At 45.5% G+C, this 284353-nt stretch overlaps 12 protein-coding genes across 21 annotated transcripts in view; 5 read left to right on the top strand and 7 right to left on the bottom strand.

Moving 5' to 3' along the window:
* Positions 1 to 930: 930 nt before the first annotated feature.
* On the bottom strand, positions 931 to 12678 carry USE1 (unconventional SNARE in the ER 1). 2 transcript variants are annotated; one of them, XM_066635989.1, is made up of 8 exons: positions 12540 to 12678; positions 7785 to 7834; positions 7072 to 7150; positions 6515 to 6667; positions 5326 to 5340; positions 4847 to 4853; positions 3726 to 3925; positions 931 to 3463 (listed from the first exon to the last, which is right to left on the bottom strand). In XM_066635989.1, the coding sequence occupies exons 1-8, from the start codon at positions 12666 to 12668 to the stop codon at positions 3281 to 3283; spliced, it is 816 nt and encodes a 271-aa protein (XP_066492086.1). In that variant the 5' UTR covers positions 12669 to 12678; the 3' UTR covers positions 931 to 3280. The 2 variants fall into 2 exon arrangements, with proteins under 2 accessions (XP_066492086.1, XP_066492085.1); XM_066635988.1 differs by lacking the exons at positions 4847 to 4853; positions 5326 to 5340 and adding an exon at positions 5253 to 5283 and having other exon boundaries at positions 3726 to 3888; positions 6520 to 6667.
* Positions 12679 to 12778: 100 nt separating this feature from the next.
* On the top strand, positions 12779 to 19000 carry RPL36 (ribosomal protein L36). Its single transcript, XM_066635906.1, has 4 exons — positions 12779 to 12871; positions 14402 to 14496; positions 17536 to 17670; positions 18857 to 19000. The coding sequence occupies exons 2-4, from the start codon at positions 14404 to 14406 to the stop codon at positions 18944 to 18946; spliced, it is 318 nt and encodes a 105-aa protein (XP_066492003.1). The 5' UTR covers positions 12779 to 12871; positions 14402 to 14403; the 3' UTR covers positions 18947 to 19000.
* Positions 19001 to 21205: 2205 nt separating this feature from the next.
* LONP1 (lon peptidase 1, mitochondrial) lies at positions 21206 to 40498 on the bottom strand. Its single transcript, XM_066635960.1, has 18 exons — positions 40071 to 40498; positions 34469 to 34557; positions 32747 to 32866; positions 31606 to 31834; positions 31046 to 31107; positions 28483 to 28612; positions 28230 to 28313; positions 27425 to 27645; positions 27019 to 27157; positions 26386 to 26564; positions 25145 to 25232; positions 24866 to 24988; positions 24468 to 24584; positions 23511 to 23651; positions 23239 to 23404; positions 22776 to 22984; positions 22192 to 22356; positions 21206 to 21610 (listed from the first exon to the last, which is right to left on the bottom strand). Exons 1-18 carry the CDS (start codon positions 40488 to 40490, stop codon positions 21446 to 21448), a joined length of 2847 nt encoding a protein of 948 aa, XP_066492057.1. The 5' UTR covers positions 40491 to 40498; the 3' UTR covers positions 21206 to 21445.
* An 8392-nt stretch (positions 40499 to 48890) lies between these two features.
* Positions 48891 to 80533, bottom strand: LOC136659425 (excitatory amino acid transporter 1-like). The gene is made up of 11 exons (XM_066636589.1): positions 80110 to 80533; positions 74384 to 74479; positions 72186 to 72442; positions 68601 to 68738; positions 65239 to 65443; positions 63960 to 64002; positions 62853 to 63235; positions 61416 to 61649; positions 59713 to 59907; positions 57836 to 57970; positions 48891 to 52539 (listed from the first exon to the last, which is right to left on the bottom strand). Exons 3-11 carry the CDS (start codon positions 72400 to 72402, stop codon positions 52341 to 52343), a joined length of 1749 nt encoding a protein of 582 aa, XP_066492686.1. The 5' UTR covers positions 72403 to 72442; positions 74384 to 74479; positions 80110 to 80533; the 3' UTR covers positions 48891 to 52340.
* Positions 80534 to 84732: 4199 nt separating this feature from the next.
* On the bottom strand, positions 84733 to 92815 carry NDUFA11 (NADH:ubiquinone oxidoreductase subunit A11). Its single transcript, XM_066635806.1, has 4 exons — positions 92689 to 92815; positions 87094 to 87186; positions 85236 to 85358; positions 84733 to 85072 (listed from the first exon to the last, which is right to left on the bottom strand). Exons 1-4 carry the CDS (start codon positions 92768 to 92770, stop codon positions 84960 to 84962), a joined length of 411 nt encoding a protein of 136 aa, XP_066491903.1. The 5' UTR covers positions 92771 to 92815; the 3' UTR covers positions 84733 to 84959.
* A 447-nt stretch (positions 92816 to 93262) lies between these two features.
* On the top strand, positions 93263 to 98427 carry VMAC (vimentin type intermediate filament associated coiled-coil protein). The gene is made up of 2 exons (XM_066635932.1): positions 93263 to 93490; positions 95825 to 98427. Exons 1-2 carry the CDS (start codon positions 93282 to 93284, stop codon positions 96171 to 96173), a joined length of 558 nt encoding a protein of 185 aa, XP_066492029.1. The 5' UTR covers positions 93263 to 93281; the 3' UTR covers positions 96174 to 98427.
* Positions 98428 to 99877: 1450 nt separating this feature from the next.
* CAPS (calcyphosine) lies at positions 99878 to 111365 on the top strand. Of its 2 annotated transcripts, none has more exons than XM_066634776.1 (5): positions 99878 to 99939; positions 103924 to 104039; positions 106530 to 106707; positions 107249 to 107458; positions 108129 to 111365. In XM_066634776.1, exons 2-5 carry the CDS (start codon positions 103957 to 103959, stop codon positions 108228 to 108230), a joined length of 573 nt encoding a protein of 190 aa, XP_066490873.1. In that variant the 5' UTR covers positions 99878 to 99939; positions 103924 to 103956; the 3' UTR covers positions 108231 to 111365. The 2 variants fall into 2 exon arrangements, with proteins under 2 accessions (XP_066490873.1, XP_066490872.1); XM_066634775.1 differs by lacking the exon at positions 99878 to 99939 and adding an exon at positions 100453 to 100640.
* A 494-nt stretch (positions 111366 to 111859) lies between these two features.
* On the bottom strand, positions 111860 to 148331 carry RANBP3 (RAN binding protein 3). 2 transcript variants are annotated; one of them, XM_066634772.1, is made up of 17 exons: positions 148287 to 148331; positions 143351 to 143406; positions 134252 to 134288; positions 133021 to 133110; positions 131457 to 131528; positions 130216 to 130281; positions 128176 to 128268; positions 125717 to 125826; positions 124486 to 124605; positions 123477 to 123580; positions 123226 to 123304; positions 122986 to 123088; positions 120875 to 120999; positions 119147 to 119267; positions 117409 to 117551; positions 116263 to 116449; positions 111860 to 114896 (listed from the first exon to the last, which is right to left on the bottom strand). In XM_066634772.1, exons 1-17 carry the CDS (start codon positions 148306 to 148308, stop codon positions 114853 to 114855), a joined length of 1572 nt encoding a protein of 523 aa, XP_066490869.1. In that variant the 5' UTR covers positions 148309 to 148331; the 3' UTR covers positions 111860 to 114852. The 2 variants fall into 2 exon arrangements, with proteins under 2 accessions (XP_066490869.1, XP_066490871.1); XM_066634774.1 differs by lacking the exons at positions 143351 to 143406; positions 148287 to 148331 and adding an exon at positions 138353 to 138436.
* An 18362-nt stretch (positions 148332 to 166693) lies between these two features.
* LOC136658887 (filaggrin-2-like) lies at positions 166694 to 173829 on the top strand. Its single transcript, XM_066635827.1, has 2 exons — positions 166694 to 168801; positions 172755 to 173829. Exons 1-2 carry the CDS (start codon positions 166740 to 166742, stop codon positions 172784 to 172786), a joined length of 2094 nt encoding a protein of 697 aa, XP_066491924.1. The 5' UTR covers positions 166694 to 166739; the 3' UTR covers positions 172787 to 173829.
* Positions 173830 to 184188: 10359 nt separating this feature from the next.
* LOC136659071 (zinc finger protein 414-like) lies at positions 184189 to 201084 on the top strand. Its single transcript, XM_066636119.1, has 8 exons — positions 184189 to 184348; positions 191732 to 191885; positions 193716 to 193823; positions 194402 to 194509; positions 195739 to 195844; positions 197324 to 197850; positions 199569 to 199727; positions 200605 to 201084. The coding sequence occupies exons 1-8, from the start codon at positions 184346 to 184348 to the stop codon at positions 200679 to 200681; spliced, it is 1242 nt and encodes a 413-aa protein (XP_066492216.1). The 5' UTR covers positions 184189 to 184345; the 3' UTR covers positions 200682 to 201084.
* A 732-nt stretch (positions 201085 to 201816) lies between these two features.
* MYO9B (myosin IXB) lies at positions 201817 to 272594 on the bottom strand. 6 transcript variants are annotated; one of them, XM_066635764.1, is made up of 41 exons: positions 272515 to 272594; positions 261424 to 262314; positions 246384 to 246478; positions 246154 to 246216; positions 245059 to 245158; positions 244024 to 244124; positions 241306 to 241435; positions 240714 to 240803; positions 240065 to 240181; positions 239703 to 239837; positions 238057 to 238178; positions 236987 to 237128; positions 236636 to 236831; positions 236327 to 236402; positions 231907 to 232020; positions 229662 to 229701; positions 228552 to 228674; positions 227884 to 227964; positions 226396 to 226506; positions 223526 to 223648; positions 222661 to 222810; positions 222388 to 222554; positions 221094 to 221990; positions 220529 to 220595; positions 219848 to 219966; positions 219138 to 219286; positions 217951 to 218141; positions 214227 to 214325; positions 213220 to 213396; positions 211993 to 212034; positions 211529 to 211640; positions 210880 to 210953; positions 209741 to 209933; positions 209470 to 209598; positions 209201 to 209306; positions 207821 to 207952; positions 206898 to 207021; positions 205538 to 205585; positions 204342 to 204484; positions 202711 to 202838; positions 201817 to 202541 (listed from the first exon to the last, which is right to left on the bottom strand). In XM_066635764.1, the coding sequence occupies exons 2-41, from the start codon at positions 262267 to 262269 to the stop codon at positions 202330 to 202332; spliced, it is 6264 nt and encodes a 2087-aa protein (XP_066491861.1). In that variant the 5' UTR covers positions 262270 to 262314; positions 272515 to 272594; the 3' UTR covers positions 201817 to 202329. The 6 variants fall into 6 exon arrangements, with proteins under 6 accessions (XP_066491861.1, XP_066491862.1, XP_066491864.1 ...); XM_066635765.1 differs by lacking the exon at positions 231907 to 232020 and adding an exon at positions 233847 to 233936; XM_066635768.1 differs by having other exon boundaries at positions 202456 to 202541; positions 202699 to 202838.
* A 4048-nt stretch (positions 272595 to 276642) lies between these two features.
* The window catches only part of HAUS8 (HAUS augmin like complex subunit 8), a 15242-nt gene continuing 7531 nt past the window's right edge, over positions 276643 to 284353 (bottom strand). For both annotated transcript variants that reach the window (XM_066635820.1, XM_066635819.1), the window contains exons 7-11: positions 284283 to 284353; positions 284031 to 284189; positions 282622 to 282763; positions 279009 to 279150; positions 276643 to 278173 (exon numbers count right to left, since the gene is read on the bottom strand). The exon at positions 284283 to 284353 is cut by the window's right edge and continues 4 nt beyond it. In XM_066635820.1, the coding sequence (XP_066491917.1) occupies positions 278053 to 278173; positions 279009 to 279150; positions 282622 to 282763; positions 284031 to 284189; positions 284283 to 284353 (635 nt within the window). In that variant the 3' untranslated portion in view covers positions 276643 to 278052. The remainder of the gene's footprint in view (positions 278174 to 279008; positions 279151 to 282621; positions 282764 to 284030; positions 284190 to 284282) is intronic.

A 284353-nucleotide genomic window follows, 5' to 3' on the forward strand; every position in this document is an offset into this window, starting at 1 on the left:
CCCCATGAGGTGCTCTCTGCATGTTTCCTACTAGGGCAGTGGTTAGGGAGCTGGCCTGTAGACTCACAGCCCAATCCTATCCACACTTTCCTGGGAGTAAGCCCCATTGACTTTAATGGGACTTACTTCTGAGTAGACATGTATAGGATTGGGCTATCAGTGAGGAGCCAAGACTTGCCTCTTTCTCCTCTTATCTATGCCACAGGTGCTTCTTGCAAGGCATGCAAAGGTGAGTTTGGCCTTGATTATAACATTCCTGCTAGATAGGCTTGAACCTGGCTTGCCCAGTTCCCAGTCTGGGTTTTTGTTCAGTAAGCTACTAGCATTTTTGTTTGCCTGAATGTAATTGAGGCTTTCCTTGCAACTTTTCCTGGTTTCTCCAGCAAAAAGAATCTTTCCAACTGATGGGTTTGCCTACAGAATCATGAATTCTTGCCCTGTGCCTATTCTACATGCCTGTCCTTTCCCAAGGGAAGTATCTTCCTTTTTTGGTGTCATATAATCAAAATGGCATTCATTGATTAGATGCTAGAGGGGTGTTCAAGGAGATCTAAATTTTGATCTCCTTCATAGCCTTCATAGCTCCTCTCTGCTTTTGCCCCCTTGGTGCAATGGGACATGCTCTGACATCCACGTATGCGTGTGTGGTATGCTAATGTCCCTATTGCCTTGCCTTGATGGATTCCTTCTGTGGCCTGCATTCTGCAAGTAGTACATGCTAGAAGGGTTGCATGGGTGCTATGGAAGCGGCTGACAGGATTATACCTCTCTAGGGTTTCTCAAGCTCTTTGTTCCTCCTCCTTTGTCCTGGACTAGTAGAGGATACAGATATGCTTAGCTGGAGTATAGGATTGCATTTGTTTCCCCCTTTTTCTGTTGTGGGCATCATATGCTAAAGAGGATCAACAAATCAGCAGCCTGATCACATGGTGGAATTCCAAAAGATAGTACAGTATAGGCATAGTAAGTGTCATACCCAGTTGCACATGACATGAACATCTTGCATCAAATGGCGCACCAACATAAGATTCTCTTACAAGATGGAGAAAAGGATACTTTCTCAAATACAACAGCACCAATCTTGTCATTTTGAGTACACATTAGTCTATTCTATCCTCCCCCATACCCCTTGGCAAAACCTGTCAATCAGACTCCCAAAGTCAGAGGATATCCTTGTCTGTCACCAGCCTGTCAGGTCCTTGGGAACGTGACCCTTCCCTGTTCTACAAGACACTAGACAAATTCTGAGCCTGGGAACACAAACACTTCTGCGTCATGCTCTATCCTTACCCTTCCTTCCGGGCCCAGCCCCTGATGGGAAAGTGTTGGGAGGATGGAGATCTTGTCATGTTATGTGTAAAGGGAAGACTTCCCGGTAGCATTCTGTAGTTGAGACAGGAAGTTATCAGATCCTCTTTAATGTTTCTCTCCTGGCCATCACATTAATAGGTAGGAATGGCACAGCCAAGTAACCATACAGAGCTGAGGGAATTGAATCTAGTTAGATTCTTGATTGCTAAAAGGTGGAGCTCTGCCAAGTCTTCCCCAACCCCCTCCTCTCACATGATGCGATCAGAGAGATCCTGGTGATAACAATACAGGCTGCTCCCACTCTCCATGAAAATGCCTCATGCTCATTGCATGGAAAAAAAAAAACTTTCATGTTAGGGCAGCACTAATTCTTCACGATTCTCAGAGGGGTGGTAAGCTGCCCTCCAAGGTGCTTCAATGGGGGCATAGCACATGACTATAGCTAGTCTGATTTAAGTGTACAAGTTGTGACATGCAAGCTGGCAATAAGATTAACATCTTTTAGTGATTAACTTTGTTCCCATTAATTGCTAGTCTCATCTGCAGTCAGCCCATTCGTTCTGAATCAATATACAGAAGCACTCTGTTCAGTACAATGCGTTATTTTGTGGTGTGTTAAAGGTTCATCATTGACAGAGGGAAGCAGCTCTACCAAGAAGAGCATGAAAAGGAGGGAGGGGGGATAAGAAAGTGATAAAAACCAAGTTACTGTGGTTCAGTAGTATACTGGGGCCCAGCTCAGGGAGATGCTGTTTTCCACAGATTATTAACCACAGGCCCGGTCATTTCCCTTCAGGGCTGCTGCTAATGAGAGAATGCTCATAAACAACAGAGAACACTTGCCTTCCTCTTCTCCCTGTCATTGCTTCATGATGGGGAAACATGGAAAGAGAAGGGAGGGAATCATTTCCAATTTAGCCAATAATTGATTGATGTATCAGGGCTGCCTGAAGGCCAGCTGAGGCCAAAACAATGTTTAATTCTCCTATCATCCTTGGAATGGACCATTATGATGAAAAAAAGTAGAAAGGAGTTCACTGCAATTACCTGCAGTCAAGGTAACTAAAGTTTCTTACATTGCTGCACCTGTGTACATGTAGGCACTAGACCTGGAATGTCAGGAGGTGTGAAAAGAGGCTGGCAACACTTCCTATGGAGGTCTGTTCCACCTGTCAATTAAGTTGTACTGCATTTAGGCCCCAACCACAGATGCTAGTTTTCTGCAATGGTGGGCAAGAAGCTTGTAAAAAGAAAATTAATGTATAAACCCTTCATTCCGTGTTGTCAGTCATGATAATGAGTTTCTCAGTAATAGCACAACATTTGCAAACAGCTCAGTAACTTGAGGCCTGGTGCTCACAAAGAGCAATGAAGTGGTAGCTTTGCACCTGGACTGTACCACTTGAGATTACAGGTGGGGAGCTCATAGATAGAATACTTCTGCATATCCTTAAAAAAAAGAAATTCCTGCACACAAAAAATTATTTCAGAAGCCTATTCTTCCTGATGTATTAGACGTGAATGTGCAGGATTTTTGTTTTCTATAGAGGAGCATTCAACCACAACTTCTCCCCCTCACCCCGCAGTCTGAAAAGGTGCTAGCACATGTAATTTGCCTCAACTGTCTGTGAGCACAAGGCCTGTCTTCCCCTCAGTTCATTACACTCTGTTCACAGGTATACGCATTTGAGATACAAACCAATTATACAATGTTTCTCAGTTCCTCTGCTAGCAAGGACCTCCACTGTCCTACCATGCCAAAAGAGCGTTCCCATTCAAACAAATTGGACAGTTCCCAAGCTGCAATAGTTCCATCCTGGTTTTCTTCAAACAAAGGAAAATCAAACAGCTCAAATTATGTAGACCAGCTGGAATGAAGCTTTCTTCCATTGTTCTTAGTTATTAGAGACACATCTTGTGATTGAAACTTCAGAGGAGAAGATGTTAGGCTGCTGCTACAACTTTGAAGTCACCTCAGTTTTGGGAAGATCCTGATAAACAGGATCATGCTGATAAAAATAAAGCACACAACAATCAACATCAGCCAGAGGAGCCAGTTAACGGATTTCTTGGCATGCTGCTCCAGGCGGTCAGATTCATCCTTCAGCTTCTCAAAGTTGTGGTCAGCCAGCTTGAGTGAATGAGACAGTGTCTAGAACAAAAGCAGAGGGAGTGCGCTGCTGTGAGTTGCACGGAAACGTGTGGTTTTTTGGAGCAGATACGTGCTCCACATGTATGCCACAACTCAGGAATTCATTGGGACGAGGGTCAGGGGCACTAATCAACCACGCTAAAACACATTTTTTATGTTGTTGTGTTATTCCCTGGCTTTTATTGTCTCAGACCAGGACCAAGTGCTGTGTCATGATCCACCACAGCTGAAAGAGGGCATAGAGGCTTCTGACAGGCCATACCTGGTTATCTTGCTTAATCACATTCTGCGCCACCAGTGTGTTGTTCTTGAGGTTACGTGCTAGGTGCAGCATCTCTTCAGCCAGCTTCTCCTGGATACTGTGGTGGTGCTGCAGAACTGCATCCAGTTCAGCAGCTGACTGCTTCTCATCAGGCAGGGGGCCCCTGCAGAACATCAAGATAACAGCCTTCCTCACTGGCACTAGACTTACCTATATATAGCCACTATATCTTGTTTTAACTATCGTGGTAATTCCTGAAAACTTGCCATAAATAAAAATTAATCTAAAAAGTTACCTAGACTATTCTTGCAGCTTAAGCCAGATGACAAGTCAGCCCTGTTTGGGTCATCCACAAGGAAGCAGAATGGTGCCCTTCTATGTCAAAGACCCTTGGAGAGTAATCCTCATATGCCATCACCCTAATGAGGGTCATGTCAGGTGCCAACACTGAATCAAGGGAGGAGCAAGCCTTGGGCATGCTTAAAGCAGTGCATGTCTTGCACTTCTCTAACTCCTTCAGAGTTTTTTTCAGGCCCAGGCGGGCAAGAAACCCAACCATTTGTTCAGCTAGGGCAAGTTAATGCTAACTTTCTGTCCCTGGGATACACTCTTAAACTGCTAGCAAGTTGCAACTTCCTTGCTCCTTTCTGCAGGAGCCCTTTTGCTTCCCTATCTTCATCTTCCTTCTGACTTCAGGTTGTTTCCTTGGACAGGTACACTTCCCTCAAGCCTACTGAGCCATGTCCCAATTTGCCAAAACAAAACAACCTTGGACCTATGACTTAGTGCAGTGGTACTCAAAACCTTTTAGAGGCCATAGTGGCTGCTGCCTGATTTATAAATGCCAAGTGGTGTGGTTATAATGGTGATTGGTAATGGTAAGCTCCTTTAACCCTTGATGTACATAGCCAAATCTGCCCTGGAGGTTCACAAACCATCAAAAATTGGGTCACAATCCACCCGTGAGTCTTGGACCCACAGTTTGAGAACTGCTGACTTACAGCCTAGGACTTACAGCCTAATTTACAGCTGTATTCTGCGGGACCAGGGAAGCCACCAGAGGTCTCTTTGGGGGAAGAGGACATTCATCCCTTTACTCCGATTAAAGCCCCAGCCTTCACAATGGGGCTTCTCAAGTCTGCACCAGTGAGATCACTAGTGCAAACTTGAGAAGCCCTGTGTTGGGCTTCCAAGCCTGACACAAGGCTTGGGAACTAGCAGAGAAGGCCTCCACCAGTCCCACCCCCTCTTGAGCCAGTCCGTTCTCCTGTTCCGCCCTATCCTAGCACAAATGAAAGAAGACCCTACCTACCTTGTGAGCCCTCTACTAAGAAAAGCCAACATTTGTGACCTCTGGAAGCAAGCAGTAATGGGTCCATGGCAAGTATTTGGAATTCCTGGAAATGGAAAAATGAGGCTGCCTCACCCTCCTCTTTCCCTGTTCAAACTCAGCAGAATCTCCAGATATAATAAAGGAAGTCAGTTAGATCATAGTCTAGAGCATACCCAAATGCCCCTGACACTCACGTGCGTTTCCTCAAACTCATCTCTTCCAAATCTGAGGACAAAAAGAAAAAAAAAACACATTTTGCTTTCAAACTTCCTGGCTTGAAATCTGCTTCTCCAGGAAACCAGAAAATGCTGCCAAAGAGATGCAAGAATAGAACCAAAGACCCAGCCAGACAGGAAACTCTGCCCAGAGGCAACCCCAAAAGAAACAAAGGCACAATGGTAACATTAATGAGTAAGCAAATCTGATCAGCCCATCAGATAGGAAATTCATGGAGAATAGATCTATCAATAGTGAGGCAGTACTTATTTTTCACGTTTTTATACTGCCCATATTTATACACATATTTATACAAGAAGAGATGAACTATGTATACTATCCTGAGATGGTATACATAATTCTTCTCCTCTTCTTGTTCTTACAACAAATCTGTGAGGTAGGTGAGGTTGATATTGACTTGTACCAGGTCATCCAAGAAGCTTCATGGCTGAGTGGAGATTTGAACCTGAATTTTCCAGGTTTAGGTCAATTTCCAGAACCACTACACCATCCTGTCAATTGCTGGGAAGCAACCATGGGAGGGGGCTATTTGCTCAAAAGTTCTCCTTCAAGACTTCCTAGAAGTATCTGGTTGGCTACTATGGGAAACAACATGCTGGACTAGGTGGACTTTTGGTCTGATCCAGCAGGAGACAACTTATGAAATCATGAAAAGCCCATGTAAGAGTGGGAAATAAATGTAATTATTAAAAAAATGCTGGACAGTCAAGTTTTTCATTCTGTGAGCAACAGCTCATATGTGAAGAATGGCCAATTGACACTTACCAGTGACACATGAAAAGTCCTAGGGAAGCAGAAAGAAGGGAAGAGGAGAGAGTTCAGTGATATTGGGGTGGATAAAATTACTCATGGCCTTGACAGTGATGACCCTGCATGCCAGTACCAACCTCTCCAGGATTGCAAAAGAAAGACACAAAACCCCTCCTGTCATCTCATCCCTACAACACAGTAACTTTATAGCCTACCTTGACCAAGCCTAACTAGGTTGACAACTTTGACATTAAAAAGGATATAAATAACTGACTGAAACAGAAAATTAACAACTTCTTTCCCTCACTTTGGAAAGACCACCAAGTGAAACGCAGATGTAAATATGAAAAGAGTGGCTTCCAACCTGGCAAAGCAGTGCCACCACAGAACCACCACCCTGCACCTGTCCCAAAATGGCTCGTTTTGGAGAGAGAGGCGTATGGTGGCACACTTGACCAAGAGGACATACTGTACCAAGCAGCTCGCTTCTCATCTCGCCCGTGTAGCGGGCCTTTGTCTGCAAATGGACTGTCTTGGTTGCTGGGGTCCGCTCCTTGGTTGTGGTGGGTGTCCGTCCAGGAGCCAGGAACTGATTCGCCAGTGCCTTTTCAGATGATGATGTCTGGAAAGAAAGGAAGGAAGGAAGGAAGAAAAGAAGAAAAGAAGGAAGGGGAGTGTGTCACCCAACATAAGATCATCCCCACTGGACCACAGCAAAACGGCCATCTAATCCAACATCCTACTTCCCAAAGTGACCAACCACATGCCTCCAGGAAGCCCAAAAACAGGGCAGGAAGGCAACTGCCCTCCTCCATTGTTGCATCCCAGCAACTGATATTCAGTAGTATGCTTGCTATGTACATGTAAGTTCCATATAGCATTCTCGATATACGCAACTGGCATTTAGCTTTGAAATCTAAATGAGTCTTCCACCATGGGAAGGCACCATAACAAAAGTTCCCAAGACAAGGGCCAGAAAATGAACTTGTTCCTACATGGTGGACAGCCAAAATGACAGGTCCTTACCAGCTTCTCTGCTTCCAGCATCCCCTTTAAGAAATCCACTTTGCGAGAATATTCATTTAGAACTTCAGGAGCTGGTTTGCTGTAAGAAACCATCCCAGGACAAATCATTGTATTTCTTTCCCCCACATTGCTTTTCCTATTCCCATAAAGTAGACACAGCCAACACAACCAGAGTAAAAAAGACCAGGGTGGGTGGGAGGGAGTAGAGGACACAAATCAATACAATAGCAGTTTCCCGAATAAAACCCGCTTGACAGATTGCCTGGGACAGAAGATGAGTCTGTTCTTTACAACATTGTTAGCTGGAAGGTAATTTTATCACATGACAACCATCAAAATGTTTTAGTGTCTCTTGTACTGCTTTTACTAGTAAGGTTTCATAACATATTGCGTAAAAAGTAAAACTCTTACAAGAACAAAGGGCAGTACACAGTAATTCAGACTTGGGGACACATAGGTGTTATCATACACTTCATTGCGTCTGCTCTCACCTTCAGTGGCCCAGCCTTTGCAGACACAGAAAAATTGATTTACAAATATCAGTTGCAGTGTATTTTGGCACACAGCAGTTTAAAGCAATGATTACCTATTGATAGCCGCTGATCAGTACGTATAAGTAAGGCCTTGCTTGCCTTACTAGGAGAACTATTAATTGGGTCTCTTTCACTCAGAGTTCAAGACTACCCTTGTAAATTCCACAGAAATCACCTCACCTGGAGTGTTTCTTCAGCGTGAGGAGCATCTCTTCCAGAGCAGCTACATACTGAGGATAAAAATGAAGAGCGCATTTGAGTAACTGAGCCACGAGTCTATCCAATTGGAAGTACTCAACATTGATGCCCCGTTTGCATATAGGAGATCCAGCTGCAAGTGGCCATTCATCCCCAAAGCTCAAAAGGCAGTTTTAACTGAGCCATGATTTTACAGAGTTGTGGCGAGGGCAAAACTAGATGCATCAATAACACCCCTCCCACAAGCCCTTGGGATAGGGAAGGAAAATCTCAATCTCAGGTTCTTTGCAACAGCAAGCACCATTTTCCTTTGAGACTTGCAGCACCTAGAGGAAATCAATGAGTCTTATATACAAGGATTGGAGCCTTCGATGTGAAAAAAATCTAACATGATTCTGATTGGGCCATCCAGCCTGCAAACCACTTTCAAAATGGCTCCTAAAGGATCAAGGATACTATTCCCCCAACACCCCAGTGCTTGGGCTGCCAGAAGCAGACAAGTGGAACAGCAAACAAGTAGGGTGGTTGTAGCAGCAGCAGCAAACACCAGCCTCAATTGATGAACAGATGCACTTCCACAGAAGAGACATGATCCACCCACCCAAGGCAGCCAACAGGAATCCACACGTCTCCAAGGAAAATGTAATGAGAACTGAGGCACTAAGCCAAATGCCAGAGTGGGAGCCAACAGTGCCTGGGCGGAGAGTACAGAGAAAGAGGTACAATGGGACTTGGCTTGTTTGTGTGTGTGTGGGGGGGGGGGGATGACTCTTCCCTGTACCATTCAGGGACACAGCTTATAGGCTGGGATATAAGAACCACAAACTCAGCTTTCCAACTCTGGGAACTCCCCAAAGGGCATTTTTGCTGCAGCCTAGAATTGCTCAGCAGCTCCTGCAGCTTGAGGAGCAGTCCAAAAGAGCTACTCTGGGTGTGTCTCTCTGGCACCCACAGGCCAAGGAGTTGCACCTCCAGAAGACAACAGAGCACATAACTCACATGGAAGCTCACAGTGCCCCTAGGCTTCACAGAGGAGGCGCTCTGGCATTAATCAAAGCCTTGGTAGTCGACCTTGATTGAAACTCTTGCTACACCCACAAATGCCTTTGAAAAGCTCAGAAGCAAAGCATAAAGCTAGGAAGTGACATTCAATAGGACTAGCCCTTTGTATAACACCTGCCTTGCTTGATCAGACCGACACCAATTCCAGCAGCAGCCAACTGAGCTTTGGAAGGCTCAGAAGCAAAGCACAAAGGCAACAGCCTTCTCTTGCTGTTTCCCCTCTGCAACTGGAGCTCAGATGTATAACAAGGAGGTTCAGTGGGTGACAAACCTGTCCTCTGAGACATTGTCTAAACCTTTTTTAAAGTTTTCTCAGATATTGGCCATTGCCAAACTCCACAACAACAAATTCCACAAGTTGTCCATATGTGTTAGTATGTTGTTAGTATGTGTTATGTTGTTGTTAGTTAGTAAGTTGTTAGTATGTGTCCATACTAACACAAGCACAGCATAAGATTCTCTAAGGCAGCAGGCGTCAAACCCTGGCCTGTGGGCCGAATCTGGCACCCACTGCGAACCTTCCAAGCAAACGGTAACACTTCCCCTGAGTGTTACCATTCCACCAGGGAGCCTCTTCTCTGTGTCTCTGATCACCTCCAACCTTCATGTCAGCCAGCTGCTTCCAGGTTCCATAATCCTAGCAGCTTAGTGCCCAGATTTCCAGATAGACACCGCTGGCCGGCGCAAAGGTTGGGGGTGATTGGAAGTGCAGTGAAGAGGCACCTTGGCAGAACAGTAAGCTATGTTTGCGCTGGGGAAGGATTTTCTGATGTGCAGTGGTCTCTAGTTTGGAGTCTGCTGACCCAAGGCACTGCACTGGGCTGCTCTCTGAGAATCTCAGTGTGCAAGTGTTGTTTCTTAAAGAGCAGGTTTCTGATGACAACAAAAACAACATCCCAAAGGCTCTTCCTAGTGCACCAAGAACTGTTTGCTAAAAATCAAACATGCCACAGAATGAAAGGTAACATCAAGACTTTTATCTGTAATGCAGTAAAAATGTGAAATGCTATAATGATAAAGTTAACTTTTTTCACCATCAGAAAAATGGTATATCAGTATTTTGCTCTGCTAGCATCTAACTCAGTTCTCAGTTAACTAATGACCCCTCCCCCCAGTTCTTTTAGCCTCACTGCAGACTGTATAACAGAAACTGTTCTGAGTCATGGGCCTCCCTGCTATGGCCCAAAGCCTATCTTGAGGAATAAAATCTGCCTTGGAAGCGGTGCATTAATAAAATACTCAGGTAAACTAGACTCTTGAGGGTTCTCTTTCTCCCACATTAAATTCTGAAATCACAAGAGTGGGTATGTGGGGAAATCTGTGGCCCACTGTAGCATAGAAACAAGGCAAGCTTGCAATTTGATCACAAGCAGCATTTGGGCAGCTCAAGAACAGAAATAAAAGCTGCAACAAGGTCAAATCCTTTTCACATCCCAATTTAAGAGCACAAGATTGCTGAGTCCTTCCCCCTCCATCTGCAAGGTAAAAAGTGATGGAGGCAATTTATTGGTATCTTTCCCTTGTACCAACCCACAAATGTAGGTCAAGCTGAGAGACAGTGGCTTGTCCAAAGCCACCTTGAGAGCTTCACCACTGAGCTAGGATCTAAATCTGGGTTCCACATCAGTCTACAGTCATCATACCACTCCTGTTCTCACAGTGTACTCCACAACGTGGCATCTCAAGATCAGAAATAGGGGAGGGTTCACTTTGTCAAGCTCCTCCCTACATTGTAATCTACCCGCCCCGTCTGCCCTAGGAAAGCATAGAAGTCCACATAAGCAACAGCCAGTGTCAAACTTGATACCTATTGCACAAACTGAGGGCGACACCTAATGGTGACTGGCAGGCTAACTACAGTATTTTCTGTAGTATCAGAGTGTACAATTTGGCAGCTACCAGAGTATAAATCTTCCAAATAAGAAGGCTAAATGCCACGAGGCACATTTTCAGCCATCTGAACCTCCAGTGGAGATGGACGTATATGAACTGGCAACATTTTCAAATTGCCTTTTTGGGGGGTGTATCAATGCCTGAACTCGAGCACTGCACTTCTCAAGGGATATATAGTTGTATTTCACCCTCCACCCCACCCCATGGAAAGGCTCCTGCACCATTTAAAGTTCTACTGAAAGGCAAAAATTCAAGAAGTACAACTTTTCTTGACACAAGCAAGCAGCAATGAACTCCATAATAGGATTTCTGGTGGCACTGCTAAAAATAAAGGGGCATAAAAGTTAGCAACCTTACATACAGTATATTCATTGTCATACGCATGCTATGTTCTGTACGTAAAAACATAACAGGTACCAATGTTTCAGGCAAAGCACTAAGTCTCTTTCTGTATGTTCCTCTACAACAACCCTTTAACTGCCACTGTTCCTCCCAAGGGAAACTGAAAATTATTATATTGCAAAGGCCCTTAGATTACAGATTATTATTCCTTCACCTACATCAAAATATCCCTAAACCCTTTGGCATCTGCATGACTGCTGAAAAGCCCACAAGTGTAGCTTTTGCCAGAATGGAAATGCAGGGATGAGAAAGGGCTTCATCTGATGAATGTCATGCCTACCACATAGCTATTAAAAGCCCTACCAGATACTGAAGGGTGGTGGTGGTGGTGGAAAACCCACTGGCAATCCTAAGGGTGACATACTCTATTATAGGGGTGTCAAACATAAGGCCCGGGGGCTGGATGCAGCCCATGGAAGCTTTCTATCTGGCCCTCATGCTCTCAGTTGCTGAGCAGGGCTGAAGTGCTATTGCAGAAAGGGCAGCCCACGTGAAAACTGGACTCTCCCATAACTTGAAATATAATCAAGATTTGTGTATTTTTCTCTTCTGTCATTTGCAGTTAGAGTTCCTAAGTGAGAAAAAGTGCTTATTTTTGGTTGTGGCCTGTTTAATGACGTCACTTCCTGCCTAATGACATCACTTTGGGACCTTCAGCAGGCATCATGAATGCCATTCGGCGCGCTGAATGAAACGAGTTTGACACCCTTTCTCTACTGCGTAAGGCTGCCATCTCCCAACTCTACCCTTAAGGCAGGCCACAAGGTCTACCTTGGGTGGCTTTCCGCTTTACAGAGATGAAGCTATAGGAAAAAGAGCAGCTTAGTTAAAAGAAACTCAGGAGCCCGACAAGGGGCAGCAGAGAAGGGCAATGTGAATGTAAGGCGAGACTGCTACTGTTTAGTATCTTCCTTTCAGGGATGTGTGGTGGGTGGGGAGGCAGAGCCTCCCCACTGGAGTCCTGTGAAAAGCACTGCCACAGTGTGAGGCACCCAAGCACCCACAACCCGCACGTGGGTTGTGGGTGCTTGGGTGCCTCACACGGCGGTGGTGCTTTCTGCAGGACTCCAGCCTCCCCAACCACCGCACATCCCTGAGTACTTGCACACCTCACGTGGTGGCGGTGCTTTCCAAAGGATTCCAGTGGGGAGGCTCTGCCTCCCCACCCACCACACCTCCCTGCTTCCTCTCCACTGTGCCTTAGGACATACAGCAAGCCCCCAGACCTAGTCATAGAGGGATGGGCCACAACTCTCCCTGTTGACCTTCAGCCTGCAGACAGGAGGCACCTCTAAGTTTCGCCCAACGGTCCCAGGAGGGGTCATAAGGGACACTGTATGGGGAGGGGCCTCCCTTGGGATGACTGAACCCCCCACCCACCTTCTCCAGCCGCCACTCGTCCGGGTTCCGCCTGTCGGCCGCCAGCGCCTCACAGCGGCTCAGCAGCCGGACCAGCTTGAGCTCCCCACGGGAAACCGGCGTCGGGCCCAGTCCAAGCGCCTCCGCCATGGCTGCTGCTCTCCAAGGCGGAAGTGGAACCATGGAGCTTGCTACTTCCGTTCTGTAGAAACCATACCTGTCATCTCTATGGTTGTTGGGTGACTTTCCCTCACACCGACTCTATGGTTGTTCCTGGGGCTTGCAAGAAGGCGCTGCGCGCGCAACTTCTCCTTTCTTCTTCCGGCGTGGCCTCCATTGTGCAGCGAGTCTAGGTGAGTCTGTGGATCCGCGTCCATCCTCTGGTGGGAAGCGACCGAGAGGTCTGGAGAGTGTCGAGAGAGGTGGTGGGGAGTGTGCTGCCTGGAGTGTAAGGAGTCTGGGGAGGGGCTGCCTTCCCCTCCCCGGCTGGTGACCCCCCCCATGAGAAATACGACCCAGCACTTGCACAGCCCAGTTGTTTCCACTGGGAGGCCTTAAAATATATTTCATGGCCTTGTACCTGTTTACTCAGGTGTAAGGCTTGTGAATTACCTGGGAGGAAGCCCCATTATACCCAAAGGAAAGTTAGAGCCCTGAGTTGACATGCAATCGTGTGCATGTCAACTCAGAAGTAAGTCCCATTAGAGGCAGTGGGGCTTACTCCCAGGAAAGTGTGGGTAGGATTGCAGCCTCAGGGCCCAATCCTATCCAACTTTCCAGCACCAGTGCAACCGCAATGCAGTCCCAGGATAAGGGAACAAATGTTCCTATACCTTGAGGAGGCCTCTGACTGCCTCCCCACCATAGGATGCAGTTCATGCCCCATTGGCACAGTTGTACCGGCCCTAGGGAATTGAATAGGATTGGGCTTTCATTCTCTCCCACTGAAATTAGGGGCGCGTAGAGGTGCTTAGGTTATCTTTGGCTCGATCAGAGCCATGGGATTATTACAAATTGTTGGTTTTGTGGCATCTTTCTGAAGGCATCATTCACTTTTCCTATTTCCTTATTTTATTCTGTATTTAATGGTGAGGATGAGAGAACAAACATCATATCCTGCATTAATTATAGTGTCCTGAAAAAGATATGACAACGAACCTACAACTCTGTGCAAGTAACACAAAAATATGCCTACTAAACAGTTCTAAATCGTTTATTACATTTCTATGTAAAGAGCTTAGGGCAGTGTCTCTGGTTTATGTTTCTCATCCCCCAAGCAACCCTGTGAGGTAGGTTGGCAGGAGGAGAGTTATTGGCCCAGTGTGGTCACCCATTGAGTTTCATAGGCAAAACCAGGGATTTGAACCCAGTGCTCCTTGCCAGAACAGCCCCTTTGATGACAATGGCTAGAAAAGTTCAGGTGGCTGTGAATGAAGGCAAGCTTCCTCAGAGACAGAGAAGGGGGACAAATGGGTGCATGAGTGGGACTTTAGGGGTTGATCCTTGTTCTTTTTTTGTGCATTGGGATGGGAGGAGGTTTTTTAAAAAGGGAACAGGTAATGTATTAAGCCAAGAAGTCTTGGTGGTCTAAGTAAATATTGAGAGAGAATGAAGGAAAACTCATTTGACAAGGTGGATGGAGGGAGTTCAAAGGCTGTTAAGGTTTAGTTTAACTTGCATTCAGAAATCCTGAGTTGTTTGGTGTTAATCAGTTCACTTAGACTTAAGAATTGTTTGGAATAAACTATATTTATAAGATGCCCAAAATCGCTTGCTCTGAAAATTTTAACTTGCAGCTGGCGCAACTATTTGCACAGCATCTAAAGACAAGAAACATTGAGAAAGCAAACATTCTCATGTCTTCATGTTCCTTCTTTCCTTAGCCATGGCGATCCGCTACCCAATGGCCGTTGGCCTGAACAAGGGCCACAAGGTGACCAAGAATGTGGTGAAGCCGCGGCACTGCCGCCGCCGTGGGGTGAGTTTAGAGTTGGCAATGGAACAGTCCTCAAAACAGTGGGCTCTGCCTGCCCTACTTATTCCCAGCCCTAGTTTCTGAGCAGGATGAATTCACCATAATCCAAACTCTCTTGTCATACATACCCAATTGTACAGATAGAAGTGGAACCAAGAGTACTCTGTTTACAGCAGAGCTAGATGACCAGTCAAAATCCAGCTTGAACACTTGATGCATGAGGCATGAGTTAGGTAGCTCTCTTTTAAGGATCTCAGGAGAACATCAAGCTCATACTGGAGCAGGTTAGGGTGAGAACTTGGTGATTCTTAACAACACTAGTTGTCTGCTTGTCTTCCCGTAGTACTATCTGGATCTGCTACAGTGTTCCTGTGTTCTGGTTATAATCTGGAGGGAGGTAGGATGGTTGAGTAGCCCTGCAGGGCAGAGACAAAAGAGGAGATTATATCTTTCTTTTGGTACTGTTACGTGTCGTGGTTGTAAACTAGGCATAGGCCTCAGGTGGTACAGGTTAGGCGCCTTCTCTTAACCACAAACACAATTCTACAAATGCTTGGACTAGAGATGTGAAGGCCTGGAATAAAACAGGAAAAATTCAGGAAAAAAGGGTTTTTTTTCCAGAAGCCTTGTTTGTTTTTTTCTGAAAAATTGAAAAAAAGAAAAGAAAATTGAATATGGAATGTTTTATTTTAACATAATGAATAAAATATTTTAAGATAAGGTGTTCAAATATTTTCCAGATCATTTCTAAAAAATATGTATGGTATCAGATTATTCTGATTTTTGTGCACTGAGGACAAGCAAGTCACATTTAGGACTTGATGTTGGGAAGGTATTTTCAAATGTTGCAGAATATAGAACATCTTCAGGGATTTGGTCCTGGAATGCAGTCTGGGATTCTGCCAAACATATTCCTCCTGCAACATGGTAGCAAGGATTTTGCACAACATAGCCTGACTCCTCTTACTTCTCACCGCCTTTAGATTCCTCCATCTTCTGCAGCATGTGAACGAATCTGGTCTATGTTTGGAAACACTCACACTAAATCAAGAAATAAACTGACATGTGAAAGGGTAGAGAAGCTTGTTTCAATCCAGGCAAACCTTCAGTTTTTAGTCCATAACAACTGTGATAATGACAGACACAAGAAAGTAGCTGCAGAAGCAGAGACTGACAGCACAATCCTGAGCTGCCTGGGGCACCGAGCCTCAGGCGGCACCTCAGGAGAAGGAGACTTTCGTCCCCTTCTCCCGGGTAAGGGAAGCAGCCCTGCAATGGGGCTACTCACTTTACTGCTTTGGTAGGCAGTAAGGTAAAGCCATTTGTGGAGCTCCACAGACCTGCTCCCTCCCCCCAGCATGCCTTCCCCCCCTCTCTCCGCCCCCCACCGGCCTCCCCCTCCCTGGAATGCCTCCTCCCCACCCCCTTCCCCGCCCCTGCTTACCCTCCATGAGATGGCTGAGTGGCGGAGGCTGGGCGCCCGCCCCGCACTAGCCTAGCAGCATGAAGCCATGGTGCTGAGCCCAGGATTGGGCTCTGATACTGATAATTGCACCTCAGAAAATGATTCTGATTAAATTTCATGCCCTGTCATTGAAACTTAGTCCCACTCCCTTCTATACACTTCGCCCCTCTTCAATTCTTCTTATGAGAATGGGTTTTTTAAATTTTTATTTAATACTGGGGAGAGGAAATATTAATAATTGTTACTTCTGGATTTTTAAAAATTGTCTTGTGGAGTTTTTTGTCTGTTCCACATAAACTAGTAAACAGTTCAGGAGATTGTTGTTCCATTTGTTGCAATTGCAAATAAATATTTAAAAAGTAAATTCTGTTGTAGTAATTGTTTGGATACACTATATTTTTAATATACTAGTTGTGATAATTTTATGCCAAGTCAAATTGTCCATAGTCATACTTTATGTTCCAAAAGTAACAGAATGACTTTCAATCTGGAAAAGGAAAAAAAGTGCTAATATAGCATTTTTCAGTTTTTCCAAAAGTTTGTTTTTCCCCCCCAAAAACCAGACAAAAACTGGGTTTTTTCCTGAACTTCAAAATTTCTGGAAATTTTACATCTCTAGTTTGGACCTACATAGGTGACCATCAACCCCCATCCAGGCCTTGGGCATTCTCCCTATTTTGCTATGGTTCCCATTGTTTACTACCTCCAATACTGCTTTTGGCTCCCCTTTATACCTGTGTCAAAACCTCTTATTCAAGCTCTCCTGAGCTGTTATAGCCTTGTGTCTTGGCAATCTTTACTTCCACCATTGCATGCCAAATATCTCTTCTAAAATCCACCCTTTTCCATGCATGATCTTTTGCATATCCTCATTAAGTGAATAAACCTATACACATTTTCTTGTCTTAAAAGTTAGACATGCTCTTGGGTGTATTTGTGCTGAACTCAAATATGTCATCGGTTTTGCCTGATTAACTAGTTTTGGGGTATGGCATGTCCATCTTATATGCTGATTCAAGGATCTTCCTCTTGAGGAAGACATGGCATCTGCTTCCTCACAAGAAAGCTGATTGAATTTGCATATAAAGTGGCTACACTGTACTACCAAAACTGAAGCCGTTTTTGGATTCAGCACCCCAAAAATATTCTAAAATTCATTCAAATATACTTGGCAACTAAAAAAAGTTGCTTTTTTCTCTTTGTAGGTCTTTGTAATCATTCCTAACACTAACTGGATTTTGAGTATGTGTAAATAGAATTTATTCACATTTATCTTTCTTCCCCATTTATTTATATTGTAAGTTTCTTAGGAGTGAGGTCTTGACCTTATTGTATCTATAATTCATATAGTTTATATAATATGTGTGTGTGTGTTTATAAATCAGTAATTTAAATACTGCTTTTCTGAAATGCACACTTAGGGCTGTGTACCCCAAATTAAAATCTTCCCTAATTAACTGTAATTACCAGGCACAGAGGCTACATACAGGCACTTGGCCCTTCTGCACAGCCCCTACCACAAAGGAGAAAAATCAAATACTAGGGAAAGGCACAGAGTTTCTTTTCTTTTCTTGCAGCGCCTGACCAAACACACAAAGTTTGTACGGGACATGATCCGGGAAGTGTGTGGATTTGCGCCATATGAGAGACGAGCAATGGAATTGCTCAAAGTCTCAAAAGATAAGCGAGCCCTGAAATTCATAAAGAAGAGGGTGAGTGCTGACCTGAGAAGGTGGGGAGAGAGGAATGGTGCTGGGGGCTATATTGTCTACAAATGCAGTGCCCAAGAAACCACCACAAAATTTTAAGCCACCCATATGCTTCAATTGGCCAGTACAAAGTAGAACGCCTCCTTCTACTTTAGCAGGAAGTCTAGAGGATAGAGCCTCTGTTAGCCCAAAGATAACATCTGAAGGTCGCCAGTTCGAGAGACCTTGAAGCAGCTGACAAGCTGAGCAAAGTTATTGCACCCGCTCTTTGGTGTGAGCGAAGAAGCTGGGGGCCAGAAGTGATACCAGACTGTGAAAGAGCCATCTGAAATGTTGTGTGGTTCTTGAAAGATAGTACCTTTCTGTTGTAAAAATCCCCTCGGGTTTAGAATTGGCCTGCCTATGTGAACCGCCTTGAATAAAGTCAGAGGAGTAATCTGATGAACAGAAATGCAGTATATAAATACCATTATTATTATTAGCCTTTGTATTACAGAGACTTTGAAGAAAGAGAGATCTTTGTAGATATGGTTCTTTCTGAAATCTTCACATGTGCAGAGAACCTGTAGGGATTGATTTTCAACTTCTTGCTAGACTTTGGGGATGCTACAGCAATAGATTTTCATGGTTTTGAAACCTCTCCAAAGCCTTGCATTATGGCAAATTGATCCTTTTTCTCTTTGGAGTCCTCTTCATATGCTAGGCTAGGACTCTCCAAACCTCAGCCCACGGGCTGGGGAAAGCCATCCCGTGAGCAGAGCTTACAGTTCTGCCATTACATCATGTGTCTTTCAAACAGAACATGTCACAGGGACACTCTGGACAGTTGCATCTGTTGTCCAGCATCACAGAAGGCTGGAACTGCCCAGAGTGTCCCTGTGACATGTTCTGTTTGAAAAACATACAGCGCCATAGCAGAACAGTAAACTCTGGGACAGGGAGGGCTTTTTTGAGATACAGCAGTCTCATACAGCTGTGCTAGGTTATAAATCATGCTTACCAATGCCAGCAAAGATGTGGTCTTAGCTGAGGGTCTATCCTGCCAGCTGGCTTCCTTCAAGCCCAGGTCACTTCCTCAGAGTCACTCATTAAGCAGCCTGCATAAAGAAAGCCCTCTTTCCTTGAAAAATCAGTTTCCAACAGCTTCTAAGTCTGGGGTGCTGATGCCATTGCCTTTTTAACCCCACAGGTGGGGACTCACATCCGGGCAAAGAGGAAGCGTGAAGAACTCAGCAATGTCTTGGCAGCAATGAGGAAGGCAGCAGCCAAGAAGGACTAAACCCCCTTCGCTTTTTCCTGTGTCCCAATAAAGCTTATTTTGAAAAAGACAAAACCAGCAAGCAGTGTGTAAAGTGTCTTTGAAACACCAGGGGATGGGGAAGCAGTGTTAGTATATGGCAAAGGTTCTTATAGATCCCCCCTCCAAAGGTGCTCTATAGAGCTTGCCCAAGTAATAGAAGATTAAGCTTCTGGGTGCCTCCAAATTGCCACAGAGGTCAGGAGGGTTGAGGATGCTGGTGAGTTGTAGCTTTGCAGATGTGGTTGTTATAGGTGATATTTACTTAACACACCTGGTGGGTTTCCTGCTGGCTGTGGTTTTCTTCCATGACTTAACATCTGACAAAAAATGAGGACCTCTGCACTGGATAGGAGGTATGTGTTGAGCTTTTACCTAAGCTCCTTCATAGAGACTGAAATGGACCAATTAGCCAACTCTGTACAAGACAGGTTATCCTGATGCCATCATAGCTCTGCTTTACATCCATGAAGTCACAGGTTCAATCTACTGCTTAAAGCTGTTCAGAATGACAATCAGTTGCAACCCTCCATAAGTATCATTGCCTAAAAGTACAGATCTTCCCAAATGCAGTCACATACAAAGTTGACATCAAGTCTAATATACTAAAAATACTGAAATGAATGGGGACCCACATGAAATTGGCTTGTGACCCACCCTGTGGGTCCTGGCCTACTGTTTGAGAAACAGATCAGTGGTTTGATTCAATAAAAGTGAGCTCTGGTTCATACGTATGACCCCTTGCAGCACTAGGAGTAGATTTTACTTTTAAAGCTTGCTAACTTTTACTATAGCTATACTAGTTTATCCTGTAGTCATATTTGGTTACAGTTTTTCATAAAACACATGGAGGTACAGAAGGAATAAGTTTCTCATACTTTACACCTAGTTGCTGGGATTCTTGCAAAGAACATCCACCCAAGTATGCTGTGATCTAGAACAGCAATCACCAACATGGAGAGTGCTGTGCAGCAGCAAAGGCTTCCCCAATGTGGCTGGTGCTTACGATTCCACCACGGAGCCTCCGCAAACCCCTGCTGTATCAGGTCAAAAGCCTATCTAGTCCAGCTTCCTGTATCTCACAGTGGCCCTATCTCAGGGAGCCACCCAAAACAAGGTAACTCCTATATTCCCTTTCAACTGGTATTCAGAGATAACCTACTTCTAGAACCAGGTGGTTGCATTTACCCATCATGATCTGTAATCTGTGATGGCTTTTTCCTCCATAAAACTGTCCAATCCCCTTTTCAGGGCTTCTAGGCCAGCTGCCATTACCACATCCTGTAGCAAGGAGCTCCTCAGATTGATTACACAATGGGTAAAGAAGTATCTTCTATCTGTCCTAACTCTCTTGCCTCTCAATTTTAATCTATGTCCCCTGATTGTGGTCAAGTTTCATTTAACTAATTAAGTCTTAACAAAAATACTCTGTATGCAGTATTCTTACTAAAGTTATACACAGTAGTCTATTAATAGACCACAGCTGACTTCAACACATACACAGTAGCCAGAGAAGGCTTGGACCCTTGATGAGTTAACTTCCTTTAACAGGACCAGTTAAAACAAGACATACCAAAAATGCCATCTTGATTTATCTTTACAAACTGTAGGTCCTTTGCATGTTCAACAGAACATCCTTTCCTGTCACTGTGCTTAGAACTGAAATCCAAAAATAAAGTACCCCTTGACAGATCATTTTTAAAACTTGTGTGCTAGAGGCAAGCTTCTGCAGAAAGATAGGTGAATGGAAAGCATGCAACTTCAACGTTTAATTCCATGTTGGTGTATTCAGAAGGCAGGTGCTGTTCTAAGGACCACTAGTAGAAGGTGTCAACAATATCCAACAATAGTCTGCTCCCCTTACTCCAGAAAGGACTACCACTCACTGTTAATTTCCTTTTGTCATTGTTAAATCCAAAAGGAATAAGTAGGTGTTTGTTTCTGGTGAGTAAGACAGGATAACAACCCAAGTCTATTTACCGCTTACTTCTGAGTAAAACAGTATTGCCAAACACTTCTAGGATTATGGCTGTTGCTCCATATGTACAGCATGTATTTTGCATGTTGAAGCTTCCAGGTTCAATTCTTGGCAACCTTCCTTCAGGAACAGGCTTGGAAATGACACAACAGACCTCAGCAGAAAGTAACTCAACAGAAGTTGCAAGGAGAAAATTCAGTTTTAAAGAGGAAGAGTGTTGAGTCCCATCCCATGAACTATTTTTCTAGAATTTCACAACCCCATTTTCAGTGGAAACATTTTTAATTAGTTCATAATTCAAATAATTTGGTGTGGAAAATGCTTCACAGCAACTGGAACCAGGAGGAAATAAATCATTAGGAGTCCATCATTAGGAGTACTGGTTACATAGCAGCAAGTCAAGTTCATTCTGTTGAACTAAAACCATCTTGCTTCTGAATCAGAGGCACAATGGCTGGGCTGAGAGAAGACATACCAAAGAGGTAATGTGCTGCTGCAGCAGCTCAACCTCCTGGGGAGTCAAGCCCTGGAAAAACAATGTCAAAGATTTCTTTATAATGCTCCACGAAGTGTACTTCCAGTCCCTCTGTGATGAAGTCAGCAAGATCACTGTAATCCTTCTTGTTTTCCGATGGGAGTATGATACAGGAAACACCAGCTCTTTTGGCCTGGGAAAAAAGGAGAGTACTAAGTTAATGCTATGGAACAAGCTCCCTGCTCTCTTGCCTCCCTGGAGGACAAGAAGAATGCAAGAGGAGGATTCAGTGCCTGGAGGTAACAGTGGCTTCTGCCACTCCACTGCTACAAGAGATTAATCCCTGTGTGGCAGGATCTTGCTCCTTTCTCTCCCCCAGTCTGTCAAATCTATAGCTAATAGGATGGACCAATGCTAGAAAGCTATGAAAAAGAGGCTTGGAGGTATGTGAATTTTGCTTCATGTATCGTTTTGGCTACTCACCATTGTTTAGGTTTGGCTAGGAAAAGACAGATGTTTGCTTCACTCTATTGTGTGGCTTGCCTCACTTCCTAAGAGCCACCTGGATTCACTTTATTAAACCCATAACCTGAAGGCATTGCTGGGGAAAGACTGCACAGTTCCTCATTTGCTTCCACATTACAACAGCCTCGATGTTGTCCAATGCTATTTACTGAGAAGGGGTTTTCAAGATCAAGGGCGAGTTAATTCTAGTCTGGCAGTGTTTAGCTCTCCTGCACCAGCCCAAGGAAAGCAATTCTAGCCCCAACTTACTGCAATGGTCTTCTCCTTGATTCCACCAACAGGAAGAATCTTGCCCGTCAGTGACACTTCCCCAGTCATGGCCACATTTTGCCTTGCAGGGCGATTCATCACCAAGGACAACAGGGCGGTCACTATTGTGCAGCCTGCGCTGGGCCCATCTTTTGGTGTGGCACCCTGCCAGAAAAAAACAAACACAGTTAGACCTACTTATTAAAAGGACCTCTTCTCCAATATGCTGCATTCAAGGTGGTTCATAATAAATCACACCACCAAAACTATGCAGCAAGAAAACACACCACCACTACCTTATTTGACTTCTGAACTATAGAAATAAGTGCTCCTGCACCCCACCCCCTGCCCTGCATTACAGCAAGGTCAGAACAACCAAGGCCTTATGAGCACACAGTTCCCCAGTGAGTGGGCTTTTTAAAATCAAATCAAAATGAATAGGGAGCAGCCAGCAAGAACATCTCTCTATGCACCTGAACCAACTGCACGCAGCATGGAAGCCAAAAGTCCTCCAGAGCAAGCCATCTCTCTTTGCCTTACTATAAGGCTCACAAGTTGTACTAAGCATCCAGTATAGCACGTACTTCTGGCACATGGAGGTGGATGTGGGAGGACACCAATAAATCATTGGCAGGCTCCCTTTGCATTAGAAAGGCCCGGGCAAAGGTGTAGGCAATCTTGGCACTCTCTTTCATCACATCTCCCAATTGGCCTGTGACTTCAAGGGAGCCATCCTTGTTCTCCTTGTTTTGGGGCCGCCGGAAGGAAGTCTCAATGAACAAAGTAGAGCCGCCTAGAAGAAGAATGGAGTAGGGTGTAAGTCACAACTGTTCCTCCTCCCACCCTTTCCCATGCAAGCCCAGGCATAATAACCAAGGTGTTCTCAGCTATGGTCCAATTCAGATTCAGTACTGGATGTTCCTCTCTCATTAATATGGCAGCTGGGAAAGAGACTCTCTACCACATATTTTACTGCACTGGCACTCAATACAGATTTGAAGCCAAGCTAAGATTTGTCACAACTATAACCACAAATCATCTTCTCACCCATGGCTGTCCAGGCCAGGCCCATTACCACTCCAGGGGGAGTCACTTCATACATTCGATCCACTGTGAAGATGGGCTTCCCAACAAAGTCTTGAAGGTTTTCTGGTGTCACATCTACTTTCTCTGCTTCTCCACTGACAATCTTGTAAGCAGATTTCCGAAGCACCTGAGCCAGAGAAAGGAGGGTTCAGGCTGAGAGGACACAGGCACGCTCCAGGGTAGACTGAACTTCAGCAGCTTTGCTTCCTTTGCCAAAGGCACAAGTACCTCACCTTCTCCACTTGCTTCTGGAGGTTCCTCACACCACTTTCCCGGCAGTACTGCTTAATGAGGACAGTCAGCACATCAGGTGTGATGCTGGCTTTGCTCTCATCCAGCCCACATAAGACACGTGCTTGAGGGACCAAGTACCTCTATGAAGGGGAGAGAAGACAGGAAGAGCTCCCAGGTTACTAAACTCCCAGCAGGCCGAAGAGACATTGCTATTTCCCCTATGCTGTTCTGCCATTGTGGTTCACCTGTGCTTTGCTTGGATTTGCCATTGGAAACTGAGAAATTTCAAAAGAGCTACTGTAGGGTAGCGGTTAGAGTGTTGTACTATGACTGGAGAGATCAAATCACCGGTCAACCATGAAGGTGATCTTGAAGTACCTCATTACCTCTCAGCAGATCCCACTTCTCACAGCAGATGTAGGGCCATGCATGCTCTCTTTTGAGGAAGGGCAAGACAGAAATGTTACAGACTAACTACAATGGACTTATCTGTGTGCTTGGCATCAGTGGTTTATATGCAAATGCTGATCCTGCAGCTGGAGGACCTCTGGGATGCTTCTGAAAGGCACTTCCAGTTAGCGAGCGTGTCCCTCCCCCAGATTTCATTATCTGCACAATTTGGTATTCACAGGGGGACGGATCCCCCATGGCTACCAAGAGCCCACCATACAGTATAATGTGTCTGGATCTTCTGTTCTCAATGACTACATGTGTTGTTTAAGAACATCTTCATCAAGGGACTGTAGCTCAGTGGTGAAGCCTCCACTCCCAGTCTGTGAAACTGGACTAGTTTGTAGGGCTGTTGCTAAGAACGTATGTGAAGTGCTTTAAGTTCTGCGGTCTAAACAATTCTGGTATTATGGCCAAAAACTCTTTTAAAATCTCCCATTCTCAAGAATTCATCGCTGGAGTTCTCTATCCCATCTTTAATTTGGCAAGCGCAATGCTGCTCTCACCTCTGCTATTGCCAGCTTCTCTTGGGCAACATATCCTGAGATGTTGATCATTTCCATCCTGTCCCGCAGGGGTTCTGGGATTGTTTCCGTCACATTGGCAGTACAAATGAAAAGCACCTGGTGGGGGAGAGAGGATGAAAGAGAGAATGGCTCGATGTTGAACACCTGGGCTCTAGATATGGGTGTGATTTAGAGCCCTCCCACTCCAGATTACCAGGACCAGCAATTCTGGCTTCCTACCAAATCCCTTTTGGCCTTTACAACTAGCCACAAGCACAGCAAAGCAAAACAGCCAGAAGTGAACATTTGAGAGATTCCCAACACCACACCCAAAGCACCTCTCTGCTATTGTTAATATCAGCAACAGGGGAGCCTCAGACAGATGACAAAAATCATACCTTGGATAAATCCACTGGCACATCAAGGTAGTGATCCAAGAAGTTGGCATTCTGCTCTGGGTCCAGCAGCTCAAGGAGTGCTGAGGAGGGATCCCCTTGGTAGCCTCTTCCTATTTTATCCACCTGTGGTACACAAACAGCCTCTCAGAGTTGGGCACCTGTCTCAATCCACCCAGTCCAAACTAGGGACCTTACTGAGGGATCCATGGAACTGTAGTCTCCACATTAAAAAGGTGTACAACCTCCAAAAGCAAGAGGAAGACGCTGATGTGATGTTACCTCATCAATCAGGATCAAGGGATTTTCTGTCTTTGTCTTCTTCAGGCACTGAATTATCTTCCCTGGCATCGCTCCCACATATGTCCGCCTGCAGAACAAAAAACCACACTGGGCAATCACACACTTGATACATACAGAAATTGCATAGTTGCCTGATTTCAAAATACGAGCAGGCCCCCATATCCACAGTTTCACTTATCTGAGGATCGGGCAACCCCCCCCCAAGGCACCCATTACAAGCACCTTTGTTTTACTGTAGTAGTGCATGCAGAGCGGGTGCTTCTTGCTTAACATTCTTGCCACCTGAAGAACGGAGTGTGCAGGTAAGCAGAATGCACGCTAGCAGGTGTCGAACAGGAAGCAGGAGGAGCAAGCACAACTACAGTAAAACAAAGGTACTTCAAATGAGCTCACAGGGGGAGGCGCTATTAATACAGCATTCTCCTGCATCTGCTGTTTCCTTATCTGTGGAGGGCGGACAGAAACCCCGTGGATATGGGAGGCTGCCTGTAATTTAAAATGTTTAAATTTTTAGAAGACATGCATATCAAACTGATCTTTATTAGTAGCATCCCTGGCTTCTGTAGTCCCTGTTCTAGATCTCTGATCAGGACATTTCACTTTTTATAGACAAAGAAGAGAATGTGGCAGCAGGCAGAGGATTCAGTTCCCTGAGAATCTCAACTTAAAGTAGAAAACACCAGTTTCTGATCTTTATGGGGGGAAAAATGTATCTTCTCTGCAGAACTGGTGACCCTTAACAAGAACCTTTGCATGATCCAAAATTTCATAAATTACATATATTTCATTGAATATACGCAAGAGTCTGCACACACAGCATGTGTTACAATGTCAATCACTAGGAGAACTGTCAAAATTGAATGAGAAGTTAGGAGAAAGGGGAGGCGGTGGGGGAGCTGTTCTGTTTTACTATCTCAATTTTGCTTTTAATTTCTCTTCCCCCCCCCCCCCCATTCATATCAAGCCAGAAGAATGAGGCTTCTTTATACCAAAACAGCCTCTTGGTTAAAACTACAAAGAATAAATAAGGCAGTTCCCCAATTTTCATAATTTACGAAGGTTACAGAACTGAGCTGCTCTTGGCATGTGACTGCAATCTACTCGGCAGGGAGCGCACAAAGTACAGGTGTCATTTCCCAATGAAACAGCAGCAACCCATGTCTCCAGAATCTTCCGGAGAAAGATCTAAGGAAATATGGCCAATAGTTCAAGTCACTCACCTGTGCCCTTTGATCTCTGCCACATCGGTCATCCCACCAACACTGAAGCGGAAATATTCCCGGTTCAAGGCTCGAGCAATGGAGCGGGCAATGCTGGTCTTGCCAACACCAGGGGGGCCATAGAAGCAAAGAATTTTGCCTTGAGTGGATCCCCGTAGCTGGCTGACAGCAATGAATTCCTGAGATAGACAGGCAGAGAGCACAGTCAGAAGCAAGGTAAGACATGGCCTCAAATGTACTTAAGGCCTGGTTGGAATTTATTTCAGATATTAATCAACTCTAAACTTTTTGTTTTCCTTGACTTTGAATGAAATGATCAATTGTCTCTAACACAGAAATGTGTCATAAGCCTTGCTTTCAAATTTGCAGCAGCTTTACCAAATCTTATGCATAATCTGTAAAAAAAATGATTATTTGCTGCTTGGACTTTAAATTTTAAAGGGATGTAGACAAAGCTCATCTACACACTGATGGTTTCAAGTTCAATCCCTGGCAGCATCTATGGTTGAAAACTGATCCTGAAGACCCACAGCTGAAAATATTCTTGCTTTGCCCAAGACTATGGTGAGCTGCATGGGCAGTCCAAGCAGCATGGGCTAGAAGAACCAAAGGTCCTCTCTCTCTGGTTGTTACCAGAACTCTCTTTTTGACATCTTCCATGCCGTAGTGATCCTCTTCCAAAACTGCCTGAGCTCTGGCCAGCTCCATGTTCTCTTCACTACACTTTCCCCAAGGGATGGACGTCAGCCAGTCCAAATAATTCCGGGTGACACTGACAAAAAAAATAAACACAGAAACTAAATGGCATCAGCACAGTAGAAGCTACTTAAGTCAGTAGACAGGGGCTCCCCAAGGTGGACACAAGCCTCTTGAAAGTTTCCAAGATCAATCCCAGGATCCAAAACATTGGCACAGACATCAAAACACTCACAATGACCTCCCCCCCCCCCAATCCCGGAACCCCACAACACAGTAACAATGTAAATCTCAACAGTGGTTGTTAATTGCACCTATGCAAAACCCAGAGAAAAAGACTCACTTGAACTCAGAGGAATGATTATCAAGAAGGCCCAGCTTGTTCAGCTCCTCGTCAATCACTTCCATGACATGTTTTGGCACCACCAACTCCTTAAGGCGTTCCCGGAATTTCTCCTCAATGGCATCCTTGTCCTCTTTCTCTAGGCCCAGCTCCTTCTTGATAATCTTCAACTGCTCCTGAAGGAGGTATTTGCGATGGGTCTGCTTGATCTTCTCCTCGACCTGGACACAGAGATACAGACAGCTGCTGTTTAACATCTTCCAAGAGAGCTCTCCTATGCATCAAGCCCCCACACTAAATCACCAGCCCTCAGCCCTGAGCTTGACTCAGAAAGAACACTGCAGAGCTGGAAAAGGTGCAGAAGAGAGCAACCAAAATAATTAGAGCACTTTTCAAGCAGGGGAAGACTCAAATGCATGGGTCTTTTGAGTTTAGAAAATAAGACTCCTCAGGGGAGACCCAAAACTCTGCTAAGAGGTGTATAAAATTATACACAGTGTGGAGAAAATAGAGGGGGAAGTTTTTTTTCTTCTCTTGTAAGACCAGAATTCAGTGATCCCAATTTTCTTTGGGTAGTCAGTTTAGGGCTGACAAAAAGGAAGGGGCATTTTACTTGATTGGACAGTCTTCCACTCCCTCCATTTCTCCTTCACTATGGGAGAGTGCCGTAACAAGACTAGGAGGCTGCTGGAATACTCTGTGGTGTTTCACACCAGTCTGAAACTCTGAGTTCCCCTTTCGGTGATGTGACTCAGCATAGAGAAACTCAGAACAGAGAAACTCTGTTTCCCTTTCCAGGTCTCACCTCTCGCCCGAGCCGCTGCTGGAGCTTGCTGAGTTCATATTCCTTCTTGAGGAGAGACAAGGCTTTGTAAAGACGTTTGGGAATCTAGAAGAAAAACATAATATACTGTTCAGTTTCACTCACAACTGGCTCATCCAATTTCTTGTACCCAAGTCCCTGATTGTAAGTGACCGTCTGTTCAGGAAGTGGCCAGTTCGACTCAGGCAGCCTGGTTACTCCAGACAGTTTGGGTAGCAGCATGGCTTTCCCTTACATTTGTTTCTTCCAGGATGTCTTGCAGTTCTTGCGACTCGGCCCCCGTCAATGCTGCACCCATGTCACTCAAATAAATTGGGTTGTCGACCACTCGCTGTCCTGCCTGCATCATCTGAAGCACAGACTCTCTGGAAAGAGCCAGCAAACAAAAGAGTTAGAGCATAGCCATGTCTCCTCATACACTATTATGACATTAATAACCCACTTTCCTATCTTCACCCCAACATAGCATCTTTTCCAGTGGCTGTTGAAGAGCTTGACCTGACAGCAAACAAAAAGAGAACTTTGGCCTGGTAAGTTCAAAGCCAGACAAGGAATGGTATTTCTGCAAGCTTCACTCTCGGGATCGCTCCAGCAGCACATTCCATACCAGCTGCTCCTTAGGCATCCATTGTCTCAACAAATGTGGTATCCTTCACACTCCCCACAGGCGTTAACTGTCCCCACGATACGGCGAACTTTAATGCTTCCTGCGCTGGAGATGGAAATGGAAACGAGCTTAACAATGCATGGTCCACAGCATCCAGCTGAGCCTCTTGCTGCCGGAATCTTCTGCCTATACTCTGTCCAGAGTCTCCCTGACTCATCACTCGCTCAGTTCACAAAATAATAAAACTGCTAGGACGTATGCTGAGCCAGTACCATGTATGTGTACATTCACCTGTTAGGCTTGCTCATAACAACCCCCTGCCGCCATGTAAGAAGGCATTCCCCTGCCTTAAGGGCTTCTGCACTCTTGTGGGGCAGGCTGCTTCCTTCCAGCCTCAATAACCCACCCGCAGTACAGGCACCAAAAGGCGCAAAGCCCCTCCAGCATGAAACGCACACACACACAAAGTAGAAAGTTTATTCAAAGTAAGTTTCAGATTGCCTAGGTGACCAATACTCATCCTGGCTAAGCCAGGACAAGAGGATGGTTAGTCACCTAGGTACAACATATGTACAGCAAGTAAGGAAAATAATAAAGCTCTCTCGTTCTACTCTACTTGAGTACTAACCTAACTTTCAAACACAGTTACCTTGGCAAATGGATACACATTCCCACAGCACTTCGTGTGGCAAATGCCAGGCTCAGGAGCAAAGGATGGATTTGCCTTGTGCATAGTTATAGGAAATTTTCCAAGACCCACGAGGGGTACTGGGCCAATCATCCAATTCAAAATATGCACTTCACATCACCCCAAGTTTCAAACCAATCACATTTCCTGTCACGTCCGCCTCATCCCTCAGTTACCAGGCTGATTCTTCACACCTGGGTTACATTCCTATCCGCCCTTATCTCTCCTCAAAGTCTCTACTGGCGCCTAGGTCTCTCAGCATTTGAAGGCAATTTACCCTTTGTTTATGGCTCTGCCTGCTTGACCAGTTGGTCTCTGCAATTCATCCCAACTGTCCCTTTGTTCTTAAATGGGCCATCTTGCAGAAATACCATTCCTCCTCTGGCTTTGAAGTTACCAGGCCAAAGTTCTCTTTTTCTCTGCTGTCCAGTCAAGCTCTTCCGTTACCCATCATACTACTGTACCACAGTACTGTGCAATCTTATTAAGAAATTCTACCCTACTAATATAATCTAATCCCGTTACCCAATTCTACCCTGACAATTCTTAATAAATAATTTATCATTGCTATTATCTGAAGATGTTAATCATTACTTTAGAAAATGTTCTGTCCATTTTAACTCCAAAGTGTAGTCCCATCCAAATACAGTCTGATGTGATACGGTCTTTTTACAATCTCATTGCTCAGTTACTTGCTAGCCTTCATAAAAGGGAGATTGCGGAGTTTCAGTAAATTGGATAAGAACACATTACTTTTACTCAGACTGCTGATATGGTCCAAATGACCTACACTAGTAAGCAAAGAAAATTTTATTTTGAACTACTAACTTTTTGAAGGCGACTGCAAGACTGCTGAGGTCTTCTTTATAAAACAGTTAAAGCAAACATCCTAACCAGTCACCAATCGCCAAGCCACATGGAAAAAAATGGGTTCCATTCCAAGCACTCAAGTGAATGGCAAAAAAACTCACTATAGCAAAACAATTTAAAAAACAAAGTTTCTTTGCTCAGGTGATTTAAAAACAGCTTTGCTGACCTTTTGTGATGTAAGATAAGAGTCATTAGGAAGACAATCCATCAATCAGCACTCCAAGGGCTTAGAAAAGCACTTCACTCAGTCCCTCCCTTCACCAGTACAAAGTGATCACCTTTCTTTTCTCAGGTGGAAGGGAGGGGTCCACTGGAGAGAGAAGGATTGATGGATTGTCAGCCAGCTGCCCTCTCTCTCTCATTAAGGAGGCTATTGTTAAAGGACTGTTTAGTTTTTTTAACTGATTTTAAAGGGATGCATTTTTCCCCTTCTCCAGGGATCAGCACATTCCTTCTCATTTGGAGGGGCCATTCGCAATGAGTCAAATCCGTGTATAAAAAATCCGTGTATAAATAGACTGGACCTGTACTTATTTCACAAGCACAGGAGCTGCCTTAGTAAATTTGGGGGGCAGAGAAGTCCAAAAGAACACAGCAGACTTTTCAAAGGTATGAGAGAAGGGAAGAACAAACCTGTAAAGAGGGTTCAAGGCAATTATGTCTCTGATAGTCTTGACGATTTCTGCAGTGAGAGCCTGTGAACAGAAGACCAGGACAGAATCTGAGGAATGAAGGTGAAGGATACGAGAGTACAAGGAAGACAAGGAGGACCCCCTTCTTCCATTCTTAACAGAATCCGGATGTTTCCCCAGAGATGTCTCACTGCCATGAGTAGAATCTCCTGCACTGTTAGAGCCAAACAGAATTTTTACTCATGCTGCATTATCTCTCAGAATGGTTCACAAACAGAGAGTATGCCCCTAAATTTCTGAGGGTGCAATCCTAACCACTTATGTCAGCGCTTTCCAGCACTGGCATAGCAGTGCCAATGGGACGTGTGCTGCATCCTGCAGTTGGGTGTCACCCACGGAGGCCTCCTCAAAGTCAGGGAATGTTTGTTCCCTTACCTCAGAGCTGCATTGCCCTTATGTCAATGCTGGAAAGCACTAACATAAGGGGTTAAGACTGCGCCCTGAGTGTACAGTTGGATCACCACCCTCTTAGCAATAGCCCTGCCAGGTTCCCTTACTCACTTTGACCTCTTCTGTAACCTGGAAGTCCTCATGCTCCACATTGTCCACTTCCACCATGAGCACCTCACCCAGAGAGGTCTCCAGGGGCTCCAGTATCACCTCAGCTGTCTGGTCCTTAACTTCTAGCTGCTCTTCGTTCTCCCTCTTCGAACGCTTCTGCTTCCGCCGGGGTTTCTGCTTGATCTCTGGCTCATCAGGCTCCACTTCCAGTTGCTTATTTATATGGATTCTGAAGCCCAAGACAAAGGACAGTGGAAATCAGCTCAGAAGGCACAGTCGCTGGTACAACAGCTTTTTGAGGGAAGCAGGGAGAAGAGCTGGATTCAAATTTCACCTAATGCCAAATGGGCATTGGAGTTTACTGAACTGCATCAAAGTGTGTTGAAACACATTGTAAAAATTTTCCTTGTGGAAACCTTTCCAAGCAATTCTTCCCAAGTTAAAAAAAAAAAAAAGAGTACAGCTATTACTAAATTTGAGAGTCAGCATGGTGTACTAGTTAGTGTTGGAGTGGAACCAGGGAGGCCTGGATTCAATTTCTCCCTCAACCATCAAGCTCACTGGGCACCTTGGGCAACTCACTAACTCATACTCTAACCCAAAGGTCTCCAAAACCCAGCCTGGGGGGCCAAATGTGGCCCGCAGCAAGCCTCTTTCTGGCCTGCAGCCAACCTCTTGTCCCTGAAAGCCTCTGGCCTACTCAACTGAACATGACCAGAACTGTGCTCTGATTATGACTGGAGGGTGTCCTGAGGGCCAGAGAGGCTGAACGAATGAGCCCATTCACTCATTTATTCACTTATCTAAGTTCCATCTCTAATTTATTTATTTAAATTTTATATTTAAATTTTTTTTCTGGCCCTCCACACCACGCCAGATATTTGATGCGGCCTTCTGACCAAAAAGTTTGAAGAACCCTGCTCTCACCTAAATCACAGGATTATTTAGAAGATAAAGTGGAGCAGGCACTGTGTAAGCTGACCGACACACTTCAGAAGAAAGTTGGAATGAAAATGTGACAGAGGTAGAATAGATAGAATACATCGCAACAGTCACACACCAAATATGCCACAACCCCTCTCCTCACAGCATGTTAAGTACACAGAAGCTTACAAGAAAAGAAAGGCAAAGGGGCAATTACCTTCGGTGCCCCATGACTATCATACGCAGTCTGTCCCCCAGGTCCTGCATTTCATGAATCTGGACAAATGTCCCCGTCTGATAGATTTCATCCAGGTTCTCTACCACATCCGATTCATTACTGGCAACACAAAGTCAGAATTATTTTTGGAGACAGAGTAGAGGCAGGAAGAGACACTAATTTCCAAGATCATTCCCTGGACCATTGGTGTTCAAACTGGGGCGTCGCGATGCCCCAGCCTGTGGGTCCTGGCCTCTGCCCCCTGAAGGGGCGGGGGCAGCCAGGAGACAGGGAGAAGGCAGCGGCATGATCCGCAGGATCGTGCCACTCAGGGGGGCTGCAGGGGCTTGGGTGCACTTGCCCAAGCCTCCTGCAGCCTCCTGGGGGTACGGGGAGCCCTGCGCAACCTTCGGAAGGGCTCCCCAGGTCAGGAAATGTGAAAGCAGAGTGATCGCGCCCCGCTCCACAAAACCAGAAGCAGAGATTGCTCCACTTTCCCTTCTGACAGGACTGCAGGGACTGGGGCACACCCTCCAGTCCCTGCAGCAGCCATCCCTGCATGCAGGGAGCCCTGCGTGAGCACCTGCAGGGCGCCCCAGGTCAGGGAAAGGGAGAGTGGGGCAATCACTCTCCGCTTCCGCTTTTGCGGAGACAGAGCAGAGCGCTCCCTTTCCCTGACTTGGGGCGCCCTGCAGGCGCTCGCGCAGGGCTCCTCACACACAGGGATGGCTGCTGCAGGGACTGGTGAGTGCATCCCAGTCCCTGCAGCCCCCTGAGTGACACGATCCTGGGGATCGCGTCGCTGCCTTCCCCCTGCTCCTGCTGCCTCCCCCCCCCCCCCGCAAAGACTTACTGCTGGTTTCAAACTCATGGAGAGTTGAAAACCACAGCCCTGGAGGATTCCCGAACTACATTTGAGAGCACAACAATTTACAATTGATCTGCACTTCAATATCAAACAGACTTCATGCCTGCCCAGCAGGACAACAGTCCACTCTACTAGCTCTGGATCTCTGACTGCAGGAATCTGGGCAAGATAAGCACTTTAATTTGGAAGCCAAAAGGAGGTTACAGCAACCCAATCCTGAGCTGCCCAGGGCGCCCAGGCTTGGCGGCACCAAGAAGGGCTGCCGCCAGATCCTGCGCCTCCCGGGCTACCGCAGGAGGCGCCTCCGGAGAAGGGGACTTTTGTCCCCTTCTCCCAGGTAAGGTAAGCAGCCCCACAATGGGAGCCTTACACGAGTGCCTTGGATCCTACAGAGCAGAGCTCCATGGACAAGACTGACTCCCTCCCTCCCCCTGGCACACCTCCAGCCCACCCCCCAGCACACCGCCTCCCGCCCTCTATCTGCCTCCCACCGGCCTCCCCGGCACGCCTCCTCCCCACTGCCACCTACCGTGCCACGGCTTGGGAGACCGCCGAGCTGCGGAAGTAGGGCGACCGTCCCGCGCTAGCACAACACTGGCCGGCGCAGAGCTAGCACGGGCGGGAGCCTGGCAGTGAGGCTCACAAACGTGCCTTATGGCACGTTTGCAACAGTGCTCAGCGGCATGGAGCTGTGCCGCCAAGCACAGGATTGGGCTTTCAGAGCAGTTCCTCAACATAACATGCTGCCTTTTAACTTTTAAGGAAGCGACTGCTTGTTAAACTGGCCTTTGGGGAAAGATGTGCTGCAGATGCTCACAAAATAAACGCCAGTGTCTCTTGTGATCATGACTTACTTATCATCTTTCTTGAGAAAAACACCTGCATATGGTTGGGCAAGGCGAACTTTCCTCCTCAGAAGCTCCACCAGTTTCTTGTTTTTCACCTAAGCATTAAGAGACATGAGAAAGACTCAAAGGTGGTCTCAGAAAGATAGTGTTATCACTACAATTCAACTGGGTTTTTTTAAGGAAAAAAAAAACGGGGGGAGAGGAGAAGAGTGAAGATCTCTCTCAAAAACAAAGTTTTAGGCTATACTGTACTTCCTTGCAACCCATTGAAACTGACTGGCAACAGGAAATGCTTCACACACTTGGTCAACCTATGGAACTCATGGCCAAAAGATGGGCAATGGACACTGGTTTAGACTGTGTAGGTTCTGTTTTAACAACAAAGTCATGGAGGAACAGAAGCCAGTCAATGGGTAATAACTGATATATCAACTGAACCTCGATGTTCAGAGCCAGGGTATTTCCGATTCCCAAGTGCTGAGTGCAAATCAACAGAGGAGGCCCAGTTGTTTTCAGGTACTGCTTGTGAGCTTCCCACAAGTATCTGGTTGGGTCTTGAGTGCTGGAATCAATTGAACTTTGAATTGATCCAAGAAAACACAATTTTTATGTCACTAGCATTCCTGCTATTACTACCCCCAGAAAAATGGATTAATTTCAAGGATTTATTATCAGTGGTTTTCTCAGAGGATTCAAAAGTTAAGGTTTTATACTCATTTGTCTGCCTGGAAATCAAGCGAGAGGTGGCTGCAGCATGGTCTTCTATCCCAATCCATAAGAACATGCCATAATTTCTTAATTAATGTCTGGGAACATGCCATAATTTCTTAATTCTGCCCTATCTTACCAATGTGTAAATATATCACATCTATACATGTACACATGGAGAAATAAACATCTTCTACGCAGACTGCAGCCTCTGCCAAAATTTGTCAACAGCACTGCCTCTTGCATACTCCCAGTTGTTTTAGTCAAGGACTAAAGACAAAAAACTGCTGGGAGTGTGCAAGGGATTGTAACCTTGGCATTCTTCTTCTTAAGAGATTGTAACCTTGGCATTCTGATACTATCAGTGCCTGAAGCTGTAGAGGCCTTTCAGGTGAGAGAACTCAAAACCAGCTCAAGAGTAAGGACAAGAGGGGACCCATTCCAAGTTTCTGGCATGGCCAAGGCCAAAACCTCATTTTTGCCAACAAATCAACAGCATATCATTGAACTGTCAAGCAAGTGCTCTTCAAACCAGGAAGTCAAACCAAAAGTGAACCCTAAAACCAGTCTGGAAAGGCTTTCACTAAACTGAAACTGAATTACAAAAAAGGGATAACTAGTTTAAATAATCAGATACTCAGCTTTGCAATAATATGGTTATACATTTTATTTTTCTGTGTTTTTATTTTTTTATGTGTTGTTTGTAAAAGCCTCAAAATAATTTAATTGCTTAAAAATTATCTACACTGCTCAAAACAATAAAGGGAACACTTAAACAACACAATGTCACTCCAAGTCAGTCACACTTCTGTGAAATCAAACTGTCCACCTAGGAAGCCACACTGATTGACAATCAAGTTCACATGCTGTTGCACAAATGGAGTAGACAACAGGTGGAAATCATAGGCAAGTAACAAGACACCCCCAATAAAGGAGTGGTTCTGCAGGTGGTGACCACAGACCACTTCGCAGTCCCTATGCTTTCTGGCTGATGTTTGGGTGACCTTTGAATGCTGGCTGTGCTGTCACTCTAGTGGCAGCATGAGGCGGAGTCTGCAACCCACACAAGTGGCTCAGGTAGTGCAGCTCATCCAGGATGGTACATCAATGTGAGCTGTGGCAAGAAGGTTTGCTGTGTCTGTCAGTGTAGTGTCCAGAGCATGAAGGTGCTACCAGGAGACAGGCCAGTACACCAGGAGACGTGGAGGAGGCCGTAGGAGGGCAACAACCCAGCATCAGGACTGCTACCTCTGCCTTCGTGCCAGGAGGAACCGGAGGAGCACTGCCAGAGCCCTGCAAAATGACCTCCAGCAAGCCACAAATGTGCATGTGTCTGCTCAAACGGTCAGAAACAGGCTCCATGAGGGTGGTATGAGGGCCCGACGTACACAGGTGGGGGTTGTGCTGACAGCCCGACACCGTGCAGGACGTTTGGCATTTGCCAGAGAACACCAAGACTGGCAACCTCGCCACTGGCGCCCTGTGCTCTTCACAGATGAAAGCAGGTTCACACTGAGCACATGTGACAAACGTGACAGAGTCTGGAGACGGCAGGGAGAACATTCTGCTGCCTGCAACATCCTCCAGCATGACCGGTTTGGCAGTGGGTCAGTAATGGTGTGGGGTGGCATTTCTTTGGGGGGCCGCACAGCCCTCCATGTGCTCGCCAGAGGTAGCCTGACTGCCATTAGGTACCGAGATGAGATCCTCAGACCCCTTGTGAGACCATATGCTGGCGCGGTTGGCCCTGGGTTCCTCCTAATGCAGGACAATGCTAGACCTCATGTGGCTGGAGTGTGTCAGCAGTTCCTGCAAGATGAAGGCATTGATGCTATGGACTGGCCCGCCTGTTCCCCAGACCTGAATCCAATTGAGCACATCTGGGACATCATGTCTCGCTCCATCCACCAGCGCCACGTTGCACCACAGACTGTCCAGGAATTGGCGGATGCTTTAGTCCAGGTCTGGGAGGCGATCCCTCAGGAGACTATCCGCCACCTCATCAGGAGCATGCCCAGGCGTTGTAGGGAGGTCATACAGGCACGTGGAGGCCACACACACTACTGAGCCTCATTTTGCCTTGCTTTATGGACATTACATCTAAGTTGGATCAGCCTGTAGTGTGTTTTTCCACTTCAATTTTGAGTATGACACCAAACCCAGACCTCCATGGGTTAATAAATGTGATTTCCATTGATGATTGTTGTGTGATTTTGTTGTCAGCACATTCAACTATGTCAGGAACAAAGTATTTAATAGGAATATTTCATTCATTCAGATCTCGGATGTGTTGTTTAAGTGTTCCCTTTATTGTTTTGAGCAGTGTATTTATCATCATATTCATTTCATTGTTACAACTCAAACAAAAGGAGTTTGATATGATTCTACATGCAACTAATCCAAACTGATTCAAGGTCAGTTTAAAATGTCAGAATGGGTTTCTGAGTCAATTCTGTATTGTGTGTGAACCAGAGAATTTAAAAAAAACTCTTTGACTTGAAGCCACAATTACTGTAGATCCAGATTCTGAATGGTTCAACTCCCTGATTCAAACCACTCAACTGAATAACTTTTAAGTGAGTTTCTTGAAATGAGTAACACTGCATGAATAGGATGATGAAATCACTGAAATCCCAACCATGTGTCCTGGCCTGAGACACATGAAATCCCTGAGAGACACATGAAATCCCTGAGAGAATGAAAGTGTGCCTATCCCACTTGTTAAAAGAGGAGTTTGTAGGGCACATTAAGTATTAATGCAAATTATGTTCAAACACGAGAGTAAAACAGTGAAGATAAACCTGCTCTCAGACTGAAAGGTTTCCATTAATAAGAAACGTTCTTCCTTCTAATAGATCCCCCCCTTTCATGTTGACTAGTCACAATCAAACCTGATAAGAAAACACAGCTGTCAACCCTGAAGGCCCAATAAACATGATTTTTGCAAAAGGAGCTCAAAGCTGAGTGAAGGACAAAGCAGCAAGATTTTCAGAGGGGCAGAGAAGGAAAAAAAAGACCAAGATTTATGACCTTCCTCAAGGACTGAGCTTCCAAAATTCTGCATCATTAATAAATATGAAAGACCTTCACTGCCAAGCAGCTATAGAGTGAAGAGAAAGAAAATCTAAGTCAAAGGTAAAAATCCTAAGCGCAAATACTGCCTCTTTTGCTTGCTTCTTTTAATTCATTTATGGCACACCATCACAATATAAAGATGTTTGAAACACTGTTACAGTGATGCCTTGCAAGATGAATGCCTCGCGCAACGAAAAACTCGCAAGACGAAAGCATTTTGCGATTTTTTGGGTGACTCGCAAGACGAATTTTTCTATGGCCGTGCTTCGCAAAATGAATTTTTTTGCATTTTTTTTGTTTGTTTTAAATCGCACAACCGTTAATACCCAGGATGGATTGAAGTTTTGTGCTTGAAATTTTTGAAATCCTCTGTACAGTATGTAAGTGCCTTTAAAGAGCACTTAATAAACACTTTGTAAACCAAATTTGACTTTGTTCTGACTTTTTTTGCCCATAGGAACGCATTAAATTTCAATGCATTCCTATGGGAAACCGCGCTTCGCAAGACGAAATTTTCGCAATACAAAACGACTCGCGGAACGAATTAACTTCGTCTTGCGAGGCATCACTGTATTTATTTACTCAAGTAAGTTTATTGTGTTCAGTAAGGCTTAGACCAGAGGTGTCAAACACACATAAGATCTTCAGGTTGAATATGGCCCACAGAAGCAATGTTTCCAACTCCTGTTATAATTAGGCTCTCCCAGACTGATAACTGGGCTCTCTTGTATCTTGAAAATACAAACAAGTTTTGCACTTTTTCTCCTGTCATTTGCAGCTAATAGTATTCCACATGAGAACAAAGTGCTTATTTCTGGCCATCACCTGCTTAATGATGCCACTTCCTGCTTAACGCTGTCACTCGCAGCCCTCAGCAGGCGCCATGAGTAGGAACTTCGGCCCTCTGTCTGAAACGGGTTTGACACCCCTGGCTTAGGTGATAATCCTATTTTACAGCCCAATCCTATGCATGTCTACTCAGAAGTAAGCCCCATTAATTAATTAATTAAATTAACAGTATTTATATACCGCTTTTCAACTAAAAGTTCACAAAGCGGTTTACAGAGAAAAATCAAACAACTAATGGCTCCCTGTCCCAAAAGGGCTCACAATCTAAAAAGATGCAAAAAGAACACCAGCAGACAGCCACTAGAAAAAACACTGCTGGGGTGAGGTGGGCCAGTTACTCTCTCCCTGCTAAAAAGAGGAGCATCCACTTGAAAAAGTGCCTCTTGCCCAATTAGCAGGGGTAAAGTCTCATTGGAGCTTGCTCCCAGGAAAGTGTGGATCGGATTGGGCTGTTAGGCACTGAAACAAACACTTCTAGTTATAGATGGCACGCTGCTTCCAAAACCTCGCAATGCTAACTTGAACAGAAGTAGGAGATACTCAGAACTTGAGATGAGGGTCATGTGGTGGGTGGGGAGTCTGGGGTGGCAGAGCCTCTGCGCCGGAGTCCTTTGAAAAGTGCCGCCACCACGGGAGGCACCCAAGCACCCACAACCCACATGCTCCCGCAGCAGCGTTTTCGAAGGACTCCGCCTCCCCAGCCTTCGCATGCCCCTGCTTGAAGTATCCAGGACTGAATGCCCCCCCACAAGCAAAGCAGGTGCTCCACCACTGCCCTGTGTGTCCACCAGCACAAACCGGTTTCCACCCAGTCTGACCAGTGGTCCCTTGCCCAGTTCAACTGGCAACCTCTCCGAAGCAGAGGCTTCCCCCCACTCCTGGCAGCCTGAGAGTCCTCCTTCCTCAGCAAGGGAGCCTGGGCCCTCCACCCACCCACCCAGGCTTCGCCTCGCTCTGAGGCACTGGGGGGCCTCACCTCGATGATCTTGATGAAGCGGGGGAAGACGGGGTTCCTGGAGACGGCGATGAGGGGCACCTGCGGGACCCGATCGGGAACCATGAGGGGGGCGAGCGCCGTCACCACCGGGGGGGCGCCGGAGTCGCCGGAGCCCGAGCCGGAGCCGGGCGTCTCGTCCCCGCTGGAGCCTTCCAGGCCGCCGTCCTCCTCGCCCCCGGGGCCGCCCCGCAGCACGAAGAGCGGCTCGGACGCCTGCGTGGCGGGGGGCGCCCACAGGCTGCTAGGCCCCGCCGGCGCCGAGGCAGGGGAGGCGGGAGGCCGCCTGCAGCCGGGAGACGAGCACAGGCGCCACCGGCCCCGCCAGGCCCGGCCCAGGGGAGCCACCGCCGCGGACCGCCCGCAGCGCCACAGCGCCGACCGCACCACGGCCGCGGCCATCTTGCCGGCGCGCTCCGATGACGCCCTACAGCCGCGACCGAGTACGATGGGCAGAGGCCACCGCTTCAGGCGCTAAGGAGATGCAAGCCAAGGAGCAACATCCGGGTACTCGGCGCCTCTCTCTCCGTCCCCCGACTCGATGGCGCCTTACAGTGCAGCCGGCGTGCCATGGGTAGAGAGGAAGTCGCACCCAACTTCCGGTGCTTAGGAAACACAAGCTAAGGAGCAGCATCCGGGTACTTGCCGCCTCTCTCTCCCTCCCTCCTCCCAGTCTCTATGGTTGAAGTCCATTGCAGGAGTTTCCCATAGTCTCTGTATGTAAGCAGTGGTTCTCAAACGTGTCACCACCGGGACCCACTTTTTACAATGACAATCTGTCAGGACCCACAGGAAGCGATGCCATTAACCTAGACGTGACGTCATGGCTGAAAGTGACATCATCAAGCAGGAACTTTTTTAACACCCCCCCCCAAACAATTATGGGCACAATCCTAAGCAGCTCTACTCAGAAGTAAGTCCTGTTGTGTTCAGTAGAATTTACTCCCAGAAAAGTGAGGTTAGGATTGCAGCCTAAATCAATTAACTAACAGCCCAATCCTATGCATGTCTACTCAGAAGTAAGCTCCATTAGTGCCAATGGGGCTTACTCCCAGGAAAGTGTGTCACATACCTTAGTAGCATCAAATCTAATATATTAAAAATAAAATATTGAAATGAATGGGGACCTACCTGAAATTGGCTCAAGACCCACCTAGTGGGTCTAGACCCACAGTTTAAGAAACACTCAATAGCGTTCAATTAAAAAAGCAACCAAATCCCACTCTAAACAAATAGGCTATGGCAGGATCCTGTCAAACACTAAGGGCACTTTCCAACACTGACATCAGGGCAATGCAGCTCCTAGGTAAGGAATCAAACATTCCCTTGTTCGATTGAGGGAGGTCTCCATGAGTGTCCCCCAGCCACAGGATGTAGCACACGTCCCATTGGCACAGCTATGCCAGCTGGAAAGTGGGTTAGGATTTGGGTCTAAATACTATTATTATCTGAATAAGTGGCTGATCAAAGTGACAAGATTTAAAATTGTAATGCTGAACATATTAGCATCCTCTTTCATTTGTAATAGAGTTATGATGATTATAATTTAAATACCTGTGTACATAATATACACAACTTAAGTAATCATATTGTAAATTGTAGCTTAATAAATCAATGACATTTATTGAATATTGAATAAAGTAAGCCACTTTTTGTTATGTGCATGGATAGTATTAAAAATACTAAATTAAGAATTTTTAAGAATGTTATATTCAATAGACTATGGGTTCACATGGTGATATTTAATCATATGTATTTCTTTGTATTATTATGGGATAAGAAATAATGCTGCTCAATGCATTGTATTTTAGCATAAACTATATTATCGTTTTATAAATCTTGTGTTGTTTTCTATGGTTGCAGCATTGTATCACTCTGTCACTGTGGATCTTTACAGTTTGGCCTCCTCTGGTCCTCTATTCATGGACACCAAAGAGGTAAGAAAAGGATAGAGTAGCAACTTAATAGACTGGGTATGAAGTTTCCTTTTGATGCTCTTTCTCACCTCTCCTGCAGCTCAAAAGAAAACGCTTCCCATAGAATACCATGGATAGATCCAAAAGTCAGATGAATTCATGTTCTTTGAACTTAAGGCATATTGGGGGAGGAGAATGTAATTTATTTTATGTTATTACTTTTAAAATATTGCCTTTCAAATGCTTCTTGTTCTAGGATTGGGAGCAATTTAGGTTGTTTAATATTGTTGCCGTATTGCAAATGAATGGTGAGGCTGTTTTAATGTGCTGAGCCTGGGAAAGGTTAACTCAGAGTTGCTATATCCCAAGTCCTCAAATCTGGGCAACATATTTTGCATATTATAAGAACATAAGAACAGCCCCACTGGATCAGGCCATAGGCCCATCTAGTCCAGCTTCCTGTATCTCACAGCGGCCTACCAAATGCCCCAGGGAGCACACCAGATAACAAGAGACCTCATCCTGGTGCCCTCCCCTGCATCTGGCATTCTGACTTAACCCATTTCTAAAATCAGGAGGTTGAGCATACACATCATGGCTTGTACCCCATAATGGATTTTTCCTCCAGAAACTTGTCCAATCCCCTTTTAAAGGCGTCTAGGCTAGACGCCAGCACCACATCCTGTGGCAAGGAGTTCCACAGACCGACCACACGCTGAGTAAAGAAATATTTTCTTTTGTCTGTCCTAACCCGCCCAACACTCAATTTTAATGGATGTCCCCTGGTTCTGGTATTATGTGAGAGTGTAAAGAGCATCTCTCTATCCACTCTGTCCATCCCCTGCATAATTTTGTATGTCTCAATCATGTCCCCCCTCAAGCGTCTCTTTTCTAGGCTGAAGAGGCCCAAAAGCCGTAGCCTTTCCTCATAAGGAAGGTGCCCCAGCCCCGTAATCATCTTAGTCGCTCTCTTTTGCACCTTTTCCATTTCCACTATGTCTTTTTTGAGATGCGGCGACCAGAACTGGACACAATACTCCAGGTGTGGCCTTACCATAGATTTGTACAACGGCATTATAATACTAGCCGTTTTGTTCTCAATACCCTTCCTAATGATCCCAAGCATAGAATTGGCCTTCTTCACTGCCGCCGCACATTGGGTCAACACTTTCATCGACCTGTCCACCACCACCCCAAGATCTCTCTCCTGATCTGTCACAGACAGCTCAGAACCCATCAGCCTATATCTAAAGTTTTGATTTTTTGCCCCAATGTGCATGACTTTACACTTACTGACATTGAAGCGCATCTGCCATTTTGCTGCCCATTCTGCCAGTCTGGAGAGATCCTTCTGGAGCTCCTCACAATCACTTCTGGTCTTTACCACTCGGAAAAGTTATGCATTATCCCTAAATATGCAGATCACACCGATTGACTGTTGCATTGTGTGGTTGCTTTATGTCTAGCCACAACCTCACCAAAGCTATCATAGACTTTTTATTGGCAGCAGATTATTGCCATCACCAACCTACCCCAGTTTGCAGTACCTGAATCTGCTCTCTATTGGTGAAAAAAGAACCAAGTGTTCTATATTCTTTAAACCAGGGGTCTCCAAATTTTTTGGCTAGAGGGCCGCATCAAATATCTGACATGGTGTAGAGGGACAGAAAAAAATTAAATATAAAATTCAAATAAATAAATTAGAGATGGAACTGAGATGAGTAAATAAATGAATGAATAAATGAATGGGCTCCTTCATTCAACCTCTCTGGCCCTCAGAACACCCTCCAGGCACAGTTCTGGTCATGTTCTGTTGAGTGGGCCAGAGGCTTTCAGGGGATAAGAAGTTACCATGGGGCCGGAAAGAGGCTTGCTGCGGGCCGCATCTGGCCCCCGGCCGGAGTTTAGAGACCCCTGCTTTAAATGAACAAAGGATTAATGCAGTCTTTGATGTCACTACTGTCACTATGACTCACTAGAAAGTAACAACTAGAAAAATAATAGTTTGTTTTCTTCAGAAGGCTGGTAAAAACTTACAGCACTTACATGCAAAGCAACATTATAGTGTTGGGGAATGGGGGGGTACTGTAGTGGTGGACCACCTGCTTTGCACATAGCAGCTTCCAAGTTCAATCCCTGGCATTTGCTGATAAAGCTGGGAAATCCCTCAGCCCCACCCTCACAGCCCGATCCCCCCCACCCAAAACAAACTCCAGAGACACTGCTGGCCAGTATAGATAAATACTGAATGAGATGAATGAAGGGTCTGACTCAGTAGAAGACAGCTTACTTTTCCTGTGCCGTACCCTGCCCAGAAGGGCAGCGCCATTTGGTAGATAGGGGTGGGTCTGTCCAGTGCCACTGAGACCAAATAAGCAAGACACTGAGAGGTGGAAGGCTATGAAGGCTGTTTATTGTTTCAGCATGCCTGTGGCCTCTGGGAGACTCAGCTCAAATCCAGAAGGCCCCCTTCAGAGGGGTGGGACACTTTTTTATACAATTCTTGGCTCTTTGTCTGAAATCTAGACTTCCTATTTGCTGAAAATCCACATCACAGATGGTGCAAACTCTAAATAGGCTGTAGATAACCTTAGAGACACCTGATGTTTCAGGTTACAGGTTTCCATAAAAGGAAAAATTAGGCATTTAAACATATTGAATTACAAAGTTTTCAAAAACCAGTAGGGGGTGCTACAATTCCATTTACCCAGTGCTGAGCCTTATTCACATCCATCAATCCAATTATACAGATTGTTTGACAGGTAACATCATTAAAAGAGAGCAGTATAACACAAAGACAGGTGTGAAGGCCGACTTCATAAGATATTTTCTTGGCGGAACTGACTCATCCCTCATTAGGACAGCCTGGTACCATTCTCTTATCGGGCATACCTTTCTCCTGTGTTAATCCAAACATTGAACACCCGTGGAGCCTCTCTGCCAAACTAAGGTTTCCTGTCTTTTATTAAGTCTTTTCTAAAATCAAGCAACCTTTTGGTTCCTTAAGAACTACTCTAATGACTACTATGTCCCCATATGTGAATTACAATTTGGGGCAAGACTGTCTTGTCCTAGCTTTGTCTATATGTGCCTTTTTCTATTTCAGTTGCAATTCAAACAAAGAGCCTTCAAAAGTAGAAGTTTCCCTGGTACTTTCCACTTCGTCCCTCTCATCTTCTCACCCCCTCCTTGCTTTCAAAGTGGGAGTAGCCTTGTCTCACTTTGACTTGTTCAAGGATGCTTGCTTTTCTAATTAAAACGTGTGCTGTCTTCTAAAATTCCTCTCTTGCAGGTGTCTGTGGTTAGCTAGTTAGACACTTTGTTAGTTTGCCAAGAAACATTGCCAACTGATAGAACTACCTTGACATTTTAGCAGAGCAGTTAATTTAGCAGAGCAGTTAATTTTTTTAAGCTTTCCCTTAAGTTCATGCTTTCCCTTAAGTTCATGCTTTCCCTGTCTCCTTCTCCGTTACACTGTATTGATGGTTGCTACAGGTTCTTTTCTTGGGAGGGGGTCTGAGACAGGTAAGCAGGTGTCACCTGTTCTCAGTCAAACAACTAGTTCATCAAAATGACTATGACTAGCTACTAACTTCAGCCATCACCCACAGTCTACAAAGGGAGGATAATACTGACTTTTCCTTACAGAGTTCTTGTAAAGATACAGTATAAACATTTTAAGTATTACTATTTGAGGTGTTAAGTGTCTAATAGTGGTCACCGCACCTGCATGGAGGATATACCCAACAGCTGCCAAGTGCAGAAATGCAGAGACCTGTGATCTTGTTGCCTTCTCCACGTGTTCAGTGTACACAGAAGCTTTTCTTAGACCTTCAGTGCATGCACTGCAAATATTGCATGGGGTGGGGGTGGGATTGCAGTGGCAAGCCTCACCTCCAACCTACATGCATTCCTGAGGTTGCAGCCTATGAGCCCCAGGAGATGGAAGAGGAAGGTCAGGGAGTTGGGCTTGGACTGCGCAGAGCCAGGGACATGATGTGGCCTCACCAGCAGAGGAAAATGGAGATGGTGGGCTTTAGCGCTGGTGGGTGAATCATCAGCAGCCCAATCTTAACCCATGCTGGAACAGGGAGGCCGGATGGCCTGCTTCGTATCCAACATGCGTTTGACCAGCAGGTTGCCTCTAACAGTGCAATCTACGCAAGTTTATTCAGAAGTTAGGCCCACTGTGCTCAGTGGGACTTACTCCCAGGAAAACGGGCATAGGATTGTATTGTTTTAGGTCAGCAGCGCTCAAACTTGCAGCTTCTGCGTGCCCAGAATGTGGTCCCCATTCACTCAGGCACTGTGCAACATCCTCCGCTTTTAGAGAACAGGGATGCTGTGGGCAGTTGTGTTATCTGCCCAATGTCCCAGAAGGCTGTGCGACAGGACATCCAGGGAGATGCGACTGCCCAGAGTGTCCATGTCATCCAAAACAGGAGGATGTTGCTCAGTGCCCGAGCGGAACCAAAAGGTCCACTAATTGGGCGAATGGATCCACACGAATGCCTGATCCAGCCCCCGGGTCTGGGTTCACATGACCATGTTACAGGTTAAAAGAGAAGATGTTTCAGACCTAATTGACAAATTAAAGATCAGTTAGTCACCGGGCCCTGATGGCATCTACCCAAGAGTTATTAAGGAACTGAAGAATGAAGTTGCTGATCTCTTGACTAAAATATGCAACTTGTTCCTCAAAATGGCCATGGTGCCAGAGCATTGGAGGATAGCATATGTCACACTGATATATAAAAAAAGAAGGAGAGGGGACCCGGGAAACTATAAGCCGGTCAGTCTAACATTTGTTCCAGGTAAGATGGTGGAATGCTTCATCAAAAATAAAATTTTAAAACACAGATGAACAAGCCTCACTGAGAGAGAATCAGCATGGCTTCTGTAAGGGCAAATCATGCCTCTCAAACCTTTTAGAATTCTTTGAAAAGGTCAGCAGGCATGTGGATGTGGGAGAACCCATGGATATTATATATGTGGACTTTCAGAAGGCATTCAACACGGTCCCTCACCATACTGAGAAAACTCCACAGTTAGGGAATTAGAGGGCAGGTTCTCTCATGGATTAGGAACTGGTTGAGAACCAGGAAACAGAGAGGCCAATATTATAATGCTATTATACAAATTGATGGTAAGGCCACATGTGAAGTTCGGCGTCCAGTTCTGGTTGCTCGCATCTCAATAAAGATTCAGTGGAAATGGAAAAGATGCAGAAGAGAATGACCAAAATGAATACTGGGCTGGGGCACCTGTCTTATGAGGAAAGGCTACAGCATTTGGGGCTCTTTGGTCTAGAGTAGAGAGTGCCCAAACTCTGGCCTAGGAGCCATTTGTAGCCCTCGGGGACCCCCAGTCCAGCCTGCAGGGAGCCCCCAGTCTCCAATGAGCCTCTGGCCCTCTGAAGATTTGCTGGAGCCCATGCAGGCCTGACGCAACTACTGTCAGTGCGAGAGCTGACTGTTTGACCTCTCCCACAAGCTGCAGGCTGAGGGCTCCTTCCACTGCTTGCTGTTTCACATCTGTGACGCAGTAGCAAAGGAAAGGCTGGCCTTGCTTTGCACAAGGTCTTTATAGGCCTTGAGCTATCGCAAGACCTTCATTCATTCATACAGTTCCATCTCTATATTCATTTATGTAATTTATTCAAATTTTAAGTGTAAATTAATTATTTTTGTCAGAGAGATGATGTGGTCCTCCTGCCAAAAAGTTTGGACACCCCTGCTCTAGAGAAAAAGTGGGACATGATTGAGACATACAAAATTATGCAGGGGGTGGATAGAGGGATGTTCTTTTCTCTCTCTCACAACACCACTGGATTTTAGGGGAAATCCACTAAAATTGAGTGTTGGAAGAGTTAAGACAAACAAAAGAAAATATTTCTTTACCCAGCATATAATTAGTGTGTTGAACTCCTTGCTACAGGATGTGGTGTTGGCATCTGGCCTGGATGCCTTTAAAAGGGGTTTGGACAGATTTCTGGAGGAAAAGTCCATCACAGGTTACAAGCCTGTATGTGCAACATCCTGGTTTTAGAAGTAGGCTACCGGAGAATGCCAGGTGCAAGGGAGTGGCACCAAGATGCAGGTGTCTTGTAATCCTGTGTGCTTCCTGAGTCATCTAGTGGGCCACTAGGAGATAAAGGAAGCTGGACTAGCCTTTGGCCTGATCCTTTAGCTGGCCTTTGGCCTGATCCAGCAGGGATCTTCTTATATCCCTTTTATATTTATTTAGGGTTTTTTAATTCTATTTTTTAATGTTTATAGTTTTAAACTGTTGCAACCAATCCCAAGAGTTTGGGAAGAAACATGCTTCATCTTTAAATGAGGTATAACAAGATTCAAAGTTGGAATAAGTGGCAGGAGAAGAAAATGCTCTTTTCTCAAGAAAGAAGAAGTGGTAGGAGAGTGCAATCCTAAGCATGCTTACTCAGAAGTAGGTTTCATTATATTTAATGGGGCTTATTCACTGGCATGCTTAGGATTGCAATCTAAAGAAGTTTAAAGTTGTTGGTTTTGTTTGTTTGTTTTGTATACCTGTACTTAGTGGGGTATAGCTTTGGGAGGGGTGTCATGCTGAGCTACAGCACTTCAACATTCACCATTACATCACCACATGCTGTATTAATCCAGGAGCAGCTGAAATTACTGTACTGCTCACTAAACAAACACCTCTGAGTATGATCTTACTGGTTACCACTTACAGCCAGTCTAACTGGAGCTTTGAGATCAGTTCACGTAACACCAATCCTATATCTTCATTTGTTACCCATTCATTTTCTAGTGCTTTGTGCAATTAACCTGTAATGTTCCCATGCGAATCTGACCAAGCTTTAAGACTGGTTTCAGAGACCAGAGGCTCTGCGCTATGCCCATTGCCATTATTTTTTTTATTTAGAATATTTATATACTGCTTTACAGAAACAATAACAAAAAGTTCTCAAAATGGTTTATATGGAAAAAAAGAAAAACAAAATGAAAAACAGGTTCGCTGTCCAAAAGAGGATCACAATCTAAAAAGAGACCTAAGGCAGGCACCAGCAAACAGCTACAAAAAAAAGGAAGTATGCTAAGATAAATAGACAATTTCTCACTAAGCATAGGCAACCACCAAATAAATGGTTCATCTTAGCCCAGTTAGCAGGGGGTATGGCAGAGATTTTAATTGTAGAAGAATACCCTCATAGGGGAGAGCCACTATGTTTCTTCACATTCTTAGTGTTAGGTGGGCTTTTAAGACCCTATTTGTTTCAGGGGGACCTGCAGTTGTGATGGTTGTCATGTTGGATCTTCTAAGGAAGTTCTTGACGGCTTTTGGATCTGTCAAGGTTTTATCCGTTTTAATGGTGAGATTGTATTGGTTCTGTTTGAACTTCTGTGTTGCATGATTGGTTTTTACCCAGATTATTCACAAATTTGCATATCAATAATAGAAAAGGGGGGTAAAGGCATCAAAATAAATTAAACAAATTGTTGACTTGGTTAGAATCAATGAAGGCACCGACATGCTTATGCAGTGCTTGTCAAGCAACATTTGTACTCAATATTTTGTTACAAGGGTGATTGATAATAAAATTTGGACCACTTCAAGTGAAAGAGCTGGGAAAGCTATTTTACACTTAAATTGGTGTTTAAATTGGAATTCTTCAAAGTAATCATAAGGAATTTGTAAAACGTGTTCCCTGTCTCTCTTGCCATGCTGGGCACATGCATGCACTACTGTGGTTGGAAATCAATGGGAAGGATTTCCAGGAAATCCTTGGAATATTCTTAGAAATTGTGGAATATACTTGTTGGTAGATATTCAAGGCCTCCTTTACACAGAATGTAATAAGTTTTAAAAAGGCTCAAATGCATCTCATATTCAAAGTGGTAAAGAAAGCTGTAGCAGTAGCAGCATTGAGCTGCTGCAAATTTACAGCAGATTCAATTTACTCACATGGTACAGAAGCCTTGCAATCAAGTGACACACTTCATCACAGGCACCACCAGCAGCAGCCCCCGTCAACAACCAGTAACAGCCACGGAGGAAAGAGAACAAGGTGGAGCCCCAAAGAGAGGTATACTGGGGAACCAGCTAAAAGGCACAGTGAGACAGGCAGTCATTGCCTTCCTTCCCGCGCCCTCCAGATCATCACTTGCTTTCTGTTTTTTATGTAAAGCAAAAATCTGGCCCAGACTGGACCCAAAGGGAACTGGATTGGAATGTTCACTTCTGGGGAAAACCTGGCAATGCCAGACATATGCAGCTACTCCCTCTGTAATGTAACAGGCAGGAGTCCAGCAAGTGCAGTTTTCTCAATAATTCCACTCTGAGAAAATAATAATAATAATAATAATAATAATAATTTTATTTTTACCCCACCTTTCTCCCCGAAGGGACTCAAGGCGGCTAAAAAAGCTTCACTGGTTAGACTGTGTCTGGAACGTGGCTGTTAAAGGCACCATGAATGTGGTCAGGAGCAAAATAAGTCTCCACCATTACTGTTTGTGGAAAATAGATAGATGGAGGAGGGTATGAGCATATGAAGCTGCTGTAGGCCCTTGATCCATCTAATCCAGTCTTGTCTACTCTGATAGCAGCTTTCAGGGTTCTTTCACAGGGTTCTTTTTAACTGGGGATTGAATTTGGGACCTTCTGCATGCAAAGCATATGTGCTTCACCACTCAGCCATGAAGCCCCTCTTTAAAGAGATGACTGCTGCAGCATTCCTTTCATAAATAAAAACAAGGAACTGCCTTTCGTAATCACTCCAATGTTGTGCAATTGTAGACTTTCACTTTGTAACTGTTTAGTATAAAAGTGAGAGGGAAACAAGGAAGGAAGACGGTTGCTTTACACACCCAGTACACTCTGGTCTCCAACAGCAGCTAGCCAGATGCTTCTGGGAATTCCCCAAACAGGCCACAATGGAAGTAACTATTCTTTGTTTGTCACCAGAATCTGGTACCCTGAGGAAGACCGCCTTTGAATACAGTATTCTTCAGTATTCTGTTGCAGTCTTTCTCCACTCATCTCCCCCCCACCCCCACATGGGGGAGCTGAAGTGTTCCTTGTGCTTTCATTTATGTGAAATGACTATGCTAGTGCAGATCTCAGCGAGATGTGTGTCCATTGATCAAGGATTTTGTGTCATCTTCTCTACAAGGACAGACTAAACACTGGGCTTTCTGATTCAGAACAAAAGGCAATCAAGGACGGACACCATCATCGAAGTTTATAAATCATTCACAGTAGGGAGTGTTTTCTAAGATTTGAGTCACCCAGTGGCACCAATCAGCAGGAGATTCAGGACACTTCTAAGCACTTAACCAGTTGAGTTTGTGAAATTAATTGCCACAAAGTAGTGATGGCTATTAACTTAGATGGTTTTAAAAGAGAAGTAGACACATTTCTGGAGGAGACGGAGGAGGTCTCTCTATGGCTATTAGTCAGAAAGGCTAAATGGAACTTCCACTTTCAGAGGCAGTCAGCCTCTGAGTACAAGATACATGGACAAATAGGGCAGGGACATTGTTGTCATGTCCAGCATTTGCAAGCTTCTCAGATGCATCTGGTTGGCCACTATTAGAAGCAGGTTATTGGACTAGATAGATCTTTGGACCTGATCCATCAGGACTTCCAAAGTCCTCACCATTTAATAAACAATAAAAATACTCATAGAAGTTACAACTAACTGTGCAATATGGCAACAACACCCAATGGGCCATATAGTCACCATTTGTGCTAAACCTTGTTTTCCAAACATTTGTTGTACATAATTCTCAACTTTAACGGTCTTCATAAATAAAACAATTGTTTTTACTCTCCTATAACCAATAAAACACAACCTATACATTTCTCTGAAATGTGGCTCTCTGTGTGGGAGTACAGTGAGCTGTGGGTTTTTTCTGTTGTGTTTCCCCCCCCCCCCCAAGTGCTACAAAGTGTTCCAAAATGGGCACAATTTGGATAAAACAAAAAAGTTATTGGCACAAGATTAAAATGACTCTGTCTTAATTGGCACAACACACACACATTTTCTTGGCACAGAAATGTGGAGCTTTCTTGGTGCAGAATACTATCAGCTGGGATTCAAGGGGCAGGATGTTGAACCCAGTTCTGTTAATACCAAACTGTCACCATGAGCAGCACAATTTCCCTTAGGAAAAGTTTCCATTTGCTTTTTGTTTCCTGGTGGCATGGATTTGCACCAAAATGGGGGGTGAGGGGCTGAGGCATGGGGAAGGGATGGGTGGGCAGCAGGCAGCTGTTTCTTCGGCCAGCATTTCACAGTCTCGACATTTCTATGGATCCAATCCTGATGACGCTTCCCTCTTTGGTCTCACATTGCTGTCTCGCCGCCAAGGTGCTTGTGGGTGTCATTCTCCTGGTAGATCAGGTGATAGGGCTTTTCGTTCTCCTCAATGACAGAGTTGCTTAGCTCCGCATCCTGCATCTCCAACTCATGCCGGGACAAATGCTCGACAATGCCAGCACCTAGAGAATCCCCCAGAACGTTGATGGTTGTCCTCAGGCGGTCCCTGAAAGCGACAGAGAGCAACAACTGGTCAAAGCTTGGAGGCGTTTTGTACGCGAATGCTTTGTCCAGCACCAAACAGCTTTCTCACAACAGTACTCCTTGGTGAATTCAAGAAGTGTCCAGCTAGACATTTTTTCAACATTGTTCAGTAGTATGCCCTAATGGGCAGTCCACAAGCAGGGCATGAAGGCAACAACCCTCCCCTGCTGTTTGTCCCCCTAGCATTTAATCCTTATGGTGTATTGCCCCTGAACAAGGAGGTTCCATGAAACTGTCATTGTCAATAGCCATCTATCTTGTTTCCTCTATGAATTTGGATAATTATTTTATAAAGATTGTGCTCCTTCAGCCCACCACTAAGTCCATCACTTTGCTTCTCACAGCGGCCAGTCAGATACTCCGGGAAGATCACAAGCAGCAGGGAAATAGACCTCTGCTGTTTTCCTCTCCCCCAGCAACTGAACATAAGAACATAACATAGGAAGAGCCCCACTGGATCAGGACATAGGCCCATCTAGTCCAGCTTCCTGTATCTCACAGCAGCCCACCTAATGCACCAGGGAGCACACCAGATAACAAGGGACCTGCATCCTGGTGCCCTCCCTTGCATCTGACATAGCCCATTTCTAAAATCAGGAGGTTGCACATACACATCATGGCTTGTAACCCGTAATGGATTTTTCCTCCAGAAACTCATCCAATCCCCTTTTAAAGGCATCCAGGCCAGATGCCATCACCACATCCTGTGGCAAGGAGTTCCACAGACCAACCACACGCTGAGTAAAGAAATAATAATAATAATAATAATAATAATAATAATAATAAAAACTTTATTTCTATCTCGCCCTTCTCCCCAAAGGGACCCAGGGCGGCTAACAACATATAAAACAGATTAAAACATAATTTCACAAACAGATAAAAACACATTAAAAAACACATTAGCAGAACCCATAAAAACAGTAATCAGATAAAAGTCAGAATAAAAGAGCATAAAACAGCAGTACTTAGCAGTACAAGCCTGTAAAAAGCAACTAAAAGATGTATAAAAGATGTTAAAAAGGCCATGAAATCAGAAGGCTTGATTAAACAACAAGGTCTTCAGGCCTCGCCGAAAAGTCTGCAGAGAGGGAGCCATTCTCAAGTCAAGGGGAAGGGAGTTCCACAACGTTGGTGCCACTACTGAGAAGGCCCTATTTCTTGCCGCCGCCCCACGTACCTCCTTAGGCGGCGGCACTTGTAAAAAGGCCTTCTCTGATGACCTGAGAGGACGAGCCGGATTGTACGGGAGTAGGCGATCTCTAAGATAGCCTGGCCCAGAGCAGTATAGGGCTTTAAAGGTCAAAACCAGCACCTTGAATTGGGCCCGGAAACGAATGGGCAGCCAATGTAGCCCCCGGAGAAGCGGGCTGACAGAGTCAAACCGCCTAGCTCCAGTGACCACACGGGCCGCCGCATTCTGCACTAATTGCAGTTTCCGAACCATCTTCAGGGGCAGCCCCACATAGAGCGTGTTACAATAATCTAACCTCGATGTCACCGTAGCATGGATCACCATGGCCAGGTCTGCACGATCCAAGTACGCAGCTGGTGCACCAGTCGAAGCTGAGCGAAGGCCCCCCTAGCCACAGCCGCCACCTGGGAATCCAGGAGCAGCTGTGAGTCCAGGTGGACCCCCAAGCTGCGGACCTGCTCCTTCAGAGGGAGTGCAACCCCATTCAGAGCAAGCCGATAATCCAGCACCTGCATCGAGGATTTCCGAACCAGGAGAGCCTCTGTCTTGTCCAGATTTAATTTCAGCTTGTTAGCCCCCATCCAGATCCTCACTGCTTCCAGACAGTGCTCCAGGCCCTCAACCGCCACCCTGGGGTCTGGAGGAAAGGAGAGAAAAAGCTGGGTGTCATCAGCGTATTGATGACACCCCACTCCAAACCCCTGGATGACCTCTCCCAGCGGTTTCATGTAGATATTAAATAGCATGGGGGACAGAATTGAACCCTGCGGCACCCCGCACTTCAAGGGCCAGGGTGTCGAACAGGCATCCCCCAGCACCACCATCTGGGACCGACCTTCCAAGTAGGAGCGGAACCACCGCAAAACAGTGCCTCCAACTCCCAGCTCGGCTAATCGGCCCAGAAGGATACCATGGTCGATGGTATCGAAAGCCGCTGAGAGGTCCAGCAGGACCAACAGGGATGCACTCCCCCTGTCCAGTCCCGGCGTAGGTCATCCACCAAGGCGACCAAGGCAGTTTCCGTCCCAAAGCCCAGCCTGAAACCAGATTGAAAAGGATCCAGATAATCCGCTTCATCCAAGACCCTCTGGAGTTGGGACGCCACCACCCGCTCAATTACCTTGCCCAGAAACGGGATGTTGGAGACTGGCCGATAGTTGTTCAACACAGTGGAATCCAGGGAGGGCTTCTTCAGGAGGGGGAGAATCACTGCCCTCTTCAAAGCAGGTGGCAACGTCCCCTCCCCCAAAGAAGAGCTGACCACCCTCCCCGTCCACTCAGCCAGTCCACCCCGGGCAGCTCTTATCAGCCAAGCTGGGAAAGGGTCAAACAGGCAGGCTGACGGCCTCACACTCCAAAGGAGTCTGTCCACATCCTCAGGCTGCACAAGCTGAAAAGAATCCCACAACACTGGACAAGCAGTTGCCAGGGGGACATCATCAGACATTGTCAATATGGCATCCAAGTCGTAACGAATGCGATTGATTTTATCTGCAAAATGTTGCGCAAACACGTCACAGCGGCTGACCGTGTATTCCTCCTGGTCCACTGGCGGGGCCTGATGGAGGAGGCCCCGCACCACACGGAACAGCTCTGCCGGACGGCTATCAGCAGACGCAATGGTAGCAGAGAAGAATGATTTCTTCGCTGCTACCACCGCCACGGAGTAGGCTCTATAATGAGCTCTACTCCTTGTCCGATCGGATTCATCACGAGTTTTCTGCCACCGTCACTCTAGACGCCTGCCCTGCTGCTTCATCATTCGCAGCTCCTCAGTAAACCAAGGAGCCGCTCCGAGTCTGCGATGTGGCAGAGGTCGCTCCGGAGCAATCTCATCCACTGCCCTGGACATTTCCCCGTTCCAGAGGTCAATCAGGGCCTCAGATGAGGTGCCAGTCTCGGCAGTGGGAAAATCCCCCAGAGCCCTCAGGAAACCTTCAGGATCCATTAGCCTCCGGGGGGGGACCATAGAAAACGGTCCCCCGCCTCTGCGGAGGTAGGAAGTCGCAACCAGCCTAAACCTTACCAGGAAGTGATCTGTCCATGACAACGGAGTGATCTTGATCTCCTCTACATCCAGATCACTGCCCCCGTGCCCAGCTGTAAACACCAGGTCCAACACGTGTCCTGCAGTATGTGTCGGGGCCAAGATCTTCTGGGACAGGCCCATGGTTGTCATGGCAGCCATGAAATCCTGAGCTGCACCTACCGCAGGGGCCTCGGCATGAACATTGAAGTCCCCCAGCACTAACAGGCGGGGGGCCTTCAATGCCACCCCCGAGATCACCCCAGTCAGCTCAGGCAGGGAGACTGTTGGGCAGCAGGGCAGGTGGTACACCAACAGAATCCCAATCCTGTCCGGTCCTCTCAACACAACATGCAGGCACTCGAACCCAGCAGACTGCTGGACAGGGAACCTGGTGAGGGAGATGGACTCACGATAGACCATTGCAACTCCCCCTCCCCGTCCCTGCAATCTTGGCTGCTGCAACACCTGGAAGCCTGGTGGACAAAGTTCAGAGAGACTAACGCCTCCCTCCACGTCCAACCAGGTCTCCGTAATGCATACCAGGTCGGCTTTCTCATCCAGAATCAAATCCTGGATGTTACAGGTCTTATTATTCACCGACCTGGCATTCAAAAGTAGTAGCTTCAGATCCAGGGACTCACCGCCAAGACCACCCATAGACCATAAAAGAAAAATATTTTCTTTTGTCTGTCCTAACTCTCCCAACACTCAATTCTGCATCCTCTCATTGTGCCAAACCGTCTGTCACATCCCATTAAATAACTGGATTAAATAACAGGCTGCCTCTGTTAACATGGAGATTCCACTTAGCCATCATGGTTAATCACCATTGACAGAACCACCCTTTATGAGAGAATACAAGAATTCAAGAAGAGCTCTGCTGGATGAGGCTGAGGTGGGCCCATTTAGTCCAGCATCCTGTTTTCAATAGTGGCCAACCTGATGACTCTGGGAAATCCACAAGCAGGGCAAGAAGGTAATAGTCTTCCCTGACATCTTCCCTCTAGCCACTGGTAGGCAGAGGTAGACTACCTCTGCACATGGAGGTTTTCTTTCCCTATCATGGCTAATATCCGTTGACATAGCCTTTCCTTCTCCATAAACTTGTCCAACCTCCTTTGAAAGCTCTCTAAGCTAGCAGCCATCATCACACTTTCTAACAGTGGTCTCCATACATTAGCCATAATTGTGTTGGACCAGCTCTAAAGAAGAGGAGGAAGAAAGGAAAGGCTCATTGTGGGTACAAGCTGAAAAACAGATTGTATGTCAGAAGCAAATAAGCTAAAGCTCAGTGACTGTGCATGTACTTTGGAAGGGCCCAGAGGAATACCTCTACCAGTTGGAGATCTACTGTCAGTCAAAGTAGACAGTACTGAGTTACTGCCAGTAACTGATGGGCACTGTCAGTAACTGCCAGTACTGTTACTGGCTGTAACAGTACTATTACAGTAACTGTTACTGTCAGTAACTGCCAGTACTGATGGGCAGCACAAGCCTATGGATGTCTATTAAGAAGTCAATGGGACTTACTCCCAACTAAGTGTTCATAGGATTTCAGCTGAAGGATTTGATTAAGTACAAGGCAATTTCTTATTTTAGGAAAGGCCCCATAGCTCAGTGGTGGAGCAAATGCTTTGCATTCATAAGTTCCTAGGCCTAATCTCCAGTCTATAAAATCTTAGGTAGCATGAGATGGTAAAAATCTCTCTCTGTCTAAGACTTTGGGGAGCTACTGCCAGTTTGAGCAGACACTACTGGGAAAGATGAACCAATGGCCTGACTCAGGTTCCTATGTTCAAAGTTGGAAGCAACTTTAGCACACCTTGTGCAGGAGAATTTCCTGGTAAACTGAACCCTTAACAGTTTTCTAGTCATTGGGAGCAACCTAATCATCTTCCTGAATGTGGCAAAAGCTGGAAAGGAAGGGAATGTCCAGTTTCAAAAAAATTAACGCACAAAAACTCTTTAAAGCAAAAATTAACCTAATCACCACTAGTGCAAGTATTGCACTTAGAGCACAACCTCGCAGGGACTTACAAGAACCAGTCCACGGCCATAATCAACGTGATGTCCTCTGTTGGTAACCCCACAGACGTCAAGACAATCATCATGGTCACCAGGCCAGCTTGCGGGATGCCAGCAGCTCCGATACTGGCTGCAGTGGCAGTAATACTGTAGAGAACAAAGGAGCACAGTTGCAGCCAAAGAATACCCAAGGTGATGCCTACTCGAGGTTTCAGATGAGATTACACTTTGCCTTGAGACAAACCGGTACTCCAGGCCAGTGTTATTAGCCTCGTATTACAGAGGTTGGGAGAGACTGGCTTAAATAAGCCTTGATGGTGAGTTTGTGCCTTGAACAGTAAACTTTGGGCTTACCGCTCATTCTCAACTACTAAACTAAATAGTTCTAAATTATTTATTACTACTACTACTACAACTATTAAGAATATTTATATACAGCTTTTCAATAAAAAGTAGTTCACAAATCGGTTTACATAGCAAAATAAATAAATGTATTCCTGTCCCCAAAGGGATCACAATCTAACAAGAGATGGAGAACAGACACCAGCAACAGCCACTGGAAAAGATGCCAAGCTGGAGTGAAGAGGGACAGCTGCTCTCCCCCTGCTAAATATACCAGTTTAAAAAGTATCCCTTTGCCCAGTTAGTTGGCAAGTATAGGGGGTCCCCTATATCCACTGAAACCCCCGCACACACACCCTCCAGAGGCGAGGGGAGCTGAGCTCCCCTTGCCTCTGGAGAGCCCTCTGCTGGGCTCAGAGTGAGCCCAACATTGTAAAAAACACTACTTCAGGTTGCTCTGTGAAACCGGCAGTGGCATTTTTAACGCCTTATAAGGCATTAACAACTTTACTTCTGGTTTCACAGGAAAACCGGAAGTAGCGTTTTTTACACTGCTGGGCTCAGCGGACCCTTTGGAGGGGAGCAGAGCTCCCTGGCTCCAGAAGGTGGAGGGGAGGCCGTCGCCCATATCTGCAGTTTCACTTAACTGTGGGGGATGTTGGAACGGAACCCCCACGGATACGGAGACACACCTGTAGCAGATAGGTAGCTCACAGTACAATCCTATGCATGTCTACTCAGAGTAAGTCTCTTTGTGTTCAGTGGAACTTACATCCAGGTAAATGTGTACAGAATTGTGATCTCATTCTCTTAGCTACTAAATTATACCAGCTTATGGAAAAAAACAGAAGCATGTAGCAGCCTCAGGGCCCAATCCTGTGGTCCGCACTTCACCTCTGCGGCGTGGACTACAGTTGCAAATGTGCCATAAGGCACGTTTGCAGGGCTTACCGCCAGCCTCCCGCCGGAGGTGGTTCAGCTCCGGCTGGCGCTGAGCCACCGCCCGTGGGTGCCCGTGTTCCGCAGCTTGGTGGTGCCTGCCACCGCTGGGTTGCGGAACGGCAAACGGGGCGGAGGCGGGGGCGTTCTGGGGAGGGGGGAGGCCAGCGTGACACGGGGGGAGGGCATGCCAGAGGCGTGCCTGGGGGCGGGCAGGAGGAGGACCCGCGGAGCTTTGCTCCGCAGGATCCTCGGTGCTCATGGAGGCTGCGTGCCTTACATGAGCGCCTTTACTTTAGCGGTGCCCAAAGGGTGCCGCTAAAGAGAGTAGCCCCATTGCAGGGCTGCCTCCCTTACCCGGGGGAAAGGGACGAACGTCCCCTACTGCCAAGGTGCCTCCCGCGGTAGTGCGGGAGGTGCTGGATGCGGCGGCAGCCCTCATGGTGCCACCAAGCGGGGGTGCCCCAGGCAGCTCAGGATTGGGCTGCCCCTTAGGATTGGGCTGAATAACACCCACTCACATTGAGCAAACATGAGCTCAAATCAGTGACACAGAGCATCAAAAACCCTCTCCGGAAAACACAGAAATGTGCCAGCACTGCAGTCACCTTATTGTGATGATCTGTCCAAAATCGAGTTCATAGTTGTTGACTTGAGCAATGAAGATGGCAGCCAGGGCTTCATAGAGTGCTGTGCCATCCATGTTGATGGTGGCCCCTACCGGCAGGACAAACCTGGTGATGCGTTTGTCTACACCATTGTTTTCTTCCAGGCATCGGAATGTCACAGGGAGTGTAGCAGAGCTGGAAATAAAATAGGTGGGAGAGAAACACACTTAGCCAAAGATTTGAGCTGGGGCAGACAAATGGGGGGAGCTAAAAGTGTCCAGTTTCAAAACTATGAAACATTTTGAAGTGCTGGTTTTGATGTATAAATCTGTTTGGAACTGGGGGATCTGAAGGATTGCCTACTCACATGTGACACTACCTTTGGGTGCTTTGCTGAGAGTTCTTTTCAGGACTGGGGCATAGCTCAACAGCAGAACACATACTTTGCATGCAGAAGGTTTGTAGTCCAATCCACAACAGCATCTCCAGATAGGAGACGACTGAAACCCTGGACAGTGTAGACAATACTACGGGGAAAAAAATCAATGGTCTAACTCTGTACAAGGCAGCTTCCAATGCAATCCTATGCTCATGCTGGCTCAGAGGTACTGTCCAAGGAGAGGTAGCCTTCAGAGGCGAGAGGGATGCTGGCTGGAGACAGGGCCTTTATCGTAGTGGCATGCTGATTGTGAAATACTCTCCCCAAAGACACTCGGCTGGTGCCTCCTGAGCTTCCCAGCATCAAGTGAAGACAACCTTATTATCCTTAGCAAGGAATATATGAAGCAGCCAGCCTCTTCAAAATAAAAACAAAAAACAAACCTAAAGCTGCTGCCTGCTTGCTGCTGGTGCAGTGGTTCCGTGGGGAAGTTCCTTTGCCTGCCCTTGCAATCTCAGACTCCGCTGGACAGCTTTATTGCCAGGACCCCACCCTAGGCAATTAGCAGTAGTTGGACAGTTTCAGGACTGGTTTCAGGACCCAGTACTCAATCCTACCACTTGTGTCCTCCTCCACCACTTCAGTTGTCAGCAAGAGACACTTAAGATGCTTCCAGGACCAAGGCCGACCAGAAAGGATGGGGCTGCAAGGCCTGCTATAAGGACCTGCACTTGCTTCCTACCTGGCAAGTGCTGGTGCAACACTTTATCCTGAGCAGCTTCTTGTTCTTTGACTTAAGTACAGCAATACCTCCATTAACGCCAAAGGCCTGTTCCTGGAAAGGCGAGAGCTGAGATAGCACTATTGGAGACATCACTGACATAAACTGGAGCTGACTGGCCAGAATCCCCTGCTCCCATTGGTGATAATAGCTGTCAATCAACCGAGGATGAAGAGCACTGTGACAAAACAGCACTGAAGGAAGCAGCATTATCGGAGGTATTACTGCACTGGGAGGACAACTCCAGAGTTGGTATCCTGGAGCCTGGCTTCAGCTTTCCCTCCTAGCTGGACAATTCCCACATCTCTACAACCCCAGACCTGTGCTATTCAGAATAAACCATAAGGAAAGACTTCTCTGCCTCAACCTCTTCAAGCCAATATCCTCTGCTCTGATTCCCAACTTCCCTCATCCTTCAGAGGTTGTGCCCCAAATGGGCTTGGCAATGGGCCCCCACTGATCCCACACTACTGCCACTCCATATAGCCCCTCTCGGGTTGCTGTCAGCTCAGCTCCTCCTAGACTCCTGCATAAGGGAGGTACCTGGAAGAGGTGCCCAGGGCAGTGACAAGAGCCTGCAGCAGACCCGCCACAAAGACCCAAGGGTTCTTGTGCGTGACGATAAAATAGATCAGCGGCAAGACGCAGAGGCCATGGATCAGCAGTCCCACGATGACGGTGAGGGTGTACATGCCTAGCTGTCCCCCCATCACTGCAAGGTCCTCCATCTCCAAGATCTTGCCGGCAATCAGGAAGAGGATCCCAATGGGGGCATACCTGCCATGAGATGCACAGTTTCAGGGCAACACTCAAGCTCCCAGAGCCCTAATCTTGGTAAGGATTAGGCTAGAACAACACTTTTTGCTGTTGGAAAGGGATGTTATGGTAATGGAGCATATACTTTTTATGCAGAAGGTCCTTGGTGCAATCTCTGGTACTTTCTCCAGATAGGGCTGAAAAAGACCCCATCTGAAACTCTGAAGAGCTGCTATCAGTGAGAGCAGATAATTCTGAATTGCATGTATGAAAGGTCTGACTTAGAATAAAAGCAGCTTCTTATATTTAGGGGAAGACTCAGTGGTGGAAAATATGCTTTCCATTCAGGTTCAGTCCCCAATTAAAAGGATCAAACCATGGGTCCGGGACCCCATTTTTGTTGGGTCATGAAACTGACAGCAGATTAGGCTATGTGCATCAAGGAATAAAAAAGCTACTACTTGGGGGAAGCCCTGCTGCCCATTCACTATTATAGCCACACACCTTGTCATTTATAAATCAGGCAGCACCCTCTAGGGCAGGGGTGCTCACACTTTTTTGGCTCGAGAGCTACTTTGAAACCCAGCAAGGCCCGGAGATCTACCAGAGTTTTTTTTACAATGTTCGTGCCATCATAACATATAACATTTATGTGTACAATGTATGTTGGTGTACCTTGAGCCCCACTGAGTATAACAGGACTTACTCCTGAGTAGACATGCCTAGGATTAGGCTGTGAGGCTGCAATCCTAGCCACACTTACCTGGGAGTAAGCCCCATTGAGTACAATGGGCCTTACTCCTGGCGTTTCCTCCCAGAGGCACCTGAAAGGGGGGGGGTCGGCACTCCGCGATCTACTCATTTTGCCTCGCGATCTACCAGTAGATCGCGATTCACCTATTGAGCACCCCTGCTCTAGGGCCTCTAAAAAGTTTGGAAGCCATTGCCTTAGATTACAGGTAATGGGAAAGATCAATTTCCATCTGAGACCTTATCAGTCAGTGTTGACAATACTGGGCTAAATGAACCAATTGTCTGGCTTGGTGGAAGGTAGCTTCATATGTTCCTACACACAGCTTCAATGAGAACAGCACAGAAAACACAGAGAGGCTTTCTTAGAGTGACCATTTTCATCCATGGAACACACGCAAAATTCAACCGTAGGTTCTTCCCCCATCCCCGACCCCAGTCTTAAGCACAGTAAATGCACCTCCCCCTCCTCACCAGATGATAACAGCAACCATCCTCAGGATGGCCTCATTGAGGCAGTCGAAGAACTCACGCAGGGCGTGCCCCTTCTGCTTCATACTGCCGATCACCAGCCCAAAGCAGATGGAGAAGACGACTAGGCCCAGGGCGTTCACCCCATTGACGGAGCCAGGCCCCGGGATGACCTCCTCATGGCTCACCACCTCTGGAAGGCTGCCTAGGGCTTGGGTGACATTGCGCCAGATGCTGGTGGCATTCTCTAGCAGTGAGAGGTAAGTGGCAGTGGTTGTGACATTGCTGATGTTGCTGTTGTGGAGCAGGTGCGAAGATGGTGGCAGTGTGGGGGCACTGCTGTGGATGGTCCGGTTGACGATTCTGATGCTGTACTGGGTCTTATACTGAAACAGAAGCCAGATCATCAGCTGCAGTTCCCTGGGAGAGAACTAAACAGGTGACATTTGTAGACTCTCACGATTAGAACAGACTATAGCATTGTTTAAATTTTAGTTGATTAAATCAGTGAAAGTAAATTTTAGCTGATAAGGGATGAAGAGTTAACCAAGTTACAGTACAATCCTGAACACAATTACTCAGGAGTAAGTCCCAGTGAGTTTAACAGACCTTGCTCTTCGTGTTTACAGCTGCAGCTTTAGTTGGTGAAATGGCAGGTAGGTGAGAGCCAGGGAGGCATGATGGTTAGTGTCATGTGGAGCCGAGTTTCAAATCCCCCACTCTGCCATCAAGCTGACCCAGTCACACTCTCTCTTAGCTAAGAAGTAGGTTCAGAACAAATGGAGTGTATAATGAACCTGTGGAACTTATTGCCACAAGAGGCTGTGATCAACACTACCATAATATAATCATCATCATCATCTCTGGTGACTGCAGGACCATGAATCTATGTGGCACTTTACAGAGTAAGAGGAGGGATGGAGGAGAAAGGCCATAGGTATCTGTCCTGAGAAACATGCAGTCTAAATGCCAAGTTTGTGGGAGTGGAAATGACAAAGGGAGGGGCAGAACAGGAGAGGTTGGAGTAAACAAGCAAGGGCATGCACAGATACAATTGTGCAAGAAAATGGCAAGTTGGAGCTGGGTCAGCAGCCTCCTGAGCCCCCTTACCTGTCTGAAGCATGCTTCTATAAGATTGGGTGGAAACATGTTCCTGTGGGAGATAAAACACAAAAAATCAGGAGCTTGTCTTAGCACCAGTTGGGCTATTAGGAGAAGCTGGTGTGTTGGGACAAGGACTTCTCTCTGCCATCCTTTCTTCACTAACATAGTCCTGGAGGACTATGATTGTAAATGATTGTGCACTGTGACTCTGGGAGGGGATATTGTAGCTCAGTGGCATAGCATGAGTTTTGCATGCAGAAGGCCCCAGGCTCGATCCTCTACATCTCCACCTTTTGAAAGGACTTCCTTGGTTTGAGACCTTGAAGAGATGTTGCCTGATAGAGATGACAATATTGGGTTAGATGAACCAGCAGCTGGACTCAGGATAAGGCAGTTTTGAAGACAGCCCAAAGCATGATGTTTTGCATGCAGAAGGTCCTGGATTCAATTGCTGGCAGCAGTTCCAGGCAGGGCTGGGAAGGACCTCTATCCAATGCCCTGGGGAGCAGCTTCCCATCAGTGTTTACAATTCTGAACTAAATGGACAAGGGGCCAACTCAGAAGAAAACACTTCCTATGACTAAGATTAGCCATATGGCCAATAGACTAGACAAATAATGGCCAAGTATTTTTTTAAAGCATTCGCTCACACACACACACACACACACACACACACACACACCCCTTTACAGCACAATCCTATCTATGGCTACTTGAAAGCAACACCAACTGTGTTCCATGAGGCTTACTCTCAGACAAAGGTGCATAGGACTGCAATCAAAATCAGCAACGATTTTAATACTTAGGCTGACTTTAATAAAAAAAACCACAAACAAGTGATTGTGAAACAATGTTGTTGTGAAACAATTACTTTAACTGTTAACCACATTAGATGAGATTGTTACAAGTATGAATAATGAATGAACTGGGCTGCTCCTCTCTTGGGCTTTTAAGGTAGAATTTCACAGTTGGCCTACAGTGACAATTTGTTTTAAAATTAAACTAAAACAGAAACAATCATAGTTATGAAGTTTAACGGAACCACTAACTAGGCAATTGAGCCAATTATCTGAGCATTATCAACATCACAGCTTCATGGAATATTGGTACTGCATTTCAATGATCAACTGACTAAAGTGACACGATCTCCCATAGTGAAGGAACAAGATTATCATTTATCAGTAGATTATGGGGCCTCCTGTCCTGCCCCTGCATAGTTTAGTCTTCCAGCCAAGCCAAGTATCAGAACAGCATGTCAGGTCTCAAATTCACTCAATTTCCTCACCGTATTAGGTCCATGAAGGCATCTGTTGCATGGACCTGTTCAATTTTGCCATCTCGGTGGACTTTCTCTTTACTGCCTTTACCCGGGTGGATGATAAGCACCATGAAAATCCCAATGAAGACGGCAATGATAGTGGTTGACATGTAGTAGATGATAGCCCGCATGCCCATCTTGCCAGAGGAGCTGCCATCCAGGGATGCCATTCCTGAGGGAAAAACACCACCACTAAGGCAAATAATCTCCAAATGACAGACTGGCAATTATGCTGGCTGAGTCCAGCTGGGCCTAGCATTGATTCTTTGACCATGCAGGAAATGTATGGCAAGATGGTGGCCAGGTGGCAAAAAGCAAAGCCAACATGGTGACAGACAGATCAGAGCCATCTGCCATCTTGCCTCACTTGCCCGACTGGCGAAAGTACGCCCTGTATAAGGCACATCTGGCCCACTGAAAATGTAATCCATGCACCCACAATATACATTGCCAAGCCTTACAAATTGAAGGTGGCACAGTTGAGTTTCACAGAAGAAAAGGTATTCATTTGTAAACAATTGTGAATGATACAAAAAGGGTGACTACGAAATATAGTACCAGATGCTGGGGACAAAATTATTCAACCTCCCATAGGAAAAAAAAATATCCAGCCCATCCACTGAAATGGATGATAAGAACCAGGCTAGAATGAATGTAACATCTAGTTGGCCTTCAAAATAATTGCCAGAAGAGGTTGTGATGGATACAACCGTCATCACTACTGTATTTGTATCTTATCAACTACTATTGTATCTTATCAACCAGCTTGGTTGATAAGAGCTGCCTGGGGTGGGCTGGCTGAGTGGACAGGGAGGGTGGTCAACTCTTCCTAGATGGAGGGGACGTTACCACTCGCTTTGAAACGGGCGGTGGTTCGCCCCCTCCTGAAGAAGCCCTCCCTGGATTCCACTGTGTTGGATAACTACCGGCCAGTCTCCAACATCCCATTTCTGGGCAAGGTAATTGAGCGGGTGGTGGCATCCCAACTCCAGAGGGTCTTGGATGAAGCGGATTATCTGGATCCTTTTCAATCTGGCTTCAGGCCGGGCTTTGGGACGGAAACCGCCTTGGTCGCCTTGGTGGATGACCTACGCCGGGGACTGGACAGGGGGAGTGCGTCCCTGTTGGTCCTGCTGGACCTCTTGGCGGCTTTCGATACCATCGACCATGGTATCCTTCTGGGCCAATTGGCCGAGTTGGGAGCTGGAGGCACTGTTTTGCGGTGGTTCCGCTCCTACTTGGAGGGTCGGTCCCAGATGGTGGTGCTGGGGGATGCCTGTTCGACACCCTGGCCCTTGAGATGCGGGGTGCCACAGGGCTCAATTCTGTCCCCCATGCTATTTAACATCTACATGAAACCGCTGGGAGAGGTCATCCGGGGGTTTGGAGTGGGGTGCCATCAATATGCTGATGACACCCAGCTCTATCTCTCCTTTCCTCCAGACTCCAAGGTGGCGGTTGAGGGCCTGGAGCGCTGTCTGGAGGCAGTGAGGATCTGGATGGGGGCTAACAAGCTGAAATTAAATCCGGATAAGACAGAGGCTCTCCTGGTTCGGAAATCCTCGATGCAGGTGCTGGACTATCGGCTTGCGCTGAATGGGGTTGCACTCCCTCTGAAGGAGCAGGTCCGCAGCTTGGGGGTCCACCTGGACTCGCAGCTGCTCCTGGATTCCCAGGTGGCGGCTGTGGCAAGGGGGGCCTTCGCTCAGCTTCGCCTGGTGCGCCAGCTGCGGCCGTACTTGGATCGTGCAGACCTGGCCACGGTGATCCATGCCTCGGTGACATCGAGATTAGATTACTGTAACGCGCTCTATGTGGGGCTGCCCTTGAAGACGGTTCGGAAACTGCAAGTAGTGCAGAATGCGGCAGCCCGTGTGGTTGCTGGAGGTAGGCGGTTTGACTCTGTCAGTCCGCTTCTCCAGCGGCTGCACTGGCTGCCCATTCGTTTCCGGGCCCAATTCAAGGTGCTGGTATTGACCTTTAAAGCCCTATACTGCTCTGGACCAGGGTATCTTAGAGATCGCCTGCTCCCGTACAATCCGGCTCGTCCTCTCAGGTCATCAGAGAAGGCCTTTTTACAAGTGCCGCCGCCTAGGGAGGTACGTGGGGCAGCTGCAAGAAATAGGGCCTTCTCAGTAGTGGCACCAACGCTATGGAACTCCCTTCCCCTTGACTTAAGAATGGCTCCCTCTCTTGAGACCTTTCGGCGAGGCCTGAAGACCCTTCTGTTTAAACAGGCCTTCTGAGTTCTCGGCCTTTTAACATCTTTTTAACATCTTTTAATATTTTTTACAGGCCTGATTCTTTTATGACTTGCTGCTGCTCTATGCTCTTTTTACCTATTTTTTTTTACTCTGACTGCTGTTTTTGATGATGTGTTAATATGTTTTTATTTGTTTTTAAATTATGTTTTTAATATTTTGTAAGCCGCCTTGAGTCCCTTTGGGGAGAAAGGCGGGGTAAAAATAAAATTATTAATTATTATTATTATTATTATTATTTGTTGGACATCTAAGTCTTACCAGGTGCTGTGCAATAATGACAATGCACTGAATATATTGTATTTTTTTAATTATTTAAACTGTAAGATGTTTTGGGAGACTATCTTGGCTGAAAAGAGGGGTATAAGCTTGATGAATAAAGACATTTGGGGGGAGGAATCAGACAGCAGTCCTGCCAACAGGTTTCTATTCCAAGAATATAAGATTATACAGTGGGGTGGGGGCAAATAAGGAAACAAGTTACTAGCCAAAACAAATAAAATCAGAACGTCCCACTAAGAGATAGGATAGCACTGTGGTGATGCTAGCATGAGCTTCTGGTACTCCATGGCCTCTCACCCCTACTCTAGAATCTCATTACACTCCAGATTGTGATCTTCATTCCTCCAGCTCCACCATCCTCTGATGCCCAAAGATCTCCTGCCCCTTATATCTGGATCTTCCTTCCTAATCACCTAGCACAGGGGCCTCCAAATCGTGGCACAGATCCGATGTAATGAAAAAGTTGTCTGGCACAGCGCTTTGTTCCGCATCGCAGCCACCTTTCTTCCCTCCTGATTGTTCCACAGCTTTGTGATGGGTAGCCTCGTGCACTACGCATCACCCTAGACACCTCTGCACTTTGATTTCCCGGGGGCATTGGCTGCCTGGGGCAAGGCTGTGGAATGATTGGGCAGGAAGAAAGGCAGCCGCAGCACAGATGGAAAGCGCTGCACCCTGAGATGTCAAGGCTACCAAGCTGAGCGCACTGTCAGTGATCTAACCCACAGTGGCAACACTTAGGTCCCTGAGGTTCATGGACCCCTCCCTGGGGCACATGCTGCTCACCTGTGATGAGGCTGGAGACAATGAGGGGGAGAACCAGCATCTGCAACATCCGCATCAGAAGCTCTCCTGGGAAAGAGAAATACTTAACCTGGCGGTAGGTCATCCGGTAAGGCCGAAGGGCAAGGGCCAGAGTGATACCTGCAAAGGATTGGGGTGGGAGGAGAGGGAGGAAAAAGTCATACATGTTGCTTTTAGAAACTCCTTCAATCCTCTTCAGTTCTGTCCCACTGCTCTCACCAAGCCCTTCCAAGAAAAATCAGTGGAGAAAAAGCTCAACAAAAGTTGAGAAGTTGAACTTTTAAATGCCACTTCTTTTGTGAAGACTTGAGGGCTTAGTCTGCCTCAGGCTGCCTCACAATACTGAAAACTACAATGGGCAACTCCATATTTCCCTCCTGTTAACCCTACCTCTCCCATCCTTCCTCCCCCTCATTGTCTCTAGGTCAAACTTTAGTTCATAAGCTTCTTGAGACAGGGACTTACTGATGAAATCTAGCCATGATGCCTGTATGGAGCATCCAGGATTAAGGGCAGTCTACCTCTAAATACCAGAAGCTGGGAGCAAACAACAGGGGAGGACCATTCTTTTCATGCCCTCCTTGTGGCACTCCAGAAGCAACTGATTGGGAAACAGTACATTGAGCAAGAAGGACTTTTAGGGGCCTCTAAGTAAAGTGGCAATCTACCTCCAGAATATCAGGTGCTGGAGACAAGCAAGAGGAAGGGGCTGATGCCTTCTTACCCAGCATGTATACCTCTTGAAACCCTCTGGCTGCTGCACTCCCTTGGAAATAGGATGCTGGATTAACTCTGGGCTGATCCAGCAAGATAATTTTTATTATTCTTATTTCGGTTTTAAAAAATATTGTTCTTGTCAGTTGCCCCCGAGCCCAATCTCTGGTATGAAGGCAGGATATAACCCTTTAAATTAATGAATGAGTGAATGGCCATGTGACATACAAATAAGAATCCATTACCCAGGAAGCTAGGTTAGAGGTGTCATAAATGCATGAGAATATGGTCCAAACAGCCATCACTGGCCAGGATCCAAAAGAACCAGGAAACTAGTTCTGTGCATCTTAAAAGAGTTAGGGTGCATTCCTAACCCCTTATGTCAATGCTTTCCAGCACTGGCATAGCGGTGCCAATGGAACATGTGCGGCATCCTGCAGTTGGGTGTCACCCACGGAGGTCTCCTCAAAGTCAGGGAATGTTTGTTCCCTTACCTCAGAGTTGCATTGCCCTTATGTCAGTGCTGGAAAGCACTGACATAAGTGGTTAGGATGGCGCCCTATATGCCACACAGCAAGCCACTTTTCAAAGAAGACAATGGTGGTTTTGGAATCAGTTTCCAGTGTGGCATGGTGGGCCCCCACTTTCTTTCTAAGAAAAAGAATGCCATGAAGGAACCAAGACTTTTCAAGCATTGGCACTTGTCTGCAAAGCTATTTCCAGCTACGTTTTAAAAAAAAATCTTTTTGTCCTTTTTCAAGGGGAAGGAGAGAGGGCATCCCTCTCTGTATTTAGATTCACAATGTTTCCGAGCCCACTTAATCTTGCCAGGATCCTTCCTTCCAGTTGCTCTGCTTTATTTTCTTTGCTTTTGGAATTTAAAACTTAAAGAGCCGAGTTTCTGGCTTTCATCCAGTTCACGTCAACCTGAACCAACTCGTGACGGCTTAATCCCCCCCGGGTTTTCCCCCCCCCCCCACAACAGTCAGTTTTTCCCTAATGTGCTCAGTGTTTACCAACTGGACACGCAAGGGCTGAGGGTTGAGCATGTCCAGTTGTATGTGTGTGTTTTGGGGAGGGAAGAGGGCAGAGAGGAAAGAAGTTTGGTCAATCCAAGGATGAGCCTCACGTCTGCTCCTGTTAATTCTTAACCCATTATTCCTTCTCCTGAAATCCAGTGGGAAATGGTAGGGATGGAGGCAGCCTGCTTGCTGAAGATTCTTAGGTCCCGGTTCTATTACCAGAGATAAGCGTTCATGTAAACTGTCAAATGCCAGCCAAGCAAGCAGCCATGTACCCAGAGGGCATGGAGCCAGCTGCTGTGAGTGTGGTGGAAACAATTCCCTAAGAGACATTTAAAGAAGTATCTTTTGGCATGTCAACCTCAGCAGCAATAATACTGTTCAAAAGTCACACAGCAGGGTGGGGGGCAGACGTGGAGGGTATGCCTTCAATTTCAGCCCCAAAACTGGGACGTGAGGCCGCTGTCTAAAGCCAGAACTTGTGATTAGTGACAGACAAAGGTGACTCTGAGCACATACAGAATGCATGGGCATTCTCCCAGTGTGCATGTGCAATGCATGTGCATTGCTTCTGATCTCCCTTGACCAGAAGCAATGCTCCCACTGCATTCTGACATACCACAGCTAAACCAGAGATCAACTTTCAGAGACTCTTTTCTTAGTAGAGAAGATAAGCTAAGTTGATGCACAGCAAATGACACTGTATCATCTGAGCCTCAGAAAAATAAACAATCCTCAAAAAGTTACTGCTACCAATGGAGGAAAGGGTTGAAGAAGCTGGTTAAGAGCAGGAAGGTAACAGGCTTCCCCTAATGTTTGCATTTAGAGGTAGACTGCTTCTGCATAAGGAGGTTCCCTATGCAAGTCTCAAGCCAGAAAGCTATTGATACAGTCTGAATCACCTCTATTAATCTGACTAAACCCCTATTAAAGCCCCCTAAACTAGTGGCTATCACCGCATCTTGTTAGCAACTCTATCTAGTTCCGCATTCTGTTACATACACTGGCCAACGAGATTGACCAATAAGAAACTCACAAGCAGGATGTGAAGGCAATATCCCTCCCCTTATGAACTGTTCCTCATCAACTAGTCTATGGAGATAAACTGCTTCTGAGCCTTGAGACTGCAATAAGCTATCATGTCCACTAGCTCCATGAATTTGTCTAATCACCTTTATAAAAGTCACCTTTTAAATAAAACTGTAACATCTTGTGGCGGTGAGTTCCATAAATTAATTGTGCCATGTGGAACATGACTTCCTTTTTCTGCCCTGCGCTCCCTGCCATTTAGTTTTATGGACTGACCCTGGGTTCTGGTGTTAGCTTTTCTCTCTCTCCCCATTTTCTCCACACTGTGCATCATTCTGTCAACTTTTATCATGTCCCCTTTCATTGCCTTTTTGCTAAGCTCCAAAATGCTTTAGCCTTTCTCCAACCCCCTCTGATCTTTGTGGTTGCCCTCTTCAGAATTTTCCAGCTCTTCAATAAACGCTTTGATGTGTGGCCATCAGAACTGTACAGAGGATTCCAAATGAGGCTGCACCACAGATGTGTTCAATAGCATTACAACACTGGTTCTTGGTACAAGCCTTGTCAATAAAAGTAAAATATAAACAACAATAGAAGATAAATAACAGCTAACTTTGCAGGACTATATTTCCCTCCTCCTGGCAACAATAGTTAAACAATAGGAGAACCATAATTTAACACTGAAAATTATTCAGGCAAAAGGCTCCCAGCCCTTCATCCAGGGCTCAATGCTGGCAGATGAAAAACACCAGAACCCTGCCCCTCCCAGCACTGAGTCCCACAGGGTCACTCTGCCCCATACCAAGCAGGACGGCTGATATGGTGAGTAGAACAAAGGCATTTCTCTGGAGGAAGCCTTTGACGCTCTCGCGGGTGATGCTGTACATTCGTTTTCGAGCCCGCGACACTCGCTTCTCCAAGGCATGGCGGAGGCGATGCACCCGGCCCCCGGAGCTGAGGTGCTTGGAGGACTCCTCGTTCAGGAAGAGGCTGTTGACATGGCTCTGTCGTTCACCCATAACTGGGCTCAGCACCCAGGATGCCCAGAGTCCTGGGGAGCTACACAGGAAGAATTAGAGAAGAGAGTGAGATGGGGAGGACGCAGTGGCTCTTTCCCCACCTGGCAACTTTGAGCCTGCTCCCTGAGCCAGGGGAATTATGAAGGCTGGTTGTAAAGCCGATCTAGGACGCCACATGACCCAGAAACACAAGGAGGGTGTTGTGTTTGGGGACATGACGAGTGTTGGTTAAAGGGCTGTGAAGTGAGAGCTGTTTTCCCCTAAGTGGCAGTGGGCTACAGGGCAAGAAAGAGATCTCAACAAATGATTAATATAGGAAGCTGCCTTCCATTAAGTCAGGTCAGTACTGCCAGTACTCTGACTGGTGTCAGCTCTCCAGTAACACAGAGATCTTTCCAGCCCTGCCACCTGCGATTCTTAACTGGAAAGGGCAGGAATCAAACTTGGGATTTTATCCTTATCTGCTCTGCTACTAAGCAGTAGATGCTCCAGATGAGCATAAGAGTTGCCATTTACTATGGCAGAATCCAGCTAGCCCGGAATTGACTGGCAGCAGCTCTCCAGGGATCTCTCCCAGCTCTGGTTCCTGAGATCCTTTAAGCTAGAGAGTGAACCTGAAACCTTTTTTCATGCACAGTATGGAGCTATGCATGCACCCACGCACATGCACCACTAATGACAGGGAGGGTTCTAAGCTGCAGACTTTCCCAATTTTGCCCCAAGGTAATAGTGAACACTTCTGGGAACTAAATATAAGAAAGACTAGCAGGAAATGTGGATGCCAAGTCCCAAAGGACAGACCATCCTGCACTGACCACTCTGGAATGCCGACCGCCTGCTTTTTGCTTCCTCTGACAGCTCCTCACTTCCTTGCCAAGCCCTCAAGCCACCAGCTAATTGCCTATACAACTCCCACCTCTGTCTGGAAACATGGAAGGGCAGCCATGAAATCTGGAAGACGTTTTGCAAGATCCTTGGGGTGCTGTCGTTTGGAAGAACACAACTACTAGTAGTTAACACTGCACTGGAGAAAACAACCAGGGTCCAATGGATCACCCTGGTTGTGAGTCCTCCTTATCAGAAATCCCCATGCGAACCACTCTGACGCACAGCAAAAGAAACAGATTCTCTCTAATAAAATGATGATTCCCATGTGAACAAAAAAAAAATCTCTACACATTCCCATTCCTCTCCAGGTTTATTAACCTGGAGTTCCTTGTTTTTACATGAATCTAACACATGAACTTGCTCCTTACACCCAAATACCAACAATTTGATGTGCTAATCATTCAAGTGCATGGGATAGGTTTCCAGTATTTTGCATATAAAAACCTGGCTCACATGTGAAATAAATGGGGTTCACATTTATGAACTTTTGGTTCATAAATTCCCTTACGTAAGGTCAACAGATATATTTATTTACCCAACTTGTATCCCCACTTTCCATAAAATTATCAAATATCTGAGTGTTTAATGACAAATCAGCTTTAACAGCGATACATTGTTCCTGTATCTTATGTTTAATAATGGCATTAATGTGGGTGACTGCCTTCGTGGAAAAAATGAGGGTCACCCAAATAAAAATGTAATCAAAACCCCCTCTTACTAATCACCTGCAAAGGGAAGCAAACAGCCCATTTTACAGAGAAGGCGAACCGAGGCACAGTGAGGTGAAGTTTGTGACAGAGTTGAGGGCACCCGAGGACACAACAAGGCTGCCAGCTCTGGCTAGCATAGGCTCCAAGAGCCAGCGTAGTAAACAGCTGTGTGGAAACTTACAGCTACACTGAGAGTCCAATCACCAGTTCCTCTTTCCAGATCCAGGTCTGGCGATGAAAGCAGAGAGAAGCCCACTTCTAAGAACCAGATTAAATTCAGCCCCACAGAAATCGGGGAGCCCGTGCTCCACATTGAACAGGTGCCTCTGTGTTCTGGTTCCAAATTCTCAACCCTGATGCTTCTTCCAGTTGAAGCAACCTACCTGGAGTAGTGGCAGCACAAGCAGTCAGTCTTTGTTATGATCTGCCCTCCCAGTCAGTTGTCTTCCTTCTTTCCTTCCTTCTTTCAATTCTCCTTGCTAAGGAGACAAAAAGTGAGGCTGGATTAGGCTTAAAGGTGCAGAGGAGGAGGAGGTGGGGGAAAAGGAGGAGGAGACTGTAACTGCAATGGTCTGGGATTCAGGCACCTGTCATCCATCCGCCTGGCTGCCTGGAGAGATTAACCCTAAGAGCACCTGTATGGATAAAGGAGGAGGAGGAGAGGAAGGTCTTGGGCAGAAATGGCATTCCTCGATTTAAACAAGAGGAGAGCAAAATGAGCCCAGCTGGACCAGGCCAAAGATTCATTTAGTCCATCATCCTGTTCCCAACAACGGCTAGTTCGTTGCTTCTAGGAAACTCACAAGCAAGTCACAAAGGGAAAAACCCTCTTCTGTTGTTTGTCCATCACAGGTAGATTGCCTTTGTACATGGGGGTTCCACTGAACCGCATTTGCTCACAACTCTTGGTAGCCCTATGCCTTCATGAATCTATCATGTTTCTTAAAAATCATGCCTAGGAATTTCAAATATGCTCCCTCCTGCAATGCTGGTAAAGACTCTCAGTTCTTATGTCAGACGCCAACTGCAATCCCCATGGAAACAGACAGCTTTCTCAACGCAACAGTGCAGAATCAGATAGGAGGAAACTGAAATGCCACCACCTCTGTGCGCACATCCCACTATCAACACCACTACATTGCATGACCATTAGTCTTTTACAATAGCGAAACTGCTTGGCCTCTAATATTCATCTTTTTAAAAACAAAAAACGAATGAGCCTAGTCCTCATGGTAGTGACAACAGGTAAAGTATAGAACCATGTTATGCATTTATGGCACTGGAGCTCACTGGCCATAGAGAGGAGAATACTTCTGATCCATAACTGGGGGAAGGGGGCATCCACCAAGCATCCCAACCAAATCAACACCACTGCACCCAGCAATTAGTAATGTGCCACAGGGTTTCTCCAAGCTCAGACCACAAACAATGCAGCTCTGATATGGCCGCATGTCTCACTGATGTGGCTGCAAGAAGCACTGTGCCATGGACCCATCCAAAACAGTGACCCCAAAGGGCCTGTAATCATACACAAGAGCATTCTTAACTCCATAAAAACATAAGAGCAGCCCTGCTGGATCATCTCTTTTCATCTAGTGAGGAACTTCTCCACACTGCTTCAAAACATGGAGGTTCTATTCTTAGCTAGTACAGTTAACAGCTGCCGCCAGACCTGTCTCCTATAAACTGATCTTACTTTAGGCCAGTGGGGTCTTACTTTAGAAGAACATAAGAAGAGCCCTTCTGGATCAGACCACAGTGAGCCATCCAGCCCAAGGCATGTTTCTAGCAAAGGTCAGTCAAATGCCTTCAGGAAGCACCCAAGCAGGGCATGGAGACAAGTATCCTCCAAATTTTTGTAAAATAGTTTATTAGCCATGCTCCTCCAATCCAGCTAGGGGACCATAACCCCAGAAAGAAGGAATGGAACCTGATGGTAATGTCTCTCTAGCCTCCAGAGGTTCTGCTAACACAGAATTGTCAAGGATCTGGAGAGGGAAAGTGTGTGTGTTTTGTGCGTAGGAGCAGAGCAGGGACACAGAAATATGCATGTACCCAATCTGCTGGAATATTGTGTAGGAGCGAGTCTGCCACTGGTTTACAGTTATCTTAAGGCATAAGCAGCTGCCAAAGAAGGGAAGAGATTTCCCCCACCCCAGTGCAGCATGGCACAGATAGCAAAGCCCCCCCTCCCCGCCCCATACCTTGGAGTAGGCAAGACCTAAGGCGGGCGTTGTTCTTTTTATCAAAGCTTCACAGTAATTAAAAAATGGGAGAGGCACACCCCAGCAGGCTTGCCACACCCATCCACAGTACCAAGAAAATTTGTACACAATACAGCTATCAGTAGGGCATGCTAATCTATGTCCATTGAGAATCATCAAAGCAGGGCAGGGTGAGTATTCAAGACGCCTGGACTGCTGTGCATCCAAGTAATCTGAAGGCAAGATGAGCAGTGCTGGGTCAGTGGGCTTATCAGTCCAGCAACCTGTTTTCCACAGTGGCCAACTAGATGCCTCTGGGAAGGAGAGAATGAAGGCAACAACATTTTTCTGTTGTCCGTCCCCACCACCAGAGGTAGATTGCCTCTGAATATGAAGGATCCATTTTACTCTCCTGGCTAACAGATGCTGATATATACCGTAACAATTTATCTTGCTGGATCAGACCAAGGACACAATCCTAATGCACCCTTGGGCTGCCGCAAGTCCCTTGTGCTGGCCCAGGAGGGTCGCAAAATTACTGTAAAGCACTTTTGCGCCACTCGTTGGGGAGATAGGCTGGTGTACAGATGTGCACCAGCCTCGTCGCACTGACACAGGCCCCAGGGAGAGGGTGCTGGATCCTAACCCCATTCCCAGGTCAGTCCTGGGCTGCTTGGATTTGCACTACCTCTTGAGGTGGTGCAGTTCCGAGTAGCCCCATTGGGGCTGCTGCTCTTTACCCAGGGTAAGAGGAAGCGATTCCCCTTGCCCTGGGCTGAGCCGCTTTCAGCCCCATTCCTGCCTTGGATGCAGTGCAGGCCTGCTGGCCTGTCTGCTCCAGGGTAGGTTAAGATTGTGCTGCAAAGGTCCATCTAAGTCCAGCATCCTATTTCCAAAACAAACCAACTAGATGCCTCCAGGTACCTGCTCTCTCCGCCATCATGCACCAGCAAGTTATATAGAGAAATATTTCAGATGTAGACTACCACTGAACCAGGAGGTTCCAGGCGCCATCATGGATGACAGCCAATGATAGAGTTCTATCCTCCATTAATTTGTCTAATCCAGTTTTTAAAGCACTTAAGCAGGAGGTCATCACCACCACATATTATGGCAGTGAATTCCATTATTTAATTATGCAGTTGGCAAAAAAAGGACTCTTATTTGTCTTTCCTATTGTTTTAAGGTTGGGAAGCCCACTCCGTTCCAAGGGAGCTGTGAGAAGCATCATACAGATTATGACTGGATTTGGTGTTTATCTGCCTTAGGGCGCAGTCCTAACCAACTTTCCAGCACTGGCATAGCTGTGCCAGTGGGGTATGTGCTGCATCCTGCACATTGGGGGCAGTCATGGAGGCCTCCTCAAGGTAAGGCACTGTTTGTTCTCTTACCTCAGAGTTGCGTTGCCCTTATGTCAGTGCTGGAAAGTTGGTTAGGACTGCAGACTAATTATACCATAAGGCAAAACAAATGTCTTCAGATGGATTTTTCATTTTTTTCTTTTTCTTTTTAATATTATTAGCAGTCAAAGTCTATCTTCTGTTTTTGTTTTTTTTTGCAAAAAGGCCTAGATCTCAAGAGAGGTTGAATAAATTATCTTCACTGTTTAACTCCTGCAATTTGGAAGCCATCTCAATATTTTAAATGAGTCATGCTTTCCTGCAAGTCAGATTTGAACAGTTTGTGCTTTTTGAGGTTTGGGTATGGACATGAGGGGGCCTTTTAGTCCCTAGGATATTAGCTGTGCTAATCCTACACTGTGCCCCCTATCTGTTATTTTTTTTCTCCTGCATAAACTTGAAAAAAATAACACCACTGAGGGAAATCAGGCAGCAGAGGGCCCCCAAAGGGTCCTTCCTAGCAATCCCAAATATGCCATTAATCATTTTGCATTTCAAACTGCATGCAGTTTATGGACCTGATCTCATTTGCTTCCAGAAAAACCCTGCAAGGTGGGACACATCTGTTCCCATAAGCGTGATCATTGCTGTATGGAGAAATCAAATGTGGCTTCACATTCTCTAGCAGCTCTCCTTCACCTCTCAGTTAACATTTGAACTACACCAAGAATGCAGAAACATATTCATTTGATCTGTTTTCCAAGGGCAGAACTCAGGGCAAAAAGGGTGCCCCTGAGCATACGTCTTTACTAGTGCAATAGATCTTGAATGACAAGAAGAACTTCCTGGGCTCTTGGAGTTGGATCACTCCTCCTTTCAGAAGCAAACTACTGGCACAACTCCTTGGCTGGGGGGCAGGCTTTAACTGAAACATTACACCCACATGCACAGAACGTTTGGCCTGGGGCCCGTCCTTGACTGATGTTTCCTGATTAGAAAAGCTACGCACACAAGTACATGTATATACAGTACTACTCTGCCAAGCCAGGAATGGAACAACCTTCTCTCTCCCTGGATTCAACCCCCAGATCATGGGGTGTGCATGTGTCTCCTTTACTACTGACCAATACACCCCAAACAGGAACTTCAAGCAGGGACCGAGACCATCTTTGGTTACTGGAAGGATCCAAATCTTGTGTTTAGAGAGCACTGCCAAGTCTATTATTACAGGACAAGCACTATCAGGGCACGTGCTCTGCACACAGAAGAACCATGGTTCAACCCCTGCCAGTTCCAATGAACCAGGTCTCAGTCACAGGACAGAGGAAGGCCTCTGCTTGAGAACAGCTGTCAGTTAGAGGAGATAATACTGATTTCAGGGACCAGTGTTCAGGCACAGCTTACACCGAGGGTCCAGAGCTCAGCCTTGGTGGTCATGATTTGCACACAGAAGGATCCAAGTTCAGTTCACAGCATCTCCAGTGAAAGGAGCCTGGGTGTCAAGGGTTGGGAAAGAGACAGCAGAGCTACTGTCAGCATCATATGTTCACCAGTAGCCTGTGCAAGCTCTGAAACAGATTGCAAAAGCCCAGGGCTGGCCCATCCGTGAGGCCAACTGGTTGCCTCAAGCAGCAGATCGGAAGGAGGGCAACCACTTCTGTCCCCCTATTTATCTCCACTGATTCTTCTCTTCCTCCTCCTCTCACTCCCTGGACTGGAAGAGGAAGATGGGAACAGTGGAGAAGAGGAGAACAGAGCAGTGGGCTAGAGTGGCCAAGGAACAGAAGCTAGCTGGCACAACGCTAGGTAAGGGCACAACGCATTTGGCATGCGGCCTCAGGCACCAGGAGGTCTTGGGCTGTCCAAGAGCCCAAGAGGGCACAGGCAGAAAGAGGCACAAACAGGCTTCCACACATTCCTAAGATACCAGACAAAACACACACACACCCCCATGGCAAATCAGCTCAGTCCTGCAGCACCACCATTAACCACATCCAGAGAGACACCCCCCCCCCACAGGTGTAACTACAGGTTGCAAGTTTAATCCTAGTGAACGAGGGAGTGCATTCCATGAGTAAGAGACAGAGAAGGAGGAAGAAGAGTCAAGCGCCTTCCTGCACCCCAAATAAGCGCGAACACCATCCAGACCCAGAAGGATCATGGAAGGGGGCTGCTGTTTGGCAAGGAGCTCGATCAGGTTGCGCACCCCCTTCACCCGGACGGGCGATCCTCAGGGGAGCCTCTGTGGCGGCTGGCATCCTGCTGGGACCACGTGGAGCTCGGAGCGGAGGGGCGGAGAAAGAAAAAGACGCTGGCATTATGGACTGAATGACGAGAAGGAAGGAAGGAAGACAGACACCCCCTTTCCCTCCCCACACTGTGCCATCCTCCAGCCCCTCTGGAGCACCCTTAGGACCCCTTCACACGTTCCACACCAACCCACCCGAGTGTCAGGGCATTCGTTCCGGCCGATCCCGGGGTTCTCCTACCCAGGAGTGTCCCTGGATGAGACACGTGTTTCTTGCCGCCCCTTCCCCAGTCCCTTGACATTGATAAGGAGCACACCTTAGCGCGTCACGTGTGAAGGGAAGCTCCGCGGGCACAGGATCGAAGCCAGGCCTTTTCCGCAGCGTGGCGGGGAGGGAGGGGGCGCGCGTGGCGTGAGGCTGGTGTTGGGTGGGCTGCTCGCTCGTCCGCGTCGCCTGGATGCCACCGCGGCTTGGTCGGTCGGTGCGCTGGAGCGCGCTCTCCGCCGGGCGCCCTGGCCTTGCGCTCCGAGTGGCTGAGCCTTCGCTCCACGTGGAGCGCCTCTCCGGCCTCGGGGGTCCCGCTCGCTCTCCCCTTCCGCAGCTGGCCCTCCTCGCCTGCCTGCCTGCCTGCCTGGGGATCGGGGGCTCCAACTAGACGAGTGCGGCGGGAGGAGGAGAGCTCTCCACCCGGGCTTGTCTATTGGCCACGCACGGCAGCCGCTGCCTCGCCTCCTCCACCCAGCGGGCCTGGCTGGCTGGCTGGCTGCGGCGGGAGAAGCAGTCCTTTCTCTCCCTCCGCCTCCTCCTGGCGCCGTGAAATGGCTTGCAAGGCTTGAGCGGAGCTGGGGCTCTCAGCACCCAAAGGGGGAGAGGGGGCCCCTGAGCATGAGCAGAGTGTCCCAGTGCCGCCGCCACCCCACCCCCCCAAGCGAGCGTGAACCCTGCTACCCTCTAGGGAGAACTGGAGTGGGGGGGCTTGAAGCACTGAAGGGCACAGGCGGGGCTGCAATGCGTTTCCTTCTCTGGTTCATTCACTGCTACCATCTCCTTTCCCCCGTCGAATTCTAAATTGTAAGCCTCTCCGGGCAGAGACCCCCTTTGTAATCCCTCCTCCTTCTACTCGTTTTCGGCCAATCTCTAATGGGCAAGTTCAGCACCTGGGGCCAGCGACCTCTTTAATTCTTTGCATAAATACAGGAGTGGGGAATAATAATCCAACAACAATTTTTTACCTCCAGGAACTGCTGTTATTTACGTGCAAGTTCACCCCCCTTTTAATGAACTCATCACTAAATAAATTAAATGTCATATTCTGAGAAAGGGTAGAGAGGGGAATAAACTGCACCACTGCAGACCACAAGTGGGTCATAGAATTTCTGAGTGCTCCCTTATCTTTTAAAAACCACCCAGCACACCCCACCAATAGAAAACTAGCAGGTCCAGGAACTTTGCATGTTTCCCAACTTGCAGGGTGGTGGAGTAAAGAGGAGGCTGAAGGGCCATCTATTTAAGTAGCTTGTTCTGCTGACTATTTGGAAGCAATTTGACTTTCAATCTATGTCTGCACATGCAGTGGGGAATTCAATCTACTTTAAGAAGAACTCAGGGACTGAGCAAATGCATTGCATCGGCAAAGGTCCCAGCTTCATCTTCCTCAAACAGTTATCAGGCTGTAAGCAATGAGAAAGACCCCTGCCTGAATTGGGGGGGGGGAGGCTCCAATAGCCAGAGTAGACATTGTCAGGCTGTGGTTCTCAACCTGTGAGGTCTAGCTCCCCAGAGAGCCACGGAAATCAGCCAGGGGAGCCACAGAATCCTCACAAAAATACCTGCCACTCTATACAATGTATAGGATTGTAGCCCTAATGGGGAGCCGTGGCCAATGGCCCAGTGGGTCAAGGGAGCAGCCAGTCACAAAAGTTTGAGAACCACTGCATTAGTAGGGCATTTAGTGAGATGAGTGGGCACATATAATTAGGAACAGGCAAATTAATGCAGGCAGATGAAGCCCTCCCCACACAACACACAGGTTACCTGCAAGAAGGAGTGTTTATAGTACTTGATGCTGAGGCTTCTGATACAAACCAGTCTCTTTTGTCAAATGATTGGGTCCAATTATTGCAACTGGCTCCAAGCAACCAGAAAAAAATTCAGCATACTGGAATATCATTTCCCTACCCTCAACTGAGGCAAACAATGTGCCTACAAAAGAAAGGAAACCACACATGTATACACAGTCTACTTCATACCTGCTGTGAAATGATTTTATGGGTTTGAAAAGAGTAGTTTGCTCCTGCCAAAGAGCTGCCAACAACAGATGCCAGTGGAGAGCTGCAGCACCAGAAGCAAGTGGAGGGAGGGGGAAGAACACAGGCTGTGGAGCTTCATGAGTCCACTACGCTGCATCCTCAGCCACTATGTCCGTCCTTGGCCTTGGCACAGGCTCAGCTGCACCTTTACTAGTGGGCATCTTTCCAGCCTTTTTGTAGGGAACTGGAGATGGATTTCTCAGGCTCTCTCACCTCTTAAGCAGGGGGCATTGGGGGGACACCATGAAAGGCAGGAACAGATGGCTTCCAGGACATGAGAGTCCCAAAGCGACTTGGAAAGGCCCCTGGCACTGCTGAGAGTTTCCTCTTCCCCTTCATAGCCAGGCAACGGGAGGAAGTGGTATGTACTGGCAGACTCTGGAGGGAGGAACGGCTCCATAGAGCAAGCAAGGCAGAAACAGCCTGTTCTGGTTAATCCTTCTCAATCAACTCTACTCAACCAAACAGGCAGAGTGTATTCCTGCCCTCTTTTATTACACTTTGTCTGGGGCTCCTCAGTAGCACATACCCCATATTGTTGCTTGCAACAAGAACCTTACATAGGCCCTCTCCAGCTCTTAGACCATTATAGTGGCCCCACTTTTGCAATGCATGTTGAGGCCATTACTCTTCATCACCCCATCAAAAATTTTAAGGAAAAAAAATCACTCCTTGTTTGAGTGAGTCATACCAGACAGCAGCTGAAAAATCAAAGGTATTCCCTTACTGTGCATGGGGGGGGGGGTTGCTGCCTCTTTTCAGATAACACCTCCCACCCCATTTTTGTAAATATCTTTGTTTTAAAAAAAGTTATAACTGATGCCATTAACTGGGGTCACCATATTAGTTAATTGGTTTTATTAAATTATTAACTAGGACAATTACTACATGCTGATGTGACCATATGATACTAAAAACTGTGGTATTTATTTACAAGCAAGTGAATAACCCCAACTTACTGTCCTACTGAATCTGACAAATGATGTGAGGTCATAACGTGACTTGGGCCCCCATTGCCTTCAGTAGAACTGACAGTGTGAGCCTATGCACATCTCAGAAGTCACACTGAGCCCAACAGGACTGCCCAATATGCTTAGAACTGCAGCCTCTCATGCCTCTAACTGGAGTGGGCCTGCTGGATTTTGCTTTGCATCCTGTTTTACGGTACCACCACCCAGAGGAGAGCCAAGCCTCAAAAGAGGCTGTGCCAGCAACTCCACCAGTGCTGTCCCACCCCCTAAAATCAATAAACTAAAACATTTAAATTGATTGAGTTGCCTGATTCAATCTTGCCCAGCCATCAAAGGTGGAAAGAAGAGCAGAAGGTAAACACAAACACAGACTACAAACTCCTACACAGGTGCATAAAAATTCAAGGTGTTCCTTGCACTGAGCAGGAGGTTGGATTAGATGACCTCCAAGATACCTGATAACTCTTAATAATCTACAATTTTTAATATTTGGATTTCTCAAGTGCTCCCCTAAGGATTATTCATTTAACTTTCAACTCAAAGTCACAGTGTCTTCTAGGCTACATCCCACTGGAGATTCCGACCTCCATGCGTCACACGTTTTTAATAAGAGAGGAGGTCCAAAAATAGATGGCAGCCGCCACAAGAGAGAGATGGCATGTGAGTGGCACACTTCCAGACTGTGTAATTAATTGCCAGAAGTCAGAGAAAAGGGGCTCCTCCATCACCAGCGGGAGTCACGTTCCAGCCTCATGTGTACTGGCCCAGCATCAGGGCAGCCCCATTTCCATGTGGAGTAGAACTGGGTCACAGTGACCGTTTCCTGGGCCAGCTTCCTGCCTTTCCCAACTGGAGACAAAGACTTGAAAGCAATCTTAGATTGTAAGAGATTTCAGTGCTTAAAAAGAAAAATAAGTTGACTAAATAAGCCAGACTACTCAATAAAGAAAGCTTCTGTTGGCATTTTAAGTCGTTCCCACAGAATTCGCACAAACCTGGAAGGAAGCTTGTAAATTACTGCACAGGCTAGGCGTTCATGATATTGGAAGCAAACTTTGGAGTTACACAGAACTCTTTCCTCAGGCTGATGTCAAAGGAAGAAGTTCCAGTGTAACAGCAAGCGAACCTTCCAGAAACCAACTTTCTTGCTCTTTGAGTGAACGGAGGACTAGTATTTATGACCCTAGGATGCAATTCACTGGATATACTTTGGTTTTTGCAAGAGTACTTTGTCTTTTAACCAGGATGTTTTCTGAAATTGGTATCCTTACTGTAGAAGTGAGAGTCAATTTCTTTATATAAATAGGCACATCCTGTATCCTTCACCCCCCCCCCCCACACACACACATAATACACATGTCTGCCACTTCCTGCTCTATGGTGTACCAGAACCTGGAATCAAGAAGATATATGGATGGGTGAAGTCCCCAGCAACAGATATTCAGTGGCAACTGCCTCTGTACATGGAGCCACAATACTTAAATGGAGCCTTCAGTTCATAGGTAGTATACATATTAAATCCATTGATATTGTGGCTTTTCATGCTCCATTTGTGGACTTGCGGCTTACGCCTGGAATCTACCACCATATGCCAAGGGTCAGTGCCCTCTTCCCTTGACAAAGCCATTTCTGTTGGGGAAGGACAAGAGAGATGAAAGATCACATAGTCATCTCTTTTATTTGCACATAAGTTTCTACCTGAACAAACAGCATAATGAAATGCCAACTTCAGCATCTTGGACAGGAAGCGCTCACCATGCTTCCTCCCACCTCTAAAAGACATCTGCATAAAAGGCTTACTAGCATCCATGAGTCTTAATCAATGTCCTGGGGTGGCCCAGAGCAAGGTTTTATTATATATGAAGGTGGACGGAAGAATTGTGGGTCTAGAGTCGGGGTGTCCCCACAAGCCGCCATCCTTCCTTCTTGCCAATTTTGGTAAAGGCAGCCACCAGGCCAAGACCGACACAGGCAGACATGCCAGTGGCAAAACTGTGGGCTGAAAAGCAAAAAGAAAAATGCTTTGGTTAGGAGACACGTTTTATTGCAACCTTGGAAAATGGGAGATTATGGACTCTAGTGAAACCCCCAGGGAAGCCCTCTCCAGCCCCCAAGGTGCAAGCGAGAGACAGGACCATCAATTCAGCCTGGCCAGGACTGACCTCTGGCTCCTAAGATACTGCCTGATGCGCAACCTCCAATGAAGTAGTTCAGGGGGTCTTCTGGTGCATCCCGGATCTGGGCGCTAAGGCAAGTGGTCACCCCAAAAATGGCTCCTAATGTAGCTGTGAGAGGGAGAGAGAAAGGCCATATTGGATTGTGATATGCAGATTGTTAAACAAACATAGCCACAGAGCTTTTTCATTACAGCAGTATTTTTCAAACTGTGGATTGGGGCCCACCAGAAATCACTTGATTTCTGAATCACCACCTGATTTCTGGTGGGTCCTGCAGAGCCTCCAATGAAAACATGGGTGATTGAAAGATCAGATAACTGCCTCAAGTCCTGAAGCTATTAAAAAACTGAATAGCTTCTAACTACCCTGCAAAAAGCTGAGCTCCTGCAGTTTGCAAGCTTATAGGGAAATGTAGGGAGATAATGTTTTGAGTGCCTTTTTTCTGGTGTGTTCCCCCCCCCCCAAGTCCATCAATCACAGGTAGTGGGAACAGGTGAAGGCTGGGCCACATAACTAAGCCCCTCAAGCCTTGAGGCTATTCATTAGGGCTGCCTCAATATGAGAAATGGATTGGTTTTTTGCAAATAAATATTACTTGTAAACAAATCAATACATACACTATTTCTTTCTAGATCACTTTTTACAACTCTTGTGAAGCTAGGTGGGTCCCTATAGAGCAGCAATTTTCAGCTACAGTGCTGTGGTTGGTGGTGTGCTGTGAATGGTCCACTGGTGTGCTTTGAATGGTCCACTGGGGTGCCGTGGGAGTTTGGGGGAGGCTCATTTATTAATAGGGTAATTGGGGAATGAGAGCCCCCCCCCATCAGCAGTGCAATGTCAATTGTCAAAAGACTGATGGTGTGTCTTGACAATTTTAGTGCCTTGTCAGTGTGCTTGGCAGTGTGCAGTGAGGTGATAAAGGTTGAAAATTGCTGCTATGGAGTGTCATTTTAAAGAGTGGGTCCTGGTGCTAAAAAGTTTGAGAACCACTGCATTAGAACATAAAGTAGAATACGTGTAATGGACACACCAGGAGTCCACTTTTTTACATCAGCAGATACTTAACCACTGTCTAAAACAAGAAATGAACTAGAAATGCAAGGAATGAAGACAACAACTATTTCAGAATGGATAAAACAAAAAGGTCCATCCAGGCTAGCACTCTGCTTCCCACAGTGACTCATCAGATGCCTCAGGGAAGCCCACAGACAGGACATGAAGGCAATAGCCCTTTCCCTATTTGCCTCCAGTATTCAGATGAACTACCCCAGACCATGGAGGATCATTTTAACTGCTCTGCTGACAAGAACAGAAACTTAAAACATTCCTGCTGCTAGATGACCAGGTTGCCAGATAATGATTGGCAGTGATTTGGTTGGTACACCAGCCGCATCCTTGCTTAGCTAGAAAAGACCTGGCCATTTATACTCCAATCAACTCTGGGCCTGATTAGCATTACTGTGCAAAGTGTGGTTCTCCTTCTTGTCTAATTTTTGTCAAACTTCCTTGCTGGGAAGCTTGACAAAATTCATTTTGGAGATTATGTTTTAATCATTCTTTAGCACTGGGGCAGTTGTAGGCAAATCATTTTGGTCCCCAAAAGTTAGGACAACAATATTTTTAGCAGATAATGCATTTTTGAATTTAAAGGTTTATTAAAGCAGATCCATTTTGCTTTAATGTGACATCATCATTGATGGCTACTGGAGGAGCTGAGCTCACTGTTTAGCTTAATCTAAGGGTGGATTTTCTACTTGGAGATAAGCTATATGTGTGAACAAGCCTCTACTGCCACAATGACTACTCAGAGAATGTAGCTGCTACTGTCAGGAGTGGGACTTACCCATGGTAACTGTGCTCGTGGTTGCCCTCTGGACAGCCTGCAGAGCGGTGTCTGGTTGAAACAATACGATGTGGTAAGCTGAACCAAGGAGGCCTACATAAACAATATTTTATTTTACAAAGGGGAGAAGGAAGGCTAATACTGCCAGAAAACCAAAACATTTAAACTTTTTTTAAAAAAAGTATGCTTTGCACTCACTAGTAATAATAAAGCATTTATATAGTGTTCAAAATGTTTCAAGCACATGATCATCCTCACAACTCTGTAAAGGTGGTGTTGTATTTTTATTCTCAGACATTCATACTTAGTATGTAACTAGCTTGTTTCAAGTATTCAAATGTGCTGTCTCTCTATAATCTTTACAACTGCTCTGTAGCAGAGCCCAGTAATCCCATTTTGCTAAACTAACCATTTCTGTTGGTTTTATTTGAAGCTGTACCTTGTTAACTCCAAAGGGGTAGGTTGAGTTGGACGGAACAGAGACAAGATCAGGATCAGGCCAAAAGCCCATCTGTCTTTGGGAAATCCACAAGCAGAAGAGAAAGGCATACGGTACTGCTTTGCCCCACCCCCGCCACTGCTCCCCTGCAACTGGTATTCAGAGGCATACTACCAGCAAATAGGAGGCAGCACATAGTCATCATGATTAGTAGCTGTTGATAGACATGTGCTCCACAAATTTGTCCAATCCTCTTCTAAAGCCATCCAAGCTAGTGGCCAGCATCACTTGTGATAAATAGAAATGGTTATGAACATTTCTAGTTTGTTGCAGACTTCATTTTTTCCCTAAGGAGGAAAAGTGCAGAAGGTGGTATTATGCATTTTTATTCTAAGGGCACATTTTTATAAATTATAATTATAAATCAGAGATTCTCAAACAGGGGTGTCATGATGCCCCAGTCTGAGAGGCCCTGCCTCTGGCCCCTTAAGGGGTAGGGAAAGGCAGTGACGCAATCCCCAGGATCACACTGCTGCTGGGGACAGGAGGACTTTTTACTTACCTGGAGACTGTGCTGGAGTCCTTGGGGGGTCCAGGGAATCCTCTGCAGGGTACCCCGTGCCGCCAAACAGCTAAAAATAACAAAAAAAGGACACTTCCAGTTTCATGACAAAAATTGGAAGTGCCTGTTTGTTATTTTTAGCTGTTTACAGTTACCTCAGGTTTTAAACTCCAAGGAGTTTAGAACTGAGATTATAAGTTATAATTACTTTTAAAAGTGTACTAGCTAGGTAATATTGGTGGTAGAGTGTAGATGCAGTCACAATCATTACCCATGCACCCTCCCCAGTTCTATAGCACAGTCATTTAGGGCCCAATTCAACTTTGCAGTGCTGATGCATCCACAATGCAGCAACAAGGTAAGGGAAAAAATGTTCCCTTACCTTGAGGAAGCCTCTGTGACTATCCCCCCCCCCACCGCAGAACACAGCGCATGCCCCATTAGTACAGTTGCATCAGCACTGGAAAGTTGAAAAGATTGGGTCTGTGTATCTAGAAAGTTTCTTTTTATCAAGGCCTGAACACAAGTGTACAAAATCTGCGTGAAGGCCACTGAAGTCACCCACTACTACAATACTTTCTGCTTGAGATGCCTCCCTGATTTCTTTCTTCAAGTCAAGATTTTTTTAAAAGCCAGCAAGGAGCCTCCACCTCCAGGTGTCTCTATGTTTGGATTGTGCCTCTCTCCTCCTCACAGTAGCCATTAAAAACATCAACTGCCAAAACTGCCCAACACAAAGCCTACTCACAAGATACCTGCATCCTGTCTAGCATTCAAAGACAGGCAACTTCTAAAACCAGGAGGCTGCCTATAGTCATTGTGGCTTGTAACGTGACATGGACTTTTCCTACATAAATATGTCCAATCCTCTTTTAAAGACATCTAGGCCAGTCTGAAACCTGAGAACTCAAACTCACTCTAGACTACATTTGAGTTTATAATAATCCCTTTCCTCTACCCCAACGGTGATTGCCATACATCTGTGTGTGCATGCACCAAAGTCAATTTAGAAGCACTCCAGATCAATCTACTGACTCAAGGCAGTAATAGAATACCATATATATGCATGTGAATTCATGTACAATACCACCTCTGAAATCACCATTTCCTTCAGCACTCTTTATTTATTTAAAAGATTTCTATACTATCTTTCCTATGTTCAAGCAGTGGTCAATTAAGCCACTTCTGCCCAACATTGCATATATGCAACAGGGACCAAATGTGTACACCTGTGGGATGGGCAAAAATGGGTTCAATAAAAAAATATTAAGAACACAAGGTTACATTGCTCTTCATTACAAAATTACAGTGCTTTCAACCTGGGTTGACTGCTACTGTATCCAATCAGCACCCATTTCCTTCAGTGATGTCTCTTAGGGCACAATACTAACCAACTTTCCAGCATAGAGGTAAGGGTAATTGTCATGAATATGTACACGTTAGGCCTAGGTTAGCATGTGAAGCCTGAACCAAACTAAGTCAGTAACGAAGAAGCGGCTAGCAGTTCCTAGCTGCAAGAATGTGAGTAAACAAACAAAAAAGACTGTTGTCTCTCCTCTGCTGGTCAGAAAGGACAGACAACAAGAATTACAACCCATTAGAATGTTTAACGCCTTAGTAGATGGAGGGGCGCCTGATCAAGCCGATGGAATGCAGCTATGCATCTCCAGAAAGAACTCTAGTTGGGAGGGTCTAGCAACCAGGCCAACTTTAAGAAGGTTCTGTCCTCAAAAGTTTCTGATTGGACAGTCTAAATAAGTATGAAGTCACCTCAGTACTATTAGCATGAGAAGTATAATAATGAGTGCCCAAGGGGTATATCCTGTCCCTTCTTGGACAGAGTTTTGGGTGCAACATCCTGCAGGCTTTGGAGCTCCATTGTCCACCATGGCCATCTGGCCTCACAGGTAGCCTGGAGCTAAGAGACCTACAAGAGTAACTGACCCAGGTGAGAGTTGGGGATTAATAGAGATAGCCAGTTAGCTTTATTATTTTATTGCTGATATGTTTCCTAGATGTTTATACCTCTAGCACAGGGGTGTCCAAAGTTTTTGGCAGGAGGGCACTGTGTCGGGGGCCGGAGGGAAAAAAGAATTAATTTACATTTAAAATTTGAATATATTATTATTATTATATAATTAAATTTTATATAATATATAATATATAATATTATATATATATTTATATATATATATTCTCTTCATCTTGTTGGCATCCTTCAGTCTCGGAAGACTATGGTGTCACGCTCTGAATGGTGGTTCTGGAACACAGTGTCCTCTCCAGTGCGCGAAGCCTGGGTAAAGTCGGTATGGAGGATAGGCTGTTACCCATGCAGCAAATCCCCCCCTCTCCACGTCGCTGAAATGGTCCAATGGAAAGGCAGAGGCCAATACGGTTGGTTCCAGTGGCGTCGCAGGAGTTGCCAGAACATGACTGTGTTCAGCCATGAACTACCTCAGGGACTCCGGCTCCAGATTTTGCCTCGAGGTTGACTCCTGAAGCCTTTTTCATAACTGGATGTAGCCACAAGGCAGTGGAGGTTTAGGATCAGAGTTTTCCTTCTCTCAGATGAGCTGCCTTCCCAGGCTGATGAGTCCCATCTACCCGGTGGGTATATTTATATTATATATTATATATTAATATAATATAAATGATTATATTAAAGATGAACTTCTATGAATCAATGAAGGTCTTGCAATAGCTCAAGGCCTATAAAAGGCCTTGCACAAAGCAAGACTGGCCTTTCCTTTGCTGCTGCTGCTGCATCACAGATGTGAAACAACAAGCAGTGGAGAGAGCCCTCATCCCACAGCTCACGTGAGAGGTCAAACAATCGCCCTCACACTGAGGGCAGTTGTGCTGGGCCAGTGTGGGTTCCAACAAATCTCTGGAGGGCCAGAGGCTCATTGGAGACTGAGGGCTCCCTGAGGGTCGCATTGAGAGGCCTTGAGGGCCGCAAGTGGCCCCAGGGCCGGGGTTTGGGCACCCCTGCTCTAGCATTTGCTGCCGTACTGTACCTTATGTACTTAATAAACTAAAATCTCTTTTACTAAGTTGTTTCATTGTCTGTGGGGGACAAAGGTTCAGAATCCTGCCTAGCCGTTCAGCAAGCTACCAAGTGCTCACTGAGGTCTAGTAACTTGAGGACTGAAGCTCTAATTGGAGAAAGAGCTCAGTGCCTGCAAGGGATAGAATTAAGCCTAGAGGGTCTCAGTGTCCCTGGACTGAGGCACTGGAACATACAGGGTGGTGGCAATACTACTGAACAGAGGGGCCTTGAGGGCTTTAGGGTTCGAGAACCAAAAAACTCTGAGCACCCCAAACCCCCCTAAGTTTACAAAAGTAATGCAGCTCCAAGGTAAGGGTACAAACATTCCCTTACCTTGAGGAGGCCTCCCATCTGCCACCCATCTGCAGGATGCAGCAGATGCCCCATTAGAATTGCTGTGTCAGTGCTGGAAAGTTGGTTAGGATTTGGGCCTTAGAGTGCTGTTTCAGCCTCAGCTTTTTAGGACTAGATCTCCAGTGTTAACAGAGATATTACTGTACACAAATAATGAAAAAGATAACATGAGAATCTCTGTGTTCTTTAAAGCAACAACTTAGGCCTGTTGTGGGTGCTATAGAATCAAAGGTCACTCCAAATTAAAAAGGCCATATTCAGTTCAACCTATAAACACACATTTGGAGGACCAGCCTATTTCTCTGGTCTGCCTGTCCTAAACCCAACTAATTTGGAGACACTCCATATTAGCTGTTCTTAGCATATAAAACTTTTCTTGTGATACAAGAGGGTTTGTAGGCATATATGTGTGCATGTAGCATAACAAAAGAACAGAGGAAACCATTTCTCTTCAGAACAAATCCCTACAGGGTGCGCTTGGTGTGAAAAAATATTCCTGAAACAGGAGCGACTTTGAATCACCTCAGATACCCGCCTATATGTTGATCTCACAGATAAGTTGAGGGCAGGTTTTGAGCCCCAAATCATAGAATTTTCTATAACCCTCGGATAAGTCTGGGGTTAAACTTAGGGGGGGTCTAACTATAATTTTGTCTGATTTTACCTGAAGCCAGATCTTGAAAAATAACCTTCCAGTAATTGTTACCTAAAAACTGTACAGTTTCTAATTTATTAAAAACAGAATAAAAGATCATAAAATGCATTTTTGACATTAACTTTTAAAATTCTGGTCTTCACAACATTTGTGTAAACAGCATCAGAGTAAGTGCCTGTAAACAGCATAACAGTAGAACCATTAATCAAATCATTCTTTAAGGTGCCTGGTGTGTGAAGCCACAGGCTCTACATATAACATGCAACATAAAACATGTAATTGGGAGTGTGCAATTCAATTGACCTATGCAGGTCTACTTAGAGGTAAGTCTCATTATAGTCAATGCGGCTTACTCCCAAGTAAGCATGGACTGTAGTGCAGCCTCAGCCCACCTATGTAGGTCTACTCAGAGGTAAGTCTCATTATAGTTAATGGGGCTTACTCCCAGGTAAGCGTGGACAGGAGTGCAGCCTCAGAGCCCAGTTCTGTGCAAGCCTCCAGCGCCCTCCCCCCGCAGCGCCCTCGCGAGTGCTCACCGATAGCGGCGCCGAGGCGCCCCGTCAGCCAGGCTTTGCGGGCGCAGTCAGTGCCCTCCGGGATGTCCCAGTAGCCGGACATGTTGACAAGAACAAGTAGCCCCAGACCGGAAGATATCGCGAGACTTGGTCGCCCAGTCCACTCCGATCTCGCGAGAGACGGGAAAGGTGGGGACTGCGCGCGGCCCAATCACAGCTCGAGGTCACTCAGAGTGACGGCACAGGGTGCAGGTCGGAGGGAGGCAGGGCCTTCCCGCCGACAGCCGAACGTTCATTCAGGGCCGACAGCGGAGGCGTGGCTTCGCTGATCTCTCTCAAGGCGGGGGAAGGTATCCGCAGCGCCGATTGCTGGCCACTGCGAGGGGCGTGGCCGTTTCCCAGTGCGTTGGGCGTGTCCCATGCTCTCGTTGGCTGTTTCTCGCAGTCGGCGAGAGGTGGTTTCCTCGCCTGCTCTCCCCAGCATCGGGCTTGATCGCGTCGTGATTGGTCTCCGCGAGCTGAGGGCGTGGCCGAGCCATTGTTGCGGACACGCCCGGCGCTTTGATTGGTTGCGACGCACGGCGAGTGGGCAGCGGCCGGTCTCCTCGCCCGTCATGTCTTCTCCGTCTCCCCTGGCGCCCCCGACGCCGGTGCAGATCCGCGAGGCCAACGCCCACCTGGCGGCGCTGCACGGCCGCGTCACGGAGCTGGAGCGGCGCCTGGCCACGGCCGAGAGGACGGTGCGCGACCAGGCGGAGAGCCTCATACGGAAGGACGCCGAGATGCGCCAGGCCCTGCTCCAGCTGCGCCAGGGCACGGACAGGTGGGCCAGCGCCGGGCCGCAGGGGGAGGCTGCCGCCGGTCCACACCTGCGGGCGAGGAAGCCCGTGGGCTGCAGTGGGGCTTGCTCCCGAGTAGACACGCCTGGGAGTGGGCTCTGCGGCTGCCGTCCTATCCACACTTACCTGGGAGTAAGCCCCATGGACTCTAATGGAACCTACTCCTGCGTTGACATGCCTAGGATTGGACTCTGAGACACTGAGGGCATTTAGTTTTTATTATTTGTGTTAATTTTGGTAATTGATAATAAAATAAAGTAATAATGGTATTAATAATAAAATCACTAACAAGAGCTTCCAGATAGGGAGCTCTTCCAGATGGGCCCACAACACACCATCCTCTGACACTTTAAAACTAATTCATTTCTGTATATGAAAAAGCAATAGCAAGGATCCTATGCATGTCTTCTCAGACATAAACACCATTGTGTTTAGTTAGGCTTACTCCCAGCAAAGTGCGTATAGGATTGCAGCCATAGATTCCTAGGCTCTGCTCTAGCTTCACCATGGAAAGGGGAGGTAGGATATCAGGTAGATCTAGAGACACTAGCTCAGGGGTGTCCAACATAATGCCTGCAGGCTGAATTTGGACCCCAGAGGCTATTTCCCCAGCCCCTGTTATAATTGGGCTTGCCCAGCATGATAACTGGGCTCTCTCATATCTTGAAAATTTGAAAAAGATCTGCAGTTTCTCTTCTGTCATTGCATCTAATGAATTTCTGTGTGAGAACAAAATGCTTATTTTTGGCCATCATCTGCTTGATGTTGTCACTTTCTGCTTAGTGCTGTAACTTCCAGCCCTGTGCAGGCACCATGGATGCCAAGGTCAGACCTCCGTATGGAACAAGTTTGACATCCCTGCCGTAAATGGTTAAGAAACAAAAAAGTTTGGACCCAGAGAATTGGTACCTTGAGACTAGTTTTATTCTTGATAGATATGCAGTAATATCTAAATTCAGACCGGTTGGACTAAGAGTTTGACAACACTGTCCTATCTGTATTTACTCTGAAATATGTCCCCTCTAATGTATATGGCACTCTAGAAACAAAATCAGATAGATGACTACTCGAGGATGACTAATGGTGTGAGTCTGGCTAGCTAGATCATGTTTAGAGACAGATAGTCAAGGGTAAGTTCAGACCCAGATAATTTAGGAACCCAACTATTTTTTTTCTAGCTGAACTACTAGATTCTTTCTTTCTAAAACAAAATTAGTGAACTTGGTGTCTTGCAAGCCTGCTGACTACTCCAATTTGTCTTGTCCCAAAAAGGTTGCATCTCCCAATGCCCACTTTTTGACTAATTAACACCCTTCTTTTCCAAGAATAGCTGTGGTGTGCAAAGAAATGAACAGAACACCTTATCAGTTGAGCAATTAACAAAATTTATTGCTCCAAATACACTTCCAGCAATTCCTCTTGTCCAGAAATTTTCCCTCCCCAAAACTCCACTTAACTTAGTGGGTAAAGGTCCAAAGCCTCCATTCCAAGTCCACTCCAGCTCAATCTCCCAAAGCACTGTCCAGTCTTTTGCTGCAGAGTCCTGGCAGTCCCCTTCTCCCATAGGTCCTGGTCTGTCTGTGTCTTCTGGGGCTGCCTTTTATTCCTGCAGCCCCTTGTTAAGTCCAAATTAGGCTCAGGTGAGCCATCCCTTCAGTCCATGTCAATTCAAAGTTCCATCCAGGTCAAACGAAGCTCAGGTGTCCATCAGAGTCTCCATTGGCCTTGATAGATTACAGCTGTGGAGCCAGCCCTGCCCAGAGCTGTCAACCAGCTGTCAAAACATGGGAATAGCTGTCAACACCACATCATCCACCTGATGATCTTCCATTACACTTGGACAAAGAGAAGTGTATAGGATTGCAACCTCAATGTGCTACATTTTCCTGGGAATAAGCCTCATTGAACACAGTGGGACATTTCTGAGTAGACATGCATAGGATTGTGCTATCAGACCAGTTTTAATTAAGATGACTCTTTCTTTGTGAATTAAAACACTGAATGTTACACTTATTATGAGAACAGGTAGACACAGGTTAGAGATCACTGACCTCATTAAAATGCCACAGGTGTCTGATGCTGATGCTGATGTTGTGAATGCTTCAGTAAGCTGAGTTGGTGAATGTATCACTTTAGGGGTTGCTTTCCAAACTGCCTGCCTCTTTCACTTCTTGCCACTGTTGCACAACCAGCCACTGTGCCCAAAGACTTGCCTCATTTGTCTGAATCTGGTAGAAAGTTGCCATGTGGTGGGACGGCTTCCATCACTACCACCCTGGAGAAGCAGAATCTCATGGGCACTTTTCTTTTCCTCAAAGGGAAATTGCGATGTTGGAGGAGAAGCTTCTATCCTCTGAGGAGAATGCTCAACAGCTCTTAAAGGTGATCCAGGAAAAGGACAGTGTGATTGCCCAGCTGAAGCACCGGAGTCGGCTGCTGACCAAGATCTGCCGCAGCCGCCCCATCCTGGACAATCTTTTGGCATACATGGCTGAAGGAGAGCAGCTGAGCCCTGACCTGGGAGCCCGAAGCAATGGCAGCTCTCCAGATCATGACCTGTTGCTGGAGACAAACTGCACCCCTGACCTCAACTTAGACACCAGAGAATTTTCTCTCCGTGATGATGACCAGGATTCAGAGAAGACTTTGTTTGGGACAACTGTGTAGAGTGGTATGCTGCCCAGATCCCTTCTTGGATCTCCTCTGCTGTCTCTCCTGGGAGAGCCCCATTTAGGTGCCGGGGTTCTCCCCCTTTCTGACTGCTTAAGCCTGAGCTTGGAGATTTATAATGACTACCTTTAAACAGAGAGACTCCAGCTTAACTGGCTTGCTGACTGCAAACTGTTCTTTACTGACACCCCATTATTGCTCAGGAGTAATTATCCCCTCCCCCATCCACTTGGGTGTGCTGCACACCGAGCCTCTAGGAGAAGCAGGTATCCACTATCGGTCTGGCCTACCTTAGCTTTGTTGGTTAACTTTGCTTTAATGAGTTTTTCTATCTCTTGTGGGGTGTGTTCACTGTTACATTTCTGACCCATGCGCTCAGTTTGCAGCAACTGGTATGGTATGGGACTCTTGGCCTGCATGTACAGCTTTTCTGATGTGGTGCCAGGAAAACTCAAAACTTCACAGTAGAACTTGCGAGTGCAGCTGATCCTACTTTCACGAATGCCCCCAGAATTGTTGCACACAAGGCTGAGGAAATAAAACCACATTTCTAGCTTCTAGATGCTAGTTTTCAGGGAAGATTGTGGGGTTGACTTAAACACAGCCCCCACCAACACCTCTTCATCTGCTTTGACTTGCATAAAACCTTTTTCCTTCCTTAGAATAATGTTGGATTAGTTAGGCAGCTCCACTTCTCTTGTAGGCTCACTTTAGTGTAAATTTAGGATGTTTCCAGCCATCTATCAAAGTGTGTCTTGTTTAAATTCTTAAACTGCTTGCTTGTCTTCTAGGTTGGATTGTCCTAGGATAGTTCTGTTGTTCAGGGCTGGCCAAAATGTGAACAGCTAGAAAACTTCTGCCTGTGTCTTAACAGTTTTGTGGGGCCTGGTGGATAAGTGGCAGACTACTTCTAATACCTGCACCATTTGTGTGGGCTCTATAGGGAAACAGCACATTTTGCATTTATAGTCTCTGGGGTTGTTACCCCTCTGTGGAAGGAGGCAACTACCTCATATTGACCCCTAAATAGGTGCAAGCAAGTGGATGTGGAAGATGTTGGTAAATGACATATTAACCTCACCAGGTGTTCCTCTCTGTCATTCTGGAAAGGAACAAGTTACCCTTATGGTAACAGTTTAGTTTTAAAAAATGGTTAGTGAAAGTGGTCCTAATGGGGTCATGAATCTTAGTCCTTTTTTTCTGGTCAAAATAATTGTCAGTTACTTCATCCTTTAGCTGTTCTAGTTTCCCCTCTCCACCATTTCATTTTTGTGTACTGTTGCAGCTATTTCTTGGCTGTTCTTTGACTGTGTACAGAGCCGGTAAATGGATGTCTTGATTATTTTTAAATCAAATTTTTGTTGTTGTTTTTGTGTGTCTATTAGAGGAGACCAGAAATTTATATATTAATACTTGTCTAATTTTAATAGTCACTTTTTACAACCCTGGTTAGTAACAATATGCAATAATTATTTCTTTCCTTGTTCTCCTCCTCCAAAAAAAAGGTGAATTGACTCTACTTCTGTATGTGGAGCATCTTTGATACCAGAACTTATTAAATATTTGTGGTGTGATCAGAGGGCTAGGAATTCTGTGTAGCCCTAGGAGGGATGAGGGGTGCTCTGACTCTCAGAATTCCCTGCAGGGAAGCTCAGCTAATTGAGGCAGATTAAGGGGCTAGTCCTTGAACCAACCAATTCTGTTGGTTCAGAGGAGTTGTTTCAGCACAAGCTAAGAAAGTTGCTTTACCACATGCACGTTGTTTTACGACATGCCCCTTATAGGGGTGAGGTGTTGGTCCTGATGGAATTTCAAAAGTCTTATACCAATGTAAGCAGCCACTGCATTGCCTCCTATGCTCTTAAGATGGTGGTGTTGTGGTGGCAATTTAATTCTTGCCTTATTTAGTCCTCTGTTACTATCTACATCTCAACATCACTTTTAGGCTCTCTTAAGTTATCCAATTTTTGCTCTCTTATCCCATTTCCAAACTTTTAAGGAAATGCTGATCTTGAGAGGCTGGCTGCAGTCCAAAGCATCCTTTTCAGGACGCAAAAGCTGTGGAATTCAATAGAATTTGCTTCTGAGTAACTACATTTAGGATTGAGCCATTTCTGCTCAACGACTATTATCTTGATTCAGGTCAAGTTAGTTTCACTACAGACTGTTGCGGTGGACAGAAGCTCTGGTTAACTTCCAAGTGCCTACTGGGATTTCGTTACACAATGTCCTCAATTTAACTTTTCCTCGTTGGAAGCAAAAATAAATGTATTTTGATATACTCAATCTGTGTGTGATTCCTTCTCTGCCATTGCTTTTTACTGTTGCTTTCTTATGGTACAGAAACCTTCAGATTGATCCCTAGTGGGTAAGACTCACATTTTAAAATAGCTAGGCTTATAAACATATCCCCACAACTCAGTGGGTGGTTAATGCTAGTTCTACTGTGTGCTGTTTTATAGATGGGGAAACTGAGGCCAAGAGGGCATGATTGATTTAATGTGTGCTGGACATCCTGGGCCCCCAGCACTTTTCACTGCAAATGAACACAATTTAGCAGTTAATCTACAGCTAGTTCACAGGAAATCTAATAAGTGCATGTGAATAGTTGTCGACAAGGTGAAAAAACAAAAACCTATAATAGGAGGTCATCCAGTGCAGTTATTAATACATTCGTTCTGCTTCCCGTTTGTTCCTTGAAATTCTTACAGTGGCAAGTGGCATTCCTGATTATACAAGAGAGAGGAAGGAAATGCAGCTTGTAAGTGTACCTTAGGGTGCAATCCTAACCAACTTTCCAGCACTGACCTAGCTGCAAAGCAACCCCAAGGTAAAGTAACAAACATGCCCTTACCTTGAGTAGGTCCTCTTGACTATACAGTGCGTGTTACATTGCCACAGCTATGTCAGTGCTGAAAAGTTGGTTAGGATTGCGCTCTTAGTGTATGAGAGGGAAGCAAGGAATGCCTCTTTGAAGACAATACTTTGCTACAATATATGAGTACATTGTCTAGACCAGCGATTCCCAAACTGTGGACCCGGGACCCACCAGTGGATTGTGACCCAATTTTTGGTGGTTCATGAAACTGACAGGGCTGGTTAGGCTATGTGCATCGGGGTTGAAACAAGCTGCTACTTGGAGGGAGCACTGCTGGCCAATCACCATTATAGCCGCACCTCTTGGCATTTTTAAATCAGGCAGCAGCCTAGGGCCTCTAAAAAGTTTGGGAGCTACTGGTCTAGACTGAAAGTGATGAGTGCTTTTTTGCTCTTGCAGTGGAGGATGGAATCCTGAAATGGGTTGTACTTCCCACTTGCTCCAGAAGAACGAGCCATAAAAGGAAATGATTTCCTGTGATGCCTCCTTGGGTTCCCAGTGCTAGATTCCGGGATTCCCTCTGCCACTGCTGGAGAATAGAACATTGGGAGTTACCTGATAAATTCCTTTTCTGCTATGGAACAGAAGGAATCCCCATTCAGCTGTGGTTGCAGATCTTTGGTTGAAGTTGGTTCCAGGGGACAGATGCAGACTCCCAAGGGGTTCTAGCTGGTCATGAGTGGATTCTTCTCTTTCTGCTGTTTTTATTTTAGATCTGTGCTTTTTATAGCCTAGAGTTGCCTGTAACAGGAGCATCCATAACTAGGGGCATGGCTACTTCCCAGGGCATCATGGGAAGCAAGTTCCTTTTGGGGGGGGCCGTCTTTTGGAGTGAGCAGAAGGTATAAACCATTCTAAGATTCCCTGTGTTCCACAGCAGAAAAGGTAAGTCCCAGTATGCTATTTGACTTCTTAAGGAATTGTCTTGTTCATGCAAATCTAAGCAATTAATAAAACATTTAATGTACTAATAGTATGGTGTCATCATGGTTAGAATTGATGGAGCAGGAAGAGCTGGGTTCAGATCCTCAAGTCTCTCTGCGTAGTGCTTTTGACTGAGTGAACTATGACCAATTATCTCTCTCTCTCTCTTACCCACCCACCCACCCTATCTCACAGGCTTTTGAGGATAAAAGAAGGGGGAGGGACTGTGTACACTTCCCTGAGCTCTTTCGAGGAAAAATGGTTTATAAATGTGCAAAATAAATATTGTTCACGGACTCAGATTTCTTGAATGGGGTAAGAGCCCTGCTTGTGATTTGTATGACCAACCAGGAGCTTGGAATACTTCCAGCAAAAAACTTGGAAGTTTTCCTCTGGACCGTGGCTGAACGTCCCACCTCCTCTTCCGGCTGCGCCAAATGCAATGTGGCCTCCTGGCACTCCTGCCATGTTGATCTGCCTGGATTGGCTTCCCTTGGGCTCCCTCCAGCGCTCAGCCCAGCCCGGGGAAGGGGGGGGGGTGGGAGCCCTGGCAACCGACAGGCAATTGCTATAGAGACAGGGCATGGCTCAACCCAGACCAACACAACAGCCAAGCTGGAAACGCAGTTTAGAGAGAGCAAAGGAGCACTCGGGACTTCCAGGTAAGAGTGAAATGGAACCCTTACAAGGGGCAAGTGTGTGCATGGGGAAGTGGGGGGGGGGGGTAAAAAAACACACACACAACTGTACTTATACATTTGGAGATGGGGGAAACAGCATTCTTCGGTTACCTTAAGGACTAGTAGGTTATTGTGACAGAAGCTTTGGTGAACTAGAGCATATACTCATGGACAATCCTTTATGTATCTAACAAAGTGAATAGATGCATTTCCCACAATAAATCAGTTTGTTTTTGTGGTAGTATCTGTAGCAACTAACAAGGAGTCTGCTTGTTTCAGGTACTTTTGAGCATGAAAATGTCACAGATATGACCTCATTGTCTGCAATTATTTTTTAACTCTATCTGTGTAAAGACAGAGAGAGAGATGGAGAACTGACAACTGAGGAGAAGATCTTCATGCATCTATTGGTATAGACACTGGCCCCTAGGTGGTGCTTCTTAGATATATCTGTGAGTGTTGAAGGTGTCACAAGATTCTTGTGTGGATGTTTGAACAGCAAACTTTACACTCGCCCCCAATATCTTGTTAACATTTCTTTACATTCCTACTGTTGCCTTTGTCCAAGTGGGTCCCTACAAATTTTATCTGAATCTCAGTTAAACTTTTTTGAGCTTAAGAGGACCAGGATAAAGTGTGGATGGTGAGGTCCCAGGCACAAGCACATACCCCTACACCCTTTCTGTCCTCTTCTCTCCCCCCCCCCCCCATTCAATCCTAGTGTTTATTAGGGACAGGAAGTTGCTTTTCGCTACCTGGCTTGGTGCTGGAAAGGTCAAGAAGAGATGCAAAGTATGTTTCCCCCACTACAGACTGCCAGGTAACTGAACATAAGAACAGCCCCACTGGATCAGGCCATTGCCCCATCTAGTCCAGCTTCCTGTATCTCCCAGCAACCCCACCAAATGCCCCAGGGAGCACACCAGATAACAAGAGACCTGCATCCTGGTGCCCTCCCTTGCATTTGACATAGCCCATTTCTCAAATCAGGAGGTTGCACATACGTATCATGGCTTGTAACCCGTAATGGATTTTTCCTCCAGAAGCTTGTCCAATCCCCTTTTAAAGGCATCCAGGCCAGATGCCATCACCACATCCTGTGGCAAGGAGTTCCACAGACCAACCACACGCTGAGTAAAGAAATATTTTCTTTTGTCTGTCCTAACTCTCCCAACACTCAATTTTAGTGTATGTCCCCTGGTTCTGGTGTTATGTGAGAGTGTAAAGAGCATCTCTCTATCCACTTTATCCTTCCCATACATAATTTTGTATGTCTCAATCATGTCACCCCTCAGGCGTCTCTTTTCTAGGCTGAAGTGGCCCAAACGCAGTATCCTTACCTCATAAGGAAGATGCCCCCAGCCCAGCAATCATCTTAGTTGCCCTCTTTTGCACCTTTTCCATTTCCACTATATTCTTTTTGAGATGCGTCGACTAGAACTGCACAATACTCCAGGTGTAGCCTTACCATTGATTTGTACAACAGCGTTATAATATTAGCCGTTTTGTTCTCAACGCCTTTTCTGATGACCCCAAGCATAGAATTGGCCTTCTTTATTGCCGCCGCACATTGAGTCGACACTTTCATCGACCTGTCCACACCCCCCCCAAGATCTCTCTCCTGATCTGTCACAGACAGCTCAGAACCCATTAGCCTATATGTGAAGTTTTGAGTTTTTGCCCCAATGTGCATGACTTTAAACTTACTTACATTGAAATGCATCTGCCATTTTGCTGCCCATTCTGCCAGTTTGGAGACATCCTTCTGGAGCTCCTCACAATCACTTCTGGTCTTCACCACTCGGAAAAGTTTGGTGTCATCTGCAAACTTAGCCACCTCACTGCTCAACCCTGTCTTGAGGTCATTTATGAAGAGGTTGAAGAGCACCAGTCCCAGGACAGATCCTTGGGGCACACCGCTTTTCACCTCTCTCCATTGTGAAAATTGCCCATTGACACCACCCACTCTCTGTTTCCTGGTCTTCAACCAGGTCTCAATCCAGGAGAGGACCTGCCCTCTAATTCCCTGACTGTGACTAATTCTAATGCAAAGGTACTGTTTTTCAGTACCTTTGGTGAGGGTCCGTGTCGAACACGTTCTGAAAGTCCAAAAATATAATGTCCACAGGTTCTCCTGCATCCACATGCCTGTTGACCTTTTCAAATAATTCTATAAGGTTCATGAGGCAAGACTTACCCTTACAGAAGCCATGCTGATTCTCCCTCAGCAAGGCTTGTTTGTCTATGTGTTTTGAGATTCTATCTTTGATGAGGCATTCCACCATCTTACCCGGTATAGAACTGAGAGGACCACAGCCTCACAACGTGTATCTGCCATGCTTAGCATCCTCTTGCTCATTCTTTGGAAATAAGACTTCAATTTCTGATGACAGAAGATGCTAGCTTGGAATCCTTCCCTGCTCCCAGACACAGATATGTAATGAGTTGGGCTGGAGATATTTTGCAAAGGTTCAGAGGCATTCTGTCATTATTTCAATGTTACCAGCATTACCCATGAAACTACACACATTTGTTCTCTCTGTACTTTTTAGTTTCATCGATTTCCATCTTTTTTTCCATGATGGAATTCAGGTTGAAGTGTAGCTGCAGGAGGGAGGGGATTTGCAATCTCAACAGTAACTCTGGCAGCTTGGCTTCAGCAAGGCTGCTGCATTGAACTTCCACATTCAGTAGTAGTATGCCTCTATATATTAGATACTGGGAACAAAAAATTAGAGGGTTGTTAGTTTCATACCCCGTTTGTAGACTTCTTTGGACCATATGGTTGGCCATTGCAGGAAAAAGGAGCTGGACAAGATGGGCCTTTGGCATCACCCAGCTGGGCTTTTTTATGATAACTAAGTGGAAACTGCATCAGAAAGTTTACAAGTAATTTACCCTTATTCATACCAGAATCATAGCAGATTCAGGGGACAAGCAACATGGGAGGACTGTTGCTTCCATATCTACCTGGTGGATTTCCCAGAGATATATGCTTGGCCACTGCTGGTAACAGTAGGACAAGGGGCTCTTCTGATGATCTTTGGGAGCTGAAAGGGCAAATAGAAATTGAGATGAATGAGTGAATTCCTTGACACTGTGAACAGATTGCCAGGCCAAATTGCAGGAGCCTCCAGGTGAAATAAACCCTGACTAAACTGGAGAAGATGGACTTGTTGGAATAGGGTCAAGCTAGAGATATGTTTCTGGGCTGCTTATAAGATGAGAGAGATTCTGTACAAATTCTGCTTGCTTCCTTCTGCAGACTGTCTCTGATCTCAGAATTCAGGACTGCGTCATGGAGGCAGGCACCGGTGCCATTGAGAAACTCAGAGCAAAGTGCTTGGAAAGGGGTGCATCTGGGATTAAGGGACTGGCCAGGTATGTTGAAGGTGCAAGAACATACAAGGAAATGCTCCCACTTGAACCACCACACACCTGAGGATGAACTGGGAAACCCAATCCCACCTTTTCAGAGCTATTACTAGAAATAACATTCAACAACAAAATGGGTTGACGCACAGTAATATATAATGTTGTTTCTCGTATATACTGTGCTTAAATATTACAAGTCGGATACTATGTATTATTGTGCATTAAACTGTTTTCTGCATTAAATATTTGTAGTCCAAGAGACAGGGCCTTTTTAATGGTGACGCCTTGATTGTGGAACACCCTCTCTGGGTGGATTGTCACCAGGCTCCGTCTTTAGATGTCTTTCAAAGGGAGTTAAGACTCATAGATTCCTGCAGCTCTTTTATCTCTTACTGATGGTCATGTATACATTCTGAGCTCCTACTGTTGCTTGTCTGTTGTTACTTGGATACTGTTGTATGTCTCTGCTGCTGCTGTTTGTCTAGGGCAGGGGTGATTCAAAGCGAAGGTTTCCTGATTTATAGCTCAGCCACTATGCTGCAATAGGAAATTCGAAGATTGAGCTTCTGCCTGGCTCACCAAGAGACTTATCCTTCATCAAATTATCTCACTCTTTTTGAAAGCAGTATTTTCTCCAAAGAGTGTCCAGGAGCATTGGTAGGACTGGCCCATGTGTCAGACCAACTGAACCAGTCACCTTAGGCAGCAGATTGGTGGTGGTGGGGAGTTGCTCATCTCAGTCCATCTACTTACCTCCACTGCTGCTCCTTCTCCTTCCAGGTTTGGAAAAGGAAGAGAAGGACAACAAGAGAGAAGAAATGTGCAGGGGGAGATAAGGGCTGAGCTAGAACATTGGAGATTGGGTGAACGGAGTCTGACATATCTTCTGGTAAAGGGGGGTCAGCATTTACCATGTTGCTTCAGGAGGTCTTAGAACAGCCCCAAGCATTGAGTTGAATTATGCAAGCCAGACAAATTGAGACAGAGAGAGAGAAATTATTCTTGTTTTGCATGATTTTTCTAATGGGATAAAGAGGCACCATTTAAAAAGAGTGTGTGTGTGTGTGTGCATGCGCGTGCGCGTGCGCATGCGTGCGTGCGTGCGTGCGTGTGTGTGTGAGAGAGAGAGAGAGAGAGAATATCTCATGTTTAGGAGCAGAATAGCAACTACCCCATTTGTAGAGGGGTGATTTTTTTGGTGATAAAATGAAAACACATAAGGCTTTTTGCAATTCTAATTTTTGTAAACAAACAAAAACACCCTCCAAAAAATGTGAAAAAAATAAAACCATTTTCTAACACCTAGCTGACTCTATAATGAATGTGGCTGCATCTGCTGACAGTATACCCCCATTTCATCTACCTAGTACACTTTAAAAACTATTATAATTTATAATTATAAAAATGTCCCCTTGGAATAAAAACACATGACACTGCTTTCTGCACTTGTTCCTTGGGGAGAAAACAATCTGTGAAAAAACAATCTTTAAGAACACTTCTACTATTTGTTCCAGCCTAGCCTTTTTCTAGTGATAGTTTTCTAGTGTCTCCTTTGCATTTTTGTTGTTTTTTATTCTTATTAATAATATGAATATTTATATACAGTTTTCCAATAAAAGTTCCTTAGGTAGCAGAATAAAACATTGTGAGCCCCCTTTCTGGTATCTTAATAATTATTCATTTTTCACTATGTAAACCAGGGGTGCTCACACTTTTTTGGCTCGAGAGCTACTTTGAAACCCAGCAAGGCCCGGAGATCTACCAGAGTTTTTTTTACAATGTTCGTGCCATCATAACATATAACATTTATGTGTACAATGTATGTTGGTGTACCTTGAGCCCCACTGAGTATAACAGGACTTACTCCTGAGTAGACATGCCTAGGATTAGGCTGTGAGGCTGCAATCCTAGCCACACTTACCTGGGAGTAAGCCCTATTGAGTACAATGGGCCTTACTCCCGGCGTTTCCTCCCAGAGGCACCTGAAGGGGGGGGTCGGCACTCCGTGATCTACTCATTTTGCCTCGCGATCTACCAGTAGATCGTGATCCCCCTATTGAGCACCCCTGATGTAAACCCTTGTGAAGGCATTTTGCTGAAAACCAGTAGAATATATAAATATTTTAATTACTAGCTTATTTCACTTTTTTTTATTTTGACTAATATAATCTGCTGCTTGACCATTGTGGGAAGGAGCTATGCAGGATGGTGAAGCCCTAAGCCCTCCCATTGGATATGTTATTTCATGACCTCTCGGACCTGAGATTTCATTGTGCATGCAACACTATCAGGCAGTATCTTATGGACCATGAGGCCAAGAACCCTACCTCTGTTGTTTTGAAGCAAACACTGAAAGTCTCAGGACACTAAATTCTGCAAATTCTATGTTCCTGAACACATTGCAGCCTTGGCTACTGGCTAGAAACAAATGCTAACTTCAATTTTCACCCTCTTGGCCTGACTATGAACTCCTTTGCTCTTTCCTACTGGTTGCAGGTTCTTCCGCATCATGGATGATGACAAGAGCAGATCATTAGACCTGGAGGAATTTCTGCAGGGCCTCCAGGATGCTGGGGTCTCTCTGAAACGGGGTGAAGTGGAGGAGATTTTCCATCTCTGTGATAAGAATAAGAGTGGCACCTTGGATTTGAATGAGTTCTTAGAAATGCTGAGGGTGAGTAGAGAGGCATTTCCCAGGTATGGCTGGGCTTGTGATTTTGGCTAAAAAAGGTTCTGAAAGGTACAAGGATTTGTAAGAGAGATAGGCCATAACTCTACCCGATTGCTTGGTATACAGACTGCCTTTGAACATGGAGATTCCCTAAAGCTACTTTAAAAATATATGGAAAGCCTTGCTCAGTCAGCTCAAGATGGATTCATCTAGTACACAATCCTGTTTCAGACAGAGACAGGCCAGATGCCCCAATCAGAAGCTTACCAGCAGGACATGAACACCACAACCCATTCAACATACTTCAGTATGTGATATACTGCCTCTGAATATTGAGGCTCCATCCTTATTATTAACCATCCATCCCATGGTTAATAGCTATTAATGGGTGAAATCATAGTAAGCCAATCTTTTTTTCTGTGTAAGAGTCCTGCTGGATCAGACCAGTCTAGTCCAGTGTCCTGTTTCCAGCTTGGTCAATTGGATATTTCTGGAAGGCCCACAAGTAAGGCAATGAAAGTAACAATATATCCTTGTTGTTTAGCCTCCTATGTCCAAAGCCAGGAAGGAGATAATTAGAGAGGCATTCCAGAAACTAGACAGGACTGGTGATGGTTTGGTGACTGTGGAGGACCTCCGTGGGGTCTACAACTGCCAGTCACACCCCAAGTTCCGAAGTGGAGAATGGACCAAGGATCAGGTGTTCCGAGCCTTCTTGGACAACTTTGACTCCCCTGATGACAAGGATGGGAAGGTGAGTGGCAGAGAAGCCCCTGAAATTTCTGCTGTACTGGGAATGATCTAGGGCTGAGTCAGTTTGACTTGGGCCTCTTCAAATAGATGGAAGAGAGATGAGCCAGTCTTGTAGTCAGGCAGCAACAAGGGTGGGGGTGAGGGGTGATCAACTTGGTTAGCCAAACAAGGAGCCCCTTTTACAATTCACACAGGGCAGGTTGTAAAAACCATTGAGGATATACTGGGAAACTGTGGTGGTGGGCATTGGCTTAGACCTCTCCTCCTGCATGAATTTTTCTACCCACCACTAAAGGCTATCTAACAGCAACTTATAAACCATAAGAACTAAATGGAACTTCCATATACACTTACATGATACCTAAATATTGCCCCTCTTATGCCCTGTTCCTGGGCTTATGAGATGCATTAGATGGGCTGCCCTTCTTACACTTAAACTAAAGGAAGGTCTTTTCTGGACTTTTTCCTCCACTTTGAAAGCATTGAATCTGGGGAAAGGGGAAACAATTTCGGATTCTTGGTCTAGAATAGAAAACAAGAAAAGTCTGCCTCTCTAGCAAAGAATGCTAGCTTTTTTAGGGCAGTAGCTCAGGGATAGGCTCAGTTAAATACAGAGGCAGGGAGATACTTTTTACTAGTAGCCATGCAACTACCATCTCACTTTTCTATAGGTCACAGCTGAGGAGTTCCTGAACTACTATAGCGGTGTAAGCGCCTCCATTGACAGTGATGAATACTTTGTGGACATGGTGAAGAGGGCCTGGAAGCTGTAGAGGAACATATGGGCACACATCCCTCACCCCATCTACTTTCTCAAAATAATGGTTGAGCAGGAATGGAATTGTAGTTAACTGTAGTGATAAGAGATAGCTGGCTGTGGCACCTTGGGAGATTACAGCCCACTCTACATATGCAGCAGAATAAACTGGTAACAGCAGGTGGAGGGTTTTTAAGCGTTTCCCCACATACACAAATATTTAAATTCCCACATGTAGAAATATAGGACATAGGGAGTAAGGTTCTATCTCTGCCCAGTTCCTGCCCTAGTTTTCTACCACCAAGGAATTTTTGATGTGGGATTTTTTTTTTTCTATTCTCCCCACCACCCATACACAGTTTGAAGCAGTACTTCAGAATTAGCAGGTTTCAGGTTTGTTGATTTCTCCCTGAAAATGCTGAACTGGAGCCAGGTAGAAAATACTGGCATGAGAGAACTGGAATAAATTGCCTACTCTGCCACATGAACCATGCACTGGGCTGATCTGTGTATACAAGTACAAACCTGCATTCAAGAGACTCCAGATCAGAGTCTAATCCCTAGCTCTAAGGCAGGCCAGCAGACCTGCATGGAGACCTGGTCTAATGAAGTCAATTAATACTCCTGTTTGCTAGGTGAGAAACACAAGGCTGAAAGAGATGCATGTAGCACAAGCCTATCTATGATTGATTTTTAAAAGTTGCAGTTCTTACAGAACAAGCGGCATCAGTACTCTTAGCATTAAAGTCCCATTTTACAGTTGTGGAACAGTGAGACAGAGACACAACCTTTCTATTCTATACATTGCCTGCTCTCAGGCTATACAGTTTCCTTCTGCTACTCTACCGCCTTCTGCTGCATATATAGACCTGGACTAAGGTTATACATACTCCTATGCATGTTTACAGGGATGTTAACCCTGATTGAAAGTGCTGGAACATACTCTGTCCTAAGGACAATATGCCTAGGGCAGTGGTTCTCAAACATTCAGCACCAGGACCCACTTTTTAGACTGAGAATCTGTCAGGACCCACCAGAAATGATGTCATGAACAGAAGTGACATTGTCAAGCAGGAACATTTTTAACAATCCTAGGCTGCAATCCTACCCACACTTATCCAGGAGTAAGTTCCATTGACTATCATTGTTCAAAGAATATACATAGTAGCTTGTTAAAAGTACGGGTCTGTAACATGTCCCCAAATTAAGTCACATGCCATGGTAGCATCAAGTCCAATATATTAAAAATAAAATATTGACATGAATGGGGACCCACCTGAAATTGGCTTGCGACCCACGTAGTGGGTCCCGACCCACAGTTTGAGAAACACTGGCCTAGGGGTATACTGCAGCTAGTTGACTGTCATTTCCAAGAGAGTTTACAAGCAGGGACCAGGATAGCACATGATCAACAGATATTAATCTCAGGCAGTGGCTTACCATGGGGTGCCCACCTCTGTTCTGCTTGCTTACACTGATGCTCTTTCTTCCACGCCCTTAATTAGAGAGGAAATGAAGCAGAAGAGGAAGTGTAGAAGACAGAATGAGACAGTCTAGCCCACCACACATCTCTCCTTTACACTTCCTCTTCCACTTAATCCCCCTAATCTTTTTCCAAACCAGGGAGTGGGAGGAGCACAGGCTGGCACATGACTAGGTAAAGGCTAGTAGAACTTGGCGTACTGCCTCATGCAAGGGAAAATCTTTGTTTGGCCTTGTATTCCATAATAGTTTCCTCTCCCATCCTAAGTCTGTATAGAATAAAGCCATAATTGTTATGGGGGAGAATCTCACAACGTTGTAGTTCTTTTTTGGAAGTGGAGGGGTTTCCTGCTTTCAGAAATCAAAGTTGCAATTCTGTGCATGCTTACTGGGGAATAAGCCCTGTTGGATTCATTACGGCTGAGAGATGTACTTCTGGACTGTAGAAGATGCTCCAATATGAATGGGTGATGTTTCCCATTTATTAAAAAGTCAGTTGTGCGCCCTTGCGGGGTTGAGGACAAAAATGGCTGCAGGACTGTTGTGGAGAGGGAGAGCTAGGACCCAGTGCTAATTTAATAAAACCAGGCCAAACTCTCCTGTCTAGCAATTTATGAAATGAGTTGCTAATTTGCTGAACAAAGCTTGCTCCCCTTCAAACAGATTATACTGAAATGTTAAAACTGGAGTCTGCAAGTTACTTTTGAGCCACATACAGACACTCCTCCTTCATCCATTGTTCCCCTTGCCCCAGTTAGGAGTGGTAGGGAAGCCAAATGAGAATGGGATTTACAATGGAAGGGGGTGGGATGCAGCTGTCATTTTCTCCAAAAAGCATCATGTTTTTAGACCTCATGCTAGTGGAAGTATGTTCGGAGGTGAGTGGGCAATGCTTGCCAAGATCAAAAGCCTGCAAAATAGATTTCCAGTGGCTAGGAGACGTGAGGATGTCCCAGCATATCCTTGTACCTCTTCTGTGACTAGCCAAACTGGAAATATGCAGAATAAACAATTCGAAATGTGTCAACAAATTTACATAATGTATACAGTCCATAGAATCTGTGCTGCCTAGGTGCATTTAAAAAGCAAGAATTAACAAAGTTATACACCTCAGTACATGCTAGCCTCTTCTGATGTTAGTTTTTTTGGGGGGGTATCTGGGGATTTGGCTTGTAAGCTTTTGCCTCTGTGACCCCCCCCCCCAGTGAAATGACTGGGGTGAGTGTGCTTCTGATACAGCCCGCACAACCTCTAAGGTCAGCATATGCACATCTGACCTTCAGGTTGTTTGAAATGGTCTTTAGTTTTAATTCCAGGCCAGCCTGCATCAACGGGGGGGGGGGGGAATGCAGGAGCCAGCATAACTACACTGGAGGACACAGACTGGACCACGCATTCAGCTGGGAAGAACAAAAATGAGTTGTCGATTCCCAGAAGGGCAGAATACGATGAGAAGAGAAAGTTAAAGCCATTCCCAAATCTTATCCCTGTAATATTTCTCTTTGTTCTACAGGAAGGAGGCCTTGCTCCAGTTCCTTATCCCTTCTAAAAAGCATAGTCCCTTTTGACATCAGTCCCTGAGGTCATAGAAAAGGTGGTGGTCAGCTGGAGTCAAAATATTTATTTTTAACTTCAGATAGAATTTAAAAAAAAACTTTTAAAAAATTAACCATTAGTGGCAGGTTATTGTGCTTTTAAATATTTGAGATCTACCTTGCATTAAATTCAAAGGTAAGATTTTTTTGAAAAGCATGATCTAATCTGGTTAATTGAATCTAAAAAAGTGCCCTGCTGGGCTCAGACTGAAGGTTTATCTAATCCAGCATCTTGTGGGCCACCCAGACACTCCAATGTGAAGCCTCTAAGCAGAGTATAAAGATAAATAGCCCTCTCCTGTTCTACAGTTGGTAGGAAATAGACTGCCTCTGAATGTGGCATGCCTCTGAATTCCATGTATCTCTCACAGGGCTAAAGTAACAGATAGCCCTCTCTGCTGTGAATTTGTCTAAGCTAATTGTTATCACTATACCTTGGAGCAGTGAATCCTACACAATAATTAAGGAAAAATCCATACTTCTCAAAAATAAGTGAGGCCATGACACCTGTCTTCTCCCTCTTACTACTTCCCTTTTGCCAGATCAGCAAACAAAAAGCAAGCAGGACTTTTGTTACAAGTTTTTTTTAATGTAGTTCCCAAATACATCTGATATGACAATCGTACAGAAATCTTCCAAAACACACAGGCGTTGTCTGGTTTTTATTTGTCACTAGTTGGCTACGGTTTGAAGCAGAAAAGAAAGTTATCAAGTCTGTCTCTGGCCCAGCAGACCCTCCATCCCTGGAAAGGGTCCCAAATCGGGTTTCTGGCCAGTTATGAGGTGTGGAACAGAGACTTTGGCTGCTCCAGAATAAAAATGTGGAATCTCCTTCTCTTTGTCATAAATGAGCCCTCCAGATCCAAACTGCCCTATCCATAAATAGCTGCCAGATCATTAAGAATGAACTCTGCAGAATATTGTTTAGTCATTTCATTGAAGCAAAGAGATTTCGAGGGAAACCAGCCAGCTTTCTCACCCTAGTTATGGTGCCTGATGCCTCCTGCAACATCACTCACGCTCTCTCTCATACATGCACAAACATAGCGAAGAGAAACCCTGCCACAAATCCGCTGTTCCACAGAAGCAGGCAAAATGAAAACCGAAAAAACCCCAACCAACTTATCTTCATCAGGTACCTGCTATGCCAAAGTTTATCTTTTTATGCTCAGATTCAGAATTCCATCCACTGGTTTAAAAGTGTCTTGTTAATGCAAGTTGAAAGCAATTACATCCCACCCACACCCATGTCACACAATGGCACAAATAGACAAACCTGTCCAAGGTTTATGATCCAGCAAGCCTTCAAGCTTCGCTCAGTAGCTGGTTTGCCTGTCACGTTTTTCTCTCTGGAGAAGTGATAAATGATGACGCCGGAGGGGATTGAGCAGAAAACCTGGAGTGGGTACATACCGGTGCTGTGGAACCGTCTGCTTTTCTCCTCCGACCTTTCCATGGGCTGGCAGGGAAAAAGAGGCAAGGGAATTCCCTTGGCTGCTAGCAACTCCTTAAAGTGGCAAGAAAAAAGAAACAATCTGTGGGCTCAGAAAGTTGGGTTGAAAGAGATAGTTTCCAAGAGGCAGTTTGGGTGCAAATGCCCTCAATTTCCTCTGCTGTTTCTGTGGGCTGTCGCCTTGGACAATCATGTTACAGAACTCTTGCAATGTTGTCATCCTCTTTTCTACATAGCAGCTTCTACATAGCAGCTTGCTCTCTCCCGAGGTCAAAGTCAGGCCAAGCAGTTGTTCAGAGTCACTTCAAACCTTAAGGCAAAACCAGACCAAACCACACACTTTTCAACAATAGGCTTGGACATGTTCACCTTCATTCTTAAAGGATGTTGTTGGGTTGATGAAACAGTGGCCAAGATCCAACAAACAAGGTCTACAGATGCTGCTACTGAAGCTTCCTCACTGCTGATTATCGACAACTGAAGCTCTTCCTTCTTGCCTGGCGCACATGGGCTTCTGCCATTCAACATCCAGCAATAGGAAAATCAGGACTAGGGATTCCCAATGCATTCTCCCACTCCACTCCCTAAGAGATGCCACCATCCTGGGTTTTACGTTGTTACATAAGCAGGCTGGCAATGACCCTCTATATGCAAAAACCTTTGATGGAGAGAGATCACAAAAAGGTTTCCAATTTAATGTACTTGGTGTGTATCAGGTTTAAGAAGTGCAAACCAATGGTAGTAGGTTCTTGCGGCTTGACTTTCGGCACAAGATGAAATTCCTTGTTGATGGAGGAAGCAAGTTTGTAGTGAGAGACAGATCTCTAGGTTTGGACAGTGGGCCTAGTCACTGAAGCAGCTCCTGAATGGGTGTGGCCAGAGAATAATGACAGGGGCAGCTGCTTCCTAATCAGCTGTTGAGCAACTTGGCGGGGCCAGAAGGAAAACCAGATTACTAGAAAGGGCAGGAGTGGGAAAGGGGGGGAACCAATACACAACCTGGTACATTAACACCTGTTATATGTGTGTGTAATATATAGTGGCTTTGCTCTCCCTTAAATAGCAACAGAAGAACAGTAAAAAATAAAAACATAGATGGTAGTTCACTTGCTCAACACATGGGGATTATCTTATTCAAAACTAAAATTAAACAAGGAAAGTTAATCACCACAAGAGAAGTTCCAAAATAAGAACCAACCAGAAAAAGGAAGGAGTTTTTGCAAACACACACCCAGCCACCCCTCCCCTCTGAGTTTAAAAGTCTTTTTTTCCCCAAACACAATGAACTACTGTCCAGATGAGCCACAGTGTGGAGATTTTATTTTAAACTCTGTGGGTAAAAATAAAAGAGAAAAAAGACGATGTCTCTCAAGCAAGAACATCTGTGTCCACACAAAGTTCCACTGGGCTGAAAGTTTAAAAAGAAAAAAACTGGTCTTCGTCTGCAATCCAGCGAGACTTAGGACCATTTAAGCGCCTGCTGACATAGAAAGCCAAGATATCCCTTGCAGGGGTGGTGGGAGAGGCAGAATGCCTGGACAGGAGAGAGGCTTACAAAACGTGGATTCAAGTAGGGATTGTACTGGAAGGTTTGATGGTGAAGGCCTGTGAGCTACCACAGATGAGACAGAGAGAGAGAGAGAGAGAGAGAGAGGAAGAGAGAGAGAACAAAAAAGTCAGGTGTCCCAGGGACAGGCAGTGGCAAGTCTTAACGTGCCTTTTTCACAATTAATAGCAAGTGTGGCAGGGAGAGGGCAGGGAGGAGAATTGTTTTCTTTTTGTCCTGCTCATCAATATGATGAGCGTTTAAAATGTCCCAAAACCACATTTCAGCCATGTTTTGTCCAAAAGTCTGCTGCTGTTTGTTTTGTTTTGTTTTAATATGGAATCAACTGATCCAACCCCTCCCCACCCCCCAAAATCCAACATGGAAAAACAAAAACAAAAAAGACAGAACAAGGATGCAGAGTTCTTAAATCTCAGAGCCTCCCAATGCTGCCTGGAACAAGAGCTGGCCTAGGGTGGGGGTCCCACAGAGCAGCCTGCAAGAGAGTGTGTTCGCGGGTAGCAGTGATGGTGGCTCTTGCAAGCAGACCAGCTCCTGGTTGCTATGTGCTTCCGGTTGTTTGCCCATCTCCTTCATTAGTGGGACCTGTCAAAGGAAAAACAGTGAAGACTTCCTTCAGTGTGGGCTTGTAAAGTCACCACTCACCAGAGTTACCTGTGGCAAGTTCTCAATTGACAGGAAAGCTTTACAATAGATGTTTATTAATATCCCCTCCTTTCAGGACTCAATTTATGAGCTGCTCCCACCCATATAAACTTATGCTTTATAGTTATTTGCCATTTAGTTATTTGATTTTTCTCTGTAAACCGCTTTGTGAACTTTTAGTTGAAAAGCGGTATATAAATACTGTTAATAATAATTAATAATAATAATGCTCTACTTACTTTGATTGTGGGGGCCTATTGTGCTCTACTGTCCTCCATGATGCTGGCTAGAGGGCACAAGGGACAGAACTGTCTAACGCTCAGGCTATGGAAGCATCTTAACACACAAAACTCAGCTAGCTAGCTCCTCCTTGTCTGTTTAGATGTCAACTGAAACTGTTCCATTTGATATGCTTTGTCAGTTTGTGTATTCTTAGACCAGTATCAGCTTCATTTGCAAGCAACTAAGAGCAAACCCAAACTGCTCCCAACCATTTGTTCTCTTTGTTTTAAATGACAAGTAATCCATTGTTTGGAAGGTTTTTACTGGAGGTAAAACAAAGTCAGGTTACCGATCACAATGAGGCATTCCTCCAAAAGGTGTACAACACTTGAAGTAGAAACAATATCATTTAAGCAAAAGAAACAGAAGAACACCAGGAAGATTCAACAACTCTGCCAGCAAATAACCCTGCCATTTTGTGAACATTTGGTTGGGTTTATGAATGCTCTCCGTATTCCTTTACTCTTGCACTGGAGTATTCATATGGCAAGATTTAAACAAGGGTATGGGGCAACTAGCAGCCTCCATTCCCTCTCCATTTAATCTATGTCCAAATTTCTAATCTGATCTCAAATCCATCGAGAACGGGATTTGTAGGAATTTCACACCAGGTTGCAATGAGCCTATAAGTATGCCTGTCTGGTGCTCCCTCCATTTCCTTCAAATCTCTCCTCAAAAGCCACCTTTTCCCTGGAGGCCTTTGGCACAGCCCATTCACCAACACTCAGCCTAAGTCCATGCAACTTAAATACATGCGCCGTCTTTCTCCACCTACACATTTCCTTTCCTCTGTTGTCTCCTTTGTATCAAAATCCAGACTATACACGCTTCAGAGCAGGGACGTCTTGGACAGGGATGGTGCTATGTGAAGAATCATCATAAGGTGACTGGGGCAAATTCTGGTCAATTCTGCAGAATCAGGAACAGCCCCAACAGCAGCACTGTGTTAAGGGAGGCAGGAGGCTCATAGTCCCCCGCTCCAATTTGGAGGCTTTTCAAAGAGCAAGACTGGGAAGCTGCTCACCACTGCCAGGCGATCCTGAAGGGGCAAGCACGTCGTCATCATCATCGCTGTCTTCCTCATTAGACTGGGTCACCTCTGGCTCTGGTGCTGTGTTTTTGGCCTCTTGTTCTTGTTCCACATGACTCCGCAAGGCCAGGATCCGATGGTGCAAGGCTGCATATAGCTGTCCTGTATCTTTGGAACTCGCCTGCATTTTAGAGAGAAGCAGCAAGAATTACTCATTTAAAAGGTTCAGCTTGCATGAATCCTGGCTTATAGCAATAGCATCCAGATAAAGCACAATGAGGCTGAAATTTATGGAGCTCACAGTGCTGATAGCCAATCACTTTAAAAGGCTTTTAAAAAAGGGCCTGGAGAAGAGCTGGTGATAGAAGTTTATTTGCCAAGAAAGCTAAATGGATCCTCCTTGTTCGGTAGCAGTCTACTTCTTAACACCAGGTGCAGGGAAATGGACAGGAAACTGTTGCCCCCATGTTCTGCTTGAGAGGTTCCCAGTCAGATCTGGGCGGCCGTTACTGGAAAGAAGATACTAGACCAGGTGGACCCTTTGAATGACCCAGCAAGGCTCTTCTTACATTCTTATTAAAAACAGATTAAATAGATTCACAGAGGAGGAAAGGTCACTCAGTAGTTACAAGCCAAAGCAGGTAAATTGAATTTCCAAACAGAAAGCGCTACACCTCAGAATACCAGTTGCTGGAGGGGGGGGCGGTAAACAGCTTTGGAGGGCTACTGCTGTCATGCCCCGCTTTGTTGGCTGACTGCTGTCATAAGACAAAATCCTCATCTAGCTGGACTTCTGTTCTGACCTAGTGCGACAATGGCTAATGGAGACACTAGCCAACACAAAACCATTAGATCTTGCAGACTTCACCAGCCGAGGCACCTAGCTGGTCTTGCCAGCTGAGATCCTTAAAATAAAAATAAAAAATTAAGTTACAAAAAAAAAGAAGAAAAAAAAAGAGGCCAGCACATTCCTAAACCAAAAAGATTAAGGGCTGGATCCTTCCAATGATCAATTACTAATATTAAGAATATTAATATACCACTTTTCAACAATAACAAAAAAGCTCACAAAAAAGAATGTACACCAAGAAGCAAAATGAGGCAAGCCAACTCAGGACATATTACTGGCCACTCTCTTACCGATATGAGGAACACTTTGACTCCCTGGTCCTCCGTGTCCATGGCCGTAATCCGGATGCTTTTCTCACTGGCTTTGTCAATCTGCATCTGAGCCCAAAGCTTGGTGTTCAGGATTAATCGCAAGCTGCCCTGAGTCCTCATTACTTTTTTTTTTTGGGGGGGGGGGGGAAGAATAGAAAAAGACAGCCAGGTATTTGATTTGGGATCACTACATTGGTGAGTATATCCCTACAGACATTCTACAACATCTAAAACACATGCTCAAAAGACGGCCACAAAGTTGCTGCTGTTGCCCCCAAACAGCCATGGGTTACACAATTCAGCTGCTGCAATGTGAGATCTCAAACAGAACCAGGAAGCAATGGTACAGGTCTGACAGACTAGCTGTCAAACACTGACAAAGCCCTCCTGTCTTCTATTGTGCTGGGCCTGCAATTGCTCAGATCCCAGTCCTGCTGCCCATCAAAGAGATCTTGCAAGCATAAAAAAAATGTACTCGAAGTAATCACATTGACTTCCCCTGTTTATACTTTGCCTCCACTTCTCTCCCTTCCTTCTGTTGCCTCCTACAAGATTCAGGAGAAAGTGCAAAGGAGTAAGAAGAACTGAGCTTTCCCTTGTACTGAATCAGGTTCCAAGGCCTTTGGGGCAGGGATCTAGGCTCTCTTTCTTTGGAAAACCCCTTGCACCTGCATTGTGTTATACAGGGGCCCCCCGGTATCCACAGATTCACTTACTCACTTGCGGAGCTCCCCTGGCATCCAGAGGGTGGGTGAGGGAGTTATCTGGTGTCCGCAGTTTCAGTTAACTGCGGAGGGCTCCAGAACGGAACCCCAGTGGATACCGAGCCTGTATATACAAACCACCAGCATCACAACAATGACTTTTTAGGATAGACAATTTGTGTTTCCTTAGAAGGCTCACTCTGTAGCCTCATAAGTGACTGCAGCATTCCTAAGGCATTGACTGGCTCCTGGCCTAGCCTTCCAATTGGCTAGGAACTCTATACAAACTTCCCACCTACCAAAAAGATGCCATCTGGAACATTTTGTGGAGGACTGCCTTCCTCCTATCTGACACAGCAGGCATGGCCTGTTTTTACAAGCTTGGTGCTGGGTCAGAAAGCAGCCCTGTGGCCTAGTTGCCCAAAGGTGATTCTTTCTCACCAGAAGCAACTAGACAGCCAAGTCTAGCAAAGCACATACTTTGCACACAGAAGGTCCCATGTTTGCTCTCCAGTGGAAAGGATCTCAGACTTCTCTCTGCCCAAGACCCTAGAGAGCTGCTGCCAGAGGAGACAATGCTGGGCCAGACAAGTCCATGATCTGGCTCACAATAAGGCAGCTTCGTATATCTTTTACTGAGAAAATTTCCTTTTAGGTCACCAACTTGCCAAAAATGATGACTGGATACATTGAGAAGCTGGCTAGTCAAATATGTTGTGGGTTAGCAACCTTAGGAGACTAAGGGCACAATCCTAACCAGGTCTACTCAAAAGTCCTATTTTGTTCAATGGGGCTTACTCTCAGGAAAATGTGGTTAGGACTGCAGCCTTAGTTTGCAAAGCTGCCCTCCACTATAGCCTGCCTCTCCTGCCCCTACCTCAGATATTGATTTATTTTCAGCATCCTCAGCCATAGCAACCAACTTCCTAGATGCATCCTTTACACAGCTGCAGATCTCAGTCCTGAGCCCAGCTGGGCTTTGTCCTGCTAGCAGAAATCCTAGTACTCCTTACCCAGGCGTGACTGTAGTGTCCCATCATCTGTGGATGCCATGTCGTTCAGCCGTAGAAGACCCCGGCCTCTTTCCACCCAAGACTGGGAGTTTTTATCAAAGACAAACAACTTGCATTGAATCTGCAACAGAAAGAAAAGTGCTGAAGGACTTTTAATTGAGAAGCCCCAGTGAGAAGACTGCAAAAATCAGAAGATCAGATTGCAAAACCAAGGAGTTTGGGAAAAAAGTTTTGATGCTCTTAAAACTTCCATAACCAGAAATTTGGCAACTAATGCCATCCATCTGACAATTGAAGCAGCTTGTACATTAAGTCCCCTACTTAAGTAAAGGTTAGGTTCTAGGGGTCTGTAGTTAAATTGAAATATCTGTTTCTTGCCGGCCCAGCACAACAACACCTGGGCAAAAGCATCACTGAATGAAAGCGCCAATGCAGCCACCCATAACTCAGCCACTTGCAAACTCAGTGAGCCAGTGGACTATGGATTAGCATGGCAAAGGTAAGAAAATCACTGCCATAAGAGGTGGAGACGGCCTCTGACTTAGTTGGTGTTTAAAAAAAAAAATCAGATAAACTCACAGAGAAGCAATCTATCAAAGGCTATTTTCTGTGATGGATAGAAGAAATCTCCATGTTCAGAAGCAGTGGATCCAAGTACCAGATGTAGGGCTACTGCTGTGAGATACCCTGCTCGTGGGCTATGAGCACATATTGGTCATGAAATTTGGATGGACCCTCTATGTTCAGTGGCAGTCTACCCCTGAATGCCAGGGCAGAATGATGAACAACAGGGGAAGGCAGAGATGTGCCACAGTCAGTGTTGAGTTGCAAGTTGAGTCAAGAGACTCCATCCCCTTGACTTGAGTCGCAAACAAGTCATAATAGGCAGTGGTCAAGACTCATCCAGAGGCGTTTTTTAGAGTCATTTTGAGTTTGAGTCTTTTCAAGAACCAAGTCAAGCCACTAGTTAGGCGCAGCTCCATTAAAAAAAAAGGAGGTACTGGTGGGGTGTGTGTGTGTGTTGCGAGTTCTCATTTAACACTGCCCAGATGTTCCCATCCCATCTGCCATCAGCGATGTTTGGAAGTCCTTCACTTCAAATGATCCACAAGTTTGGAAGGTGTTCCTCTTCTATCCAATAAAAAACCTTCCCCTTGCTTTGCCTGCCTCCTTAGCCCCTTCTCTGGACTATCCAGGCATTTTCCTATTACAAGAACACCCTCCCCCATCCACTGGGCTCCTCCTTCTCCCTGATCTCTTCTAGAGAAAAAAAAAAATCAGGCCAGGCATTCAGCCAGTTGATTGTCCATTCCTTTCAGGATGATAAGACAGCATGCTCCCCCTCATGTCCTGCCTGCCCCTTTTTCTCCCCCCAGCCCCGTGCAGCCTTCCTCCTCCCCTTCATCCCCCAGCCCCCACCTCCTGGAGCCAACCTACCCTCCTCCCACTAAGTCTGCTGTTTGTGCTGGTTCAGATGCTGGCTTCTGGATTGCCCAGGAGGTGTTTTGGGGCAACACAGAAGTGGCAAAAAATAGTAAGTAAGCACGCATACGCAGAAAGCCAAGTCACTGAGACGTGGGCCCAAAATGACACGTCTGTGTGATTCGTGCATTTACAAGTTGTGACTTTTTAGGGTGAAGACCCTGAGTTGTGAGTCAGTGCCCAAGTGATTGACACACTTTCCACACTCGTGTTTTCATGACTTGTGCCCAATTTTTGCACACGTACCTGTAGAACGTTGCTCTCAGCTTCCTCCCCTGTGATCACCTCTACCTTCTCTAGCAGACATTTCCTGGCGGTCGCTTTTGTGTAGGCTGCTGCAGACTCTGCCAGTGACTCTGAAATGTTATTGGCTGGACAAAAATTGTACATGTTTATTGGAGAGGGGTTGGGTGGAAGGGGGGGCTTGTGTTCCACAATGCTGCCAAGACCCTTTCTATGCAATCCAAACTTCTTTTTAAAGACTCTAAATGCTTGGCTAACCTATAGTCCAGGTTTTGTATCAAGTCCAGAGTGTGAGCAGATACTGATAAAAGGAATTTGAGATAATACTTATTTTTAGTTAGGCTGGAAAGAGAACACAGATCAGCAGGTCTTTTGGCTGTGAACAGCTGCTCTGCAATTTTCTGAACATAGCTAGGAAGTCTGAGAACTGGGAGCACAGGATTCTGGGAATTTAGCCAGCTTTGCAGACTCTGTTATTTATCCAAAAGCCAATCCTGGCATGAGGAAAGATAATTCTATACCAGAAATGAGGGAAGGCTGGGTTTCTTCTCATTCTAAAGGCCAATGGAAGTAAACAGGTGGGCACCCTTAGCCATGGAGAAAATGAAATAAAATCTATATGATCTATTCCAGCATGATATACTTGAAACATGACAGAACAAATAACTTGTGACTTTGAATTTTTGGCTGCCTAACTTTTCCTGAATTCCCATGTGCTAAGGATCACTAAAGTCTACATTTAAATAAGATTTAACCACTTGCTGTAGAAAGTACCAAAAAGTCTCATCTTACTGCTTCCTACACATGGCTAGGCAAAGAGAAATAAAGAAGGATTTTGAGGTATAGAGACAGTTTTTCCTTAACACTCCTACAGTAATGCATAAGCCTCCAGCAATTACTGGGGAGGTCACTTGCAGAACTTTCAGACGCCTTGAAAGCAGAGCAAAAAACCTGCAACTCAACATAGACAGTATGCTAAAATGATTTAACAAGCTAAATTTACTTTTATTTAGTGCATCTGTACCCTACTTCTAAACCAGGGGTGTCCAAACATTTTGGCAGAAGGGCCACATCATCTCTCTGATACGGTGTTGGGGGCTGGGAAAAAATGAATGAATTTACATTTCAAATTTGAATAAATTTACATAAGTGAATTTATTATTAGAGATGGAACTTATATGAATGAATGGTCTTGCAATAGCTCAAAGCCTATAAAAGGCCTTGCACAAAGCAAGGCTAATCTTTCCTTTTCTGCCACTGCTGTATCACAGATGTGAAATAGCAAGTAGTGGAGGGAACCCTCGTCCCACAGCTCAGGTGAGAGGTCGAACAGTCACTCTCATGCTGAGAGCAGTTGTATCGGGCCAGCATGGGCTCCAGCAAGTCTCTGGAGGGCCAGAGGCTCATTGGAGACTGGGGGTTCCCTGAGGGCCGCAATGGAAGCCCCTGAGGGCCGCAAGTGGCCCCCGGGCCGGGGTTTGGGTACCCCTGTTCTAAACCAAGATGGACTCCCAAATCAGCGAACAATGAAAATCCACACTGAGATACAATAAGATCAGGGATATTTTAGTGCATGTGGAGCAGCCCCTTCTGTGTTCTGTAAGTTCATGGAAATGTCCACATTTCAGACTCTTCCCTCCAGCAGGGAGGGGGAAGAAGGAGCTGTCTGATGGTACAAATGTCAACCCACAGAAGCTGCTTTTCCTAAGATCTGAGCTGACAAACCATAGTTTGATACTTGCTCAGTAAGCCATAGTCAGGAACAGTGTTTTGAAATGGGCTGACAATCTAGGGTTTGGCGCAATGTCAGATCAAATCGCCTTACTACAGTCATTTACCTGCCTCTGCAGGCTACTGTATCTAGAGACAGGTAGGCTGAGCACATGGAAAATGAAAGCAGACAACGAGTTATAAACTATGGCAGATCTATACCTTTAGAAATTTAAACCATAGTTTGGGGTTCTACATCATGGCTAGTGCAAATCATAGTTTGGTACGACATCTAAATCAAGTTCCTGGCTTTCTGTGAGAGGACATTTCACCTGGATGGATTTTAAGGCACCGAAAAATGACCAAACAGCCTCAGAAATTACAAAAGCATTTCACTATTTTACCTTTCTCTGGAGTAGCTTCTTGCGAAGATGATTCAGAGCCAGAATCTCCTGCCGCATTTTCCTTGTTGCTGTCTGTACCAGCCTCACTCGATTTGGGTGGACTCTGTGGAGGAAGAAAAGGGGTAGAAATAAAAGTGCCAGCTCCTCAGGTTCAAGACCCTGTCCCTGTTGAGTAGTTCGCCTGCTGCTTGTTCAGGCATCGTGCGGTCATTAGAGTAATAAACAAGGGCTGACACTCACCAAGACTCTCTCACTCATGTTCTGCCCAAACACAAACTTGTTGCTGGAGGTGTCAGCGCTGTGCGTAGAGTTTTCTATGCTGGAAAGAAAGGCGTGCTGATTTTAGTTTAGTAGAAAATGAGCCTCAGATTCGCTGGCACCAAAGGCAGCTTCTTCGCCCATCCATCCCTAGGAGAAGAGAGGCTCCCACAAAGGTTACAGAGATGCCCACAGAAACATCGGCAAGGAAAATAATCAGAGTTCATGCTCACCTGGAACTGATATACTGTAGGAAGTAGTTTGTGGCTGAAGGTGTTTCGGAGCTCGGGAGTCTGGCATTCTGCACATCAACAGAGTCATCGCCTTCGTCTCCTAGCTGGGATAAGATGGTTGAAACTTAGATGCAACCGGGAGCAAGGGGCTGTCGGCTATGAGAAGCATCAACATATATCAAGTCAGTCTATCTAGCCCAATACCATCTGTCTGCCAAGATTCTGCCAGAATCTCAGGCAGAGAGAGGCCTTTCCTAGTATTGCTCTGCAACATCCTTTTGATGCCAAGATATGAATCTGGGAACTTCTATGCAGAGTAAGGGCTCTAACTCAAGCCCTCTCACAAATGAGATGTATGAAGCTGCTGTGTCCCAAGACAGAGGACAATCCAGGGCTAGGCAGCCTCATTGGCAGCATCTCCCCAGGCCGAGATCCAAGTCCTTTGGTTGGACGTGTCAGGGGTTCAATCTGGATGCATGCAAAGCACATGCTCCACCACAGAGCTATGTCTCCATCACTATAAGTTGCCTTCTACCAACCCAAACGAATGGTTCATCTAGCCAAAAACTATCTACCCCAATTGGCAGCAGCTCAAGTCCAAGGTCTCAGGCAGAGAAGCCTTTGCCAGGACTGCTACCCAAGATCCTTCTCTAACAGGAGATGCTGGGAATTGATCCTCAGACCTTCTGCCCACACTCTCCTACTGTGATCCAGGCTTTCCCACTTAGGCATGTGGAGCACAGGGAATAAGGGGATCTCCCTTTCCCAAGGGAAAGACCTACATACATTTAATACGCACAGAAACAAAGTTCACAGAAATTTATATCACATCATTCATACAAAACCTAGTTTTACCTGGTGAATGACTGATTACTTGTTTAGCAAGAATTTTAGTTTTTATAGATGCCTATTTATAGTTCATAGCACACATGGCCTTAGTCAAGGCTTTTTTGTCTGATTGCGCAATGAAAACAAGACTCCACTTTTAGAGGAAGAAGCCAAAATTTACCTTCACTCGGTCTCTTAGATTCTGGCCAAATACAAAGGACTGTTGCGCGTTTTGCTCTGCTTTTTCACATTTTTCTGCCTCGGAGGCATTGTTAGAATCATTTTTCTGACACTGCTTCTCCTAAAGAGAAAGAAAATAAAACAGCATAAGTTCATTAAAAGGGACTCGCCCCTCCACATATTCTCTCTCATTTTTCTCCAAGTGGGCAATTGAAAACATTACACAACTGACGTAGCAAAGCAAAGTGCATGTCACCATGCACCCTGCATTAATTTCTGCATTACAGTCTGCAACAATAAATATAGACATTTGCGTTGTACGAGATGGAGATCTGGAAGCTCATGTAGCCACAAGCTTCCAGGCTGCCACCGGAGAGGTCACGGAAGCACCGTATGCAAAGGTGGGGAGTGCCTGCCAACAATGGTGAATTGATGCAGAGGGCATAATGGGATGAGGGGAAGGGCAGAATGGGAGAAGGGCAGAAGGCGTGAGGGGGTGGCATCCAGCACGGGTAACTTGCTGTCCTCTAAAGGCCGAACTGCCATATCCTTTGTCTCCTTGGAGCTGACACGTGTCTAAGGAGACCCATGGTGATCAGGAGGCTTATGGGGAGGTAAGGGAAGACATTTTCCTTTATCTCTCCCAAGCCTTCCAATGTGCCCCCTCCCTTGACCACAGCATGCAGCGTAGTCCGTTTTGGTATGGCTGCACACTATGGTGATGAAAACCACAGGACTGGGCTGATAGACTAGAAACATGAGGAGGGCATCCCACCCATCCTTCAAGAAGCTCATGCCTGCCCACCCAATTTCTATCCTCCCAAAAGCCTTGCAAAATAGGCTAGGCTTAGAGACTGCCCCAGGGTCACCCACTGAGCTTCACGGCTGAGGAGGGATTCAAATCTGGATCTTCCTAGGCCTAGTTCAATACTCTCAACCACCGTACCACACTGGTTTATCCTGAGAGAGCTGTGCCATCAGGGCCATTTTTGCTCGTCAGGAAGGATGGACAAAGGCCTCTAGGATACAATGTTGCAAAAAAAGGGGACAGATGCAAGCATAATATTTCACCTGGATTACCACAACGCACAGAAGGACCCAAATTGCATAAAGACAGGACAATTTTGAGCTAGAATTTTAACACTGCAAAGACAGACCCTAGGGCTATAAACAACAGAAAAGTCCAACACACACACACCCCTTTTTCCCAGCTTCCAGTGACATAGACTCACCTTCTCCTCTGAATCAGGACTTTTCGGTGTTGCATTAGCTATGGATTCGGATGAGGCTGCTGAAGGATCTGGAGGAATGCTGATGCCGTTGGTCCCACTGCTCGGAATTGCTACGAGAAACACACTGCCATGTGTGGCCTAGGTATACACCCACACACCTTCTGCAGAACCTCTCAGCCCAGCTTCTCAGAGACCACTTACTGTATACTGGGCACAAAAAGCAGGCTGGGTTTTATTTTACCTCAGCGTAAATACTTTATTACCATTTTGAGAGCTGCTTTGTGGGATGAAATAAAAGTAAATATGAAATTGTATTGCACTGAGTCTGGTTCTCCTCCTAGGAGGTCTGGTTCTCCTAGCTCAGGGGTGCCCAAACCTAGCCCAGGGGTGCCCAAGCCCCAGCCTGGGGGCCATTTGCAGCCCTCAGAAACCCCCAATCTGGCCTGCAGGGAGCTCCCAGTCTCCAATGAGCCTCTGGCCCTCCGGAGACTTGCTGGAACTCATGCTGGCCCAATGTGAGTGCTCTCAGCCTCTTGCCTGAGCTGTGGGCTGAGGGCTCCCTCCACTGATTGCTGTTTCACATCTGTGAAGTAGCAGTGGCAGCAAAGGAAAGGTTGGCCTATAGGCCTTGAGCGATTGTGAAACCTTTATTCATTCATATAAGTTATTCATATAATATATATAATGTTATTCATATAATATATTTATGTACATTTATGTAAATTTATTCAATTTTAAATGTAAATTCTTTTTTTCCCCAGTCCCTGAAACAGTGTTAGAGAGATTGTGGCCCACCTGCCAAAGAGTTTGGACACCCCTGTCCCACTACCATCTCTTTTGACTGGTAGAGGCAGTGGCGTTGCTAGGGGGTTGCAGGGGATGTGGGCTGCACCAGGTGACTCGCCGGGGAGGTGACCCGCCCTGGGGGGTGACGCATTAAAATTGCAGCATTAGGAGCTACCGCATCATGCCATACACCGTTGGATGTGGAATTTCCAGCGGAATGCAATGCAAAAAACAGAATTGAAATAGCTCCTTTCCTTCAAAAGTTATGGCCAGAAAACCGGAAAGAAAAAATGAATGGATCCCCAAGGAAAGTGAAAGTGAGCCGTATCGCGCATTTACTCGCAAGTAGGCGTACCTGCCACAGACCTTTGGAAAGGGCAGGCTGAGAGGACTCCAAACAATGTCAGAATGGTCCTGATCCAATGAATGCAGCCCCCCAAAACACCCAAGGAGATCCCTCCCTCCCTCCCAGCTGCGAGTCTATTGAGCCCTATGGAAAGCAAACTCAGTCACATAATCGTGTTTACTCGCAAGTAGGCAGACATGCCTTGGCTGGTGGTCAGGCCAGGCAAAGGGGAATGTGAGGACACCAGAATGGTCCGATCCAATGGAGCTGGAGCGCAACAAATGCTCCAGAAGGCAGCCCTCCCCCCCCCACTAAAAAGGAAACAAAAACAGGCTTCAACTGGTAAGGGGAATGTTATCTATTTTGCACCTGCAAAGCCAGGTGGGTCTTTATCTTGATATGCCTGAAATAGAAGAACTTTAAACTGGACACTGGGGAGGGCTGGAAATCTCATCGATTCTTTTTGGGGGGTGTTATTGCGGGCAGACTACAGAGTAAGCTCCATTGACCACTATGGGACTTACTTCTGAGTAGACATGCATAGGCTTGAGCTCACAGGCTGCAATCCTACCCACACTTTCCTGAGAGTAAGCCTCATTGACCACTATGGGACTTACTTCAGAGTAGATTCACTTGGTGGAACAGGACTGATGCCCCCTTATTTATTTCTTTTATTTTAATTTAATTATTTATAATTATTTTTTTTAATTTGCTTGATGATGTCACTTCTGGCCATGACATCACTTCCAATTGGCCCTGGACAGATTGTCATTCTAAAAAGTGGGTCCCGGTACTAAAAGTTTGAGAACTGCTGCAATAAGGTAAGTTGACATGGTGTGTGTGTGTGTGACTCTACAAGTTTTCAAAACCACTAAAATCAGAATTTGGAGGAATAATACTATCATGTTAAATATCAATCAATGTGTAATTTCATGCAGAATGCAATGAAACAAATCACACTGAAATATCTGTGCCAGCCTGGCTACCTGAGATGCTTTTGATTGGAGTTGCTAAGGTTTGAACCTAATGTTCAGTGCACGTATGGAAGATCACTCTTATGGCTCCAGCAGCATAAGGCACCTTACACTGACTCAGATCTTTGGCTTCATCTAGCTCTACAATGAGTGGCAGCAGTTGCCCAGAGTTCCAATCAGGGGCCTTTCACTGCCTCACCTGGAGACTTCATGAAAAGGCTGTTCTCTACAGACAGAATGCACATGCTGTTGTGACCAGCCATTAGTTTGTTCCTTCCACCTGGAGCAGCTACTGTGCTTCTAAGGAAGCATGCAGGATTTGACTGAGATGAGGAGCATGCAGCCCAACTGACCTGTTTGTGAGAAAGCTTTTGGCTGTGGGGCTTGCAATACTGCCGGACGCAAGACGCTTCGTTGCTGTTCCTTCGGTTTTTGACTTGGGACCCCTGAAAATGAAAGCAAAGACTTTTGGGGCCCTCTGCAGCATAAAGGGAAATGAAAATACTGCTACCCAGCAGGGAAAAAAAAATCAAAGCCATATCCAGAATTCATGCAAGAGGTTAATTTTTTTTTAAATTTTTTTTAAAATGAGGCATCTACACTGCCCACTTAAACCTTTTTCAAGGATTCAGCGTCTCTTATAGCATCCGGGCTCCCTGGAGGGCATTTTCATGCAACCAATATATTAATCACATTTCTATACTACCTGTTAAACACAAATCTTCCCCAAGCATTTTACATACTACAAAACAATTCAAAATATGAAGCTGCCCTTCCACCATGACAGCATTAGTTCCTTTAGACCAGTATGGCTTGCTCTGTCTGGCAGCAGCTCTCCAGGATCTCAGACAAAGGTTTTTCCCATCACCTGCTATCCTGAGTGTTTTGGCTTGCAGGTGCTGGAGACTGGAGCTGGGATCTTCTGCATGCAAAGTATGTGAAAATATGTAACAGATAAAATTCATAGAATAATTCAAATGAAATAGTAGAAGACACACTTCTTGTTAAGTCCCAAATTCCATCTCCACAACATGAGCGACGAAGGACATAGATATGCTTCCTGAGGCAGTGTATTCCACTACTGCAGAGCCCCAAATGAAAATATCTCAGACTGATAAGGTCATGTAAGGTCATGCACATTGTAAGGCAAACATGTATCTCATGTAAGGTCATGCACATTGGGGCAAAAAATCAAAACTTTACACATAGGCTGATGGGTTCTGAGCTGTCTGTGACAGATCAGGAGAGAGATCTTGGGGTGGTGGTGGACAGGTCGATGAAAGTGTCGACTCAATGTGTGGTGGCAGTAAAGAAGGCCAATTCTATGCTTGGCATCATTAGAAAAGGTATTGAGAACAAAACGGCTAATATTATAATGCCGTTGTACAAATCGATGGTAAGGCCACACCTGGAGTATTGTGTCCAGTTCTGGTCGCCGCATCTCAAAAAAGACATAGTGGAAATGGAAAAGGTGCAAAAGAGAGCGACTAAGATGATTACTGTGCTGGGGCACCTTCCTTATGAGGAAAGGCTACGATGTTTGGGCTTCTTCAGCCTAGAAAAGAGGCGCCTGAGAGGGGACATGATTGAGACATACAAAATTATGCAGGGGATGGACAGAGTGGATAGAGAGATGCTCTTTGCACTCTCACATAACACCAGAACCAGGGGACATCCACTAAAATTGAGTGTTGGGAGAGTTAGAACAGATAAAAGAAAATATTTCTTTACTCAGCGTGTGGTTCGTCTGCAGAACTCCTTGCCACAGGATGTGGTGATGGCGTCTGACCTGGACGCCTTTAAAAGGGGATTGGACAAGTTTCTGGAGAAAAATTCCATTACAGGTTACAAGCCATGATGCGTATGTGCAACTTCCTGATTTTAGAAATGGGCTATGTCAGATGCACGGGAGGGCACCAGGATGCAGGTTATCAGGTGTGCTCCCTGGGGCATTTGGTGGGCTGCTGTGACATACAGGAAGCTGGACTAGATGGGCCTATGGCCTGATCCAGTGGGGCTGTTCTTATGTTCTTATGATACTTCACTGTCACCAATGCTCCCAAGGGGTGCTGGGAACTGTCATTCTATAACAGTTGAAACAGGAAACTCCAACAGAGCCTTCAAGAAAGTTTCCCCAACTACAATTCCCAGGACTCCGAGGGGAAATGCAGGACAGCTAAATGATACCATGCTGATCTAGCTGAAGTTATCACTCACTGATTTCCCAAAGGCACTCTGGGAACTGCTGTTGGAGATTGCGTCAAGAATTCCCTGTTGGAGATTCCAAGCACTATCCTTCACAGAACAATTCCATGAGATGAAGGAATAACAATAAATCAGTTCAGGTCTGTAGAGTTTGCTTTTGCTTGGTCTTTCGAAAAGGTGCTGCTTACCTGCACTGGGTGCCTGGCCATGGATAAGGGTGGGTGGTTTCAATCTGAATCCAGTGCTTTTTTCCTCTAGGATTAACCATAAAAAGACAAATAAGCTGGCAGGACTGCGGGGTGGGGGTGGGCAGAGAAAAGGCCATGGCCAAAATGAATCAGAATAGTGCCCAAAATATCTTGGTTGGCTTGAACTGGAACTAAACCTAAGCCCCCCAAATGGTAACCAGTTCAAAACAGGCAGTTCAAAAATCATGCACTCATCTTACAACTGTATGATGAATGATTAATTTTCCCGTCTCTTTTTTTATTCTATTGTATGTATTTTGTTAGTAAAAACATTTTTAAAAAATCAAAAACATTTAAAAAAATAATTGTTTACCCTCTCAAGGTACATAATCATCGCATTCATTTCAGAGAGTCATGTTACAAGCAAAGAGAGTTTCATATTACTCTCCATGGAACCAGGTCCAGGGTGCCTGAACCATATAAAATCACTTTTTTAAAGCAGGGGTGTCCAAAGTTTTTGGCAGGAGGGCCACATCATCTCTCTGACACCGGGTCGGGGGCCGGGGAAAAAAAGAATTAATTTACATTTAACATTTGAATAAATTTACATACATTTACATAAATGTATATATTAAAGATGAACTTAAATGAGTGAATGAAGGTCTTGCAATAGCTCAAGGCCTATAAAAGGCCTTGCACAAAGCAAGGATGGCCTTTCCTTTGCTGCCACTACTGCATCACAAATGTGAAACAGCAAGCAGTGGAGGGAGCCCTCATCCCACAGCTCATGCAAGAGGTCAAACAGTCTCCCTCACGCTGAGAGCAGTTGTGTCGGGCCAAAGTGGGCTCCAGCACATCTCCAGAGGGCCAGAGGCTCATTGGAGACTGGGGGCTCCCCAAGGGCCGCATTGGGAATTCTCGAGGGCTGCAAGTGGCCCCAGGGCCGGGGTTTGGGTACCCCTGTTTTAAAGCATCTGAATGGGAGAGCTGAAAAGGTACTAATGAACCTCAAGATGAACCAATTTTTATTATAGTTCAACTTCCTGATAGTAAGACCCAAAAGGAAGAAGGTTTTGTGTGAAAAATAGCAAGTAGCCTACATGTAACACATGAGGTAATAGCAACACAGGGGAATGAACAGAGGGTGTCCAGCTTGAGTGCTGGCAGCATTCTCTCTGCCTGCAACAGCTCCACCCGCCCCCCACAAACTGCAGCTGAACAAGCCTTGCTAGGACACTCACCTGGTTCAGAGTCGGAGTTCCCAGCAGAAGGTTCACAGAAGCTTGATGGCATGAAAACATTGTTCTTTGTCACTGCAGCCAGGGAGAGAAGAAGAGACAGAGCATAACCACACTTGGAAGTAGTGTCTGCTATAGAAAATGCCTTCCCTCTAATTCCCCCCCCTCCCCAATAAAACTCCTTCAAGACACAAGAACTATGAATTGCATTGCCCAGAGCTCTCTATGGTATTATTAATTATTTGTACAGCACCAGGTCCCTGTTTCCAAAGAGTTTATAACATAAAATAGAGAGTGGAATAACAACAGGAGGAAAGAAGTAAAGGGTGGGTAGATAAATAAATATGGCCAAGGTAGTTACATGTACTTCAAGCTACGTTGCAACGTCCTTGCAAAGGTCAATCCTCTCTTAACTGTACCACCTAGGAACGGATTTGGTTTTTGCCTCATTGCTGGTTAAAATACACTCATAGTAATAAAATGCAACCAAAATATTCGGCGAACTGCTGAGGTCCTGATTACTAAGCGAGATCATAGTATGCTTATTTAAATAAAATCTTTACTGAAATATTCATATTTTGTTTCTGTATACATTATTACAACCGTGATATTTGCTATGAAATTTGTAGATGTTGTGAGCTGCTTTGGCTATAATGTTGTTTGTGGAACAGAAATGAAAAAGTTGAAACACTAATTGGCAGGTGATCCAGTACAGATGAAAAAAGCCCTTCACCCAATTCATTTATGGCAGTGTTTCTCAAACTTTGGGTCGGGACCCACTAGGTGGGTCGCGAACCAATTTCAGGTGGGTCCCCATTCAATTTCAATATTTTATTTTTAATATATTAGGCTTGATGCTACCATGGCGTGTGACTGCATTTGGGGAAATGTTACAGACCTGTGCTTTTAACAAGGATAGTAAATGGGACTTACTCATGGGTAAGAGTGGGTAGGCTTGCAGTCTAGGATTGTTAAAAATTTTCCTGCTTGATGATGTCACTTCTAGTCATTACATCACTTCCAGTGGGTCCTGACAAATTCTCATTCTAAAAAGTGGGTCCCGGTGCTAAATGTGTAAGAATCACTGATTTATCGAATTTGCTGCCTGGGAGGTGGTGATGGCCTTTCACTTAGGTGGTTTTAAATAAAGGACAAGACAAGTTTACAGGAGAAGATGAGTTTGCCAGCAGCTATCTGAAACCTCCATGTTCTGAACCTCTGAACCTCTGCCTGTGATATAAGTTTGGGGTGGGGGGCTATAGTAGACTATTGCCCTCATGGAGCATCTTTTTGACTGTGGGAGATAAGATACCAGACTTCCTGGACCTTTGGTTGGACCCAACAGGACGATGTTCTTGGAAGAGAATTGAAATGAAAAATGATTTGGGGACACTGCACTTGGTAGATACCCCAACAGTTTCCTTGCCCACAGATCTCAAGGGAGTATAAGAAGACACAGAACGGCATGAAGTTACACATCCACTTTCAAGGGAAACTAGGAAGCAGGACTGAAGAAGAAAGAGATGGAAGAAAGAGAGCGAGAGGAGAAAGGGTTCTCTTCTCTTACCCGACTGTGAAGGAGGAAACTGTGTTAATGAAGAGGTCCGTTCACGCTTCACGGGAGGAGGACAGTAACTCCCATCCTCTCGGTCCGACTCTGCAGAAGGGGGAAGGGAAAGAGGATGGTAAAAAAAAAAAAAAAGAGGATGAAAATATTTGCTTTTCACACACCTACTCTCACCTTCAAGATGGGAAATCCAAACAGTAGATACAGTTGGAAAGGTGCCTGATGAACAGATACACACTTGATCATCAGTTGTGGGATTAATGGAGGGGTCCTTCAAGTAGCTGTCAAGAAAGCACCCTGTCTTTGACCTTAAGAGTCAAAGCTGCCAGCCAAGACTTCTTTTTCATTGATGTATTATATATGCTCATTTTCTCCCCTCTCAGGAGTGACCACATAAAAAAGGACAGAATTTTGACTGGTGCCCTTCACATGCTGGGAGCAACACCCTTTTCTGTCCAACAATCAAAACAGCACCATCCCACTTTGCATCTGATCATCCTCTCCTGCTCTGCATTTTCCCAAATGTACTCTCCCCCTTTAAAGAAGACTAAAATAAAAATTTTTAAAAGCTGGAGTGCTGTTACTGGTGCAATCCACCTTGGGTTTGACAAAAAAGGGAGCCCAGATCTCATTTACTTAACCTGCTGCCATTTGATGTGGTGATAGCCATTAACTTAGATGGTTTTCCAAGAGCATCAGACAAATGAGTACAGAGGTTATCAAAGGCTATTGGTCACAATGGCTTAGCAGAACCTCCATGTTCAAAGGCGCCATATATCTGAGTACCAGTCACTGGAGATGAACAACAAGGTGAGCCACTTACTTCCTGTTAGCATTGGTTGGCCACTGTGCTGAACAGGATAAAAGATTAGATGGAGCTTTGGGGTCTAATCCAGCTGGAATCTTTTAGATTATTAGGATGGGATGCAACCCAAGAGTTGAAGATCAATGAGAATTATACATTTTATCCATGGAAGGGCAAAACCAATAGACCTGTTTCAAACAAAATGTTAAAACAGGGTTTATTGTTATCTGAACCGTGCCTTAAATTGCTGCTGGAATTACTGAGAGAGATGTGCACACAGAGCCCTGCTGCTGGGCTCAAACATTCCAGTATACCCATGTCCATCATACTAACAGAGTGTGCAGCATCCAGTGCAGGAATCCGCATGCCCTCCCCAAGAACATAAAAATTTCAGTACTGGCCCTGAGCTGGCACATGTTCCCTCACCTTCCCCATCTTCTGGGCTTGATCCATCTGCTGATCTCTGTAACAAAAAGGAAACAAAATGAACATACAAGATAATTTTTGTCCTACCTTTCTGTATGAAGCAGTGATTCAGTACAAAACCAAAATCAGATACAGATCAATCAAAAATATACCAAAGCAGAAGATAAAACAGCCTCTAGAGCAGCGATTTTTCAACCAGTATGTCGTAGCACACTGGTGAGCTGCAAAAGGTCTGCAGGTGTGCCACAGTTTAAAACAGCTAACAAATTCTTCTGGGTTCTGCAACTCTGTTTCTACGGCAACTGTCTGTAGCAACAAATTGTCTGTCCCTCTTCCTCCACTCTGCGGCAGTGGCAAAGGACAGACAATTTTTTGCTACAGACAGTTGCCCTAAAAACAAAGCCATGGAACTTGGAAAAGTCTCTGGAAGCTGGAAGTGACATCACAAGAGGTGAAGACCATAGAAAAGACCATAGAGGTCAAGGTGCTGTGAGAAAAAAAACATTGAAAATTGCTACTCTAGAGGAGCCAGTGAAGGTCATTTTCCAGGCAGGCTAAAATATCTCCAGCAGAAAAGAGAAAATCATCAGCAAGGAAGCCATACCAGAGGTGGGCAAAGTAAGGTCTGGGAGTTGGATCTGGCCTGTGAGAGCTCCAATCTGGCCCTCCAACTGCTTGCTGCCTGTGCCTAATAAACCAGCCCTCAAACCCTTCTTCCACATGCACACATACCTGATACTGCCAGCCTAAATGAAGCAGCCTCAATCCCAAATGTGGGAGTGGTGTACATGTACACACTGAAACAGGACATAGGTGAACACTGACCGACTACCATACTGGAACTGAACATGAGCGTGTGCCCTGCCTGATAGAACTGCAGGTTCAAAAGGACAGGCAGTATACAAGAGACAGGGCAAGAGAGGAAAACTTTTCTTTAATTCAAAAGTGAATGTGGCAAGGAGGAGGAGGAGTGGGCAGTGAATGGCATGTGTTCAAAAAAGAATGGAATACAAAATATTTTTTACAGAGCTGAAATCAAAGTTATGGTGATAATTATAACAAGTGTGCACTGAGAAACTCCAAACAATTTCTACACCCCAAAGTGGCCCTTGGGCAAAAAGGTTTACCCACTCCTGTGCTATACTGAACTCCCAAGGCAAGATGTTTCAGAGCTTGGGTGCTGAACCACACAATCCTCAGAAACTGCACTTAGGCAAAGTGGGACACAAGAAATGGCTCCCCAGGTCAATCTCAGAGGATGGACAAAATCCTATGGAAGGAGGTTGTACTTCAGGCAACCTGGCTCCAAACCGTTTTAAGATAAAGTGGGACTTCGTGTCACCCACCAGCCACCCCAAGGGGCTACTTGGATTTGCACCAGCAAAATCACTGATGCAAATCCAAGTGGCTCATGTAAGGCTGATTGGGCCGGCGCTGGGATTTGGCCTGAGGGATCTGGCAGATCCCAACCCCCTCCAAGTCCATCCTCCCACTTCTTGCCACCCTCTCCAAACCCCCATGCCGGCCTCGCTGGATTGAACAAACTCACCCTCTCCAGGGTAGAATCCAGTGCCAGTGGGCCAGCACACATCCTTGCACTGGCCTAGTCAGCAATCAAGTAGCTACGAATGTGATTTATAGCACGTTCCCAAAACTTGGGAGCCGTGTGAAGGACTTGTGCTCGCTCAGGGGTGAGTTTGGATTGCTCTGCCTACGTAGACAGGCAACCCTGAAATGAAGCAGGAGCCAGTGAACAGTACAGGGGGTCACATCCATCAGCGCAAACAGCATCGCAAGAGCAAGTTACTCATTGTCTGAATGTAGTACTGTGCACACTGTGGAATACAAACTACATAAGAACATAAGAACATAAGAACAGCCCCACTGGATCAGGCCATAGGCCCATCTAGTCCAGCTTCCTGTATCTCACAGCGGCCCACCAAATGCCCCAGGGAGCACACCAGATAACAAGAGACCTCATCCTGGTGCTCTCCCCTACATCTGGCATTCTGACTTAACCCATTCCTAAAATCAGGAGGTTGCGCATACACATCATGGCTTGTACCCCATAATGGATTTTTCCTCCAGAAACTCGTCCAGTCCCCTTTTAAAGGCGTCTAGGCTAGACGCCAGCACCACATCCTGTGGCAAGGAGTTCCACAGACCGACCACGCGCTGAGTAAAGAAATATTTTCTTTTGTCTGTCCTAACCCGCCCAACACTCAATTTTAGTGGATGTCCCCTGGTTCTGGTATTATGTGAGAGTGTAAAGAGCATCTCCCTATCCACTCTGTCCATCCCCTGCATAATTTTGTATGTCTCAATCATGTCCCCCCTCAAGCGTCTCTTTTCTAGGCTGAAGAGGCCCAAACGCCGTAGCCTTTCCTCATAAGGAAGGTGCCCCAGCCCCGTAATCATCTTAGTCGCTCTCTTTTGCACCTTTTCCATTTCCACTATGTCTTTTTTGAGATGCGGCGACCAGAACTGGACACAATACTCCAGGTGTGGCCTTACCATCGATTTGTACAACGGCATTATAATACTAGCCGTTTTGTTCTCAATACCCTTCCTAATGATCCCAAGCATAGAATTGGCCTTCTTCACTGCCACCGCACATTGGGTCGACACTTTCATCGACCTGTCCACCACCACCCCAAGATCTCTCTCCTGATCTGTCACAGACAGCTCAGAACCCATCAGCCTATATCTAAAGTTTTGATTGGAATGGAAACCAGTCCTTGCCTACAGCTTACAAATCTGAAGTGACAAGACTCATGAAGAGGCAGCAAGAGAAAGACAATTCCTGGGGCACACCATCACATCTTGGTTGCTGAGAGCAAAGTAGGATACAGAATGAACCGAAAAAGAAAAGCCAAAAAGAAGTGGGAATATATTTTGGACCTCTGCATAAGACTCTGGTATTGAGTCAATGAACTAGGCAAAAATCAACTAAAAAGTTCCCCAATTAATTGGTAAGCAGATTTTAATATTTTAAAATTACTTACAAAAACTGCAGATAGTGAAAAGAGGCACATCTCTTTTTACATGGGAGAGAATCTGTACAATAACTTACCACTCATCTGGTCGCCCATGGCGAGTATATGTTGCCCTCCAAGTGACCAAGTTGGGAAAACTGACAAAAGTTGGTTCTTTTCTCCTTCTTGGTTACAGGTGACTAACAGGGGGATGAGGGGCAGGTGGGCTACTTGCTTTCATGAGTATATTTATAAACCATTACCAGTCAAGAAATGTACAGTACTGTGTTCTGGTGCTGTAGGAGAGGAGGCTGCAAGTAAGTGTGGTAGAAACCTTGCACTTTTCTTCTTGTATTTCGATCTCACCTAGCTTCACAGCTCAAAGTGGGTTGCTGCTTTGAATGCTGGGAGGAGGCGCTACAGTACCCACAGCACTCTCAAAGCCCCTGTCCCCTGTGTTCTTTTTTTTTTTGCCACCCCCCTTAAAAATACACCTGAGCTACTCCCTGGATTTTTATTTAAGCCCCCCAATCTGTCAATACAAAACCTTTTTGTTCATCTTCCCAGCACACCCCTCCCTAATTCACAGCATACCTGGTTCAGTTGCTCAAAACCACAATTACAACACAAGAGTCCCTGTTCCCCTCTAAAGACCTGCCTAAAGAGGAGGCTACAATGCCACCCAAATATATCTGTGATGCTGTAAGGCTCTGCACCAGGTTCTGAAAACACCAAGGGTGCCTGAGGGGGATAAACCTGCCTCAAGTATTACCGGGATTAAAGAAAAAACCAACCACACCCCTTTGGAAACATTGTTTATGCTCTCCATGCAAATTGTAAAACATTTCAATTCACTTCCTGCTGCATCGTTCATAGGCAGCATGCAACAGAGTATACAGACCTTTTCTGGTCACTCAAACCTTGATGCTGCAGCATAGGGTCGCACACTTGTCCACATACACACCCACCTATGCGTCATCAAGGAAGTCCTCCGATTTACCACAGAGGTGCAAAAATTTTCCAAGGCTGGGACATAATTATTAGCCCTCGCCTGGTCTTTTATTTCAACTAAGGATCACACCAGGCAACAAAGAAGAGAAGTGTTTACAAACGGGAAGAGATTTACCATTTGTGTCAACCTGCACGAACAAGAGAGATCCGTGGTCTCCACTTAGAAGTTCAAACTCCTTTCCAGGGCTTCCTTTCTTCCAAGGCCCTCTGCTTCCTCAAAGGCTCCTCTTAAACCAACACCATTTCCCCGCTCTGATTAGACAGCACAATATTGCAAAAACTAGAATAGAAGGCAAAAGAAGGTGCTTTTACCCCAAAGCCAGGCCAATGGGCCTGCTTACCACCTGTCCAGTGGCAGCTCTTAGGAAGCAATCCTTTCCAGCACAGCTACTTGAGATCAATTGACTGGAAAAGCCCTTGGTGCTGGAAGGGGATGAACCTAGAGTCTTCTAAATGCAAAGCATGTGCTCCACTACAGCCCTGGTCAGGTGTCAGTTCTTCATGCTCTTGGCCAGAAATGACATTCAGCAACCGTGTCTAAAAATATAATTTTGCATCATGGATTTGTTCTGCACATGAAGGAAGTGTAACCAAAAACATCTTCTGCATTTCAACTTTTCCCCCCCTTTTTGCTCACAAAAGCACACCAACTTCTCATTCTGGGAACAGAACAATGGCCAAACGGCCGAGGTTCGACTTTGCCACAGATTCTGAATTTTGAACTTCTTCTGACACATCACTCCACCTAATTTTTGTGACTTTGGTTTGTGACTACCACACCACTTATTTTTCACTCTCCAAAGAGCACATGCAAGAATTCTGGGTGAGTAAGTTTACTCCCTTCATTTCAGCTGGGTAAGAAGCTGCATACAAGAAACTTTTTCAACACACATGAGCAGCCTCACTAGATAAGACAGTCCAGCATCCCATTTCTTAAGGAGATCACACAGATACCTGCACACAGGAAGCCCCTGAGCGGGGTAGGAAGGCAATAGCACTCTCCAGTTGTCAGTCTCCCATTAGCTGCTATTCAGTAGTAGACTACTCCTAAACATGGAGGTTTTATTCTTAGCTCTCATGGTTAACAGAACTGTCTGTCACATATACAACTCTTTATAGGACTATAAGAGCGATCTTGCCAGAGCACCTCGAGGGTCCAACTAGCTCAATATCCTGATACCAACAGTGATCAACAAATGCCTCCAGGAAGCCCACAAGGGGGCCATGAAAGTGATGATCTTCCCTTCTTTGTCCCTGGCACCTGGTATTCAGAGGCAGACTACCTCTGGACATGGGACTCCATTTACCTCCCATCCTAAGAGCCCTGCTGGATCAGACCAAAGAAGGTCCATCCAGCCTAGCCTTCTGTTTCCTACAGTGGTTGCACAGCTGCCTTCAGGAAGACAAATTCCCCCCTCAGATTGTTTTCCTCTTCTCAACCCTGTGCAAAAAAGAGGCATTACACAGGCCAACACACATTTTGCTTCCTTAAACGTTACACCAATTCCTGGGTATATTTGGAGTCCTGATTCCCAAAACTGCATCCGTTTTGCCCTACCATGTCTAGTTTTGGAGACACAGCATAGCCTTTTTAGCGAATGGTTCAAGCAGCTTCCTCATGAGGATGCCTACACCATGGCTTCCTCATGAGGAAGCTGCTTGAACCATTCACTAATGAGGCTATACTATATCTCCAAAACTAGACTTGATAGGGCAAAACGGATGCCATTTTTGGAATCAGCACTCCAAAATCATATCAAACCACCATAAAGTTTGGGAAAAACTTTTCTGGCCCTCAATTTTGTAGGCCTGTGTTATCTGTGCCCCTGCCCCATGAATCCTTGCTAAAGTTCAAGCAGTAAGATCTGCCTGCTTGGGATAGACTTTGCAATTCCAAGATAATACAGCAGCAGGTGGCAAAAGATCATAGAATTCTATTATAGTGTATTCTGTTCCGTTTTTGGGGAAAGTGATGAGATACTTTCACAGAAGGCAGGTGTACGCACTAAATGTAAACAGAATCCAGACCAAGAGATACCTACCACCTTTGTCTCTCACAGGTTAAGAGAAACTATCCTCTCTAAATAGTCCCCTGATTTAAAAAAATGAACATGGTGTGTTTTGATGGCATGGAGGGACCAGCTGCGGGCTTTTGAAAGGGGAATTTAAGTTGCCAAGAAGCCATTAACATTACAGGCCTGACAGTTGTTAACAGCTCGACAATAGCTTGACGGCTGTCAAGTTTTAGAGGAAAAGAAAGAAATGCTTGGGGAAAAAAGGGGAAAAAAAAAGAAACCCAAGAGCCTTACCAGAAATGTGGTAGATTCTGAATTACCCCTGCAAATTCTGGTTGTACAGGAGCAAGATAGGCACCAGCAACTGGGGGGGGGGGGCTGGACGCTTAAAGCTGCACTCCCCAGATGATTTGGGGTGACCCACAGGCTGCAAGGAGATTCCACTTCTCCCTGGGGGTCCTCACCTGAATGCAACACCCCTTTTAGTCTGCAAGGGACTGGGAGTAAAGAAGACAATGGCCCTTCAGTGGCAGGTAGCAGAAGGATGGAGTAGGCCTCATTTTGGCGGGGGAACATCTTTTTTCCTAACCTTGGCTGTCTTTGCTGCCATCACAACCTGGCAAATGTAAGGGCACCAGCCACAGAGATTCACATATTGCCTTTGCCAACATGACTTATCTGCAGTTCTCTCACTTCTCTGAATAAGACATGCTCCAAAGAGTATTTGAATTTATGGAAATCTGCAACACAGTGTGTTCATGCTCCTCTCCCTGATTTTTAGCACATTATCAACTTTCACCTCATTAATAAAGAGAACCTCCAAAGCCATCCTATCCAACGAACTGCTCAAGTGAAAAGGCTTGTGGACAACTTTTGCTTGAATGATTCACCAGTGCAACATTTCAAGGCAGCCATACACTCCCCACAAGGCCTTTGAATAGCACTTAAAGATATAAGAACATATGAAACCACCTTAGCCTGAGTCGAGATCTTTGAGCAGACCTGAGCAACTCTACAGACAGGGATCTTTCTCAGTCCTACCTGGAGTTGCTAGAGACCGAAAGAGACTTACTGCTTGCAGAGCAAGTGCTTGACCACTGAGGTACAGCTCTGCCCCAATGCGTGTGTTAAAAATACAGACTTTGCTTAGTCAATCAGAGAAATTCACAGAGCCATCAAACTGTCTGCTTCTGAAACGTGGTGCTAATTTTCTTCTAGTGCCTATCTTTCCTAGAACTTTGTAAGGACTATGTAAAAGCAAACACAAACACACACACACAGCAACAGATATTTTCAACCCATTCAGGATTCCACAGACCCATGAGATTCCGCCTGAATATTCTAGTTGCCACTTGCCTGTTCTGCCACCCTTAAGTAGACCAGCTGTGAACAGGTTAGAACAACCATGCCAATAAATCCACACCAGCCACAGTGATACAAGCCATGTGCACCACATCAACAGCCTGAAAAGCAAGGCAAGGCAGGAGAAAATGCCAGTCTCTTCCAATTTTCAAAAACTTAATTCTTTGCTTGGTCACCTACAGACCCTTCTTTCTTGCTGTAGGCGAGTAGCCTAACATGACTGGATCAAAAAGCACAGACCCCCAAGACATTCATAAGAAAGATGTTTCCTTACCTATGAAGCAAGAGTCGCAAAACAAAAATATCTGGCAAGTCCATTCATACAATATAGACAAGGCTACAGCAGTGAGCACAATGCACAGCATTTGGGGACAAGAGATTCTCCATGTATTACACTGGTATGCATTACATGTCCCAGTATGACACTGGAGCTCACCATGGGTTGATTCAAGAATCAAGAGGCTGCTGACACCACTCAAAACCAGCATGGAGCTGTGGCTTGCCCAATAACCATACATCTTTCTTCTCTTGCTTGCTTGCTTGCTTGCTTTCTTTCTTTCTTCCTTCTCTTGCTCAAATGGTGCTTAAATTGAACACCATCAACCCAAGGATAACAGTGTCAGGAAAAAGACTGGGCCACACTTTTAAAGAACAGTCTGACGCTCATCATCTTAAAATTATTCCTGAACAAGTTCAAACATCAAGTTTTCCATGCATCTGTGAACCACTAATATTCTAAGAAATGGTCTGTAAAATTCAGAGGATGTCCCCAGTTACGTTTGGAAATGGGAGCTACATTTATTAGACTGAAGAACAGACCAACACATAACTTATAAGGTGAACTGCAGACAAGCCTGGAACTTAAAGCACAACCCCTCCTCTTCAGGGAGGATCTCAAATCCACTTCCCTTCATATAAGAGATCTCCCCAACATTTCCATTAGAGCACACAACAGTCTTTTGTAAGTGCAGCTTGAGAAAAAGGTAATCCATGAATATATTAGACCAAAAATATATAGTATGATGGGATATATCCTATTCTCAGGAGTAATTTCCTGCCAAATTTGACAAACATGTCACCCCAATCATAGGTTAGTCACTACCTTCTCAGATCTGTATATCCTACTGTTCTGGAAGCTGCACCACTTCTACTAAAGAAGCAGTAGGAAAAGACAGATAAGAAGCCAGTGAGCAGCTAAACCAGGAACGCCTTTTCCATTAATGCTATTCCCTCATCATATTTGATGCTACGTCTTACGAGTCTCCCAGCAGCAAAGAGGCTCCCAACTGCATTTCCCAGCAGCAAAGAGAACTTGCCATGCCCCAGCCCCTTTAGGGAACTACCCCCATTTGCAGACCCTGGAATTCCTCATTTCAACAGGAAGCTCAGCCACAACCAATCTTTGCTTGTAATGTGCAGCCACATGGCAGTTTCAGCTGTGTTCTGGGGAGGACATTCAGGTCAAGCTGGGCCTGGTCATGCCCTGCATGTGGCTCAGTGTCAAATTCAGAATGTTCCCCAGGTGTCTCTGCCATATGCAGGGTGTTCCTCAGCACACAAATCACTGAACATTATTGCCTGCAGGTAGGAAGTTTGAAACCAAAGTCTATCCTGTTCAAGTCTGAAGCCTTCAACATTCTCCCCCGTCCTGCAATTTCTAACCAAAACAGCCCCTTGGCAAACTCAACTTCTACTGCTGAGAAGCCCTTTGCAAGAGACAGAAGGACCTTCCTTACCTTTTGCGCTTTATCCTTCTGGAACACAAAGACAGGAGGCGCAATGGCTGGCTTTTCTGTAAAGAGATGGAGAGGGGAAAAGGAGTTGTTTTACCTAATATTTAAAGAGGCAGGAGTGTTGATTTCCCCTCAGATATACTTGAAAACCATCACCTCTAAATTGACAATAGTTCCCTCTTTCCCACCAAACATACGTGCATTGATACAAAAAAGTTCCAATAGCATATGACTGAAGGTGAGCTAGGAAATCAGAAAAGCTCTGCTGGATGAGACCAGAGGTCTGCCAACTCCAGGATCCTGTTTCCAAAACAGTCAATTAGATATCTCTGTGAAGCTTTGCACAAAGATGACAGTCCTCTCCTGTTGTTTCTTGCCTACAGGCAACTGGCGACAGTGGTAGACTGACTCTAAACACAGAAGTTTGATGTGGTTATCTTGACTAATGACCAGTGATGAACTTCAAGGCTGCTTACTTCCTATCATATACGGATAATTTAACTTTCAGACTTGTAGCCTTAGAGAATTATATAAAATACAGGTGCCCAGATCAGGGGTGGGGAAGAAGATTCAAAAAATTCTAAGAACACAGGGTGACAGACAACATCACCATTAAGTGGCTACTACAGATCACCAATATTTACATGGACTCCGATCAACACCCATGTTCTCCTCTGAAACCTATGGGTCTGATTATGAAGGTTTTTTAAAGCTACCTAGAACATAAGAACAGCCCCACTGGATCAGGCCATGGCCCATCTAGTCCAGCTTCCTGTATGTCACAGCGGCCCACCAAATGCCCCAGGGAGCACAACAGATAACAAGAGACCTGCATCCTGGTGCCCTCCCTTGCATCTGGCATTCTGACATAGCCCATTTCTAAAATCAGGAGATTGCACATACACATCATGGCTTGTAACCCATAATGGATTTTTCCTCCAGAAACTTGTCCAATCCCCTTTTAAAGGCATCCAGGCCAGATGCCATCACCACATCCTGTGGCAAGGAGTTCCACAGACCAACCACATGCTGAGTAAAGAAATATTTTCCTTTGTCTGTCCTAACTCTCCCAACACTCAATTTTAGTGGATGTCCCTGGTTCTGGTGTTATGTGAGAGTGTAAAGAGCATCTCTCTATCCACTCTGTCCATCCCCTGCATAATTTTGTATGTCTCAATCATGTCCCCCCCTCAGGCACCTGTTTTCTAGGTTGAAGAGGCCCAAACACCTTAGGCTTTCCTCATAAGGAAGGTGCCCCAGCCCTGTAATCATCTTAGTCACTCTCTTTTGCACCTTTTCCATTTCCACTATGGCTTTTTTGAGATGCGGTGACCAGAACTGGACGCAATACTCCAGGTATGGCCTCACCATCGATTTGTTCAATGGCATTATAATATTAGCCGTTTTGTTCTCAATACCTTTTCTAATGATCCCAAGCATAGAATTGGCTTTCTTCACTGCCGCCGCACATTGGGTTGATACTTCCATCGACCTGTCCACCACCACCCCAAGATCTCTCTCTTGATCTGTCACAGACAGCTCAGAACCCATCAGCCATGTGAATTTTTTTGCCCCAATGTGCATGACTTTACACTTACTGACATTGAAGCGCATCTGCCATTTTGCTGCCCATTCTGCCAGTCTGGAGAGATCCTTCTGGAGCTCCTCACAATCACTTCTAGTCTTCACCACTCGGAAAAGTTTGGTGTCGTCTGCAAACTTATCCACCTCACTGCTCAACCCTGTCTCCAGGTCATTTATGAAGAGGTTGAAGAGCACCGGTCCCAGGACAGATCCTTGGGGCACACTGCTTTTCACCTTTCTCCATTGCGAAAATTGCCCATGGACACCCACTCTCTGTTTCCTGGTCTTCAACCAGTTCTCAATCCAGGAGAGGACCTGCCCTCTAATTCCCTGTGGAGTTTTTTTAGTAGCCTTTGGTGAGGGACCATGTCAAATGCCTTCTGAAAGTCCAGATAGGTTCTCCCGCATCCACATGCCTGCTGACCTTTTCAAAGAATTCTATAAGGTTCGTGAAGCAAGATTTACCCTTACAGAAGCAATGCTAATTCTCCCTCAGCAAGGCCTGTTCATCTATGTGTTTTGAGATTCTATCTTTGATGAGGCATTCATAGAAATTCATAAGAGGTGCAGTTGCCTTCCACAATCAGACAACTGGGCCATCTAGCTCAGTATACACCAATTGGCAGTGTCTCTCAAAGATTTTGGACAAGGGTCTTTCTTAGCCTAACTGGAGATGCTGCAGGGGTTGAACTTGGGATGTTCTGCATGCAAATTAGGTGCTCCTCAACTGAGTGATGGTCCTTTCTTAAATCACTAAATTCCAACTGTCAGGAGTACTTTTAAGAAGTGTCTGGCTGAGCAGCTAGCCTCCTACTGTTAAACACCCCTCGCAGTGAGGGCCAGTTGGTTTATTGCTCTCCACTGTCTGAGCAGCTTGATACAAAAGCGGCGCGTTCACAGCAACGAACTTCTGACGCATCTGGTCAAATGGGGTGAGAGAGGATTAACTGTGGAAAAGCCTCTCAAATGAGGCTGGGAAGTTGGGGGGGGGGGTAATCAGCAGCTCCCATTCATAGTTCTCCAAATGATGATTGATCACATCATCACTGCAACTTACATGTGACAAAACTGTGGGGAGGGGGAGAAGCTTGCAAAGATCAGCTGTGGAATGTGCTCATCACATGAACGCAGCCGCACTCATCAGCAGCAGACACAGAAGAAGAGGGCAGCTCCAACCACTTGTGAAAGAGTAACTGCCTTGGCAGGAAAGTGCTGTAGTCTCCTCACACAGGCTTGGGGACCTCCTGCTAGCACAGCACAAGGTTGAGAGTAACTGCAAAGCTAGGAGCAGCCCTGTCTTCCTCCCATTAAGTCACACTACTGTTTGCAATGCAATCATTCAGGACTGGGGCAAAGACAGAACAGAAGTTCAATCTTTTCTAACGTCACATACTGTGTGAGACTGTTCTGATCCAGCCTGGCTTTGCAGTGTCTGAACTAAACACTGCACTGCTACATGCCTACATGTAAATAAATTAATGCCTCTCCAGCCTGCAAGAAGTTCCATACAGAAAGCTTAGTGTTGCTCAAGACGACCAACTCTCAGTGTCTTGCATGGTCTTCGTTTGAGGTCTCTGTATGTGCTCCAGAGCACTCATATTGCATTACTGGTTAGGATAACTCAGAATCATTCTCTCTGCCAAGGAATTAGTGGGAAGGAAAGAGAAACTCACTCCCCTTGTCTTGGATGTAAGAGAGGAGCAGACATTTTACACTTGCTCAAAGGTACGTTCATCTAAGCTATAGTGCCCAAAGCCATTTCTGGATACCTCCAGCAGTTTCTCTCTTCTTCTAGGAATCAAGGGAGGAAAGATGTCAGGATTTAGTTTGTATGTGTCTCTGTATTTTTCTAGAAATAGTAGAAGTGACAAAGACAGGGAGATGCTAAATCACAAACATGACAGAGAGCCCTCTCCCCTTATCTGTGTACATCTATGCTCAGAAGCACTTTCACCTTTTTTATTAGTTCATATATATTCCCGTTTCTCTCTTAGTCTAAAAATCGGTGGAAAAGAAGAGAAAATGATGAAAAGGGTGGATAATTCACATATTCCAGAGCATCTTAAGCAGCTCTTCCTACACACGAGTCAGGGAGAAGATACAAGTGATAGAGATGCCAGTTCTGAAGCCTGAGAGCTTCCACCCACTTCTTTCTGTATGGGAATCAGCGGGACAGAGAGATCAGCAGAGCTGTACACATGCCCAGAGAAAGTCATCTTCCCTTTATTTCAGATAGGTAGGAAGAAATAATCATTCTGCCCATGCTCAGAAGCATGGAACTTTTATTATTAATCTGCCCAACGTTGCATAGCTGCAACAGGGACCAAATGTATACACCTGTAGGCCAGGCAAAAATGGGTTAATTCACATATTCCAGGGATTCTCAACCCATTTCTGTCCAGCCCACATGCATACACATTTGATTCCTATTGGGTCTATGTAACATTGGGCAGAAATGGCTTAAGCATCCTACAAAGCATGTTCTGCGTGCGTCACACATGCATCTACCTATTGATGTATATGTGAATGAGAAAGGCCTACCTTGCTCACCCAATCCCAACTCTAGCCATGCTCAGAGGCACTCTTTCCTTTATAAAATTTGACTCGTCATGTGTGTGCATTTCTCTCTTTTTGTCTAGAAGAGGGAAAGTAGTTCCTTGACAGGTGGGAGACCGAACAAGAGAGAGGGGCGTGTTCCAGAGCTGGAACCTATCTGAATACTGTATAACTAAACTATCTGTGCTAAGACACCTCAAGTAACCTAGAAAAGCATTCATCCCTATAGCCTGGGAGTGAACCCTGTCAGGGTGGCATCTCCCAACACTCAACAGGCAATCTGTTCACTCTCAGCATCACTCTGCCATCCTTCCCCCCAGCACGCACACACACACAAGAGGCAAGGTGGAAACGACGCTGCCAGGAACCGACCCCTGCAGGCTGAAGCTGTTACCCCCACGGCCTAGGCCCTTGGCCCATGCTCAGGAGAGCTCTTCCCACCCATTCATCCTCTGGCAAAGCTCTATGCCCTGAGAGAGGGTGTGCCTGTGTGCATGAACAGATAGCTGCCCAGAGCCAGGCACTCCACCCATGCTCAGGTGCCCTTCCTTTTCCATTCTCACTGCAGCCTGGGGAACTCCCTGCCACTAGATGCCTCCAGGACTGGCTCTGCTCCATCCTCTTCTCATCCCCCCCCCCGCTCGATGACCGTGCGCTCTGCTTATGCTCAGGGGCGCTCTCGCCTCCCCGCCTGGGGGGAGCGAGCAGGACGCAGCGCCCATTGCCTGGCCAGGACTTACCCCGCCCCCCTCATCCTCCCCCCCCCTTCCCCGGCCGGTCTCCTGCCTCCGCCGCCTACCTTCGTTGGCCAGGTCCGCCATTTTACTTCCTTAATCACTCCCACAATGCACCGGGCCAACGACGGGCAAAAGCCGTCTGCCCGGTCTATAGAAGCGCGGCGGGCGCCACAGCGCATGCGCAGGACAGGGAACGGCGGTGGGAGGAGGGAAAGGGCGGTCTGCTGCCTCCTCCGTCGTCTCTTCTGCGCATGCGCGGCTCGCTCTCGAGGCTTTATAACCGCCGCCGCCGCCGCCGGCCCGAAGGGACCTGGGGAGGGATAGTGCGAGAGGCAGAGTAGTTAGTCGGAGGACTAGGCGGGCTCAGGCTGCGGCCCCTGCACACCTCCCTGGGAGTAAGCCCCATTGAACAAAGTGGGTCTTACTTTTGAGTAGACCTGCTGAAGACTGGGCTGCTGTGGGAGAGTTTCTCCCCTGCTACAGAAATAACGGCACTAGAGCCCAATCATAGGCAGGTCTACTCAGAAGTAAATCCCATTTGTGTCAATTGGGCTTACTCCCAGGTAAATGTGGAAACCTTAGAGCCCAATCCCATGCAGGTGTACTCCAAAGTAAATCCCATTACAGTAAATGGGGCTTGTATGTATGTTGGCATCCTTCAGTCTCGGAAGACTATGGTGTCACGCTCTGAATGGTGGCTCTGGAACAGAGTGTCCTCGCCAGTGCGCGAAGCCTGGGTAAAGTAGGTATGGAGGATAGGCTGTTACCCATGCAGCAAATCCCCCCTCTCCACGTCGCTGAAATGGTCCAATGGAAAGGCAGAAGCCAATACGGTTGGTTCCAGCGGCATCATCGCAGGAGTTGCCAGAACGTGACTGTGTTCAGCCATGAACTGCCTCAGGGACTCCGGCTCCGGATTTTCCCTCGAGGTTGACTCCTGAAGCCTTTTCCACAACTGGATGTAGCCACAAGGCAGTGGAGGTTTGGGATCAAAGTTTTCCTTCTCTCAGATGAGCTGCCTTCCCAGGCTGACGAGTCCCATCTACCCGGTGGCTGTTCAGTCGCCTCTTACGACAAGTACAGCCAAACTGAGGGCCTATTCTTATCCCCAGCCCCCAGGGGAAAAAATGGGGCTTACTCCCAGGTAAAGGTGGACAGGATTGCAGCCTTGGAGCCCAATCCCATGCAGGTGTACTCCAAAGTAAATCTCATTATAGTCAATGGGGCTTATGTCCCTTACCTTGAGGAGGCCTCTATAACTCCCCACCAAAGGATGCAGTGCTTGTTCCACTGACTGGCCTGGGAAAATGGCATAGGATTGAGCCCTACTTATTAATCATTACTAGATTTTGTGTTGGAAGAGCAGTGAGCTTTTTCAGTTTCATTAGTTATGTGGCAGTGGATGGTCATTTCAGGAAGGTTCCTTATGCACTCTGATATTGTAGTGGGTATTGAGGAGGATCTCACCAGCTGGCAACTGAGGGCCTAATCCTGTCCAACTTGCCAGAATTGGTGCAGTCACAATGCAGCCCTGAGGTAAGGGAACAAATGTTCCCATGCCTTGGGGAGGCCTCTGTGACTCCTTCCCTGCCCAAAGATGCAGTGTACACCCCATTGGCATGGCTGCACTGGCACTGGAAAACTGGATAGGATTGGGCCCTCAGTCTTCTCTGCTTTTAAAATTGATTCGAAGACAGAGGATCTGATTGTGACTTGCCAATGTCTTGTTTAGTCTGCCCCTTAGTATTATTCTTTGGTCCGTTCAGTAAAAAGTGGCATTCTTCTTGCAAGTTCAGGTAGCCAATTTCTGCAGATACTTATGGATTTCTTTTGTTGCTTGTGTTGTGTTGTGTATAGAGAAGAAGTATTTTGAGACAAACGTAGTTTCGTGATAAATAAATGTATAGTGATTCCTAATATTTCCTCCTACTCACACAGGCTAGGCAGCTGGGGGTGTACAAAGGCCTTTGTGGACTGGAGACAGCAGAAAAATGCAGTCAGAGTAACAACCAGTTTCAGAAAATTTCAGAGGTGAGAATGTAATTGCATTTATTATTAATTCCTTGTCTTTCCCCCAAGGAGCTCAGAGGTGGCATATATAGCTTGTCCTGTTTTTGTCCTTGTGCCTTTAAAATCCAAAATGTTGCTTGACCCCAAATGAATTTTTTTGGTGGGGCAGAGCAGGCCACCATTCCAGAAGTTCAGAAACATGCAAAAGATTGAATGCAGCATGTTTCATGTGAAAGTATACTGTCTCAGAACTTTTTTGATCCAATTGAAAGTGTGCTGAGGCACAAATCAGATCATTTGCACAACTTTCCAGTAGTCTTTTTGCCATTTGAATGTCTTTCTTTAAATATTCTCTTGCTCTCTGTCATTGTTCTCTGGCTGATGCAAACCCCCATCCAAACCAGAATACAGAGAATTCAGGCTCCAGTTTCATAAACGAGTTTCCAGAATCCTTTAAATTGACTGACCCCACTTGTAGATATTTCAGGTCTCTTTGCAGGCTGTTCTTTGTGGGATTCAAAAGATTTAATAATAATTATTATTGTTTTAATTAATTAATTTAATTAATTAATAACTAGGTATTTATATACCGCCTTTCTGGTCATCGGATTACTCCTCTGACTTTATTCAAGGTGGTGTACATAGGCAGGCGTTTCTAAATCCCACATAGAAGGATACAATCATAGAAGGTTCTCTCTTTCAAGAACCACACAACATTTCAGATGGATCTTCCTGGTCTAGTCTCACTTCTGGCCTCCAGTTGCCTCCCACACAGGCTGACAAGCAGCTCCTTCATCTCTCACATGGAGGGCAGCCAAGATGCTGCTTCGCTCACACCAAAGAGCTTATGGAATAACTCAGCTCGGCTTGTCAGATGCTTCAAGGCCGTTCAGGGAACTGCCAGTGGCCTCGAACTGGCGACCTTCCGATTTTATTTTTGGGCTCTAGACCAGACCTCCTGCCCTTGTTGCCTGCTTCTAGCAGTAAGTTGATTGGATGATGCAGCCAGGGGATGGTCCTCAGTAAATGTCTAGAAGCTAGGCATATGCGCTCCCCGCAATGCCAAAGTTTGATAATTATATCTCTGGTGATTACTGTTAAAATTTCCCATTCTTCCTTGTGAAAAAATGAGAACATGATGCATCAAACCACCATTGTGGCCAGCAACAGAAGCTTGAATCATAACTTAATGTTTCCCTAAAACTTTCTGGGTTCCAAGCTAAATTAAGCCCACATGGTTCTAGATTTTTTTTTGATAGGTCTAATAGTTGTTGCAACACTTTTTATTATTTTTGTATATTGAGCTCATTATCATTTTCTGGTACCATGGTCCTTTTCTATCTACCTTTAAAAATGTCAGAGAACTCTAATACTTACTACCTTTTTCATATTCTGCCAACTTTTATTTTCATGAATAGCTTTTAGAATGAAATAATCCTAAAGTTGTTGGACACAACTTCTTGTCCCACCAATGAGGGACATTTTCAAAGGATACAGTCCCTCAGCAAACAATCCCTTAATGTTAGGACTTACCATTGTTGTCAACTAATATTTTGTATTTTCTTAATTCTACTTATATGTTGGGAAAAGAAAAAGTATAATCAACTCTCAGAGCTGGCACAACAAATCCAGATGCTCAGCCAGAACTAATATTGTGGAAGATAGCACCCCACTTTGCCTGTTGTGTGTCACCCACAACAGATACTTTAACTGATGGACAGTGTGAGAGTCAAGACGTTTATCAGCCGCCCTGACTTTCAGTCAAGTCCAGTTGATAGAAAACTTCCAATTGACTATCCAATGCTAATCTGGCACTGCAGCACAAAGTGGGTGATAGACTTTAGAATTTTATTATGTCATATGATTCCTATAACCTATTCATGTAACCTCTATTCATGTAAATGAAAACCCAACAAGTGTACCTCACGTGTTCTGACCCAAGGAAGGCATATCCTGAGATGCAGTAAACAGATAAAAGGTTTTGCATGAAGAAATATTTCTCCATTGACTTAAGAGCTGAAACCAAATGAAACTACAAGCAAGACAGTTAAAGTTATTTTTAAAATGTGTTTACTCTCGTTTTACACTCAGAAATTGTGTAATGTTTCAGCATTATCTCGTGCAGTGATGTCATTAGTATCAAGGCAGGAAAATGAATGCCAGTGCAAATGCCACCTTGAGCATCATATTGGTGGACACAAGTTGAGCGCTATGTGGACATCACATCCAATGAACCTTGGTTTGGACTGCAAGACGAGCTGGACCTGTGCTTTGTTGGACTGTACATCGGAGAAGCAACGTGGCTGTCAGAACCACCTGACTCCTCACTCAGCCTGCAGACTCTCTCAGTGAGATAGCAAAGTGATCACTGAGCTATGGCAATGCTCCTGATGGACAGGTCCATGAATAGAATGGGATCCACACACTTCTCAAGTTCAAGCTGTGCCAGAAGCCAACCTTTGGAGGTAGACAACAGCTTTGCCACTCTGATGCTGGAGAAATAGCAGATTTTGAACCATCCACTAGACACAATGCACAATACTAATAAGCTGTGTTATAAGCATACATGATTTCTCAGCACAAGAGATTTTTTTTTGTTAAAATCTAGTCTAAATGCGTTTTGCTTGCTTGGTTTTTTTTGTGTGTGGGACCATGAGATCACTCACATGGTCTCGGTCCCAAGGTGGGGAAATCTATTACATGGAAATCCCTCCTTTTTGCCTTTTAGCTGTGATTTTCTCTATATATATCTGGTTATGCTATTATGAACTATAATATGCAAGCTAAACTGTTCTCCCAGCATACAGACCACATTTCCAGGACTTTGGTCAAGCCACAAGCTCATTATTAGTTTACACAACCTCCCCCCACATAGTCACACATTATGGGAGGAATTCTTGTGTCTTAATCCATCTTTAAGCATCTCCCACAATATTGTGATGCTGTGAGCTAAGAGCTCTCACTAGACTCTGGCCAAAGTAATGCCATTTTAACATCCGTTGTGATTCTGGTGCTAAAATGCTTGTTAGCAAGAAACTATGCCACCCCTGACCCAGTGCCTGGCTCTCTAGTGCCCTAGTCCTTGAAGACCAGACAGAGCTGGTCTGTGTTATCTTGCCAAAGCAACAACTTAATAGGTGGGGTAAAGGGGGTGTTTGAGTGTGGCAGGGATGGAAATTTACTGGACCCTTTGTCTATGTTTGAAATGAGTATAAAAAGCTAGCTGCGTCTAGCTACACTTGCACATGATCTGAGGCAGCTGGCCTCCTTGCTTTGGTACCAGCAATAAACAAGCTGTTTTCTGCTATACCTTCCCTCAGAGTGTTAAATTGGGATGTAGCAATCCGGGTAACGAACCTCATGCTGCCTTTAGACAAGACAAAGGTAACACTGTATGCAAACTTGAACTGCCTTCCATGATTTTGGTGTTGAAATTCTATTTCTGATTCATTGTATTGTACCTACATCCTGTATTTCCATTAGTGGTGCAATCCTGGGGATTGCGTTGCTGCTTCCCTTCCCTTCCCCTGCCCCTTAAAGGGATGGGGGAAGTGTTACACAAACTGGTGGGTCATGACCCACCAGTGTGAGAACCACTGCTCTACAAGACAGGTAACTATCTTGCGTCTGGAACTTTCCCTTCTCCCCCCCTTTTTTTCCTCTCCTCTTCCCATCTAGCTAGCAGCTGGGGTTGGCAGAGTAGGGATCCCTAAAATCCTTCCCTACAACCCTCTTTCTCTTCTGATTTCCTCCGATGCATGTGAACACACTTCACATACACCCACTATGAAAGCTAGGTACACTGCAGTCAATCATTAGGACCAAGAAACACACCACAGAAACTTGCCTATAAGTCGATTTCACAAATAAGTCGCGGGCACGTTTTGAGCCCCAAATCATGGAATTTTCTGTAACCCCTGGATAAGTCGGGGGTTAAACTTGGAGGGGGGTCTGACTATAATTTTATCTGATTTTACCAGAGGCCAGATCCTGAAAAATAACCTTCCAGTAATTGTTACAATTGTTACCAATTGTAAGAACTGTACAGTCTCTAACTTACTAAAAATATAATAAAAGATCATAAGATGCATTTCTGCTCACTTTTTAAATTCTGGTCTTTTTAAATAAACAACATACCAGTAGAAGCATTAATCAAATCCTTCTGTAAGGTCAGTCAACAGTCAACAAAACCTTTATTAGGCATAAACATTTGATAGGTGAAGACTCTCTACAGAAATCATAGAGTATATATCTAAGTAGTACCCTTTTGTAAGGTGCCTGGTGTGTGAAGCCAGAGGCTCTACATATAACATGCAACATAAAACATGTAATTGGGAGTGTGCAGTTCATTTCACAGCAGGGAGACAAGCAACAAGGACTGAGCATGAGCAAGCGCAGCTGCACAAAGTTGCAACCCCATTTACTAAGAAGCAGACCCATTGCTTTCCCTGGGTCAGAGATTCTCAAACTGTGGGTCACGACCTGAATTGGGTGGGCCACAAAAAGGTGGGCGACGCCATTTTGGATACTACCTAGGTGAGAACCTGGAAGTAATGTCACTTCCTGCTTGATGATGTCATTTCCGGGCATGACATCACTTCCAGGCTAATGACATCACTTCTGGTGGGTCCCGGACAGATTGTCATCATGAAAAGTGGGTCCTGGTCTCAAACGCCCAAGAACCACTGTCCTGGGTGTTATTCTTAAGAAATGGTGCACTGAACTGCAGCCTGGGACTTTGTTTCAGACGGAAATGAGGATCACATCGTGGGGTTTTAAAAACCAGACCCCTCAACTTGGGGGGAGTGAAATTCTTTGCAAATGACTTGCCAGGAATGTTCTGAGTCAGCAGCAGAAAAACAGAAAAAGAGGAGGCATTTTCCTTCTTCTCCAAACTGGAAGGGAGACAAAGGGGCTTCTGGGAATTGTGGGGAGGCTTTGAGAGGAACAAAAGCTGCACTTCCATAGCAGCAGCACCATACAGACTACAATTCCCAGAAGTGCCTTCACTTCTCCCTGTCTGGTGAAGAGGCTAAAATGGCTGCCTCTGAAGGTAATGGATGATCAGAAGATCATCAGGTGGATGATGTGGTGTTGACAGCGATTCCCATGTTTTGACAGCTGTTTGACAGCTCTGGGAAGGGTAGGGCTGGCTCCACAGCTGTAATCAATCAAGGCCAATGGAGCCCTGGTTGGACACCTGAGCTTCATTTGACCTTGATGAGACTTTGAATGGACATGGACTTAAGGGATGGCTCACCTGAGCCTAATTTGGACTTAATGGGACATACAAGGATAAAAGGCGGCTTCAGAAGGAGCAAAACTACCTCACACAGAGGGAACCAGACAAAGAGGGTTACCTGACCCAGACCTATGGGAGAAGGGGACTGTCAGGACTGCTGGAAGACACAGAAGAGAGGACTGCCAGGACTCTGCTGGAGGAGGCACTGCTGCAGAGGAGGGACTCTGCTGCAGAAGACTGAATTGGGAAGACTGGACTGTGCTTTGGAATGTAAACCTTGGATTGGAGGCTTCAGACCTTTACCCACTGAGTTAAATGGAGTTTTGGGGAGGGAAAGCCTCTGGACAAGAGGACTTGCAGGGAGTGTCAGTGTTTGTAGCAATAAATTCTTGTTAATTGCTCAACTGATAAGGAGTTCTGCATTTCTTTGCACACCACAGACTGTTGTTCTTGGAAAAGGAGGGTGTTAATTAGCCAAAAAGTGGGCATTTGAAGGGAGTTGAAATATTTGGACGGGACAAATTGGCGTAGTCGGCAGTATAGGGAGAATTTGGGCAAGACACTGAATACCGTAACCACTGGTAAAAATCCTCCTCTCAGCCCATTTCCACCCCTATCCACTTCACCAAACAGTTGCTGAGCTTCCAGAAGCTCCCAGAGGCTCCTGCCTCATTCACTGCATTGACCCGGGTATAAGTCGACCCAGGCTTTCAGGCTGTATTTTGAGACATGAATTTTTTTACTTCTAGGATGTGCCCCCTGCACGCTCAGCATCCTCCCACTTGCAAGAGCAGTGTGAAGAAGGCAGCCCAAGGCAGTTCTGTTCCTGCCCTTCTGAAGCTCTCAATTTGCCTCTCCCCATTGAAGTTTGCCTCTCCCCAATGGATTGGAAAAGGAAGGGGGGGAGGGGGAGAAGAGTGGAAGAGGACCTATGGAGGGGAGGGGACTGCTGAGCTAGAACATCAGAGAGAGGGAGAAGCAGAGGCCGGCCTCTCATCAGGTAAAGGAGGACAGCATTTGGCATCTCACCTTAAGCATCTGGAGGCCTTGACCCAACCCTTTTAATGCCACAAAACAACCCCAAAACATTAGATTATCACAGTTAATGATTTTTCTGCCAAACCCCTCCAAACCTTTTATTCTCAAAGGATAAATTTTTGAGCAAGAGGGGTCCACCAAGTTCCTGGTTGCCTGAAAGTCAATGAGGGATTTTCAGCTGGCTGCCCTTTTCTCGAATTAAGGAGGCTATTGTTAAACTGTGATTTTAAAGGGATGCATTTTCCCCTACTCCAGGGATCAGCACACTGATTTGATGCATCATTCTGTTCTCATTTTTTCACAGGGAAGAATGGGAAATTTTAACAGTAATCAAGTGTTTGCTATAGATATAATCATCGAACTTTGGCATTGTGGGGAGCGCATATGCCTAGCTTCTAGACATTTACTGAGGACCATCCTCCAGCTGCCTCATCCAATCAACTTGCTGCTAGAGGCAGACAACAGGCTTAAATCTTTGAGTCACACAAAGAACAGCCTGCAAAGAGACCTGAAATATCTAGAAGAGGTGTCAGTCAATTTAAAGGATTCTGGAAACCCGTTTATGAAACTGGAGCCTGATTTCTCTGTATTCTGGTTTGGATAGGGGGTTGCATCAGCCAGAGAACAATGACAGAGAGCAAGTGAATATTTAAAGAAAGACATTCAAATGGCAAAAAGACTACTGGAGAGTTGTGCAAATGATCTGATTTGTGCCTCAGCACACTTTCAATTGGATCAAAAAAGTTCTGAGACAGTATACTTTCACATGAAACATGCTGCATTCAATCTTTTGCATGTTACTGAACTTCTGGAATGAAGTGGCCTGCTCTGCCCCACCAAAAAAACTCATTTGGGGTCAAGCAACATTCTGGATTTTAAAGGCACAAGGACAAAAACAGAACAAGCTATATATGCCACCTCTGAGCTCCTTGGGGGAAAGACAAGGAATTAATAATAAATGCAATTACATTCTCACCTCTGAAATTTTCTGAAACTGGTTGTTACTCTGACTGCATTTTTCTGCTGTCTCCAGTGCAATTTTGTAGTTGTCCACAAAGGCCTTTGTACACCCCCAGCTGCCTAGCCTGTGTGAGGAGAAGGAAATATTAGGAATCACTATCACTATACATTTATTTATCACGAAACTACCGTTTGTCTCAAAATACTTCTGCTCTATACACACCACAACACAAGCCACAAAAGAAATCCATAAGTATCTGCAGAAATTGGCTACCTGAACTTGCAAGAAGAATGCCACTTTTTACTGAACAGACCAAAGAATAATACTAAGGGGCAGACTAAACAAGACATTGGCAAGTCACAATCAGATCCTCTGTCGTCAAATTAATTTTAAAAGCAGAGAAGACTGAGGGCCCAATCCTATCCAGTTTTCCAGTGCCAGTGCAGCCATGCCAATGGGGTGTGCACTGCATCTTTGGGCAGGGAAGGAGTCACAGAGGCCTCCTCAAGGCATGGGAACATTTGTTCCCTTACCTCAGGGCTGCATTGTGACTGCACCAATGCTGGAGAGTTGGACAGGATTGGGCCCTCAGTTGCCAGCTGGTGAGATCCTCCTCAATACCCACTACAATATCAGAGTGCATAAGGAACCTTCCTGAAATGACCATCCACTACCACATAACTAATGAAACAGAAAAAGCTTCCAACACAAAATCTAGTAATGATTAATAAGTAGAGCCCAATCCTATGCCATTTTCCCAGGCCAGTCAGTGGAACAAGCACTGCATCCTTTGGTGGGGAGGGAGTCACAGAGGCCTCCTCAAGGTAAGGGACATAAGCCCCATTGACTATAATGGGATTTACTTTGGAGTACACCTGCATGGGATTGGGCTCCAAGGCTGCAATCCTGTCCACCTTTACCTGGGAGTAAGCCCCATTGATGTGAATGGGATTTACTTTGGAGTACACCTGCATGGGATTAGGCTCTAAGGTTGCAATCCTGTCCACACTTACCTGGGAGCAAGCTCCACTAACAAGAATGGGATTTACTTCTGAGTAGACCTGCATAGGATTCCACCGGGCTCCCCTTTCCCCAGAATGCCCCCTCCCTGCCCCCCCAGCTTACTGTACTGCGGCTCTCTGTGAGACCACCAAACTGCGGAGGCTGGGCACCCACCCAGCACTAGCCCCACACTAGCCCAGCACTGGCCAGCACTGGGTTAGCACGGGCAGTAGTCTCGCAAACATGATTTACGGCACGTTTGTGACAGTGCGTAGCGGCACGAAGCCGCAGCACTGAGCCAAGGATTGGGCTCTCAGTCTCTTCTTTAAGCAAAAAGGGAATTTCTCTGTATTATCCCGTCTTGTTATGCAGCATAAGGGCCTGATGTTCCAATAAGGGCAGTGTAATAATTCCCCTGAACAAACAACCCTTTTGGTAATACACCAGCTGGTGGAGCCTCCAGGCAGTAAGGAGAGCAAATGCACCATTCAACACTGCCAAGGCTGCTCAACATGTATACAGTATTGGTTGTTTCTTTCCGGGTTTGCTTACATTTAGAGCCAAGTTACATGTAACACTAATGATGTGGCTTAGTGGGCTGTTAGTTTTTTTTTTTTAAATAGAGGCCTTGGGCCGGCCACAAAGCAGAACACAACTGCAGCAGGGAGGGTGGGGGCTTTAGGTCTTGACCCCCCACTGCAGTTTCATTCCTAATCACACATGCATGCCCCCCCCCACCACACACACATTCTTTTAAACTTAGAACAAATCTTCCATTTGCTTTCATTGACAGTGCTAGCAATCAGGCAAGTGGTCAACTTAAACACACATCTCAAAAACCAGACACACACTGCAATCCTATACGCACTTTCCTGGGAGCAAGTTCCATTGAACACGAGACTTACTTTTGAGAAGACTTGCATAAGACTGTACTGACAGGTAATTTTCTTCTGACACAGTATAGTTGCGCCATCTGTTTTATCTGTCACACAGTGTTGCTGAGTACTTAAAATGGCAAATTACATTGTGATTCTTGGCTAGATCTTTTGCTCTGGGGACACTTCAATATTGATCTGTCCTTGTTTCTGGAAAATTCTGAAACAAAATCCTGGAATATTCCCAGTACATTTAAGATGACCTTTTGATCTGGCTCACTTGAGTAAATCCTCTTTCGCAAGGAACCTCAGCAATTTAAGTATGACAGCAAAGTGTGTGTGTGTGTGTGTGTACACCAATGATCAGGCTTGCAGGCCCCTATGAACGCACCCTATTTGCAGGATATAATCAGTGGGCAGATCTAGGACTTCTCTGAGACACACATTAAGGAATAAATATAGCCACGCTCTTCCTTCATCCTTCTCCTAGATCCCCACTAGGTGTAAATTACAGTACATTTCATGGCCTCCAGGTTGAGTCTCACCACAATGACTCACCTTATCTCTGTTGCTGGCCAAAGGTAGGGGGCTACTAAGACGTGCCCTAGAAGCTAGCACAATTTGGCTATATAGGAATTCAGATTTCTTCCATCATGGAAATGCAAAAGAAAGTGACCATTCATGTTGGCAGTTGTCCATTCTTTTCATTACCATTTTTCCTACTAATAACACTACTAATAATACAGTGTCTGTATTATGCTACTAATACTAATAATATTTAGTATATTAATATTAATATTATTAATAATAGTAGTAGCAGTATGCTAATAATACTACTAATAATACAGTTTCCTACTAATAATATAGTGTCTTGGTAGCAGTATTAAATATACATCATGTTTATCATAGCACATATTCTTATTTCATTATCATTATGACTATTGAACTCATTCCCTTTAATAGCAAAATCTATTATTATTGGAATCGCTATTTACAGCAGTAGTACTAATATTCTCATGATAGCATATTATATATTTACATTACTGCTTACCCTGGATTTATGTATTTTTTAATCATACCCTGCCCTTATGAGCCACCAGGGAAGTTTTCATCTTGTTAAAAACAGGTAAATCAACAATTAAAACAGATATTTGGGTCATAGTAAACAGAAGTCCAGGTGCAACAGGTGGGTGTTAACTGCTCACTTTAAAATGTGTAAGCCATGCAGGCCACCCAGGTGAGTTCCATAAGCTGGGTACTACCACTGAGAAGGCCCTACCACGTGTTTCCATCAACCTTACCTCACCAGGCAATGGGATCTGCAGCAGGACCTTAGAATATAGATGATGAATGTAGTACATGTGCAAATCCTCTTGGGAGATGGCAGCCCCTCAGCTATTCTGGGGCTGCAATCCTATACAAAGTTACCTGGGAGTAAACCCCCACTGAACAGTGGATCTTACTGTTGAATAGTTATGCATAGGATTGCATTGTTTAAAAGTTAATCTTGACTATGCACCTTTGAAATAAATGAGACAAGTTAGATATTAGCTTACCATAGGTTCCAGAATTTCAATACAACTGAAGTCATTACTAATTTTCTTAACTATAACAACCCACTTTCTTTTGCGCTCTGTAAAGCAACAGGTACACAGAGGGCTCTACATAAATGATAAGTACTATTTGTCATGCTTGACATTTGACAGTATCAGCAACATTTTTAAAAGGGCAAAATCCCTGCTATTAGGAGTTGCCACTCTGATATTTGACAGCAGAGGGCAAAACCAGAAGAATACACGCAACATGGGGGAGGTGAGGTGAGGGTAAGAAGGAAAAAGGAAGCACAAGTTTCAGTACTTGTTTTTGTTTGCTCCAGTATCAGGGAACAACAGGCATGCACTAGGAGATACAAGATAATCTTTTAACATTCTTTGTCCACTGTGCTGTTGAAATCATTAATATTAATTGTCTTCACTACTAATACCCAAAAAGAAAAAGAAAAGAAAAACATATCAATATTGCTTGATAGGAAGTTTCCCCACCACCTCTGATCAATTTCCTGTGAGTGTTGACAAAAGATGTTGATAATAATAATTGATAAAGATATTACGGAGGCTGTAAGTGGCAGCCTACCCAATGGACAACCCCACTCACCTTATTCCCAAATGTCCACGTTGTCCTTCTCCCTAAAATTTACTGACACTGCTCTTCCTACCCTAAACTGTTAGTCTGTCTGTGATGGGAAGGCTGCCCCCAACATCCCACCTGCAACTTCTTTATGATGGTGGTAGTGACCTGGTTTGCTGGGAGGGGGTCTGGTTGTGGAGGAGCGACCAGCCCCATTATCCCCTCCTTGGTAACAGTCAACTCCTGTAAGCCTCCTGCAGTTTTGACAAGAATCCAGTTCATCTTCTCCCAAGATGCACAGAATTTAAGCTAATACATTTCACCATTGTGAATCTATTGCTTTTCTCACTAATACTATGTAACAGCAAAGTAAGAGTACATTTATTCAGACACTTGGAACCAGAGAGCCGTATCCCTGCAATGACATTCCACTAAAATTTCTTATTTGTACTAGACATGAGGGGTTATTTAATTTTACTGTCACACCACAGGGAATGGTTTAATATAATTGAAGAAACTGCTACATTGTTTCAACAGGAACTTGTTTGATAACATGGCTGTTGACAAATAAGCAGAGAGAGAGAGAGAGAGAGAGAGAGAGAGAGAGAGAGATGATAATGTGAGGCAGGGAGAGTTATCAGTCAAAACTTGATCAGGGAGTTTTATGGCTGAGCAGAGATTCAAGTCTAGGTTTAAAGACCAATAGGCTACCCACTACTCTACACCAGCTCTCAGTGATGTAAAGCTAAATGTTTGACAGAATCATGTGGTAGAGTGCATGTGACAAAATCTTGTGGTAGCCTGAATGTTTCTCCACTAAAAAAAAGAAAAAAGTCTTTGCATGTAGAACATTTACTTAGTAATCATAAGACTAGGATCAAAAAATTTTCTCTTTTTTTGGTTGGTTGCATGAGGCTGGGAGGCAGAAGCAGAAGAAGGCAGGCACAGGCAGGACATGGAAGAGGGGACTTTTGGCCATCTAGGAATGGATGATTGGATGAATGATGGATGGCCTGATATTTTGGCCCCAGGGAGGGGGCAAAGGAGGAGGGGAAAGCAGGGGGTAGACATTTCCTTGTGGCAAAAGAGAAACACCTTCAAACCTCATGGCTCGCTTTGCATTTGGGTGTGGCAGGAGTAACACACCTTTCTCCTTACTCTGCTGCTCTCTCCTGTGTGTTCTAGGCCTTAAATGAGAACTTTGACATACACACACACACCACCAGCACCACTGTTTTTTTCCTGCGGAGTTGCGCCTGACTCGCACCATGACTTGTTTCTTGTAATGACTATGACTTAAACAAAAAATGACTCTATAAGCAGCTCAGGCTGTTGCGATGGCTGCCCATTATGACTCGCAAGTCGAGTCAGGAGATTGGCAACTCACAACTCGACTCACAACTCGGCTGCAGTGACTCCAGCACATCCCTGCAGGGAAGTGATTTTGTTTTAATATGAAGAAGCATCCAATTGTGTGATTTCATACCCTTGAAGTGTATGAGGTCCAAGAAAGATTCTGATAGGCAATTGATGCCCACAGCATTTAGCCAGTGGTGATAAAAGAGGTGTGTGTGGGGGGGGGGGAGAATAATGATAGTGGTTTGGTGAGGGAAATAGGAGGTAAAACTATATGATTTACAAGAGAGATTCCAAGTGAGATGTCAGCCTGACATGGGCTATTGTGCAAGAAGCCAATCACTGCATCTATGCAGTCCCAATGCCAGTATCCAATGTCCAAAGAAGTATGAACCAAACAGGGCTAGGGGGAGTTGCAGTTCCAATGAGCATCCACTGGGATGATGACCCCCTCATTGGCCCCCTGAATAAAACAGCGACAATCAACTAATTTCAAATATGTAAAGTGGTTGTAGGTGACTGAGACAGAACAGAGATTTTACTTATGAACCAGGATTCCACTGTTCCATGGTCTTGCCTTCTGAACTGATGGAAGTGATCCACAGTTGCCAACTCTTACTGAGACTGTTCCTAGATATTTTTCCCCCCAGCATGATGCAATGTTGGAGGCTATTAAAATCTCCAGCATCACTTTCTGTAGCCACCTGGAGATTGATGCTGATTCCTGATGAGTTTAGGTTCTAGCTCAGTTTTGGGGTTGAAACTACCTTGGTCACCCTGGTAGATCACCTATGCCAGAAGCTGGGGAATGAATTAATACTCCTGGATGTTTCAGCAGCTTTTGATACCACTGACCATGATAACATGAACTTTGGGGCTGCCTTCAGTTGGGTTTGGGGGTGGGGGCGGCACAGCTTTACTGTGGCTTCTAATTAGAGGTAGATCTTAGAAGGTTGTCTGGTAGACTGATCCCATTGGTCATTGGCTCCAGATTCCATCTTGCCTCCCATACTGTACAATATCAACATTAAATCACTAGGAAAGGTTTATGCAGAGATTTGGGCTGACCTTTATGTTGATGATCCCCAGCTCTACCTCTCTTTTTCATTCTATCCTGAGGAGGCAGTGGAGATTCTGGATCAATGCCTGAGCTTAGTGGTGAATTGGATGTGGGCTTAATAAGCTGCCACTGACTCCAGATAAGGTAGAAGTATTACTGGTCTGTAAGAGAGCAAACTTGAATTTGGGTGTACAGTACACAGTTGGGTAGATAGATTAGGAGTGCTCCTGGAACTGCCATTATTTCTGGATGATAGGCGGCAGCCATGTCTTTGCAAAGCTTTCGTTAGCTGACCAACTGCACGCCTTTCTGAGTAAGGCTGATCTGGTCAATGTAATACGCACAGGGCAGGATTAAGCTAGTGTTAGGCCTGTAGCATATGTTATAAAGGGGGCCCTGTCGCCAGCAGTGTAACTAGGTTGGAGCCTGCCCGGGGCACTATGCCAGGAGGGGATGCATGACTGCCCCTCAGGCTCTGCCCTAGTTATGGAGGTGGTGCTGGCGGCTTTGCGGCCCCTGTTCCTTCTCCTTCAGGTTAGCCTCCACAGGAGAAGGAACAGGGGGTACGAAGCTGCAGCAGTGATAGCTCCCATCTCTGAGGAGAACCTGGAGGTGTCATGATGATGTCATGTGACATTGTGATGACACTGCCCTGGGTGATGCCTCTGCCCTTCACCATCCTCCTCCTGCCCCATAATGCTCCTCCCACCCCATTCCACCCTCCTCCTGCCCCTCCACTGATCCATGTGGCACTTACCTGCTCTGGCACATTCTAGTCTTGCACAGGCACCTGCAGGCTGGCATAGGTCTTCCCACCAGAGCCTTGAACTCTTCTGCTGTCACAACATACTTTCTGGCATGTTTGCGACAGCCAGCAATGGCAGAGAGCATGCTCTGCTGGTGCTGAGGCACAATCAGCAAAGTTAAATTGGAACAAAATTATTTGGTCATATCAGGTTATTAATGACATCTGTAATGATTATGTATCAAGCGGTATGCAGCATGACATGTAAACAAAGGAGTTGCCAGATCACGAGATGCTGATTTCACCAGAGACAGCTTGCAAGCATTTAGTGTGGGGCCCTTGAAAATGCTACTTTTGCTACTATGTTAATGTGGCCCTGAACACACACCCTAATCACAGCTAGATTGGATTACTGCAGTGTGCTTTACATGGAGCTACCCTTGAAGATTGTCCAGTAACTTCAATTGATATAGACTGCAGTCGCATGAGTTCTTGTGGGGGCTATATTAGAGGGATGTGTAACTCCCATCCTGTAGCATCTCAGGGTCCAATCCTATCCAATTTTCCAGCACTGATGTAGCCACAATGCAATCCCAAGGTAAGGGAACAAATGTTCCCATATGTTAAGGGGGCCTCTGTGACTGCTGCCCCACCACAAGTTGCAGTGCATGACCCATTGGCACAGCTGCACTGGCACTGGAAAATTGGTTAGGATTGGGCCATCAGGTGGTTACCAGTATGTTTCTAAGCCCAATTCAAGGTATTGGTTATGGACTTTACAGCCCCTAACAGCCTGGAACCACCTCTCCCTGCCTGCCCAATACATTCAACACCAGTGGCCCTGCTCCATATTGTCCCCCCCCCCCCCCGTTTGGTGCGTGTGTGGGGAAACACACATTAGGGCAAGGCTGCAGAATTCTCTTTCTCTTGAGGATCCAATCCGATCAGGGATATGCGGTGGATGGGGAGGCAGGTGAGACAGAGCCTCCCCACCAGAGTCCTTTGTAAAGTGCTGCCACAGTGTGAGGTGTGCAAGTACTTACATGCCACATGCAGAGGGAGTGCAGAGCACGTGGGTTGTGAGTTCTTGCACGCCTCACGTGGCGGCGGTGCTTTTTGGAGGACACCGGTGGGGAGGCTCTACCTCACCTGCCTCCCCACCCTTCACACGTCCCTGCATGTTATGCACACTTTCCTGTCAGTAAGTCTCTTCAAACATCATGGGACTTACTTTTGAGTAAATATGCATAGGATTGCACTCTGAGACTCTTCTGCTCTCCCCCCCCCCTTTGTTTAGGAAGGCATTTCAGTTAAGTTGACCCCCCCATATGATTCGGTCTCTGTATTCTGATCAGGTGTTTTTTTGTTTTTTGTTTTACCTCAGTTGTGTTTATTTTTTAAATAGTGCTTGATTTGTTCTAGTATTCATTTATTTATTGAATGTTTGTTTATTTCTTTTTAAATTATTGTGGATTTCTGACTGGGCATTTTATAATTTATATCATCATAATTTATGTCATTATATATTCATTATAATTTAAAATGACATTTTGTGGGGGGGGGGCTTGGGGGCCCCCTCAGGAGCAGAAAGAAAAAAACTAAATAAAATGAATTTTAAAATAAATTAAAATAAATAAATACAATTGATTTTTTAAAAGTGATGATGATAATAATAATAATAATAATAATAATAATAATAATAATAATAATAATAATAATAATAATAATAGATCTCTCTGTGCTGTTCAGTTTTCACTCCCAAAACTGTGCCCACTCATCACTGGGATGATGTTCCATTGAACTCAATAGACCTTAGCAGTGAAGACTCCATTGAGTTCAATGGGGCGTGATCCCAGTGAATGGACGAAGTTGTGAAAACGCGTAAGCGAGGGACTGGCGCTGCGGTGTGACTCTAGTCCTTTAGCGCTCTATGGGCAAAAGACCTCCATTCTCGACGCGCCACTCTAGCCACCCTCTCGATGGTCGCACCCTCTTTTTCTGCGGGTGTATCCGGGCGGAAACAGACGCGAAGCGGAAGTGCGTCGCTCTGTGCTCTGTTAACGGCCTTTCTGCGCGCTGCGCGGAGCCTTGTGGCGGCCATGGCGCAGTGCGGCCCTCCCCGGCCCCTGTTTTCGATGAACGTGTCCCGTGGCCGGCGCAAGCGGCCGAGCCGATACCCGGAGGGGTTTATGGAGGCCGGAGGCCCCGGGGAGGCCCAGCAGTGGGCGGAGGGCTGGTGTCGCCCGCCTCCGCCACGGAGGACCCGCTGGGGCCCGGAGCTGCCTCAGGCGGAAGGCCCCGGCATGCCCCCGCCCGACTGGGGGAGCCCTGGGCAGGGGCCTCCCCCCCCTTGGGGACGTGGCTTCCCCCCCAGAGAGGGCAGGGAGGGGCCCTGGCCTCCCCCCGAGAGCCAGAGGTTCCCCCCACAGGACCCCCGGTGGAGGGACTGGGGAGATGAAGATGGCCCGAGCAGGGAAGGGCCGTGGGACAGGCCGTACCCCCAAAGGTGGGGGGGGCCACCCCCAAGAAACTCCCGGTGGGAGAGCTTTGGGAACGCAGGTGGTGGCAGCTCAGGGGGGCCCCCTGCCAGCATGGGCTGGGGCCCCAGTGGCCCTGGGAATGACAGTGACAGGTGGGGCAACTGCCCGGAGTGGGGCGGACCAGAGGACCCTGGTGACTGGAGCCAGCCCCCGGAAAGGTGGAGCCAGCCCCCGGAAAGGTGGAGCCAGCCTCCTGAAAAGTGGAGCCAGCACCCTGAAAAGTGGAGCCAGCACCCTGGGGAGTCCTCCTCAAAGAATCCTGGGAGGGGCAGTCAGGGTAGCCCAGAGAGATGGGGAGGAGAGCCTCAGAGCCTCGGTCAAGAGAACAGGAGCTGGGGGAACCCTGAGATGAGGCAGCCCAGCCCCAGCTGTGAAAAAGGGGGTTGGGGGCCCAGCCAGAAGGAGCCAAGAGAGCAGCACTCTGGCAGTAGAGGCCAACCTGTGCAGGAGCCGTTCCACACAGATTCTGCCAGAAATGAAAGCAAGTGGAGGGGTGCTGAGAGGAGGGGAGAGGAGTGCCTGAGCCCTGACAGAGCCAGGGGGCAGAAGAACCCAACTGGAGATCACAGGAGCTGGGGCATCTCTGAATTGGAATGCTCTGGGAGTGCTGGCAGCAGAAGTCAACCAGTGTGGGAACAGAGCCAGTCAAATCTCAGGGTAGGGGAGAGGGACATCCCCAAGAGGGGGGGAGGAGAACATGCAAGTACAAACACAGGGAAAAGGGAGTGGGGTTGCCCTGAGATCTTGAACAAGCAGCCAAGTTCTGATAGAGTTCAACAAGACTACTATGATTCTGCAAGATCTGAAGGTGGAGAGAGTCCAGATGAGAGCCAAGTAGATACAGGAATGCGCGAGCAGGAAATAAAGGAAGAGTGCTCTGATACAGAGGATGGCAGCCTTGAGAGGAGTGGCTCTCCACCACCTAGCAGCAACTCAGCTGCCCCAAAGCCGTGGGCGCCACGTGAGCAAGTGGTGAGCTGGTGGATGAGGTGTCAGGGTATCCTGAGGAGCAAGACGCGACAGCAGTTCTTGTCTGTCTGTCCCCGTCCCACATTACCTGAGGGAACCTCAGAAACCCCTTGCCTCAATGGTGGCATCCTGAATTTGCTTGGTAAGCAGCAAATGACAGAGCTTGTGACTGGATCACTAACTTTGTGGCAAGTTCAGGATGAGGTCCTGGATATGCTTGCACCAGCCTTAACTATCTATGAGATAGCAGAAGAGGCTGTGGAGAGTGATAAACTGGTTGACCCCATGGAGCTTCGAGAGTGGATCCGGCAACTTGTCCGCCACATCGGCAGCATCAACCAGAGGCTGACCTTGCATCGCCGTTTGCAGCTCCTCAGTCTCATCAACCCTCGTCTTAAGACACTGTCATCCAAATTGGTTGGCCAAAGTACCAATGGAATGCTGTTTGCAGAAGACAAAGCCAAACTCCTGCTGGAGATTCTAAAGCGATTCCCACAACTGTCTGGGTTCAAAGGGAAACAGACTGCACGAAAGAAGGTGCCATTCAAAAACACAGCTGCCTACAAGGGGAACCAGAGCTTTTCCACTTCGCAGGCTCGTTATCGTTATCGTTCCAGGCACAGTGGCTCTAAAGCTTACATGTCAAGTACAGGTAAGACCTTCTCTACTTCCAAGAACTCTTTTCCATGAGTTCTTTGGGTATGTTAGGTAGCCCAGGACCGCTGCTTCTTTTCTCTCTGCTCATCTGAGGAATTTCTTTACACGTAGTCCAGTTTTGAGAGTGTGTTAGAAAAGCAAAGCAAATTGATATACTCTGGCTGTAACTGCCTGCCCCAAATGTCCATGTTCTTTGGGGTGCTGCTCTTGCCAGTAGTCGACAAACTTTGATGCCTACCAGGGTGGCATCTCACTGCAGCTTTCTGGATATTTACTATTTGGAAACTTGAGGGCTAGAAACTTAAAAGCTGAAAGTTGAAAGAACAGAAGGCCTACTGACAATAAGGAACTAGCTGAAGATCTCTCTTTTGCCTACCTCAGAAAAGTGTGTTAAGTACATATCTCTGAAGAATTTGAGTAATAGCCCATGACAGAGACCAGCTGGTTGTTCCTTGGGGTCCACCTGGAACTTGACTTAAATCTATGAATTTATTAGTTTTTAAAAGCTTTCAGAATTACTTTATTCTTCACTAATGGGGTACCTTCAGAAACAGTTAGCCAAATAAAACACCATAGTAAATTATCCTCAACCTTTGCAAAACAGCAGATTGGTTCTTGAAACATTCTCTGCAGTGAACTTAGCTCAGCCAACATGGGCTATGCTAGTTTTTGAGGCCAACAGCTCTCTTCTGCTCTGTTTTTTTGCAGCAGGGCGGTGTTGCCTGTTCAGCAGTAGGGCTGGCTCTTCTTGCTCATGACTAGACGTGTTTGAAAATGGTGTTATTTGCCTTACTCAGAAGTAAGGCTATTGTGTTCAGTGAGGCTGTAAACCTATCTTACTGGAAACAAAGACCTCTACTAATGACTTTGTGGTGGCAACCACTGAGTGCCCTTCTTGGTACCAGTAAACTCAAAGAACATAGTACTGCTTCTGGGTCTTGATAGCCACTGAGAGTCAGATGAAGGACAGGCCACTTCCAGACAGTTCCTTTACAGAATTTTTTGCCCCATTCCTAAGTACCATTGGGGTGGGAGAATCGTACGGAGAATGGCATCTTCTGCAATGTAATAGTCAAGTGAACTATCTGCTGGACTATGGAGGGTCACCCTGGCCATTCTGTAGCAGCTTAGCATTACTTGGGAAAGGACAGAATATTACTTGGGAAGAGCAGGAATAACAGCAGCGGTGTTAATGCTATGCTTCCGAGCAGGCTCATGGTACCATATATAGAAGACTCTTAACATTCACAAGGAAGTGCTGCAGTATAGATATTAGTCCTTAAAGGTAAAAATAAGATGCTGTTTTCTACTCAGGTTATTTCTGTCCAGGTGGGTATTGTCTACTACTGTGACTGACAGCAGCTTCCCATGATTAACCATTCCCAGCCCTAACTGGAGATGTCACAAGGAACTGAACCTTGGACTTTGTGCTAACAAACCAGGTACTCCATCATTGAGCTATGGCTCCTTCCTGTGTAGCTGCCTTCTATTGAGTAAGGCCATTGGTCCATCTAGTCCAGGGTGTCAAACATAAGTATCCAGCCCCTAGAAGCTCTTCATCTGGCCCACAGCAGCTCGTCATGGTGCAGCTGTGGAAATCTGCATGGCCAAGGTTTGGAGGCCTCCAGTACAGTTTTAAGGTCTCACAAGACTTTGGAACTTAAGACCTTGAGAAATCATACTTCTGATTTTTTAAGATTAGAAAGCTTTTAAAAAATTATAATTTTTTAGGAATTTGCCTTCTTTCAGGCATTGTCAAGTTGCTGACTTGTAGTTACTTTATGACTAATCAAGGTTTGCATATTTTCTCCTCTGTCATTTGCAGCTAATAAGTTCCTAGGTGAGAACCAAGTGCTTATGTCAGGTTACTTCTACTTAATATGTAACTTTCTGCTTAATGACATCACTTCCTACTCCCAGCTGGCGCCATGAATGCAATTTGGCCTGCTGTATGAAATGAGTATGACACCCCTGATCTAGTCTAATAATGACTACTGTGATTGGCCGTGGCTCTCTAGGGACTGCTGTTGGCTTTGCCACCTGCAGTCCTAACTGGAGACTGAACATCGGACCTGTTCAATGTGCTCAACCACTGAACTATAGCTCATCCCTATAACAAGAAATTGGATTGGATTGACTTGGAATGGTACGGAACTATCTTAGATGGAGTCAGACCATTGGTCCATCTCACCCAGCGCTGTCTCCTTTGAATGGCAGGAGCTCTCCGTGACCTCAGGTACACAGAGGCCCATTCCAGCTCTACTAACTGAAGTACTTTTATCTGAAGATGTACGGTTATGGTGTCGGTGGCCCTGTACCGGCTGTTCTGATGGGCCCGCCTCTGGTGGTGGGGGCAAGATGTCCAGGGCAAAACCTTTCTGGGCCTTGTTGTGAGCTTAAGGCAGCCTCAGATATGGCAAGGGGATTGGGTTAAAATCACCCAGCACTCTGCTTTTACTTGGTGGGTCACAGGCAGTCAGCCTCCTAGGGTTGGTGCCTACCTTATACTGAGCTCCTCATCTGCATAACCTGCTTATATCCTCATGCCTCCATCCTGCCCCTTCCTGCCTCTGCCCTACTTTAAGCATGGATGGTTCCTCATTCCTGGTTTGGCTTTCTTTATGGCTTTCACCCATAAAGTCAGCAGTCAGCATCTGAGTGTTTCCAGCCCTGTGCCATCTCCCTCTACCTGGTTCTTCTGTCAACTTCTTTGAGAGGTTGCCGAGACTGTGGCTGTGCACTCTGGAAGTCAGCCAGCTGGCCAAAGGGAGTGGAGCTGCCCATGGCTTGGACACCCCGTGGCAAACCTGGAAGTGGTTGCTGCATCAAGGTGTTAGCCGCAATGACTGATGGAGCTCACCCCTCTCACCCCTGATGGTCTTTGTGGTGACTGCGGCATCACTCCTGGTGGGCCACCAGGTAACGGGGCTGGCCGTCCTGAAGAGGATAGCACCAGATGCCTCTGGCCCCTGGGGATGGTCCATGGAGATGGCAGGTAAGGGCCACCCCAGACAGGAGTTCATGAATCTGGCTTATACCAAGTCAGACCTTTAGCCCATCCAGCTCAGTGTTTACTGAACTGACTGGTGGTGACTATCCAAGGTTTCAGGCGGAGAAGGGCCTTTGCTGTCTGGATTGAACCTTGAACCTGCATGCAAAGCAGGATCTCTACCACTGAGCTATGGCCCCTCTGTAAGGTGCCATGAAAATATTTGTCCGCTATGTACAGCGTGGTGGTGACTAAGGATGGATTGCTATGAATTTTCCATTCTCCCCACCTTTCTGTGGAGCTTATTAGCCCTCAGTATGCAAAGGAACATGCTGTAGGGCAGGAGTGTCCAAACATTTTGGCAGGAGGACCACATCATCTCTCTGACACTGTTGGAGGCCGGGGGAAAAAAGATTTAATTTACTTTTCAAATTTGAATAACTTTACATAAATGAATATATTAGAGATGGAACATATGAATGAATGAAGGTCTTGCAATTGCTCAAGGCCTATGAAAGGCCTTGCACAAAACAAAGCCAGCCTTTGCTGCCGCTACTGCATCACACACTTGAAACAGCAAGCAGTGGAGGGAGCCCTAGTCCCACAGCTCACACAAGAGGTCAATCAGTTGGCTTTCACGCTGAGAACAGTTGCATCAGGCCAGCGCGGACTTCAGCAAGTCTCCGGAGGGCCAGAGGCTCATTGGAGACTGGGGGCTCCTTGAGGGCCAGATTGGGAGTCTTCGAGGGCTGCAAGTGGCCCCAGGGCCAGGGTTTGGGCACCGCTGCTGTAGGGCAACAGATCCCAATAGCAGGAAGTTCTCCTTAAGCCATATGGCTTTAGGTTGGGGCAAAACAACCAAAAATGGATGATCATCTCAACCCCTGGTGCTTGTGAAGAGTGCACCCTTTCGCTCACTATCACCTTCCTCTTGCTTAGTCCTCTTGCTTGTTTTGCAGAGAATCGGACAACTGAGCAGAATCACCGTTGAGGAGTTGAAGGGCCAGATCTAGTGGAATGGGGCTCTGGGAGGCATTTGTTTATGTCGTGTCATTCCCCAGCTGCCATTCTTTACCTTCTGAAGCACCCATGATGGCTCATCCTGCAAGAGGCTTCCATCCTCCATGCAAAAGGGTAGTGGGGGACAAAAAAAATTGATATAGCACCAAGCAAACTCAGCTGAACTCTGCTTTTTAACTTCAGCAGTGGCCAGGTGTTGATTTGTACAATCATGGCCCAACATCAAGACTGCCTGGCTTTGTGGAATGGCCTCCAGCTGAGAGGTACCAGGAAAGTCTTTGCTGGTGCTCCAGTTCTGACTTTGGGGGTGGGGATTTGTGACATTGTCTTGCAACTTCCTTCCTCTGTTGTCCCCTGCAACTGAACCTGACCTCTTTGCTTTGATTATGTGGGAGGTGAGAGTTTCTTCAGCTGCTGTGATGATGTCATGACAGATGCTCAGAATCCTTTGTAAAAACAGACTTGTGCACATGTGTGCCATACCTTCACCTTGTATAAAACTTCAGTGCTTTTTCCTTGTCAGGATGAACCTCTTTGAGTTCTTTTTGTAGCTTTGAGGCAGAGGCTAGAAAAGAAACAATCGAATGCAATTGAGAGCTGACCCAGAGGGTGGTGGTGGTGTTTGGAGGAGTTCTGCTGGTTTTTTTCTATCTCCTTCCTCTTCCCCCACTGCAGGTCTGGTGACAGGAACATGCTTCCCTTTTGATAGCAATCTGTAATGGATTGTGGGAAGGGAGAATTGCTGGGCACGCCCATCTCCCTGGGTTTATTACATTTCAGCACGTTCCTGTGTTCTTTGTGCGTGTAAGCATGTGCTTAGTCGTTCAGTTTTTAAAGGAGTTCTGGGGGCACAAAGTAAGATTCCTCTGGGAGAGCTGCCATCTTTTTATCACGCTCTGTGACAGGAAGGGCAAAAATGATGCAGCCCTCCCCTTTTGTTACCTCTCCCTTATGTTATTCCTGTGTTAGGTTACCTTTAGTTGAATAAATGTTTTTGATTAAAAGAAAATAAAACTGTCTGGCCTTATGCTTGTCCTTTGGCAGCTGATTCAGCAAGGAAGTAACCCTGTTGCACAGCACTGCCTTTATACTCAAATGTTCAGGGTGCTTTTTTGCCTTAGTAACCCTTCCAACCAACCTTCTGAAGTATGTTAGCAGTACATGGGGGGGGGGGGGGGTTCCCTGTATTCGTGGATCCCGATCTGTGGTTTTAGTTATCCATGAATGCTGTACCCCCCCATGTGCCCATTAGTGCAATTTTAAGACTTCCCCCTGTTGGAATTCTTCTTAAACAAGCTCAGTATAAGCTTAGCAGCTGATAGCAACCCTTCTGGCAGCCTGGTTGTTGGGGGGAAAAAAAACAACTACACAGAGGTTAACAGGAAGCAGTTAAGTTCTGCTTCCTGTTAACCTCTCTATAGTTTTTTTTAAGCAACCAAGTTGCGGGAGGCAGCCTAAAAGTTGCTATGAGCTGCTAAGCTTATAGCAACCTCTTTAAAGAAGAATTTCAATAGGGAGAAGTCTTTAAATTGTACTAATGTTCAGGGGCATCCCCAGTATCCATAGGAGGAGGTCTGGAACTATTTACTTGTCCTATGGCTGTGTTCTGAAAGCACAAAATCCAGAATCCCTACTAAATCTTGCAAGCTGGTTTGGATCTGGTTACAGCTTGAGTGGGAGATTCCCTATCAACCCTAGAGACTAATCTTTAGTTCCTTCATGATAGAATGGTGGGATATAGATGCAATAAAATCAGTTTTTGCTTGAACAGATGCTAGCTGTCGGGCTCTTTGCCATAGTGTGTGTTTGATCTCCTCAGACCTTCCATCTTTCACTTTGTTAAAAGTTAGGGCTTGAGCCCTTCAAGGGAAAGGGGAGAACTTTCCAGCTGCACTCCCGTAGGGTGACCATATTGGCTGCAGGAATTTGCTTCATGCCTAGCTGCGTCAGAGGCTAGAACCTCTCAGCCGCACCATCCGTAGCCTGTCCTGTGAACTGCAGAGACAAGCAGAGGTCCCTTCTAGTGCTTTCTTGCTTGCCTTGTTGTCACTTGGCATGCTGTGGTCTCAGAGGACCATGTCTTTCCACACCTCCTTCGTAGCGTTAGTGGATAAGACATCTGGGACTGACAGGCCTCCTGGTTCGCCTGGACGCCTTGGTGCACTAGCAGCATGAACTGACAGAGTCCTCTGACAGAAACACTGGGCCTGTCCAATGGTCACCAATGTTTTCAGATGTTTGGAGGAGCTCGCAGGCGCCATCGTTGAGCTGCTTGCGTGACCCAGGCTTGTTCTCCCCTCAGGGTCAAGAGGTGGAGTTCAGCTTATGATTACAGAGGTATGCCTTCCTGGGAGGAAAGTCAGCCTCAGAGATGTCAGTGATTGAGAGCGGCTCCTGGGAGAAGCAGATTCAGTTGGGGTCCTAGACTCAATCACAGGTAATAACCTGGATTAGGACCTTAGTGGAGGAGATGGTGTCAACTAAATTTGCTGGTTGGGAGCTATTGCAATCAGGCACCCAACCAGAGAGAGAATGGCAGGAGTTCTGGAAACATGGATAGACGACCTAGGTCCCCTTCATCTTCCACCTCTCCTCCCTCTTCTCCTCTGGGCTCAAGCTTCTTCGGCTCATAGAGTGACTCTTTTGCTCAAAAATGACATAAAAAGCGGGGACAGCCTATAGGCAGACACGTCAGGCAGCTCCCCCACAACTAGGGGAAACACCCTCAGACTAAGATTTAGGGTGACCGGGGATGCATGGCTGTCCATTCTACTTCTCCCAAGGAATCATCTCCGAGGGAGAAGGATGAGCTGTCATGCGAAGAGCCTAATGCTCTGCAAGGGAACATGGACAGGATGTTTTCTCTGGATGTTTTTTTTCTAAGATGTTAGCAAAGACTATTAGGGCACTTAATCTGGAGTCCAGTGCTGGGAGAGGAAAAGCCAAGGCTGCTGATCTGACCCTGTCCTCTGCCAAGCCCCCTTTTTCCTTGGGGTCCATCGAAACCAGCAGAGGTTCTGTTCCCAGATGCCTTTTGGAAGATTATGGAGGCAAAATGGGTTCTGCTGTCCCAAGGCAGATGGGTTTCAAAGGTGGCTGATAAGCTCTACTCCTTACCTCAAAGAGTGTTGGATGTGCTTTGGACGTCCATTCCATTCCAGGAATCGATGGCCCAGTAGCTGCTTTTTCCTCACATGCTATTATTCCCTCAGAGGGGGAAGGAAGCCCTAAAGACCCATGCAATAAGTGCATGGAGTTGGCATTGAAGATGTGTTTTGAGGCAAGTTCATCAGTGATTCCATTCTGACTAGGGCCACTGTTTTGTGGGCAGAGGAGTTGGCAAAGTTGAATCTATCCTCAAAGTCTGCTAGAGACACCTTAAAAAATACTTTGCTGGCAGCAGCATTTTCAGCTGATGCAACGTTGGATGCCATGCAGTTTTCTGGAAGGGCAATAACACACAACATGGTAGCCAAGAGAAATATCTGGCTTTGCCATTGGGAGGTTGATTCAGGTTGCAAGCATGTTTCGTGGGGAAGCTAAGCTTCCCTGAAGCTAAGCTGTTCGGGGAGGCCCTAGCGTCAATCCTGTCTAAAAACAAGGACAAGAGGAAGGTGCTTTTCTCCCCCCCCCCCAGAAGGATAGGTCTAAGGCAAAATCCCAGCACTCCTTTTGGTCCCAGCAACATTCTTTCATAAGAACATAAGAACAGCCCCACTGGATCAGGCCATAGGCCCATCTAGTCCAGCTTCCTGTATCTCACAGCGGCCCACCAAATGCCCCAGGGAGCACGCCAGATAAAAGACCAAAGACCAATAAGACCAAAAGACCAATACAAGTCTTTTTCAGACCAAAAGACCAATACAAGTTCTGTCCAAAGTGGAGTAGAAACAAAAACCTCAGCAGAGGAAAACTTTGGCTGCCTCTGCAGGTAATCCAACCACCAGGCCCAACAAGCTCAGAAACGCCTAACTCCAACTCCCTCTCTTCCCTCTTGCCTATATGGGCCTATCTCTTGGAATTTGTTTATTGGTGGTATCTAACTACTTTTGGCATTTGGGTTTGAGATGTGGTGTCAAGAAGGTACTCCCTGAACTTTCTCTCCTGTAGGGTACCAAGATTCCAGACTGCAGCAAAACATCAGGTGATGACCAAGGCAATTGAACATTTATTAAAGATAAGGGTGATAGAGCTGCTTCCTGTCCTGGAGAGAATTTTGTGAGTGTACTCTGAACTACTCCTGATACCAAAGAGGAATGGAGAACTCAGAACTACTGTAGTCTCAAAGTGGTTCAATTGGTTCATAGTCAAACACAAGTTCAAGATGGAAACAACGAAGTCCATCTTGGCCTCACTGGAGTCAGGAGATTATTTCCATACACCTGACAGAGGCCTTATTTGCATATACCCATTTGGAAAGAACATCAACTATACAGTACCTTCAGTTCTTCAAGTTCTCACACTTTCAACACAAAGCTTGGCCTGGACACCATGCCAAGAGTCTTCACAAAGGTGCTAGTGGCATTGATAGCATCCCTGTGATGACAGGCATATATTCATGTCTACCCATGACATATTGATAAGACATATTGATAAGAGTGTCCTCAAGGGCTTAGGCCCTTAAGCACACTCAACAAACTATGCAGCAGCAATCCTAGCACGGAGCAAATGCCCTCAGTACTCAGCCAGCGTGTTTCTAGGACCGCATGGGAAGCTTTACTGAAGCTCCTGATGGGGTAGGAAACTACTTCCGTTTTTCCGGAAGTAAAGTTTAAGACCGTGAGAGAGCCTCAGAAGGCTTCCCTAGTTGGTCCTAATGTCACATGAGGCTGTGCTTGAAAGGTAGGGGACAGCTTCGCACCTGTGGGGGTGGCATCTCTGTGGGGAGGTGGAATTGTGGGCCTTTGCCCTGGGAGTGGGGAGGGGTAAGTGTCCAACCCTATCCAAATTTCCAGCACTGGTGCAGCTGCAATGCAGCCCCGTGGTTAGGGAACAAATGTTCCCATACCTTGAGGAGGCCTCTGTGCCTGCATCCCCAACACAGGAAGCAGTGCATACCCCATAGGCACAGCAGCACTGCAGAATTGGATAGGATTGGGCCCTGAGTCTGCCACTGAAACTATGGATTGCTTGAGGTCATGTGACTGTGGTCAGTGTAGCCAAAAGCTCTCTGATCCTGATGCAGACCCGAGCATCAGTGGTTCTCAGACTTTGGGTTGGGACCCATTGGGGGGTTGTGGTCTAATTTTTGATGGGTCATGAAGGGCTGAGTGGAGCCTCCAATATAACAGGTGATGGAGAGATCAGATAACTAACTGCCTCAAGCCCTGAGGCTATTGAAAAATTGGATTGCTACTAGTTACACTGCAAACAGCTCATGTTCTGTGGTTTGCAGGGAGCTGAGCTCCTGCAGTTTGCAACCATGTGTAAATACAAGAGATCAATGTGTCTTTGTTGATGCCCCCTAATAAAGATTTTCAAAAACCCAGAAGATTCTGTTTTTTGAAAAAAAAAATTTCTGTGGTAAGGAATGAGAATGTTCATTAAAGTTCATTAGGGCTGTTTCGTTATGAGAAATGGAGGTTTTTTTTATAAATAAATAAAAATATTACTTATAAGTAAATAGACAATATTTCTTTCTAGATCTTTTTTTTTTTTAAGCCTCATAAACCTAGTTGGGTCCCAATAAGAGTGTCATTTTAAAAAGTGAGTCCTGATGTTAAAGGTTTTGGGAATCACTGACCTACATAGACACACAGATCTTCCATGTTTTTCTGGAAGAAAAGACAGCAGAAGCAAACTGCCTACCAGGAACAGGAATCTCCAGGTAAGCAATTCTCATTTTTGTGAGTCTCAGGATTATTTACACATTGCAGAAAATCCAGTTCTACCTCTTGGGTCATACACTGAGATTTGGGGGGGGGGGGTCGGTCTCCACAGAGATCTAGCTCTTGAGATTGTTCCCCTGTTTTCATATTGTTAACACTTCGTATTCCTTAGGGGTATGCTTAAAGAAAATCTGGGTGGATGAATCCCTTTTCATCCCATTTTAGGAGTTCTCCTTGGTTCAAGGGTGGCATGAAAAATGGAGACCGCCAATGGGGGCCATTTCCTCCGCAAACTGGGGCCTTTCCTCCCCTAAATATTAACAGTGAACTATATTTCAGGGTTGCTGTAAGTGCTGTTAGGCTGCAATCCTATGATCTTAGGTACCACCAAGATTAGTTCCCATGGCTGGGCTGCAGTCTGGGCTTTGTTCCCAGTGGGGTTGTAGTTTGTGCCGTTGCTGCAAGGTCCAGCAGCTAGGACCCAGCTGGAAACTTGGCCTTTGCGCTGGGGCCAGGTCAATATCCCCACGGGGCGGGGGAGGTGCTAGTTCCTCCAGTGGCAGGGGTGGGGGCAGAGCCTAGCTTCCTCAGGGTCTCATTCTCTGGTCCAGCAGTGGCCAGTCAATGCCATCCCCTACTCCTCCTGGCCTTGGTTTATGAGGCTGCTAGCCTCATCCACCTGGGTGTGGCCATATTTTGTTGGCCCCAAGATATAGTGAGACTGCCCGAGATAGCGCCAGGGCCAGCCTCATGAGATCCCTGGTTGCTGACTGCCCCACCAGCTTCCCAGCACCATAATGAGTTTCTCACACTTTTGAATTTCCATACTACTGGACAACACCCAACATACCAGAAGTGGTACACATACCATCAGTTGAACACTATTCTACAAGACTGTAATGACACTGGACTACACTGAAGTGTAGTTTGAAAAACTTCCCTAGCTTCACCGTGACTCTTGATTTGCAAAATCAACCGAACTATTAGAGAGGTGTTGGTAAGCCACTCAACCTCATAACAGCAGCCCTGCTGGATCAGGCCAAGGACCCATTTGTCCTGCTTCCTATATTTCATAGTGGCTGACAAGATGTCTCAGGGATCACTCAGGACAACATGGTACCTGTATCCTGTTGCCATTCCCTTGCATCTGGCATTCAGAGATAGGCTACCTCAGAAACCCAGCGGCTGCATATAGTCATCCTGGTGTGGAACCTGTGGTGGACTTTTCCTCCATACGCTTGTCCATTTATGTCCAAAATTTGTATTGGGTTTAAGACATCTAGGCCATGTGACATCACATCTTGTGGAAGGGAGTTTCACATACTCATTATGTGCTGGTCAAGACATATTTCCTTTTGTGTCTTCTAACTGTCCTGCTGGTCTGTTGCAGTGGCTGTCCCCTGGTTCTGGGGTTGTGTGTGAGGGAAAAGAGCTTCCCTTTATCCATCCCATGCATGCTTTTATATGTATGTAGCCTTTCCTCCAGGGACATGCACTTAGAGGAGGCAGGTGAGGCAGAGCCTCCCCACTGGAGTCCTTCGAAAAAGTGCCACCACCGCATGAGGCACCCAAGCACCCACAACCGCGCATGAATTGTGGGTACTTTTGTGCCTCTCACGGCGGTGGCGCCTTTTGAAGGACTCCGGTGGGGAGGCTCTGCCTCACCTGCCTCCCCACTAAGCACATGGGTTGTGGGTGCTTGGGTGCCTCTCACGGCAATTGTGCTTTTCGAAGGACTCTGGTGGGGAGGCTCTGCCTCACCTGCCTCCCCACTAAGCGCATGGGTTGTGGGTGCTTGGGTGCCTCATGTGGCGGCAGCGCTTTTCGAAGGACTCCGGTGGAGAGGCTCTGCCTCACCTGCCTCCCCACCAACTACGCGCCCCTGCTTCCCAGAGCCTCAGCTTCCTTCCCCAACTTGGCAATGTGTGGATAATGGTCTCTTTATGTGCACTGGCGGAAAGAAGGGAGCCTGCAGTGGACGATCTAGCCGGGAGAAGTCTATGGTTTGTATGGAATGTAGCCGCTCTACCCTGTGGCACCTCTATGGTGAAAACCGTTTCTGCTTTGTGAGGCTGTGACCGGATTTCACTTTTAAATTTTTGAAAATAAACCGACTCGGGCTCCTTTCTTGACGGATCAGGCATTCTCGGCGGTGGTACCCTCTTGAGGACCTTAAACCGGAAGTCGAGGTGATCTCCATGGTAACCAGGAAGCGGGTCGGGCGTACTTCCGGCCGGGGACCTGCCCGTTGCTTCTATCATTTGAGAGCTGTGGGGGTGGGGCATTGAGTTGGCCCCGCCCCTCGTGTCACCTGAAGGCTGGAGGGGGCGGGGCCTGAGTGCCTTCTCCCATGTGCAGTGCCCTCGCTTGGGTGGCAGCCGAGTTGGGTCCTGGTCGTGGAGCCCCCTGGGGGGGGGGCGAGCGAGAAGCGGCCCCCCCCTCTCTGCAAGGGAGTGAGAGGAGCCTCACAGAACAGCAGCAGTGGGGGGGGGGCTCCCTCAGGGAAGGAACGTGGGGCAGCCTGAACCTCCAGGGGTAGCCCCCCTGGGGAAAGCTGGTGGCCCTGGGAGGCCTCTGGGAGACAGGAGCAGGCAGGGCGGCCCTCTGCTTGAGGGGAGGCAGGAGTACCACAGGAGCCAGAGCCCCCTCATCCCGCATCGAGGAGCCCTTGCCAGGAAACCGGGGCTGGTGGGTTGGCCTGGAGAAGCAGGAGAGGGAGTCTCAGCCCCAGAAAGTGGGGCTGGAGAAGCCCGTGAGAAGAGGCAGGTGAGGACACAGAAAGTGGGACCACTTTAAGAGGGGAGGAGGCTCCAGCACCCTGAGCCAGCCTCTGGAGGCCCATCCCAGGTCAGGGCTGCTGAAGGTGAAGGAAAGTGCAGCAGCCTGGAGAGAAAGAAGGGGAGGGTAGCATCTGACCCCCGGGAGAAGGAAGAGGGGCCTGGAAAGTCCTGAATGGATTTGGAGACAACGACTGGGGCTGCTCTCAGGTGGAACTAAGTGGGGCATTTTGCCTGTGAACTGTTCCAGACAAACTATGCCAGTGGAGATTGTAGCCTGAGGTGCCCCTGGGGGCCAGGACTGGTGGGGCAGCCCCCTGAGAGATGAGTCATGAGCACCCCAAGAGCTAAAGCAACCTGTCCAGGAGTACTTGCCAAAACTTGGAGGAATCAGATTGGCTGCCTGGATAATATGTGAGGGGGGGTAACTGAGCCCTGTCAGTGCATAGGTATCAGGAGCCAGGTGTCAGGAGTGCCCCACTGGAGATCAAAGGGGTTTGGGCAACCCCATGTGAGAATGCTTCAAAAAGATTGGAATCCTAAGGCTGCAATCCTAACCACACTTTCCTGAGAGTAAGCCCCATTGAACAAAATAGGACTTACTTCTGAGTAGACCTGGTTAGGCTTGTGCCCTAAATCAGCCAATCTGCAAGCAGAGCCAATTGAGTTCAGAAGGAAGTAGGTGAGGTAGTGCTGAGATGTTGAAAAGACAGTTGAATTTAATGAAGATCAATAAGACTGAGAGAGCCTTATGTGGTTTGGGCAAGATTTGTATGAGGACAGAACAGGTATGTGTTGTCTCAAGTAGAGAGGAAAAGAGGGAGGAAGGAGGTTCCCGGGACAACCTCAAAAGAAGATTCTCTCTGTCATCTCCACTTTGGCCTCATTTCTCAACCAGAAAATGTGGGTGCTGTTTAAGTCAGTGATAGATGCAATGTCAGGGCACCATACCACATGGAGTGCAACACAATTGCTGTCTGTCTGCCTCCACCCCACTCCGTCCAACAGAAACAGTGAGTCTGCTTATCTCATTATGGGCATAATGGGCTTGCTCAGTAAGGAACCAAAAAAGGAATACTGTTTTATGACACACAGCTTCTTCTGGTTTCAGGATGAGGTCCTGGACATTATGGCACCAACCATGTTAATCTTTGAGATAGTGGAGCAAATCATGGAGAGGCAGGAATTGATGGACTCCATGGAGGTAGAGGTGTGGTCCCAGCTTCTCAAGCCCTTATTTGGTGGCACCAATCAGAGACACTGCAGCACTGTTCCCAGACCCTTGGCATAATCCACTACCAGTTCAATGACATGCCATCTCTAATGGTCAACCAGAGCCTCAATGGAATGCTGTTTTCAAAAGACAAGAGTTGAAAGCAATAATTGTGAGTCCTACAGCAGGCCAAGCCCAAAGTAAACATATCAGGTGAGCCAAATGAAGCACTTAGGGATGCCTGCCAGCTGGCCAGCCAAAGACACTAGCTCTAGTATGGACCAACAAGCTAAGCCCAGTTGGTCTTTAGCACCAAGGCATTTCTCCATCAGTCCTTAAGGTGTATTAGGAAACCCACAACCTCTGTCTCTCTACTGCCTACTCACATGAGGAATTTCTGACTGAAACTAGTTTTGAGCATGTCTCATTGTTTGAAATTTAGACTAGCTCTGGCAGCAATTGCATGCCCCAAAAATGAGGAGTCAGAATTAGAGCAGCTACCACTTTTTCCAGACTCACAAAGAGAGTCTGGTCCAACAAGAAGCTGACGGAACATACCAAGATCCAGGTCTACAGAGCTTGCGTCCTGAGTACACTTCTGTAATGCAGCGAGTCATGGACTCTTCGCTCACAACAGGAGAGGAAACTGAACGCTTTCCACATGCACTGCCTCCGACGCATTCTCGGCATCACCTGGCAGGACAAAGTTCCAAACAACACAGTCCTGGAATGTGCTGGAATCCGTAGCATGTATGCACTGCTGAAACAGAGACACCTGCGTTGGCTTGGTCATGTCGTGAGAATGGATGATGGCCGGATTCCAAAGGATCTCCTCTATGGAGAACTTGTGCAAGGAAAGTGCCCTACAGGTAGACCACACTGTGATACAAGGACAACTGCAAGAGGGATCTGAAGGCCTTAGGAGTGGACCTCAACAAGTGGGAAACCCTGGCCTCTGAGCGGCCCGCTTGGAGGCAGGCTGTGCAGCATGGCCTTTCCCAGTTTGAAGAGACACTTGGCCAACAGTCTGAGGCAAAGAAGGAAGGCCCATAGCCAGGGAGACAGACCAGGGACAGACTGCACTTGCTCCCGGTGTGGAAGGGATTGTCACTCCCAAATTGGTCTTTTCAGCCACACTAGACGCTGTGCCAGAACCACCATTCAGAGTGCGATACCATAGTCTTTCGAGACTGAAGGTTGCCAACAGGTCTAAACAACAGAGAGACTGTATCTAAATATATAACATATATGTATAATATACAAAGTGGTATATAAACACTGACATAAATATGAAATGAAATGAAACGACTTCAGAGGCAGAAGCCAAAACTTCTGCCTGAAACATTTCTGTGGTGGTGATCTGAGCAAAGGGTCCTGAAAAAGGCTGGCCAGCCTGCTTGCTCTGTTTCCTTTGTAGAAACACATCGGAGCAACTATTAGTCTTCCTCTTGCACCGCTGGGCGGAGCTCTTCTCCCCCCCCCCTCCGCGCAGAGCCCCTCCCCTCCTTTCCTCCCCCAACTTCCGATCTCGCGACAGCTGCTACTGTGTAAAATGGCTACAATGTAGCAGCTTTTTTTTTTGCTTTTGATGCTGCTTCAGCCCTCTGTGTTTTGCAAGGATATTATTTTGTGTGTCCCTCCCTTGTGCATTGCACTGCATTTTTTTTCTTTTTCAAAAACAGCTGGCGATTGCAAGGATTTCTGCCTGAGAAATGGTAAGTGGGTTTTTTTTTTGGGGGGGGGCAAACCTTGGAGGGGCATGTGTTTGTGTGTATGTGTTGGGAGGCCTTTTAAAAGCATGCTTAGGCTCTCCCACACGATTCGATCGCTACTATTTTTTATAAAGGGGAGGGGGAGAAAAAGCAAGCAAGGATGCTCCTCTCTTTTCACATGTTCATAGGGGGAATTTAAAACTGACCAGAGAAGGGTTTGGGGATAGAGGCATTCGACTAAGACCAGCAAAAACTTTCAGGGTTGGGGGAAACTGAGGGGGTTCCTCTGCAACCTCCCCACAAAGCAGTTTCTTCTGTCTGATTGTGTTTACAAAAAATTGTCTTTGATTAAAAAAAAAAAGAGATTATAATAGGGTGTCTTCCCTATTTTAGGTTATGCTGATAATATTAGAACAGGAACAATACTGGGGTGTACACAAGGGTGTGTGTGCATGGGTTGGGTGGTTGTTTCAGGCAATCGCCTAAAATCAATTTATTTTGAAAGGTTATTGTAGGGATCTTGTGCAAAAACTGTGAGCCATTTTTGTTCCATTAGAGGAAAAAGAATCCAAAAGCAACAGACCTTCTCAATAAACATGACTAGGGTTACATTGGATAGGGTCATATCCTGTATTTGAACCAACCAACCAAAATGTCACAAACTCATGGGCCGGCTTTCAAGTTCTCTAGAATAGGACCATGAGGGAAAGAGCACTTTGTATTTCTTATGGAGCAGCAGTAATAAATTTCATTGGAAGGGGCATGTTAAGAAATAGTGTGTTGGTTTAATGGGCCAAGGGTTCATTTGTACTGTGTTCTGTACAGGGTGTGTCCCATAAATGTTTGAGAGGAAAAGTAGTAAGATCTTTCCTCTCTCTTTATAGCAAAATGGAAGAGTTTGGTGGGATAATTGTGATAGACCAACCTGGGTAAAACTGTAGGTTAAAAGTGATTCCATATTCTGTAAGTAACTACAGTATGTCCACTGTATGTGCAACTAAGGGCACAGTCCTAACCCCTTATGTCAGTGCTTTCCAGCACTGGCATAGCAGTGCCAATGGGATGTGTGCTGCATCCTGCAGTTGGGTGGTACTCACGGAGGCTTCCTCAAAGTAAGGGAATATTTGTTCCCTTATCTCAGAGCTGCATATGGGGTTAGGATTGTTTCCTAAGAGGATTTAATGTTTACATGTTTCTGCCTTCCCTTCCCCTGTTGGGTCTCTTGCATCAGTTTCTAGATTGGAAGCACCTTGGGGCAACAACCTGTTTTTTCATTCTGGGCAAAGTGCCATTGATGTCAATATATCTTTAATCTTGTTCATGCCGATCCTGAAAAAGTTAGCCAAACCCTCCTATGAGTTTTTTTTATTTATGCCAGAGGGATAACTGCCTATTAAGAAATGTTTTACTACTTTCAGTAGGGCTTATATCCAGGTAGGCTTACACAGGATTTGCAGCCTTAGCGGAGGCTCATCTCATGAAGTTTGCACAAAACCATCTGCAATTTCAAAACTGTTGCAATACAAGCTGTATACTTTTAGGACTTTCTCATCAAGCTCTCTCCTTGCCTGGTTGTGTTGCTTAAAATTTGTTCTGAAGAAGAGTTCTATGCTACTTGAAGGCTTGTTCACTACTTTTGTGACATGTTAGTTGGCCCTGATAAAAGTAATTTCCCTACTTTGACAAAAAAAAATTAGTCTTAAGGGTGCCACAAGACTCCTTGCCTATAGATAAGCTACATTTTCTGATATTTTGTACCATCAACTTGGTGCATTGTGGACTTCCCCCTTGGCAGCACCTGACAACAGAATACAGTTATCAGCCAGGAAACAACCAAGGAACAGGGCTCTGTACAATTCGACAAGAGTCCAAAAGCCACATTTCCACAGTGCTGTTGTTAGGCTTGAGACAGTTCAAGGGCTTTTTTTTCAAATGGAACAACTTTCACAGCTGCGTAAGAAGGAGCCTCACAAACATAGCTGGTGACCCTCTTTAGATGGAGAGTTCCAAATGGAAGAAGGGTGCTACAAATGGGTGAGGAGGAGAAGAAAATGCCCTGATGTTTGTTTTTGTGAAGTGCTCCATGATCTGGATTGGTACTAAATATAATTTTTATCCCTGATCCCAACTTGCCTATGATCCTATGTGAATGTGCCAGATTAAGTAATTCTTTGCAAAAGGGAGAGAAAAATATCAAAAGAGTGACCAGTGATTGTCTGTTACAGCAGCAAAAGAGCTGCAGTCCCCAAAAGAGCATTGTGTCATCTTAAGAACTAACTTTCTGTCCTTTGCAGCTGAATGCTTCTGTAGTCCTACTCTGCTGACTGACTTTGAAAGGGGCAGAGTTAATTCTAGTCCTGGCCTCCCCTCCCCCTTTTAATTTAAACCTAGAAAGATCTAGCAGATGGAGAGTTGTGATGTTGAGGTTTTTTTTCCTTGTGGTTTTTAAAAAAATCTTTTTGTTTACATGGCTTCCAAATTGGAACAGGAAGCAGGGGAAAAGATGTGGGTAGAAAGCCTGAGAGCGTCATGCGCAAGGAACCTGGCTTGGGTATTTGTTCCTCTCTGTCTTGCACAAGGAATCAGTACAAGTCCTTTTTGCCAGCCTCTTTGTCTCTTGCCTCCTACTTGGGAATTGGAAAGAATGGCTGGTAATGAATTCCCAACAACAAAAAGATTCTTTATGCATTCTTTATCCCTTGCCTTCCTTCCCCCTGCAGCTGTCATAGGTTGACCAATGGCAATGCTTTTTTATTTCTAATTTTTATTGCAGTTTCCACCCACCCAAAGGCTGGTTCTGATATTTGCATTTCTGTGGTTCTCCTGTCTTAAAGAGGGGGAGGCTGGAATAGGGACAAAGACAGATTGGATGCACCTGAAAATGTGTGGGGAAGGATTTCTAGTTCAGAGGAAAAGCCTATGGCTTTGCATGCAAAATGTATCTGGATTTATTCCTCCAGTTAAAAGATCTCCAGTAGTGGAGCTGGGAAAATTTTCTTTGAGAGTGACTGCCAGTCAGTGTGGGTGGTACTGTGGGGTAGTTCACATTTTTATGATGGTCCTTTAAATTTAAAAAGTTTGGTTTTTATCTTCATTCCTTGACTGGACTAGCAGCTAAAGATGTGATTCTTTAAAATAAATAATGTTATTGGTAACTTAAGATATTTATATTCTGCGTTTCCAGCATAATGTAGCTTAGAACATGATAAAAACACATGTAGTTAAAAGCCTGAAAATTAAACAGCCAACAACAAAATCTAAATAAGTTTACAAGGAATGCTGTAATAGTATAAACAAGAAGATGAGCAGCATTGTTCAGCCAAACTGTGAGTCAATACAATGAAATCAACTAAATGTAAGTCCAAATAAAAATGTTTCAGCTCTCTTCTGGAGTGCTAGCAACAAGCGGTAGTCTTGATTTCAGCTGGAAGTGAGTTCCAGAGAGTGGGTGTTGTAACAGAAAAGGCCTTTTTGTGGGTTGCCACTCAATGAGTTCTAGTGAAGAGTGTACCTGTGACTGGGCCATCTGTGTTGCTGTCATGGGATGGGCAAACTCAGATGAGGGAGACAGTCCTTCCGATATGCAAGTCCTAAACCAGTAAGGGCTGTATAGGCAACAACAGGTGCCTTGAATTGGACACAGAAGCATACAGGTAACCAGTGCAGATGTTTTAATGGGCACGACATGATCACAACCCTTGGCACTGGTCATCAATCTTGTAGCTGTGTTCTGTACCAATTGCAACTTCTTCAAAGGCAGCCCCAAGCATAGCACGTTACAATAATCCAACCTGGATATGGGCATGAGTGACCATAGCTTATAAATGAAGTTTTGATTCTTTTTGCCCTAATGTGCATTACTTTACACTTGTTTACATTGAAACACATCTGTCATTTTGCTGTCTATGCTCCCAGTTTGGAGAGATCATCTGGAGCTCTTCGCAATCCCTTCTGGTCTTTGCTACTCAGAAAAGTTTAGTGTTGTCTGTAAACTTGGCCACCTCACTGCTTATCCCTCCAGGTCATTTATGAACAAGTTGAAAAGCACTAGTCCCAGGACAGATCCTTGGGGCACCCCACTTTTCACCTCTCTCTGTTGTGAAAATTGCCCATTGACACCCACTCTCTGTTTCCTGGTCCTCAACCAGTTCCTAATCCATGAGAGAACCTGCCCTCTTATTCCTTGACTTTGGAGTTTCCTCAGCAGCCTTTGGTGAGGGACCATGTCAAATGCCTTCTGAAAATCCAGATATACGTATAATATCCATGGGTTCACCCACATGCCTGTTGACCTTTTCAAAGAATTCTAAAAGGTTCATGAGGCAAGTCTTACTTTTACAGAAGCCATGCTGATTCTACCTCAGCAAGCCTTGTTCGTCTATTGGCACAATCCTAACCCTTTATGTCAGTGCTTTCCAGCACTGGCATAGTGGTGCTAATGGGACATGAGCTGCATCCTGCAGTTGGGTGTCACTCACAGAGTCCTCCTCAAAGTAAGGGAATGTTTGTTCCCTTACCTCAGAGCTGCATTGCCCTTTTGTCAGTGCTGGAAAGCACTGACATAAGGGAATAGGATTGCACCCTATGAATTTTAAGATTTTATCTTTGATAAGGCATTCCACCATCTTACCTGGAACAGATGTTAGCCTCACTGGCTTATAGCTTCCCCTCTCCTCCCTTTTTTAAAGATAATTGTTACATTTGCTATCCTCCAATCTTTTGGCACCGTGGCTGTTTTAGGGACAAATTTCTTATTTTAGTCAAGAGATCTGCAACTTCATTCTTCAATTCCTTAATAACTCTTGGGTGGATGCCATCAGGGCCAGGTGGCTTATTGATCTTTAATTTGTCAATTAGGTCTGAAACATCTTCTCTTTTAACCTCTATCTGAGTTAATTCCTTAGTCAGGAGGGGCCGTTCAGGCAGCGGTATATGCAGCAGTAATGCAAAGAACTCATTTAATTTTTCTGCCATCTCTAAGTCTCACCTTTCCCTCCTTCACCATCCAGAGGGCCAACCGCTTCTCTGGCGGGTTTCCTGCTTCTAACATATGTGAAGAAGCTTTTATTATTCCCCTTAATGGCCATGTGTTCCTCATAGTCTCTTTTGACCTCCCATATCATCTTCTTACATTTCTTTTGCTGCAGTTTACGCTCCTTTTTAATCTCCTCTTTAGGGCAAGACTTCCATTTACAAAAGTAAACTTACTTGCCTTTTACAGCCTCTCTGTACTTGTTAGCCATTCTGGCACTCTCCTGGACTTAGTCGAGCCCTTCTTCCTTTGCGGTATACACTTCTGCTGGGTTTCTGTTACCGTAGTTTTAAACAGCCACCATGCACTCTGGAGAGATTGAATTCTTTTTACCTTCCCTTTCAACCTCTTTCTAACTAGTCTCCTCATCTGAGGGAAGTTGGCTCTTTGGAAGTCAAGGCTTTTTGTGCCAGATTTGCTTGGCATGCTTCCATGATCACTGTTCCCCAATGGTTCAGTAACATTTACATCCCTAACCAGGTACTGAGTACCATACAATACTAGATCCAGAGTTACCTGTCCTCTGGTGGGCTCCATGACTAGCTGCTCTAATGTACAGTCATTTAACATGTCAAGAAATCTCTCTTGACCAGAGCACAAATTGACTCAGTTGATATGAGGATAATTGAAGTCCTCCATGAATACAATCCTATCCTTGATGCCTCCCTGAAGGTCCCCTCCAGGTTTTTGATCCAGAGTAGAATAGCACAGATACAGAATATTATTATGAATTTTTTTTCAGACATATCAGAATTATAGGGGAATATTTTGAGAATTCTCCCCTTCCCAAATAAATTCATATTGACTCTAATCAGTAAATTCACACTGTCTTCTCTTGTCTGTGTGTTTATGCAGGAGAAACAGGAGACAGCCTGTTCCCACAATGCATTGCTTACCCCCCAGGCAACCAGCCCACTAACTGATGCATAGTCTGCTTTGCAGTGCACCCCCATCCCCATGAAGCAAGCCCATTCCATTAGACCTCTGCCCCCCTTCACATCCCAGCCATCTGCATCTGATGCACATAATCAAGGACCAGTGCAGAGCAACGATTTGACTCTTGAGATTCTTTATTTCCATAGGATTCAACATAGTGATGGAGGCAGGCTGGGTCATGGTGGTCTCTTGGTCATGATAGCTAAATGGATCCTTCGGGGCTTGGGTGAGGGGAAAACAAGAAAGGGCTGATGCCTGCCTGCCCTGCTGGTAGGTTTCCTGAAGGCATCTGACTGGCCATCTGACTGACTTGACTTGGATTTTGGACTAGATGGACTCACCTTGGTTTGATCCAGCACAGCAGCACTTGTACTCTTATGAAAAAGGAATCGATCCATCTGTAGAGAATAGGTCTGACAAATATTGTTGATAGCAATGGAACCTCCATGGTTCAGGACCAGTCTATCTCTCAGTGCTTGTCTGTTTCCTGAAAGCATCTGATTGAACAGGGTTGGACACAGGGGGCAGGGTTAGATGGTGCACAGGCCTGATTCAGCAGGGCTCTTTGAATGTTCTTCAGTCTTAGCTCTGCAGCTCACTGGGTGGCTTTGGTGGAACAAGTGTTTTTTTTGCCACATCCTACTTTGAAAGGATGTTATGAGGATAGACTTTGATATGAATTCAAAACTTTTTAAAATATAAAAATAAAAATTAAGGTATTAAATTGAAGCCTCTGGTATTGTCACATGCAATTAGAAATAACGTCAATCAAGGAATAGGAGTGATTTTGTCCAGAATATGGAGAAGAGGGATAGGAGCAACTTTAAAAATACTGTATACATATTGTACATAAAAGTAAAATTAAAACAGGGGTGGCCAACCTTTCAACTTTAGGGCTCCTGGATCTTTATCAATTGTGTAGAAGAGGGAATTTCAGCAGGTGCAGCTTGTCATCTCACAGATGACGCCTCTGTGAGATGTGTACATCTCAAATGTGTACATCTCACAGATGACAAGTGGTACCTGATGAAATTCCCTCCTCTACACAATTGTTAAAGGTTCAGGAGCCCTAAAGTTGAAAGGTTGGCAACCCCCTGATTTAAAGCATATTGCTAACTTGTTAAAACAATTGTACATCTTGATCCAATTTGTGTTTTAAATTTATAACATTATTTAGTAAGAGGGGAGGGAAAAGTAAATGTACAGTTTTCTGCCCCTGAGAATTGCCATGAAGATCTTTAACCCATTTCTGCCTAGCCCACAGGTGTATACATTTGATCCCTGTTTCGTATATGCAGTGTTGGGCAGAAATGGCTTTTAAGGCTCCCATTTTATAGGTAGAAAAACTGAGGCTGAAATAATTCTTCTTGTAGTGTTCCTGACTGCATCTCTCTCTTTCTCTCTTTTTAATCTGCCAGGAGAAGACACCCTCACCAGTGTCTGGCCTTCCTGCCCTTTCTGCTGCTATGCTCACGTACCATGATCTCAAGACTTCGCCTAGCTGCATTAGAGGCAAAGCTGAGAAGGAGGACGCCCCACTGCCAGTCACATCTTCCATGTCCTCCTTAGGAGGTAAATGTGGTTTGAAAGGAGGAAAAGTGTGTAGTTGAGAATCCTAGAGTCCAATGCGTTGAAATCATTTGACTTTATAGAATATTATACTACATCCACATGTCTGGTGAGGAACCCCTGTGTTCTAAAAGGGACAGGAACATTTCTTTTGGACTTGCGCTCTATGCATGCATGGTCCTGTCATTCATCTTGACATGAACTGAGGGTGTGACCCTTGCTTCTGGGTAGTAGCTTCTACATAAAACTAGTCTGTAGATTCCTGTATTTGTGTTCTTTTTTGGTTGTGGCATCTCCTTAATATTTGTAACTTCATTAACATTTAAGCCATTTCTGCCATTTCTGCATATACGCAACAGGGATCAAAATGTGTACACCTGTGGGCTGGGCGGAAATGGGTTAACAGAAACAGTGTATACTACAAAAAGATATCTCCTGCCCCTCCCCCATATTCCATATTGTGTAACAAAACACTCCCTTTCCCAGCCCAGTTGCTCACTCTGTAATAGTAAATTACCAAGAATTGGTTTAGCTAACCTACTGCATCATTAATACAGACATATGGTTTTATACTAAGCTTACCCCAGTCAGGGATAGCATCGCATATCAGTCCATGCTAGACACTGGCCACGGGCCCTGTTTACGCTTGGCCACGCTCTCCCTGTCTGCTGCAGGAGCTGCTTACCCCTTTCAGTGCTGAGCTTACTGGGTTTGGGGGAGGGGAGCAGCTTCTGCAGTAGTCCTTCCTGGGTGCCAGCTATTTTTAGTTTCTATATCATCAAATGGGTGATGTGGGGGAAAAATAGCCACTACAGCAGGGAATGATTCTCCTTTGTTCCATGACTGCAGTAGTAGTTCAAAGAAGAACTGTAATGCGGTCTTATGCTTCTGAGCAGGTACAGGAGGGAGTAGCTAGCACCTGTGCCTGAGGGCTGAAATCTAGCTGACTCTGATCCCAGTTGAGGGATTTAGTGTCAGGGTAAATATGCTCTGACCACCATACTACCCTAAATTTGTGTGTTTTCCATGTTGCCTATGAACCTGTTGTGTTAACTTGTTCATAATTAGGAAGTCCCAGATTTGCTTGGATCCATTAGCCCTTGGAAAGAGGATTAGTGCATTTCCATTTGTATGCTATCAGGAGATGCATTGCTGTCAGGAGCTTTGAATTGATCTTTTATAGATGAGTCGGCTCCAGTTCACATGTGAATACATTCTTTGCTCCGAGTGCCTCTTTCAACTTGATCCTGGCAGCCATGTATCTGGACTGGGATTGTACACCAAAAGGTAGTGTTTGTCCTCTTGAATGTAGTAGTCAGAGACAATTTGCAGCCCCCTCATAGAGTAGAACATAGCACGGCATCTTGCTGGGTCTATGAAAATTTGTCCAGGTTTGGCATCCTCTTTCCCACATACCTTGCTTTTGGGTTTCCCACAAGCATTTGGCTAACTATTGGCCTAGTGAGCCTTTGGTCTGATCCACCAGTTACTCATGTTCAGATGACACCTGAGAGGAGAGAAAACACACGTCTGTATGCTGGGCTAAGAGGGGGGGAAACCATCTTGGATTCCCCCCTGAAAGCAGGGCACAACAGAGGCATCCCTCAAAGCAAATTGCTACTGGTTTATTATATTTTTGCATCTTGTTTGTGTTTGAAATTGTAAGCTGCCTTGGGAGCCCCTCTACTTTTCGGAGGGGAAAGGCAGAATAGAAATGTTTTGGGCGAAAAATAAATAAATAAAAGCAAATGGAGTCTCAGATCTAACCAAAATTATCTGATCCCTTTAAATATCTTTCTTTCTGCCTTGCTCTGGTCATATTCTTTTCCTCAGGCTGTAGTGATCCAGGCTTTTTGGGTAGCCAAACCCACCCTGTGTTGAGTAGAGGCAGTGGAATTCGGAACCAGAACCTGCGGCTCCCCAAGCAGAGGCTTATTCCAGGTAACCTTGAGAGCAGAGCTCTCCTGTCGTTAAGTTTTCTCTTTTTGGTTAAAGGAACTGGGGGTGGGGATTGTATGGATGCTCAGAAGGTTGCAGATGCCCACATTCCTGCTTTCTTACAACTGTTACCCCTTCCTTGGCATTCACATGTTTCTCCAGAGTCATGTTTCCTCTTAGCCCCTCAAGCAGTGCTGGACAAATATTGCTGTGGCTTACCACACATTCAAGTCTTGCTGACTTATTCATTTTGTGGTAAATCAGGTCACAATAATCTCTAAAGAAACTTGCTAGTTTACTGGTATTGTCTCCCTTTTAATAAGTCCAAGTAGACTTCCGTGTGCAACGTGCTTTGGCACACTGTAAATGAGAGAGTGACAGGGCTCAAAGTTATTCCTATTTTTTTAAATGGCACAAGAAAATCCATGACAGTGGTGGAACTTGAACTCAGGACTGACAGATTAAAGACCACCCCCATCCCAAGGCAACTTCTCTTGATCATCAATAATAAACAAGGAGCAAAAGAAAGGGCTGTTACTGTGGAAAGAAGTCAATGCCTTTGTCATTCTGTTTCCTCCCAGGAAAACGTTATCAGTGCTCAAGCGATGGGTGCCGATTGGCTTTCCGCAGTATGAAGGAGCTGCTGGACCACATGCGTGTCCATTACAGACCCACTCAGTCCCTTGAAGGTAAGCCCATGTGTGCATGTATTGGGAGTGGAGGGGATCAGATGAGGTTATGCACTAAAGATAGTTCCTTGGCCTCTGTAATGTGTTTTTAAATGTTTGTTATGTATTAATGTTTTTAAAATCTGTTTTTAAATATGTCGTTAGCCGCCCTGGGTCCCGTTAGGGAGAAGGGCGGGATAAAAATAAAGTTTTATTATTATTATTCCTTGGCAATGTAAACTATAATGTGAATTTAAAAAAATATTTTTAATTCTACTTTTCCACAACAAAAAAATTCATACTACAGTTTACATTGCAAAGGAACCATGTTTAGATTCAATTTGTGTCTTGCTCATCTCTTACTTTCCAATATATAGAAGAACTTTTGAAAATTCTTCCACAAGCAGATTACACTGTTGTTTGATAAAGTGCATGATTTTAAGAATATAACAAGCAACCTGCTATACTGCGTCAAGGGCTCATCTTATTTAGCATCCTGTTTCCCAGAGCGGACAGCCTCCAGAAGAAGGGTGTGAAGAAGGCCAGAAGAAGGGTGTGAACACAATGGCCTTCCCCTGTTGTCTGTCCTCCAGCATCAGGTGTTCAGAGGTAGACTGCCTCTGCCTATGGCACTTCCATGGATATTGGCCAGCAATAGACTTCTTCTCCTCCATGAATTTGTGTGACCTCCTTTAAAAGCCATCGGCTATCTTCACTCCTTTCAGAAGAGTCCCATAACTAAAGGCATTTAAAAATGGTTTATTTGTTTTACTCAGAAGTAAGCCCGTTGTGTTCAGTGCGACTTTGTTTTTGTTGCATACCATAGGACAACCACCTAACGCCTTTTTCCTATAACTTAAAACTATGTGGGCCTAATCCTATCCAACTTTTCAGCACCAATGCAAGGGAACATTCTCTTTCCTTGAGAAGGTCTCTGTGAGTGCCCCTCCACCACAGGATACAGCGTACGCACCATTGGCATGGCTGCATCAGCACTGGAAAGTTGGCTAGGATAGGGCCATGTGTTGTGTAAACAAAAACTTCTCGTCCACTTAACAAAAAATGGAAACTTCTGCCCATCAGTTGCACTGAGTGATCTGGAGTTGTGTTATGGCAGGGCAGGAGGAACATGCCTCTTTCCCCCCCTGCATGCATGGTGTTCATGAACCCAGTGCAGAAACCGAATTTGAGTGAGCAGCTGAGCGTACAAGTTCCAACTCACTCATGGTTGTTTCTCTTCCCCCTCTTAGGCAAGACCTTCCGTTGTTCTGCTCTGGACTGCGTAGAATCTTTCCCCAACATGCAAGACCTCATGGATCATATGAAGGTGCACTACAAGTTAAATCGCTACTTCAAGTAAGACACTGGTGGTTTCTTCGTGCATTTACTTATACATAGGTAGCTGCTTCCTAGTGTCATTTGCCTGGTCCTGCTAATGTCAGCTACTTGTGAGAGGTGGGTTAGGCTGAGAGTGAGCCTTATAGCTGAATGGGGATGCGAACAAGTGTCTTGTGGTTCCTTGTCCCAATACTGTAATCAATCACTTCTTCACACTGGCTTTGTTTCCTATTTAAAGCACATGTTCTTCTTAGTTGTGGATATTCTAATTTTATTTATTAATCAATAAGGCATTATGTTAAAAAAAAAGAAAGAGTGCATGATTAAAAGAGCACAAATAAGAAAATGTAAGAGGTGATCCTGTTAATTTTGAAGGACATCACATGTCTTATGTCTGTTTTTCATATGTACTATAGTGCAATCCTAAGCATGTTTACTCAGAAGGAAGTCCCACTGTGCCCAATGGGGCTTTCTCTCCAGCATGCCAGCATTGTACAGTGGTTAAAGTATTCCTGTCCAGCTTTTGCATCTAATTTTTAAGAGGTTTACATTTAGTTAAGATTTTTTAAAAGGAGGGTTAACTGCATTACTTTGAAGAGAGTTTGAGAAGCCTAAAAGTTGTGGGGAGATTGTATAACTTGGCAGGGCAAAATAATGCCGCTTGCTATGAGTTTGGCAAATATTGTCTTCTGGATTGCAGATTTGCTTTGTGTGGCAGTGAGTCCAATTTCCAGCCTGGAAGGGCATGTAATTAGACATGAAGGTCTGGAAAAAAAACCTTTTTTTTTTCTCCCCAAGTTCTCTTTTCCCTAGTTCTTAGAATGGGAGTACTTTACTAAGAAGCCCATTTTGTCTAGGAAGCTAAGCAGGGTCAGGCCTGGTTAGTACTTGGATGGGAGACCGCCTGGGAATACCACGTACCGTAAGCGTATACCATAGTCTTTCAAGACTGAAGGTTGCCAACCATTTTTTCTCTTTTCCCAGAAGGCTGGGCTACTGTTGCTTTGCCTACTCTTGTGTAATGTAAAAACAAGCCTAAGGACACTGAAACTGCCCAAGACCTGCTGAGGGCTAGCAAAGGAGAAACTTGAAGGCTTGGGGGGGGGGGGGGGAAGAAACTTGATGGTTTCTGTGTAAAACCTTTTAACTGGCACCGGGCAAAGAAATGTTTGTTGGGATCCCTTGAAACTGCTGCACTCAAACTCTAATCCTGGGTTTATTGTTACAAATTTAGTGCAATGTTAAGTACAATGTTGTATACAATGCATTCAGTTTTCTTAAAATAGTCAAGTAAGGTTGGAACTGATAAATATTGCATGAATTTCCAATTCTTCCCCCCCCTCTCCACTTATTTTCTGAAAAGGTTTTTCCATTGTCTTCAAAGTTTCTGGAACTGTTACATCTCTAGATGCTCCACTTCCACCCAAGACTGGGGGGGCCTGTATGCTTGATTCTGAGTTCTCTTACCTTTCTTTATTTCCTTGCCATGCTTTCCAGGTGTGAGAATTGCACATCCCGCTTCCGGACTTACCGCTCCCTCTTCAAGCACCTGCATGTCTGCTCAGACAGCACCAGCCCTTCTCCGTCCCTGATGGCAGAGAAGCCTGTTTTACCTCCTACCTCTGGCCCAGAAAAAGAACCCCCTGGGAAGTTGCTGGAAGAGCTCCCCCAACTGCAGAGCGTCATCCAGCACATCAAGAAGGAAGCTCTTCTCCCTCCTGGCATGACTGAGGCTGCCTCTGCTCTGGCCACTGGCTCGCTTCCGGCCACCTCCTTGGAGGCCATGCCACTACCCACACCAGCAGCCCATCCGTACCCTCTGTTGGAATCCTCTCTCTTTGGGCCACCCACCTCCCTGGCTCGGTTCTCTGGGCCACCTCACCCTTCGGTTCCCGGGCCTTATTTGCCCTATATGCACCCTTCGACCTATGCTTTACCTCAGGCTTCCGTTCAGAGCCGTCTCAGGCCTTATTTGCCAGGCCAGGGCCTCCCTGTTTCCAATGCCGTATGGAAGAAAAGCCAAGGTGAGCAATCACTGTTTTCTTTGGGACATTTTCACATATCTGCAATTCTGTGGTACATCTATCATTTTCCTGGCAACAGTCAAACTTTTGTGTGCTTCTTAGATGTTTGATTCAACAGGGTATGTTCTTAGCTGTTGAATCAAACATCCACATTTCTGGAAAATATCCTGTTTTCCATGGTGGCCAGACAGATGCCTCCTGGAAGCCCATAAGCACTACTTCAGATGGTTAAAAACCAGAGCAGTTTGTGAAATATTCCAAAAGGATTGCTGCAGACTGGGTGAATTGGCAACTGAGGTTCAGTGTCGATAACTGCAAAGTGATGCATATTTGGAGCAAAAATTCCAACTTATACACTGATGGAGTCTGAGCTGTTGGTGATAAACAAGGAAAAAGATACTGATACTTTGGTTTAGCATGCAACAGTGGTGAAGGCAGTAACTTCCACGCTAGGACTCCTTAGGAAAGGGATTGAAAGTAAGAGTTACCAGTACTATATTGCCCCCTCCCCATATAAATCTGTGGTGCAGCCACTTTTTTCAATACTGTATCCAGCTCCACTCAGGGAGGATAGTGCAGAGGTGGGAAATTGATCCTTTTGGTTGCCCTCCTTTGCAGCAGACTGGATCTTTGCTTATGGGGTATGGCGAAGACCTTGGAGCTTTTTAGCTTTGGAAGAACAGCGGGGGGGAGTTTGTAAAATTATGCATGGTGTGGGGGAGAAGAATGTTTCTCCCCCTTATAATACTAGAATCAAGTGTCATCTACTTAAACTTTTTGAGGGGTGATTTGAGACTGACACAAGGAGGTACTTCCTCATACAGTGCTCAAGTCTGGAATTCTTTGCCACAGCTAGATGGCCAATGGCCACTAGCTTGGATAGCTTTAGAAGGAAATTGGACACATTCATGGATGACAGGTGTACCAGTAGCTTGCAATCACAATGGCTGTATGCTGTCTCCAGGTTCATCAAAAGTTTGCCTCAGAATACCTGGTGCAGGGGCAGTAGTGGGCAACAAGTATGCCTGGTAGCTGGTGGACCACCATGGGAAATGGGGCAGTGAAGCAAATGAGCCTGTGGCCTGATCCAGTAGGGCTGTTATGTTCTTAAGCAGGAGCTGGAGGCAGCCTTCCTAGGCAGCTGATATGCAGAATTATTCCGCTTTAAATATTGAGGTTCTAACTTGGCCATCTTGGTTGAGAACAGTTGAAAGCCCTCTTCCTCTCTGAATTTGCCTAATTGCCCTAGTGCTGTCTAAGCCCCTTGTACACACCACATTTTAGGGTAGTGCATTGCATAAATTCTGGGGTGTAAGAAGGGGATTCAGGAAAGATAAAACTATTTCAGTGGCTGACCTGACTTCTGCCATTATGGGGTGTGTGCGTGCAAGCCTTTCTCTCCACATAATTTTATAAATCTTTTTTTAAAGCAAAAAAGCCCCCCTTGTGCCTTCTTTTCCTTGTTATTTGACCATCTCCTGTCTTGCCTTGTGTAGTAATCATATGTAGGTCTGTGACTTGAATTGCTAGCTGCTTTTCAGCTAGCTTCAAAAATAAGTATTAATGTCCTCTCTGAAGGCAGAGTGAATAATGGTCAGTGGCCCTAATACAGGGTCAAAGCTCCTCCTTGCCAGCAGACCTGCCATACATAGATGGGTAAACATATGCAATATCCATCTCCCCTCAAGTGTTTTTTCCCTTTGCACATTTTACTACAGGACACTCCTCCAACAGCCGCATTGTGTGGCAACACACTCGGGGTCGCTACAACTGCCTGCAGTGCCCCTACTCCACACCCTCACGGGAGGAGATGACCCAGCACATTGAGGACCATCGCAAGAATCCCTCTCCACCTGGCCGTCTGGATGGTGAAATGGGTAAGTGGCACCTAGGGAGCCTTGGGGATAAAAGCATTAGAAAGGAAGGTAATTTGATGGGGTGTCTTCTCTGTCCCTCATGCTGTGGCTTATGGTCTGCAATGGGAACACTGGTTCCAGGAAGGATTAAAAAGGAAGCTTGCAGTAGCCCATACTTTGCTGTATTCACTAGAAGTACAAATCCCTTGCCTGTGACCACTAGCAGAAATATAAAGAACTGCTTTTCCATGGGTGGAGGAAGGTTTCGCCCACATATTTGGAACATATCTTTGTACCAAGCCTTTGTTTTGTTTAGAGTTCCAGCATGATTTCTCTCCTTTGACCCCTCCCCAATCAGTTGCGGGGAGGGAGAGAAGTCTCAGTAAGTTCAGATTTTTTTTCTTTTAGCAGGGAGTGGATTTATAAACCACCATCCCCTGCTCACATTTTAAAAGTTCTTGTATTTGTTCAAGATGCAGGGCGTTCACCATAAAAGCAACCATGCTTCAATATATCAAGGAGAATCTGACTAGTCTACCATCCCTGCAGCAAACTGATGCTGTATTCACCCCCCCTCCCCCCAAAAAAGCAGGGGAGAAGGGCATCTGTCTCCTTCCTTCAAAATCACTTGCTGGTGGCACCCTCCTGTGACCTGCTCATCCTGGGCATTTTGCCTGGCACCAGATTTCACATCTCTCCAGTGCCTGGGGCATATTTTTTAGCCAAGTGTTATAAAAACAACTTTGAGTTCCATTTTAATACTGCTGCTATGCTTTTGTAATTCTAATATTTAATTCTTGCAATTGCTTATAAATTTTAAACTATTTTAGTGTGTTCTCAGTTTAACTTATGTTTTTAGATACTCTTTTGAACAGACTTTCCCCACTCTCTTACTCAGATTTCGGTGTTGGCCTTCCTTCATTCCACCCAAAGCTGACGCCAGACATGGAGAGCTCCCTCTTCACTCCGCTTTGAGGCTTCCACTGTGTTGAGCAGAGTTTTTTCCATTTGATTTTTTTCCCCAAAGGGGTAGAAAGAATGGTGGGGAGAGTCTGACTCCAAAAAACCAGAGTATGTGTGAGTGGTCAAGCATGCGAACATGCCCCTTTGCTACTCAAGAATGAGCCAATAACTACTTAGTGGGGAGAGGAAGAATTGAAATTAATTGTCCAACCTTTAATCTAGAAAATCCTCTGTGCAAGTTTTTAATCTGTTTTTTTAAAGTTTGCTTTCTCTTGCTTTAAGGCAAAACCTCTTGCCTTTCTCATGGGCCCTTCTCTTAAGAGAATGATCAGGGTTGCTCAGGGTTGGTAGGGGGGCTACTGCTGCTTATGGAGAAACAAAGACTTGAGAATAAAATAGTAATTGTACAGAAAAACTTGTGCACTTTGTTTCTCATTTTCTTTTGAGGACAGTTTAGAGAAAAGGTACAAGTGTGACTAGGTTTGATTTTTGTGCCAGAAACTCAATTTACCTGTCTAAGAGCTCTAATAAGGGAACCTTTATGACTTTAAAACTATTCAGGTAAGACCCCCTGAGATTTCACCAAGAATTGACTGTACATTCTCATTTGTTTGTTTTGCTGTGAACATAAGAACAGCCCTGCTGCATCAGGCCAAAGGCCCGTCTAGTCCAGCTTCCTGTATTGACACCTGCATCCTGGTCCCTCCCTTGCATCTGTGCAATTTGGTAGCGAAGTCTCTCCACCCCCTGGTCATTTAGGTTATCCCTTTCTGTATCTTTTCCAGGGGGACATGCTGTGAAACACACAGTGCTGCTTATATATAATAGAACTGAGAAAAATAAAGGGGGCTTCTAATGCTTGGATGCTTCAGGGGTTAATGAAAAGCAGTAATAGGATTCTTTGGAGTAGAAACTGGCCGAAATAAAATAGCTTCTGGCTCTGCCAAGTGATATCTCATCATCTAATGGCAAGCAGCAGGGCTGCCATGTTTTGCCTCAAAAACAAAAAAAGTTGTACAAGCTCACCCCAAGATATTGCTCTGCTGAAGCAACTTTCTCTTGCTCATTGGCAGTTTCTAGGCAACATGGCAGGATGAAGGGGTGACAGGCCACCAAGAAGAACTCACTCTTTTCCAAAAAGTGCAATGTATTAATATAAATGCTGATACATTTTTTGGTCTCCATTAAACGGTTATTACAAAATTTAAAAGTTCTGTAAACCACTTGGAAAGTCGTCATGAAAACACAACTAACACAAAAGATGTACAATGTTGCCCTGTTCTTCTTTTGGTCCTATCAGAGCCCCCTGTGAGCAAACAGGCACAATGAGAAGTGGAGGGAGCAATCCACCCAACCTCAGACTGGATGGGATCAGGGCTATAAATGTGTTCCAAAAAGAAAAAGGCAGTGCTTTTGCCTCCAGCCTGAAGGACATTCAAAGTCTGGGTGTACTCAGGAGCGCTCCTTCCTTACTGGACCTGCCCATATTCAGAACGAAGGTTGGAAATTGTGTGGGATTTGCAGGGTGGCTGTCCAACAACCCCTGGGCCCAGCCCATGGCTGTTTTGTTAGTAACACACACCCCTTTACAGCAATTCCCAGTACTTCACCACAAGCCCTAGGGAGACACAGTCCTGCTGGGGGTTGTCCATGGGTGTTGTCAGCTTTTCAATCCTGACAAACAGCTTGTGATTGGCTGTGGTATTTGCTGAAGCTCCCTTCCCTTGAGCAGAAGCACAGAGGACGGTCCAGGCCATGTGGTTAAGGCAGCAAGAGAGGGTTGTACCGTGGCCGGCAATAGCGGGATGCATGGCAATCCAGTCATATCTTTGGCAGATGAACTGCAAGATGGAGAGGGAGGTTTGGTGCTTCCTTTAAAGAGACAACAAGATGCCAAGGTGAGGATGCATTCTTTAACCTAGTATAAAATTGCAGAGATGGCAGCTGACCAGATATTTTCTCTGATGTCCAGTGCCAGAAAATGGGCTGACCCAGAAGGTTTATAGAAAATAAAAAGCGTGCACAGTACCTTAATACTGACCTTCGGGGTCTTGGCGCCCCGCACGCTCCTCCAGAAGGCTCTCTGTGCTGGCCGATGTCTCAGAGTCAAGATTCTCTTCATCAGAGCATCTCTGGTCTAGATCTGGCAGCCGATATGTTATATCTTCCCTACATCGTAGAGGAACAAATGCAGGTTAAAATGCTCCAGGAAGGACAATCGTAACTTACACTATTTTTTTCCAGTTTGATTAAAACAAGAACCTTTCAACTGCAGTGTAGGCAGAACAACAGTTGCATTAAACTTACCTACACCTTCAGACCATCTAATCCAGTGGTTCCCAAACTTCTCCTTCGAAGTTGGGAACCATCTAAGAGTTTGTGTGAGAGGGGTAAAGACAGCAACACAATTAGCAGGATCATGCCACTTCCAGGGATGAAAGGGATGCTTTGAATTTACCCCCGGCAGTGCTGGCCTCCTGGGGTGTGCAGAGAGCCCACAGCCACCTCTGCAGGGCTCCCCAAGCCTTAGAACGCTTTTAAAAAAAATCACAATCACGACCCGGTTTCACGATTTTTAGCATTCCAAGGCTTGGGGGAGTACTGCAGAGGCATCTGAGGCTTGTCCCCAGGAAGCAAGCACTGCCAATAATTTCAAAATGCCCCCTTTTGTCCCTGGCAGCAGCTCGCTCCTGCTGATCACATCACTGCCTTATCCCCACTGCTTAAAGGGGCAGAGACAGGGCTTCCCTGCCTAGTGGGTTGCAACCCACCAGTTTGGGAACCTGAATTTGGTAAACCTGGGTAAACCCATTATGGCTTACTTTGGCTGATAGCGACATGCCAAGCTCTTCTACCTGCGATCCTTTTAACTGGAGATACTGCCGCAGACTGAACCTGGCACTTTCTCCATGCAGAGTGATGTTAAGTGTGAATTCCCGAACTGTATATCACAAGGTAAGAACTCATGTGCCTTGAAAAACAGGCTGCCAACCACATCTCTGTCTGAATAACTGCTCTGATTTTGCCTCTCTCCAATTCGTTTCAGCTAAGGGTGGCTACAGATTGTGGAATTTTACCAAATGCAGTGAGGCAGGAGATTATTTTGTTTTTGGAGAAACCACCTCCAGAACAGTGGCTCAGAGTGAATAGGGAAAAGTCACAGAATAAGAGATGATGACACTATGTTGGTTTTACATCATCTAAACCAGGGATTCTTAACATGGACAGTGCTTCATGCTTCAGTGGGTCCATGAACTGGGCACAACAAAAATGTTGTGCATATGTGTTTATGTGCATTTTTCTAGGGAGGTGGTCCATAGCTTTCATCAGATTCTCAAAAGGGTCTGTGACCCAACAAAAGTTAAGAACCACTATCTAAACTTTTGGGGTATGAATGAAATGATGCCTTTCCTGTTGGTTTCAGAAAAGACGTGTATCTCAAAGTCTGGGAAGCAAATGTATATGGGTGAAACTGAAGAAAATATGTTCAACATACTTTCCGACCCTTCCCACTTCAAACCCTCAATTTAAAGATTCCAGGGAAATTCTTGGACAGGTAGGGAGTTCCCCTGGACCTTGATGCACAGATGCTCACAATGGCTGTTTTATCCAGTTCGTATTATTTGCAATATGGCTCCCACAGAGTAAAAGCACACAGGATCTGGCACTCACTTCTCCTCCTTTATCGACTGTATCCGTTCAATCAACAACTCCTTTTCTCGGTTATCAACCTCAGATGGCTCATCTTCCTCTGGCAGAAAACTGAGTTTCGATGAGCTAGTGCCATTTTCCCCTGGGACCTGGGGGCTTTTGGTCTGCGAGACAGAGAAGAAGATGTAGTATCTACCTTAACTAGGAAGAGAGCAAGTCACCTTCCTTGGTTAGTATGCTGTCATCCATTACCCATTTCAGCTTGTTCTAGGTGGACAAATTAAAGGTTTGCCAGCTTCCTACACTTTGCTGAACTGTGATGTTAGTTTGCCTCCTCGTGGTGCACCCTGTATAGCAGTTGACAGCCAGACCACAGCATAGAGTTCCTGGCTTTCTAAAACATGGCAATGGAATTACCATATGCTAAATAAAAATAAATTCCAAAAATAAAACATGAATCAGACCAGGGTGGCATGTCAAAAAGAAGTGGGGACATTCAAGCACAGAAGAATGTGTGCAACTCACCACAGCTTATCAAGTGATTTTAAGCAAGTTGCCCTCTCTCCATACACAGCCTAATTCACAAGGCTGTTGTGAGGATAAATACAGATCCTCCACAAAAGCATTTCTAAATGCTGAACATGGATACAGTTGGGAAAGATGCTACACCATTCTTCAAATTTGTTTTAGTAATTCCCACAGCTTGAGCCTTGGAATGTGTGAGAATATTACTGAAGGCTGTTTCTGAGCATAAGACAGGGAGTAACCTTACCACTGAACCACCACAAAACCAACCAAGCATGCACTTCTTTAACTTAAAAAAGGCAGAGAATCAAAACCAGCACATCTGGGGTTAGTGTGAAAGGGTTCCCAAAGCCAAAAGAGTGTGCTTGGCACTCAAAAGAGTGTGTATGTCTCTTCTAAAAGCAAGGCATTGGTTAATTTCTATCCTGCATGGTACCATGCCTTGCCGCAACTACTAAGATATTCCTACTAAACTAACAAGCTTGAAGAGAAGAGAAGCCACCAAGCAAGCAGAGGTGGGAAGGGGAAACCAAATTCAGGATCAGCTCTGACAGCTGCCTTCCCCAACCAACCGATGACTAAGCCAGGAGGGGACTGGATCATGCTTTTTGTTCATGAGGAGCTACGAGAAAGGCAGACAGAGAGGCGGCTAATCCATGCACTGAAAACCATGCACTGGGGCTTCCACCTACCAGTGCTCCCTCACAGGGAGATGAAAAACCAAGTTTTACAGGCCATGGCTAGAGAAGGAAGGAGATGAAAATGATTTTCACAAGTAGTCAGGCAGACTTATTCTCGTTGGATAAAGATCAACTACATATAACATGGAAGAACACCAAGAGGAAATATTCCCTAACCAACCATCAGTAAGAATGTAGATCTAGATGTTACAGTTGTATGTGCAAGAAGATAAAAACCTAATGTGCACAAGCATGTTCAAAAAGTATCAAGACAATCCTAGTACAATCTCAGAAAAGATTTTAAATTCCAAATATAAATGTGTTCTTGGGCATTTTGCTTCCAAACAATTCTTCAACTCAAGACTGGGCTGAAACAGTGCCACTAAAATTGAAGTTAAGAGCTGAAACTTTCATCCACTCAATGCTTGCTTTTTTGACCCACGAGGTGAGCTGCTCAAAAGGTGTAGGTTTTGTAGCTGAATGGCACTCTCATGAGTGGCATATTTTTTTCCAAGTGCCAACTCAATTTTGTATGTCTGTTACACACACACACAAAATGGGGAGACAGCCATGTTGGACACTTCCAGCAAAAACAAGGAACCTTGTGACACTGTCAAGGCTAACACATTTATCAAGTTTCTTCTCTCACTACATTAACACAGCTAGGGTTGGCTCAAGGTCTCCCGGCACCTGAGGTGACATGTCTAATACCAATAGAAAATCAATCTTTGCTGCTTCTCTTCTTCCCACTCCCTGGATGTGAAAAAAGAAGAAGGGAACACCTCTCTACCACACTTGCTCTTCCAAATCCAGAGAGCAGGAAAAGGAGCTGTAGAGGCAGATGAATAGTTGCCATTTCCCACAATCCACCGCCTGAGGCAATTGCTTCAGATGGCCTCACAGATGGGCCAGTTCCAAACACAGCAAATCAAAGAAGACTAGCTTATTTCTAATTAGTGCTGCTTGTGAGTTGTCACTGTGTACATTTGAGCTCTGCATGGTAATGTCACAGGCTGGACCTCTTGTAATTCCAGCATCTGGCCTCCTCATCCACAATTTTTTTCCCTTCCTTTACATCCTGTGTGCCTAGTTTCTGCCAGCTACGAATAAGACCATGCATCTAATGAAGTGGACTGCAGTCCATGAAAGCTTATGCCACAAGAAATGTTAAGACTTTAATGCCACCAGATATTCTGTTGTCATACATACAATCTTACAGCTTCTAACGTTTAACTGGCATGCATGTGCACACACAAAGTTCACAGCTCCTTTTCTTCTGTTTCTAACAGCCCAAACTTGACTGATCAATATACACTTCCCCTGCACAAGGACAATTCTGGGAAGGAGAAGTAGCCTGCAAGCCCCTGCTTACCGTGTTCTGTCGGAGCAGTGATAGCCGTCGGAAGGCGATGCTCTCAGCAGCCTCCAGCTGGCAGATTTCCTCCATTTTTATTTTGTACCTTCTCATCTGCTCCTTGATTATCATCTCCACACACCTAAACATGTGTGTATTTAAAGTGGAAGGGAAAACGAGGGAGGAGATTATGAATAACTGACAGGAAAAGTAACGTGGATCCCTCTGCGGATCCTGTCGGACAGGTAGAGGAGGAGATCAGAACGTAAGGGGATATATCTGGGTGTTAACTGGCAGGCGCATGCATGGATGGTATGGGGTCAGGATATGTTGAATGACAATGACAGCCACTGTAATCCTCACAGTACGGGGAAGGATGTGGGAGGAGTGTCATTGGGTGGTCATACACCATGGCTCCATGCACTGATGGTGCACAAAAACAACCAACCAGGCAGCCAAATTCAATTTCCCATCAGCTCTACCTGTCTGTCCTCCCTCCTCCAGCAGGGAACGATCCAGGCTCTACGGCCCCTCAGAAGGAGCAGGCTGAATCAGAGAAAGCAATGGGACACAAATATGTTTGAGAGGATATGGAATTGGGTGGGAGAAGGCCTGGGTTTCTAATTACATGGACAGCAATAATTTATTTAAACAATTTATATCCTCTTTCTCGCTGAATAAATGGAGCATTTAAGGTAGTGAAGCATCATAGAAGATGCTCTCTAAAAACTTTTGGAATGTCTGCTACAGGAATCCATCTAACTAGTCCTCATATTATCTGCTGGAGTCAGCAACAGTACCCCTCCCAACCCTCATTTCACTTGAAACTTCGCAGAAGCTCCCCAGAACAAGAGACCAACTCTTGCTCTCAGTGACAATCTTACTTCCATATTAGGAAGCTTTCTACACCTCTGCCTGGCAGCCATATTGGGCTTACTCACGTGGTTGTTTTGGAGACATCCTTCATACTGGTGAGAGGATCGGAGTTGTCTGGACATCGCAAAAGGCAAGGCGCAAAGACAATGGCCAGAGCATTGGGAGACATGCGGTTGACATCTTCCAACAGGGCCACCCTGTGGTTGGATGTTTGGAAGAGAGGTTTCTGGGGTTAATGTTTACCGGATGAGACTGAGTATGGCATCTTTCACTCCCATGCCTTCTCTGCCACTGAATTACATTAATAAAACAGTCTGTCCAAATACTTTCTTTCCAAGGGCTGTTTCTTTTCACACATAGGCTATCCTAGACTCTACCCCCAACCCCACCAACACTACTTGCTCTGCAGAACTGAAGGAACATGTGCATGGGTACATCCGACATTGCCTGCTACATAGGCTAATCCTTGGTCCCCCTAGCTCAGCTATTCCAAGCCTGACTGGTTGTAGCTCTCAATCTCAGGCAAAGAACAATCTTTCTCACAGCTCTGGTACAAGAGATCCTTTCTACTGGAGGATGAACCTGGGATCTTCTGTATACAAAGCAGCCGCTCTGGCACTGAGCTACAGCCCCATCACTCAAATGAGGGAGAAGGGAAACTAAACAGCATAAATAAATCCCTCTATAAAGCACTGAAGATGAAACCTCATTGGCAAAACACTTGACTCATCTTGTTTGGTGAGTCATATTGGCACACCTCCATATTTGCAGGGGTTCTGTTCTGGAACCCCTAAATCTTTAAATATGAGGTGACACCAATCCCCACCCTCCAGAGGTGAGGGAAGCAGAGCTCCCCTTGCCTCCGGAAGGTCCTCTGAGCCTGCCAGGGGCCGCGGATATCTCGTTTTTCATAAAACGCTTCATAAAGTGTTCATAAAACGTTTTTCATAAAACGCATAAAAAGTGACGCTTTTCCACCTCTACAGGAGGGAGCTGTGGGCTCCCTCCACAGTTTGCTGTTTCACATCTGTGATAAAGCAGTGGCAGTGAAGGAAAGGTTAGCCTTGCTTTGTGCAAGGCCTTTTATAGGCCTTGAGCTATTGCAAGACCTTCATTCATTTATATAAGTTCCATCTCTAATATATTAATGTAAATTGATTTAAATTTGAAATGTAAATTCTTTTTTTCCTGGCCCCTGACACAGAGTCAGAGAGATGATGTGGCCCTACTGCCAAGAAGTTTGGACACTCCTGTCTGAAATGATTTCATACTAATTATTCAGAGTAATTTTTGTTACTAGTCAAATCCAGATTCTTTTGCCAAGGAGCTATTTTTGGGAAAAAATAAATCTGCCCCACACATGGGCACACAACCTCAAGTTTCTGTGCTCCCCTCCTTCCAGTACAGGAATAGGGCGAGCGAAAGCAGTCAAGGAAGGCCCTTACTTCACAAGGTGAAAGATGAGTCGCTCCAAAGTGTCGTGATTGGCCCGTGGGAGCTGTTCAAGGACGCTGTAAATGGCACAGAGCTGCTCCTGCTTTCCTGGGAGCTCTGAGGGAGGGGGGAGAAGGGAAAGATAGAGAGATGTCGAAGTTAGAAACCCACTGCTGTTGCCTCCCACCAACTGTGCATAAGCACTTCACTGACTCTCTGTAGGTAATCAATTGGTGCAGGGATCAACACGAGCTTCACTGCCCTCCTTCTGGTCACTCACCCACTGCCCGGAGGAAGTCATTGTACTGGGCAAATGTCATAAGGGGATCTGGTAACTCCCGCAGCCACTGCTTGAAGATTCCAGTGATGGTGTGAATGGGGTAGTTCTCCAGCCGCACTATGTTTGGATCTGCAGAGGAAGGAAAGAGAATGAGGCAGCCTGCCTTGGTGCAGATACCCCCACAAGGAGAGGAAAAAATCACCCAAGGAGGGTTATCTGTATAGGCATGGAGGCACAATGCATTCAGGGAAAGCAGCACATATGCCCTTACCAGCCTGCAGGGACTGCTTCAGTTCCCTCATACGATTGGCCGAGCCCGACTTCCGATAGATCCCTTCAGTGTAGAGACCATGCATCTCAACATACTCCAGGAGCTTCTCCATGACAACAGGGACAGAGTCCTTCTCACTGGTCAAGGCACACACAGGCACCCCAAAGTGACGGGGCTCTGGGTCGTGGTCCCCCTACAACCACATGAGTCTGAGCATTACAGAGTGTGTGTAACTTTGCAAAACTAACTTACAAGTATCCCCCGATCAACACTCAGAGTATACTACGAAAGGAGACACACAACATGTTGGAAATACAAAAAGGCATACTTCTTACAAAACAGGAGTTGTGGAGACAAACTTTGGACCCACTGTGATGAAGAGCCACCCCCTTCAGTTCAGTTCTGAATAGTTCAAGAGGAATAACATTCCTTTTCAAATTTGCTGCCTAACTCTCTTCATCAGCACCTTTCCCACTGAGACTTTCTTGAAGAAGAATGAATAATCCACTGGGTGGGCAGGGTGCCATCTGTCCACTGTGAACAACACATTTATCATGGTAAGACCAATTTTTTTTTTCTAGCACAGTGGAGCAGGGTCTCCTCAAATGAGTCCCATTATTTTTACACCAGTGTGAGAAAGTTCACCAGGTGATTTCATAGATACAGACTGAACGACCATGATGGTAGTTTGAACTTATGTCCTGCCTCTCTAGGACAGCCCATTTGGCCTTCACCTGCAGAGGTGGAGCCACTGGAGGTCTGGGTGATGTATGGGGCTTTGACTTAGAAGGTCTGGTTGTAGTGGAAGCCATCATGGGTGAGACGTGGCCATTATCTCTTTACAGAATAATCTCGGTATTTATATGCCACCTTTCTGGTCATTGGATTACTCCTCTGAATTTATTCAAGGCGGTTTACATAGGCAGGCATTTCTAAATCCCTCAAGGGGATTTTTACAATTATAGAGGTTCTCTCTTTCAAGAACCAACAACATATGTTCTTATTACCCATATAGGAATCTAGTGGCAGAATCCTGGTGCTCTTGGCATGAATCTCTAGCAAACTGTGGCAAAAGCCAGGGTAACATCCAGCTTTCATGAATAACAGCCAGTTCAATGCAGGGAGCAGCGGCTGCTTACCTTCCTTGCTGCTGAAGATGTACACCCACTTTGGATCCTAGACAGGCATTTCTTGTGGCAAGTCAGTTTACAGACTGGAGAGGGGGAGGAGAGAAAGGGAGAGAATGTTGGGAAAAAGACACATGAATTGCAAGGGGGGGAAAAAGCAAGGCTTCGCCATTCCTGGATGGGGAGATCAGGGCAGGAGGCGTTTCTGGACTGCATCCTGCAATGTGGAAGAGAAAGCTGACTGCCCTAAGGCACCTTCTGGGCAGAAAAGGCTTTCTTCTCAGGGGGAAAGGAGATAGGCTACCTTGTTCCAGGTAGAAAACAAATAGGGGCTCTTCTCACAAGTCACCAAGGAAGGGCTTCAGGCTAAGAAAAAGGACCAGATATTGTGTGTATATTAACTGTCAAAACCTTAGCACTGATTGATCTGCAGAGAGAGGAACACATCCCTGCCAGATGTGGCACTGAGGTGAGCGAAGGGATTTCTGCCTCCAAGGGCAATATAGGAGTGATTTTCCCATCACTGCTCCCCACCAATCATGTATAAAATTTGTTGTATAAGAAAGGCACGCTGTCAAGTTTGGAGTTGGAGCCAATTTGGAGAGGCTGTGGGTTTGTTGTGGTTAGACTGAACCAAAATCTCTCCTTGCCCCACACTTACTACTGCAAAGGCAGGCCTTCTCCATGGGCCAGATGTAGGAACAGCACTGCTCACAAGACTGCAGGATGTTCACTTGGTAGCTCACGAAGACATGACCATTGAGTTCCTCAATCTGGTGGGAAAGGAATGAAGGATCAGAGCTTTGCTTGCTTGGGGTTATGCAGCTCAAACCAATGGGAAGAGAGGCTGCAAGCTCCCTTCAGATGCAACAAAGTCTTTTGCAAAAAGTCTGCAGCCCCACCACATCCTGCCGTGCTGCCACCTCTACACAAAATTTACAGGCTGCATCATCCCACTGGTCATCCTTTCTTCTGCCCAGCACCAAGATCAGTCCAGGCTGAGGGAACGAGCTGGAGAGAGGCTTGCTGCTTCTTTGGGGCTTCTTGGCCTCTACCATCAGCAAGCACAAAACTCACTCCCAATTCAGTGGCTGACAGAGTTCTGACTGCTACCCAGTTACTCACCACACGCTCCTGCTTCCGCTTCTTCTTCTGTGCCTTGCTTTGCTGTTGAGGGGAATGAAGAAAATGGTACATTGGTCTTCCTTTCCCCAAACACTCCTTTTTTGGGGCATTCATGTAAACAACATGATGCTACTTTGGATCAAGTCAGACCATTGGTCCATATAGCTCAGTGGCTGGCAGCAGCTCTTAGAACCTCCTTTCCAAGTCCTGCTTCCTGAAATCCTTTACATGTCAGAGACTGAGCTTAGGATCTTCTGCATGCAGAGCAGGTGCTCCAGCACTGAGCTATGGATGCATCTGTTGGACCCAAGAGATACCATTCAGACTGCTGGTCCATGTAACCCAGTAATGTCTATTCACTTCAACCTGGAGAACATAGAGCAGTGTTTCTCAAACTGTGGGTCTGGACCCACTAGGTGGATCGCAAACCAATTTCAGTTGGGTTCCCATTCATTTCAATATTTTATTTTTTACATATTAGACTTGATAGTACCATGGTATGTGACTGCATTGGGGAAATGTTACAAATCTGTACTTTAACTACTATTTATATGCTTTTAACAATGATAGTCAATGGGACTTACTCCTGGGTAAGTGTGGGTAGGATTGTAGCCTAGGATTTAAAAAAATTTCCCTGCCTGATGATGTCACTTCCAGTCATGACATCACTTCCAGCGGGTCCTGACAGATTCTCATTCTAAAAAATGGGTGCCAGTGCTAAAAGTTTGAGAAACACTGACCTAGAGAATTCCCAGGCTCTGATTTGAGCCCCACCTTGCTATCTGATTGGCTGGCAGCTTTCTAAACATTCTTCTTGGGATTATTCCACACAGGTATTTTTCAGTTAGACGAGAACAACCTGGAGCTCTTGCCTGCTTCCTTTATCTGCTCTTTGTCCTCTTTCAGACAGCTCCCTCTGAAAATGATCCTGGTTTATGCCTCTTTAGCCATTTAATCGCCTCATCCTACAACCTGAGGCTGCAGCTCTCTAACTGGTACCATTTAAAGCCTCAAGCTCTGATAGAGTAGGTTGAATAGGCATGTTTCCCAGGACACAAAGCTACCAAACCTGGGTGCAGACACCAGAACCAAGTGGGAGGGAGGAGCTCAGCTCTGCAGGAATGGGGTTGCCTGGGCTGCCCTTTCCAAGACAGACAGGCCATGCCCAAACTTGGAAGGAAAACTACAAATCCTGCAAAGATCACACAAAGAAAGGCAATGCCAGACCTTGGGGTGCTCTGTCTCCTCTTTCTTGGCATAGCTGCGGGCAAACTCATCCAGTAGGGTCTGGAAAAGGTTCAGGACCAGCTTCACATCTTTCTCTTCTCTCTGCTTTGCCATGTTGTCCACCAGGAGCTGGTAATTCTCCATCAGGTCCCGGTAACCAACGTGGATCTGTCCGTTCTACAGAAAGAGACAGCAAATGAGTAAAAGGGTCACAAGCTTAAGGCTTAAGTGCACTCAGCATGCAGATAACAGAAAGGTGGATGGAGATGTTGGTTCCTCTGCTGCATCTCAGTGCACTCAACTACAGGCAATGCTAAGGACAGTGTTCACATGCGATGTTCAGACAGCAAAAGCACGCGGGTGACTGTATAAAAAAACTTTTCCTGAATCCCCTGCCAATCTTCTGAAACAAATGATTGAATTTTGATGAGTTCCCAAAGCGGGGGAGCAAAGTTCCATAAGGGTGAAACAGTGTATAATTAACTTATGGAACTCACTGCCAAAAGATAAGATGAGGCCCACTAGCTCTTATGGCTTTTAAAGGGGTTTAGCCAAATTCATGTAGAAGCAGAGGTCTAGCAAAGAGTTTTGAATGGGGTTGCTAACTAGAACATTCAGATTTAAAGGCAATTTACTTCTGAATACCCAATACAGGAAACAAACAGCCAGAAGGATTTAAGACATCAGTTTGGTCATCAGAGGCACCAATTACTACCCTCTTCCATCCCCAGCCAATTTATGTAAGGTTCCTCCCCCACCACCCAGTTTTTCTACTGGCTGTTTCCAGCATCAAGAAGTTCAATAAAGCACAGGGTTTAATTTTAGTTTAAACTCATTTTGTTTAAGTTCAAGTTCTTTGGTCTTATTACTCTGCTCTTAGGTGGGACTCCCAGCAGTTTCCCATTCAGAATGCTGATCAGGTCTATGCCTGCTGAGATTCAATAGTGCTGAAATGTCAGCTGCTGTTCCCAGGCCATTCACTGGGTGCTCCGACATGATCTACTTACAGGGGCAGAATACATGGTCTTGATGTTTCCACGGAACTTCTCAGTGGCTTCGAAAAACAAGCATTCAATAGCAGACTTCTGGGAATGAAGATCGTTGATCTGAAAAGCAGCAACACTGGTATGTCACTAAGGCAGTCATTCTGAGAAGAAAAAAATAATGAACAGACCTACGCTAAACTGCTACAACTCCAGTATTCTTCATCCTGCTACTAGTTTAATATATGCAGGCAAATAAGCCTGTATATATTCATGTTAGGGAAGCAAAGGCTTCAAAGCACTATCATTCAATGCCACAGCTTGTAAGAAGCTGCCACACAGAGTCAGACCCTTGGTCCATCTTGCCTAGTATCATCTGACTAACAGCAGCTATCAGTGGTCTCAGGCCTTTCCCAGACTTGCTATATATTACCAGGAAAGGCCAGGGGTTGGCCCTCTGGATGGTGAGGGAGGGAAAGGGGAAATGAAAGGAGACTTAGAGATGGCAGAGAAATTGAATGAGTTCTTTGCATCTGTCTTCACGGCAGAAGAGCTTGGGCAGATAACGCTGCCCAAACGGCCCCTCCTGACCAAGGAGTTAAGTCAGATAGAGGTTAAAAGAGAAGATGTTTCAGACCTAATTGATAAATTAAAGATCAATAAGTCACCGGGCCCTGATGGCATCCACCCAAGAGTTATTAAGGAATTGAAGAATGAAGTTGCTGATCTCTTGACTAAAATATGCAACTTGTCCCTCAAAACGGCCACAGTGCCAGAGGACTGGAGGATAGCAAATGTCACGCCGATCTTTAAAAAGGAAAAGAGAGGGGACCCGGGAAACTATAGGCCGGTCACCCTAACATCTATACCGGGTAAGATGGTGGAATGCCTCTTCAAAGATGGAATCTCAAAATACATAGACTAACAAGCCTTGCTGAGGGAGAATCAGCATGGCTTCTGTAAGGGTGAGTTTTGCCTCATGAACCTTTCAGAATTCATTGAAAATGTCAACAGGCATGTGGATGCAGGAGAACCCGTAGACATTATATTTTTGGACTTTCAGAAGGTGTTCGACATGGTCCCTCACCAAAGGCTACGGAAAAAACTCCACAGTTAGGGAATTAGAGAGCAGGTCCTCTCCTGGATTGAGAACTGGTTGAAGACCAGGAAACAGAGAGTGGGTGTCAATGGGCAATTTTCATAATGGAGAGAGGTGAAAAGCGGTGTGCCCCAAGGATCTGTCCTGGGACCGGTGCTCTTCAACCTCTTCATAAATGACCTCGAGACAGGGTTGAGCAGTGAGGTGGCTAAGTTTGCAGGCGACACCAAACTTTTCTGAGTGGTGAAGATCAGAAGTGATTGTGAGCAGCTCCAGAAGGATCTCTCCAAACTGGCAGAATGGCAGCAAAATGGCAGATGCGTTTCAATGTAAGTAAGTGTAAAGTCATGCACATTGGGACAAAAAATCAAAACTTCACATATAGGCTAATGGGTTCTGAGCTGTCTGTGACAGATCAGGAGAGAGATCTTGGGGTGGTGGTGGACAAGTCGATGAAAGTGGCGACCCAATGTGCGGCAGCAGTAAATGTGGTCAATTCTATTCTTGGAATCACTAGAAAAGGTACTGAGAACAAAACAGCTAATATTATAATGCCATTGTACAAATTGATGGTAAGGCCACACCTGGGGTATTGCGTCCAGTTCTGGTCGCCACATCTCAAAAAAGACATAGTGGAAATGGAAAAGGTGCAAAAGAGAGTGACTAAGATGATTACTGGGCTGGGGCACCTTCCTTATGAGGAAAGGCTACTGCGTTTGGGCCTCTTCAGCCTAGAAAAGAGGCGCCTGAGGGGGAACATGATTGAGACATACAAAATTATGCAGGGGAAGGATAAAGTGGATAGAGAGATGCTCTTTACACTCTCACATAACACCAGAACCAGGGGACATCTATTAAAATTGAGTGTTGGGAGAGTTAGGACAGACAAAAGAAAATATTTCTTTACTCAGTGTGTGGTTGGTCTGTGGAACTCTCTGCTGCAGGATGTGGTGACGGCATCTGGCCTGAATGCCTTTAAAAGGAGATTGGACTGGAGAAAAAATCCATTACGGGTTACAAGCCATGATGTGTACGTGCAACCTCCTGATATTAGAAATGGATGCAGATGCAAGGAAGGGCACCAGGATGAGGTCTCTTGTTATCTGGTGTGCTCCCTGGGGCATTTGGTGGGGCTGCCATGAGATACAGGAAGCTAGACTAGATGGGCCTATGGCCTGATCCAGTGGGGCTGTTCCTATATTCCTAGGGATTTAACATGGAACCTTCCACATACAAATTGTCATGAATATGTACAGTTTAGGCCTAGGTTAGCATGTGAAGCCTGAACCAAACTAAGTCAGTAACAGAGAAGTGGCTAGCAGTTCCTAGCTGCAGGAATGTGAGTAAACCAACTACAAGAATTACAACCCATTGCAATGTTTAACACCTCAGTAGACTAAGGGGCACCTGATCAAGCGGAATTGAATGCAGTTATAGATCTCCAGTTGGGAGGGGTAAGAACTAGGAGGGCTAGTAACCCGACCCACTCTGAGAAGGTTCTGTCCTCAAAAGTTTCCAATTGGACAGTCTAAATAAGTATGAAGTCACCTCAGTACTATTAGCATAAGAAGTATAATAATGAGTGCCCCAAGGGGTGTGTCCGGTTCCTTCTTGGACAGAGTTTTTGGGTGCAACATCCTGCACGCTGTGAGCTCCATTGTCCACCATGGGCATCTGGCCTCACAGGTAGCCTGGATCTAAGAGATCTACAAGAGTAACAGACCCAGGTGAGAGATAGGGATTAATAGAGATAGCCAGCTAGCTTTATTATTTTATTGCTGATATGTTTCCTAGATGTTTATGCCTCTAGCATTTGCTGCCTTATGTAACCTTATGTACTTAATAAACTAAAATCTCTTACCAAGTTGTTTCATTGTCTGTTGGGGACAAAGGTTCAGAATCCTGCCTAGCAGTTCAGCAAGCTACCAATTGCTCATTGAGGCCTAGTAACTTGAGGACTGAAGCTTTAATTGGAGAAAGAGCTCAGTGCCTGCAAGGGATAGAGTTAAGCCTAGAGGGTCTCAGTGTCCCTGGACTGAGGCACTGGCACATACAGGGTGGTGACATTACTACTGGACGGGGGGGGGGCCTGAGGGCTTTAGGGTTCGAGAACCAAGAACTCTGAGCACCCCAAACCCCCCTAAGTTTGCAACAATTATCCACATTCTTCCTTACACAGAACTAGACACTAGCTTGTTATGAAACTGTATGAATGTATGAAACAGACTTTGGACTTAGGTGCTTGCTCTGTCCAGCCCACTGTTTTGGTCTCAGAAAAAACCAAGCCACATATCAAACCCCAGATCTACCACCATGTGTACCAGTGCCAGTGCAACTGGTAAATTAATTGGCAAGACTGACTTGATGGGGTAAGCTATTCTTTTTGGAAGCAATTTTGGTGCAGATGTGCGATGGTTGGTATGAACATTTTATCTTAACCTTTCTCCAAGAAGCACAAGGCAGCATATAGAGTAGTTCTTCCTCACAATCAGCCTGTCAAGTAGGTTAGGCTGAAAAATAAGTGACTGGCTCAAGGTCACCAGTGAGCTTCATGGCAGAGCTTCATGGCAGACTGGGGATTTAAATATGAAAATAGGGTCTTTTCTTTTTATAAGTGGTAGTTTTGTTGTTAGACTAAAGCTCTCTCACCTTATTCAGGAGGAACTCGTCCAAGTATTTCAGCTCGTTAGTATTGGTGATTTCCCGCAGGAAGGGTGTCCGCCATTTCTCTGGCGCTGTCTTGGCTTTGCTGATCTTAATGGTGCCTTTCCGTTTGGTTTTGCCTGCATCTTTGGTGTGGCGCTCCTCTGGGAGGGGGTGATTTGGATGCTTGGAAGGAGCTGGAGAAAAGAATCCAGATGGTTTCCTATGTGGGATTAATGTCTTCCAGCTAGAAATTCCCTTGGGCAAAATTTTACATTAAGAACAGCATTTCTCTATTGTACTTTTTGTATTTTTCCTCAAAATTAAAAGAAAACCTCCCAACTGAACACCTCTCACCACAGCAAGTTGTAAAACAAAGAGCATCTGTAATAATCAAAGCTTTACATAACTAATTTTTGCTAAGCAGACAATAAAGCAATATCTAGATAGACACACACCCTTTACATTTAACCTGATTTCAAGTTGGTATAACCATCAGAGTTCCTCTACAAACAAATGGAAATGGTAATCTGATGTGCATGTACACCACACTTGGTCAGAGATTTTGTTTTTTGGATTTATACCCTGCTTTTTCTCCCCAAAGAGCATTCAAAGTGGCTTACAAGCATAAAATCACTATAAACACAATATAAATATTTCCATCTCCTAAAAAAAATTAAATAACCTTACGAATATCACATTAAAAGCCGGAAAAACAAAGAACCTGATTTTAGAAATGGGCTATGTCAGAATGCCAGATGCCAGGGAGGGCACCAGGTTGCAAGTCTCTTTATCTTGTATGCTCCCTGAGGCATTTGGTGGGCTGCTGTGAGATACAGGAAGTGGGACTAGATGGGCCTTGGGCCTGATCCAGCAGAGCTCTTCTTATGTTCTTAACCAGCAGCAATCAATACTTAAGGGCAGATTCTGGTGCCCTTCACAGAAACGACAATTCTCACAGTGCTTAGAGTAGGATCCTGATGGTAGTAAGGCCAACCTGAAACTGGTTTAAATTTGTTGTGTAGTTCTGAATGAGACAGAACACTGCTGAGTGGTTTTTGAAGAGCTGGGAGAATCAAGAAGCCCTCACCTAACTGACAGAAGAACCTTCTCTCTTCCTTTCTTGCTTCTGTAATCTCAACTGATCTGTCATCTTTCTACTGATGACAATCCCAGTAAGCGCCAAGTCTTACCTTCTGCCATTCTGTGAGTTATTGTCATATCTGTCAGTGGTATGCATGCCAAGGCCTCAATGTCCTCCGGCACATGAGAGCTCTCCTTGAGATTCTTCTTTTCTGGTTTCTTGCCCAGGAATCTCCGCAAGGGGCTTTTGAATGTGGATCTGATGGGAAAGTGCAGGTAGCAAATCAATTAGCACACCATCAGGCAGAAGGAGCATACAGCTGTTTAAAGGCCATCTACAGAAATGGAAGGGGTGCCTATGGTAGAAGGGCAGGAGGGGTTTACAAGAGGAGGGCCTGGCCTAGCCAGGGAGGGGACTTCATGTGACCAGGAGGACAATTCACAACCAACCCAACATTTAGTCACTCCGATGGAGCAAGCGGTTGTGTACAAGGAGTTCAGAGGCCAAGTTGCAACAACGAAAAAAGGTAGACTGCAAAGTTGCAATTTATTGTCCACTGCATTTCGACGACTGATACAGTGTGAAAGACTGTTCTGGTCACCCCTTCAAAGAACCAAAGTTGAGTAGCTGGGAATAGCAGTAAAGACTCACAAATCCTTGAAATGGGTTGGGCAATAAATGATTTTATCTGCACCAAGAAAAAAGGGTAAAAAAATTAAGAGGGGCATGTGGAAGAGTTTTCCTCCACCCACTGGCCCGCTGCCAACTTCCCAATTTTATTTTTTCACATCTCCAATTCCAAATGCAAAGCATGCATACTTGGCATCCATCTGCTGGCCGGGCACTGACGCTACATCAAGAGGGGAAGGTAGCTCCTCAGACTTTCTCGGTGTGAGCTGTTTCTTGTTCCTGTCACCCTCTGCTGTGTCCAGAGATTGCTGTGGAATATGAAAAGTGATACCTTGATATCAAAAACTTAGAGGTCACGTTTAGGATATTACAGCTATTTTAACATATGTTAATCTTAATTGCTTCCTTCCTGAAAGGGATGCACCAGGAGAACGATATGAACGTATGTAGTTGCCCTCTATTCAGCCAGTGAAAGAATCCATCTAACTCAGCATTATCTCTTCTGACTGGTAGCTGTTCTCCAAGGTCTCAGACAGAGAATAGTGTCTCAGCAGACCTTGTGCATGCAACATCTGTGCTCTCCCACTAGGCTTGGATTCTCCCCATAGTAAAGGAGTCTATGGAGCTGTATTATGTTGAACCGCTGACCCCAACTAGCCCAGAACCACTGGCAGTGGTTACAAGAGTCCTATAGAGAGGTTCTTTTTTCCAGAGTTGCTTCCTGAAATGCTTTTAACTGGAGATGCCAGACAATGAAGGCAAAACATTTGCTCCCTCACTGAGCTGCAAAAGTTTCAGAATCTGCATCAGCTTCCTGTAGTAATTGCATGGTGATTTAAAGGGACAGATCTTTTGGAAGAGTGCCAGTACCTGGCTTGCAGAGGTGGACAGGAGGAGCCCACAGATGTCATCCAAGGAAGAAGCTGTCTTGTTTGCTCTGCAAAAAGAAGAAGAGGCATTTTAAAACAAAACCATGCTGTTTAACTTCTAGCATCAGGTATTCGATGCTGGGCTGTCTCTATAACATTTCATTTAGCTATCATGAAGCTACATTTCTGCTCTCGTTGTGGGCTTCACAGTGTATGCTGGCTGCTGGACCAGATGGACTCACCACAGAGTGATCCCAGCAGTCAAGTTCTGATCCACTTACAGACACAGACATGCCATTTCACAATTTGCTACCCAATAGTTCAACTACTTGTAGCTTAACTATTGCTCATCATTGATTTGGGCAGGGAGTACTCTTGTCTTATGATGTAATACAAACAGAGAATGACAAAAGAAATATCCAAGTGCTGGAAAGGGGGAGGGTAGCACAAGTTGCAACTGAAAGCCAAGCTCTAATTCAAATCAATCCCCAGCATCTCCCCAATCCCAATTATTAATGCTGGACCAGAAAGCTGCATTCAGCAGGGATCTGCCAACCAGGATTTACCTTACTAGTGGTGGTGGAGACTGGGCAGGCTCACCCCTCTCATCCAAGGACTGGCTGTGCATTTCATCCCGCCCGGCCAGTTGTCTCTTGTCCTTCCACCTCTCCCGCTTGTCCCGCAGTTTGCCTGGATCGTCCTGATACCTCTGAATTGGAAAGGAGGTGGGGCTGCCCAGGTCTTTCGAAGCCCCCTGCTTGCTTTTGTTGGTGGAGCTCCGGAAGCTCCTGCTAGAGGCTAGGTTATTTTGGAGATTCAGGGACAACTCAGAGGGCCTCTCAGGACATGTGAAGCTTTGGCTGATTCTGATCTTGGGGTTTTCCGGCCTTCCAAGACCATTTGCATTAGCCATGTTAGCTGCCTCCTCCTGCTTCAATCCCAGTGGCAGGCTGGAAACAGAAGCACTGCCATTCAAACCAAGAGGATTTTCACCAGTCCTTTGTGCTCCCTCTTCCTCTGTACTTTTAGGAAGTGGTTCAGAAGAGATGGCATCCCCTGCCTCATACTGCTCAGGGTTGCAGCTCTCCTCCTCTGCTATCTTATGCGTTGGACTGTCTTCCCTGCTGGGGGCTCCAGGTTGCCCCTCAAAGGCAAATGACACATGCTTGTTCTGCAGCTTATTGTGCTCCAGCCCCCTCTGCCTGCGGGATTCCCGTTTTTCCCGACTGCTGGCCGTGCTCTTCTGGGAGAGGAGAGGTGCCTGCTTTCCCACTTGTTCATTCTCAGCTCTATCCTCCTCCTCCTCCTCCTCCTCAAACTTGACCCTCTGATCAGTCTGCATCTCAGGTTCTACAACCATTTGATCAGAGATGGACTCTTCTGCCTGGCCAAGACCATTCTCTTGCTTGATAGCCTTCTGCCTTTCAACCTCTAGTTTTTTCTCCATGAGCATTTGATGAAACCTAAATGAACAGTTTTAAAAACAGAAGTAAGAGTTGGCAACTGTAGTCAATACCAGTAGCCAAGCAGTGTAGCCAGGGCCTCTCTTAGAAGTAGTTCACAGCAGGGATTCACTTAGTCCATGAGATGCTTGGCTTGCTCTGAGCAACAACTTGCTCCAAATGAGGCATCTTTTCAGAGCCAACAGTTTGATAAGATCAGGTGGATCCTATTCACTCCTCATGTTACCCAATTCCTAACTGGGCTGAAGGCTAAGGAACCACCAACTGAGCACCTGCAGTGCTGGTACTTTAGAGCAGCAGATATCAGGCTAATGGGCAAGCAGCCATAATGGTGCAGAGAATAGTGCCTGGGCCTTGCTTCAAGACACACATGTGCATTGCACCTGGCACTGCTCACCTCTTGCGTTGGAGGCGTCCCCTGACCAGAGCCTGAAGTAGGCAGATTCTCTCCCGCTGCTGCCGATAAGATTTCCATTCTCTGTACCCACGCCAGCTTGACTGTATGTAAATGGCAGCATTCTCCCTCTCTAGTGCCCGCCGGACATGGTAAGAACGCCAGCAAGCCTACAAGTGAAGAAGCACAAATGAAAAGCTACTCCCACAGGCCTATGGGAAAAAAGCAAAGTGTCGTGGATGCCAAGGAAAATGGCAACAGCCAGCAGGCCTGTACCTGCAAGGTGATTGCCGCCAGCCGCATGCGGAGATAATGCCTCCTCTCTAGCACCATTCGGAGCCAGCTCTGGAGGAGAATGATCTTTCGGATGACTTCTTTGTGCAGGGTGTCCTGAAGCACCTGCCGTACAGCCTCCTTCATAAAAACCTGGATGGCAGGAAGACTTTTATGTCACGGAAAGGATTAACACTTGCTTCTTCCAATCAAAGGTTAAAAAAAGATTAAAGCTACCCAACAGGGGAATACAGACTGAGTCTCATGTTCACAGAACTCACATGAATGGCAAAAATTGCATTAAAGCAAATTCATTAAAAAAAATGTCCCTTTGCTAGGCAATTTAAAAACAGCCTCACTGACCTTTGTGATATAAGACAGTCATTAAGCAGACAATCCATCCATCAGTCTCTCTCCAGGTGCATAGAAAGGATTCGCTCTGAGCCAGCAACCCCTCCCTTCACCCAGAGCAAAGTGATTATCTTTCTTTCACATGCTCAGGAGGAAGGGAGGGGGTTGTTTGCCTAGGAGTGAAGCTGTTCTAAGTGCCTGGAGAGAGAATGATTGATGGATTATGAGCCAGCTGCCCCCTCTCGCATTAAGGGGGTTATTGTTAAATGACTTTTTTCCCTTTAATTTAAAGGGCCCTTCTCATCACACTGAGATAAAACTAAGGGTGAAAAAACTGTGGATAATTAGGTTATACCTGTAGATACACACACTTAAAAAAAATAAAGCAAGATCAGCATGCATGCTACTGTACAAAGTAGAAGACCACCAGTCCATTCCCTAAGATACTTACAATCTCAACTTTGACACACAGAAAACAGACAAAAGGAAGACTGGTTAGCTTTTTAAACAAACAAACCTTGGTCTTCCCTATTTGGTAGCTATTCACATCCAGCTGCAACTTGGTCAGCAAAGCAGAGATCTCTTCCTTGGAGGCTTGGGCGTTCCTAGGCAGTAGGACTTGGAACTGATCTACAAAGTCCTGCGAAGGCAATGTGCAGAGAAAAGTAAGCTTAGGGAGTTTGCAAGTGTAAACCCATTGAGAGTTTTAACCTGTCAGCTCCATGAAACATGACCCAGAATAGAAAAGTTCCCACAATAGCTCCAGCCACCTTCCAGAAAGATAAGACAAACTTGACCTTACAAGCAAGCAATCCTCCCGGCACACACCAGTGCACACAAACGAGCTTCCCAGGTGACTGCAACAACGCTCATTCCCGAGACAGATGCCATCTTATCCAGCCACCACACTGGCTTGATTCACAAGTTATGCTGCCTACACAAATGTGAATTTGTGTACAATTGGGACTGTTTACATGCAGAAGGAACCATTTTCTACATAACAGGGCTGTAGTAAATACTCCCCCCATTTCTCTTAAGAGAACCCCTTAAGCTGAGTTATTCTTCTATCACTAAACTGAGTCTCAAGGCCCATCTTTGTCAGCTATTTTGTGTACTGCTCATAATCTTCATCTGGCATTAGAAAAACAACAGGTCTTACCCAGCTTTACAGCTGAGTTAGGTGTGAACTAGTTCACTAGAGATTCCAACCCACCTACTCAAGTTGGAGGTCAGGTAGGAAGGTACAGGAAATCTTGAACCCTCCAAATCAGAAAGGCAGAGGGACACTAGCCAAAACTTAAAGGAGAGCACCAAACTGCTCTGGAGCTGTTGCTGTCAGTCACAGGGTCATGGCCTATGTTATTGTGGGATCCTGAGGGAGATAATGGAGGTGAAGAGGAAACTGCAATGATGCATGTGCTTCTAGGCAGGGCCATGTCTAGCCAGTCACTTCAGTATTTTACTGTTTCCATTAGCTTTTGACTACAAGATCTGCTTTTTGTCTAACTCCAAGGCATTTTTTACTCAACTGCAGGAGCCTGTTTGTGTTGGATTTTTATCATTATCCTTTTTCCTTTCTTATTTTTATTCATTTTGGACAAGAGTTTTATACAACCATTAATCTTCCAGTGCACACAGCTATCTTCCTCTGTCCCCAATGGTCTCTCAGTATTGGACAATGTTTTTCCTTCAGAGTTAAATGGTGACATTTTCCCTTGGAACTCTAAGAAAAACTTGGGGGAGGCCATTGATATGAAAGGATTCACAAGCAGTCAGAACCAGACAGAGAACTTCGGTTCTAAGATACAGCTCTATATTTAAGAATATTTAAGACAGTTTGCCACGAACATCTTCTAGAACCTTCCACAGCTGCCTATAAGAGGAAGGCCAGCTCTGTGTGAGGGTTTTTTGCTTGACACCTGGGCATAAGAGAAGCTGACCATTGGCTGTGAGATTAGCTTCTTCGCCCCAAGGGGAATACTTTCAACCAAGGGGGTACTTACCCAACAGAACCTGTCAGTTGAGGAGCGAGTCTTTGCTGCTACCAATTGAGAGGTTTGGTAACATTGGTTCTAAACTGCATGCCATATAGCTTTGCTATATTCTTACCCTGCCATTTCTTAAACACCATCTATGTTATTTAAATAGATTTGTTATTACAGTGTCCATCCGTCAGTCTATTCCACCCCATCTACCCTGCATCCTCTGAGAAATTAAGGCTGCAGACAATTTGCCCAACATCAGAACTAATCACTATCAAGATCAAGTGTGGATAGTTTGGGGATAGGTTAGACAGCTGGCTTCACAGATCACTCCTCTAGCAGCCGGCTTCAATGAGGAGGAAACACCAGTCTTTGGACTTACCTTAGATGGTAAGTGGAGTGAGAAAGGAAGCCCCAGTTTCCCATAGATTTGAAATTTGGGAATCCCATAGATTTGATTTGGGAGGGAGCAAATTTTCTCTCCCAGTGGCAGCTGCATACTAGGGCTTTTGCATAGAAGTTACCACTCATCAGTGGGCCATGAGACCTCATTAACTTGCTTTGAAATCCCATAGATTTGATTTGGGAGGGAGCAAATTTTCCCTCCCAGTGGCAGCTGCATACTAGGGCTTTTGCATAGAAGTTACCACTCATCAGTGGGCCATGAGACCTCATTAACTTGCTTTGCCATTAAGGTGACAGTGGGTCAGGCATTTGGGTCCTCACTGGGGACCGGCAGCAACTAGCTGTTTTCATCATTGGGCAATTCCACAGATCATAGTGGAGGACATACTTAGTTTGAAACTCCTTAGTCCCAAGGACCACTGGACCACATTCCCCAAATTCCACCCTTTCCTTCCCAGGAAAGACATCCATATTCCACACTTGAGTTCAACACCCACTACACTACAGTCAAGAAGGCTGCAGCTCTCATCTCCTCTCACTGTACTCAGATGGCAGAGCATCATCAAGGGGGCCTCTGTTCCTGCACACTGCTTGAACACATTTGTAGGGAAAGGTCCAAGAGGGCAAAGGGAAGGCTTCCTTGGCCCAGCTTTCAGCCAGAGAAGGAACAGCTGCAGGGAGCTCCCTCCACCCCCAACCCGCCTGACAGAACATTCTGCTTCAACTGCCAGTTGCCCAGGGACTACGGAAGCAAGGGGAAGGATGGAACTCTGGCCCTTTGCTGGGTTTTTGTTGGGATTCTAATCAGTTGTAAGCCACCACAGGGATCATCAGATCAAAAGAGAGGGCATAGATCTTCAAAAACAATAATAAAATGAATACATCTAGCAAGAACAAGCTCAGTCAAAGACTAACAGAGGCTAATGAAACCGTTATAGGCAATCTTGCAACACTTCCTGACCCAAAGAAAGAAATGGGACAAGTCAGTGCCTGGCACTACCTGGAAGGTAAATTTGGCACTGTAGCCTGATCGTCGGATCCTCACAGTCTCCAGCATCCCTGTGTATCTCAGTTGCTGGAGCACCAACCTCTCGTCAAATAGCAGCTCCCTCTGAAAGGAAAAACAGCAGGACTTGCACAAACACATGGATAGAGGAAAGCCTATGTACACCCCGTTCCCACACAGAACAGAAAGTCTGCTCTATTCAAGCCACTACTACACTCTGGATAGCAAGCTTTGAAAGTTAAGCCAGCTTACTGTCGGCGCGCACTGTTGCAAACATGCCATAAGGCACTTGCGAGGCTTACCACCAGGCGAACACCCATGCTAGCCCAGCGCTGGGTTCGCGCCGGGCGAGTGCCCAGCCTCCATCGCTTGGCGGTCGCATGGACCGCCAAGTCACGGAAAGGAAAACAGGGCGGGGGGAGGCATTCGGGGGGCATGACGGAGAGACAGGAGGTGGGAAGAGGACAGGTGGGAGATGTGCTGGGGGAGGGAGTGGGGAGGGAGGGAGGCGGGTTCAGTGGAATTCTGCTCCATCCAGAGCGTCCGTGTGGGGCTGCTGCTTCACCGCCAACCTTTTGGTCAACAGTGAATCGAGTAGCCCCACTGCGAGGCTACTTCTCTTACTTGGGGGAAGGGGACAAAAGTCCCCTTCTCCAGAGGTGCCACCCGTGGCTGCCCTTGGTGCGCAGGATGTGCAGCAGCCATTTTCAGTGCCGCTGCAGCCGCATGCCACGGGAGCTCAGGACTGGACTGTAACTCATTCAGTGAACAGAGAAATGTCTTGACCAAGATGGTGTCTGGCACATCACATCTGAACATCAACTAAAGACAGAAAAAACGCTTTTTTCTTTAGAGATATTCTTATGATTATGTAAATCTATTGAGACTGCGTAGTATGATAATCCCATGAAAACTTCTATGATTTAATTAAGACTTATTCAACTGGATGACAGCCCTCATATTGTTTTTACTTTTCCATCTTTGTACACGACACAAAGTAGTATGTATTCTTCAACAGAGAAGTATGAGCAAGATGACTTTCAGCTTCCAAGAAACATACAATTTAGATTTTTCAACAGAGGGAATGGAAGGCAACATTAAGATTGGAGGAGATGAAAGTCTACGAAGTCTAGTTTATGTAAGGATGAGAATGGAGTTCCCAATGCTGTTTTTCCCCCGTTTTTTGAATGCCAGTTCCCTAACCTGGGCTTCATTAATTCACTGGTTCAAGTTGCTCTTTTCCAAAGCTTAAAGGGTAGCCCCAGAATCCTTACATGCATGCTCTCTCTCTCTCTCTCGCTCTCTCTCTCTCTCTCTCTCTCACACACACACACACACACACACACACACACACACACACACACTTTTCATCTTACACAGCAGCCTTGTGCATGTGTTCCTTTGTTTTTAAAGACAGGTTGGGCTACTGGGTGTTGCCCTCCAGCACTAACATTCTACCTCCAGGATGTGATGCCTACCTACCTTCTCAGAGTTGGAGCGAATGCAGCGGATGAAAAATGGCTCGGCTTTCCCCAGAGTCTCCAGTAGCTTGTTAAGGGAGGTCTGGAATGAAACACAAAGCAGGGGTTTGTTAGACACTGTCCCTCATAGAGAACCCCAGGGAACTCTCCATGAAATTTGTCCAAACTCCTTTTAAAAGCTGGTGGTATCACCACATCTTGAAGCAGCAAATTCCATACATCAATCACGTGTGGGTTCCCTGTCTAGCTTGGCCCTTCTACCACTCACTAGCTGACCCTGAATTCTAGTGTTATGAGAAAATCTATCCTCTTTTTCCATACTGGACCTCATTTTATAAACCTTTCTTGTGGCTCCTCTGCTCTTTTGTCAACTTTTGTGAAAGACAACATGAATTTCTTTAGAAATAGAACTTGAAGTCCCTGCTTCTCACCTCTCTGCTCTTTCCTTCTGAGCTATCAGTACAGTCCCAACTGGGGTGGTTCTAGCATTGAGCCTGACTTCTCAAACAACCTAGTTCCATTTCATGATCTTTTCTGACAGGGTGAGGATAAGCATTTAGAAATGTGGACAAGTGATCAACCCACTGAACAGCAAGAGAAGAAGCACAAGGCATGCTCACACATTCTCAGTCAAGGTCATTTCATTTCCTGCTAGGGATGGCTCCCTACCTGAAACTGAGCACTGATGCTGGGTGGCTTCTTCTTCTTGTTAAGGTGCAGGAGGGACTTTGTAGTCCGGTCATGCAACGTCATGCTCACAATGAGTTTCAGAGACTTTGAGTCCAGCAGGTTCTGCATAAAAGGGATTAACCACTGTTACAACTTCACACACACATAGGGAAGTGGGGAGGCAGATGGCATGAATTCCACTGCAGAAGTTAAAAGTGACTGACAGGGCTGACAAACTGAGGGGGTGCTACTTGCTTTACATGTTTCTTTTGACAGGATACATGGGAAGTTATGGAGAAATGTCAAATCCTGCCCCTCTTTTCCAATACATCTGACAGGCACTTCCTAGGACCTTGTGTTTCAAAAAGGGCAATTCGGAGATGGCTGAATTCTGCTCAACAGGCCTCAAAAGTTTTCAAGTAGCCATGGGTATGGACAAACAAAATTCATGCATATACAGCCCTTCCTAGATCCTTTAACTTAGTGGTCTTCAACCTTTTTCGTTTCATGATCCCAATAAAGTATGCAGATGGAGATCCACCACCGATCCTGCTCATTTCTGGGACCTGATGCACTCATCTGCATTACTGCCTGCCACTGCTCCCGTTTCCCCCTAACCCTTGTGCCTTCACAACAACCCTGTGAGGTAGCAGCCTGAGAAGCTGTGGGGCAAGACAGCAAGAAGAGGGTGTGCAGGATTCTATTAAGAACTCAGTCTTGATAGGACAGTACCATTCTTGGATTGGATCCAAGTAGTCTCTTGCATAGGCTTTGAAAGATTACAGCAACCCCCCAAATGAGGCTTCGTGACCCATTGGGGTCCCAACCCATCAGTTGAAGAATACTGCTTTAACATCTTCAATAGAGCTGTAGCCATGAGGATGAGTAGGGGTGTGGCATGCTACCTCAAGGATACTTTAGACTTTCAGCATTTCTTTCAAAGAATCAGTCTTTAGTCCCTTTAACTTGTGGCAGTATAAAGGAAAAGTAGATAGGCAGGATTCTACTGACCAGAAATCAAGATCATTGGATCCTTCTCCCCACCCTAAAAATATTCCTCCTTTAACCAAAAAAAAAAAAGGGACACCCAGGAGGTCTCAACCCACTTACCTTGGGGATAACCTGTTTCTGCTTGGTACCTCTGCTCTTCCTGTTGAAACATTTGAAAAGGTTTATTGGAGCAATAAAATGTCAAGAAGGTTTTTCTTGTGTTAGCTCAGCAAAGCCCATATCTTGCAAATTAGATCAAGGGAAGTAGCAGCTCAGCAGTTTCTGAATGGGTGGGTGGGGGTATGTGAGGATGAAAAGAATAAAACAAAAGGAATTTCCACTGAGCTAACTCTACTCCTGTTGCCAGCTCCTGTGATTTTGTCTTTCAGCCCTTCCTGAAAATAAGCCATGATTCCCAGACTTTTTAACTAACACAAATCCACATGCAAAGCTATAAGTTGGGCTCTTATCCTTATAGAGATCAGATTCTTTCTTCAGAACTCAAAACCACACAATTTTCTTTTTTTAAGTCTCATTTTTTAAAACAGAATATCTGGGAGATGTACGTATTTCTAGATATTGAGGATCTGCCTCCATGACCTCCTTGAAAGTTCAGAAATAAGCACTAGACTTCCCTGATCCTTCATTTAAAGTAAGGCCCTCACAACTTTGGTCTATTTTTGCACCATGGCTTTGCAGGGCTTCACGCTGGAGCCACTTCTGTCAGGAAATTGGGATATGAAGCCTCCTGGAATGATTGGAAGTGGCTGCCCAGTGAGAAGCTCTGCTAAGTCACAGTGTGAAAATGGGTTCCTTTGTGCTGGAACAGTAAGGTTCTGGCACCACTGCACTATGCCCCAATAAGACTGTCGGGCGCACGTTGGGCCATGGTTTGGAGACCGCTGATTTAAGGAAGTGGTGACAGAAGAGCCACACAAGTACCATTCTTTCTATTATAGTGTGCTCCGAGTCTGAAAAGTCAGCTAGCAACAATATCATGCAACTAGATCTCCAGTGCAAAAGGAGCCGAGTTTATTGAACATATAAAGCTGCCTTAGACCTTTGTTCCCTCTAGCTCAGTACTGACATAGTTCTCCAGAGGCCTGTCTCACCTGAAGATGCTGCTTGTTAGTGAAAATTATATGCTACCACTAAGCTACCATCTCAGCCTCTTTAACTGAGAGTCTGTGAGAAGGGGTCACAGCTTGGGGATACAGCAAGTGGTTTTGTCTGCAGAAGGTCAATCCCTGGTAAAAGGAGGCAGAGAGCAAAGTTGGAAGGAGGATGTACCTGAAACCCTGGAGGGCTGCACAGAGGAGAGAGTACTGAGCTAGGTGGATCAATGATCTGTCTCCCCATACGGGAGCTTCACCTGCTTAGGAGAGGGCCCAAAGTTTAGTGGTGGGGCATCTGCTTTGCAAACAGAAGGTCTCTGGTTCAGTTCCCAGCACCTTCAGTTTAAGAAGGATCTCAGCTAGCAAGCAATGGGAAAGACTCCTGCCTGAGATATGGCTTGACAGAGTAGGAGTGTCACTTACTTAGAGAAAGTCCCACTGAGTAAGGGACTGAGTAGAAATGTGCTGAGTAGACTGTGCTGTAGTATAGATTATACTGGACTAGAGGGCCAAGGTCCTGCTTCTGTATAAGGCAGTTTCACATGCACCCATGTGCAGGTATCTACACATCCACGTATGGGGGCTAATGCCTCTGATGAACAGGATATCCAGAAACATATTCCTTTCCCTCAGCTATTAGATGTGGTGTGGAAAGGGAAAGACGATAGCAGAGATCTCCTTGGAACACTGGACTTTTGCTTGCTTCTCCTCTCATCTAAAATCCAGTATGCACACAGGAGAAAACGTCCCAACTTCTTGTCCAAGTTCTTTATGCTTACCAGAGGGCTCAGAGAAGGCAGGTCTGTCTCCCATTTCCACTGGTGTTTGGAGAAGGGATGCAAAATGCAAAGAAATCCATGTGTTTTGTCCCTTCTCCAAAAATGCAAAAGAAGTTAAGAGACCCCCCTCCCACCTCTCCTCAAGTCCTGTATGTGTGCCAGAGATATTGAGGAAGGGAAGGAGTTGGTGAATGACCACAACTGAAACCAGCTAGTAAGACAAACCAACATTTTTGGATCTCTGTCCTTCTCATGCAGACATAAAATGGGATTTGTATATGCCAGCTGAGAATCCCAACCCATGACCCTGCATTTTCTGCACACTACAAAAATTTAAGTTCCACAAAGGTTTGCATTTGGCCCTCTGTGTCTGCAGTCAGAACATATACACAATGCAAGATTCAGCAGCAGCTCTGCAAATGTTTGTGCAATTAGCAAAGCAGAAAACCTGCCCCCTCCCCCCAAACTCACAGGAAGTGGCAACGGGGCTGCTGGAACTGGCTGAGCGACTGTAGGAGCTTGCGGGGATCTTCACCTTGCCAGGGCAGTCCCTTTATACTCCTGACAATCTGCTCATGCAAATCCCTAAGACATGACGGACACACACCCAGTACAAGGCAGACAGATGGACAAACACACACACACAAAACAGCCGTGAAAGATAATCACCAGGAATTAAATGGGAGGAGTCCAACCATCCTAACATGCTCTAAAGACTACAGAAAGGAAGCTTCCCAGGCTAACCTGGTCTTAAACATGGACATTTTGAATGCAAAGGCACTTGATGTGTACCCACAAAAAGAGTTGCCTTGATTTTTGGATTGACCAGTTGTCCATCTGGAGACTTCTCTTAAGCCACACGTTTTGGAAAGTGGCAAAAAGGTCTTAGCAAATGCTTCTCCCCTCCATTCACCATAAAGCACTTCTAGACATTCATTATATGAAAAGGATAAGAGGGTGAGTGACTTATTGGCCTTCAGGGAGAGACAAATGAAAAACGGCCCTTGGAAAATGAACTGGGTAATTTATTCTTTGTTTTGGCATGGTGTGTACAGATCTTGTGCTCCTTGATCCAGCAGCTCAGGGGTTCATGGATCTTTCAGCAATGGGGCACTGCCAAGGAATGCCCCAAGCCGAAACAGATTCGTCATACCCCTGCAGAATAAACTCAGGCCCACAAGTGGACATATTTAAATCATAATTCATATTCAGTTTGAAAAAAGTGGATTTAGAGCTTCCTATTTTCTGATTAATGTATTTGTCAACCAAGTATATGCACTGGTTGAATACAATTAAAACATGGGCCTTCAGATTATATATCTTCTTAGAAACGGAGAAGCAAATTAAGAGTTCTCATTTTACACTCCCAACACACAGGTAAAGAAGCTACCTGCTTGAAGATTAAGCACCCACAACTTTCCAGAAGCTATGGACTGTTCATTATTGGGCTGAAGACTATCCATGAGATGGAAAACAGGCCTGTGTGTATTTACTCAGAAATTACTCCCACTGGAGCTTACTCCCAGATAAGTGTACACAGGACTCAGGCCTCAACACCCAGATACCCAAAATTTGCAGAAAAATGAAAACAAGGTTATTAAACAAATCAAAGCATGATTTAACTGTGCTGGATGCAGAGCCAAGAATTTGGTTCTGAAAAATGACGTGCAATTGTAGCATGTTTACAATCTGATTTCATTTTAACACAGGTGATTTTGTACCATTACAAAAAATCCAATTTCTCTTTAAAAAAGTTTTAAATCCATAACTCCTGTACTATAATCTGGAGAGCTGCATTTTGTAAGTGCTAGGGAACATACCATAGCCAGCCTCTGCAACTCCTCTGTTCCATGTTTAGTTACCTAAGTCAGCCAGGATAGGGCCTCCAGTAAGTGTGTGGCTATTATAAAGATTCCCAGCATGCACCATACCAAGAACAGTCTAGCCTCAACACACACAAAAAACACACCCCTTACCTTTGACACCCTCCAGAGAGGCACAATTAAAAAAATAAAAGACAACAGAAGTGTGAAAGGTCGCTCCTGGGCAGAAGAATACCAGTACATCTAGGAATCAATGGTAGTCAACTGACTACGCATTTGGATTTCTTTTTTTGGGGGGGGGGGGGGAAGGTGTCCCTAAATCCTCTAGCATATAATAAATTGCCACTTTTTGCTGCCGAGTTAACTCAAACCACAAACTGGGAAATGTGGAATGAAAGTCACAATGTTTTGAGTTCCCTGGAAATAGTCCAGCTGAGAGTTGTGGATATTGCAAAACTCAGGTTACAGCAGAAATCAGTTTCTCTGTGCTTATTGTTGTAACTGGTATACTGAAGAGGCCTATCTGCCCAGGATCGTGCCTCCAGGACCTGACAACAAGAACCTCCACCTCTCCCTTTACACACTTACTTCTTGCTTTCGTATGAAGCTATGATGTCCTCAAAAGCGCTTATATCAAAATCCTCAGAGCAATCAAATGAGAAATCAAGCACTGAGCAGCTGCAAGAAGGAAACATGCAGAGAAGCTAGATAAACAAGCACGAAGGAGAAGAGCTAGCATTGGCAGGAGAAGGAGGAGGAAGAAAATGGTCTGGTTACCCCCCCCCCCGCGCCTTTTGCCAATTGCCAGGTCCCCAGGGAAAAAAAGGGCTGTGAACTACAGGCATTCTGGTGTGCCCAAGAAGTGATGGGCACCACTGGGAGAAATGCAGCACTCCCAAAAGGAAGACACAGGAAGCCTAGATTGTGTTCTCTTATGCCACCAATACTTGGTGCCCTACTCCAGTGGTTCTCAAACTCTCTGGGAGAATTTGAGAGCCTGTAAGTGCTCGCACAGGCAGGAGGAAGGCAGCAGGGGCACTGGGAAGCCAGTGATGTGATGCCCAGCATCGCGCAGCTGTAGAGGGGTGCGCTTCCACTCACCCCTGCCTGCAGCAGCCTCCTGGGGGTCAGAGGAGCCTGGCGCCAGCCTCAGCAAGGCTCTCCACACAGCCCAGATCGCTGCAGAACGTGATTGCGACCACTTCCTGTTTCTCAATTGCAAGACCAGAAGTGGTTGCAATCGCGTTCTGCAGGGGTCTGCACTGGGTGCAGCCTTGCTGAGGCTGGCGCTGGGCTCCCCCTACCCTTGGGAGGTTGCTGCAGGCGGGCGTGAGTGGAAGCGTGCCCCGTGCCCTGATCAGAGCTGCAATCCAGGCGATCGCATCTCTGCCTTTGCCCCTCCCCACCCCTTACAGGGGCAGAGCCTGGAGCCCTCAGGCTGGGGCATCATGATGCCCCAGTTTGACAACCACTGCACTTCTCAGAAGCATGGTTGCAACTGATGACACAATTAAATAAACACACTAAAAATGCGTTTTGAACTCATGACAAGGACATCATTGATTAACTGGGGATCACATTCTTTTATTCCTAAAAAGAGTAATTTAAATACTTAAGAAAACCACAGATGGCAGATACCACCCTAGAAGAGTCATTTCCCCCTTCACTTACACACAGGAGGGAATGTCTCTTCTAAGACAATGCAGACCTCAGCAGGCGCAGTTTAAAAGTAAAACTATGATTATTTCTTCAAAACTATTATTTTAGTCAAAGTCCTAAACCATTAGAAAACACACTGGAGAAGAGGACTGACAGTTAAACCAATCTGTGGGTTAAAGGAATCTAACCTGTATCATCCCTATTCCGCCATTTTAGGCAGGATAGATGCAAGTGTGATGGTGGTAGCAGTGGCGGCTTATACGATACCCAACATTCTAATAAGAGGCAAATTTCCTCAAAGTTATAAGACTGCGTGCCAACAAAGTTTATTTCAGACAAAGACACAGTCAAACAACTTAAGGGGAGGGGACCATCATCATGTGGCCCTCAGAGGGTGAGAGCACTGGGGGAAGGGTCTCCAGCTGGGGTTACCTGTACCACCGTTTTATCTCGTGCACTATCAGTATTCTGAGCTATAGCATCATCTAGATTGCAGTACCTGACTGAACTAGTAGTCAGCTGACCTCAAAGGTCAACTGTCACCCACCAGGTCTTATAAAGCTCTGAGCTCAGAGTTTGCTCTTCAGTTTAAGCAGATCATCTTCCATGTGAGACACTGCAGGAGGCCCCACCTCTTTAGATCTTGACCCCTGCCTAGCTTTCTCTCTTCTTGTCTTTGCATTTCCATTTCCCCCTTTGAAGCTTGACCCCTACTGCTTTGGACCACGCATCTGCTTTTGAACCAGTTGCACTGACAGCCAGTTCCAACCCACCCAGGTCTTGGAACCCACCTCTCACTGAGATCTGACTGAGAGGCAGGTGCTTCCTAACCAGCCCCTTCCCCTCAGAAGCCTGGCTCCATGTAGTTGGGGAGAGGGAGAAAGTGTGCACCTAAATCATGGCCCACTGGTGACCAAAAAGTAGGGTCGGAATAGAGTTAGCTAAAGCTGGAGACCCTGCAGAAGCCAAGATGATCTAAAAAAAGGAGCCTCAAAGGGGAAGGGAAAGGCAATACAGTTATCTGATCTAGGAACAGCAGCAAAGATGTCAGAAAAGCTTCCACAATGCACATGCAGTCAGCAATCATTGGGCTCCAGCATGTAACAACGTCTTTTGCTTAGTTTTTTTGACTTGTTGGCTAGTCTCAGCAGGTTTCCTCAACCCCACCATGCTAAGATTCTAATTTCACACTCTCTTAACTGTTTTACTTCAAGTAAGCAGCCTTGAGTCTTGAAAAAAGGAAGCACTGAAACACTGTAAATGGACAGATCTTTTAAGGAGCTACAACAGCAAAAGAAAGTCTCAAAACAGCTGATGAGGAAGCAGGGCAAACAGGTATCTCTTTGCTTGTTTCAAGTGCTCAGAACTAGAAAAGAAATGCGACTTTTCAAAAAGAATGTGCCTCCTACCGATAAGCTTTCTCAGCTGGGGAATTGGCTTGCTGTAGTTCTCCAAGAGGAACTCTGGGCCCATGGCGTACCACTCCTGGTGGGGAAGGGAGAGGAAAAAAAGGCTGTAGTAGTATTTTTGGAAGTTTAAAAAATTGCTTGAAACAAAGAACTAAATAAAAATCATAATTCAACCAATACTTTGTTTTAAGCACTGAGTTAACCCACTCAGCACCTCAGCCTCCTTCTCTCCAACTATCAACACCACCAACTGCCAGCAGAGCTCTCTGCCCAGGCTGCATGATTTCTGCCACTGTCTCTCAGACTCACCTGCTGTTTTCTGAGCTCTCTGGCGCCCTGCTTCCGCAAATACCGCCATGGCTCGGATTGCAGCACGCAGGGTGGCCCATCGGAAGACAGCTACTGGATCCATCCCTATAAGCTCACGCACATAGGCGCTGTCACTGCTCCGCAGCAACGCAACAATATCTGGCCGCATGTAATCCATGTTCTTTTCCCGGAAATCCTGCACAGGAGAAGCACCGGAAAGGTTGAAGGGCAAAGCAAGGGTTCGGGCGGGGGGGACGGGGACAGGGACAGAGCAGCCTTCTGCTCTTTGGTAGAGTCAGAGCTTGCTGGTGACAGACAAGCCAATTCTATCACTGTCATTTCCTTCCATACCTTGATCTGGTATTTTACTTTGCCTGCAAAGTGCTGGATGATGAAAGCGGGTTCTAGGACAGGTGTCCCAATGAAGAACTTGTTCTCCTCATGCTGCTGCTTAAACTTGGCAAGAAGCGTCTCACTGGTGGCATGTGGAAAGCTGCAGGTGACAGGGAAGAAAGGCAAGGGCAGAAGAGGGTCAGGTCTTCCCTCAGCACGTCTGGAAAGATGTCGACAGTCCTACTAGATGGGACCCCCAATGTGTTCCAGGGAAGAGAGACAGCTTAGCAAGACCAATAAATATTTACTTCAAGACATCTCCTGCCCTCCTCCATTAGCTACACTAGTATTTATTAAATTATTGGTATATGTGTTAACAGCTGCTCTGGGAAATCCTTGATTGACAGGCATGGTATAAATATTTTACACAGAAAAAGATAGGTGAAAGAAAAAAACCTGATAGAACAAATGAGAAAAGCCAACAAAGACAAGAACTGTTATGCTCAAGTCAGTCAGGATTCTCATTTTGCATAATATGCTCTCCTCTTATGTAATTTGCCTGCTTCAAGCATGAGGTTAGACTAGGTGGCCTTGAAGGCCCCTTCCAACTCTTATGATTCTATATGAGTGAGGGACAAGAAGGTTGGGAGGGACCCTAGCAGTCTTTCATCCAGGCACCAATCAGAACTGCTTGGTCTCAAGCGAAAGGTGGCCTAATTATGTTGCCTTCAGACTGTGCTCCAGGACCTGCCTATAAGGCCCCTGTGTTAACTCTCTCCACAAAGGAAAAAAACTCCAGGCAAAACCACTATCACTGAAAGAAATAGCATTATGCACACATGTCATCATAAGACTCAAACAAGAAGAATACAACCAGCAAGAGCAATGCAAAATGGGAGCCATCCTCTCAACACCTGTGCCTGCATTTGTGTGTCTTTCAGAAGGAGGATGCACCCAAGATGCCTTTGCCAAGGAGTCTGTCTGAAAGACTCCTTGACACATGAGACAAATATCCAACTCCTCCATTTGCTTCCCTCGAGTCCAGTTGCGCTCACACACACCCCACTGTAACAGACCGCTGCACTTACTTGCTCTCTTCATCTAGCAGGTAAAAGAGGCCAGTGGGTTTCTTGCTGATTAAGTGGATGCAGGCCACATTGTCAGTGTAGTCAATATTGTGCCATGTGATGCCTTCACTCTGGTACTCTTCCTGGAAACCAAGAAAGCAAGGAAGTTGCTCCCTCATAATAATCCCCCATTGAAGCTGCCATTATCTCCCATCTCCTCACTCCTCAAAGTCACATGCTTCATTGCAATTGCTCCCTCCCATCTCCCCAAGTCACAAGAACTTCAGAATTATCTTTACTACAACGTGATAGTCTCTCTGTTCATTGTTGGTCTCTGTCATAGCCTAATGGACTGCTCTTGACCTGCCACAAAAGATCCAATATCAAACCTCTGCTGTGGGGTTCTTCTTTGGGGGAGGGTTCAAAGTTATCCACTAAGAACAAGGCTTTTTCTGTAGCAGTTCTAGAGTCCAGTAATATCTCTCCTCTTCCGGAAAGTCCCATTTTGGGTTCATTTTGGACATCTGCAGGGATTCTCATTGGTTTCATATACAGGTTTGTGTCACTTAAGAGGGGGATAAGTTCTTCCATTCCATCTAGTGCCTTTGTTGTGTAAACAGACACTCCCTGCTGGACACCCCAGGCTATTCCAGGCTACTGGAAACCTGATTGCCTCATTAAGAGCCTCTTGGATGTGCTTTCATCACTGCAGTATATGCCAGTCAGTTTGTAAGAGGAAGATTGTTAAGAGACCTACAGCTGTTCAAACATTAATTTGAAAATTACATTTATATCCTGCCCTTCCTCCAAGGAGCTCAGCACAGTACATGCAACAGCCAATTCTCTTCACAACAACTTTGTAAGGCTAGCGAGGCTGATAGAGAATTAGCCTATTGTCACCCAGTGAGCTTCACAACTGAGTGAGGATTTGAACTGGAGTTTCTCTGAACCAGGGGCTGTTTTATTCGTATTTTTTTTAAAGTGTTGCAAACTCCATTGCAAACTGCAGAGGACTAGTCTAAATATATTGTAATAAAATTTAAAATAAATGAGGAGGAAACTGTAGAGTGCTCTGCTACCTGTTAAGTGATTGCAGATGGCAGAGACTGAGGCCAAAAGTGATGGCCTTGTAAGGAGATGTGCACTGTAAAGACCATCTAATGAGTTTCAGGCAGAGACAAGAGTAATAAGAAGAACCCTGCTGGATCAGGTCAAAGGCCCATCTAGTCCTGCTTCCTGTATCTCACAGTGGCCCACTAGAGCCTACGACATACCTGTATCTTATTGCCACTCCCTTGCTCTGGCATTCAGAGATAGGCTACTTCTAGTAGCTGCTTATACAGTTTCATGACCTATATAACCTGTGATGGACTTTTCCTCCATAAATCTGTGCAAGGCGGAAAGAATTTCCCTCTATCCATCCCATGCATAATTTTATGTCTCAGTCATGACCTTTCTTCAGGCACCTTCTTTCAGACTGAAGAGCCCCAAACACTGTAGCCTTTCCTCATTAGGGAGGTGCCCCAGCTCACTAAACATTTTGGTGGCAGGAGCTTTTGGATTTATGGCTCCATTTCTTAGCCACTGCATTACGCCGGTGCTCCATCACCCCCACCATTTTCCCTTAGGCTTCATCTATGACCCTTTTACCTCCCTCTGTTTCTTACTTGCTCAAGCTTGAAAATGTGCTGATTGAAGTAGTACTGCAGCTGCTCGTTGGCATAGTTTATACAAAACTGCTCAAAGCTGTTGGTTTTGAAGTCTTCGAAGCCAAAAATGTCAAGCACACCAATGGACAAGCACTGCATGGAAAGAGGGAAGAGAACAGAGTCAGCAGAGCTGCAATCTTTGCTTAAAGGAGTCCCCCTCAAGCTGCACATTTCAGACAGGACAGTGGAGAGTTCCTGAAATAGACCCTTCCACCCCTCTGTGGTTCACTGGGTGCTGACTTGGTATGGAAGACAGTCCCAGCCTAGAAGCAAGGAGTGGGATTGTGTCCGTGCACCAACATTATTCCCTGGGGACATACTGTAACAGACTCCTCCATGTCTTTCTTGTTGAGAAGTGCATGGTTAATCCGCAAAACAATCCAGTCAAAGAGTGCGCTGTAGAGAGACTTTGCCATGGAGTCACGAGCCGTTATAGCCTGTGGGTAAACAAACAACAACATGCATCTCTTTGTATTCCCCCCTTCAACATTTTCCACCCCTCCAACTCACCATGAATGGAAAAAAAGCAAAATTGCAAATGAAGTGATATTTCCACATTCATGCAGTCCCCCATGATGTTATCTTTTTCTGACTCCGCAATGCTTCAGAACAGATTTCCAAGAAGTTTGACTACGGACAGGAACCCAATTCCTTTATTGTGCAACACTCATTGACTCAGTGCCACGGTTACTGTTCTTAAACGATAGTGTGTGTTGATAGGAATTTGGTGTATATTGTTTAAGTGTTGGAGGGTCTTTTTCATGCTAAATTCAGTAATTTATTGTGTTTGTACATTAGCTGCCTTGGGCATCTCTCCTGTGGGACGAAAATGATGGAATACAAATACAAATAAATGTAGTGATGTTGGTTTTTTTGGTCTAAGATACTATCTCTAAACTTGGAGGTTCTATTTTGCTATCCTCACGGAGACCAGCCACCTGAGTAGAGTTGTCTGGACACTGGACTCACCTCACTGAGGCTGTATGGCAGGATCAACTTGTCATTCACAGTCACCGTTTTTCTTTTTGTCAACACTTCTACTAAGATTTCACGTTTCACCTGGGAGTGGGAAAAAAGTGCTTAAAAAAATGGCCTGGCAGAGAGGCACATCAAGGTGTGGTCCATCTATGCTTCTGCCACCACAGGAGAACAGAGTCTTGTGGGACCTGCTCGTGTGGCAGCTGCTCTGGAAAGCAGCATTAACAGCTGCTCTTTCTTTTAATCAAATACCTTGAAACAGATGCTGCAGAACTGGCACAGCAAGAGTTTTAAAGCACTTTGGCAATACAGAAATGGAATTTTAGCAGCTGATGCCAGAGCATGTTGCAACAGTCTCCTCCCAAAATTCATTTTCCCCCACTGGTGGCATCGGCTTCCGTGTCATTCACATATGGCTGTTAATGTGCAGTATTTTGGCCAAGGTGCTTCCACCCACCCTGCCCATTCTTTTTGGGCAATACCAGCTAACACATTCGGTTGGGAACCTATTAAACCCACCCACCCCAAAGCAACCAGTCACTTCTCCACAAGGCAGCACAAGGTATAAAAAGGAGTGAGATACCTTCAGAAGCTGAGAGAGAATGTCCAGCACTTCAGGGGGTCCCACTTCCAGCCCCTCATCGCGACCTGCTGCCCTCTTCTTATAGGTGACGTTTCCCAGGTAGAGAATAGCAGATAACACTGAAAAAATTCTGGAGAAAAACCCAAAGACAAATCAGGCTTACCATGCTAAAGCTCTGTCTTTGCAGTGGATAGACAGCATCCTTAGACAGATGCTCCTCTCATTCAGTCAGATCAGGTTATACAAATGTAGCAGAGCTTAAGTCCCTTGGGAGAAGCTACTCCCCCAGCTTGGTCCATACACTTAATTTACAGTGCAATCCAATGAGTGTTTAATGGAACAAACGCCTAGGTAAGCATGTATGGGATTGCAGCCTTAGTCTTTGGTGAAATTGAACATGCTGGGGATCCTATAACTGCCAAACCTTCTTAGAAGTGGTAATGGGTCAACTGGTAACTTAATAGGATAAGCTTGTATGGCTGAAGTGCTGAGAGCCTCTGCAGTCAATGCAAGGGAAAAATGCTTCGTCCTCCCATGTGGGAGAATCCAAAGAATGCAAGCTCAATGTTTCTTTCTCTTGCAGTGAAGGAGGATAACCTCGGACAGGATTTCCAAAAGTTGTGCCAGTGCACATGAGTTTTTGAAGTGCTCTTCTGCTAGGATCAGGCATCTGCTATCAGCTGCGCATAATCACTTCCCAAAGGTCACATCTGAGGAACCACAGGGGCTTCATGTGTAATAGAGAATGGAAGGAATAACTTGTCCAAGGACAGGATAAGGATTCTGGGTACCTCGCCCAGCTTCACAAGATGTCACAGTTTTTTGAAAGTGCTTGTTGGCAACCCAGCTAGGTAAAATGAGGAAGGCAGAGACAAGGAAAGTGGGGTGGGAAGCTTAAAAGGCAGAAGTGGTAGCACAGACAGAAACAAGACAAGAAGGAGACAACATGGAGACAGGAGAGAGCAGAGAGAATAAGAGGAGGATTGTGGGGTACAGACAGTGATGCTCTTTGCTTTCTTTTTGGGGGAGAGGGGTTTCAGGAAGAAGCTGAACTTAATCTATATGATAATTGAGAGGCAGAGATGTCTTTGGACATAGAGCCAAAGCAATCAGCCTCACCTCCTCTCTGCAGGAGAGGCTTCTGCAGCCTAGTAACATCTCCTTTCTGGCTCATTTTAAGAAGAAATGCTCCATCACAGCCCTGTTTCCAAGAGCAAGACAGGAACAAATTGGGGAACAGCTCTATTTAAAGGATTTAAGATCTACTACATTTGCATAGCCTTGTCTGGTTGGAGTGAGTGTGAAGCGCAATCTGTTCATGGATGCCCTCCTCCACTGCAAGAGAAAGAGGAGGAACAAAAGGTAGGGAATCATGGCTTAGTCCAGACATTATCCTAAACCAGGGGTTGCCAGCCTTCTTCTGCATAGGGGCCAGACATTGGGTCTGTCAATAATAACGCATGTGTGAACCTCCCAATTAGACCATAGAACTAAGAAAAAGAAATAGACATGGCACAGAGAGATACATGCCCAAACAGAGAATGATGCTCAAAGGAAACTTTGGCCTTTGGTCTGCTTATACTGTAAGCCTTACAGAGATAGAATTACAAACCTGAATTCTTGTTTAATTATTTTTTAGGATCACTTTGGGCCAGGTGGCTATATCTTTTTAAGACTACGTGCCGGAATATGTCAGGTGGAGGGCCGAATCACAGACCATAGGCTGCCTACCCCTCCCCTCAACTAGGGCTTTTGTTAGCCAAAGACCCAAACACAGCGCTAACTTTCAAACACAGAAACCAGTGTTTAGGGTGCTTCTACATTTGCATTTTCCATCTGCTCAACATGCCTGTTTTAATGGTGCAGGACTCCCCCAGATTTGAACAACAGCTGTAACACAGGTTTGTCAATTCAAACATTGCACAAAACCAGGACTGGCCCAACCCATACGTTGTCAACCTACCACAAGACACAGTTAGTCAGTTCAAACACTGCCATCAATCAGAAAACTATACACACTGGAAGGAAGAACACTGTGGCAAGGGGAAGGTTTGCCTGGTCTTATCCTCCCCTCCTTTCTAGGAAGAACATTCTCCTTTGACTTGCTGAGGGACTGCCAAAGCAAATGAAGGCACAATTCACTGTATGCCACCCTGAGAATCATTCAATAAGAAGCAGTGATACAAAACTGCTAAATAAAAGTGATGGTCAACTGTGGTTTGGTTGAATACCCAAACTGAGCTCATTTCTTCCCACTTGAGGGCATGAGTTGTAATCTTACTACAACTAGGCTTGCCATTAGAGGGAGGAAAAGAACATGCCTCAAATCTTTTGCACTCAAAAGATGTTGAAATGGGGCTTATGGTAGATTAAAAAAACACAGTAAACTTCCATCAGCCTTGCAGTCATTACATCACCTGTGAATCAGCAGCCAAAAATATTGTCACAGCAATGCTGCACTGACATTGTCGCCTGAAGGGTTCACCTAATACAGACCAGAATGCTCTACACAAATTTGCCCCCCACACACATTCAATTCTCCTTCCAGAATAGTTACGCCACAGGTTTGGGGGTATCACGTCTCCTAATCTTCACCAGTCAGGAGCGACATGGGTAAAATTCAGTAATTCATTAAAACATTTATAGGCTGCTTTTTGATGCATCATTCTCCACATTGCTGAATGTGGCTGGGACAGCAGCCAAAGCAGATCCACTTACTGTTTCTTTGTTGATGGAAGAAAGCCAACCATCTCCATAGCCTGCTTTAACCGTTCAAAGTCGTGCCTGAGGTCTTCCCCATCTTCGATCTTCAAGTTATGCTTCAAATGGAAAAATGCAACTGTTTTAAAATGTGAATTCTAAAATGATTTTGTATGCACACGCCCTCGCTTATTTGCTAATAAAATCCTATCTTGAGAGACAGGCCCAACTGAAAAAAAAAACCAGCTACCTGACGCATCTCCTGAGACTGTAATAAAAGAAATCTATTTTGAAAAGTTAAAGAATACGTACATTCAAGGAGGGGTTTTTTTGGGGGGGATCTTTCTTCTTTGTGTCATAATGGTTTTGTTAGATGACACTAATAGTCTAAGGGCCCAATCCTATCCAACTTTCCAGCGCCGGTGCTACTGTGCCTATGGGGTATGCACTGCTTCCTATGTTGGGGATGCAGGCACAGAGGACTCCTTAAAGTATGGGAACATTTGTTCCCTTCCCTGGGGCTGCATTGCGATTGCACCGGTGCTGGAAAGTTGGATAGGACTGGGCTGTAAGTCTGACAAAAATTCAAGATCCGAGAGACTGGATCTTTTAAAACGGTCCGTCAAGACTTCTCTCTCTCTTGTCCATCTTTCATGACTAAGATGTTTTACTGTCTGCACTTTCATTTTTGTTTTTTAAATCTTTCCTCATGTTTTATTGTTATTTTTGTAATTCTGTTGGCTATTTACATTTTCTTTGAATTGTACCCTGCTTTGAGAACCACCACTGAAAAGCAGGCTACAAGTTTGCAAAACAATCATTCAGTAATTCTGTGTTCAGCTGGTTGCATCAGGGCTGACGCCAACACAACTATGAAATTCTACCCGGGGCACGTGACCTCTGGCCTTCTGGTGCCAAGCAAGAATCATTGCAGAATGTTCAAGAGGGAACAAAGAGGGACTGTTCAGAGATCCTCTCTCCACTAGAGTGCGGCAAACACAACAGTGCCTTGCGTCTCTTGGCCAAGCTCACACAAGGAGAGCCTTTGTATACCTGGTTGAGGTAGAAATAATCTTCAGCCTGCTTGAGGTGGAATTCCTTGCGCTCCTCCTCATTGACGCCAAGCAGCAAATAGTAAAACACATGGTAGTTCCTGCAGGAGCAAAAACAGACAGGGCTGTTGACTGAATACTTTGCTCCTACCTCTATTACTTAAAAGGGCATCATCTGTAAAATTACAAAATAACCCCTGGCTAAGGTCAAAGCCAGAAGCATTTGAGACATACAAGAAGGAAAAGTTCAATTCAAGTTACATGAATATACTGTACACATTCATTTCAGTCTAAGTGGCCGTGAAACTTAGCTGAATTACAGGACTCTTTCTTCCTCTGGGTTCAACAAGCAAGGATATAGTCAAAAGCAGTTGTTTACCTGGAGCATCCACATCTTTTGGCATGCTTCTCCCACTTCCTCAAAAATCCCCACACTTGGAATAACCTCAGTTCTTGTCCAGCAAATAGCCTTTCTAAGTTATCTGTCATCCTCAGCAAGATCTGGGCTCTAGGCAATCAGATTCCAGGATCTGGGGGGAGTTGGCTGAGAGTTCAAGTGAGCCTAAACCAGAGGTCAAATTCCAGAACAGGATCGCAGGGACAAGAGGGAAGTGCATAGTCAAAGCCAGGTGGAGGATATGGTTCAAAGTAACAATTAAGAAAAGGGAGCACAAACATACAGTGGTCTTACACCAGAGATGAGTTTTTAAGGCTGAGGAGCAAGCTGAGAGTCTAGGACTGGTTCTGGTGGGGGGAGGGGGGGTCAGCTGACTAGCACTCATACTGGAACTGAGCTGGTATTGAACTCAGAGTTTCATCTGTTAGACTTGAGGGGGAGAAGAAGAGTGCTGCTGCTGAAGGAAATAAGGCAACAGAGCCTGCTGCTGAGATCAACATCTGATGCAGAGACCCTGGTATCTTAACCACCCCAGCTTTGTCTTAGCTGCCTTAGCTTCCCATAATCCATCCCACTACTCATTTGCTGGTTCTACATGAATTCCCTTGGTGGAGCATTGAGACACATTTTGTTTCAACATATGCAAAACTCTGTGCCAAACAGAAATAAGAGTTACCGCCACACTTTGTGACCACTTACCTTTCGTTTTTTTCGCGTGACACCAAGCGAGATTTCTCGAGCAGGTATTTTTCAACAACAGCCCTGCAATGCACCAAAAGAAACAAGCATGAACTGGGAGGGCAAAAGTAGATCTCCTAAGATCTGCGGCAAATGCTCTTCAGTGAAGCGAGGAACCATTCACTGTTTACCAATGCAGAGCGTACAAGACACTACCCAACATCCTCAAAGCGCACACATGGTGTACTCACCCCCGGACAATGCCATTCTCCAAGTAGTTGACCTGGATGAATTTCCCAAAACGGCTAGAGTTATTATTATGGGCTGTCTTTGCATTTCCAAAGGCCTGCAATGAAGCAAAATAAGGTTTTTCTTTCAGCAACTGAACTGTATACTCTGACCTGCAGCCGCTCTTCAGGGGTCTTTCCCGGCCCTATTAGCAAAGCACATTTTTAACTGGAAATGCTGGGATCAAACCTGGATCTTCCTGAATGCAGAGCACATGCTTCACCACTGAGCTACTGCCCTCCTGTATAACAGACTGACACCAAATAAGACCTTGGTCCATCTAGATTTGGCCACCATGACTGGCGGCAGCTCTTGAGGGGTCTTTCCAAACCCTGCCATCTAAGGGTACTTTGAAAGTGGGGGTACCAGGGATTGAACCTGAGACCTTCAACATGCAAAACATGTGTTTCACCACTGAGCTATGGGCACTATCGCAAGGTGAGTTCACCTTTACTGTTGGTCACAACAGCACAAAGCACTGGCTGCAAAGCAGCTCGGCACTTATACCAAGGAATTTTAAAATCCTGGCATCACAATTTGTCACGCCACAGTAAAAAAAAGTAAACTTGAAATGTTTTCCAGAATGAATCAGCCCACATTAGGAATTACCTTGATATTACCTTCTATACGTATTTTTAAAAAATCAATCTATTTTGGAAGGGTAGACCAATGTCCACAGTTGCTTAATATGCCCAGCATATTCCCAGCCCCATACTTTCAGCAGCTGACAACTAAATCTAACTGCTTCTCCCCCATCCACTTCTTCTATAGACTGAAATCTTGACTGGGTCACCAAATGTTAGGGCTCAGAAGGCGATGCTGATCAGCAAAGGGACTGCCTCTATAGGCTGGCATCTTCATAACCAGCCAGCTCCATGGCAACTCTTTCTCTCACCAGAGTCTGGAAGGAAGAACAAGGATGGGATTACCAATGGCCAGGGACCAGAAGAGACTGCCATCTCTTTGTGAATATAAGCTATATTGTATATCTGCACATCTCTTAATTATATGCCTGTTCAAAAGTCCATTTTAGGTAAGAAGTAGGCTAAGAACATAGTAAACAAGGAAAGTGGCAAGAGATTTCTTAACATGATGATCTCCACAATCATGGAATAAAGTATAAACAGGATCTGGTAGACTCACCCCTCTTGCTAACACTGGAGGCAAACACTGCCCACACTGCAAGATGCAATGGCACTGCAGTGCAGTATGGGCAGAGCAAATGACAAGACATTTATCAGTTAAAAGTTGCTTAAACCAAGATCTTTGCTTGGACTTACTTTAGGCCTGTATGACTGATGCCAGGGCCCAACCCCGGCAACACAGGTGCCCTTGGGAGCAAGGGGCTCCTCTGAAGCAAAGGAAAAAGATAAGTATTGCCCGGATCCAGCCCCCAGGCAAGATATCACCCTGGGAGTAGGGTCTGAGAGCTCTCAAGATCTGAGGGTGATCACATGGCGGGAAGGGGTGGAACCAAGTGGGCTGGCTGCTGGGTTCATTAGGAGCCCAGCAACCAGAGGTTGTTCTTCCTGGGGCTTGGACTCCTGGAGGGAAGGGAGAGGAGGCGCGAGCTTACCCCTCTCCTCAGAGGCTCGTGGCCAGTGCCGCCCTTCTGGCCTTGGAAAGGGGGCACCATCTCGCAGCAGGGAAGGGGAGACCAGGGGAAGGGAGAGATGAGCCCCTGACCCCAGATTGGTCGGGACAGCCTCCGGGTTCAGCAGAAGGGTAAGTAGCCTTGAAGGCACACCAGGATGCAACAGATAGACAGGAAATGCCAGGGGAAACTGAGGTGTTTCCCCAGGAACCCTCTGTCCAGCTGGTTAGCGAAGAACAACCAGGCACCAGGTCATTCACCCACCAAGCACCCACCAACCAGCGGCAGGCTCCCACCACAGACCCTGTCCTACTGACCACACCCCAGGTGGCAGCGCCAGAGCTTGTGCTGACAGAGGCTCTTTGAACTTTGGGTGTGTGAACTTCAAATAAAGGAGCCTGGCAGGGGCCAGGGCTTGTGGACTCTTAGGGCAAAGGGTGGCACCGACTCTGGAGGCAGGGACTAATCTAACCCACCAGTCCCTGTGATGCAATGAGTGCCTGATGAATGTCAAGCATGTGACTAGAATAAAACATCTCTTTCAAAGCATCCAGCGCTCACTGTGGTCTAAATCAAAACAAGGTCAGTCTCTTGCCACTTGGGCCCTGTCTAGATCACCTCTAAAACCCCTGGGGGAGGGCGGATTCCTCCATGGACATACAATGACCTAGGATGATATGCAGGGGGCCAACGAAAAGGCAACCCCTGCCCTCCTCCACAGACAGGGAGGCTGGACCAAATGCCCTCCAAGTTCCTTGCATCTCCAACTGTTTCCATCCCATATACTCACATGTGCATTTTGGCAGATAGCTGGCTGCCACACCCACATGGATTAGTATGTAGCTCACATCTCTAGAGAAAACACACACAACACACCACCCCAAAACTGGCTGACTAATTTTTTCTGGAGTCATAAAGTTGATGCAACAGCCTTATGACACCAGAAGGATGAACAAGGCCTTTTCAACAGGAAGTCCCCTTCCCAATCGGAATGTGTGTCCTTTGTGATCTCTGGTAAATAGGGCACTGGCCAAAAACTTTCAAGTTGAATCTGGAAGAAGTTAGAAAGGTCAAAGAAAGGACTAATATGACAGACAATGCATAGTCAGCAAAGTAAGATTCAGCTCTTCCTCTTCCACAAGGGGGGGGGGAAGAGGGGGGGAGCACATGCCACCCTGCCGCCTCTGCTTACATTTGAAAGTGGAGAAAAGACATTGGCAATCTCCTGCTACCTCTTCCTCCCATCTGCCTCACCCCATCACTGGGCTGGCCCTGCCCCAGTGAACTCAGCGTAACTTACTTCTGAGTAAGCATGTACAGAAACCAAATGTAAGACACAATAAGCATTTGCTTAACAAAAGTTTCATTCCAACTGTTAATGACTGTGTGAAGTGCTTCCTTTTGTCCATCCTGAACAGTCCTGACCCCAGGTTTTAATATGAAAAAGAAAAAAAATGTGTGCGCGCTCTGTGTATTTTACTTTCTCTCTCTCTCTCACACACACACACAAACACACTTTTTTTTAAAGGTCTGCACAGGAGAGGGCATTGAGGCAAAGCTAAAATCTGGGCCAAGCTCACAAAGCTTACCCTGAAAGCTTGCTCAGTGCAAGAACTAAGCCTCAAAACTAAAAGTATGTCTCTTGAGCAAGGAATGAAGGTGGCAGAGAGGGCTGGGCAAACACTGGGATAAGACTGTTAGCTGCCACTGCAGCCAATCCAAAGCTTGCAAGAGGAAGAAGGCGGCAGCAGGCTGTCACAGCCACTGCTACCACAAGGATATACAAACTGAATCACATTCCTTCCTTACCATCCGTAGTCTCTTGCTTTCAAGTGGGTCTGTTTGTGCACAGACCAAAGACAGACACAAATATCGGCACAGACAGATCACCAGTGTAACCCAGGAGACAAAAGTCTATACAATTCCAGATCTATAGGGACAGTCTGAGAATACTGTACGAACATTAAAAGCCACCCAAGTTCTTCATCCCCTCTGAGAAGGAAAGTATGCTTGCCAGAGTTGGGAGGGGTGGTGGCCTTGATTTTTGTGGATTCCTGGTTTCTGCCCTTCCAGCGTACATAGTGTCTATGCCCTCTACTTTTATCCTCACAACAAACCTGTGTGGTGGGGGAAGCCGAGGGACTGAATGTAGCACAAGATCACCCACTATGTTTTATGGCCTAAGAGGGATTTAAAATTGGGTCTTCCTGTTCCAGGCCCAACACTCTAGGCCAGCAATTTTCACTTTTTTTTCATTTCTGAAAGGCACTAAATACTGCCTTTCACACTGACAAGCCTTCAAAATTGTCAAGGCACACCATCAGTTTTTTTTTTTTTTTTACACAATTGACAAGGCACACCACACTGCGGGTAGGGGGCTCACATCCTCCAATGGTCCTACTAATAAATGACCCTCCCCCAAACTCCCATGGTAGACCTGTGGGCCATTTGCAGCACACCAATGTACTGTGGCACACTGGTTGAAAATTGCTGGTCTAGCTACTACATTATGGCTCTCAAATTGAGTTATACATTTTTTTGTGTCTTAAGCACAATTGCCTGGAAAGATCTCTAAATAATTTTTTCACAGTGCACTTTTGTACTGTCAGTTTTCAACAAAAATAGTTCACAAAGCAGATTAGTCAAATTCAATGCTTCTGTGGCATTACATCTCGAGTGGGATCTGAACTCAAGTCCTACATTTTATCCACTATTGCACACTGGCCAAACACAATGCATACCTGAACATGACAAACCATGCTGTACAGTACCTCCACCTTTCAAAACATCAAGCTTTACAAATAATTTAGTCCAAAAGTCTGCTCTCTAAAAAGTGTGTTGCCCCAGCTGCTTGTTCTGCCAACACCAGAACAATACTTAATCATTTCTACAGCAACTATTTTCAGGAAGCAAATGGCTTTATACAAAAATAACCTTTTCCTTTGAAAAGCTTCACAACCATTCCCATGTGACAGGCTGATGTTCTACAGGTGGAAGGATAAGACACCCCACCATAATAGCCTGGTTCCAGCTAAGCACAAATACCTGTTAAAAGTCATTCTCTTCATCCTGGCATTGCCACAAGAACATAAAAAAGTTGACTGAATCAGAGCAAAGGTCCACTTAAGTCCAACATCCAGAAACAAATGTCTTTGGTGGTTTGCTCATCCACAGCTGGTATCTTGAACTGGACTGCCCCAAACATGGCAGTTTCATTTAAATAAGATGCATAATGGCCACTGTTAGATTAACCTCCACAAATTCATCTAATTCCCTTTCAATAAGAACATTGGAGGAAACCTGCTGAGGCAGACCAAGGTGGGTCCATCTATCTAGTCCACTCAGGGGCAGCCAATCCATTAGGCATGGCTATATGGGTTGCATCATTCCTTCCTTACCATCCGTAGTCTCTTGCTTTCAAGTGGGTCTGTTTGTGCACAGACCAAAGACAGACACAAATATCGGCACAGACAGATCACCAGTGTAACCCAGGAGACAAAAGTCTATACAATTCCAGATCTATAGGGACAGTCTGAGAATACTGTACGAACATTAAAAGCCACCCAAGTTCTTCATCCCCTCTGAGAAGGAAAGTATGCTTGCCAGAGTTGGGAGGGGTGGTGGCCTTGATTTTTGTGGATTCCTGGTTTCTGCCCTTCCAGCGTACATAGTGTCTATGCCCTCTACTTTTATCCTCACAACAAACCTGTGTGGTGGGGGAAGCCGAGGGACTGAATGTAGCACAAGATCACCCACTATGTTTTATGGCCTAAGAGGGATTTAAAATTGGGTCTTCCTGTTCCAGGCCCAACACTCTAGGCCAGCAATTTTCACTTTTTTTTCATTTCTGAAAGGCACTAAATACTGCCTTTCACACTGACAAGCCTTCAAAATTGTCAAGGCACACCATCAGTTTTTTTTTTTTTTTTACACAATTGACAAGGCACACCACACTGCGGGTAGGGGGCTCACATCCTCCAATGGTCCTACTAATAAATGACCCTCCCCCAAACTCCCATGGTAGACCTGTGGGCCATTTGCAGCACACCAATGTACTGTGGCACACTGGTTGAAAATTGCTGGTCTAGCTACTACATTATGGCTCTCAAATTGAGTTATACATTTTTTTGTGTCTTAAGCACAATTGCCTGGAAAGATCTCTAAATAATTTTTTCACAGTGCACTTTTGTACTGTCAGTTTTCAACAAAAATAGTTCACAAAGCAGATTAGTCAAATTCAATGCTTCTGTGGCATTACATCTCGAGTGGGATCTGAACTCAAGTCCTACATTTTATCCACTATTGCACACTGGCCAAACACAATGCATACCTGAACATGACAAACCATGCTGTACAGTACCTCCACCTTTCAAAACATCAAGCTTTACAAATAATTTAGTCCAAAAGTCTGCTCTCTAAAAAGTGTGTTGCCCCAGCTGCTTGTTCTGCCAACACCAGAACAATACTTAATCATTTCTACAGCAACTATTTTCAGGAAGCAAATGGCTTTATACAAAAATAACCTTTTCCTTTGAAAAGCTTCACAACCATTCCCATGTGACAGGCTGATGTTCTACAGGTGGAAGGATAAGACACCCCACCATAATAGCCTGGTTCCAGCTAAGCACAAATACCTGTTAAAAGTCATTCTCTTCATCCTGGCATTGCCACAAGAACATAAAAAAGTTGACTGAATCAGAGCAAAGGTCCACTTAAGTCCAACATCCAGAAACAAATGTCTTTGGTGGTTTGCTCATCCACAGCTGGTATCTTGAACTGGACTGCCCCAAACATGGCAGTTTCATTTAAATAAGATGCATAATGGCCACTGTTAGATTAACCTCCACAAATTCATCTAATTCCCTTTCAATAAGAACATTGGAGGAAACCTGCTGAGGCAGACCAAGGTGGGTCCATCTATCTAGTCCACTCAGGGGCAGCCAATCCATTAGGCATGGCTATATGGGTTGCATCAAGGAGGTGAAGGATTCTGGGTGCCCTTCATCCATGTCTGCCGCCACCAGCATCTCTCTCCATCTTGCCATGGATGCTATCCAAACTAAAAGCAAGCACAAAGTGGATCATCTGCATCCTTACTGCTTCCAAATGAATTGCTCTCACCTCTCACAATCCCATTAAATTAAACGTAGAAGACCTGCACTTCCACAACAGAAGAACTGCACAAGGAGTGTGGTAATTGGCTGGTTTTAAATATTGCGTAGAGGTGGCTGACACTAAATTGCATTAGGAAGTATTCCAGGTCGCACCACCAGTGAGTCCAACATCCTGTGAGGCCAGTCAATGGGAAACCCACAAGAAAGGTACGAAGGCAGCAGCCCTTCTCTTTAGTATACCCCCAACAAGTAGCACTGAAGGTCAAACCCACACCTCCTTTTCTTGAGTTCTAGTCTTTGAGGTGGTGAGCCCAAAGGCAGAGCTTGCAATTTAGGCACAGTGCATTAACGTCAGCGGTCCAGAATAAGCAACACTCACAAGGCTGTGAAGCAGGCCTTGTGAAAGAGCATGACTTGAACAGAAATCCAACTCTTCCTTAACTGCACCAGCCAAGGAGAAAACAAAAACACTACTCTGTAGGCCAGACAGCCCTTGCTCCTGATTTGAAGGTTGATAAAAATCAAATTAAAAAATCTCTTAAACTGGATGTTTAAATGTCAATTATAGCTCTCTGTAAGCATATAATGGATAAAAATGGAATCAGGATACAAGCACATGAAAACTGATATTTATATATGAAAGCTTATACTTAATATTTAAAACATCTATCAAACAATTCAGTTTGAGACTACTTTTTCATATGACACAGAGAGGGGTGGAGAGAGAGTACACCTCTGACTACAGGATTTTTGGGGGTTTATTACTGTAGACTTCCTACTGTAACCAGGATAAGTCATCCCAGGTTCTATGATCCAGGAGATACCATCCTGTATCTCACCAGGATCATCTCACAACAGTCAGCCCATACTCCTATTTTATACCCTCCAGTTTCTTTAATATATTCTTATGTCCTACTTTTTTGACAAGTCATAGAAGGCAACTGACAATGAGACACAAATAAGATTTTAAGTAACAGTGACTAATTAAAGGCTTGGAGCGTGGGGATGGAAGGAAAAGAACAATGCTGAAAAATGTTCAGGCCTCTGTTATGTCTGAGCATTATGGATACCTACCAAAAAACAGAAACATTTGCTTTCCGTTTCATGGAGAAGCATACTTTGCTCAAAAGTTACCACTTTGGATGGTTCTGGACACTCACAGCCCAAACCAATGCATGGACATTGTTCAGCGGTATCTGCTTCCAGAACAATGTACATAGGATTGCAGCTTTAGCTTCCAGTCATACTTCATAGACTCACCAATGTAGAGAGAGAGAGAGAGAGAGAGAGAGAGAGAGAGAGCGCCAAACAGGAAAGTATCATGAAGCAGGGGGAATGCTGCAGCACATGTGGACTAGAGGACCTGAGGTTTTGGATCATGCCTCCCAAGATCTATATTTAGTTGCAAACCACCACATTTTAATTGCTCTGGCAACCAGTTAGAATGCATTCCGGAAACAGACACGTTTCAAAATGGGGAAATTTAATTTAATAAGTAATCCATCCTGCCCAATTCCCTACATTTCCCTTTTATCCTCTCCCCTTTTACGATTTACCCGTATGAGCAGCATGTGGTTTGAAAGTACTCAAAAGGTAAAATTTCTTCATATGTATGAAATTTAGACCAAGCACAGAGCAAATTCTCAAAATTGCATTAACACAAGCCTGGGCAATATTTTCTCCCCCAACAGCATCTGTGGCAATGAGACTTGGCTGTTTTGGCATAAGGGTGGGTTAGGGCCACCCACTCATTACAACATCTAAAAAGGTGCCACGCTGCTCTCCTCTCTCCAATCAAGAGAATCTGGTTATTTCAAGATAACCAGAAGAGCCCAGCTGAACTGGACCCAAGATCCATCTAGAACAGCTTCCTGTTTCCAACAGTGACTAGTCAGATACCTCTGGGCAGCCCACAAGTAAGCCATGAAAGCAACAGCCCTTCACTGTTCATCTCTAATATCCAGTCGTTCAAAGCCAGACTGCTCCTGAACATGGAGACTCCATTTAGGTTCCAGGGTTACCAGATGCTGATAGACTCATTAAATAATTGATTTTACTAGATCAGATCATGGCTTTATCAGAACTCCATAGATATATTATAAGACATTCATCTCTTTGTAAGTGATGCTGCACAGGATCCTATGTGCTCTCATCAAAAAGCAAGCTAGGAACCATCTAATAGCTCACAAGCTCATCCACCCCTCAGCTTGTCAAGCAATGGGAATTTCTGTTGAACCAGTTTACAAGTCTAGACTTGCCAGCCTCATATCAAAAAGTGACACACTTACAGGCTAAATAAATATACAAAAGATTCCAATCTTGGAAAAGCTTGAACAAAAATACTTATTTTAAAATCACAGACGTTTCAGTTTAGCTGGTGATGTTGGAAGGGTTCATACTTCTCGCACACAGTCATCAAAAAGGTCCTGTCAGATCACACTAAGGGCGCAATCCTAACTATCGGTTAGGCTGGTGTAAGTCCCTTGCGCCGGCCCAGGAGGGTTGCAAACATGCTGTGAAGCACATCTGTGACTCCTTGTGAGTCAGCTGGGCTAACTGCAGGGACGTGTGCCGGTCCACAGAGGCTTCGACCAGCCTCTGTGCCAACGCAGGGGGGAAAGGTTGCGTTGGCCAAACTCGGTTGCTGCATTTCGGGGTGGGGGAAGGGCGGGTGGAGGGCATTCTAGGGGGCAGGTGGGGAGCAGGGCTGGGACTTGGCAGTTATGCCAGATTCCAACTCTGTTCCCTGAGCAGTGCGGAGCAGCTCCAAGCTGCTCCATTCTTCTCAGACTTGTGCCTGAGGTGACCCATCAGGGCTGTAGTGGCTTAACCAGGGGGGAAGAGTTTCCCCTGACCTCTGGCTGAGCCAATTCTGGCCCCAGTCTTGCCCTGGATACAGCGCAGGCCTCCTGGCCTGCCTGTTCCAGTGCAAGATAGGATTGTGCTAAATGAGTCTACCTAGCCCAGCATTTGGCTTCCATAGAGGCCAGATGCCCCTGGGAGACCAACCAGGAGGAGGATGAAGGCAACAGTCCTCTCCTATTGTTGCTTCCCAGCAACTGGTATTCAGAGGCCGACTGTCTCTGAACCCGGAAGTTCCATATAGTCATGGTGATTATCATTTTAGGAGTTTTTTTTCCTCCTTGATTGTCTAACAGCAACTAATGCCATGTGATCAGCTGATTCCAAGAGGGGCTCTCCACAGCTTACCTCTTCCTGTTTTGGGTTAAAAACCACAAGTGCAAGTCTGAAGAACTTAGCAAAGCCTCTGAGAACTGTACTTCTGTTTTCTGAAAACTGGTGGGGGAAAAATCCAAAATGAGTAAGGCATTCTAAATCAACCTGCCCAAACCAAGGGCAATTTGGAGCTCAGAAACCCTTTCCAAAATTGAAGATGACAGAAAGGGAAGAAACCACCTTGCTTTGCTTGCAAGCTACACGTGGCTGTCTCATGCTGAGCTGAGACAGCTTTTAAGGAAGAGCTGGTGCAGTGTTGCGGCTAAGAAACTGAACTACAAATCAGGAAGTCCTAATTTTAAATCTTGTCTCAGCCATGAGCACATTTAGATGGCCGTATGCATAATGTTCTCAGCTTCAGCCTCTCTGAGATTCAAGGCTCATAGTCTATATTACTATCTTATAGGGTTGTCATACAGACTGCAACAAGATTATATACACATATTACTACTACTACTACCACCACCACCACCACCACCACCTTATTCAAGTTCATGGTCTATTCCAGAGATAATCACAACACCAGATAACCTAGAGGGAACATGAAAGTAAAGGGAGGAGCCATAGCTCAATGGGTAGAGCACTGCTTTGCACGCAGAAGGACCAATGTCCAGTCTCTATACCTCCAGTTAAAAGGATCTTAGGTAGCAGGGCTGGGGGAGACATTTTGGCCTGAGTTCCTGAAGGGTCACTGTCTGCTAGAGTGGATGGAATAATGGTCTAACTCAGTAGAAGGCAGAAGAAATGGCAATGGCAAATTACAAAACACAAAGATATTCAGAAAAAAAATGGAAAATCATTTGAACTTAAAATATGAAAAAAATGACTTAACTCAGAGTCAGTGATTCACAATGTTAGATGGCCTTGGTTACTATGTCACAATTGTGGTCACCTCTCTCAAGCACCTTGTCCTTGCCCCTGTCCCCCACACTTCCCTTGCCTGTTCTGAGGCAGGAAAGGAAAGACACAGGCTCGGACCCATTTAGCAGAAGAATTTTAGATGCCTCTGACAAGCATGACCAATAACCCCCTCTCTACTTTTCCTTCTCTTACTCTGAAGAAGAAGAGGAAAGGGAGGGCTTGGCTGTGCTCAGCAGAGTGGGCCAAGGGGCCTCCTCTGAGCATGACCAATGTTAGCTCATCACTCGTAGCAAAGAGTGCCAGTCCACTTGCCACAACAAGTGTGACAACCAGAATTGTGGAAGTCTGGTCAAAACGCAGCAGTTGCATCAAATGATTGTCACTGCAAGAAATGTCAACTAGTGAGGCAAATGTATAATTGGATATGTAAGCTGCAATGCCACAGCAAGATGCAACAGGATTATCTTGATATGAAAAGAAAGAATCATTTTCCTTAACTGCATTTAGAAAGTGAGGTACAATCAGAAGATTACTGATCTCTCACATATAAGAATATAAGAAGAGCCTGCTGGATTAGTCCGAAGGCCCATCTAGTCCAGCTTCCTGTATCTCACAGTGGCCGACCAAATGCCCCAGGAAGCACAAAACAGACACAACCTGCGTCCCGGTGCCCTCCCCTGCATCTGGCAGTCAGAGGCAGCCTGCCTCTAAAACCAAGAGCTTGCACTTACCTACTATGACTTGTGACCTGTAGTTACAAGTCAGGTAGACTTGTAACATATAGTACAGTTACAAGTCATATAGAATGTGTATCTAGTGCTTTCCCTGATACACAAAATGCTTCACAGCCTTTAATCTCACAAGCCCTTACGATAGTTCTCTGTGGTAGCCTGGTGCCATTAACCCAATAGTTTAAATGCTAGGAAGAATTCCTCTTTACGGTTTGTCTGGGACCCACCAGCATGACAATTGATGAACCAGAGCTGAAGCAGAGAGAGACAGCCGGACAGATGCCTAAATGATGATTATGCATGGACATGGCAGTGACTTATGAAATCATACATGGTATGGAGAAAGTGGAAAGAAGAAAAGTGTTCTCTCATGCTAATGGAACTCTGGATTATCTAATGAAACGGATGGGCAGGAGATTCAGAACAGATGAGACCATGTCCTTCAACCAAGGCAGCATTAATCTATGGAATTCAGTGTAAGATCTGGTAATGACAACTAGCTTAGATTGTTTAATTTGCAATCCTATGCACACTGTTCTCAGAGCTACGCTGAGCATAGCAGAACTTACTTTTGAGTAAACCTGTACAGGATTGCTTTGTAAAAAATTGGATTAGACAAATTCATGGAAAGGAATATGAGCCACTATTAAGTTGAATGGAATCTCCAAGGTCAGAGACAGTTTACCTCAAAGCACCAGATACAGCCCTCCTAGCATCTGGATGGCTATGGGAAACAGGAGGCTTATGTAAATAGACCTTTGGTCTGATGTAGGAGGGCTCTTCTGATGCACTTAGATCAGTGGTTCTCAAACTGTGGGTTGCAGCCTGATTTTTGGTGGGTCCTGAAATTGACAAGCTGATAGATGAGAAGGAAAATGTACTGAGCTCTATGGAAAAAGAAATGGAGCAACATGTGGACATTTACTTGAGTGGGTGAACATGCCTCAGTCTACTTTGAAGGCCAGGCCAAGGGGAATACAACGCAACCAGAAGGGTCCTTATCTGATGAATGCAGGCCCCAAAAAACTCTTGAGAAGGAAGACCCTGCAGCTGAAAAGGAAAATGTATTGAGCCCTATGGAAATTGAAACAGCCACATATGCATGTTTACTCATGAGTAGGCAACTTTATCTTGGCTCAATATAAGATAAAGGCCTGGAAAAGGGGAATGCCAGAGGGAGGTTCCTCCCATAGTAAAAAGGATAAAAACAGAGACTTGAGCATCTGATAAAGTAAAACTATTTCTCTTTAGTCTTGTAAAGCTAGATGGGTCCCAAAAGTGTCATTTTAAAAAGCGCATTCGGATTCAAAAATATTTGGGAACCACAAGGACTAGGGACTTATTGAGATTTGAGTTGAGAATTTCCATTTCAGTACTTATGTACCAGGCAAGAACACAATGATTATTGGGTCTGAGACTGTGTTTACCACCTGGAGTAGAGCAGAGATCTGCAATGACAACAGGGATGATATAAGTTGCTTATCTGGTCTGTGGCCAGTCTGTCTGGGGAAGAGAATTGCTGAGGATTAAGAAACAAAACAAAGCACACACACACACACACAGGACAAGTGTGGGAAGAAACAGAAGTCTATGAAGAGCAGAAAAGTGCACTGAAAAGAAAGTCCATTATTTGCAAAAGACATTTGCTCTTTGTTTCCCGATCCAGTGCAACTAAGCAATGAAGTCCACCAGCTCAGGACTCAAATGCAGGCAATGTCCCAATATCTACTCCCTTCCCCTACCTCCAGTTTCCTTATCTCTAGTTGTGAAAGCAAGCATAACCAAATATGACTAAATAAGGAGAGATCTTGGAGGGCCAAAGCAGACATTTATAAAACTGCAGAGACAATTTGGGAAAACACACACACAGGAGGAAGAGGCTATTGTGGAGAGGGCCAGGAGAGACTTGTGCAGAAAAAGAAGCAGTGCCCAAGATGGAGGAAAGGCTGTTTATTGGTATTCTTTAACAGAGCTGTCCATGTTCAAAAATAGGAATTCTGAAACCCATCCTAAAGCTAGCCCTGAATATCCCTGTTAAGGAAGGGTGTGTAATAAACAGACCATGGGACCAACTGCTCAGTGAGTAGAGTATGATTTCCAAGCTCAGTTCTTGGCACTTTGTCTGGGCAGGGCTGGAAAAGACCTTGGAGAGTTGATGCCAGTCAGTATAGATCAGGGGTGTCCAAACATTTTGACAGGAGGGCCACATCATCTCTCTGACACTGTGTCAGGGGCCGGGGGGGGGGAAGAATTAATTCACATCTAAAATTTGAATAAATTTACATAAATGAATACATTAGAGATGGAATATATAAATGAATGAAGGTCTTGCAATAGCTCAAGGCCTATAAAAGGCCTTGCACAAAGCAAGGTTGGCCTTTCCTTTGGTGCCACTGCTGCATCACAGACATGAAACAGCAAGCAGTGGAGGACGCCCTCATCCCACAGCTCAAGTGAGAGGGCAAACAGTCACCCTCACACTGAGAGAAGCTGCATTGGGCCAGCATGAGCTCCAGCAAGTCTCCAGAGGGCCAGAGACTCATTGATGACTTGGGGCTCCCCGCAGGCCGGACTGGGAGTCCCCGAGGGCCGTAAGTGGCCCCCAAGCCGGGGTTTGGGCACCCCTGGTATAGATCATACTGGAATGGACAGATCAGTGATTTAAGGCAGCTATGGAAATCCTATAGCACTGTGAGCTGAGCACTGGCTTTGTAGCCAAATAGTACTGGGTACAATCCCCCGCATCTCTAGTTTAGGGATCTGATGTTGAAGGGGTAGGGAGACAGTGGAGAGCTGAAACCAGTCAGAATGAATAAATCAATAACCTGACACAAGACAATGCAAGTTTATGGGTTCTTAAGCAAAACTACACTGTTATTTAATCAGAAGGACCATAACTCAGGATAGAGCTCCTGCTTTGCATGTAGAAAGCCAGTTTCAATCCTGTCAGAAGAAAAAAGGGAACACACACTGGGAAGAAAAATCCATCATCAAAAGAAAGGAAATAACTTTATCAGAACCAACTAAACATCACAAAGCGGTAAGATGCATGTGGTATTCTGGTTGGTGCCAATAAAGGTATTACTCAACTTGGGCTTTTTCCCTCATGAGCCAATATAGCCACCTGCTTTTGTATGGCCGAGATAGGGCACTTTCTGCCCACGGTCTTGGAAAGTTACTGCCAGCAAGACAATACTGGACTAGATGGATCAATGGTCTGACTTAGAAGAAGTTAACTTCATATACCAGAGGAGGGGCCAGAGAACAGTGGTGAAAAACATGCTTTGCATACATCCAGGTTCAAGTCCTGCTTTGTTTGGCTGAAGGACACAGACTTCTATTTGAGACCCTGGAGAGCAACAGTGGAGACAACTCTGAGCTAAATGGACCAGTGTCTAATACAGAATAAAGCAGCTTCATATATTTGTTTAACAATTATTAAAAATCAAGACTTATTGCTTTTTACCTCCAAGACTGGTCCAGCGCCCAAGATGGTCCTCTCCACTCCACTGGCATAGCCCTTCTGACTCAGGGCAGTGAGGCAGTGGATCAAGAAGTTGGTGCTTTGTGTTTTCCCTGAGCCACTCTCACCCGAGATGACAATGCACTGGTTTACATGCTTCTTCAGCATGGTGTGGTAGGCCACATCAGCGATGGCAAAGATGTGGGGCTCCAGCTTTCCTAGCTGGTGGTTCTCATACATCTTGACATACTTGGGGTTGTAGATGGGCAGGAAGTTGAAGGGGTTGATGGCAATCAGGATACTCCCCACATAGGTGTAGATCTTCTGCTTCTGGAAGCGCCGCTTGAGGTTCTCCAGTAGCGTGGTTTCCGTCAAGTTGGGGAGGTTGCAGAGGTCGTTGAAGTCCTCCTGCTGCCATGGAAGGAAACCTCTCTCTACCAGCCGCCGGGCCTCCTCCTCCTGCTCCTCTGAAGAAGCCAGTTGTGTGTGCAAATACTTAATGGTCCCATCAGCATTCCTCTCTTGCAGGAGAAAATAATATCCATCTTGCCGAGGGTGGCTATCTTGGGCCCGACGAGGCCAAAGCAACACCCTGTGAACTGGAGAATCATTCCCATCTAACACCCATTCCTCTCCCCCTGACTCCTTCACCTCCACCAGCACATAATGCTTAGAGATGTCCAAGTTCAAAGTGTGGATAGCATCCTGGATGACATCAGCAGAGGTGGCATCCTTGGTTACTGTCACCGTGCAGCAAGTGGCACTTTCTGTTGAGAGCTGGGGGTAAATATGAAGAGCATAGGCCACCTTCTCTGAGCAAACTGCACTGCCAGCATCTCTTGAATTCATCCTGGCACAAGCCCTCCCTCGGCATGCTGTGCTGAGCTCCGTTACCTGAAAGCAAGGAAGGAGAACATCAGAGGCAAATCCCAGAAGAGACGTGGCAGTGCTGAAGAGAGAAAGAAAGAGGCACTCATCAGCCCAGTGAGGCAGGGAATTAGCCAATCAAGGTTGGAGAAAAGATGCTCGATGATATGTGTAAAAGCCAAGATGAGGAGACAAAAGCAGAAGAAAGATGACACAGGAGGTCAAAAGAAGATACAAGAGTGTGTGTAGAACAGAGAGCACAGAAGAGAAGACAAAGGAGAAAATACCAAGAACGTTGAGGGAGGCAGGGGTTTAAAAAGATCAGAAGGATGATGATCCTAAGAAAGAGTTGAGACAGACTCGGCACACCAACAAGATCTGGTACTTCACTTTTTAGCATGACTGATGAGATCAGAGTCTTTCAGTGATACACATTCGGTAGCAGTCATCCAACAAGACAGACGAAAAAAATGTGGTTCAGAGGTCACTATGCTGTTAATCGCCAACCACATCCGTGTTGCCCCAAACTGCATGCCAACTTCTCCTCCCCAACATATGACAGGAGAGCTATTTTGGGGAAGTTAAGTGCCTCCAGTTAAACTTCTCTGCACCAGATATCAATGCGGACAGCATAGCTGGGAACGGACTCATCTGTCCCTTTTAATACAGTTTTTGCTTGTGTTCTGCCTCCCTTTGACTGTCTGCTTTGGGAAACTTCCAAACCATTAACGGTCTTGGAAAGAGGCAGCTGGCGATGGGCCTGTTGATTCACACCCTGGGGAGCTGAGGCCACATTCACACAAGGCAGCTTGTATTTCTCCACCCCAGGCAAACCAGCCCTGAACTGACAGGATATACTCAAGAAGCAAACTGGGTGGGGGAGGGGGCACAGCTCAGTGGTAAGACTTCATGCTTTCAACGCAGACGGTCCTATGTTCAACTCTTGGCATCTCCTGCTCAAAGCATTTCTGTCAGTAGGACTGAAAATGGTCTCACTCTGCCCAAGACCCTTCAGAACTGCTGATAGCCAAAATACACAACAATGGGCTGGAAAGATCAATGGTCTGACTTAGTTGCTGCTAGTTTTAAAATCGCTGTCATTTTGCTTAAACTTTGTATATAATTGTCACTGTAGTACACTGAAGTATAACAACTGTTGTGGCAGAAACAAGGAAAATAGATATTTCATTAAAATATCAAATCATAGAGGAACATTCCAAATTGAGAGAAGTGTCCTATTGCATATAAGCTGGAAAAGAAAGACGGGCTTGAGGGAAGGTGTAGGTGTCTCTTCATTCATTGGGAAGCACTGCCAGACCCTAACAGTTGTTAGGCATGGCTGTGCTCCAATTCAGAACAGAAACACATGGTGAAGATGAGAGATGCTGCAAAGGGAAGGAAGGGCCCCTTAACAAATCAGGTTCAAAGCAGGGGCACTGAGAGGTATGTGACTGTGATGTCCCACAGAGCAGGGAATCACAACATTTTGCATTAACAGAGAACAGCTTGACTTTGTCATGAAATTCTGTGCTCACAAAATTATTGAGCTGGGACTCTAGACTTATTTGCAAATCAAACACACCACACGCTGGTTCAGTAACATCACATACCATATATAAATGACAACCACAAAAAACACACATGCATGCAGTAGCCTATAACAGTTAAGGAACCTCTGAACCAGGACTCCCCCTCCCCCATTCAAAGCTTACTCCCAGTCACCAAGTCACAATCGTTCAGCTTTGACCTCTGCCTCAATCTGCAATATGACATACGTAATCACCATGCACACGCGCACACACACACACACACACACACACACACACACACACACACAATCTATGAAGAAAGGCCCTGTTTGTGGGTTTCCCAAAAGCAACTGGCAGTCTGTTGTTGGGAGCAGGATGCTGGACTAGACTGAACCTTGATCTGGCCCAGTAGGACTCACCTTATAACCATAACAGCTAATAATAGAGCCTCCATGTCCCAAGGCAGTCCACCACTGAGAATATAACACACTGGTGGTAAACAATAGGGTTAGGTCACCACCTTCATGCTCAGCCTGCAGGCTTCCCATCTGGTTGACCCGATACAGGATGTTGCTCAGTGCATCTTGGTCTTTGGGGATGAAGCTGTAGCTCAGTGGTGGAGCAGATTCTTTCACTGCAGAAGTCCCAGGTACAAGCTCTGGCAAAATCTCCAGACAGAGTTGGGGAAAGACACCCCCCCATCTTAAACCCTAGAGACCCACCGCCTGTCCGTGCAAACAACAATGGACCAATTATCTGACTTGGCATAGGGCAGCATCTTGGATGTGAACTTGGGCTGTGTGGACAGCTGAACAGACCGTACCTTGCTGATGCCCTATTTGCATGAGTGCATAACCCAAAACAGACATCAAATGTTCTCCCTACTGCTGCAAGAAGATATCAGCAGTGCCAATCAGCAGCAGAAGCTTGTCTGCCATGACTGATCTTCTCAGTGAGGAACCTCAACTACTGGCCTAAAGGGAACTGACAATCTTTCTACTAGGGAGAAATCCAACATCCTTGCAGACTAGAGCCTTGCAGACTCCTGCTGTTGTGCTTAATTTCAGACATTTCCTCACTAGGGTCTATTAATTGTCACGCCAATCACAGAGAGTGGTCATGAAATTCAAACTCCAGTTGCCAGCTTATCAGCAGAGCGTGCTTGTGCAGAAGAGTATTCTTAGCTGAGAAGGAAACTCATAGGCTGATAACCCGACAGTAACAGAGTACTTCAAATAGTGCTCTTCAAAGTTAGTCCTAGAACAGCAAACAGTTTGGCATGTCAGTGTCGCAAAGCCAGAAGGGGAAGGGCAGGATCCAGACAAACAGATCATCATTACTTAGGAAAAAAACTCAAAAGGAACATCAGAGTAATACCTTACTAGGCCCAACTAAAAAGTCACAAAGATGTGAGTGAGCTTACAAACAGTGCATGAAAGGAACAGCCTTCTCTAGGTGCTTGTACTGAGGGTCCAGTATTCAGAGATAGAGAAAAAGAGCCTCCAAGCCCAGAAGTAGTCTATCTTGGGCAATAGCTACTAATTGGAATTTGTCTAATTTCCACTTTAATGGATAAGGAAAGTCTCCTGATCTGGAAAGATCCTAGATCAGCGTCCTTTTTCCAACAGGGTCCAACCAGATGCTTCAAAGCAGTCTATAAGAGTGTTATAACTGCAACCCTTCTGCTTTAGTGGTGATCCTGGCCCTGGTAGTGCCTGGAGCTGCCCCCCACAGGCTGCCATCTCCGGCCTCTGTTCTGGGGATCCAGGGAGGCAGCATGCACCCTCCCTGACCCTCAGAGGGCTGAAAAAATCACTTCCGGTTTCACAGTGGAAACTGGAAGTGATGATTGAATGGTCTTAGAAGGAATTCTGAGGGCTGTGGAGGCTTCCCCAGCCCTCAGAAAGCCTGTGGATGAAAGGCCTGCATGGGAGGGTGCCATGTGACACAACACTCCCCAATTTCGCACCCAGCCATTTGTCCCCCTTGCTCCCCTCAGGTATGCCATTGCTCTGCTTCTTTGTTCCCAAATCTGGTATTCACAAGGATGCAGCATGGAAGTTTCATATAAATATCATGATTCCTGTTTTGTCTATGAAGACTTTATTCTGTTTTCTTTTCCAAAACAAAAAACATGTGGCACAGGTTTTTTGTTTGTTTTGAAGGGGGAGAAGAGCGCCTCCTCACTCCCACTGGAAAACAGGTAGTTTTTTGTATTTTTAAAAAATTATCTAAAGTCAATAAAAATCAAAAGTTTTATACTATGGAAAATGGAGGTGGCTTCATCTCCATTCCTGGAAGACAAAAACCCACTACCAAGTCCAGGAAGGACAGAGAATGGATATTTGTTTAGGAGATGAACAATCCTGAGAAACTAGAAAGAGAAACAACTGTCCCTCTGCAGAGAAGTGAGAAGAGACAAAGCTCAGTTACGAACCTGCACTGTTTATGTTATGTACAAATTTTCAAAACAAGGCATTCCACGCCACAATACATACAGCAATCAAAACAGACACAGCTTTGTGCTTCTGGTCATTGACTCTGGTGAACAAACCCACTGCAACACATTTACCCAAACTCCTATTTAGGGAGAAAATAAGAGCTAAGCAAACTGTCAAACATTCAGCTGTGTTGAAAACAGACTGATCACCACCACCTCATACTTCTATTAAGACTCAGACATGCTTACAGACAATCTCATTCCTTCCTTCAATGGGAATACATGACACATTACAGACTTGATTCATTCTTCCCTCAGCAGCACTGCTGGCCCACAATCCTGAGAGAGGCTACAGAATCTTTTTCTTTTGGAGGCTTCTGACAAAGCGGAGGAGCGTTTTAGGTGCCAATGCTCTCTCTCCGGCCATGTGTGTGTGGCCTGGAACTAAATGCTCAGTCCTTCTAACTCAGAGCACCAGAAAGGTTTCTCTTTGTCACAAGACAGGCAGCTTTTCCAAGCAGAGGTGGAATAATCACAGGAGAAGTAGCCCAGGTTGCTAACTTCTTTTAAACAAAGCAATTTTCTGCTTGATAAATAAATTTGCAGGAGCTCTTTATGGACCTCTCCTTTTGCAAACAACTTGTTAAACCAATGGTAAAAACCTGAAACCAATAACTCTGAACCAGTTCTTGTGTGCACTTAAGATCTAAGTAACTGTTTCCAACCTGTTCCAAGAGTCCCAGCGACCATCAAAGAACTTGCAAAGCAAGCAGAGAGCCCTTACCATATACGCCTCCGATGGCAACTGGAAAACACAACAGAGCACATGTGCCCCCCCAAATCCACCCGAAGTAGCGGTTTAGTCTACCCAAACCCATAATTTTAAACTGCATGTTTAACTGGTGAATCATGGCATAGCTAAAAAGGGAAAGCTAGCATTAACACAAAATTGTGCAGGGACAAAGCCAGTTTGCACAGTTCTTTCTGCTTTTGCTCAGTCCCATGTTTGTATACGGTATTGGGTTTTCCCCCCTTCAGGAAAGGCAGGATCTTCACAGGACCAACAGCTTAAATTAATTAATTCCTCCTCTCTGCAGCCCCCCCCCCAAGTTTAGACCAGGAGCAGGGAGACCTGGGTTCAAAACCCTACTCAGCCATAAAGTTTACCCGAACTCAGAGTAACTTACCTTACAGGATCAAAGAACATCATCATGAACTCAGAATGCTGGGAGAGAAATGTTACTAAATTATAACTGTTTAGAACAGTACTTTTCAATTTCGTATCCAAGGTGTTTTCCCTTTTGCCAATGTTGGATTGGCCCTAGGATGCTTTGATTTGTTTGTGATCGTTTTAATTAATGTGCAAGCTGGTCAAGTTGGGCATAAATATGTACATAAAATCTTGAGTTTGAAAAGTATCGGTAAGAGTTATGCAATATTCTGAATGCTACCAACTACACATTTCTGCCCCCTTTACAGAAATTTGATAGACGCAAAAATGACTTTTTGTTGTTTTAATTCAGCTCTAGCACAAACTACACTGGAATAAGACATACACACAACTGGCCAAGGCCTAAGATACCCAAGGAGTTTCCTCCTGAAAAAACTGATTGCCACCTTTGTCCAAGGTTCATATTGTGACACCAGCTGAAGTTCTCAGCATGGTATACAGTAGCACAACTAAATCCAAACCTATAAGCCCTATTTCACTATTCAAGAGTTATTGGAGAGAGCATCATGAAAAAAACTACCACACTTCACAAACTTTCAAGAGGATGTCAATATGAACAGAAGGGAAATCAAAGACCAAACATTATCAACAATAGGAAGATTTACTATCTTTGTGCAAACATTGGACCTGTCAATGCCAAGAGTGTGACGATGTGTAAACACAAATCACCCCAGGCAGCATATCTACACAGAAATAGTCTGGAAGGCTGTTTGAACCTAACTTCGTGCTGCAGCTTTGTTGCAGAGACTTGAGGAAGTTCAGTTTCTAAATGTCTCATTACTGTTTTTGTTCTTTGTCAGAACTGAACTAAAGTGGATTAAGAGTAAAACTTTTTCCTCTTTTTAAGTTGAAGCCTTGGACCCAAGCCTCAAGATACATCAGAAAAATCCTCCTGAATCAGATCAAGATTGGTCTATTGAATTCGCGTCCAGCTTTCTACATTAGCCAAGCAAATGCTTCCAGGAGGCCTGAACGCACAGTAATAGCCATATCCCCCTATTGCTCTTCCATCAACTGACAGTTGTGGATAGGCTACTCCTTAACACGGAGGTTCCATTTAACCTCCATCACAACCAAGAGTCATTGATAGACACATTCTTGGAGAAAGAGGGGAGGCTAAAACCATCTAAGGCAGTATTTGCCACCACATCTTGTGACACTGCATAATTAATATATGTCATTTGCTATGAAGAAGATCAAAACTAGCCATGAAGAGATAGGACAGCTAATCTTTTCATAAGATGCTTGAACACTGGTCCTTTTGAGATGTGACAAAAAAATTATCCCTGCCTCAATCCTTTCAGGTAGCTATCCAACCCTATTCTACTCCTACAGGATCCATAAAGATTCCTTCTCTGCTTTCCATGTCCTTAAGTTACTAGATTTATGTGCCACATACAGATGTAAAAGCCAGCCCTGACCCCCATCTCTTGAACTTTGTTAGATACAATCCAGAATCAGAAGGTAACCAGAGTTTAAAGGTCTGAAAAATATAAAAGCATGGAGGAGGGAGAATTATAACTGTAAAAGTATACAAAAAAAATCAATTCATAGCCCAATTATTCAACTAACCTGTGAATCACCACTTAATCAGAAAATCTCAGTCTACTGAGACTTATGGCTACCAGGTCTCCCTTACACATACATTTCAACAGCAGGCGTTTAACATTCTCTTAAATTATTCAGCTGGACAAGTGTTTTAGGTTCACTTAGCACAAGCCGGCTGAAGCACACAGTCCTATAACACGCAACAATCGGAACAGATGGCTTTGGGGGCCAGTCTGACTGACACAGAGAAAGAACTGAGTCAACTCCTGTAGGGAGGGGGAATGCCTTTGTTTAGTCAGCTAGTCCTCCTCCAGATACAGTGCAAAAACGCATGGCTGTTTGGAACAGAAAGGAAGTTATAAAGAACATCTGTAGTAGAGAGCGCTGGAGGCGGGGAGTTTGCTCTTGCTCATAGAGTGGGAAGCAAGCGAATGAGGCTGCCAATTTAAGATCTTAAGGAAGTCTAGTCCAAGTTTGCAGGCGGGTGGTGGTAGAAGAAGGGGGCACTCATGAGAAAAGCAAAAGGTTCTTATACTGACTTTTCCTTTCAAATCATCTCCATCCCACGCACACACAAGAATAGCCACTTCTGAAGTCAAAGGCAGAAGCGAAAAAGAGACAAAGGTGAAGATAAAATCTGGAGATGCATCTTTAAAAAGGAGATATGCCAATGGGTGCACATACCAACACATGTTTCTCACTAGAATAGTTCAGAGATTCCTGCCATCATAAGTATACAAGACAAGAATACATTTTTCACAGCATATGCCACACAACCTTATTTGTGCCTAATTTAACTCTCTCAGACCAGCACAGATGGAAATGATTTATTATCCTCCTGATACTTTTGCAACAACCCTTCGAGGTATGTTAGGCCAAGAGATGGTCATCTCACGGCTTGAGGCCATGAACCCAGCTCTGAATATTTAAAAAATAATTCACAATCTTCTCAAGGCAAGGGTCCATTACAACCAGGGCAATGAGAATCAAGTTTTTGTTTGAATGCTATGCTAGAAGCTTATGCTGAAAATATACTAAGTCCAAGTAGTTAAAATTTTTTTTATTAAATATTCCTTTTCTTCCTCGCCCTACATCTGTCAGGATAAAGACAGCAAAACACTGGCTGCCAAGAATCTGAAATAGCTGTCCAAATGAGAAAAGTGAAAATATTTCTAAAAGGTTTTATTTTAATATATCTTGGTGAAACCGCCACCAAAATCTACTCAAGCATAGGATGTCATCTGATCTCAGAAGATAAGCAGGGTTAGGTCTGGTTAGTACTTGGATGGGAGACCGCCTGGGAATACCGGGTGCTGTAGGCTTATACCATAGTCTTTCAAGACTGAAGGTTGCCAACCATAGGTTGTCAGGATTAGGAAATCCCCCGCTGCAAAAACCTGCTTTTATTTAATAGATTTGTTAGCATCTTCTAATTATTCAATTAGATGCAAACATGAAGACAAAACACGCCAATAATAGCTGCCTGAAACACATGGGTTGAGTCTTCCTGCATGCAGTGGAATGCAGGCTTGCTTCATTATGTCATTTTGGGTCGCAGAACTCTGCCAGTATGTTCTTACCACAAACCCAAAGGCTCTGGGCTGGAGTGCTGGTAATAAGCTTCAAATAGGGCAGGGAAGAACCTACTCCAAGAGCAGGCTTTTGCATGCCTGTCAGAGATCATACGCCACCTCTCAGGCCTCTGCCACCAATGTAAACAGTTTCCAGACACATCAGATCCCAAAATGGAACAACCCGATTAGTAATTCATCTAGGCACACTTAAGTAAGATGGTACTGCCTCCATGGGATGGTTCTTTGAGAACTTCAGTAAAGTACACAGAATCGCTAGCCCGTAGGCTCAGATGGCACTAATTGTAGGAAAGGAGCAGAGAGCCACCCAATGGGGTGGGACAGGTTTGAGGCCAGGTCGGATCAGAAAAATCATAGAAACCAGCTCCCTCTTGCACTAATAATGCCAAAGCAGCTCAGATTGCTCCATCTAAGTCAATGAGGTAGGCCAGACATCCCTAAGAATTACAGTATAAGTACATATGTTTTATTTTTCAGACACTTGGTCAAGATGTATATAGAAATACAGATATACATGACAGATTACATGTATACGCAGAAATACATGACAGATATAGAAATAAGTATTTTTTAAACACTGCCTCACCCAATGTCTGAAAATAGAGACTATACAACCTTTACATTCATGCCTAGATTTCACCTCATTCCCTCTCGCCTACAGTCAAAAGATTGAGGCCTCTGCCCCAGGGAGCCAACAATCTCCCTATCTCAGGACTCTCCAATCAGACACTGAGGGTAGAAAAAATATTCACTGTGAACCTAGATGCAAATCCCCATTTTTTTAAAAAATGAACTACAATCCCATTCGTGCTTACCTGGGAGTAAGCCCCATTACTATAATGGAACTTACTTCTGAATAGACATGAATAGGATTGGGCTGTTAGGTGGGCAAGGGATGGGGTTGCTCACTCTCAGCTTTGTTTTCCCCATTTATAAACAGGGTCAGAGAAGGCCTACCTCAGAGTCCTTCAATGAACAAGCAGAAGAAAGGATAGAGAGCAGTTAAGAGCACAACAAGCACACAGCTGTACCCCCCTTATTATTCTATAAAGCCACCACTAAATCCCAAAATCTTTCCCCAGTTTTATACAGCTGCCTGCAAGGTTGCTAACCCCTTCCCAACAGGTTTACATAGCCACAACCCCCTCACACCAGCATCACCTCCATCTCAACACAATCTTTTTCCCCTGTTTATTTTCTTACTTCAGAAAAGCCCTACTCCACAGCTACTCACCAATCCAGCATCATATGCCCCAAGGGTACCCTTTTGCATAAATGCCCCTAACCTCTTGTAGCATCAGTTATTTCACAGCTCTTTCAGAGACACCAACATACCCTACAACCAAGCCCCCAACCTCAGGGAATTAGTTCATGGGGGGGTCATGATCCCCTCAATTACCTCACAGCTATAATACCCCTATTCCCCCAGCAGGATCTTTCCCAACTCATGTGGGAACCCCATTACTCCAGATCTGGATTTAAACCACCCCCTTACAAAGCCCAATTCCCAGAAGCCCCCCTTTCCAGTCTCAAGGAAAAGCCTCTCATGGGGGTCCTCACCCCCCCCCAGAAACAGCACCCTCTCTCCCCTTGCTGAACCCCCAAAAACCCCACAAAGGAGTCCTTTCCTGCCCCACAAGAAGCCCCCCCCATGCCAGCCTCCCTCTTGTGTAGCCCCCCAGCATCTCCCTCCCTTCACAGCTTTGCTGACCTTCTTCCCAGTCAACCCAACGCCCCCCTCAAACCAAGCCCCTCCCACCCCAAAGGGTCCCCAACGGTTATTGAACCGTTATACTCCCCCCCAGGCACAAACCCCCCACCTCAAGCAAGCCCACACCCCCTCCAGCTAGGTCTCCCCCCAGAAAGCCTCCTCCTCTTAATTCACACCTGGAGAGAAGGAGGGCAGCGAGGCAGGCAGCTCCTCCGCCTCAGCAGCAACGGAGACGAACCACAGCCGCCGCCGCCGCCCGCCTCTCTAGCCAGCTGAGGCGGCGCTAGCCACTTCCGGGTTGGCCACTCACGCCCAGCTCTAGTGCGCACGCGCACACCAGCCAGCCAGGGGAGGGGGGCAAGGGGAGCTGAAAGGCAGGGGAAGCGTGTGCTGCCACCTGCAGCCCTCGCTCTGTAGAGGCACTTCCGCCTGCCTCCTGTACAGTGCGCGCACACGTGCTCCAAAGGGGGGTGGGCGCTCTGGAGCCTGCACTTGCTCCTTATGCAGAGTACCTTGATGGAGAAGCATCAGGCTCAACAAGAGCAAGCTGCAATAGCCATCTAGGGCTATTTCTCAGACTGTGGGTCAGGACCTACCAGGTGGGTCCCCATCCCTTTCAATATTTTATTTTTGACACCGCACATTAGACTTGTTGCCAACATGGTACTCAGCATGTAGTTAGTCTGTGGAACTCCTCGCCACAGGATCATTGATCATTGTTGGCAACCTTCAGTCTCGAAAGACTATGGTATCGCGCTCTGAATGGTGGTTCTAGAACAGCGTCTAGTGTGGCTGAAAAGGCCGATTCAGGAGTGACAATCCCTTCCACACCGGGAGCAAGTGCAGTCTGTCCCTGGTCTGTCTCCCTGGCTATGGGCCTTCCTTCTTTGCCTCAGACTGTTGGCCAAGTGTCTCTTCAAACTGGGAAAGCCTTGCTGCACAGCCTGCCTCCAAGCGGGCCGCTCAGAGGCCAGGGTTTCCCACCTGCTGAGGTCCACTCCTAAGGCCTTCAGATCCCTCTTGCAGATGTCCTTGTATCACAGCTGTGGTCTACCTGTAGGGCACTTTCCTTGCACGAATTCTCCATAGAGGAGATCCTTTGGGATCCGGCCATCATCCATTCTCACGAGATGACCGAGCCAACACAGGCATCTCTGTTTCAGCAGTGCATACATGCTAGGGATTCCAGCTCGTTCCAGGACTGTGTTTGGAACTTTGTCCTGCCAGGTGATGCCGAGGATGCATCGGAGGCGGCGCATGTGGAAAGCATTCAGTTTCCTCTCCTGTTGTGAGTGAAGAGTCCATGACTCTTGATGACACATCACCACAGGATGTGGTGACTAGATCAGTGTTTCTCAAACAGTGGGGCGGGACCCACCAGGTGGGTCCCCATTCATTTCAATATTTTATTTTTAATCTGTTAGACTTGATGCTGCCATGGTATGTGATTGCATTTGGGGAAGTGTTACAGACCTCTGCTTTTAACAAGCTACCATGCATATGGGCAGGAGGTCTGGCTCAGGTGGTAGAGCTGCCGCCTTGTATGCCTGAAGATCTGAGGCTGCCAGTTCAAAACAACCGGAAGTACCCGAGAACTGACGACACGCTGATATACTGATGAGCTGACCCTTGGTGGCAGAGAAGAGTTGCTGTTAAGTGGAGCATGGGAGGTGAAGGGCCAGAGAGAGGCCAGACCAGGAAGGAATCCAGCTGGAATTCTATGAAAGACTAGAACTATTCAATTGTAAAAATCCCTACAGGGGTTTAGAACAGCCTACCTATGTAAACTGCCTTGGATTAAAGTCTGAGGAGGAATCTGAGGACCAAAGAAAGGTGGTATATAAATACCTATATAAATATTCTTTTAACAATGAGAGTAAATGGGACTTACTCCAGGGTGTGGGTAGGACTGCAGCCTAGGATTGTGAAAAATTTTCCTGCTTGATGTCACTTCTGATCATGACATCACTGCTGGTGGGTCCTGACAGATTCTCAGTTTAAAAAGTGGATCCCAGTGCTAAATGTGTGAGAACCACTGCCCTAGATGCCTTTAAAAAGGAAATGTCCATCACAGGTTACAAGCCATAATGTGTATGTGCAACTGCCTGATTTTAGGTTACCTCAGAATGCCTGATGGGGACCAGCATGCAGAGCTCCCTCAGGCATCTGGTGGGCTACTGTGAAATACAGGAAGCTGGACTAGATGGGCCTTTGACCTGAGCCAGCAGGGCTCTTCTTATGGGAGGTGACTGCATCTGGGAGAGTGTTGCAGATCTGCTTTTAACAGCCTACTCTGTATATGCTTTTAACAATGATAGTAAATGGGACTTACTCCTGGGTAAGAGTGGGTAAGAGTGCAGCCTAGGATTGTTTAAAAAACAGTCCTGCTTGATGTCACTTCCAGTCATGACATCACTTCTGGTGGGTTGTGACAGATTCTCATTCTAAAATATGGGTCCTGGTGCTAAAAGTGTAAGAATCACTGATCTAGGGCAGTGTTTCTCAACCAGTGTTATGGGTACCTGTGGGATCAGGTGCAAAAGAGGACATCCAAAAAAATATGAGCTGAAACACTAATTGATTTCATGTAGTTAAACACTATAATTACATAGAATTTGTTACAAAAAGGCTATACACTACGTGCAGGGACCCACTCACAGGAAAAAGGAGGACATTTAAGTTCTATTCCAGGACACAAGGCTAAAAAAAAAAAGAGGACATCCGGTCACTCTGTGTGGGACCCCTGGATACAAGCAACACAGTAGCAAGATGAGACACAACAGTGGTAGTAGGTTTGGCTCAGTAGGCAGAGCTCTAAAACATACTTTTCCACACTCACAAAAGCCCACTCAGACTCTTGCTGGTGTTTGTTGCATTGCATCTGGCCTCCTAATGCAGAATTAACTGGTGATGTAATCACCAGTTACTTCCAGTGGTACTTTGAATAGGTGGCTCATATGAAGTGGTATAGGACAGGACAAAATGGACAAACATTGAGAGAAACTGATCTAGAGCAGCAATTTCAACCTTTTTCATATCAGCACACAGGCAATGCACTAAAATTGTCAGGGCAGTTTTTTTCCCAGGATTGACAAGGCACACAATGCTGCTGGACAGAGGCTCACATCCCCCAATGGCTGGCCCTACTTGTAAGTGACCCCCATAACTCCCACAGCACACCTGTGGACCATTCACAGCACACCAATGTGCCACATCACACTGGTTGAAAATCACTGGTCTAGGGACAGGGGCAATATCAGGCCCTCATTTTTCCCTAAGGGCTGAACCCCAAAAACATATAGGTCATACTATGTTCAGACTGCCATGCTATACATGCAGCAGGGAGTAGGTCTCAATGAGGCTTACTACCAAGTGGACATGCATAGTACTGCAGTGTACCTGTTAGATGGAAGTTTTTTAAAATCTGGTTAAGTTTACATGTCAGAACTTTTACAACCTACTCCACAATTTTAAGATAAGACATACTGGCATGTCTTCAAAGTAAGCACAGCAAGTTCCCAAACCAGAAACAAGTAGAGCAAAGAAAAGAAAAGCAAGCAAGAAAACATTCTAATCAATATTAACCAGTTTATTCCTGGAGGTAGAATTAACAAGGCTCTGGAAGATATACATGCATGTACTTCAGTGCTTTTAAGAGACACCAGCATCACTGATTGGTGGTAGGGTAGAAATAAATTCTTTATTAAATTATAAATAGATGTGTTGCAACATAGTCACCTGTTTAAAAACATTTAAATACAAGTAGCATCAAGAGTTATACATAACAATTGCCTTTCAGTATTTTTAAAAAATTATGCCTGCTTGGCAGACAGAAGAAACCTTGCGGTGGGGTGGCAGCATTGTGTGTTTAAGCAGCCTATTACTTGTCATGAGACATACTTCTTTCTTAAGATGAAGCAATGCATTGCATATTTCTTTACTGGAATGAAAAGCCAAACATTTTAATACTAGAAATTTAACAGCCTCGTGCTAACCTGCACTGAACACACAGGCCAACTCACCTGTGCTGTATCTAGTGCTGGTTAGGAGGTGGCTGCAGTGCAACATGGACTAAATCGATGTATTTCCCCTTACCCTGTATTGTGTGCCAGGCATCCCCATGGGGCTATTCAGATCTGTACCAGCAAAATCACTGGCACAGATCCAAACAGCCCAGTGGAACGCTAGGCTGGCAGGGGGGTTAGGATTCAGCCCAAGTTGCCCAGGCCAGTCCCACCCCCAGTCCACCCATCTGTCCCCACCCCAAAATGCCCACATTCTTCCCTCCCACCACCTTTGGCCAGTGCAAACTTACCAGGTTTAAGCACCATGGAGGCTAGATTTGGCCTCCATTAGCCAGCGCATGGTTGTGTACTGACTAGAAAGAAAGTGTGACCCTCCTGGGTTGGCGCAAGGGACTTGTGCCAGTAAAAGCACATTCCAGGATCATGCTTCAAGGGACCTTAGTCCCATTTGGTGTATGCCATTCAACTTGCAACTGGAAAAGGCATGATTCTTCAACTAAAAGAATCATTGTACCTAGAGTGCAAGGAAATTCCATCATAGAAGAACAGGCAGGATACCAAATAAATATAAAGGAGGAATGTATTAAACAGCTTCAAAAGCAGGCTAACCTGCAATTAGAGGTTCTTAGAATAATTAGGGAAAAAAGTGTCAGGTAACTGTAAAGGTGACGGCACAGTTAATAAGTTTGTCCTCTTTTTTGTTAAAATTCAGAGAAGCTAACAAAGAAAACCTAAACACATTTATAGTAAAAATATTGTAAAACGTTAACAGATACCCAAAAACAAGGAGAAGCATGTGCAAAATAAGAGTGCTTGAAGTTTTTCAATAAGTAGTAAGGGTAGTTTATTTCTAAAGAGGTCATTAAATATGCAAGCCACAAAAGTGAAGGCATATCTTATTGTCACAGAATGCTAATTCCAGCTTTAGGAGAAAAGAGAAGGAAGAGGTTTCTCAGTATATTTTGCTTCTCTTGCTAGAAGAACTGTGTTTAGCATCAGAACATCCTAGTCCTCTGTAAGTTATACTCCCATCACAGCCTCTCTTCCCATTTGTTGCTGCGCTTCAATTGAAATTGCTTCCAGGGGCCACATTCGGCCTGCAGGCCTTATGTTTGGCACCCCCGTTTTAAGCCATTTCTGCACAATGTTGCATATTTGCAACAGGGATAAAGTGTGTACACCTGTAGGCTGGGCAAAAACAGGTTACCACACCTACTCGCACTGATACTGTATAACTGCACTGCACACCCTGCATATTTTATTGTTTTACCCCATTATAAGGCATACTGTATACACATGCACACATCTCAGGGCACAGGTTAGGTGCAAGTCTTAAAGACTTTTTGCACTGCATTTTAACTAGGCTTGCTAAGGGACTCCAATCCTCCTTCACATTCCATCACTCTGCTTCTACTAGAACTGCCAATATGCTTCACCCAAACAAGATACCAAATTGGTCATCATGGCAGAAATGTAGAATATGAAAAATAGGATATAAACATGGAATATTCCATATTATAACAATACATATCCCATTATATAAAATAGAATAGAATATGAAAAATAATTTCAAAAGCATGTTATAAAAAGACTTGAAAGACATGTTTAATGCAGAAAAATATGTTTAATGCAAAACAAGGGAATAAAGAACTAGCCTACAGTGACAGATCCAAATACAACTGCCAGGATCTAGCTGAAGTACCACTGCTTCATAGCTTCCAGCCCCAGGGTATCTTCACCTAGTTTTTGGCAATGTAGTGCTGTTTCTTTGCTAACACTGGCTGACAGGTCCAACACCTGGGCAAATGTCCTAGGAGGGAAGATGGAAGAACTATGTTAATTGCTTGAGGAGCAGAAATGCCAACTTTTGAGAACTTGTGGAAAGGTTAAGAATATCTGAGCACAAGGAAACATGAAGCCGAGCATTTCATTTCAAAGAGCAGCCCCCCAAATACCTCAAGGACAGTAAAAATGGGACCTTCCCTATTGTCCCCTGGGCTATCCTGGCTCAGAACAGAAAGATTCTGTAGAGCACGTGGTAGACCTCCTCCATGAATCTGTTTACTCCTTTCAAAGCCACCTAAGCCAGTGGTCACAGCTACACCTTGTGGCAGCTGATTCCACAACTTCCTTTTATTTGTCCTACAGATTCTACTACCCATCTGTTTTCTTGAGTGATGTGAATTCCAGTATTGGAAAAAAGCAACAGAAACAAATCCTTAGAGAATTATTGGTGCTAGAAAATTCTCCATCACGTCCCCCTTGCATTAATTTTTTTCTATACCAATTCCAAAGTCCCACTATCTCTATCTGCTTGAGATGTGCTCCCCATCCCACTAGTTGACACTTTCATAGGTCAACCAATTTAACTCTTGATCAAATCCCTAGTTAGGCCTCATCTATCAGGAGGATTTCAAGCCTCAAAAACTGTTAGAGGATTGATGATTACTAGAAGAGAAGACCAATTGGAAACACCATTTCTGATTCCTTGCTCTTTTGAGAGTCCTACCCTCAACACCAGTACTACCAGCATAAAGCAGTTGTCCCTGCAGACCAAAGGGGACAAGCCACTAATTGTTCCCAGCATCTTTAGGTCTCATCTTCTCCACCCAGCCCCTGTAAAGAACACTAAGCTCTCCGAATACCTTTGCAGCTCTGCATCCAGCTTCAGAGATACTTCCTCAAGCTCTTTCATGACACTCAGTGCTTTAGAGTTTTCTTCAGAATGTTGCTGATGGCCTTTGCTCAGCACCTTCTGAGTGGCAGCTAGGCTGTTCTGCAAATCAGCTTCCCAAAGAAAGAGCCCAAGAGGGAATTGTTAGCTTGTATGTCACATATAGCAGTGGTAAAACCAGCAATAGTTCTTGAGACTGTTGCCTTATGAACTTGAATTTGTCTGAACAATTACTACAATCTATTGAAGATCGCATAAAGGTCTGACCTGCTTCCCAGTGTGGTTTGCCTAACACGGTTTGTGTAGAAGCACTTGTGCACTGCTTGGATGTGACTGCAGTCCAACAAACAGCAAGCAGTGATGTTATAGATCTCACGACTTCCGAGATTGGGATGAAAGAGAATTTCAGTGGACCCCCAATGACATGTAGGCGACCAGCATAAAAATAAGATTGAATTTATAACATGGAATGTGCATGGCTGGTGTGGCCTTCACTGGGATCCCACTTTAAGGGAATTCCTAAATAGCAAGGACATAATAATGGTACAAGAGACTTGGACATCTGCAAATTTACGATCAAATGGATATCAGGAATATTCTATGGAAGCAAGCTTGGTGAGTGGAAGGGGTCGTCGGAAAGGTGGTTTGGGTGTGTTGATTGCCACCTCAATGTGTGTTGATGCACATCCGCTTACATCATTTAAACATGCAATGTCAGTCTTGGTTCAACTTCCCCAGTTTGAGTTACTATTAATCAATGCTTATTTACCCCCTCTATCAAGGAAGTCACAAACTAAGGAGTTATGGGTGGCCTTTGAGGAGTATGTAGGGACACTTCTCAGTCAACATCCTAGGGCCCATGTGGTGCTTGCTGGAGACCTTAATGCAAGGCTGGCTCAAGATGATGAGACTCTGTATGCAACACTCTGCCCTTGCCTGAAGCACCTGGTCCACTATACAAACGCTGTTCCAAGGATCAAAAGTCAAACTATGCGGGTCTCCTTCTGAAACAACTTACTTTAAGACTCAATTTGCATATCTTGAACAGGGCCTTTGGAAAAGACCATCCAGCTGACTATACTTATTTTGCAGGACCTAAAATGAGTCAATTGATTATTTCATTATCTCTTCTAACTTGTTTCCTGTTTTAGATGAGCTGGAGGTAATACCTAAGTTTCATAGTGATCATTTCCTGGTGGCTTTGACCCAAAAATTCCCTAGCCGACAATTGAGAAGTGTGAGCCATTACTACTTATTGAAAAACTTCAAGCACTCTTATTTTGCACATGCTTCTCCTTGTTTTTGGGTATCTGTTAACGTTTTACAATATTTTTACTATAAATGTGTTTAGGTTTTCTTTGTTAGCTTCTCTGAATTTTTACAAAAAAAAGAGGTCAAACTTATTAACTGTGCCGTCACCTTTACAGTTACCTGACACTTTTCCCCTAATTATTCTAAGAACCTCTAATTGCAGGTTAGCCTGCTTTTGAAGCTGTTTAATACATTCCTCCTTTATATTTATTTGGTATCCTGCCTGTTCTTCTATGATGGAATTTCCTTGCACTCTAGGTACAATGATTCTTTTAGTTGAAGAATCATGCCTTTTCCAGTTGCAAGATGAATGGTATACACCAAATGGGACTAAGGTCCCTTGGAGCATGATCCTGGAATGCGCTTTTACTGGCACAAGTCCCTTGCGCCAACCCAGGAGGGTCACACTTTCTTTCTAGTCAGCGCACAACCATGCCCTGCTTCACCCCCTTTTGAGTTGGTACCACTTTAGTGTGAAGCAGGGCTGTATTCTGGCCCCGCTTCTTTTTAATTTCTATATCAATTCAATGGTTGACCATCTACAAAATCCCAACTTCCAACGCCTTAAATTAGCTGGGAGGCCTATTGCCATCTTACTTTATGCAGACACTGCAGTTATTCTTTCTAGAACACCTATTGGCCTTAAAAGAGCTCTGAACTCTCTGAATGTGTATTGCAAGGAAAATCAACTAGTGATAGTTTTACTATAATTTAAGATCTTGGCCTTCTCCAGGAAACCAAAAATTCGGTGCTGGAAGATCGATGGCCATAAAATAGAGCAGGTGTCCCACTTTAAATATTTGGGTATTCCATATAAATGGTTCTAGGAAAGCACATGGAGAATATGTAATGTTAAGCGGACAGCAAACCTCTTCTGCTATCCTCCAACTTATGCGAAGGAGCCCAGTATCTGCCAGCAGCCCTTAAATTGTTTGAGGCAAAAGGTGATGGCCCAATTATTGTATGGAGCGCAGATGGGACCTTTTCCCAACATCACAATAATGGAGCGTGTCCAGTCTAAGTTTATTGGGGTCACCTTTAGTGTATCCAGTACTGTCTCAAACACTTTTTTACGTCTGGAATCAGGCCTGATTAAGACAGAGGCCTTTGTCTGGATAGCCATTTGCTCTTACTGGTTAAGACTGCACCTATACCCATTAGGGACTGCTCCCATAATCCTCCAAGATGAGTATAAATCTAGGTGGATTAAAGGGCTGGAACAAAAACTGTCCTCTCTGGGATTTTCCATGCCATTTTTGTTTGACATGGCTCAGGCAGGAGTTAGGATTAAGCAGCGGATCTTTGACATAGAGTGCCAGGAAGACCTTAATAATGTCAGAAAGTTTTGTATCAAGGAGGAGCTCAGATATATAGCTGCCCCAGCTCCCTACCTTTTCCAGTTAGAAATCCCAAGCCACAGAAGGGCGTTTACAGTGGGGCGGTGTGATAGTTAGCCCTCAGCTGTAGCGGAAGGATGCTTTTGGAAGGTCCCATTTTTGGAGCAACTGTGTCCTTGTAGGGCAAACCAGCCAGAAACCACCAGTCATGTTTTGCTGGATTGCATTTTTTATAAGGATATACGGTTATCCCTTATCTCCCCATTATTAGAACAGCTCACTAAATGCTCAGGTCAAGATTATAGTCATTCTCTTCTATCAGATGCAAATCCAGAGGTAACTCGGAGGGTGGCTAAATTTTTAGCCGCTGCAGTTAGCATCAGGTGGAAGAGAGTGGATTGTGGCCTTCCAGGTTGCTCATAGAGGAGTATTTATATTCTGAATAAGTTTTTAATTCAATATGAAGACTTTCAGAAGTACCTTCCTCAGTACTGTACTCTGTTCAATCCATAATAACTAGACCAAACTTAGACTTATCTAGACTTAGGCCTATTAATTGTTAGTATTTTATGCTGTTAAGTGCCTATGGTAGGATGCTGTGATGAGTCGTATGTATGTTCAGTTGTATACTATGAATGTATTGTTATTTTTATGCTGGTCGGTGACCGTAATAAAACTGAACTGGACTGAATTTGTCTGGTCACCTATGGAGAACAGGATTTAATTCCAGTGGCCTGGCAGGATGTTTTGCTTTTGGGGATAAGGGGAGGATGGCAGCAAAGGGGAAGCAAAGGCTCCATAGTTCAATGATCTAACATATCTAACATGTACATTAGGACCCAGATTCAATTTCCTGCATCTCTAGATAAGTGATCTCAAGTAGTGATAAGAAAAAGGCCTTTCTCTGTATGAAACTTGGGACATCACTTTCCATACCAAGATACTGGCCTTTGTTCTCTTCCATGTAGATCTCTTTCACAGGTAACTCATGCCTTGTTGAGTCCAGGGCCGTGGCAAAGTTTTTGTACTCTTCTTGGAACTTGACACATTGCTCTGCAACGGGGGACAGCATCTCGAACTGAAAACCAAGATGGGGAAAGGAGGGACACATGAGACCTAAACTGGAATTGTATATCCTAAACTTATTCCCATTTTACAAGATCCCTGCTGGATTAGATAAAGGAACAGAATTCAGCATCTTGCTTCCCACAGTGGCCAACCTGATATAAGCAACCCCACAATGACAACATCCCTCGTTTATATTATCTGTTATTCAAAGACAGACCTCTCAGTTGATGGTGGTCGCATGAAGTTTCATGGCTAGTACCAGTGCATACCTCTGTTCACCATGACGTTATCCAACCCTTTATGACAATATGCAAGAACCTCCCTGAATCAGATTCAAGTATACATTTAACTCACTATCTTGCTTCTTGCAGTGGCTAGAGTTCTCCAGGAAGTCTACAAGGAGGGCAGGATTTAGGCAGGATTGCCCTCCCACAGTTGCTCCTCAGCAACCAGTTCTTGGAGGTAGACTACCGTAAAATACGCAGATTCTTATTAGCCATTCTAGTTGCCAGACCTCACCTCCATGAATGTCCAATCCCCTTTGACATCTAAGCAAGTAGCCATAATTACATCTTGTGGCAGTGAAGTCCATGTAATGCATTTTAAAGCCAGAGTTTCAACCACCCAATGAAAGACCTAAGCGTGTCCCAGTAGTATCACTGTTGTTCAGTAAGATGTACAATGCTACAGTTATGATGTCAGTGAGGTAAGTATCCATCAGCTATGGAAGTGGGGATGGGGAAAGAAAGGCAAGAAGGCCAATGTGATCTTACTCATCGACTAGAGGACCAGCATCTCAGGGAGTTTGCTTCTTCCTCCCATGCCCCCAAAACCTACTGCAACCATCAGATTGTCCTGAAGTCAGAGGCAATGGAAAATGAACCAGGATTCAAGTCACTGGCTGGAAGACCAAGGGCTGCCAGGTGGTCACACACCTGTTCCTCCTAGCAAGACTACTAGGAAAACAAAGATCAATATGATCCCAACTGGAATTAGAGTCTTGCTTTAACTGCTGTGGTTGGTTAAACCAACCAATTCCTCTCTTTACCTTTTGCTTCTACCCCATGTTGTATGCCTAGCCTTAGACTCGACAACCTAAGGTCCAGGCCCACTTATTTCAAGAGGACAAACAGCTCCAGTGCATGGTTGGAGCCTCCAAAAAGGAGATATCAGCAACCACTATGCTTCTAATATGGGACAAAGACTTTTTTTACCTACCCTTGGATCTACACAAGAGAGACTGAATGAAACTGTGGCCCCACCTTAGCAGCACCAACCTGTTTGTCCAGAGCTTCCCAGAGATCATTCTCTTTTTCCAGCTGCAGCAGCTCATGCTTTTTCCTGTGCACCTCCTGCTGAAGCTTCTCCCTTTCTTCACAGAGAGTTAGCAAGTTACTTTCAGCTTTCTCTTCCAGCTGGGTCAGGTTCTTCTCCATCTGTTATTTCAAGCAAGACAGTTAGAGCAGCTTATTTTTATTACTTTTTTGTTAAAAGTATTGGATTGAAGTACGTGTCTGCTCAACTCTTACCGTTATGGAAGCAAACATTAGCAGCAGTGTCTGAGAATCAAGCACTCCTATCAAATCATCTGGATCAGAGG

This window comes from Tiliqua scincoides, chromosome 8, assembly GCF_035046505.1.
Source record: "Tiliqua scincoides isolate rTilSci1 chromosome 8, rTilSci1.hap2, whole genome shotgun sequence".
Lineage (NCBI taxonomy): Eukaryota > Metazoa > Chordata > Lepidosauria > Squamata > Scincidae > Tiliqua > Tiliqua scincoides.

What these genes read in the sequence shown, in the direction of transcription:
- USE1 (XM_066635989.1), bottom strand. Translation starts at nt 12,668, where the DNA reads ATGGCGGAGGCGCTTGGACTGGGCCCGACGCCGGTTTCCCGTGGGGAG. An exon ending in ACGAGTGGCGGCTGGAGAAG is followed by an intron (nt 7,835 to 12,539) that starts GTGGGTGGGGGG and finishes TTTTATCCTCAG; the next exon opens with TATGTAGCTGCTCTGGAAGA. An exon ending in TGCTGGAAGCAGAGAAGCTG is followed by an intron (nt 6,668 to 7,071) that starts GTAAGGACCTGT and finishes CTTTCTTTCCAG; the next exon opens with ACATCATCATCTGAAAAGGC.
- RPL36 (XM_066635906.1), top strand. Translation starts at nt 14,404, where the DNA reads ATGGCGATCCGCTACCCAATGGCCGTTGGCCTGAACAAGGGCCACAAG. An exon ending in GGCACTGCCGCCGCCGTGGG is followed by an intron (nt 14,497 to 17,535) that starts GTGAGTTTAGAG and finishes CTTTTCTTGCAG; the next exon opens with CGCCTGACCAAACACACAAA. An exon ending in TGAAATTCATAAAGAAGAGG is followed by an intron (nt 17,671 to 18,856) that starts GTGAGTGCTGAC and finishes TTAACCCCACAG; the next exon opens with GTGGGGACTCACATCCGGGC.
- LONP1 (XM_066635960.1), bottom strand. Translation starts at nt 40,490, where the DNA reads ATGGCCGCGGCCGTGGTGCGGTCGGCGCTGTGGCGCTGCGGGCGGTCC. An exon ending in GCCTTGAACCCTCTTTACAG is followed by an intron (nt 28,613 to 31,045) that starts GTTTGTTCTTCC and finishes GGCTCTTTCCAG; the next exon opens with AGAGTCTGTGCTTCAGATGA. An exon ending in TCCACCTCCATGTGCCAGAA is followed by an intron (nt 22,357 to 22,775) that starts GTACGTGCTATA and finishes TTTTTCTGGCAG; the next exon opens with GGTGCCACACCAAAAGATGG.
- LOC136659425 (XM_066636589.1), bottom strand. Translation starts at nt 72,402, where the DNA reads ATGGGTGAACGACAGAGCCATGTCAACAGCCTCTTCCTGAACGAGGAG. An exon ending in TAGAAGCATGCTTCAGACAG is followed by an intron (nt 63,236 to 63,959) that starts GTAAGGGGGCTC and finishes CTTCTGTTTCAG; the next exon opens with TATAAGACCCAGTACAGCAT. An exon ending in ATGGCCGTGGACTGGTTCTT is followed by an intron (nt 52,540 to 57,835) that starts GTAAGTCCCTGC and finishes TGTCGCTTTCAG; the next exon opens with GGACCGCCTGAGGACAACCA.
- NDUFA11 (XM_066635806.1), bottom strand. Translation starts at nt 92,770, where the DNA reads ATGTCCGGCTACTGGGACATCCCGGAGGGCACTGACTGCGCCCGCAAA. An exon ending in GCGCCTCGGCGCCGCTATCG is followed by an intron (nt 87,187 to 92,688) that starts GTGAGCACTCGC and finishes TTGTTTATGTAG; the next exon opens with GCCTCCTTGGTTCAGCTTAC. An exon ending in CAGTATCTTAGGAGCCAGAG is followed by an intron (nt 85,073 to 85,235) that starts GTCAGTCCTGGC and finishes TTTGCTTTTCAG; the next exon opens with CCCACAGTTTTGCCACTGGC.
- VMAC (XM_066635932.1), top strand. Translation starts at nt 93,282, where the DNA reads ATGTCTTCTCCGTCTCCCCTGGCGCCCCCGACGCCGGTGCAGATCCGC. An exon ending in CTGCGCCAGGGCACGGACAG is followed by an intron (nt 93,491 to 95,824) that starts GTGGGCCAGCGC and finishes TTTTCCTCAAAG; the next exon opens with GGAAATTGCGATGTTGGAGG.
- CAPS (XM_066634776.1), top strand. Translation starts at nt 103,957, where the DNA reads ATGGAGGCAGGCACCGGTGCCATTGAGAAACTCAGAGCAAAGTGCTTG. An exon ending in AGTTCTTAGAAATGCTGAGG is followed by an intron (nt 106,708 to 107,248) that starts GTGAGTAGAGAG and finishes CTTGTTGTTTAG; the next exon opens with CCTCCTATGTCCAAAGCCAG. An exon ending in CTGATGACAAGGATGGGAAG is followed by an intron (nt 107,459 to 108,128) that starts GTGAGTGGCAGA and finishes ACTTTTCTATAG; the next exon opens with GTCACAGCTGAGGAGTTCCT.
- RANBP3 (XM_066634772.1), bottom strand. Translation starts at nt 148,308, where the DNA reads ATGGCGGACCTGGCCAACGAAG. An exon ending in GGCGGACCTGGCCAACGAAG is followed by an intron (nt 143,407 to 148,286) that starts GTAGGCGGCGGA and finishes ATCTCTTTACAG; the next exon opens with AAAAGCCAGCCATTGCGCCT. An exon ending in TGGCCAGGCACCCAGTGCAG is followed by an intron (nt 128,269 to 130,215) that starts GTAAGCAGCACC and finishes TTTCATTTTCAG; the next exon opens with GGGTCCCAAGTCAAAAACCG.
- LOC136658887 (XM_066635827.1), top strand. Translation starts at nt 166,740, where the DNA reads ATGGCGCAGTGCGGCCCTCCCCGGCCCCTGTTTTCGATGAACGTGTCC. An exon ending in AGCTTACATGTCAAGTACAG is followed by an intron (nt 168,802 to 172,754) that starts GTAAGACCTTCT and finishes CTTGTTTTGCAG; the next exon opens with AGAATCGGACAACTGAGCAG.
- LOC136659071 (XM_066636119.1), top strand. An exon ending in TTCCATGTCCTCCTTAGGAG is followed by an intron (nt 191,886 to 193,715) that starts GTAAATGTGGTT and finishes TCTTTTCCTCAG; the next exon opens with GCTGTAGTGATCCAGGCTTT. An exon ending in CGTATGGAAGAAAAGCCAAG is followed by an intron (nt 197,851 to 199,568) that starts GTGAGCAATCAC and finishes ATTTTACTACAG; the next exon opens with GACACTCCTCCAACAGCCGC.
- MYO9B (XM_066635764.1), bottom strand. Translation starts at nt 262,269, where the DNA reads ATGAATTCAAGAGATGCTGGCAGTGCAGTTTGCTCAGAGAAGGTGGCC. An exon ending in CACTGCTCCGACAGAACACG is followed by an intron (nt 205,586 to 206,897) that starts GTAAGCAGGGGC and finishes TTCCTTCTCTAG; the next exon opens with CCATGGCCTGTAAAACTTGG. An exon ending in GGGGCGCCAAGACCCCGAAG is followed by an intron (nt 202,542 to 202,710) that starts GTCAGTATTAAG and finishes GTCTCTTTAAAG; the next exon opens with GAAGCACCAAACCTCCCTCT.